The following is a 288,358-nucleotide window of genomic DNA, read 5'->3' on the forward strand; positions in this document are numbered from 1 at the left end:
TGATGAATCAGAAATAATTTTTTTGATAAAAGTATGTCCCAAATATTGCATGGGACAACTTACACTAAACTTATTTATTTTTTTAAATAGATATTCAAATCTAACTCAGCTTCTTATTATTTTTGTTCTGTCTAGCAACCCTAACTGTAGAGTGTCTTTCCATCTTCCATCCTTACTTTGACTGCTAGGAAGCTTAAAGGCAGATGCGTCAGCATTGCTTTCTAATAGGATTTTATGGTATGCACTTAGCTTTATCTTTCCTTTCTGTTTATATTCCCTTTTTTTTCTTTTTACCAGATCCCTGGTTTATTACAAAAGGATGTAACTCAGGAACGGCCAGGTGCATAGGGCAACGTATGGGGAAGGGGCACAGAGCTTCCATGCCCCCTGCAGCCACGCCATTCCCTCAGCACCACTGTGTGTTCACCAACCCTGAAGCTCCCTTCTCTTCTTTCTAAACAAACAAACAAACAAACAAACAAAAAAAAAGTGTTGATTTCAGGAAACCACATCAAAAATTTGGCTTTTTTTTTTTAAGATTTTATTTATTTATTTGACAGAGAGAGAGACAGCCAATGAGAGAGGGAACACAAGCAGGGGGAGTGGGAGAGGAAAAAGCAGGCTCCCAGAGGAGCAGGGAGCCTGATGCGGGGCTTGATCCCAGGATCCTGGGATCACACCCTGAGCTGAAGGCAGACGCTTAACGACCGAGCCACCCAGGCGCCCCTGGCTTTTTTAAAATATACATTAGGTAATTATAAAGGACCAGATCTTGTACTAGGTTCTACAGATGTTCATATGAATAATACCTCTTGTCCAATCCCAAAAAACCCTAGTCAAGTGGAAGTGATAGTCATTTATTTAAGTAATCACAGTGCAGAGAGTTGAGTGAGGAATGTGTCCCAAGGTCACATGGCTAGTTGGTGGCAGAACCAAGATGTGCATCCCATGCGGTCGGCTAGCTGACAACCTTTTTGTTACACACACCTACCTAAATGCCTATAGGATAGCACAGTGGGAATTGAGGGTTTGGCCTTCTCAGGACCCATCTTTTTTCTGGGAACAGCACCCCCTTTCTGGAGGAAACTGCTCTCCCTCTTCCTTAAATTTTATAATATTAATAAGGGTTACCAATCAGAATATTTGTTCTCCACGGTGATTGGTTCAGGTTGTGGACACATGACCTAAGCCAGGCAGAATCCTTCCCCAAGAATTTCCACACTGGAACAAGGAAAAAGTCAGTCCCTGTCTGGTGGCAAAGATGAAAATATAACTATCAGCTGTATTGCCTGCTGTGTGGAAGAAGCCGGGCTGAGCACATAAAGGTAATATGTGAAGAGCAGCAGAGACAAGAGATGAGAACACTCTGGCAACATCCGAGTTTCTAATTTCAGCTATTCTCAAAGCTCAGCTGCAAGTCTGCTTAATCCTTTTAGCCTAAAATGATTTGAGTTGTGTTTCTTCTCTTTTTTCTTTTTTTTTTTTTTAGATTTTATTTATTTATTTGAGAGAGAGAGAGACACCCAGTGAGAGAGGGAACACAGGCAGGGGGAGCAGGAGAGGAAGAAGCAGGCTCCCAGGGGATGAGCCTGACGTGGGGCTCGATCCCAGGACTCTGGGATCACACCCTGAGCCAAAGGCAGACGCTTAACAACTGAGCCACCCAGGTGCCCCTTGAGTTGTGTTTCTATCACCCGCAAACAAACAAACAAAAAAAGGGTTGAAGCTAATAGAGATGGTTTGAGCTGAATTACAATGAGCATTTTCTCGGCCCCTAGACCATAAAGGGATACCAGTGGAATTCGGCGGAATTCTGTGGCTCAGAGCACAGTTTACACAAAGCTGTTGGTTCTGCTTCCAAACAATGCAGAAAAGCTCCTGCCCCTCTACTGCCAAAACGAGTGTTTCGCAACCTGCTTCCAAGATACCCTCAAGATGTTTGCACTTAGGACAGAGTTGTATCTAGCAAAATCAAGCAGGACTGCTGAATAGCCAAGCTGACCTCAAGGTCTCCAAACTAACTTCACGCTGCTGTTGGAACTGCTTCCATTTTAAAAATGGGGAAATTAAAACCAAGAGAGGCAAAGTAGGTTATTCAAGTTCATACATATTTGGCTGAGTTTATTCTAGAACCTGTTTCTTGCCATTGAAAACACTGCTCTTTCCAACATGCTCCCTCTTAATGGCTGGTATCATTCATTGAAGATTCTTAATGTGGAGAGAAGTTATTGATTGTGATGAACATAAAAAGAAAAAAGACACTTTCGGGCTATATGGTTGTGTATTTAAACAGTCATTTTGGGGAGAAATCTTGAGAAAGTTGTCAGGACATAGTGTATGTTTGAGCATCCCCATTTTGGCCGCACATCACAATCATTTTTATTTTATTTATTTATTTTTTTATTATGTCAGTCACCATACAGTCACTTTTAAAGCCTTTAAAAAGGGCAAGGGGAAGGAGGGATGGGTTCTTCACTGCCACTAAGATCTACTGAGTCAGAATGTTTGGGAGGTAGGTACCTGGCTTTTACATATTTAAAGAATCCCAAAGATAATTTGGGATGAACTGATCTAAGGACCAGTATTTGGCATCACCAATGCAGATTTTTTTGGTCTACATCATCAGTTGTTTCATTAACAACGTTTTGGAAAAAATCTCTTTTGGTTGTATTTATGTAAAATCAACAGAACTATTTATACAACCATGTAGACTTGCTATTTAAGCAATGTTATATATCTCATTCATTCAACCAGTATTTACTAATTCCCTCCTAGTTGCTGGGTTCTATACCTGGCACTTGGATTCAAAGATGAGCCAGAGGGAAAGCCTGCACTCAAGCAGCCTTGATGGAGAGAATACACGTGAATGCATGATGTTCAAGTGAGATTGCAATGTCAGAATGCCAGGGAAGAAACTAGAGAGAATTAGGGATGGCTTTGTGGAAGCATATTTGAACTGGGTCCTGAAAGCCTGATAGGATTTGGATTTGCAGATGAGAGAAAGCTCAAGTCAGGCAGAGGAATCAGCGTGAGCTAAGACTGGAAGCACAGAAGAAATAGCAATAATAATGATAGTAATAATAATAATTATAGCAATTTTTGAGCACTTGGCAAATGTGTCAATAACTGTTATAAGTGCTTTACATGACCATCTTATTCAATCCTTACAACAAAGCAATGTAGTACTTCCATTATTCCTATTATACAGATGAGAAAACTGAGTCAGAGCTAGGTTTGGTAACTTGTCTAAGATCATGTACCAAATAAACTAGTTATTTCTATTTTGTTCAATACTTGTTTGTAGCGTGAATAGATATGTTAATTCAATACCTTCACTCACAGAGGAGAACACTGAGGGTCAGAGATGTCAAGAGACCTCCCCAAGATCACCAGGCTGGTTGGTGGCAGTGCCAGGATTAGCGTTTTGGTGTGTTCTCCACTATGCCATGTGTATGCATGCACCATGCATGCAGTGTGAGACTGAGAGGAGGGTGTTAGGATGCCATTTCCTTTTAGTTATAAAAATATAGAGGAAATGCAGTATCTGGAAAAGTAACTAAACCCAGAGCTGATGCTTAACCAAGCTATAGCTTTTAAGTGCAGGAGAAAAAAAATACAAGGGAAAGGAAGAAAAACATAGTGGAGTAGTACTCATTTTGGACAAATCTCTTCATGTTTGTGTGCTCATTTACAAAATAAGGAAGTTAGACAAGAAGATCTCTAAAGGTCCTTCCATCTTGGCTATTCTGTATGATCTGAGGAAGGGCTAGAAACGGAGATTACGCATATATAGACCTCTAGGTCTGATGGACTGAGATACAGGCAGCAATGAATAATCATGGGCTAAGAAGCCTGTATCTGGAGGTCAAAGGCAGCTGTTAGATAAATGGAGAGAGAAGACTCTTTGGTTGAATCCTGGAGCTTCACTTATTGCCCTCATGTGATGCTGAGAAAGTCATGTGATCCATTTACAGAAACCTCCAGAACCTAATCAACTTTCTCCTTCTGAAAATAAGAGACTTAACAAGAGAGAGCATCATTTTCTGTGACGTCAAAAGCTGAGGAAAAGACAGAGCAGATATTGGGGGTGAGGCCACCGGGACACTTCTGGCTTGTCTATTGTCCCACCACGGATGGTATACCCCACGTGGTCTCAGAGTTGAGAGCTTTACCCCCTTTTAGGAACAAGATAGATTCATGTGCATTCCCTGTGTTGTGCTGTAATTTTTTCAAGGTCAAATAAATAAAAGAAAAACATCTGGGAGTGGAGGTTGTTTGTAATTTATTCTGACCGGTACCCTTACACCTCCTGTAAGCATTAGCTGTGTCATCTGTTGAGAAGCCTGAGAAGAGCAGTGATGCTGGAAAACATTCTCAGTCTATTGTAGAACAAGATGGATGGAAAATCATTTCCCACACAGCATCAATGATTATACTTTGTATTTATATAGCACCTGTTTCTGGAGAGCCTCTGAGAGACTTGGAGAATACTTTTTCATTTCTCGTTTTAAGAAGACTGTGAAGCCAGTTACAGAAGGTCTACTGCCAGGTGAAGAGCTGTACTGGGAGGCACACGAGTAGCCTCCTGGTCTCCTGAGTTCTCCGGTCAGAGGTTTTACTGTGAAAGCCAAGGTTTTACATGACCCAGTCACCAAGGGACAGCACAGATTTAGTGAGTCCCTGTATCTTGAACACATTGGCAGCTCTCAGGTGAAATGCAAAGGCAAGGAAAGCCCTTGCTCTCAAGTCTTAAAAAATATCAGAGTCAACAGTGAACATAATAAGAAAAAGTTTTCATAAATATGGAAAAGGGAAGTATAGAAACATGAGATATTAGATTAGAATTGGAGTTATAAGTAAACTCATAGCTTAGTTTTAAAATATTTATCTATCTATATATAGAAATAGATGTGTCTATTAATGTAGATAAATGTGTGTTATTGTATGTACATACATGCACGTATTTCTTACCCCTGTCTGCTGAAAGGGCCTAGGAGCAACACCATTCCAGTAGCAATGAGCATACCAGCCTTCCATATCTTGCTTTCCAAGTAGAATTTTCCACTGAAAGGAACTGAGGCCCCTTGGAAAAAGGATTGACTCCAGGGCTGGGGCAGGAAAAGTGAAAGCTGAGCCCCCAAATTTTTGGCAACAGAAAGTAGGAAAGTACTCTAAGAATATGGGGACAAGTCAAAAGGAAATTGGAGTCAGGGGCTCCTGATGACCAAATCTAGGATACTTAAAGCATTACAATAAATGACTGTAACAGACTACCACCTGTTGCATAAAATAGGAATTTGAGGGTCTATAGTGAAGAGAGAGAAAGGAGGGGAGCTCTTCCTTGCAGTAAAGTGCCAACTAAATAAATATAGTGAGGATGATGAAGATAGAAAGTCAGGATCTGACAACCAGCATGGTGGTGGCTAGTTCAAGCAGGGATTATATTAATGCACGCTAAAGCGGTGAGTAGAGGTTTGCCGAAGTACAGGATATTGGTGAGTTTGCAGTATCTTGCTATAAAATATTTATCCATCACAAAGATAAAAGCTCTGACTCTAGAGTGGAGAAATCTGGCAGAAAGCAATCTAACCAGGTGATCGAGGCTTGGTATCAGTAGGGTTAGCAGAGTGACACGAGATGCCTCTACATGGAATGCACTAAGAGGAACAGAGCATAAAATTTATGATACTCTGCCAACAATACATGCCCTGGGTCTGGTCATGAGGCGATCATAAGGCAGTCATGAGGAGGTCACCAGGAGGATCCACTGGATGGATCCAGGTTGAGGGACATCCCACGGAATGAAAGGCTTATCATCCACAACTGTCAAGTTCAAGAAAGACTAGGAGGCACTTAAGAGACATAAAAACCAAGTGCAATGCATGATACTAAATTGGATCCTGGGCCACAAAGTAAACAAGAGACATTGCTGAGAGGGCAAGAATTGAATGGGGCCTGTATCCGGTAGTGCTGTATTGATGTTGACTACCTGAGTTGAAAAGGTACGCTGGGTTTCTGTTGGAAAGGGTTTGTGTCTGTTTGGGGATATACACATTGCTCTCAAGAGACTAAAAAAAGAACGAGGATAATGTGCTTGTATGCGTGTGGGGGGGACACAAATACAGTGAAAGGCTGACAACTAAGAAATCTGGGTGAGACAGATACAGGAGCTCTTTGCACTGCCCTTACAACATTTCTGAGAGTTTAATACTATTTAAAAAATCAGAGCTAATTTGGTGAAGTCAGATGAAAGTATGCTCCAATCTGAAGCATTTTCCATCCCCTCACATCCTAACCCTAAATACAATACTGTATGGTGACTAACATAATATAATAAAAAAACATTAAAAAAAAAGGATCATTCTGCCCACACCAGGAATTTTTAAAAAACTTAATCAATAAATAGTTTCATACATTCAGAACAAGGTCCAAAGCATGATAACCAGATGATAAGAAGGACAGGATTAAGGTGTGGAGCTCAAAACTGAGAGACTGTATTTCATTGAGAATTCGGAAGAGATTTTATACAGAAGCTGAGGTGTGGGTTGGGTCTTGAAAACAGGATAAAAGGTGGTCAGGGAGAAATGAGAAGAAGGCATCGAAGGTAAAGGGAAGGGACAGAGCAATGCCTACATAGATTACAAGTGGCAGAAACCCATTTAAACTCTCTCAAGAGCAAAGGGAGACCCTATCTGTCCCTGTACATGGAAGGTATATAAGTAGTCTCACTTCAGGTACGTTAGAACCAGGTGCCTGAAATATGCCATTAGGACTAGAGTCTCCATCTCTTGGTTCTGCTTCCCTCTGTATTGACTTCATTCCCAATTCATTTCTCCCTAGTGCTAGTTACAGTTGACAGGCTCAAGAGTCCTGGTGGGAAAAAGTTTCTCTTTCCCAAAAGTTCCATCAGAAGTCCAGAATTACAACTCATTGCCATAGCTTTGGTCACATGCCTATTTCAGAATCAATCGTGATAGAGGGAATGAAACGCTCCAATTTCCAGGTTTTGTCATTGATTCTTTGCTGGAAATGAGAGTGAGGTTAGTCCTCCACGAACCACAAAAAGTGAGAGTTGAAGAGGGGCAGTTTTCAAAGGGAACTCCAGTGCTGCAACCAGGAAAAGAAGAAATGGACATTGGGCAATCTAATTCTGCCAGTGAGTATTTGGGGAAAACCAAGTAGTCCAAAGTGATTCTAATATGGGTAATGTTAAGGAAGAGACTAGGAATTTAAGTGGGAAGCCAACTTGGGGAAATTGTTTAGAAGGTCTTAAATGCTAGCCTGTGATCATGGTTCTTACTTGATGGGTTAGAACAGGCATCAGCAAACTCTCTTTATACAAGACCATCTAGTAAATGTTCTACGCTCATATGATCTCTATCACAACTTCTCTGCTGTTGTAGTGGGAAAGCAGCCTTAAATAATACATCAACAAAAGAGCATGGCTGTGTTGTGATGAAACTTTATTTACAAAAATAGGCAATGGTTTGGATCTGGCCTGTGGCCTTCATCCCTTGAAGGCTTTATGCCTATAAATGATATCATCAGAATTATGCCTTGGGAAAATACAACTAGCTCTTGGATGGAGAATGGATTAGAGGGAATGACTGAAAGTAGGAATAAAAATTAGGACGCTGTTGCAATGGTCCAGATGTTTGTACCATGAAGAAACCAATATTGCTTTTATGAGCCAAAGGTACCTGGAGTTTGGCCTCACAGACTAGCTGGTGCATAGCTGGGTCTGTCTGTCCTTAGCTGACCTAGATTCCCAACACCTTGCCAGTTTAGCCACCTCTGAAATTCTAGCCACCTCTGAAATCCTGTGTCAGAGTTTGTAAATCATCTTGGGAGCCTGATTACTCCTTTTCTTTGCTCTACAGTGTTTTTGATTTTGAGGACTAAGTCTCTACTATTTGTATGAAAGGGAAAAATCAATAGAAAGAGAAAGTTTAATAAAAAAATACATTCTCCATTGACTTTAATTAACTTGGCCTTAGGTTTACAACTCGGGCAAGTATGGAAAATGAAAAAAAAAAAAAACCTCTCACATTTCACCCTGTACACCAAACTTTTTAAGAATAAAATCTCAAATTAAAATCCATATGTTATTAGCAATTTATTTCCCTGCAACAAGCTGAAGAAAAAGAGTAAGAGAGCAGAGAAAAGAAATTCCCTTGTAGGATCTGATAGAACAGGCTGGCACTTCTAATTCCTTTGGTAAATGACCATATACCAGAATGAAGTCAATAATTTATCGATGTCAGAGAACACCTGCATTTTCCTCAGATGGTCATGACTTTGGCGTCTTCTTCAGTCTCATGACTTAGGACCCACAATCTCCGAAACCTGCTCTGAAACCTGTCTGCATTCGCTTGTCTCTTCAGCACCAATGCTTTCTGCCTTAGGGCAGGGTCCTCTCATAAGAAGGAATGAGAGGAACGATGTGTCTTCTGCCAGGTGCCTGCGGAGAAAGCCCATGAATTTGTGGAGAGTTCCCATAATTACACACTTGTGAGATTTTCCTGTCATTGGAAGTGACACACGGCTACTTGTAGACACATGCATTAGTGTAATATATAATAAGTACACATGCACACATACATATGGGATACCACACATGTTCCATACAGTAACACGTGCGTTCAATTGCACAATAGATACATGCATGAACATCTGTTATACAGCACATACAGACGTAATCAAACTGTGCCACAGAAATGTATACATACTATTTATATTTCTCTAAATGTGTGTAATAGGTATTTAGACAATAAAAATCCATGTAAGACTAAAATTCATGTAAGGCCAAAAACATAAACACGTCCATGGGTATACTCTATGTACATGTACAGCACCTATGTATACTACCCATATGCATTGTATGATCTGGTTCCCATTATTTCTTGGGTAATTCCTTATAATATTCTGTCCCTCCATCATTATATTCAAGCTACTCCTTGCTGTCCCATAAATGTCAGGTATTCTCACCTCAGGGTCTTTGCACTGGTTGTCCCCTATAACTGGAAAACCCTTCCCAGCAAATATCACATAGACTCTTCCCTCACTTTCTGTAAGTCTTTGTTCAAAGGTCAGCTCTTCAATGAAATCTACATAACTACTCTCTCTCTCTGTTTAAAATTGCAACCCTGGGGCACCTGGGTGGTTCAGTTGTTAAGTGTCTGCCTTCCGCTCAGGTCTTGATCTCAGGGTTCTAGGATAGAGCCCCGCATTTGGCTCCCTGCTCAGTGGAGAGCCTGCTTCTCCCTCTCCCTCTGCTGCTTCCCCTGCTTGTGTTCTTTCTTTCGCTGTCTCTCTCTGTCAAATAAATAAATAAGATCTTTTTAAAAAAATTAAAAATAAAAATAAAATTGCAACCCACCCACTCTAGCCATATTTCTGATCTGTTTTAGTCCATTATAGTACTTATCACCTTCAAGATATCATATTATTTACTTATATTTACTTTTTATCAATGTCTCTTCACCTTCCACTGGAATATAATCTCTAGACAGGGTACGACTATGTGTCTGTTATGTTCACGGATATACTCCAAGCATCTAGAACACAGCCTGACTCATAGAAGACATTTGGTATACATTTGTTGAATGAATGAGTGAATTAATGAATGGATTCATATGTGAACATCCACATATCCTTAAAACCCTCTCTCTCTCTCTCTACACACACACACACACACACACACACACACACACACACACACACACACAGTTTGTTGGGCCATATCCATATATCAAGAGTAACAACATCCATCCCTATAAACATGCATCCTGGTGTAATGTGAATATATATATTTGTGCATATTCAAAGAAATTGAGACACACGAGTAAAAGTGTGTGTGTGCTGAAAGTATCTGCTCCTGTCGAGCGTGCTCAGCACCTCACATCAGGATATGGAAGGATTAGATCAGTTACTCTGTGCACCCCAGCTATAGGAACCTATCATGAGAGCCCATAGCAAGATAAGTTCAGAATGACCAGAAGTTTTGGAAAAGAAAAGAAACTGATTGAACACTGCGAGATAGATTTTGGACTCCAAGAACTATGTTGTTCCCAGAACCTAAAGGTCAGGAGTTAACTCTGTCTTCTATGAAACTTGATAACAAACTAACGCAGAATTTCAACTTCGAAAACTTTGCTGTAAGGTGAGGTACAGGGACGAGGCAGAATAGCTTTTAGTCCTTTAGCTCTGGGCTCAAACATGTCTGTCTCTTTCAAGATTTTTATCAGTTTCAACCTGGGGAATATGAACTAGATGGAAAGTTTCAAGTCAGAAGCCTTGACTTTTGGAAATTTAAGAAAATATAAAAAGCCTCATGCCTTTCTTCTCTGCTTTCCCCATCACTCTGTGTGTGTGTGTGTGTGTGTGTGTGTGTGTGTGTGCACGCACACATGTATGGTGTGGAAGGAAAGTGTTTGGGAGATATTTTTATTTTTCCACTACTTCAAAAAAGAAACCAGGTCCATGTCTGAGCCTTTCCCAAGCAGTTGCAGAGAGTCAGCCCTTTGAAGACTCAGGGCATCCTTGAGACTCCTTGAGACTCCTCTGGAACTATCAGAAATTGAATTGACCTATCTGGCTTTCTGACTGCTTTCTGACTTCTCTAGAGACATGGCAAATTTCCAAGCCCTAATCTCTTTCATTCCCTTGCTCTTTGACCTAAAAAATATCTTTGAATCAATAATGAGACATAACAATGGTGATCATAAAATGTATTTCCTAAACTAGAACACTTCTGAGAGTGAAGGGGTGATATTGCTAGTTATGTCTCTTCTTCCTGCTCTTCCTCTTCTTCATCTTGCTCTTCTTCCTTATTTATTTACATTATTGTTGGGTACCTACTGTGTGCCAGCTACTGGGTAGGTCCTTAGGTATACAATGGCCTGCAAAAATAACAATATATGTCCTCATGGAGCTTTCAGGTTTAGTGGAAGAGAAAGATGATGACTCATTCTTTGGTTCTTAAGTACCTACTGTGTGTTTGGCACTATTTTAGGTACTGGGCACAGCAGTGATCAAAACAAAGTCCCTGCCCTTATGAAACTTAGAAATGTACATAAATAAATGTGTAATTACACACTATGAATTGTTCTCTGAGGGAAAGGTGTGTGATGCTAAGAAAACCAAATAACACCCAGCTCTACTCTGGGTCAGGATCAACGCCTCCAAGTAAATGATATTTGGGCGCAGACAAGTGAAGAGCTAACTAGATGAAGGAGAGTGGAAGGGTAGAGAGAGAATGTTTAAGGCAGAAGGAATAGCATGTGCAAAGGCCTTGAGGCAGGAAGAAACATGGTATCTTCAAGAAACCAGGGGACTGGAGTGCAGGTGCAAGGTGGAGGTGGATAGTGGGTAACATGAGATGGGTCTGGAGGAAACAGGGAACAGACCTCACAGAAGATTCTAGACTGGGGTAAGGCTCCATTTCCCACTTAGTTGTTCAGGGAGATGGTATGTCCTCAGACAGGTCCTGGGGCACTCCAGTGTGGCGGATTCCAGGGAAGCTGCACAGAGTGCTTGGGAAGATGAGCCTGAGTAGAGCCTCGCACAAAGACTCTACTGCTCTGGTAAGACACGAAGAACAGTCAGATGACTTCCTGTGTGGTCACACATAGGAAAGGAAGTGGCAGTGAGAACTGGTGGGACAGAGGAGGTCTGTGGTCACGATAAATAGATGTGGTCTCAGATGAACTGGTGTAGACCCCAACTAGGGGTATTGTTTATATTCATGAATTTATTCAGTCATATCTATTGAGCCCCATAATGAGCCAGAAACCTTGTTAGGCAGTGAAGAATCAACCAGCACCATGAAAGATAATATTTCTGCCACCAAGGGAATAACATTCTACTGGACAGAATAGGTCTATGCACCATATTTTAAGAGGGACAACAAACACTAGAGTCTAGGCCTGACAAAAATGATAAAGAATCTAGATATGAGAGCCCATGAAGAGAGTTGAAGATGAAAGGTCAACATGGTGATTGTCTTTTTATTCTCCATAGGAGACAGTGCAGGGATATTCTGCTTTATGTCAGGAGGTGGGAGTGGAAGCAGAGGATGAGAGTTTTAAAGAGGTCTGTTCTGGCAAAAAAATAAAATAAAATAAAATAAAAACGAAGACTGTTTTAATGGCAGAAGAGGTTTGAGATACAGCAAGGTTCCCATTGACAGGGAACGCTTAAAGTTTGAACTGATGACCATTCCATGTAGATACTGTAGTAGGAACTGCTCACAGGGACAGAAGATGAGCTGGGAATTTGCACGCTACTAAGGGACACACACATACACACAATACAAAGTAAACTCAAGAGTGGGGAGGGGTGAAGAGAGATCATGAGTTGTGCAACATGGAAGGTTCAGGCTTCCAGGTTGTACCCTGAATCACTGGCAGCATGTACTAGTCAACACATCATCTCAGAGCTCTGGAAGGTAAAAGGGTATCCTTTTAGGTTTGAGAATAGAAAAATAGTCAGAAAGGACATTCTGCTGCTCTGTCAGCTCCTAGCCCGGTGGTCAATGGGATGTAAATCTCTTGGATCTGGAACGTTTCAACTATAACATTTTTTAGTTTTAAGCTTCTGCTTCTATTAGGTAATGTTTAAGTAGTGGATTCTGCTCCTTAATGAAAGTCTGGTGATAAAGTTCACTGGAGATTTTTGTTATCTCTGAGACTGCTCTTAATCCAAGGCCAAACTTTGAAAGAAATGTGTTCTGAAGTCACTTTGGGAAGGCAAATTCCTCCATCCTTAGTAATGGATGTCTGGCAACGCTTGCCACTGTTAAAAGGATTTACTGTTTATATGCTAATTTTAGATCTTGGGAAGAGTTGATGAAAGTAGCTATTATTACAGTTGTCTCTATTTTAGAGATGAGATACCTGATGCTCAAAGAAGCCACACTTTGCTCAATAATCTACAGAAAGGACTTGCATCAGTCAGGATAGGCTGGATTACACAGTAGTAACAAACAACCCCAAAATCTTGAGGACATCAAACAATAAAAGTTTAATTCCCTTTCATGCTACATGTGAAATTGAGGGCCCACCAGGAGACCTGCTCTGCATCATCATGGCCTTCACTCTGGGACCCCTGCTGTCAGGGCTGCTATAACTGGCCATTTCCATGGCAAAGGGATAAGAGAATTCAACTCTTAAGCCCACCCTTTAGAAGAGACTCACCTGACTTGCTCTTATTTCAATGACCAAAGGCAGTTCATAGCTAATTTTAAGTGGGTGGAAAATTCAATCCTACCATCTACCCTGTGCCCAGGACAGAGAAGTGGGCTATTTGTAGAGTCCTAGTGACTGCCAAAGTGCTAGCAGAAAGCTTCTAACACATCTGTCCTAGCAAATCCATGTCCTTTCCACCAAGCTCACTGCCTCTTCATGCTAAGTGTGGAATCAAGGCTGAGGTTGATATAAAGCAATCCAACTAGCTGGAAAAATCTGTATTACTTCCTTGCTTCTCAACTTTGTTTCTTGTATCTTTTCTTTTCCCTGACCACCGCCTTTTGGATGTTAACGTAAGTCAGTTTCCCCTTTCCATGTGACAGTATGGTCTAGGTGGGAGACAATTGGTCTAGGCTCCTCTGAGGAAGTTTATCTATGATGAACCTTGTTATGTTTTCCAAAGTGAATTGTCCAAAGATTTACCTGGACCACAAGTCCAAAGGAATGATAATTATTCTCTCCACAGAGGAAACACATTTCATCTACCATTGAAACTTGCCTCCAGCTCTACCACCAGCCTTCTCAATATATACATACACACACAAAAACATGCATTGGTATATAAGTTTATAAGTATATAAAATTACAGGGGAGGGGAAGAGAGATGATGGAGGAGGTAATCCCGAAACATTGTTCTTTATTGTTTCTAAATGCTATCTTTGATCCTGTGGACACCATGTCTTCAAGAGTCTATACCTAGGCTGCTTTGTGTGGAGTTGTTTCAAATAATTGGAACTACTAAAGACAAGAGATTCCTACAGTCCCTCATTTCTTCAATAATTTAATCCCAGTGTTTTTAGCAACAGCAGCAGTGAGGGAAACACTAGCAGCTAAAAGAGAGAAATGATAAATTTGTTGAGGATTCAGACAGCAAACACAGTAAATGAATAGGTAAGCACTAGTAAGAGTAAATGTCAGCAAAACCAAAAAATATAAATGGCAATGATTTTGACTGAAGCTTCTCTTCTCTGAATCCAGAGTACACAACTAAAGAGATTTTGACCAATAACCTTTTTCGTCTTTGTGCCCTAGGTGTTATATATGTCTAAGTGAGATGGGCACCTAGACAAAATTGTCAAGTCAGTAGATAATGTTTTCTTGTTATACTTTGGTCTATGGCCCCATTATGCCACAGAGGTTGGTGGGAAGAAAGAGCACACATAAACTGGTCAGGATCTGGATCTGTGCTTGGTGGTCTACAAACATTAACTTACTACTGTGATATCCCTGGAAATTGAGTATTACTATCCAATGAAGAAGGGAAATGAGGATCAAAGAGACATAGGAGTCTGGTTAGAGCTACACAATTAAGCAGAGCAAAAGTTCAAACTCAGCAGCCACTGTAGAGAACAGGATGGAGGTTCCTCCCGAAGAATAAAAAATAGAATTACCATATGATCCAGTAATTCCACTGCTGGGTATTTACCCAAAGAAAGTGAAAACACTAATTTGAAAAGATATATGCACTTCTACATTTATTGTAGCATTATTTACAATAGCAATTATGGAAGCAGCGCAAGTGTTCATTGACAGATGAATGGATAAAGAAGATGTGGTTTTTCTATACAATGGGATATTACTCAGCTATAAAAAAGAAAGAGATCTTGCCATTTGTGACAACATGGATAGACCTAGAGGGTATTATGTTAAATGAAATAAGTCAGACAGAGAAAGACAAATACTTATATGTGGAATCTAAAAAACAATAAAAAAAATGAACAAGCAAACAAAAAGCAGAAACAGACCTCTAAATACTGAAAACTAACAGTTGGCAAAGGGGAAAGGGGTGAGCAATGGGCGAAATGACTATAGGGGAATCAGAGATACAGGCTTACAGTTGTAGAGTGAATATGTCACAGGGATAAAAGGTACAGCATAGAGAATATAGTCAATGGTATTATAATAGAGGAGTATGGTGACTGCACTGGTAGCTACACTTACAGTGAGCATAATATAATGTATAGAGTTGTGAACTTACTATGTTGTACACCTGAAACTAAGGTAACATTGTGTGTCAACTATACTTTAATAAAAAATAAATTAAACTAAAAATAATTCAAACCCAGATTTGTTGACTCCCAAATGTAAGACCTTCCTTCCCTTTCCCTTCCTTCCTTTTCTCTTTCTCTCCCTCTTTCCCTCCATCCTTTCTTCCTTCTTTCTTTTTACATGCATTGCTGTCTCTTGCTGATTGTAGGGTTAATTCCTGAGAAGCTTAGCTAACTATCAAACCAAAATGCAATTCCTTAGAGAAATACCAGCAACAAGGGCTAAAACTGTGCACTCTCATCATGCAGGTGGCCCAATCCACCGGATATGGTTGGAACATAAATAGTTTATGATGGCATTCAGGATTCAGGTGATCATTTGCCACAGAGGAAGGTCTTGGAAAAGGAGCTCCATATAGGTTCTATTGTGAATTTATGCAATGCACAACCTGCACAACTGTAAGTGGCAGTTTTGCCTGGGTAAATGGTTGAGAAATGTGGACAGCACTTAGCTTTCCATGGATGACTATAGGCAAGAGTTAGCATGGTTCAGGGCCCAGTCAAGCCTGTTGGGTTGAGAGATGGATTCCATTACCAACAAGAAGTACATTGTTAGTTAGGAAAGAGAAACAATATTTCTTCATACACACGAAGTAAACACACAATATAAGGACCCAACATTTTAAAATAGATCAATCTTTGCCAAAGATAGGCAGAATGTTTAATTACTTAAATTGCAAATCTGTAGATGGGACAATGTCCAAAATAAATGACCTGCTAAACTACTTGGATATGGTGATGTCTAAACTTAATCTTAAAAAACATGTGTGAGTTAGCCATGAAAGTTTGGGACAAACACTTCAGCAAAACTGAGGGGTATGGCACATATTTCAGTGTAACTAAAGGAGGTTGTGCTGAGAAAGATGCTAGAAAAGGAGGCAAGAGCCAGATTATGAAGGACCTTTTATGTTAAAGAATTCAAACCTTATCCAAGGGCAAGACGTCAGTGCAATGCTTTAAATAGAGGAATAACATAATAAGATTTGAAATTTAGGTAGACTCCCTGGTCATAGAAGGCAGACTGCTGAGACTAGGGAAGGGGACACAGACAGATTGGAAGAGAAAGACCAGTTAAACTTGCAGAAATCCAGCACTAAAATGGAGCAAGGTAAGGGGTTATAAGTAAAAAGAAAAAGAGAAGGACAAAAGATTATTGAAGTAATAGTTCCACAGGACTTAATGATTTACAGGGTGTGGGGTGGGGAGAGACAAGAGGAGTCAAGGATGAATCCTGCATTTCTGTCTTGGGGAAGTATGAGAGAGGTGGTACATTCAAGCAAATGAGGAACAAAGGAGGAAGAGCAGGATGGGGATGGAGGAAGGAGCCATGATAAGTTTAGACTGGGGTGTGCTAAACTTCCTCGGGGACATCCAGTCCCTATAGGATATACCTGTGGAAGTACACAGATGTATGACAGGAAGTCATACACACGAGCGCTGCCCATGAGAGAGGTTTGGAATTTGGATCCCCAAGATAGAGTTGGGACTCATCCAAGCACAACCATGGATGAAGCCACAGGAATGGTGACATCATTCAGAAAGAGCATGCAAATTGAGGAGATGGCCACAGACATGACTCTGGGGAATACCAGTGTGTGCAGTATGGGCAGAGAAAGAGAATTCTGGCAAAAGAGATATAAAAGAGTGATTAGAGAAATAGGAGAAAGGCCAGGGGAGTGGAATGTCATGGAATGCCTAGGGAAGAGAGAGAGCCAAGGAAGGAGTATACAATATAATTAAATGTTGCAGAGAAGGCAAATAATGTAAGGTCTAAACAATTTTAAGTGAAGTTGATGGCAATAGAAGCCAGACTATAGGGACTTCAATATGAGATGCAGAGAGGGAATGTACACTGTTCTGGAATTTTCCAACCTATGTGTATAAGAACCTTCATTAAATTTAAAATAAGTATTCAAATCCCCAAAGGATAGTAAATATCCCCTTCTCAGCCATTGGTTGCCCCTTGCCACTTTGTCTTCTACCCTGTATGCTCTGCCAAAACTTCAGATATTCCCAGCTAGAGGCTGCAGCTCCTGGGACTGCTCTTTTGAGGAAGAGTCCATGTGAGGCAAAGTATAAGAAAGGTGGTCTGTAAAACACTGAGTATATTCTTTTCTTCCCAAGGTGGAAGAGAATGGAGCAGCTTATATAATAGTAGCAATGAATACTTTAGTTATTAAAACCTGAGGTGGATTTACCTGTCATTCCTACAATTCTCACAGGTGTGATGGAAAGCTGTCATCACCTGTGTTCTTGCTTCCCTGTCCACCAGATTCAAGGGGGAAGAGATGTTTCCAAAATTATACTTTAATTTTAACAATTATGTAAAATAAAGTTAAGCTCTACTTCTCTCAACAATCTCATTTAAGTTTGTTTAGAAGTAAAAAAAAACTGTAGAAAGTTCTGAAATTAGTTAAAAATTTAAAGTACTTTTAAAGATTATTTACTCATCAAGCTTCAACTATTGATTTTGGAAAAAGATTCTTATTTTTTTCTTTTTGATTGTGATTGTTCTAGACTAAGCCAAAGAAATAGATTAGGAACCAGAAACAATTGCCCTCCCCTGACCATCCCCATACATCCATTAGTGTAGTAGGGAATGGGGCTTAGAAAGCAGATTCTCTCCTTGGACAAAGGGTCAACATATCTGAACCTTGGTTTTTTTAATCTTTATTTTACTTTTTAAAAAGATTATTTATTTTAGAGAGAGAGAGAGAGAGCATGAGTGCAAGTGGGAGGAGGGGCAAAGGGAAAGAATCTCAAGCAGACTCCACGCTGGGTGTGGAGCCAGACAGGGGCTCGATCCCACAACCCATGAGATTAGGACCTGAGCCGAAATCATAAGTTGGATGCTTAACTGACTGAGCCATCCAGGTGCCCCCCTTCGTCTTTAAATGGAGAGATTTATCTTTCCCTTTATAGGATTGCTATGAGAATTAATTAGAAAATTAGCACAGTGCCCGGCACATAGACATTCCGCAGATGGTAGCTCAATTAAAGGCTCATGTTGAGATTAATAAATCATTGTAGAGGGAAAATCCTAGCTTTACAATGGAGTGATTGAATGTAGCCTTACTAATCACATAGCAGCCCGAGACATTACGTGCTTTCCGAAGGAACGGGGAATGCTCAGGATCACCATTACAGTATTCTTGCAAAAAAGCCATATTTAACTTGAATCTAATCAAGTTTTTAGCCTTAACTTCTAGATTAGAGGAAACACGAGTAGTTGAGGAAACAGTTCATGACAGCACAAGGAAATCATGAGACAAATCCAGAATGTGGGTATTCAGAAGGCAACTGACTTGGTCTCTCCAAAAAGTGTCATGAAAAACTGTGAGAAGGGGACTATTGTAGAGTGAAAGAGACAAAAGAGATATAGCAAACAAAATGTACGAGTCCTCATGGATCTCAGCTTAAGAAACAAGATCTATAAAAAAAATCTATAAAATATATACTAGGATCAATTGGGAAACTTTTGAATATGAAGCAGTCATGTGATGGTTGTTGTCTGGATGGACTAATGGCACTGAGGTTATACAGACTAATGGTTTTATTTTGGGGAGATACAGGTTGAAATATTTAGTATTTCATAATGTCTATAATTTACTTTGAGCAAAAAATATAAATATATTCTTTGTATATAAAAGGAGATATAAAGTAAATATGGCAAGATGTTAATAATTATTGGGTCTAGATGGTGGTTATATTAGCGCTCATTGCACAATTCCTTCAACTTTTCTGTATGCTTGAAAACTTAATAATAAATGTTTGAGAGAAAAATGGAAAATAAATCACTTAGTGAGATAATAACAGCCAAACTGATTTAATGACAAAGTCACAAATTTAGCAGCAGAATCTCAGCACAGTATCCATAGTGCAGAAGGAAAGTTTTCGTATACTTTTATAGAAATACGGAATGCTAAAAATAAAACATATATAAAATAAAAAGAATGTTATATAGCATAAGCAATTTCATAACTGATTTAAATGAAAAGATACTTAGCAAGCCAAGGATTTATCTGGAAATAACTTGAATTTCCTGAACTTGCTAATACTGGGTACTATCCAGGTGAGAATAACTCTATTGCTCCCTCTTTTGGAGAGGAATGTAGAATATGTCTCCCTTTTATTTTCTTTTTTCCTGACCATTGTAGCAAGAGTGGGCAGAAAATTTTTCATCCATCCATCCATTTATCCATCATTCATTCACTCCAGCCACTGCATGCCGGGGACATGGCGATGGAGGAACCCACGGCAGAGTGTGGAAAACAGGCATGGGAATGAAAAGCCACAACGGACTATAATAGGGGATATTAGGAAAGGCTATAAAAAATGCCTTGGGATATTGAAGAAGAAAAAAATCCAACTCTGGCTAGGGAAGTTTGAAAAGTTGAATTTAAAGTCAATTAATAGGAGAAAAGAAGGTAAAAATCACATGTTTTTGTTTTAGAACTCCATTTGAATTTATCTACTGACTTTTTATTTATATCCATTTTAAATATTTTTCTGTTGCAGTATTTTATAGGAAACATAAGACTCGATGAAAATTTCTGGAAGCCCTTCTATACACAGTTCCCTTCTTTCTAGTATACTGCCTTGCAAATTCTAGCTGCCATATCAGCTCTGATTTCTTATCTCTGTTTCCTTTGCCCATGCTTTCTGTTTGGGCTCCCCTTCTGTGGGCCGAACTGTAAAGAATACTCCCATGCAGAAACATAGGATGAATCTGCAGTTCACCTTATGTGCTTCTCTGCTCTCGAGATGAGTTCTGAGCTCTTTGTTCTCCAATGCCTGAAAACAGTTGCTTCAGATATTTTGTCCTAGAGTTGCTTACAGTGGGACAGTAAAAATGATGCCCGTGAATTTATCATGGTGGAACTCTGTGACTATTTAAAAAGTCATTGTAGAGTATTGTCAAGTCCTTTTATAGGGTAAAAAGAAGATAGATAAAATAAATTACATATATACATATCGTAGGCATATCACTATATCACTGCATATCACATAGAGTAATACCTAAAAATACGTATGTATGTGAATATACCATGTGCTATTTTACATTTCCTTCAATGTATTCTTTTAGAAAGATGTTTTAAAAGGGACCTATTTATTCTTCACCTGGTTTAAGCCGGTTTGTAGAAATAAAAGACCAAACCTCTCGGGTTGGAAGAATTTGTCAGCGATGCCTCTCTGACTATGGGATAATATCTAAACCCCAGTGGCACTGAATTTGAGCCCTCCTCACATTCTGGCCTCATTCCCCAGCCCTTGTAATCTTTAAGGCCCCTAGAAATCTACTTGTGATTTCCCAAATACGTCCTACTCTTCCACACCTCCATGCCTTGCATATACCATTCTCCCTGCTTGGAATGCCCTTTGCTATTTCCTCTTCCTTTGTCCCTCCCTCCTTGCCTGCCTTCCTTCCTTCCTTCCTTCCTTCCTTCCTTCCTTCCTTCCTTCCTCTCTCTTTCCTTCTCTCTCTCTTTCTTTTTAAAGAAAACTGTTTCACCTTTTCTGTAAAACCCATCTTCCTCACTAGAAAAACTAATCACCCTTCCTTATTTCTCCTAAAGCACTGTCTTCTTTCTTCTAAAATTTCACTTATCTCAGTGAAATTATATTTTTATGCTCAGTCTCCCTATATCCCATCCCCTTTAGACTATAGAATCATAGCAGGATCATGTCTTATTAATTGGTGTATTCCCATCACATTGACAGTAAGCGGCACATAGTAGGTCCCCAATGAGTGTTTGCTAATAGATGAATTAATAAATACATACATGGTGAAATGAAAATAGGTATCTCTGCTTTCTAATGATAATTACTCCTAACCCCAGGACAGTAGGATCTAAAGACCAGTCAAGTCACATGTTTCCCATGCTGGCCAACCTCCACTCTTTTGTCTCCTGGTTGCAGATCTGAATTGTATTATTTCTCAAAGGCCATTAAGAAGCCTTCAGAGAAAGCACAAGAGATTACCTCCAGTGCTGGTTTGCAATAATGTCCTTTTGTTCTCAGATAGTCTCCAGCTGACAGCTATCAAGGTTGTTCTAATTTGTGTCACACGGGCCATCTACAGGGAACATTTTGGAATGGGGAAGGTTCAAGAGATAGAAAAAAAGTAATGAATATAAAGTGTAAATGCCATAGTAAAGTAATAGAGACATATAATAACAGCAAGGGAAATTTGACCTTCTGGCCGGAAACTCGATCGTGAACCAATTGGAGAACTTTAGAAAATTGGATCAGCCTCAATAGTCACAGAGTAAACATGGGAAGTGCAATCCAGTCTTATTAAACATAATGCACACTTAATGCATAATTTTATTGCAACCAATTTCATGCTACTGCTTTAAATGAAGCCGGGTTTACTTCCATTGCACCAGTCCACTACCATTAGTGCCTCTTAAGAGAACAGCAAGGCCAGTAAACTGTTACTGGGCTGATCTCTTCCTCAGCCCATACTTTCTGCTTCATAAATTCACCCTGCTCCCATAGCTTGTACTGAGATCTTGTCTCCATTCAGTACATGGCTTTTGAAACACTACACTGTTTTGCCAAGTTGTTTGCATACGGGAATGCCATAGCATTTCCATTTTATGCCGGCATGTACAGACAGCAGTGAACCTTTGTCCTGGTAGAATGTTTGCCTGAATCCCAGACCTAAGAGCTGGGGGTTCCTATCATCTGTAATTTCAGTCTGGGCCAAAGGTAGCATCTGCATTGTGATCAGAAGGAGGATGTGATTATGAATCCACAGTGTATATCCTCTTCATATCTTGGGGCTAATTTTTTCCTACCAATATTAATTTTGGAAAATATGCCCTTAAATCATTACGTTTGTCTCCCTTTGGGGTCTGGTCTTCATACGTCTAAATATAATGGGCTAAAATCAGAGCCTGACTACTGAGTTTGGGGTCCCAGTTCTGCTGTAACAGGTTGGTTCTCAGGAGGTCACTACGCCTTCCTCAACCCCAATTTCTTCATCTCAGTTGAAGTTCACAGTCATCTGTAGGCAACAGATGAGGGCAGGCTGCACAAGTACTTTGTAAAGTCCAAAGTTGTTGCATATATTTTTGTAATTAAAAAATATCAAATGTGATAAGTTATGAGCAAACAAAATCCTGGGAGAGCCACACTTCATTCTGTAACCTAATAGACGCTGGATTTTTCTAAAAACATCTAAAAATGGACTGGATGCATTTTAATTCTTTTACAGAATTCTGAATTCCCCTCCCCAATTCCAACCCCTAAATAAAATTTTGAAACAAAATTTCTGAAAGTATTTTCCACCTGCCGTGGGATGAGAAAGCAAACGGTACCGAAGTCTATGAACATAGACAACAGTAGCTGAAGGTCTTCCCAGATTTCTGGGGCCTTAAGAATCCCATACAAAGCTTTGCTTCCCCCTTGAGCAGCTTACTGCCCACAGGACTCCTCCAAATGTGGCTGCCCTGCAGGGGCCATGGAGAGCTCTGGTGCTGCAGTTCGTAGTGGCCTCGGAGGAAGGCCTCTTGAGGATGCCACAGGAGAGCCAGAAAGAGAATTGCATATCTGTATTCTGCATTCTGGATTCATCTATTTTTCAAAGAACATTTACAGGTGCAGGAAACTGCTTCCAGTAAGCCCAGTCTGTGTTTTCTGCATTTTCCAAAACCTACCTAAGATTGTAAGGGGAACGGCGTTCCAGTTGCACATCACGCTACAGACGTTCAAAAACAGGCCCAGAAGCTGCTCCAGCATAGGAGAGGGTGGGGCTCTGCCACTGGGGAAAGCGAGGCTAATTCGGGGAAGGCCAAAGTTGGCATAGGATACAAATCCCCTTTTCCTCTGAGATTAGGAATATTCTTACGTTGTTTTTTTAAAAGATTTTATTTAATTGTTTATTTGACAGACAGTGTGTGTGTGTGCACACAGGTAGGAGAGTGGCAGGCAGAGGGAGAGGGAGAAGCAGGCTCCCCACTGAGCAGAGAGCCCAGACATGGGGCTCCATCCCAGGACCCCTGAGATCATGACTTGAGCCGAAGGCAGACATTTAACCGACTGAACCACCCAGGCACTCCTTTATATTATACTAAAAAAAAAAAAATTCCTCGAATGTGTACTCTGTCCAGTTTCAAATGGAATCGGGGGTTCATTGGTTTGTTCACCAACAAACATCAGCTGAGCCCAGGATACTGCTGGCAGGCCCTGTGCTAGGCCCTGGGATGCAGTGCCAATGCTCCCTGAAGGATGCATATACTCTATAGTGAGATACTCCAGACCTGAAAATGACTAACAGAAGATAGGGCACAATCAAGGCTCCAAAGAGAGGTGAAATTCAAGGTTAGAGAAGTTCAGAAGTGAGAGAGGTCATCCCAGCTGAACAGAGATTTGTTTTGTACTATATCAAAATTAGTCATTATTATTCTGTTATACCATCTTTAAAACTCTTTTCAGATTAAAATTATAATTTTTTAAAGACTTATTTATTTATTTTTGAGAGACAGTGTGAGCAGGGGCAGAGGGAGAGGGAGAGAGAGAATCTTCAAGCTGACTCCACACTGAGGGCAGAGCCCCACGCTGGGCTCTATACCAGAACCCCGAGACCATGACCTAAGCCGAAATCTAGAGTCAGACACTGAACTGACCGAGTCACCCAGGCGCCCCTAAAATTATAATTTTCTAAAAGTCTGGGCAGCACACATCGCTTGGTCTTGGGCATATCCAGTATCCATCCAAATGCATAGAATCTGCAGCACAATGTACCAAAGTCCAATGTTAACTCTGTTGGGGATGATGTTGCAGCTGCGGAATAGAGTTTAAGACTTTTATTTGTTTATTCAAGAGAGAGAGCACAAGCAGGGAGAGCTGTAGAGCGGCTTGATCCTTGGACTCTGGGATCATGACCTGAGCCGAAGGCAGACGCTTAACTGATGGACCCACCCAGGCACCCCTGTAACTGGTGAGTACAGTTTAAGATGGCCATCAGGTGATGGGTTGAAAAGATGCATGAAATCTGGGGTTTTAATGAATCTGATCTTTATTGTGAAGCTTACTGTCTGGTCACTTTTCTCCATTCTTGGAAATCATTATCTATATTTAACATTTATTATTCTACTTTTCCTTCTCTCTCTTCCTCCTCCTTTACATTTTAATTCGAGACATTCAAATATCTTAAAATTCACCATTTAAAGTATACAATTTGCATATAACACCCAGTGCACCATGCAATACATGCCCTCCTTAATACCCATCACTGGCCTATCCCATTCCCCCAAGTAATGAATCATGGAACTTTACATCAAAACTAGGGATGTACTGTATGGTGACTAACATAATATAATAAAAAAAATTATTAAAAAAACCAAATGACTAAATGACGAAACAAATTCTCTGAGCCATGAACATGTACAGATTTAATGTTGAAAATTCCTACTGAATTAAACTGTTTATTACTGCCAAAAAAAAAAAGTATACAATTTGGTGGTTTTTAGTATATTCATGAAGTTGTGCAACCATCACCACCTTCAAAAATCCATAACTATAAAAAGAAACCCCACACCTCTCAGCCACGATGCCCCTGTCACCTGCAAACTCCTCATTCTGTCTCCCTCCTCCCCCAATCCTAGGCAACCACTAGAAATTTGTCTCTGGATTTGCCTTGTTCAGATATTTGGTATAAATGGAATCATACAGTACATGGCCTTCTGTGTCTGCCTTCTTCCATTTACCATAACGTTTTATTTTAATTTTTTAAGAGATTATTTGTTTGCCAGAGAGAGAGCAAGCACAAGCAGGGCAGAGGGAGAGGGACAAGCAGACTCCCCAGTGAGTGGAGAGCCTGATGTGGGGCTTGATCCCAGGACCCTGGGATGATGACCCCAGCTGATGTCAGATGCTTAACCAACTGAACCACCTAGGTGCCCCTAGCATAATGTTTTACAGATTCATGCATGTTGTAGCATGTATCTTTTGTACGGTTGAATAATATTCCATTGTATGACTATACCACATTCTGGTTATTCATTCATTAGCTGAGGGATATTTGGCTCACTTTCAGTCTTGGAGTATTATGAGCAATGCTTCTATAAGCATTTGTGTACAGATCTTGTGTGGACATATGTTTTTATTTCTCTTCATTATATACATAAAAGTGGAATTATTAGGTCATATGGTAACTCTATGTTTAACATTTGGAGGAACTGTCGTACTGTTTTCCAAAGTAGCTACACCATTTTCCATTCCCAGTAGCAATATACGTGCATTCTAATTTCTCTTCATCCTGGTCAACATTTGTTCTTGTCTGTCATTTAGGTTACAGCCACCCTAGCTCGTATGAAGTGGTATCTCATTGTTGTTTGGAATTGCAATTCCCTAATGACTAATGATGTTGAGTAATCTTTAATGAGTTTATTGGTCATTTGCACATCTTCTTTGGAGAGACTTTATATTTCTTTGGAGAAATGTCCTTTGCCCATTTTTAATTGGGTTGTCACTTTGTTATTGAGCGGAAGGAGTTCTTTTTATATGACAGATATAAGTCCCTTATCGGATATATCATTTGCAAACATTTTTTTCCACTCTGTGTGTTTTTTCATTTTCTTAATGTCTTCTGATACACATATGTTTTTCCTTTCAATGAAGTCCTCTTTTCCAATTTTCTTTAGTCATTGTGCTTTTGGTGGCATTTCTAAAAAGGCTTTGCCTAACCCAAGGTCACCACAATTTATCCCTATGTTATCTCCCGAGAGTTTTATAGCTTTGGCTTCTGTATTTAGGTCTTCGGTTCATTTTGAGTTAATTTTTATGGATGGCATGAGGTAGAGGCCAACTTCATTTTTTTGTTTGTGGATATCCAATTGTTCTAACATCATTTGTTGAAAAGACCACTCCCCATTGAATGGTCTTTGCACCCCAGTCAAAAATTCACTTTACTCCTTGATCAGCACAAGAAACCTACCAGCAGAGACTTGAGAGAAAGCTCTTATATCATCCTAGACCTAGAGGAGGCTAGACATCCAGATGACCCTGGTAATTGTGCATTGCTATGAGACTGGAGGAAGAATAACTAAGCCAGAAATAATAAGGAAAAAAACATGACAACCTAGTGTGAGTGTGTGTGGGGGAATCCCATTGTTTTTTCCATCCTTCTCTAATACGAAGTGTGGCTACATGCTACAGGTTGGCAACCACAAAAACCTTAGAGAAATTTGATAGCAGTGTACAGACTGATGCTGCTGATGAGAAAGAATGCCTGGAGTTTTTTGGGCGTATGTATGTGCAAATCTGGAAGCAGTACACGTTTCAGAGACACTGACTGAGGACACAGGCTTCAGGACCCATAGTTGAACAAGATGGGCATTCCCAGACTCAGATGGCCTAACATCCATACAGTCCATACTACATCCATGTAGTTCACAAATTTAATGCTATGTAACATGTTTATTTATCATGCTAGCCTTCATTAATTATCTTTCTGTACTCTTGTCTGAAGATTAATCATCAGGGTGGCATGGCAAAACCCCACCTATTCCATATAACAGACATTTCCATGAGTGCTGGAAGCAGTCTTATGGAAGTGGGAAGGTTGTGTGTGTGTCTGATTTCAAAGGAAGACTAGCCATGATTCCACAACATGCCTCTTTGAGTCGGGAAAGTGTCAACAGAAGGGGACACAATTCTCAAACAGGTAGTTCCGACTGTAAATCTATGGAACAGCCCAAGTGGGAGAGAGTCCAGGAATAAAGAGGGCTGTAACAAAAAAGATAGAAAATAGAACGTGTAACAAAGGACAATAGGAGAAAGCACTGTAGAGAAAACTCAGGATGTATTGAAACTGTTGGAAAGTGTGAAGCAGACCACAGAAGGTTAAACAAATATGGTTAGAGAAAACCCAGCCTTGGTTTACATCATGTTTCATATCATGTATCTGCTTTTGTATCTTTACCTCTCACTTATGCGTCATCCACCACCACATGGTTCTGGCACATCCACCTTCTCTAAAATTGCTCTACCCAAGATCACCAGGGACCACTTACACTATGCCTTCTGGGCTTCCACCAGTGTGCATCATCTTCTCTGTAATATTGACTAGGTCAACCAGTCTTCCCTTTTGACATTCTCTCCTCTTTTGGCCCATTGCTCTCCTCCTCCTTCTCCGGTTTCTCCTTCTCCATCTTCGTCAAAGCAAATTCAAATCCTTTGAATTCAGGATTTCGGCAGGCAGTTCATTCACATCTGAGTTTTGTATAGTTAGTTCCATAATGAACTCACCATTTTTCATCCTCCTCCAGCGTAGTCTGATGCTATAAATGCCAAGTTGTCTCTTGGACTCAGCTTCTCCATTCCACATTTACTCTAGGTACATTCTCAGTGACATCTCTCTCCATCACAGCTATGACTGTCATTGTCTAATATCTTCAATGACTCCCCGTTGTTCACAAGATCAAGACTGACTCTAAGGCCTCGTTTCTGTTTCTGAGTCTTTAAACCTTGGTTTCCAGGGCCCAGGCACCATTGTGGCTTTGGGGTTGTCCTCATGAGCTCCATGCACTGGTCCTGGTTGCCTGCTCAGGACCCCACTTCTTGGATTATGAATAAAAGCATTGCCCCTTCACTCTGCCTTTGCATACGAAATATTATCCAATGCCTCTCACTGCTATAAGTATTCCATGAGTTGACCCACATGACCCTGTCAATACCCTATCTATCCTTAGACACACGCACACACACACACACACACACACACACACCCCATATCCCTTTCAATTGACCTGAAAACCCATTATTTATCCAAAGATGTGTCCTTGCTCATGTTAAACATGCACACATGTGCACATGCATTTACATATATAGCTACATAGATCATGATGACTTAATGCATCAGGTATCTAAAAGCCTTAGGAGTTTTGGTGAATAAGAAGCTGAATATGAATCAACACTGAGATGACTTGCCAAAAAAGAATAGCGACATCTTGGTTTGAATGGAGGGAGGTGAATCATGCATTCATTCTACGGTGTTATTGATTGTCTATGCTGGATGCTCCAGATTTGATACGGTTCCTGCCTATCTGAAGCGTAATGTCTATAGGGAAAATAGACATTAAACAACTGTAGCCATAGAAATAGGTACAAAATTATAAACTGTGGAAAATTCTATAAGGGAAAAGAATAGAGTTTGGGGGAAGACTACAATGCAGAGCTAATTCAGATTAGGAGGTGGGCATGGCCTCGCTGGGGGAGTGACTGAGAGAGGAAGGGCAGAACCAGGAGGTGTATGAGAGGAAAAGAATTCCTGGCAGAAGGAACTGCATGACAAAAGCCACATTAAGGAGCTTGGATATTATCTTCGGTTTAATGGGCCATCACTGAAGTTGGGCCTTAGTGGACAGACATCATCTATTTCATGGTGGTCATACCTCCATAGTGTGGAGTAGGCATTTCATTCTATTTTGGAAATACTTCTTTAAGGTTATTATAAGTAGATGGCAACTTTTAAAAACGAGTATCGTAGCATAAGAAGAGCATGTGAAAACCAGAAGGAAGCTAGCAGTCATTAATTTTGAGAAGACAAAATGCCAAAAAAAAAAGAAGAAAAGAAAATAATATTTATTGGGTATTCTGCTATATGGTAGTTACTGTGCTGTAAACTGTCACATATGCTATCTCATCTAATCCTTACCACAATCCTGAAAGGTAGGCATTAGTTACATTTTGCAGATAGAGAAATGAAGGTTGAGTGAGGTTTAGTAATTTGAACAATTAATTAATGGTAGAATCAGCTTTCAAACCTCATTCTATTTGATGTTGCTTCCCCTTTACTATCCCATTTTCACAAGATCATTATTTTCAGATCCCCAAAAGGCTGCCAAGTGTCAGAAAGACAAGGCTCTTAGGTTCCCATAGCAAGAAAACCAAAGGCGGCACGTGCACCTGAGGGTAGAAAGGGTTAAGTTGAAGTGACATCCATGGAAACAATGAAGTTGGGAGCCCAGGGAGGAGGTCAGATCAGGCAAACAGACCAGGAGGACCAGGGGTCAGCAAAGGAATGCAATTGAGTGTCTGGAAGATGCAAAGGAGAGTCAGTGAGCAGCGGGACCTATTCAATGAGCCAGAAACTGTGGCAGCCATATGTGCACTCCTCGGACGCTCTTAAAGATAAATATTACCTGGAAATCTAATGCACAGAATAATGATTATAATTAACAGTAATGTATCATATACTTGAAATGTGATAAGAGAGTAGATCTTACATATTAGCACACACACACACACACACACACACACAAATGGTAATTATTTGAGTGGTTGAAAGGGTTCATCAATCTTATTGTGGTCATCATCTTGTAATAATACACGTATCCAATCATCACACTGTAAACCTTAAACTTACATATGTTATAGGTCAGTAATATCTCAATAAATCTGGAGGGGAAAAAAGAAGAAAGAAAAGAACCTGACAGTCAGCTGGGAGTAGACAATGTTGGAGCTGAGGCTCCTCCCTTCCTGAGCACTTTTCCCTGGCTGGTTATCAAGCATGGTTAGCTATAGATGGCCTGACCACTTTCACATGGGTGGGGTCCTTGAACAGGCAATCTTTGCTCTGGATCTCCTCGGGGAATTCTCTAAGACTCTGCCAGATGGGCACTGCAGTTGAAACTCTCCCTACCCAATCTGCTTCGTGACTAACACAGAAGCAAACAGTAGAAGGAAACTAGGAGTCAGGTTGCTGGCTTGGACCATCATAATAACAACCAGGTTTCATATAGCACTTAAGATGTGCCAGACACTGTTCTAGATGCTTCAGGTATATTTAGCCATTTAATCTTCAAGACACTCTGAGTGAGCATTACTACTATTTCCAGTTCTAGATGAGGCTTCACAGAAAAATATATAACTCCTCTAAGATCTCACAGCTAGTCATTTGTAGAGCCAGAATTTGTACCCATGCAGTCTGGTATAGAATTAAAGTCTATAACCCTTGAGCTCTGGTTGGGCACCGCACTTCAAGGCAGTTATAGATAAACTCGAATGACAAAGGAACAAGGCCTTGTAAAGTATTGCATCGCATGTTGGGGGGGGGTTCCTGACCTCTTTCCCACCTCACCCTTCTACACTTTGCTCCCCCACAGTGGCCCGCCTTTCTTTCGCAGAACTCCCTTGGCTCCTTTTCTTCAGAACCTTCACAGGAGCTATTTCCTTGGTCTGGAAGCCCCCTCCTCACATTCATTTCACTTCTCAGTCTGTCACCATGGCTTTGGGGAGCTCTGTCCTGATTGCCAGCCTGTGTTCAGTCTCCTGTTTCACTCATGGCATCTGGTACTTTTCTTTTCAACCTCTTAATACAACTTCAGGGCGGTGACCCATTTGGTAAGGACTTGCTTGTGTTTGTGACAATGCTGACTAATGGCTCTGCCCTGCAGTCCTACTCAGAAAAAGAGTATATGCTTGAAAATTAAGTCGGCATGGCATCGATAGGCATTGCACACCCCACCACCAGGCGTAGGTAAGGAGGACAGTTGACAGTTGATGGGAATTTGGGAGAGGAGAGTTGACGTGGCAGGTCTGTTAACAGAGTGCATTGTAAACCTTCCATCTCCAAGAGTCCTTGAGTGACCTCTCTGAGGCTGTAGCATCCACAGGTGACCTTTCATCACCCAGAGGATGTGATATCTGATCCTCTTCAAGGAGGCAGCACTGTGGAGTGACACATCCAGAGGCAGAACATACAGCATATCCTCTAGCTTTGGTTTGCTCTTCATTCTCACACTGTGGAAGCAAGGCCCTCCTTGCCCACATCACCTGCCCCGTTTCCTTAGCTGAGAAATGAAGAGAGAGACTAGATAATCCCCGGGTACTTCTGAGATTTATAGGCCATATTTCTTAGTACGTCTGTTCCACTCTTTCAGATTCCCATCCTCTTTAATGTCACAGGCCTTTTCCTTCCTTATCAGTGATCAACACAACGGAAGACTGACCTTTGGGGTACAGTAGTGCAGGACTGAATACCCTTGCCTAATAGAACAACAGCTTGAAAGAACTGTCATGGAAAAAAATGTATTTTCTTTAAAACTTTGAATTTCTTAAAGCTCTTACATAAAAATTGTTTATTTTATTTCAAGAGTGACACGGATGGGATTATTTCCACTTTACTGATGATGAAACCAAGGTTCATGGGGGAATGTAATATGCCCAATGTCTCAGAGCTGGGGTTTGCACTGGCTCAGTAACTTAGCGATGATGTCATTATTGCATGTCGCCAAGTGGAGTCGAAGAACACATATTTAAGCAGTATTAGTACACAGTGAATGTGCGTATAAACTTGATCATTAGCTTTGTATATGCAAGTCATAATTGAGAATTGAACATGAATTCTTTCATTCTGCGAATATTTCACTGAAAAATCAATTAATTAAGAAAGTATTTATTTGTGGAAGTATTTGCAAGTGAAAAATCTGGTGGGTGAGCGGATGGGTGAAGTAGGCAAAGGGGATTAAGATTACACTTATTGTGACGAGCACTGAGTAATGTACAGAATTGCTGATGCACTATATTGTACACCTGAAACTAATATAACACCGTACGTTAATTATACTGGAATTAAGAAAACAAATAAATTTCTAAAAATCTGTATATTCTTGCTGTAAGTATACTTAATACAGAAAAAAAAACCCAAAGACACATGGTTTAGTCATTTAAGCTAAAAATTCCCAGTGTCTCAGCTTTTACAAGTAATAACAAAGTAATATACATAAGTGATGGGGAAGAAAAAGAAATTTTGGGAAAAATCATTTTGATGTCAATCTTTCAAAGAGTTATTGTTTAAAGACAGATTTTTAAAAAATCCTGAAAAATACTTTTGTTTTTTTCTTTCTTGATGGCTGAATGGGCATTCTGTCAGAGTGGGGCTTGGGTGAGGAATGCTTTTTCCAGAAGGACAACATGGTTTAGACACAGGCAGGGGCTGGAAAGCAGTAGAATAGGATTTCATCTCGTATCATTGGTCTCTGGGAGATACTGGTGAGTTACTATTACTTGTCTGGGCCTCGTTCTCCCTCTCTGTAAACTGGGAGCACCTCGTCAAATATTCAGATGTATGACCAACACAGACATAATTACATTAATCCTCATGTGTCAGATTGTAGACATTGTAAGAGCTTCCCATTCATTATCTTATTTATTTTCTCCCAAATCCCTGTAAGGTAGGTAAGAAAGAGATGTGCATGTCCCTTTGGTAGACAAAGAAACAGTGAGGTAAATGGATTTGCCCCATTGTGTATCACCAAGATGGGTGGAGCTAGGACTTGACCTCAGGTCTGATGGCTCTAAACGGGTACGTTTTCCACAGCACCACAAGGTGCTAACTTCCACAGGCAAGCTCCTGAAGAAAAGCTGCATGCCTCCTTTCTAACATACAACTCTTGGGGCAGGATGTGTAAGGTGACTGAGCTTGGTGAGAAAGGCATTTATGTGTAAGAGGTGTCTATGCATTAATGCGGTGAGTGAGAAGCCAAACTAACATCTAATTTTAGTATGCAGCTAGTGCAGTGTTTCTGTTAATCGTATTCAGTCAGGCTGACTGAGGAGAAAGGAATAAAATAAACATTTCACTTAACCTTTACAATTCGTATATTTTGATTGTCCCACCAGCTTAGAATACCATCCCCCCTGTAATCTCCAGCCATTTTCTATGCTATCCACACACTCAGTGGCTTCTTTGCTCTCACTTCTTTCTCTTCTGCGAGTCTACCCTAATTCTTCCCCTGTTTTCTACTTTCTGTCACTCCTCATGCCCACTGCCTTCAGGCCTGAGTGCCTGTCTGTCCTCTTCTCCCACTGTCCTTGTAGGCACAAAGCAGCTTGAGTGGAGCTGGAATGGAGCTCTGAGATGGCCTACTGAACATTTTGCACATGAAGATCTCGAGGAAGAGGTGGCGGTGTGAAACCTCGTAAAGCAAGGAAGCAGGAAGTTGACAGTATCTCCAATGGGCGGGAAACGAAGAGGAAAAGAAAATAAGCAAGCGAAAGACTAACGTAAAAAAATCTTTTTTATCTTCACATTCTCATCGTACCTTGGTAAAAACAACCAATGACAGCAACAACAATAACACATTATGAAAGGAAAGCTATGGAATGGAAATGCTTTTTGTGTTTCTGCGCTCCACATGGTAATTACACACGCAATGACTGAACAACGGCAGCACAAGGTGGGTGACGTGGACAAGGCTGTGGAGTTTAGCGCAGGGGAACTGTCATGGCGCAACTCCTTGGTGGGGGAGCAGGGAGTTATTTTCAAGTTGTTCTGAATGAGGAGTTATGCATCCCACCAAAATGGGAACAGGATGAAAGTCTCTCTGTTACCATGTCCACTTGATCAGAACACAAAGTCCCAAGAATAGATTTGTGCTGTGCTGCCCAATATGGTAGCCACTAGCCACATGTGGCTTTTGAGCACATGCAGTAGTTCTAGCCTAGATTCAGATGTACCGAAAGGGCAAAATACACACCAGAATTTGGAAACAGTATGACAGGAAAAAAAAGAATGTAATATATCTCTAACGAGTTTTAAAAATTGATTACATGCTGAAATAGTATGCTCGATGTTTTTATATGTGTGTGTGTATTAATTAAAATTAATTTCACTGGTTTCTTTTTATTTTGCTCTTTTTAATGTGGCTACTGGAAAACTTGACATTACATATGTGGTTCATATTTGTAGTTCTTGTCATACTGCTATAGGACAGCACTGGATTAGAATTACAGAGTTGCAATTAAAAGCAAATGGAAAGAAAAATCCTCTTCAGAATAATAATCACTATGCCCAGTCTAGGCAACACGGGGGAGTATCTGAGGAATAACACTATCTTACGATTGTTGTTGATAAAATCTCATACTCCAAGTGAACTTGGAACAACTGTAAATAGAACTACAGGAAATAAGACAATGTTAGCAGCCCATAGTAAGAGAAACAACTTGAAGAAGGTTGTGCGTGGAGCCCAGTGGCATTAGGGTGCTCAAGGAGAAGAATGCAGGCTGGATCAGCCAGAATCTTTTTATTTTTGCCGTATCTCCCTAAAGTTGTTCTTGATGTTAGTGAGGAAGAACTGGAAGTTCTTAGAAGGAACCTATTGTTACCTCTAGATTACTGCACAGGACACTGCACAGGACACTGCACAGGACACTGCACAGGACACTGCACAGGACACTGCATCTATTCACGTACCACAGGTTATACTGCCATTGGTCCTGCACAGAATGTGTATCGGGTAATGCTCAGTGAATCCTTCAGCAGGCTTTGTCAAGGTCCATTTTCAGGGACCCCTTCAGGTATCTCAGAGGCTCTCCATCTCAACTCGGAACTACCCCGGACAAGATTCCAGTGACCAGAGTGTCTGGAATATGACTTCAACCAGGGCCGTGTTAGCAGGAGATGCTTCGAATCCTGTTAACACTCCTGTTCCCTTAAATTCCAGCTTTTCAAAACCCAGTGTAAAAACAAAAGAGTCCCGACTTAAATAAGATCTTTGCAAACCCTGTGTTCCAAAGGAAATGCACACATCAAGCCATCACCATAACCATGTGAGTGTGGGTTATTCCCACAGAGGGGAGTTAATGAAGATTTCAAATGCTCCTTCTGTGTCCTGGAGCCACGACTGTTCAGTGGCTGTCTGTGGAGCAAGCTGGGTCCCTTTGGCTTTCCTGTTAAAAATATAACATTGGTTTTTAAACCAATCAAGAAATCTAATACCAGAAACTATTTTTTTTTTCTTTCTCTTTGGTCTTCTTTGGTTCCAAATTGCAACCTAAGAACAGGAGTTGTGGCTATTTCTAAACCCCAGAGATAATGGATGACCGAGAGTCTTTTCTATGTCTAGCATAAACACAGACGGAAAGGAGGCTGCTACAGAATGAAAATCAGAAGCTAGATTTTAATCCCAAAGTGGAAGATACACCCTAAGAGGCTGAAGTCTTGGATTCTCCTCAGAGACAGCCCCTGTCAAGAAAGAGGTCTCTCTCACTTCCAGGTTTCGGGAGAGGAATACTCAAGGTAGAGGCTAGTGCCACGTCCAAATGCTTGCCCCAAGCAGGTGTTTTAAAGCTGCCTGCCTCAGGCATTAAGGACATCTGCAACTTATTGTTTCTCTTCTTTGTTCTGTTTTCCAAGGGCACAGATATCATATATATGGTTTCTTAATTACTCTCATAAACAGAGATTGCCAAGCTTCCCAAACTTTTCCATTTGATAACTTTTCACAGCATTAATATCATGTTCTGACCTTAGCATTCGAAGTTTCTAATTGGATCATGGTCAATCAAGTCTCCATTCTGTTCCTTAGAAGACATAAGATCCTTGGCAGGTTATATAATCAGTCTGAGACTTAGTTTTCAGCATTTATAAAAGGGGGAATAGTGATACTGTCCTCACGTGGGGACTGAGGGAGACCTGAACTGTGACCGCTGTCCTCACACATTTCTCCGTGTCTGTAACAGCCCAGCACGCAGTAGGGGTGCAAATCATAGTTGCCGAATAGCTGCTTCTTAAACTTCGTTCTAAAAGACTATTTTAAGAGATAACTTTGAGCAACCTCAATTTTCTCCCATGCTGATGAGAGGAAATCAACAGTACTATCTCGATACGGCCAATCATACCACCAGCAAGGGATGTAACACTTGGAGCGGGGGAAAAATGCTGAAGAGGGCTTTGGGCTGTTCCATCCAAGTTAGCAATCCAAGGAATAATTGTTTAAAAGTTCCCAGTTCTCTGTGGGGTCTGTCTTGCCCCACAGCCTCATTTCACAGGATATCGGCTGCCATCACGACCCAGGTTACACACAGATCAAGTTATCATATCATGGTATTGCTCAATTCATTCCTCATGCATTCATTAAAAAAATGTGCTCCTCATGGATGACAAGTACTATTCTAGTTCCTGGGAATATAGATGTGAACAAGGCGGGCAGCATCCTGGTCCTCAGTCAGTGTCCACTCTGGAAAGAAACTAGCATTTTAAAAAAATTACCAAGGGGCGCCTGGGTGGCTCAGTCGTTAAGCGTCTGCCTTCGGCTCAGGGCGTGATCCCAGGGTTCTGGGATCGAGCCCCACATCGGGCTCCATGCTCTTCTGGGAGCCTGCTTCTTCCTCTCCCACTCCCCCTGCTTGTGTTCCCTCTCTTACTGGCTGTCTCTCTCTCTCTCTGTCAAATAAATAAATAAATAAAATCTTTAAAAAAGAAAAAAAATAAAAAAATCACCAAAACTAACTCATGTTTGGGATCTATAATAAGAACAACATAGGCAAAGCATATTCCTTTGGAACCTCATAACAACCCACCAAGGCAGTCTAGGTCATATCGTGTTATGTGGCAATGGGCCCCAGAGGCACAAGAGCCCACGAGGCCCCTGGGAGACAGGAGCAGAGGTGAGGCTGGGCTTTCCCGCTGAACCACCCGCGGCAGGGATCATGCTGGGGCCAAGGATGCAGAGTAAATAAATCTTCTGTTTCCTCTTTGTAAAAAGGGGAGAATTCCTCCCTCTTAGGGTCGTGAGGATTAAACAAGCTATAGAAGAAAAGCACTTTGAACGGTACCTTACACTCACAGTTCATTAAAAACACATGGTAGCTGCTGTCAAAAATGCAGTGAAAGCAAATAACCACACCATGGTGTGATAAAATTACTAGAAGAAGGTGCTTCCAGAAGAAAGAGCAACTAATACTCTTCAGCAGAGTAAGAGAAGGAGCCTCGATGGGTTTTGAACACGAGGCTGGAGTGTGCGGTGGGGCCAGGGCACCACGACAAGGAGGAAACAGCATGGACGCTGCCCGGAAGAACGTGGCCCATGGTGGGGGTGGACTGTAATTGCTTCTTGTGGTTGGAATATGAATGCCCTGGAGGAGGAGTGAGAGATGGGCTGGCGGAGCCCAGAAAGTAATCCCTTTTCCATGGCTGTCAGGACCTCTTGAAGGTGATGGGAGAATAGGGGCACCAGGGAAAACCTCCACCCAGGCCCATGCACGGTGGGCCATTTGGACCTCCATCGGCCGAGAGGTGAAACCCCAATCGTGTGCCAAATTGCCTCTTCAGGCTCCAGTCTTTCCCCACTGTGGACTGTTTGCCTGTCTGGAATGAGATAATTTGTCAGACACCAGCTGCTGATCATTCTTTCCTCATGGGCACATTTATTATTATGTTACAATGCGCATGAAGAATCTTTACCATCACTGGAGTGAAAATGATTAAAACGTTGTTGTTGTTGTTTTTCTCCCCCCAGAAATTCTGAAACCTTCCCTCTGCCCGAGACAGCATCGGTCATAGACTGTACTGGGGGAGTAGAGTGGGGGGGGGGTCATTGTCATAATTAACAAAACAGCAAGTAGAGAACCCCAGGGTGTGGGGCTAGGGAAGGAGGACCATTCAGAGCTTGCGAGCCGACCAGGAGTTTGGCAGCACAGAGGCTGGGCTGTGCGTCTCTGAAAGAGCACAGAGGATGGGCTGGCTGGCTGGCTGGCTTCTAGAGCCGCACCATGTCTAATTATGTACCAGGAGGCAAGAAAAGGTGTAGGTCTGTCTTTCCAGTTCAGGGGGAGAAAAAAATATGTGGTGTCTCGCGTCTAAGAAACGAACAGGCTGACCTTTTCAGAGCGTCTGAAAGAAAAAACCAGATGTATTCCTCAAGAGTCACTGTGACTGAAGGCTTGCATTGTGCAATCACATAAAGGGAGAGCTAACCAGAAAACAGCAGCTGATGATCTGAAGCCAGGCTGTGCTATTGTCCGGCACACAAATGTTCTACAAGGACCCAGACCACCATGCAGTTTGCTGTGCACAGACTATGGAGGTTTGGGGGGGGGGGAGTGGAGGGGGCCAGGGCTTTTTTCCCTCCTTTTCTTTCTTTCCTTCCTGAAACCTTTTCCTTCCAATCCCTCTACAGCCGCTCACATTCAATGGCTTGCAATTATTCCCATTGACCCTCCTCACTCTCCAAATGGGGTGTGGGTCTCTGAAGGTTTTCTCTTTGTACCTGACAACCCCATGTTGCAGGCAGGCTCCAGGGAGGAGGTGAGGGCTCAGCTCCCTGGGGACAGTGACTGGGAATGGAGTGGCTGTGATTTATTCTCCATCGAGCAAAGTCAAAGCGAGGTAAATGTGGGCTGGGAGGCAGACAGGAGAATCCCCCCAGCCTCATCAAGGGCTGCTTCTCTATTGTCCTCAGGGAAGCTCTGGTGAATGCTGGTGGTGTTGGAGGGGGAAGGGAGAAGGGGAAGCAAGATGAAAAAGAGGAGGCAGCCGAGTGAGATGAAGTGAGATCCTTTCTTCATTCCAACTCAGTTCTTTTAGATTTTCTCTAAAAGCCTTTACCATTCTCAGCTTTGGTGGCTATATTTCAACTCCCCTACAAACTGTAAAGTCCTTGAAGGGAGACACTTGTCTTACCCTCCTTCTTGTCTTCCCATTGCCCCAGTATTATATTTGCTCCAAGCAGTTTTCAATCAATGTCTACTAACTAGAATTCACTCTGTGCCCCTAGATCTTTGTATCTGGTTCCTCCTTGTCATTCATAGACTGTCCCCTCCCCTCCTAGCAGCAGCAGTCACTGACTACCTAATGTGAAGTAGCCCCTGCCCCAGAAACTCTATCACTTTGGTTTTTGGCCATATCTACAGACATTTACTAAACAATATTAATTGGCCAGTAGGAAAAAAAATTCAATCAAGAAGATGAAATAATAATTCTCTGTCTTTTTAAGTGGTCTGACCACACTTTTCATAAGCCACTTGAGGCCGACTCAACAATATTCTAGAAGCAAGATCTTATTACCTCTGTAACTGAGCTCAGAAATCCTACTACCCAGTGGCTGGACACTGGGCCACTCTGGGGTGAAGCCTCAGGTGCTGTTCCTGAGGTCACAGGCTACACCCTATCTCATATTTGCTATAGCACTTTGCATTGGAGCTAGTTCAGATCTTATACGTGTTCAGTTGTGTCTTGTCTCCTTCCCCTACTGGACTCCCAATTTCTGTACAACAATAGCAACAACAACGACAACCACTCTTGGTTGTTTAGTGTGTCAGGTACTATTTTAAAAGCTTCACATGTATTACCTTATTCAATTTTTCATTTTTGTGGAAGTATATTCCCAGTGTCAAGAAGAGTGGTTGGCACATTTGGGATTTAATAAAAACTTGCTGAAACCAAAAGAGGAATGAATGCCAGACCCTTCCAAGATTGCCACTAAATTAGAGCAAAGTTCTAGAAAAAGAAGATGTCATGAGAAAGAAGATGGAATGAGAAAGTCAAAGGAACGTCCTAATGCATTCTTGAAAATACAGGTGAACCTTGCTTTGTACAATAAATTTCATGGCCCCTGGGTTTTTCAAGGATCCAGTCTTACTTAAAAAGCATCAAGGAGTTAGCTATTTTAGGAAAATTCTGTTGTGGATTTTTTTGTGTGAGGCAAAGACTCATTTCGTAATGAAAATAAATCATCCCCCTCCTCTAAAATAGTAATCACTGGCAAGAGCATCACAAATTAGCATTCTTCAAAGTGCTTTTCTACATATAGCCATATGCTTACACATACGCTTTTCGTGTCACTGGAGAACTCAGTATATTGAGCACCTATTCAGCGACAGATCTAAATACCAAGAGCTAAATACTCTCAATTTCAGAGTAAGGAAACTGAGGTGCGTGGAGGAGGTAACATATTTTGACTAGAGAAAGCCCCTTCGACAACTTCTGCCTCTGACGGGTCTTCTCAGGCATGATGTCATTTTGAACCATGACCCGGGATAACTCAAATTTAGAATTAGCCTGGCTCTTTAGCCTGATTGGAGATGGCTGTTTCATGTCCAGATTTTTAATTTATTTTAAAAACATGTATTGAAGGCCTCCTATGTACCTCCGATTGCTCTGGGAACTGGCAGGGATGACAGGAAACAAAAGAGAAAATAATCCCGGTTCTCAAGGACTTTTCTGGAGCCTCACTGGTAGCCACTAGCCACATGTGGCTATTGGAATTCAAATTCATACAAGTTTAAAAAATCAAAAATGTAGTTCATCAATTTCAGTAGCAAATTCAAGTACTCAAATACTTGAATTTTAAGTCTTTCAGTTGCTACCTGTGACAGGTGGCTACCACGATGGAGGCTACAGGGTAGAATTCACCATTGTCACAGAAAGTTCTATTAGACAAGACTGCTTTAGATAGACAATAAACAAATATTTTGTGTGTCTGGAGGTGGTAAGGGCCATGAAGACCATGAAAGCCGGGTCAGGGGATGAGCAGATATGGGCAGAGAGGTGTGCATTTATACTGGGTAGAAAGGTAAGATCTCTGAACAAGGCCTGAATAGAGATGAAGCAAGCCACATGGATCTCTAGGGGAAGAGCAGTCCAAGGAGGGGAGAACTTAGTGTCTAGTACATTCCAAGTAGGGTAGCATGCGTGTGTTTGAGGAGTAGCAGGGAGGCCACTTTGGCTGGAATGGGGTACATGAAGAAGCAGTGATTGCGGATGAAATTAGGAAGGGAGACTGGGCCAGATCACCCAGGGACTTGCGCGTCCTGATAAGCCTTGGATTTCCATGAAAGCTGAGCACCAGCAATTTGGAGCTTTGTCTTTCCCTCGTCCCTCCTCTTTTCCCCTCAAACTTTCTCTCTCTTTCTCTCTCTCCACACCTCCATACCTCTCCACACCTTATGACAACTCATACCTCTGTGAGAGAGGTCTCCTATTTGTTAATGAGACCCTTGAGGAGAGCAGAGCAGAGCAGAGCACAGAATCCCATTTTGCACCCGACGGCCTCCGGTTCTCTTCCCAGCCCGGAACTCTGACTCCGGGACTGCCGGATTTGGCAGGTGTGCTCTTGTTAGGTGGGCATGACAACTGGGGGAGTTAGGCTGTGTTGACATTTTCACCTTCTGGCAGAGAGATACTGTGGGTAATGAATACTAATCAGTACTGTGGGCGATCAATACCAACCCTAGAGTTTACTATTTACAAAACAAAGGTGATATAACGTTGTTCTTATTGATGCATTTAACATACTTATTGAGCACATACTGTGTACCTAGTGGTTTTCCCAGGGATGAGGGCATTCCCAGGACACCAGACTCTCCATGCTAAAACCAGAAAAGTCACAGGCCAGTTGCAGTGAGCCTACTTGCGGGGGGACTTCGTGGCTACAAAGACAAGACACGGTGCCTGCCCTCAAGACGTCAGAGCCTGGGAGAGAAGACAGACAATACAGAGTTCTAAGTGCTTTGATAGAGGAGAACATAGTCGCTCTGGCAAGTTGCACACTTGCAAAGCCTCAATACAGTGAGGGCAATGAGGGAAGGCTTCCTGGCAGAGGAGGATATCTGCTTTAATTCTGGAGGATTAATAAAGATGCCTGCCTTGTGGCCCCAACACAAATGGGCTCTCTGCAGAGATTTCCTTAAGAGGTAGGACAACGTGCACCCACATGTCAGACTCTTTCCCACTGTGCCCTCCCCTCCCCCACTGTGCCCTCCTCACCCTCTGACCTCAGATTCTACTGGCCCCCAAATTCTTCTAATTGTATTGCTTTGTTTGATTCAGAAACACTAGAAGGGGGGTATCAATATTTGGGCAAAAGGAGGCTGTTGATCACATCTGTAATTCTTTCTGGCATAAAGAGAGCTAGGGGGCATCTACAAGAATGTATATTCATCTCAATTCGTGGGACAGAGGAGTCAGGCAGAAAGGCTTTTCAAAGGCGTGCTGCATCTTGCTCGGTGAGTGAGCATTTCTCAATTCTTTCTTAGAAGCAGACATTAAAACCTGCAGCACAGTCATTTAGAATTTCAAAGGTTTCTTCTTCAGGGGGTGGGACACAAAGATACCACCGTTATTCACATAATGCCGGGATGGTGGGGGACAGCAGCACACCATTAACGAAGTCTGTGCAGCAAACCTTTATGGAGAAAGGCAAGAGCTATTCTGCCAGGATAAAGAAGGTGCTCACTACAGTTGTTTAAAAAAAGATTATTATCATTATGGCCTTTTAAAATTCACTCCTGCATTCTACCTAGGTTGGGAGAACTTAAGAGGGGAAAGACAATTTTTAAAGAATCACAAAACACTCAACATTCAGTGCACATCCATCTCCCTCTCCCCCCCCCCCCCGAATCTGACTTGAAGGTGTCAATCTGAATTTAGAATAAATGCAACACCCACATCAAGAGATCCTTCCTTTCTTAAGGCAGATGTCTCTCAGTGCTGCTCTGCATGGTTTTAAATGGGCCCCAAATCCTAACCAGTGGTTTGAAGGACCAAATAAGATGGAGCTTCTCACACATAAAGCTGCTGGTCCTTCAGCATTATCTTGCATGGCTTTGCCTGTCTTCTCCCTCTCCTTTGTTTTGGAATTACATGAGGCGAATAGCACAGATCTAAGTTGGAAAACCAGGAGCCCAGGCTGCAGAACAGCCAGCAGACAACATTGTCTCTGAACTGCTATTGTTTCTATTTTAGGAGCACATTGAGTGATTAGCTTGGGTAACAGTAACATCGCATTACCTTGCACAGGCTGGAAATGTCTTTCAATAAGGAGGCAACACGGAGGCCATGTGATACAATCCCGTAGACAGAGCCAAGTGGAATACATCAAAGAGAGCCTTGATGCAGATGTTTCATGCAGAAGAAAATTAGGTCAGAGACCACTTCAATTTCAGCTTCTGCCAGCCTCGTTTGAGAGCTTCCAGTGAATTCGTAATGAATAGCTTCTAGGGCACTTTTCTCTCATTCAGTCACAGGCTGCCACAGCCAGATGAGCGTTCCATGTGGAATCTTCTCTCATTATTTAAAACTGCTACTTTGTGTTCTGAAATTCCAGAACCCTTCCAATGCACTACCACTGTGGCCTAAAACAAAAAGACTCCCCAAATACGGAGAGACATTGATCTGTATCATATTCTTGCTCGCTTGCTTTCTCTCTCTCTCCTATCCATCATACACGTTACCTGTGTTTTAACGCATCCCCCAGTCTCCTGTTCATCTGCCTATGTGGGTACATAAGCCGTTGCTGAGGAATATCAGAGATGTCGGGCTTTTTTAATCTTACTCAACTTTGAAGGAGCTGAGTGGCCTATCGATGACCAAAATGCTTTGTTGGCTTCTTGGAGGGAGCACGCAAGTGTGAGTGAGTGTGGCGTGCATGTATTAAAAAAAAAAAAAGCTTTTCTCTGAAAAGAGCAGAGAAGGGCAGTGTGACCTCAATGAAAGTGAATGATGCATCTTTTCCCTGCCCACCCCCAGCCCCTTCGCACACGTTATTTATTATATTGGAGGGTTAGAATCTGGAGCACCCTGGACTCTTCCTTTTCCATCTGCTCTTGCTGCCTACCTTTTGCAGGGTTCACACTGACAAATCCTTGCTGATTGGAGTGGGGGTGTGTAGAGGGATCACTTCGATTCATGCCAGGAGAAGAATCATTAGATTCTAAATGCATTTGGAAGACAGGGGCAGAGAGACAGACACATAGGATCACAGAAGCTCCTCAAAGCTGGTGATGCTTCCGTTTCCCATGGGAAACGAAATGAAGTGGCGGCCCCAGCTCCAGCTCACCGTGACACAATTGCTTTGTCTTTGCTACCTCCGAAGCGCCAGGGCATTCATTAACTGCTGTTCTCCAGTCTAGGGTTTGCAAAGCTGTGGCAGAGAGCCTCGGAAAAGCACTCAGAGGCCTGCGCCCGCCCCAATCCAGGATGGGAGACCATCATGAAGATGTTGCCTTTCTTTCCTGCCATTTAAAAGGCTTTATCTGGCTTAAAAAAAGGTACTAGTCTTCCTGCCTTTCTTCCTCAACTGGGTCTCCTCTCTGCCAGCACTCTCCTGCCCACTTTCTCTTTCTCTCTCTCTCTCTCTCTCTCTCTCTCACTCACACACTCTTACATGCTCACACATGCTCACACACACTCACACTCAATGTCCTGAGGAGGGCAGGAGTGCAGGGGAGGCAGTGACAGTGGAGTAGAAAGACGACCTGATAAAGAGACCTAGTTTAAACCCCACCTTTGTGGAAGCAGGACAAGCAGCTCTCTTCCGTGGGCTCTGTGCTCCTACCCGGGGCAATGTGGGTGCTGATCCCCGATTCCCTTACGGCTCTGACACTGGCTCAGTAAGTAAGCCTTTCTCATGTGTTTGAGGCAACTGCTGTCCTCTGGAAATGTCTGGCTGTGGGTTGTAGCCACAGATCTACCTCCTCAGATGCTATCTAAGACCTTGCACGGAGCATCAAGGCACATGGGTATGTCTGTGCAGCTGCAGGACACTGGGATTCCTTCCAGACACACTGCTATGGGGCAGCTCACCACACAGTCAGACAGAGTTGAGGCTGAATTTAGGCTCTGTCACTTCCTGGCTGTGTGGTCTTAGGTGAGTCACTTAGGCTCTCTGATCCTTAGTTTCTTCCACAGTAAAATTGGGATATTAACCATTATGAAATCTTGTTACAAGATTAAATGAAATCTATGAAATACATATGCCTGATACATGGTAAGTAGTCAGTAAATATTGGTGTGATTTTTACCATTGTTTTTTTTTTTTTTTTTAAAGATTTTATTTATTTATTCGACGGAGATAGAAACAGCCAGCGAGAGAGGGAACACAAGCAGGGGGAGTGGGAGAGGAAGAAGCAGGCTCATAGCAGAAGAGCCTGTTGTGGGGCTCGATCCCATAACGCCGGGATCACGCCCTGAGCCGAAGGCAGATGCTTAACCGCTGTGCCACCCAGGTGCCCCGATTTTTACCATTGTTATTAAAAATTAATAATGGAGATATATATTGACTGATATATATTGAAATATATAGATATCTATATTATATATTGATATATATTTATGTGTATATATGTAAATATATGATATCATATATTTACATATATTTATGTATATATATGTATATATACACACATGCAAAAATATGACTTAGGGTAGTCAAAAAAAATGAACACTATTTGAACTTACTTTTCTTGTGTGGCACACACACACACACACACGCACACATACACAAATTTAATTTCTAAATACAGTAACAACGAATAGTCATTTGAAATGCTTAGCAGAGATTTTGGCACGTAAGTGGCTAGTGTCAGTTACATTTATTTTTATTTACAACAATATCAGGGTAGTGAATTCCCAAGTTGTCATGCACTCCTTTCTCATTTTCGTCTCTGAAGAGGCTTCTTTTTGGGAGGCAAAATGGGGGCAGACAGAACCTATATTGGTAGAGTCAAAAGCCATCGATCTGATGCTGAGTTCTTAATCACAAAATCATAGCACTTCAGAACTCGGTAGGTGAGAAACTGAAACACAAAGCCATAACGTGACTTGACCAAGGTCATGGAGGAACCCCAGTCCTCACGGAGTCCTCCTCTATGTCCTCAGCTATCATAAGATTCAACTGAGGCCATGAGCACGCAATGCTTGGCAAAGATCAGGTGCTTTCCGCAAGTCGGTGCCCCCTCTGCCAGCACTTGCCAGCTCTCTTACAGCAGCCGTGGCTGAGGGCCATCATCACCGCAGTGACTCTGGGGCTGTCTGCCACCAATGGCACCACTGTCGAGCAAAGCACTGCTTGCCCTGAACTGGACTTGGTCCCTGTCTAGTTATGAGGCATGGAGGACCACACCGCCCCCAGGAAGGACCTCCACGGCCCATCATGCTGAGCAGGCTGGGCCGGCACCAAGACCGGGAATTAAACATCAGGCTGCCAGATTCTGGCTCCGAGTGCTGGTACGTGACCATACACATTTACCAAAGCTAGACAGACCAAACTAGGGAAGAGAAACATCCCTGTGTTCTTTTCTACATTTATTTATTCACTCACTTGCCTACTCATTTACTTATTCACTTATTTCATTATTCTTTATTGAACACTGTGTTTGGAGAAACAGGGCTTCTAAGATTTCATTTAGTAAAAGAGACTACATGGACAGAGATACAAACCAATTATGAAACAATATGGCAAGTACTATAATAGCAAAGTACTGTGGCAACACAAGAAAGGCAGGCATTCAATTTTCCTTCTTCACAACTATCAGATGGGAGTAGAGACTGTGTAATAATCAGCCTTTGAGCAGAGAAATAAAACTGGTAAATGTCTGTATATTCCTATGTGTGGATACACACACACACACACACACACACACACATGCATATATATGTAGGGATTTGACCTTATACAATTATGGAAATTGGTGTAATAGTCTGTGTATGACTATTGTCTTTCCCAGGGTTTGGCCAACTTTTTCCATAAACGGCCAGGCAGTAAATATTTCAGGTTTGGCAAGATATATGGTCTCTATGTAGCAACTAGTCAACTCTGCTGATTTAGCACAGAAGCAGCCCCTAACAGTTCACAAACAAATGAGCATGGCTATGTTCCAATAAACTTTATTTACAAAAACAGGAGATGGGCCAGATTTGTCCTGTAGGCTGTAGTTTACTGATCCCCGGTCTTTGGGACTGTTGTGGATCCCAGAGTCAGTGGAATGGACATTGGGTCAGGAAGATGGATGTGAAGTGGAGGAGAGCAGGAACAAAGTGGGGCCCATGAGATGACCTGGAACCTGTGTCCATCTCTCATTGACGTCAAGTCTTCAATTTCAACGATCCGAGAGGCCAGTAGGAGAAGGGGTGTCTTTCCTCATGTTGCTAAACCTCTATGGGACCCAGGAATTGGACAAACTGAAAGAAGACCCAGAGGGGACTGGGGCTGCTGGTCTGGCTGCTGCCCCAGGGCAACAAGTCTGCAGAGAAGTGACATTAGGCATGATCTACAATAGCTCCCGGTGCTCCTGTAATGACCTTCGGGATGTAACATGAATATGGATCCTGTGTCAATTTGACCACCCAAAACTCATGCAAAATGTCTCTTATGACCCACACTACTGCAGAACAGTGTAGGGAAGGAAATTCTGAAACTTGGCATTCCTGTTTTGCTAAGTGATTCAATCAGGTCCACACGGATGAGAAGGTTTCAGCTGCACTGGAACTGGACTTGAAGCATGAGTGAGGATTTTCCAGTTGGAGGGCCTCCTTACACTCCTCGGACAGCATGCTTTGTGAGTGATCTGTTTTCAAGTGACTCCAACACAGAGTTCAAAAGGAAAAAGGGACAACCTGTTCTTTTGCCTGCCAAACACTTGAAGTATTTATTTTCCTAATTTTTCACTAATTAACTATTCCCATCTGCATCTTGATGTGAGCAGGGCGGCGAGTGCTGTGACAGACACAGCTTGAGTCCCCCCATGCGGGCTGAGAGTCGGTCTGCATGTCTGGCACCAGCAGGCACACCCGCCTGTGGCACAAGGGGGCTGATGTGTCGGTGCAGCCCTGGGCGTCCCGTGAGCGTAGTGCCATTTAGCTGCATTTTAGCAGATAACTCCCATAAAATTTCAGTCTGAGTCATAGCACTGAATGTTTCCCCCTTTTTTAGTAACTTGTTCTTTCTTCCTGCATTTTGCCTTGATTAATGCTGTCAGATTTTACTAGATGTTCTAGCACCAAAAGTTATATTTAATGCCTTATTCTTTCCAGTTCCTTCATTGTATTGATACTACCATTCATCCATTCCCCACCCATATGTCCATCTGTCCATTAATTTTTGCATATATTTGTCCACCCATCCATCTTCCTCTCTCTCTATATCTCTATCTTTTTCTCTTTCTCTCTCGTGCTTTTTTTTGGGGGGGGGGCTGCTACCCCATTTCAGTCCTTTATCATCTCATGCTTAAATGATTACAAGATCCAGTAAGTTGATTTTCCTGAAAGGCCTACTGAATGAATAGGATGTAGGGTAATATAGGCTTAGATTTGAAATTTCTCTCAGTCCTTAACTATCTGTACAACCTTATGTTATGTTATGTAATTATGTTACGCACATAATTGAAACTCTCTAAGTCTGCTGAGGAACTAATAATCCATATCTCAGTATTGCTGTGAGCATTAATTGAAATAAGTTATATAAAACAGGTAGTTCCATGCCTGGCACATAAGTACTCGATAAATGTTATTTTACTCTCCTCTTCCTTATTTCTCCTACCTTATCTACTCTATAACTTTCTTGACTATCTTCTTCATAAATACATGCAATTGCTACCTCGTCCTGGCCTTTGCTGATGCCATTCTTCTTCCTAAAATTGTGTCCTCCCCAATTCTTAACTTACTATTAGGAATTCACTCTGACTCTGGGTCTTTGATCGTGGAAACGCTCCTCCTTGAGTTAGCCACATTCTAATTTCTCTTTGTAAGGAATTTATATGATTTCTTGGATCTATTCATTCTCCAGGTAAAATGTTATCTCTTCCCATAACCCTTCCTGAATTCCCCCAATTTAAACTTTTACTCCCCCTGCATTATTATAAGAATTTATTGTAGGAAAGGGAAAGGGAAACTGCATCTTTGAGCACAGTCTGTTGAGTTTTGATACCTGTGTCCTATACTCTTCACAAGAACCTCATGAAGTAATTATCACTCTCTTCATTTTTTAGCAGAACGTTCCCAAGGTGGCTCAGCTAGTAAGGACCAGGGCAAAAATTTGAACCTAGGTGCATCTGATTTCAAATGTCCTTTCCATTTCACACTACCCTGCCTTCTTCCATCCTTTATATAGAATAATTACATTTTGACATTTATGAAGGATTACAAAAATTAAAAACAATGATTGGCTCCATCAGTGAATTCTATTAAAAGATAAGGAAATTTTATTCATTGTTGTATCACTTTAAGTGTCCTGGTATAAAAATTCAAACCTACCAGTAGGCACATGGTAAATGTTCAATTAAATGGCATTCAGTGCACAAATAGAACTTTCACTAGAGTCCTTATTCTTGGGAGATTTTGCCCCAGTTTCAAAAGTAATAAGTGACCATAAATTCTTCAACCATAATATTCTCAGGGTATGGTCAATTTTGGCTTTCTTCCTTTTTAGTAAGGAAGTCTGCAACAAAGAGGAAATTACTATTATTATTAGTAGTAGTAGTAGTAGTATTTGGTTAAGATCTTATCACAATAAAAGACTCTTCATACACAGCCCTGGGCTATTTTGTGAAAATTCTTGGACCAGTCAGTCCACTGTCCATGGCATTCAGTAACCTTGTAAAAAGTTAAATTTGTTTTATTTATAGGTTGGAAGAGCCTTTACCCATGAGGAGTACTGAATAAATAGACTTTTCGCCATTTCTCTCCAAAGAGGTTGGGAAGGAACCACTCATGAGGAAAGCCTGGAGGGTACAAATTGTCAGAATGAAGTATGGTCCTTTGTTCAGAATCAGAAGAGTTAACCACTCAAATCATAAAATACCAGCTGAAGCTCTCTTCACCAAGCAGGGGGGAGCAAAATGCAAAGAAGAAAAACATGACAACACTGAAAATGTCTGAGATATAATCTCTCAAGATTAAATCAAGACAACTTCATTTGGGATCCTAGAGGTCATGCTTTTGCCTAAGAGACCCAGGAAGCATGCTTCGAGGTGGCACAGAAGACAGTCAGAGTTTTTTGTCTTCTTTTTTTAATTTAATAAAACAGAATGAGATTGACTGAGCAATGCAGAATAATCTGCCTATCTGGGAAGTGTTTATGTCTGGTTATTTGTACTTGAGTGAAAGAAGAGCAACTCTAAGTTATTAAATTAAGGGGGTGCAAAGATCAACCCAACATCATTAAATAATCATATTATGAATTAAAAAACATGAATTAAATAATATTCTATCTTAAGTCTGTTATTTCTTTGGAGAGACATGTAATGGTTATGCTCTTTGATAAACTCCCAAAGTCTGTGCTGTCCTCATAAAAGGAGTCTGCTGCTGAGTCACCATGAGCTTTGAGATCTTTTCCAAGAGAAAGAATGGGTTTTTGTTGCTCAGTCCACATGAACTTGCCTGGTGCCCCTTCTGATTAATGGCATTTATTCCCGAGAGAGCTGCCTGAGGCTGAAGGCAGAGATATGACATTGAGACAGAGCTAACCTAACTGGCTCTCATGGGGATTGGTCGCATGCCTGACCTTTCACTACACTGTTCTAAGCATTTGAGTTAACTGGGTGTGCCTCCCCTACAAATAAGTCTCAACCATAAACTATTCATGCAGGTTATCATGTTTCTAGAACTACCTACTTTCTAGTTTCTTTACCTTGTCTCATTACCACCTGTCTCATCTCCTTGATACCTGTGTCCTATACTCTTCACAAGAGCCTCATGAAGTAATTATCACTCTCTTCATTTTTTAGTAGAACGTTCCCAAGGTGGCTCAGCTAGTAAGGACCAGGGCAAAAATTTGAACCTACCTTCAGATCTACCTTCAATTTATTTTTATTATGTTCATGCTCTCATCCTGGACATGTCTAGTCTTGTTGATTTGATACCTGACCTTGACTTAACCTGATTCCACTTTCCCTACTAGTACTAGAGGTGGGTGTCAATGTCAGACCCATTTGTCAGTGCCTGTTCTTGATTCCATCCCCTGCCCCATTTTTGGCTTTGCTCTTTCTGTGAAAACATCGATAACCCCAAGAGATCTCACTCCAGAGGCAGGATCCACAAACAAAGTCTGAAGGGTTGCAGGCCTGAGAGAATGTGCTCCACTATCCTTGTCACTTAAGCCATGAGAGGAGTCCTGCATACATCCCAGAAAACTCTTAACTAAGAAGGAGCTACTACACCCATCAGACTGTACCTCAACTGTACCTTTGTCTTGAGAAAAGCCAACTGTGTCATTATGCGTCACCCAATGTGATACAATACAATATCAAGTGCTTTGAAGTCAGGCAGACCTAGGTTTGAATCCTGATTCTATCCTTGTTAGCTGTGTCATCTCAATCAAGCTTCTTAACCTGAGCCTCAGTTTCTTCATCTATAAAATGGGGATAATTATACCTATTTTATACTGTCATTGTGAGAATTAAAAGATACTGCATACATATTACTGAATATATGATATTAAATAAGTAGGGCTTATATTATTATTATTATTATTGCCATAATAAGGTCTTAATGCCTAAATTCTGGCAAGAATGGAGAAAATTTCAAATACTCAGGCAGCTCATTTCTTGAGAGATGGGTCACAGGTTTCATCACGCACTGGGCTGGTTGATCAGTGTTATAAGTCACCAATTGGCTTCCTGCCTGAACTTTTAATCTTGTCCCCATCTCGATTTAAAGAGGGTGAGAAAGCAGAGACATCAATCGTTTCCTTGTCAAGGACAACAGCCCCTTCCTTCTTCCTTAGTTCTCTCCTGGGGCCCCATCCACCCAGTGCCAAGGGATGGAGACTGCTGCTGAATACAAATCACCACGTGGTAGGGGAGCCTTTGTGCCTCCATGGGAGGCAGGAGTAATTTCACTGTCTCTATGTTAGGCTGTGATGAGTCCAATCCAGTCCCCCCACTCCTCCTGGGGTTAAGAGCCCCACGGTGCTCCACAGTAGCCCTGGATAGTGATGTAACCATGAAGATGGCAGTTACCCAAGGTCCTGGGACACAGACTTTATTGATTTGTTCTTCTAATGCATTAGGAGGAAACAGGAAACCTCAGGAAGGTCACAAACGACAATTGTGCATTGACTGGCACAGACATTTACTTCATTCAGGAAAGCACAACTCAAGTGGCCTTGCTATCAGAGAGGAAAGGAGACCATAGATGCATAACTCAAAAATAAAGACAATAAGCATTGGCTGGATCAGAAGGAATCAGAAAGGACTGAAGCACCTAATGCTCACGCTCAAACTGGAGGAAGTGTCTTTGTTCAGTTACTGGCAAGGCCAGACGCTCCATCAATGTTGCTAAACGAGTGGATGAAGGAATAAACCAGGCAAGGGTGATCTCCTTAGGTCTTTGCTCTGTTGATTCTCTAGCCAGCTCTATAGCATTTTCCCATTTGATTTCGTGGTTACATGTCCTTATTTCCATTTCTTAAAGCTGAGCATGTTAGAGAGCTTTCCATGCATTCTCACTGTTCTCAGCTTTCTCATCCCCCTTGCCATCATTGATCATTGGGAAAATCACGACATGTCTGGAGGTATCTTGGCCTTCCTGTACCCTCTTTCCTTCCAGACCTAGGTTCTGAATGTTTGGGGTCTGCCTCCCAATATGTCTTAGGCTGGCTTTGTCTTCCTTGATGATTTTAAGAGGTGAAATCATCCTTTGAGGGTTCTGGTTATTTCAACTTCAGCAACCAGTTCTTGTTTTCTGGTGAGCACTTATTCCAGAATGTCAGCTCCCATGTTAGCCCACTATCTTCTAAAAAATGAAACCTACAAAACCAAACTTTTCCAAATGTTTGGTCTTTAATCATTTCAGGAGATTCTGGATAGGATGCTAAGGTCTCTTCTAACTCCATAAATCTATAATGAAAACCATGTCATCAGCCCAGGACTCCATGGAATATTTCCATTTTTCTAGAAACATTTCTATATTGCTTAGTAGAAAGTGAAAAATTATAAAACACCAAGGGGAGATGGGCCTTAAAACTGTATTTTTGTTCAAGCTTTTGTAGGCTCTGTATGGACATTTAGTCTCTAATCCCGGTCTGAGCAGCCATATGAAACACCAACTTGGCAGTAGGAGAAGCAACATAGGAGTGATATCTCCAACAAAAGACATAATGCTAGACTTTACTCATAAGCAATGTGGAGATTGAGTAAGCACAGCCCAAGGTTTCTGTGGAGATCAGATTCTAGCACAGGACATTATTTATATCCCAACGCTTCCAGTCACTTTCCCTGTAATTTAGGCACAAGACATAAATTTTGTAGCCACAATGACCTCATATTTAAAAGGGATTACTAATAAACTAATTTGGGGGTACTATGAAGATCAAATGAGACAGCAGATTATAAATAGCCTAGCACATAGTAAGTGTTCAACAAATGTGTTTGCTTTTCCCTGAGGGTCCACAAGATGTCTAGCCATTGGAATGTAGTTTGAGTCTTAGGATAAAACAGCTAAGACTTACTAACCATTAACTGCATGCCAGGCAATGTGCTAAGCAATTTGAATGTAATGTTTTATTTGCCTAGATGCAATACTATATTTATATTTTTCTTGATATTTACATAGATACAATACAGATACTAATTTTTCAGGTAAGGAGAGAGGCTCAGAGGGATTAAATAACTTTTATTACATTATACAACTAATCACTGATAAAGCCAAGATTCTCATCTTGGACTCTCTTACTCCAGAGCCCATTCTCTCAACCACTTTGTTGTAAGGACGTTTTAGAATGAGAAATCAGTGGTAGGACTTTAATAAGCGAAAAAACCAGTGAACTGTAAAGTCCTTGGGGAAATAGGGGTTGGAGAATGAAGGTGGAAATGCACTAAAATAATAGATTCCAGTATTGATCTAGTGAGCAGGGCTGAGGAGAACGAGATTAGTAGGATTTGTAAAGTTGTTATTAGTATTTGCCAAAGATGTTTGCCATCTCTCATGTTCTTCTTGGGAATGTTGCCTTTTGAATATCTCTCTGAAAAACAAGATCATAAAAAGCATCCTTCTTCCTTCCTTTCCCTCAAAACATTTATTCAATCTTTTTGGCACAGGGCACCAAGCTAGTCACTAGAGTAGAGAGATGTGGAACATGAGGCAAGATATTATACTTGATACGTTTGATTTACAGATGGAACAAGTTGAGTCTGGGAAGAAAATCTGGGACAAGATTTGGATGAGCACTGAGTCTACTTTGAGGAGTCTTGACTTCAGTAACATCCTAACATATGGAGTTATTTAGGAAGAGAATTCTGTAAGGGTTGTGATTTCTAAAACCCACTCTGGACCAGTGATGATGCTAACATTTGTCCCATGGTGAACATCAAGAGGTTCATAGCTATGATGAAATGAATACCTTAAACTCGTAGATAGAAAGTTATGTCTTATGTGTATATGGGTTTGTTTTCTGAAGATTGTATCCAGCTTTATTCCCAAAGGGTGACACAAAATGATTAAGATCAAATGCCACTACAGGTCTCTCAGAAGGAAGAAAAAGTAGAGGAAAATAGGTAAGGTTGGTGAAAAATACAGTCAAGAGATGAGGATGAGCTGAAGTAGTGACCATGGAGATGGTGCTGGCAGGTAGAAAGGCTATTTGGGAGCTAGGATTGATAACTGGAATAGACAATCAACCATATGTAGAAGGTGAGAGAGGAAAGATGAAGCTTCAACACCTCTCGATTTTCTAGCCTAAGAGATGGGTTAATCTGCCAAGAGAGGAAATACAGGAGAGCCTACAGGTTTGGGGGGGAGGGGTTGTTAAATTTAGTATTGTTATAGGTATTGATTGCTCCCTGGAATGTGATTATGGTATTGCTATTTTCTCTATGGATCTTAAAATATATATCAGAAAGTTTAATTTAACTCATTGACGTACCAAGCAAATGAGGGAAAATGTGATGATTTGAAATTTGTACTTCAAACATCAGAAGGATCTTTCTCAATAAATCTTGGATATATACCTAAAATTGAGGGGCATGACTTTCATCTCCCATTTCCAGTCCTCCCACCCCTCCACAGTCTCAGAGACAAAGGCGGTAATTCGAAATGACTTAGGGTACGTTAACATAATGCCATGTGTTTAGACAAATTCTTAAGAAGTAGCATAATCCAGATCTCTTCTGAAGTGGTTATAGGAGCAACCTAGCTGTTGCCTGAATTTTTCCTTTTTGTAAAGCTATTTGACACTCTGTAGATATAGTTAAAGTCATATAAATGCCTTGGCTATTAAAAGGGTAACACCTTATAAAGATTTTGAGCAAACACTGTGTGCCAGTGTTCTAGCTCTTGGTGAATATTAACTAACAATATATTTTTATGGTATCAACCCTGTTATGGTAGATATTATTATCTTTGCTTCACTAATGAGGAAAAGAGGAGTGAGAAACAAACAAAAACATGCCCACATTTGTTCAAGTAGGAAGTTGTAGAACTCTTCTAGTCCCCACTCCCTATGTTATTTGACCACCTCTGGATCTCTTGTCAATTGATCCCCTTCGTTTTCAGTGCCCCATCCCCTTTACACCTTCCTTCCACTCTGCACGCAGTTTAGACTCCAAAACCCACAGCTATAATCAACCTCTTGCAAACTCTCACTTTCCTAGCCTCCCAATTCTTCCATCTTTTTCAACCAGTGAAGCTCAGTCCTTAAACCCAGCCTTGTCCACTTTATACCTATCCCACAGTCACTGATGGGCTAGAAAAAAATCATTCAACTATGCTTACTGGCCTCGCCTCCAGTTCATGACCACAAACCTCAAGTGGGTCCTCTACCCTACCTGGCAAGCTGGCCACATCTCTCTAGTCAATTGACTCTTTCATCATTCAATACACCCACGGTCAAGGCTTCTCATTTCTTAAATTTCCTACCCTGCTCCTTCTTCTTACTTTCCAAGGAAGACTTTGCTTCTTGTTTGACTGAAGAAATAGTCATGAGCTGATGGTAATACACCTATTCTCATGACCAAATGTACCAACATATCCGCATCTTAACTTACAGACTCAGCCTTCCTCCTATTTATATATTTATTCATAAGGATTGCTCACACATTTACTAAGATCGACACCTCCACTGATGTACTGGAGCGTATCCCCTTCTCTAGGACTTTGTTCCTGCAGTTGTCTTCTCTCTGTCCTCGTTTCCCCCTCTACCAATCACTGCCATCAGCAGACAAACAGGCTTTACTATCTTCCATCTTAAGAAAACAAAACTTGCCCTCAATCCACATTCCCTTCCAGGTCTCACCTCATGTTTTTCAGCTCTTTTAAAGCAAACTCCTAAAAGGAATTGTCAATCCATAATTGCTCTCTCCACTTTCCTACCCTGAATTCCCTTTTTAACCTGTGCTAATCAGGCTTAGGCTCCCAATCCTTCAAAAACAATTTTTAAAACCATTCTTGTCAATGTCACCCAAAACGACATGTTGTCAAATCCAATGATGAATTCTCCGTACCACTTTCAAACTCTTAGGAGCTCTGGCAAAGTTGTTTACTTTTCCCTTCCTCAAACGCTCTGTTCTCTTGGTTTCTGGGATAGTGCATTCTGGATTTTCTTCTCCTTCACTGGTCACCCATTATTACTGCTGCTGGCTTCTCAATCCCTGCTCTAACGCAAAGATTCAGTGTGGCTCTCTGTTGTTTCTTCGTCTCCACCACATTTACTCTTGATGATCTCATACAATCTGATCACTTCCAAATTTCTATCTCTTCTCACTTCCTCCATGAGTTATGAAATACCAAACTACCTACTGAATAGAGTGTCTATTATGTACATTATACTTAATATGGCCAAAAGAGAACTCCTGGTTCTCTCTTTCCCCCTCAAAATACTCTGATTCTTTTCAGTCTTTTTCAAAACCTGGAAATTATTCTTGATTTCTCTTTTCCCCTCATTTCCTATATCCAACTCATCAGCAAATTTTGCCAGCTTCACCTTAATCTCATCACTTCCCTCCATGGCTACCAACACTTCTAGTCTAGGTCACTATTCTCTCTTGCCTGGACTACAAAAGCCTACAAATTAATCTCATTCTACTCTTCCCTCTTCCCTCTACCCAGTCCTGTTCTCTACATAGTAGCCAGTGTTCTTCTTGAAAAGAATTATGTTCTGTCCTCTCCAAACGACTTCAATTACGTCTTATTTTACTGAGAATAAAATTCAGACTACTTAATGGCCTACCAGGTGTTACCTGATCTGGCCACAGTTTACCTTTCTGACCTTATTTTCTACCACATTTCCACTGATCAATTGTGCTATGTCTACACTGGCTTTCTGGCTTTCCTTTAACACAGCAAACTCACCCCTGCCCCAGAGGCTTTGCACTGCTTAATTCATTTACTCAGAATGCTCTCAGCCCAGATGTTTCTAGAACTCCTATCATCAAGAACATAGAGCACCTTAAAAGCATAGAACATCAGAATTACAAGAGTCTTAGGGATCTTCAGAACCTGTCCTACCATTTTATAGCTGAGAAAAATTGAAGCCCAGACAGGTTGAGACTTGCTTGAATTCACAGTTAGTGACCAAGCTGAGACCTCTACCTCTCTTGACCAATTCTCTCTCCTGCAAATTCTGTTAGATGAGCTAATTACTCTGTGTACGGCATTCTTATTGTTTTGTATTCAGATTAACTATGGTTGGTTTTAAACTACAACACAATCTGTCCAGCAGAATTAAATGCTTCTGAATCATTTTGACATCTTCTTTCCTGGGGCAGGGGTTGAAGAAGGGTAGAGAAAAGAGGATGGGAATGTAGGGGTGGTGGTATTTTAATTCCATAGAAGTATTTGGCCTTTCTATGTGAAATTAAAGTGCCCTGCCCAGGTGATAATTCAGTTCTCTTGCTATCCTTCGGAAGCAACTTATGGACACCAATGCACAGAGGAGAAAACTGAGTGTATATAGTACTCACATCAGAGTGACTTTTCTAAAATATAGAACTGGCTGCTTCGTTTGTCTGCTTAAAATCCTTCTGTGGCTTCCTTTGCCCTCAAGATAAATTCCAGTCTCTGTCACTAGGCTGCCAGCCCCTCACAGCCCATGGTTCATCATTAACCTCATCCCCTGCTACTTCCGTTCCTATGGCCACTGCTCCTGCCCTGGTTCTCAGTGCTTTAGCCACACAGGTGTCAAATGCATTGTTTTTCACCTCTCGGGCCATTGCCCAGGCCATTTCTGCTCTGCGCCCTTACATACCTGTCCTTTGTAACAAGAAGCAGGTGTTACCTCTTCTGTGCATCCTGTGAAGGCTTTCTTAGGCAATGTCATTTGCTTCCCCAGGATCTTAAACATCTTGTGTGTGTCCCCATTAGAGCGTTTGTCAGAGTAGCAAGGAGTTTTGTTTGTTTTTGCAGTTCTCACTGCCCTACTAGATTGCGAGCTCTTGAACTGTTATTCTTTAGGTCTCCATAGAGCCGAGTTCAGGACCAGGCACCTAATCACTGAGAATGTGCTGGATGAATGAGGGAGTGAATGAATGTGACCAGCAGGCTGGCAGGGAATGAGAATAGCCTCCCCCCAGAATATTTTAGTGGATTCTCATCCGCCACCACCTTGACCACGCCTCTTTCAATCCCACTTACATTTAGTAGACTTTACAATCTTTCCCCAGGGTTAAAGAGACCAATTACTCTTGCAAGGCTCCTTCTGGCAGGCACTGCCCCTGGCTCTAAAGGGCCTCTTGAGCCATCTTTGCAGTCCCAAACGTGAACCAAACATGAACATGCTGTGGGATTTTACATTCACTTATTTATTGCAGTGCACTCACTCCTAGTGGAATGCAAGACGGTATCTAGGTGGTCTGTGGATTTTTAAAATAGATATAAATTTATTTATATATGATTTAGGAAGAACCTCTTTTCCATTTATGATGGCAAATTACGCTGTTTAAAAAATCTTTAGGTTTAAAAAGTGAATCAATTTAAAGAGGAACATTAAATTTACATAACACAGATGTATGGCAAAAATAGTGATGTGGTGCCTGAATGACTAATGACTGAGAAATAGTGATTCCATTCATGTAAGCGTTCATTCATGTGTTCATTCATCCAGTGTTTATGGCACATCACAGGCCAGGCCCCATGCTGTGTAAGAAGTAGACAGATGACGAGTACTTTCTTTCTTTTTTTTTTTTTTTAAAGATTTTATTTATTTATTCGACAGAGATAGAGACAGCCAGAGAGAGAGGGAACACAAGCAGGGGGAGTGGGAGAGGAAGAAGCAGGCTCACAGTGGAGGAGCCCGATGTGGGGCTCGATCCCACAACGCCAGGATCACGCCCTGAGCCGAAGGCAGACGCTTAACCGCTGTGCCACCCAGGCGCCCCATGATGATGAGTACTTTCTGCCTTGGTCCCTGTTCTTTAAATTTTAGATACCCCCCCTGGGCACTCTGCATATTCCTCTCCTGGATCCTGAGAACAATTTGTTAACATTCCCAGTGATGTGGGGTGACCAGATTGGGTAGGAATGGAAACAGGAAAATATATGCACCTATGCCTGTAAATGGATGTGTGTGTGTACATATGTGTGAACGTGTGGGGGGGGGGCTGGGCTTACTGTTTCAAACAATAGAATATGTCAGAGGGTATATGCACACACACCTTCACTCACACACACAACCACCTAAATGCTAGAATTGGAAATTCACACTGCGTGGAACAGTAATTTGCCAGGAGTGGAGTTGTAAGGTAGACAGCGAGCAATGAGAAGAGACTAGACATTGACATCAGATCAGAATTCAAATCTCAACTTTGTCACCTACTGCAAAACTTTGGGCAAACTGTTCACCTCTCTGAGTTTCAGTTTTCCTCTGTAAAATGACTGGATCAGTGACAGAAAATACAGTTCATTGATAGAGTGTACTGTACTGTACTGGCTTGGGTGAGAAGGTCTGAGGGAAGATCTTGGTTTAGTGGGAAAATGTCCTTGAATGACTAGTTAAGTCTAGCATGCATGTGGGAAGGGGAATAGAATGATTGGTTGTGTCTCAAGTGAGTGTGAGAAAGGAGAATGACAGCATCTTTCTAGACTGCATTTAGAGTTTCTGATTACCTTGAAGAGAACTTCAAGGTCTGACATTCTTAGTTCTTCAATTCCATATTTTTCTTTACAGTAATTAGTGAAGGAGCATGGCAAAGATGGTGGTGGTGGTGATGGTGGTTATGGTGTAGAATAGCTTCAATTTTCTTCTGGAGAACTTGTAGGAGGCAGCTTCTAAGATGGCGCCCAGGGATCCCCAACTCCTGGTATATTTGCTGCTTTGTATAACTCTCTACCTTTGACTGCAGTTGGAGTTTTGCTTCTAACAAATAAATATAGTAGAAGTAATGTGATATCATTTCAGAGATTAAGTTATAAAAAGACTATCTATGGCTTTTCTCTTGGGTTCATTCTCTCTTTGTCTCAGATGCCATGTTGTAAATTACCTGAAGGAAAGGTCCATGTGACAAGGAACTGATGTCTCTAGCCAACGGCCAAGGAGGACCTGAGCATGCCATTAGCCCCATGAGTGAGCTTGGAAATGGACCCCCTTAACATGATCTTTAAGATGACTGCAGCTTCAGCAGCACCTTGATTGTAGCATATGGGGAGATCTTGAGGCAAAGCTGATAAGCTGAACCTGGATTCCTGCCCCACAGAAATAATGAGATAATAAGGGTTTTAAGCTGCTCATTTTTGGGGTAATATGTTATGTAGCAATAGATAACTAACAGGACTCTAAGTTTGGCAATGACTAAGGTGGGTCTTGACAAGTAACATGTAGGTCCAAGTTCCATACTCTATATAGTAAGAATTACCATGGGCTCGGATCTTGATATGGCCACCAAGACATCCTCTGCAAATACAGCCACTTGGGGACCATGGTCTCACCTTATCCTGAGCTCCAAACTTCTTTCCAGTTTCCTACTGGATATTGCCAAAAGGATGTTCCACTGGCGTCTCCCACATAACATCTCTGAAATCCTCCCTAGTCTTGTTCTTTTGCTATTCCTTATTTTACGTTCAAGTCCTGAACTCTGGAATCATTAGCGATTCTCCCCTTGCCTTCACTCACCTGTATCCTATCTCTAGAATCCCTCCAACTGCTGTCCAAGTTCACTACTGTCCATGTTCACTACCAGGATCTCACATCCTATTAGGGCAATACCTTCTCACTATCTCCTTGCTTGTCCCCAGACTGCCTCTGTGCTGCGACAGATAAAATGCCTTGCCTTTTTATCACTGAACATTTAATATATAATGTGGAGAAAAGCATGTGAAAATAAAACTACCCCTTATCCCATCACCATAAAATCTGGTTTATTTTTGTACACCCTGTGCAAAATGTATTTCCTTTGATGGTAATAGTGATCTCTACACAATCTTTATTTTACTTTCAGTACTTCATTAAATAATAAGTCTTTTCCCAATTTGCTACTTTATCTTAGAAATTATCACTTTTATTGGTGCATACTACTCCATGGAGGAGATATAACCTAAGATACTTAACTATTTCTCTATTGGATATTTAAGTTGTTTCTAATATTTGTTGTTATAAGTAACACTGGATTAATCTTCCTGGGTAAAACTATTTGCTTCTCTTTAATTAATTCACTGTAGTAAATTTATAGGAAGAAAATTCCTTGGTCAACTCTTCTGAAGACTTTTTGGTACGGGATAGAGGTCCTGAATTTTCTAGAAGGTTGATCCTCAGTGACAAGTGTGTAAAACGTCATTTTATTAATAATTTTTTTGATATAGAACACACTTTTTAAAAGTCCTTAGATTTTTTTCCCCCAAGAGCTTCCTCCTCCTTTTCTTCTTCATCCATGTGTTCCTTGTCCTCCTCTACCTCCTCCTTTTTCTTCTTCCTCTTCCTTTCAATAGCAAGCTTTGCACACTGAGGCGGCACCAGTAAAGAAGTCAAGAGTAAAGCCTGTGGCATCAGATTGCCTGGACTCATAGCTCAGCTCTTATCTACTCAAGGAGCAAGAACATCAACACAGTTCTCTCTCAGGTCCTTGCTCTCTTCATCTGCAAAATGGGGATAATATTACTACTTTCTCGCGGAGTTGTTATGGCGGTTATGTAAGTCCATATACATACAATGATTACAGCAGTGTTGGCACATAGTAAGTGTGCAATGACTACCAGCCACTGTGACCAAATTATTTCAGATTATTTTCTTACAATAGATTCCCAGAAGAAGAATTACTGAGACACAGGATAAGAGTACTTCTTATTCTCTCTCTAGGTAAAATTTCCCAAAAAATCATTGCGCTGATTGCCACTGGATGGAGGTGACATTTTCAAGGACTCTGCCTCACAGAGGGCTGAAGAGGAAGGCACTGAGGAGAAATGATTCTCTGTGGCCATGATGCTGCCTCAGCACTGGGCAACCAGGCTTGCATCTGAGGAAAAGGCAGCCAGATGCACCGACGTTATGAAATCAGCTATGCAGGGGTGTCAGGCAACAAGCTGATACTGGAGAGAAGTCAAGGAGAAATATGATTGCCTCAGGATAGGGACTGCTCTTGTCAGGAAAATTCCTAGGAACATGAAGAGAGACGTGCTTAAACGGTACTGTGAGTCATATCCAGGAATTTGTAGAACAAAAGGGCGATCACGCCATGGCCAAGCAGGGCTCCTGACAGAGAGCTTTTATGGAAGGACCAAGGAGGGCCAGAGAACACAGAGCGGACTGAGTCATTACCACCCTGGTGATTCCTGACCCACATTCACAGGAGCCGGTTCCCTTTCTTCTTCTTCTAGGAGGGACATTAATAGTTCAGTTCTTTTCAGTAGACAGGTTCTGGGTATCTGAGGGGCTTAAGAATGACTGACAGAGAGGTCTGCAAGGAACTCGATGCACGCTGATAAGACCTGACTTCCCAAAATAACTTACTCACCAGTTCCTTGTTGCCAGGAACTTAGCAGCAGTTGGGGTGTTTTCATGATTGCCTTGAAAGTCAGGGTGCTGGTTGATGCTAGTGCTACTGACAATGATGAAAAGGAGGTGAGCGTGTTGATAATGCTAATAATGAAAGGAAAGAGAAACTCATATTTTCTGAGTACACCAGTGCTGGGGGCTTTTATGTACTTGATTTTACTTTATTCTCACGCCCCACCCCCTGCCCCCTGGAGAGGTGGATATAATTACTCCCATTGTACAGATGTGCCTCACAGGGGTTAAGTGTCTTGCCGATGGTCACACAGCTGCTAAGTGCCCACCAGGAGCTTAAATTCCCATGCTCACTTCAAACCCTGGCCTTTCCCTCTACACTGCATGCAGTAGATGAAAATGCCACATGCGTACACCCACACACACCCCTTACCTAGGCAAAAGACCCCCACGCAGCCATTCCAAAGGGCACTGGACTTTTTTTTTGTAATTATACCACTAACTTTGCTGACTGTCCTCGACTCTGTCTCCTGTTGTAACAAAGCCAACTGAACGTTTTATTTCTGCCAGAGCTTTAGACTAGAAACCAGGTCCAGATTTGTGATAACAATCTGGAGATGTGGGGATGAGAACAGCCTGGTCACCCTGGTTTAGGCGACTAAAAGGGCCAGCAGCCTTCCCCAGTGATCCTAGTGACTTGAATCCCACGTGGGGCAGCCGTGAGACTTCTCAGGAGAGCAATTGTTCCCAGTTGATTTTCTTTTCTGAGCAGCCAGAGAGCCCTTTTGGTCTTGCCCACTGGGAGCAAACCTGAGGCTGCCCGGCTTGTCAGAGTGCCCAGCAAGTTTGTTGACCTGATTAACCTATGATAATTATCTTCTGAAGCTACACGGTGGGCAGAAGGGACCAGACAGACAGCCCTGTTGGCTCGGCTTTCACAGCTCATTTCCACAGGGCATTCCCCTTTGGGTCTCTGGACATGAGCTAAGTTCATTCCCACATATTTCTTTCCTTTTTCGGCTTGTCCTCTCCCCTGCCCTCTATCATGCACACACCAGGGTCACCAATTTCCTTGTATAAAGAGATGCAGAGTGGAGAAGGGAAAGAAAGGTGAATTGCTCGTCTCCAGGATAAGCTAAACAGTGTAATGCATATTTAATATGAATGCTTTGCAAAGCAGTAGTCATGTCTCCCAAGAGTTATGGTGTTTTTCCGGCAAACGAGAAAAGGGAATTTCCCCAAACACTCTTCATTAGAAAAAGGAGAATGTCAACTCTTCTCTAAATTGCCACAGTCTCGAGGAGTGGTGGTCACAAAATGGTTTTTATGGTGACAAACCTGGTTTGAGGCTTGGTCTTACACTGCCCGGGTCTTCTGACCTTGAGCTGATTTTTTTTTAAACTTCCCTAAGCCTCAGTTTCCTCATATGTCAAGTGGGAATAGTGATACCTAGCCAAGTGGTTGTTACAAGGACGGAAGGAGAAAATGCAGGTAAGCGCCTTAACATGGTGCCTGGCACAGAGATATCCGGTAACTGGATGACGTGTTGGCATTGCCTATTATTACGTGGGGTGTCACAGCTAAGGGAAAGTCGCAGAACCACACAGTCATTCAGGTCAGGCACCATGAAGCAAGGTGGAGGCAGGAGCCCAGGAGGCATGGCATGAGGGGATTCCTGAGGGGACCCTCTTATGAAGGCGCGGCGCTGCCTCTTCTGCTATAAAGGAGAATGACTGAGGGTTGCATTCAGGAGATGGTGTATGACGGGGGGTGATTTGCTTTGGCCCTAAGAGACTGGGAACAAGAACTTCTTTTCATAAACCACGATGCCCCTTGAGCATTATGACTTCATTTTTTTCTTGAAGTAAGGCTCAAAAAAGCAGCTATCGAATGATACCTATCCACTTGAAAACCCGAATCTACCTAGCAGTAGCCAGGGGAAGGTCACGTCATGTTCTAGGCCAATGTGATTGAGGTCTGCTTTTCTGTTCCTTCAGATTAAGTCCCTCTTTTGCTCATGCAAGGGGACCTGATACCAAACCATGGGAATCATCTGTTACTTACATTTTTAAAGGGGGAAAAATATAACTATGTTAAATAAAATTTGGGAAAAGAAAACTGGTCAACCAAAACCACTTTGAGTTTTCTTTTTTTATGTTCTTTATCTGAATCTGCTCAGATTTGAGGTAATCATAATCATTACAGACATTTAAAATGTTTGTTTCTTTCATCTAAAATTGTATCATTAGCCTTTTACACCTTCTCATAGCCTTCATGGCTATCATTGTAGATTTTCCTGTAGTATTCCTGTCCCCTAATGTTGGACATTGGGTTGTTTCACATTTTTTCCTCAGTCAGGCTGATACTGAGAAGACCATTATCTTCTACAGATGCATTTTATTTATTTTTTAATGATTTTGGAAGGGGGGGATAAATTCCTAGTTCAGAATGACTCATAATTCTTGATATGTATTACCAAATTGTTTCCACAAGACCTGTGCTAATATTATTGCCCCCTGAATATTACACTTACAGAATTGCTGGACTTGGGTGCTACTTTACTTATTTATAATTTGCTAATTCTTTGCCTGATGACTTGTGAACCTAGTCATGCTTCTGATACTTATTAACTGTATTTCCTCTCAGTTGCTCTGTTTGTACAAGAACGGAACCTAAGTTGGGTATTCCAAATGTGACTGTGACAGGTCAGCCCCAGCTGCCCCAAGGGGTCACATTTCTCATTCTATGCTGGCCCTGGAAATCTGGTTGTCTGACCCTGGTGCCCTGCTCTCAGCCCGCTTTGCAAACACTGTGCAGGGCACTTAGGGAAGAAAGGGTATGCAGGGTAGGGGTACAAAGTTTGTAAGGGGGGGACGAACAAGGAACACACAGTATGGGGCAGGGGAGTCCCCAGGACCAAGACAGGGAGCTCAGGGAATGCCTTTCAGAGGAAAAGCTTAGGCTGACATGAGAAGGATGAATTAGAGCTTATCAGGCCAAGACAAAGGGAAATGGCACCGTCTCTGCCATTATCACCATCTCACCCCCCCATAACCTCACAGTACTTGAGTCACCCTGAGACGCACACTTTCATGCCCAGAGTTTGCTCACACCGTTCCCTGTGTCCGAACCTCTTCTTCGTTCTTATATACACTTACTCAAGTCTTATGCAGTCTTCAAAGCCCATGTGAAATTCACTTCTTCTAACTTTCCTGTCCTAGTCTAGAGGTGGAGGTGACAACAAAGGGAGGATTCCTCTTCCTCTGCGTGACCTCCCACAGCACCTCGCATGTATGACAGCCGCAGCTTTCATCAGTTTTTGCCTCCTCCACTGAACCGTGAACTTGGACTCTGTGTGACTCCTCTCTCCGTGTTGCCTTTGCTGAGCTCAGGGCCTGACTCAGGGGGTGCCGGCTGACTGCTGAGCCACGATAAACTCACTGAAAGATCATCTCTTGAAATTCAATCCCTGAGCACCATTCCTGGAACTCAGTAGCTTCTCAATAAATAAATACATACTGAATACATTTAAATATTCAAGTTCAATTTCAACTAGGTTTCCCTTTAGGAAATCACTATTTTTTTCCCAGTGGCATTTGCACGGTAGTCCACCTCCTATTACATGTGGTTTTCTCTATGGCCTGAGAAACCAGAGCCTTCCTGAAGATCATCCGTGGACTCCACCAGCCCCACCCACTAACAGGCAGGCCAAAGCATGTCTCCTTAACACAGAGCCCTTTTTTCTCCTTGTGAGAAAACCAAACCTACTCTGCTATCTGAGATGAATAACCCCTGCTAAAATAGAACCCACGGAGTCTTCCAGCCAAGGAGGCGCTGGCAGAGATGGGGGAGGTGAGCACATTTTGAAGCATAAAATTTCCCAGGATTAGGGCATTTCATTAGGAGACTTCTAGATGTGTTCTTCTCTCTAAAGACTCAAATGAAAGTCCAGAGAATTTACCAACTACAGGGAAACATTCTTTACCATCAAGAGCTCGGTTGCCCATTAATTGTAAACAAGTATGTGCGTTGATCTAACAAATGCCTATTTATTTTTTGGGGCTTACCCTGTTTCATTTTTAATTAAAATCGTTGCATTGATTTGTTTTTAAAATAATAGTGAAGACTCTGATTTTTGTAGGTTGAGAAATAAATTATCATTTGAAGGATTAGAGTGGCTCTTCTTTTGATTTTAATAAAGATTAGAAGAAGGAAAAGAAGCACAAAGGAATGAATGCCGCCCCCCTAACATAATGAGGTAGACGGCTTCCCCCCCTTAATCAAACAAAAGAACGAATGTATTAAACAAAGAGTATAGATTTGACAAACCATCTCTGCTCTCGCAAAGGATTTTCGAGGGGATTTGGAAAGTTGTAGCCTGACCGTGTTCTGTTATTTCTGAGTATATTAAAGCCAGTACTCTGTTAGCTTAGGTATTGTTTTTGTGTGTGCTTTGCTTTCCAGCAATAGAGTCTTTCTTTAAGAAAAGCAATTGGGAGATACCCTGGTCCTGGTTAATCTGTTCCCCTTTTCACACACAGACCATTGTCTGAATGTGCTTCCCAAGAGGCACAGGCATTATGTCCCGGGCCCCCTCTCCCAAGTCAGCAGCCCGTACAAAGGGAACAGTACATCTTGGGAAGAGCCTCCTGGATTTCCATTTGACACTGAGCAGTTTTGCTTTGTGCAAACCTCCATGCAAAACGTGCCGATTCCCAAGGAAAAACACAAAACAAAGCGAGGAACAAATAGGTGGTGGTGGTTTGTCAGTGTTCCAGTTGCAGACCCCCCACCCGAAAGGGGAAGAATTTGGGAAACTCCTGGCGTCTTCATGGGTGACTGCAGGGCTCTGAAGGCTCAGTAAAAGATTCCTCTCTGTGGGGGTGCTGAGGGTCTGGCTGCATTTCTAGAATAGGAAGTTCTGGAACTGTCCTTTTGTTCCTGTATCCTTTGAGATTTCCCACCCAGATGCAGAGACAGGGCCAGCTCTCTCTACTACTATCTGTCAGCTCTGACAACACATCCCAGGAGTTTCAATCAGCCTTACATAAAGGTGGTCCTTTTCATACTGTATTTAATTACTACCTCTTCACTGGATTTTTCAGGTTCTAAATATGGCCACACACACACACGCACACACACACACACACACACACACACACACACACACACACACACACACCCCTGGATAACTCTGGATCTCCCTCTCTGCCTTCCTTCTCTTCTCCATAGAAGCTTCTTAAATGTGCTCTATTCTTGCCATATCTCCCAGCTTCAATCCTGCTTCCTTCTCAAGTCGCCGCAGTGTGAGGGCTGGCTTCACCCCGATCCAGCATCCCAACCTGGCTGAGGTCACCGGCAACTGCCATGTTATTAAAAGCCTTATTTGTTTATTTGCTGTCTCTTCTTCCAGGCCATGAGCACTTTCAGGATTGGGGTCAGATTTTGTTTATCTCTGTGTTCATAGCATCATGATACCCAGGACCTATTTGACTAAATGAACTTATTCCAGAACTATCACATTGTCACAGCTTCTCTTCTTGAGTTATGGAAACAAAATAACATGTCCTGAGCAAATTACATGTGGGAACAGCCATGTATATCTTCTTGGTCATCTTTACTCCCAAAGGCGTTTTGCAGATCAGGCAGCTGAGACTGGGAGAGACTAAGCAACTTGCTCTAGATCCCACAGACAGTAAACAGAGGATGGCAAATTTAGGGCTTGTTTTCAAGGCACTTTCTGTTCTTTGGGCTGGTTTGGATTGTGGTCCAAATGGTCCAGGCATTGAGAACACTTCAGACAAATGGAAGACTCACCCGAGGTACCCCCAGAGGCTCAGGAAGTGGGGGGCAACCTCCAAGCTGCCATCATGGCTAGAGGGATTGATTCTGTTCTTGGGAAGCTTACGACTTTCCTAATTGGTCAAGGGACCGTAGCAACAACAAATAATATGAGACTTATGCTCTGCCATTGCAATAACTTATGCTAAATTTATTAATTTTATTAACTCAATAAATTTTCAAAACAACCCTATGTGAAAGTTTCTATTACTAGTCCTATTTTATTGATGAGAACACCGAGGCATAGAGAGGTTAGACAACTACTCAAGGTCATACGTACTGGTAAGTGATGGAACTAGGACTCAAAGCCCGTCAAGCATCATTCCAGGTCTAGTATTGCAACCACTATAGTATCCTAAGAAGTAATTCCCTTCTTTCCGAAAGTCCTGGAGTTGCCACATTTGCCTTGGAGAGGGAATATCTTGAAGTCTCATCATAGATTCTCTAAGTCAAATAAGCAGAGTTTTTTTAATCATCTGACACTTTCTCATCATTGTGGCAGTTTACCGTCTTGTTTGCTCTTTGGGAATTATCCTTCACATCATCCATCTTCTTCTTAGAGCATGAACCCCAAAACGAAGTAGGTATTCCAGTCATCTGATGTAGCATAATTCACCAATGGCTCCACTTTTGTGGCCACGTCACATATATTAATGTATGTGATTTATGCTGTTCTTCCTGCTGACCATACCTCCTGAGCCTTTTATCAATGGGCCACTGGGACATTCTCCCACGCTTGTTTGATGGGTATTTTGGGCATAAGTTCAGGCAGGTTCTTAAATTTATCTTTGCTAAATTTCACCTGACACGATTTCTGTGAGTGCTACAGTGCACAGGATTTGGAATCGGAGAACCTCGCGTTTGGAGTCTACCTTGTCACTTAGCAGTTATTTGATCTTGAGTAATTTTCACTAACTATGCTTGCCTCAGTTTTCCCACCTGTAAATTAGGGCTAATAGTATCTACTCTAGAGAACTGGGGAATTCATCGAGAGAAGAACTTTAAAAATAGTATTCCTATTATAATTATAATTGCAAATATTTCAAGCCTTGCTAACCATCCAAGAGCCTCTCAAAAGTCATGAAACAATGACAATGTACATTTTCTTCACTTTTGCTTTTATTCATAGGCATTACACTTATGTTGCTCATGTAACCATTTTTGCAAGGTTGCCAGCAATTTGCATTTATTTCTTAGAAACGCTTAGTAATTATTTACTGAGAAACTAGCAATGGAATATGAAATGCCTATTCCTAGAAATGCTTCTAGTGAGCTTTAATATGTGTAAAACAACTTCAATAATACGGTCGCCTGCACAAAGTGTTAATAGGGGATTATCACCTTCCGGAGATATAGCCTGGGCTGGGGCACATCAAACAGCCTGATGATTTTATGGCTTCTGTCTCTGGCCGAGTCAGAGGCAAGGGTCAACTCTAGTTTTCAGGCTTCCTCCGGGGGCTGAGCTGCCAGCCCTCCATTGGAAATATGAGAGAATAAGAGAACAGAAAAAAGGTAACTTTCATTCCGGATCCAGATCAGAATTGCACCTTTACAATACTGATCTTTCTAACCATCTGAACTACGAAATTCTGGAACCTTTTGCTAGCCTGGACTTTGAAAGTCATCCCAGTCCTCTGGCATTGTGCTGACTTTTCAGATTCTTCCACGACAGGCTCTGATCACTTGTATCTGCCTGAGCCTTGCAGACTCAGAGGGCCTCTGGCCCTGCCCACCGCCTCGCTGACATCAGACGCCTTCTTCACCCTCAAGTTTTCCACAATCCCCTGGCCTACAGTGTGAGCTACAGATCAGACTTTGCTGTTACCAGTGCGGTATAAACTATAACTACATTCCTGAAAGGCTCTGTTAGATCTTCAAGATGAGGAAAGTTCATAATATAATAAAGTTTTCCTATGTCCAGGCAATGGACACCTGCACAGCTGATTAAAATTGGATTTGAAGCCAATGGGGCAGGCCATAAAACTTAAAACCTAGTGGTTAAGTTGGTTAGGATTTTGGACTGAGACAGACTTGCATTTGAATCCCAGATCTTTTCATTGTTGATATAATGCGGGGGCAAGATATTTCCTTCCTAAGTCTCGGTTTTATTACCTGTAAAATGGAAAGAATAATTCCTATCTCATAGGATTATGATAAGGATCCCATGAAATAACATGCAATGTGTCTACTACAGTGAGTGCCTTATGCATAACAAGTCCTTCATAAGGACTAGTGTCTATTATTTAATTTGATGTGGCACCCATTCTGCAAGATTCAGCCCAGCCTGTCTGATCACAAGGTCCATGCCCTTTCCACTATGTTGGATGGTCTCAATTTTTCCATTTATGACTTCAAATCTATCAGGGGGCTTAGGAGGTCTTTCTCCAGTTATAGACTATTGGATTTTTTATTTCAATGACTATAGTTTTCATTTCCAGAAATTCTAGTTCATTCTTTTTAAAGTAGCTATTCTTGTTTTCAGAGTATCTCATTTTGGGGGAGCTCTTTTTTATGCCTTTAAACTATTTAGTACACTTGTTTTATAGTATCTTTGAAATGGATTATCTGGGTTCTTTAGAATGTAATTCCATTTTTGTTTCTGCTGGCAATCACTCATGATAGATCAATTTTGAGATACGTTTTTAGTTTTGGATTGAGAGTTCATCCTGAGAGGGGGTCTTTACCTGTGGAAATCATGTCCATTTTTTATTGACGGTATTTGCCCATAAAAGTGGTGATGTTTGCTTCTTGTAGATGCTCTAGGAGTATTAGAAATCTAGAACCTATTTTGTGTAATAGTCCAGGCTGAGGGTTTCAGGATCATATGAGTTAGTATAAATGAGGGCCACAAAAACAGTGGTGCAAGTCAGTGTTTACAAATTTCAAGGAAATATTTTTTTCCTAACTGCAAGCTAGTTGAGGGAGACAAGCTTTCTTGTCATCTCCCTTTGGGGATAGGCAGATTATTTTTGGTTTATCCTTTTACTGAATGTGGTATTCTTCATGGATCCTGTTGTTTTGCAAATGACCAAGTTCTGATTTTCCCTACCCTGCTTCACCACACACCTCATCTCCTATCCCACTTTGGGCATTAAAATCCCAGCTCCCAGATTATTGAGAGTGACCGTGCCTGCCCTCAGTCATCTCAGAGCAGCTATGGCATCAGCACACATTCTTACAACCTTGCTTTTGAGTTTCTTCCTCATTTCTGACTTCTAAACTTCGAGGATTTCTTTCTTGTGATCTCGGCCATTCATTTAAAAGGATGTTTGTTGTATTTTATCTAGCATTTATAGACATTTGGGGAAGGAATATTTTTCAAAATATCTACTGCACATAATGTTGGAACCACAAGTCTTGCAATGGAAGACCTTCTTCCATTGATCAAGATATCCCATCTTTAGTGCTTCCTTTACCATGAACATCTCTGCTCCAAGAATGGTGTTTATGGTTGCTGACTGGCCCTAGGATTGTTCTCTGACAAGCTGAGGGGTCTCTTCCAAGCCTTAGCTGTTTAACTATTTCCTGCTCATTAGCCCTTAAAATGGGCTCTGTCATTTTGACCGAAGCTAAAAGGTGTTAAGCAATATCCTATAGGATTGCCATTTCTCTCAATTAGTATGTTCCTGCTCTTGGAACACTCCCCCAGGGAGTGTTCATATATGCATATGTTTCCTATGTACACGAACAACCTTCCAGAACTGAAGTCTGAAGAGAAGAAAGATACCTGCATTTGCTGGGCCACGTGCATTGTGGAAGGGAGACCCACTTTTATTGCTTTGGGTAATGACAACTAATTTCCCTTCAAGAAATGATTGTCCATTTCCATCACTCAAGCCCACTAGGTCTTACCTCACCCAAAACAACAACAAAAAACTTAGAAGCATTTGCGAGAGTGGAACTAAACATATATCAATTCAAATACATACTGCTACCTTCCTCCACCACGTTTTACACAAAAATGAGCTTCAGATCTTCTCAATAAAAGTCATCAAGTCTGTACAATCCAGACAGCCTCTCTTTGTCCTGGAAGATGTGTCTGTTTTGTTTCATATCACCTCATTCTGCAGTAAATTGTGACTTCTGGGGCACAGGGGCAGCACAATTACTGAGCTACTCTTTAAAGGGCTTAGGCTCGAAGAGTGAAGGAGCACAATGTTTGCTGATTGGCAAGAAGCCACAGGATTATTTTATTTTAACTAGGGATATATGAGGCATGGAGGAAAGAACATCAACTCTGGAATCAGCCAGAAATGAGTTCCAGTCCCAGTTCTGTAACTCACTAACAGTGTGATATTTGGCAAGCTACTAAACTTCACCAAGTCTCAGATGCATGAATTAGAACCAATCTGTAAGGTGTAGGAAGCTGGTATTTGTGAGAGGCCTAATTTAGGGGCAGCAAGGTACGATTTTAGAGCCGTCCACAAGTAGGTTCAACTTTTGACTCTACCATTTCTTTTTATCTCAACTGGGGACAATACCTGCTGTACAAAGAGTTGTCGTGAGGATTGCTGTCCATGAGAAAATCTCTGTTAAGCACTAGGTCCACAGTGTAAGATCCTTTTTGTTTTTTTTTTTGGCTTGTCGGTACAGTCCTTGGTGGGGCACATACCTGGTCCAGTCCCTTGTTCCTTGAGGGACTCAGGAACTTGACCCAGCTCTACCCTTCAGGTGCCCTCTGTGCAGGAGGAGGCAAACTGTGCAGTTTTCCACCTAAGTAAGATGACCCTTTCATTCTCCTTCCCTCAATTTTTCAGGCAGAGGGAGGGGTTATTGGAAGCAGAGAATGGCTCCAGGCCAGCAGGCTACTTCCTGCCTACCACCTGGCCCTCCCACGGAGCTTTCCATCTTACAACCTCTGAGACTGTGACAACAGGACCCAGGCAAGGAGCCACTGGCCAAAGCCTGGCCTTAAATTCCTGAGAGGCCTCTGGAATTTTCTGGAGACAGACAGGGCTCTGTCAGCAGCCCACAGCCTGGAAAAGAGTGAACAGGGCTTACGGCAGGCTGTTACTCTGAGCCTGCTCCCTCCCTGAGGCTTGTGGTTTTTGAGCTTTAATAGCTGAGATCACAGCCATCCTGTTTTATTACAGTGCCAAACAGGGCCACCCCAGCCTAGCCTGGGTGATGGCGGCTCCTTCCGGAGACCCTCAGCCTGGCCTTGAGAAGCGATGGCTGCCAGGCCCCAGTGCCTCCTGTGGGGTTTGTGTTTCCCTTCCTATTAAATCCTCTCTGTGCTCAGAAGGCCGTTCCACTTTCCCATCTCTCCAGCTCTGCCTCTGGCTTCTTTAAAGGCTTCAGTGTTTCCTCAAATTAAGGGACCCAGCTGCTCGAGGCCCTTTGTTCAGTGTCTCCAGGATGACCTTTCAGATAATTCGTCCCCACTTGCAGGGGCTGAGCTTTGCTGGTATTTAGACTCAGAGCTTCCTTGGCTAATCGGAATTTATTATCCTCTTTGTTAGGGGACTATGAGGTTCTTTTTCTCCATGGAGGGCTGTCTTCTGGGTGAGTGATACATGGGCTGGCCTTGGCTCTCTAATCCTGGCAAGTCCCGTTTCCAGGTTGTGTCTCCATGGGCCCCAGAGACTCTCTCCGTGTGTGTGTGTGTGTGTGTGTGTGTGTGTGTGTGTGTGTACGCATGCATGCTCACTTGACCATGGAAAATAAAGACTTTCAGGTCTCAGGATCGTGTGGGGATAAAGGAAGCTGATTAGAGATGAAGGAACATGGAGTCTTCCGTGGTTTCACGTTCACAGGTTTACCATAGGTGTTTAATTATTCTTGCAAATCTGATTAAATCTTATTGAGGGTTTTTTTTTTATTGTGGCAAAATATACACAACATAAACCATTTAAATCATTTTTAAGTGGACAGTTCAGTACCATTAAGCATTGTTGTACAACCAGCACCGACATCCATCTCCAGAACTTTTTCATCTTCCCAAATTAAAACTCTATAGCCATTAAACACAAACTCCCCATTCTTTACTCTGGCTAGTCCTAGGAAATCACCATTCCACCTCTGTCTTATGAATCTGACTCCTCGAGGTTCCTCATATAAGTGGAATCATGTGGTATTTGTGGGATAATATTCCACTGCATGGACATGCCACATATTGTTTATCCATTCACTTGTCGATGGGCATCCGGCTTGTTTTCACCTTTCAGCTATTGTAAATAATAGTGCCATGCACATTTGTGTGCAAATATCTATTCAGGTCAACTACTTTCAGTTCTTTGGGGTATATACCTACAAGTGGACTTGCTGGCTCATATGATAATTTTATTTTTAATTTTTTGAGAAACCATCATGCTGCTTTCTACAGCAGCTGTACCATGACTTTCTGTTTTGTTTTTTATAATAGCCATCCTAATGAGTGTGAGGTGTGTTTATTGAGTTTTGAGAGTGATAAAAATGAGAACTGCAATAGTGATCATTTATTAAATTCATACCATGTATTAAATATTTAGCACAAATGATCTCATTGAATCTTCAAGACAACCCTCTGTGGTTTGTTGTTATCTCTATTTTACAGAAGGGAAAACTAAAACTCAGAAGAGTATGTAACTTGCTCAAAATCAAACAGCTGGAAAGGAGCAGACCTGGAAATCATATGCAGGGTCATCAGAGTCCCACATCCAGGCTCTTTCTACTATACGACTTGTTTTCTAACCACGTAGTTTTACTTAGATGGGTGTTATGTATTTGCTATTATTCTTTTCCTGCATAATTTCTTTCAATGCTTCTTTCCAGTTCCTTTGTCATCTAAGCAGATTAAAGGAAAGAAACGTGTCTTTTATGTCTTTCACATTTTTTCATAAAAACTAGTATAAACACTTAGTCAACGTATTCAAACACTCATCAAACATTTGAGATTCCCACAATCCAAATTTCTGCAAATTCTCTTCCTGGCTACGTATGGTGGAACTCTCTGCATACATTTTGATACCCCACCCCTCTGTAGCATGGCTATACGTATTTTCTTTTCCTACCATCATTCCCCAATCCCTCCCACTCTTCTAGCTTTTTCAGTGGTGCTTTCAATCTTTCTTGAACCTCAAAGACTCTTTTGCAATAACATTAATCTTCTTTGCAAAAGGCTGCCACATTCTTTTAGTATGGATTTATCTTGCCAAATTTTGCCCCAAATAAATAAAATGGAATGCCACACTTCTACAGCGGAACACTAAAGTTTGTTTTTCTTCTGTGAAGCCGAACATTTATTGATGAACCCATATTGTACTGACAGCAACTTCTTCAATAATTTCATGGGTTGTGTAGCAGTTGGTAATAGTGCATGCATGTGGGCAGGGAGAACTATGCAAATATCAGTAATAATTATGCTTGGTGTATGCAAATTCCACCAGGTATTTTCAGAAATTAATCTTCCAAATTACTTTTGCACAATTCGGGAAAATTGAAATGTGCATTTAAATAATTGTAGAAAAATTTAAAAGCAATCTCCACTCATTTAAATCATCCAGTTAAGGTGCTATTATAAACAAAAGGATTGCAGACATTTCAGACATAGCATACTGTCAGCCATACTGTCAAAACAGAATTATAGAGATCATGAGAACTATGCTTTGTTTGTAGACAACTTAAACAGGGATGACATTGTTCAGATTATTTTGTTTGGTTTAAAAATTTATTATTAATATTCCTCAAAAATCATTACTGAAAAGAAGCGTTATTGTTTTATTTGTTCTTATACTTATTTATATATTCTTCGTGTGTTTATATCTCCATTTATCAACCCATCCACCCGTCAAGTATATATTTTTAAGCATGACTGTGTGCCAAGGACTGAACTGAGTTAAATTACAGGGGTAGGAAAACCTTTTGGCTTATGCCTCCTGCCCAATGTGGGCCACAGATTACATAGTTTAGCCAAGCTGGGTCTTTAAATTTCCTCCATGAGTTTAATATCAACTGGAACTTTGTATGAAAGCTAGATTTTCTTGTTTGACAATAATTAGTACATTATACAGGTAAAGCACTCTAAGGGTCTTCTGTTTTCATGTAGTTTAAATTAATCAAATTATGACCAGGGCTTTAAACATGGAAGATGACCCTACGTTTCCTGGACTTCCTTGAATACTTGATATGAAGTCCTCAGAGAAAATATCATTGAATTAGTAGATAAAGGATAGTAAGGTACACAAGCCCTGTCTACAAGAAGCTGCCGCCTCATGGACATGTGGAACAAGGAGTGATAAGCCAATTAATAAAGCTTATGATTAGAGTGTTGTAATCACAGTCCATGGACATTTTGAGGAGTGAAAGATCTTCTTCCACGGGTGATCAAGATGTTTTCAGGAGATCCTTGAGTTATGCCTTGGGAATGGGTTTTACAAAGCAGGTGGTGGAAACAGCTTTGGAAGAGGGAGGGCTTCAAGGCTTCTGACCTTGGCTCAATAGCTACAGGACTGTGAGGTCTTAACGAAGAACCTCACCTACAAGATGAGGATGGTGACACCAACCTCAAAGATATCGGGGAGGACTTAGCTTATATTTACCAAAATGCTCATTAAGTTACATTAAGCAAGGAATCCTAGGGCAAAGGCACAGAAGTCAGAAGAAGAAAGACATTTGAACACTGGTGACAAGGCCAGTTTGCCTGAAACTTAGGATTCTTCTATAGAAAACTAGAGACAATAACCACATATTTGACATTTGTCTGTTTAGTGACTTTGAATTTATCACTGAAATGTTTGGATATTTAATTGCCTGTCTCTAAAATGGGTCAAGAAAACAACCTGTCCCAAGTGGTAGGAGGTAAGATGCAGAAATGTCTGCAAGTAAGGCCTTCGTGTTTCTCTTTTGATTGAGTCATTTGATTATTTCTTATCAGTTTTTGCCCAGGGATGACTTCCTGGTAAAAATACACACTTCTTTGGCCACATGTCCTAAGTCAGCTAAGATGTTCCTCATAATGAGCATAGTTCTGATCTAGAACATAGGTTCAAAATATCCTCATTGTTTTTATTGTTACATTATAAACCAGTATAGTATTTTTTTTTTTAGAGCAACATTAAAAGTATCCCTTCAAGGAGGTGGGTGGGGGGTTAAATAGGTGATGGGGATTAAGGAGGGACTTGTGATGAGCACAGGGTGATGTATGCAAGTGCTGAATCACTATATTGTGTACCTGAAACTAATATTACACTGTATGTTAATGAACTGGAATTTAAATAAAATCTTTTACAAATAAATTAGCAATCTTATTCTCATTGACTCATTTGGTGGAAACGATTTATTCTCATCCTACTGATGAGATCTGGGTTCTTAGATCAGCAATCTATTGTCACACTTTCCTCCATTTGTGAGTGCGGAATTAGCTTTTCTCTTCTAGTTTTCCATGACTACATCTGTGATCCTAGAAATGGCATACTGACAGCAGAAATCAAAACAGGTAGAATGGCAGAGAAAGAAGGTAGGAAACACAGGGAGGACAGTGTCTTTCTCATCTTGCACTTATTCATTCAACAATTACGAAGTTCCTGCTCAGTAGCTAACACTGTGTAAGAGCCAAAAAGAAAGCTCAAAGAGATATCATCTGTACCTTCAACAGACTTGAGAGTTGAGGGGAGGGCGCTTAGTAATACCAATTGCCAATGTTTTTATGGAGGACATTCATATGCTCCAGAAGTGTTGGGGAGGGAATGAGACCTGCCTAGGAGAGCTGGGAAGGCCTTGCACAGGAGGTGATATTAAATGGGATCACGAACATGAGAAAGAAAAGAGATAAAGGGCATCCCAGGCAGGGGGAGTTATTACTTCAGTGATTAAAATACTAAGGCATAAAAAGGTTAGGCCACAGAAAGGTATAAAGCTCTAAGAAGTCTAGAGGAAAGAAACATCACATTTCATTAAAGGGGTAAAACAGACACTTCAAGGAGGAAGTGGTATTTAAAATGGGCCATGACATTCCAGAAGGCACAGCAGGGCTGGTGAGGACGCTTCAGATAGAGGGAAGAGCACAAACAATGGCATGGAACCCCCTACGGGGGTTTAGGGACCATGAAGGAGTCAGGTATGCTTAGAATAGAGGCTGGGTAGAGTTAAGACTGGAAAGGTCAGGTGGAGCTGGATGGTGAAGAGGTTGATGTGAGGCCTTAGTACCCACTTCCATGATTTGGTAGAGTCACTGAAATTTTGATTGGGGGAAATGAAAGTCCATTCAATTTAATTTCACCAGTATTTTCTGGGCCCTTGCTCTGACCCAGGTACTTTGGTAGGATCTAGAGACACATACTGAATCAGGCATGTTTCAGGACCTCTTGAACCTTCCATTAAATTACATTTCCGTCTGTGCTTATGCCTGCACTGTGCCTACACCTGTGTCTACATTCACACCTCCACCCAACCGGCTACCCTGTACTGGGATCCACAGCTCTGGGGAGATGAACCTGGCAGTGGTGTGTAGGATGCTTGAAGCAAGATGGGGGACGAGTAAGTATCAGTCATTCAAGTTGGAAAGCCCTGAACTAGTCCACATGGGAGGGCCTGAACAGGAGGAGGACTGTGAGAATAGCAAGGAGAGCACTGTCTGTGGAGCCCAGGGAACGTGAGCTTGAATCCAGGCTCTACTGCAAACTCTGATTCAAAACTTCTTCCAGTACTTTCCTCACCCTTATTCTCCTCATCTGTAAACCAAGGATAATAACATTTACCTTTGGGAGTGGATGAGAGGATAAAAGGTGATGTATTAAGCACTTGGTACCGGCTGGCATCAGTGGTTGGCAGTGATGGGATCCGTGATAAAGAAGCCACAGGGTTTTGGCTCGTCACTCCCTGCTCAGAAAGAGGTAGATACCTTATCCCAGGAACAGAGGCAGGTTTGATGGCTCCCAGCAGGGAACAGTGATTGTGGCAATGACGAAGGCTGCCCTTTGACCTGTACGTTGTCTTCCACAGGTTAGGCGTACAGATAGTCCTTGCTTGGCTGCCAGAGCCAGTCTCACCTTGGGAGGCCTTTCTGTGGCTGCTCTTCCCATACCACCAATGAACCCACTGACTCGGAGCCTCTGAGAGGCTCTGGCAGCAAGCGTGGCTGCAGCTGCAACCAGGCCAGGTTGCTCCATCTCCAGCAAACATTTACAGTGGCTCAGTGCCTGGTGCTCCTGCCCTGACACACAGGAAGCCGAGCGTCGGGCCAGGGAGTGGCAGCCAAGAGGATGCTGCCAGCGTGGCAGGCAGGAGTGACAGGGCCCTGAGCAGGAGTCCTGCTGGCTCTGGCTGTGGGGAGTCTCCTCTGCTGTCAGCCTCACAGCTGTGGATGCAGCTTCTCCCAGGAGCTCACCTGTAGGAACAGGACCCTCTCACGGGCCCTGGCTCTTCCTGGCTGATGGCAGGTGGTGTCCGGGGGCAAAAGTGCCATGGTGAACAAGGAGGAAGCCAGAATATACTGAGGAATGTGGCCGAACATTTCCAAAGGCAGATTCTGCTGGGGGTTCTTGTCTGTCCAGGGTTGAGACTTGCTTCTATGATTATGAGCGTTTTAGAGAGGTGTATGCTGGTAGGGGTTTAATGACTAGCTCTTGAAAGGAAGGATGGATAGATGGACGGAAAGAAGGAAGGGAGGGAGGGACGGAGGGAGAAAGGGAGGGAGAAAGGAAGGAAGGGAGACAGAGAGAGACAAACAGAGAGAGAGAGAGAGAGAGAGAGAGAGAGAAAGAAAGAAAGAAAGAAAGAAAGAAAGAAAGAAAGAAAGAAAGAAAGGGAAACCCCTTATTTGTTGTTTTTGCCAATTTCCGTGACATGAAAACTCACACTGCAGAAACTTTTGAGGTACCAAGATCTCACTGGAGATGACGCTGAAAAGAGCTGTGCCAGTAGGAGCACGTCATTACATAGTATTTCCACCACTGATATATGAGATACAAATAACCTTAAGAGCATAGATAATCGTAAAAAATAGTAATAAGTGAGAATTTTGAGCACTTATCTTTGTCCTCTCAGTTTAACAACTGGCTCACAAAATTTCTGATTTCTTTTTTCCCCCTCAGAGTTTCTGTTTTTCCTTCTCTGGAGAATAAACCTCTTCTCTTTTGAGAAGGAAAATGGCCTGGCCAGTCAGCGTATGGTAGGGGATCTGGGGATCTGATCATTTTAATTTATGGAGGTGAGCTTCACATAACATAAAATTAACCATTTTAAAGTGAACAACTCAGTGGAATTTAGTACATTCACAATGTCGCGTAACCACGTCCTCTCTCGAGTTCCAAAACATTTCTGTCAGTCCAAAACAAAACCCCTGTGTCTGTTTCTCAGGGTTGCCATCACAAAGCAGCAGTGTCAGGGTGGCTTAAAGAACAGAAATGTGCTTTCTCATGGTTCTGGAGGCTGCGAGTCTGAGATCAAGATGTCAGCAGCGTTGGTTTCTTCTAAGAGCCATGAGGGGAGGATCTGTTCTAGACCTCTCTCCCTAGCTTACGGATGGCTGTCTTCTTCCTGTGTCTTCACACTGTCTTTCCTCCGTATGCATGTGTCCCAATCTCTTCTTTGAAGGACATCAGCATATTGGATTAGGACCCACCCTACCAATTTCATCTAAACTTCATTACCTCTTTAAAGACCCTATCTCCAAATACAGTTATGTTCTGAAGTCCCAGGGGTTAGGACCTCAATATATGAGTTGGGGCTGGGGGAGTCACAATTCTACCTGGACCCACTCTACACCCACTGATCAATTTCTCTCTATCCCCACGGTTCCTGGCAACCAACAATCTGCATTCTGTCTCTAAGAATTTACTTATTCTGGATATTTCATACAAATGAAACCATCTAATATGTGACCTTTTGTGTCTGGCTTCTTTTACTTAGCATAACATTTTCACTTTTATGGGAGTGTGTATGTGGCTTGCAGGATATCATTACTCCTATGTGTTGTGGTCAGAAAAAGAGAGAGAGCTAGTGGTCAAAAAGAGCTGCCAAGAACAACTACTTCAAAGTTAAGGGATTCTCTTGCAGTCCATAAAACCGACCAGTATTGGATATTAATATTGGCTGATAATCTTGCCTCCTGTTTACAAAACTGAAGGAAGAAGACTGGTCCAGAGACCACTGAGACAGCTGAGATGAGATAGTTTGAAGGCGTGCACTGGCAAAAGGGCAATGGGGATGAAGAGATGAAGAGGAGAAGCTTTCATCAAAGCGATTAGAAAATGATATACTGTATGGTGACTAACATAATAAAAAAACATTAAAAAATGCAAATCACTCCCAAAAGCTCAAATATTACCTATTTGAAAAGTATATGAACGTATAATGTAAAGAGAATTAAGTATCACTTATGACACAACTCAGTTATAAATACCGTAAACATTTTGCCGCATCTGTTTATCAAAGAACTACACATACGAGAAGAGCACACCGTGATGTAATTCTAGAAAGTTGCACACGCATGTATCTACCGCCCAGATCGTGATCATATAACATTACCAGGACCCTAGAAGGCTCTCTCATGCCTCTTCTGCCAGAGGTCATAATTACGAGTTTCAGCCTATTTTTGAGCTTTATCTAAAGAGAATCACGTTACGCTTTTCATTTCTGGTGTATTTTCCTCATGTTCTTGGAAGCTGATCCATGTAGAGATATAAAATATTTGCTCTGTCATTAGCTTACTATCCCATTGTAGGACTACCTCAACAATAATGAACTGCTCTTATTATTGATGCGCATTTGGGATATTAGAGCCATGCAGCTATGAACGGTCTTGTTCCTGTATCTTGCATTCCTGTGTACACCATATACTGACACACAAGCATATCTGGTGGGGTAAATCCACCGAAGTTTTACTTGTTTTGCTGACTGTATATCTCAGCAGTGGAATTTCTGGGCAGGGAGCACCCATGCTCAGGATTAGACAATCCGTGCCACAGAGTTCTCCTCAGGGCTGGTACCACTCTGCACATTCACTGAGAGTAAGTGGGGGTTCACATCCTCACATACATATTCTCACGAATACTTGGTAGCGTCAGTTAATGTCACCATACTGGTGGGTATTGTTTGGTGGTATGTGATTGGGATTTTAGTTTCCATTTCCCTTGTGATTTACTATGATAAGCTTTTCACATTTATTTGCCATTTGAATGTTTTCCTTTGGGAAGTTCCTGATCATCTTTTGCCTAGTTTTTCTTCTTCTTTTTCTTACTGTTTAGTAAAAGTTCTTCATACATTCTGGATATGAATCTTTTATCATATGTCTATGATATATGATTTATATCATATATATTGTATGTATCTTTTATATCTTATAGAGATGTACTGCAAATATCTTTTCCCATTCTGAAACTTGTCTTTTCACAAGAAGTTATAAATAATTGGACTACAGTCCAATTTATTAATCTTTTCTTTTACCGTTAATGCTATTTGTATCCACTTCAAAAAATCTTTACCTATCCCATGAGAATATTCTACTGTATTGTCTAAAAGTTTATTGCTTTAACTTTCAAATTAAGCCTATAATCTATCTAGAATTTTTATGTGTGGTACAAGGTGAGGGTCCAGTTTTTATTATCCTTATAAATATCCAATTGACCAGCACTTTTGATTGAGAAAACCATCATTTTCTTGGACTATGGCATTTTTGTCATAAATCAGGAGACCGTATATGTGTGACATTGTTTCTATACATTTTATTCTATTCTATTCATCAAATTTCTACCCTTAGTACCAATAGCATATTGTCTTATTCTAGCTTTTTAAAGATGCCTTGATATTTAATAGAATAAATCCTTTAAAGTTTTTCTGCTTCATCCTTATTTTTGCTATTCTCAGTTATTTGCATTTCCAAAGAAATTTTAGATCGATTTTGTGAATTTCCTCAAGACTTGTGGGGATTTTGCTAAAAATCAGTTTGTTTTTGTCTTTAAACTCATGAGCAGGTTTTGAATTTTAGCAAATGCTTTTTCTGCATTATACTGAGATAATGATATGGTTATTCTTACATGGACTGGTGTTTGAAAGTTACTGGTGTTTGAATGGCAATTCTTGAAACAAACAAATTTGACATGATGAACTATTCTTTCTATATAAATTTGCTAATGTTTGGTTTAGTATTTTTGAATATATGCTCAGAAGAGAAATTGGCCTGTGATTTTGCTTTCTTAAAATGTTCTTGTTAGATTTTTTGTCCAAATTATGCTGCACTCATAATGACTTGGAAGTATTTTTTCTTCTTCTCCAAGTTTTTATTTAAATTCCAGTTAGTTAACATACAGTGTAATATTAGTTTCAGGTGTAGAATTTAGTGATTCATCACTTACATACAACACCCACAAGTGTCCTCCTTAATCTCTATCATCTATTTAACTCCCCACCCATCCCCCCCAGTAACCATCGGTTTGCTCTCTTTAGTTAAGAGTCTGTTTCTTGATTTTTGTTTCTTTTTACTCCCATGTTTGTTTTCTTTTTTAAGTTATTTATTTATTTATTTATTTATTTATTTATTTATTTATTTGAGAGAGAGAGAGAGAGGATCAGAGGGAAAGGCATAAGCAGACTCCAGGCTGAGTGTGGAGCTCGACGCGGGGCTCCATCTCACAATCCTGCGATTATGACCTGAGCCAAAATCAAGAGTTGGATGCTCAACTGACTGAGCCACCCAGGCACCCTTGTTTTGTTTCGTAACTTCCACATACGAGTGAGATCATATGGTATTTGTCTTTCTTTGACTTATTTTGCTTAGCATAATATACTCTAGCTCCACCTGCGTTGTTGCAAATGGCAAGATTTCATTCTTTTTGATGGCTGAGTAATATTCCGTTATATATATATACACCACATCTTCTTTATCCATTCGTCAGTCAATGGACATTTGGGCTCCTTCCATAATTCGGCTATTATTGATAGTGCTGCTCTAAACATTGGGGTGCCCTAGTTATTTATCCAAAGGATATAAAAGTACTAATAAAGGACATATGACTTGGAAGTATGTCCTCTTTTTCTAGTCTCTGAATTTTTTAAAAATAAGATTGTTATTCCTTGAATACTTATAAAAACACTCAGGTATGAACTCTGCACCTGTGAAGGCACTTGGGGCTGGAGAACACCTGATAGGAAGGACTTCATATTCAATTTCTGTAATTTGTACATAGGTTATTTAGTGCTTTTTTTTTTTTTAAGATTTTGTTTATTTATTTATTTGACAGAGAGAGACAGCCAGTGAGAGAGGGAACACAAGCAGGGGGAGTGGGAGAGGAAGAAGCAGGCTCATAGTGGAGGAGCCTGATGTGGGGCTCGATCCCATAATGCTGGGATCACGTCCTGAGCTGAAGGCAGACGCTTAACGGCTGCGCCACCCAGGCGCCCTGCTTTAGTGTTTTTTTTTTTTAATGTTATTTATTTATTTGAGAGAGAGAGAGCACAAGCAGGGGGAGCAGCAGGCAGAGGGAGAGGGAAAAATAGGCTCTCCACTGAGCAGGGAGCCCGATGAGGGACTCAGTCCCAGGACCCTGGGATCATGACCTGAGCCAAAGGCCGATGCTTAACTGACTGAGCCACCCAGGCGCCCTGGTTATTTAGTTCTTAACATTTTTTCTTGAGTCAGTTTTGGTAAGTTGTATTGTTCTAGATATTTGTCAATTTCATCTTATTTTCAAATTTGTTGACCAACTTTTTCAAAGTAATCTCTTAGTTTCTTTTTAAGGTTCATAGAATCTATAATTAGGCCCCCTTTAAAAAAGATTTTATTTATTTATTTGAGAGAGAGAGAGGAGTGGGGGGAGGGGCAGAGGGAGTGGGGGGAGGGGCAGAGGGAGAGGGAGAAGCAGGCTCCCTGTTGAGCAGGGAGCCCAACATGGGGCTTGATCCCAGGACCCACAGATCATGACCTGAGCCAAAGGCAGATGCTTAACTGACTGACCCACCCATGTGCCCCACAGGCCCTTTTTTAATTTCCAACTTTGGCAATATATTCTTTCTCTCCTTTTTACTTCATTAATCTTGTTAGAACTTTGTAAATATTAATTTTTCTTCAAATAATCAGCATTTCTTTTTGTTGATTTTCAATTGCTCGCTTCTGTTCTATTTTATTAATTTGTGTTCTTCAAAATAATTTACTTCATCTTACTTTCTTTTGATTTTACTTTTCTTTCTTTAACTTCTTGAGATGGTTATTTAAATTTTTCTATTATATGCATTTAAGGCAATGGGTTTCCTTCTGAGAAGAACTTTAGCTGCACCCTGTAAGTTCTGCTATAGAGAGTTTTTATTATCATGTACTTCAAAATATTTTCTAATTTTCATTGAGATTTCTTTATTCATTAGTGGGTTCTTTTTCTAGCTTCTTGAGTTAAATAATTAATTTATTTATTTCCAGTCTTTCCTGTACAATGATAAAAGCATGAAAAGTAATAACTTATCTTCTATATGACTTTGACTGGATCCTCTGAAATTTTAGATTTAATGCTTTTATTTGGGTATTTTAAAGAATACGTCAAAATAATGTTAAAAATTTTTTTCTCTTTGTTTAAACAATTATTTACAAGACAATTTTTTACTTTTCCAGGTGATTGGGTTTTAATGATTTTCCCTTACTACCGATTTCCAGTTTTATCGTGCTCTTAAGATAGAATTGACCTATAAAACCTCTACAGTTTATTAAGCTCTTCTTGGAGGATCATAATTAACATCTGTAAATGTTTCATAAACCTATGAGAAGAGTTGCATTTTCTGTTTGGAGACTTAGATTTCAAATGTGCCTGTAAGGGAAACTTTAATCCCATAAATTAGATATTCTATGTTCTATTAAAAATTCTATTAATTTATTCTTAAGTTTCTAACTATTATTGCTCTATATATTTTAGTGCTTTATTATTCAAAGACTCATGGCTTCTATATTTTAGCTTGGCTTATGTACTTTATCAACATAAAACATTTTTTCCATCTTTTTAATGATTTTGCCTTTGATTTCTTTTTTTTTCTTTTTCTTTTTTTTTTTAAGAGAGAGAGAGAGTGAGTGTACATGGGAGGGGGGCAGAGGGAAAGAGAGAATCTTAAGTAGGCTCCATACTCAGCACAGAGCCTGATGTGGGGCTTGATATCTCACATTCCTGAGACCATGACCTGAGCTGAAAGCAAGAGTTGCACACTGAATGACTGAGCCACCCAGGCACCCTACCTTTGATTTCTACTTTATTTTAACTTCCTATCCCTAGGAATTTTTTTCATTTGCATTTGCCTGATATTGGACTATCCTTTAAATATTAACCTATCAAAAACACTTTTCTTTCTGCATATCCAGTGGTTGTAGTTAGAACTAGTTTTCCTGTCCACATTGAAGAGTTTTGTCTCTTGATTAGAGAATCATCCTGTCTAGTTATAATCATAGTTGCTATTTTGTCTATTATCTTGATTTATATTTTATATTTTCAACAGTATTATGCATACTTGCATACATATTTGATTTTTCTCTAATAACTTACAAGTTTTAGATCCTATTCTTTATTCCACTAGTTCGTGTACCCCTGGGGAGGATATATAGCAATGCACTCAGGATATGTCATGACACAGGATAAATACATATTCTTGAAGTATCAATTGCATTAAATGGTAAAGAAATAAAAAGTTTTATTATTAAAATTGATACTGATATATAATGTGATAAAATACAAAATTCACATGACACTTCTGAAATTTCTGTCTGAGGCTGGGCCATTCTGGGTTATGTTCACAGATCCCTTCACTTTCTCTGATGTTAGTCATACTTATGTGGAAACACTTGAGAACATCTGTGTCCATTTTTAAAAATTACTTTTGATCCCTGAACCTATGTTTTCTAATTTTCAAAGTAAAAAATGAAATAGTAAAGTTCGATGATTCATTAGTTGCGTATAACACCCAGTGCACCATGCAATACGTGCCCTCCTTACTACCCATCACCAGTCGAACTTTACATCAGAAACCAGGGATGTACTGTATGGTGACTAACATAATATAATAAAAAAACCATTAAAATAAAAAAAAATGAAATAGTATTTTTTGAATTTCCACTCTATCAACTAAGGAAATTAGCACGCTTTAATTTCTTTCCACTTTTCCCCAACACATTTTTCAGTTTGGTTGGTATTACCTAGAATTTTGGACTCAAGATTATGTATTATTCCAATTTGACTATGAATTTTATTTTATTTTAAAAAGTTTTAAAAGATTTATTTATTTGAGAGAGACAAGAGAGCCCCATTTTCATTATCTATCCTTTCCTAAATCTTTTTGTTTTAAAGATTTTATTTACTCATTTGAGAGACAGAGAAAGAAACAGAAAGCACAAACAGGGGGAGTGGCAGAGGGAGAGGGAGAATCAGCCCCCCTGCTGAGCTGGCAGCCTGACATGGGGCTCGATCCCAGGACCTGGAGATTGTGACCTCAGCCGAAGGCAGACGCTCAACTATCTGAGCCACCCAGGTGCCCCTTGACTATGAATTTTAATAATCTTTCAAAGTTTTTATTTCCTATTTATTATACAAACACTTTATGGTTATGGTAAACATTAGAAAATACAGATGAATACCCTCAACCTTCTATTATTTAAAAATTCAAAGAAGGGGTAGTAATTTTGTCAGTGAAGATAGAAATCAAACTTAAATGTTTTGCCAATTCTTTAGTTTATATAACATCAATTAATCTGAGTCACCATCTTTATCATATATATTATTCTTATCTGTGCTTTCCTGTGCCTAAATATTATATTGCATTATATCACATTAAAGTAAGTTAAATAGTAAAAAAATGAGATCATAGTAAGTTACATAACAGTAAAAAAAATAACAGTACACTGAATAATACTACACTGCATGAAGCTGTGCTAAAGTCTGTTTCTGGATCTCCGATTTCATTTCCTTGATTTGTTCTCAATTACTGTTTCAATATCATTGTGATACATGCACATATATGTACATGACATGTGTGTGTGTGCATATACATACACAGGCACACAATTAGATTCTCATTATTCATGGCACTTACGTTCTATAAAGTCACTGCAAACACTGAATTAGCAAATACTGAATCACTGTTCCTAAAAGAAATACAGGATTAGGTTCCTGTAAGACTCTGGTCACAAGGCTTTTATCAACCGATTGGTAGAGAACCTTGTTTTATGTGTATTTCTGTTTAAATACACACACATTTCTAATATGTATATGATTCATTAACAGTAGACTCATGTTGTGCTTAGGAACATCAGACAGCACATCAGCACTACACTTAGGGCCATTTTAAACAGTGAAACCAACAACAAAAGGCACAAAAAATGTGAAAAGTGGCACTAAATGTACGGCAAAAAGCATACTTGTTAACAGCATGAGAAATGCGACAAAAAGCAGAGCAGTGCCTCATTTGAACTGAGTTGGGAACATGCAAATCAGGCAATTCAAAGATTTTGCAACTCATCTGTGAATGACTGTGAGCAGTGATTTGAGTTACAAATAAATTTTAGTGAGTACAAGAATTTGCAAATACAGGATCTGCAAATAATAAGGGTTGATTCTGTGTGTGAGAATATATAATATTATCTCTAAAATATTGATAGGCTGGGTTCCTCTCATTGCATTAAAGTAGTTCTAGGCTATGATTTTTAAAGATTTTATTTTTATTTATTTATTTGAGAAAGAGAGAGAGCGCATGTGAGTGGGGGGAGGGGCAGTAGGAGAGGGGAGAGAATCTCAAGCAGACTCTGGGGGGGCTTACAACCCCGAGATCATGACCTAAGCTGAAATCAAGAATCAGATGTTTAACTGACTGAGCCACCCAGGTGCCCCATTTCCTGGCTATTTTTGAGGTTTTAGTTTCAGAAATATTGTCCTTCTGTGACTTTTCTCAGCTTTTCACTCTGCAATGCTTTGTCTTCTCTTGCTTTATGTATACGTTCAGACTAATCAGCTCACTTTAGTTGACATCCCTTTCTTCCCCAGGGTATAAATTTACTTTTCTTGGCTATTAGGAGTCTTTGACATACATAGGCCTTATGGAGATCAGGATAATGACTTGCCTTTGTTTCCCTTTCTGCCTTCGTCTGGTAGGTATAATCCTTCCTCATATCAATAACTGGTGGGCAAGCTGATGGGCACAATTCCTAGTCTACTTCTCAGTTATTAGCAGTTTATCATCTATTGCAAGAGTTTCCAAACTACAGTCTTTAGACCAATGCATGTTTCAGATGACGTGTTCACTTGTCTATCGTAAACAGGGAAAAATGCAGGCAATGTATTCAGAATAATTTATTGAAGGGACAATTCTTTGAGATTAATTTTTCTATATTTTTGCTAAATAATCTCCTTTGCTCCTATTTTTTTAAATTTTTAAAAAAATTATTTATTTGAGAGAGAGAGAGAGAGAGAGAGAGACCATGAGTGGGAGGGGCAGATGGAGAGGGGGAGGGAGAATCTCAAGCAGACTCCCCACTGAGAGCAGAGCCTGACATCTATTTTATTTATTTTTTATTTTTTTAGAGTGGGGAGGGGCCGAGGGAGACAGAGAATCCCAAGCAGGCTCCATGCCCAGCACAGAGCCGAACGTGGGACTCGATCTCACGACCCTGAGATCATGACCTAAGCCAAACTGACTCAACTGACTGCAGCACCCAGGCACCCTCTTTGCTCTTATATTTTAAAAGTTTTTACTTGTAAAATAAATGGCAACCCAATGTTGATTTCCAAAATTTTATCTGAAATTTTATTGATGTATGAAATCCAGAAATCCAGACCCAATATACTCTATTCTAGGAGTGCTATCTTTTACTTTCCAACCACCTTTCTCCTTACAAAGATAGATAGATAGATAGATAGATAGATAGATAGATAGATAGATAGATAGATAGATAGATAGATACCATTATTATTAAAATTATATTCCAGGTCCTGCCTAAGCACATGACACATACAAACTCCTTTAATCCTCCCAATAACTCTGCTAAGTAGATAAGAACTATTATTATGCCCGTTTTATGGACTGAAAAACTCAGGCACCGTGGGACCGTCAAGATCACCCAATTGGTTAGTGGCAGATTCAGGGCAGTCTGGTTGCTGTGTTCACTCTTCTAAGCACCACACAGAGCTCCCTTTCCACATGCCTCACACCTGTGTTCCCTACTGCGTTGTTGGGCTCTTCCTGTTTCCACCTGCCTTTAGTGCTTTACTTATAAGTATTGCACTTCCAGCACACAGTGCTCCTACCTACCTCTCCATTCCTGCCCTGTTCTTGACCATGAAGGGACAGACATGGTCGATATGGGTGGATTAATCAACACAGAGGAAGGAATATAATGTATGATTCTTAACACACATAGAGCAGACAGACACCCTGGCTATTTCCTGTTTTCCTGTTTGCTTGAGATCTTGAGTGACTTATTCTAAATAACACTTTGGAAAAGACACAAAATATCTCCCTACTTTTTTTTAATTTTTTTTTTATTTTACAAGAAGCAATTCTGGTCTGTGTAATGCAGTGTCTGTGCCCTAAACTTGGATACATTTTCCTCAATCCATCTCTTTGTGCCTTACAGGTTCAATATCTTTCATATTTTGATACACTATTTCTCAGTTCCAGTTTTTAACGCTGTTTAGAGAATTCGGGTTTTTTTTTTTTTTTAATTGTCTTTACGAGTATGTTGGAAAAAGCTGTTAGTCAACATTTTAAATTCCAAAAAGATTCTCCCTCATTTTTTTCTGTATGTTTTCGTGAAGTTTTTTCAAAAATAAGTTCTTTTCGTGATTCCTGACTGATAGGTTTTCCTCCTTTTTTTTTTCTTAATTTTTTATTTTGCAGCATCTTTTCACTGCTTCCATCTTGGTTCTATGTTCGGTCAAGTAGAAAGGGGACACATCGTACACAAAACTGACATTTTCTTAAAAATAAGATGGGTGGATCCTTGTTGATTTCCCCTCATCTGTTTTCTCCTTTAGAAGCTTATCTCAAATCCTAGACCAGGGAGCTAGCGATCTTCTAGTTCTGTGTGGTTGCTCCCTAAGCAGGGAAGGCGGGGCCAGTAGCACGGGTCATTCCTGAGGGAACTTCCTCTGTGTGTGATGTTCCTGCCATACCCAGAGCTCAGCGTTTGCTCCAGCTTTCTCTTTCTTGGCCACTATAGGGGCACATGTGCCCATCTTGCCTCCTGCCTTGTACTGTTTCTGTGCACCCCGGAGAAGACTCACTCTGACTTCTTGGCAGCACCTCTGCAGACCCACTTGGGAAGGCTGTCGGGCTGCTGCTGTGAACAGGGGTTCCCAGTGCAGCACTTCCTCTCTGCACCATTGCTTTTCTATGTCTCCGGTCCTCCTGTGTCTCATCAAGACAACTTCTACCAGCGTTTCCCACGGTGCTTGACAACTCCCCTTACTCTTGTCCAACTCTACTCTTCCCATGAGAAAGCCTGCAAGGTTTGAGGAAGGTGGTCAACAACTTTCCCGAGTTCGCCATGCCAGTGCAGAATTATTGGTAATTTTATATTCCTTTGGTCATGCCAATATGGATAGGAGAGACCTGTACTCAAGTCACCATCTTCCACTGAAGTCTTTAACTTATATTTATTGTTTTTTTAGGCGTTGTGCCAGTCACTTTCACTTAGTGGTCTCATTTAACCCACCAAATATCCCTTTAAGATATTTTATCAGCATCCCCATTTTACAGGCAAGTAAGTGAAGGTTTGGAAGAATTGTATCAATTTAAGGTGGTACAATTAGATAGAAATGAATCCAGGAAGTAGAATCTGGTTTCTATAATAGAGTGTGTTGCTTTCTTCCCACCTTTCCTTGTCATAAGCTAATTAAACCTCTTGGAAAAGGTATACAGGTGCACAAGTCCAGCCTTTGATGGCCTGTGATTTTGTCACTTTCTTGCTGTGTGACCTTGGGCCACTTATTCAGTTTCTGCTTCAGTAAAATGGGAATAATAATATATTTATTTTTAGCATTGGATGAGAGAGTACATGTCAGGGTTTTCAAAGTCAGATGCCTCTCAGAACATGGCAGGTGGCATAAACATGTGGGCTGGCCTCATGTAAGACCCCAGGGACTGACAGGGACTGTGAGACCTGAAAGAGGGCTTCCGAAGACATCAGATCCTATGTTTTCAAAGTCACTGGCTTGACAGTATGCCCACCAGAAGGGATAAAATAGAGAGGAACAAAAGAAAGAAAAATGCCAAGTGTTGTCAAAGCTGTGCCACTCAATCTCTCATAGATGGGTGGTGGGAATGTAAATCGTACAACCGGTCTGGAAATCCCACACACACATACTCTGACCCAACATTTCCACCCTTGAGCGCACACTCAGACAAGAAGAGTGCAGACGTCCACCGAAAGAGATGCATGTTCCAGAATGTGCATAACAGCACTATTCATGCTGGGAACCTACTGCCTACTTCACCATGGAACAGCAGCGTGATGGAATAACACAGCACAACGAGAAAGAAGACTCTGTCACCCCACGCGACAACCCGGACACATCTCGTGGACATAAGCTCAAGCAACAGAAGGGAGATATGGAAGAAGGCAGCTGTTGATTCCCACTGTGAAAACGTCAGAAAAGCAGGGGTGCCTGGGTGGCACAGCGGTTAAGCGTCTGCCTTCCGCTCAGGGCGTGATCCTGGCGTTGTGGGATCGAGCCCCACATCGGGCTCCTCTGCTATGAGCCTGCTTCTTCCTCTCCCACTCCCCCTGCTTGTGTTCCCTCTCTCACTGGCTGTCTCTATCTCTGTCAAATAAATAAATAAAATCTTAAAAAAAAAAAAAAAGTCAAAAAAGCAAATCCATGCTGTAGGAGCCGAAGAGCAGTGAGTGCCTGGAGAGAGTCTGAGAGGTTCTGGAGCGGGGCCGCTGCCTGCTTGCTGATCTTCTGCCTGCCGTTCGCTCTGCAAATCACGGAGCTCCGCACGGATGATCGTGCACTGCTTTGTATGTGTCTTATGCTTGGATATACAAATTTTAAAAACAGTAATACTTGCCAACTCCTCCCCCAGACAAAAGCACTGAACACACGCACACACACGTCCGCTGGCCTTGTCTGTCACGCTCTCCCTCAGGCTCCCGCCACCATCTCCGTGCCTTGGAAGTCTGCCTCATCAACACTGGCTACAGAACAGGACGGGTCCCCCCTTTTTCTGCTTGGTGGGTTTTCCAAGCAAGCAATGAGGAGGCTCAGACATGGCAGAGGTGCAGGAGGAAGGCCCAAATATTAAGTGCAAGAATGACGTTTTGGGAACCTTTGTATGAGTCTCTGCCACTTGCGGGGTCCCCTGGGACCTAGATGTGCCGGGGCCTGCTTCTGTTGCACGAAGTGTGTGGATGGTGTGGAAATTGAGCAGGGAAAAGGCTAGTGAACTTTTTTCTCCCTTGGACTCCAACCTTTATTCCTGAACCATCCTTTAAAAAGTCCTCAATTCTCAGCCAGTGGCAGCACAGGGCTCTGGGGTGTGGGGAGTGCGAGTGGGCAGGGAGCTGTTCTAGCACCTCCCTGGGTACAAGTGGGTGGTTTCCATCTCCAGGGAGGAGGGGTCTCCCGATAACACTAAAAAGAGCGCCACGCTCAAGTCCAGAATCTCAATTAATCCCCACAACAGAAGCTAAGGCTTGGATCATATACCCATTTTGTAAAGCAAACTACAGCCCAGATTAGTGACATCATTTCCCCAACCTCACTCAGCTGAGTGGCAGGGTCTAGATTTGAACTCAGCTCTTCTGAATCCAACAGTGCGGCCTCCCATTTAAGTGAAACTGCCAGCCCCACCTCTGGGCTTTTCCTCATCTCTCCTCCTCCCTGCTCACAGTCCCTCCTTCCTACTCTAACCTGCAAGCTACGTAGGCCCTGCTTTCCTACCATGCCATCAATTTGACTGAGTTAGAAAAAAGCCCAGATCCCATGTACAGTGCTGTCAAGTGTTCCAAGGACTTCCCGTGGCTGTAGAAAGGGCAGCTGCCAACAGGGAATCGGCACCATCCTTTATAATTTCCTTTTCTCAGACTACCCGCTCGGGAAACCTCGGTGGACTGGGTCCCACTGCTTTCCCAGCACAGCCTGTACTCATTAGAGAAGGGCCACTGGGGTTCCATCAATGCCTTCTCACGGAGGGGCCACGTGCTTCTCTCCTTAGCAGCCATTTTGAGACCCAGACCTGGCCCAGCTTTGCTAAAGAGAAAGGAGGAAGCCTTGGGGGTGCCCGGGTGCTGAACTATAACGAGGTGGCAGGGTATGACTCAAGAACAGGTGCTCTGGAAGAAGCAGAACTGAGTTTGAATCCTGGCTTCATTATTCTTCACTGTGTGCTTTTGTCCTCTCTGAGCCTCCGGTTCCCCAATTGTGAAATCAGGCTTTTAAAAATAACTATGCAGATGTCTTTGAGGGGAGTCACAAAACTTGCTACGTAAAGGCCCTACTACATAGGATTGATATTTTAAAACTGGGGGCCCTATTTCCTCATACAGAGTCATGTAAATTAAAATGCACATCCCCAGGTCCATTCCTGACTTATGGAGTCAGAATCTTGGGGAGCAGGGCCCCCAAGTCTCTCTTAATAAGCCTCCCAGGGCGAGGCAACTTTAATAGAGAGATGTCGGTTCTGTGGTATGGCAAGCAAAGGGGCCAGGAAGCATAAGCAAGGATTGCTAAAACGTCAACGGACACTTCCCGTGATGCTTGAGCCAAATCCTGCGGACTGCATGGGATATGGCCTCTTTGGGAAAGAGACTGACTTGCCCAATTTTGTCACTGGAAGTGTGAATGTAAGATGCATACAGTCAATGGTTAGGAGTGGGAGGAAGGGAAAGAAATGGCTGACACATTGAGGGGTATCAGAGATGAACTGATTCAACGCAATGACCGGTACACCTGAGCAGGGTCATGAGTCTCTCTCTACAGCTCATCTGTGCTGGATAAGCCCAGAACTGCTGCAGGATAGGCCGATGATGTCTAATTACCCTGCAGACTTGTTGAATTGTTTTCCTGGGCTTCCCTATTCCCCAGTATAACTCTTCCAATAAATCTAAACACACCTGAATGTGGTGTGGGTATCTTGCAACCTGAAAAATTACTAACACACCATGATAAAAGGTATGGACTTTATCATGTAAAAAAATGGGTAGCTGGTGCAGATACTAATGCTCATCTGAAGACAGCCATTCTTCTTTGCTGCAACTTTGCAGCCACAGACTGTCTCCCATTGTGGAGGCTGAGCTTTCCAGACACCCACTGTCCCAGCCTCAGTAACTCAGAGTAAACCAGAAATACATCAGCAAGGGAAGGGTCATGTGACTCAGGTCTAGACACCGAGACCTAAGGGAAAGATTTTAGAGGACTCCTGGGAAAGGGTTTCCTCCATGATAAAAGGAGAGCTATGCCACCTCCTTGATTCGCTCATGCTTTGTCAGTGCATCAAAATGTGATTTCAGGAGCCATGGCAGCCTTATTGAGTCCAAGAATAGAAAACCAAAAGAATTTCAGAGAAACCAACCCAGGCTCTGACATTACTAAATGAACTTACCAACTTTCAAGCCGGTTAACTTTACTCCATTGTTTGTGAGAAAACAAATATATTTAATTTCAAGCCACTTTTACTCTGAAAGAAGTTTTACCAATATAAGATCCACTGAAGGGTTTCAACCAAGAGGTGAATATGACCAGTTGGGTGTTTTAAAGATTCCACATTAGGGTATGACATATATTTTGAATGGCGGAGTGAGAGACAGAAGGCAGAAAGACCAATAAGGAAATTTTCAGTAATCAAAGCAAAAGTAATAAACATATACATTGAAAGCCTACTATACACTAAACCGGTAATCTGAAAACATCATCTCATACCACTGACAACATTTTTACTCAAAATTTTTAAAAATGGCTTCCTTTTTAAATAAAAAATTGTCTATCATATTTTTTATGTGTTATTTTTTTCAAATACACATTAAACGAATAAGGGCTTGTCTCCACTTTAGATTATGATGAACTAGGTTTTATGGACTGATTCTGCTACTGAGAATAACCAGTCGCCCAGATAAAAATTATTCCAAAATCAGGACTTATGGGTCCAGGATCCTAAAGAAAAGAGGTGCACAGAGACATTCTGTGACAATCTGCCCCTTGAGGGACTTACCAGTTCACAGGTGGCAGGGGTCGATCAGAACATCCCAGCAGTCTCACAGGCCGACGAGACAGAAAGTCAGAGTTTGAGGCCTCGTGAACACCGTGGATTTTCCGCTGTGACTGCAGAAGGCCTGGAGGTGTAAGAGTACACCCGAAATAAATCAGCCATCCCAATGACTGAAACTACCATCAAATCAGCTTCACATCTGACTGTAATAAAGTGTATTCCCAGCCTAACTAATATTAGTTTGGACTGTGAAGATTCCTTTCCTTGGATCCTACAGCTTTGCTTTCTCCAGAGGCAGAGGTGGGGTGAGAAAAATAACAGCGCTCCCTACTATTCAGTAAGCATTTACTATGTATCAGTCCTTCCTACTGTTACTCCGTGAAAGACATAACATTACAGTCCCAATTATCTATCAAGAAAACGGAGTCTCAGAGTTCAATAACTTGCCCAAGGCCACAAAACAAGTACGTGACAGAAATCAGATTTCACTCGTGTGTGCCTGCAGAGCCTGGGCCGTCACAGGACCAGCACCTTCTGGCTTGCCAGTTTCCAGGGCCCTCACCAACATGGCAGGCAGGATGGCAGTGCAGCTCGGCCGACTGCGCCCACAGGACCCGAGGCTCGTGGACACTGCGTACCCAAACAACAGGCCTAGCATTGCCTCTTTTAGGCAGCAATGACCAAACATAAGTCCCTGCAACTGGGTCAGAATTCCAAGGCACCTCCCCACGCCCCCGCTCTGTCTACTCTCTTTCTGAGCTTTCGTGGTACCTGTGACTTGACCTCACCCCACCTCCTCTGTTGTTTTCTCCTACCATGGGGCCACTGTGCCAGCAATCCTTTACATCTGACCTGAACTTTTCCTTGCTTTTCAGCAGACCGCTCTCTTTTCTGAGTCCACCCTGTTAATTTTTCTGACATTTATTTCAATAAAATTCAGTCCATCTGGTTCCATCATTCTGACTGAACTCTAGGCCAGAGACAGCACACTGTCTTCCCCTCACATGTTCTCTCTAATCAATGGATAGTGCCTGCCTGGAGCGTGATGGCTGGAAGACTGGTGAGACACATTCACACTCAGAGGTAGAGACCGCCACGCCTGGTGAATGATGTCTGACAGGTTGTGAGGGAGAGGGGGTGGTCATGCAAACACCACACATTGGGCTCTATCGCTCTATGCTCTGGACATGGTTCACCTTCACCAGCTACTCTGATTTTGTTTCTAGAAGAAAGAGCTGTATTTTGGTTCTGAAATTCCCTTCTGGTAGAAGTTCTGCCAGGAGGGATGCCCTCCTGGTCAGGTGGGGGGTCTTTTAAACTCATTTCAGATGATGCTTACAGAGGTGCACCTGCTTGGGAGGAAATTTCAGAACAGGGACATAAACCTGGTCTCCAGAGAGCAAATTCTCCATTCTTTCTAAAGCTGCCCTCAGATGTCTCTCCACAAGCCTTTCCACAGCTGATTGTGGTTTATGAACCAAGAATTTATATACTCAATCTGACAAAAGGGTTTTTTTTCCTGAGCTGTGACTATTTTTATATAAGCCTAGCAAGGTTATAAAAATGGAATCACATTTAGTTACACATTTAATGAATCACCTTCTTTATTGAAAAGAATCAGGTTACATGAAATCAGGATGGTCCCTGAACACCAAGCACACATCTTTTACATTTAAAAAAATGTATGAAAGAGGAGAACTGACTTGTATCACTCGCTTGACGGTGGTTGTGGGCACACTGGAGCAGGTTTTCCTTCTTTTTTGCCTTCGAGGTTCTATATATGTCTCCCTCCCACCTGTAAGCCCCTCTCCAATGATTTCTCCCTATGTGTTCAGTTTTACTTTTTCTGCACCTTCAATTATTTTCTTCTCTCTCAGTGAGGAATTTCAGTCAAATTAACAACTTCTAGTCCCAGAACCTCCAGAAGACTTGTTTCATGTCTATGAACTGACTTCTACCTTTGAGCCAGGAAAATGTAGCTATTCACGTAATGATACTACATAGTATTATCCATGTTAATCCAGGGTGGGGGGAATGGAGAGATCTGTGAAGAGAGGGTGCTTACGAGCAAGCTGAAAATGATGAAATCTTGAAAAGCTGGCGCTGAAGGAAACATAGAGGTCATATAATCTACCCACTCACTTTAAATGAGAACACAGAGAGACAGAGAGAACTAAGCAGGATGGTAATGACCAGCCAGTGTTAGGGGCCGAATTGTGTCCTCTGAGAATTGATGTGTTGATGTCCTGTCCCCATATTCCAGGATGTGACTGTATTTGGAGATAAGGTCTTTATAGTGGTAATTAAGTTAAAATGAGGTCTTTAGGGGGGCCCTGATCCATAGGGATGGTGTCCCTATAGAAGGAGATTTGGACACAGACACATTTGCACACAGAGGAAAGACCACGTAAGGACGCAGCAAGAAGGTAGCCCCTTGCGAGCCAAGGAGAGAGGCCTCAGGAGAAACCAGACCTGCGGACGCCTCAATTTGGAGTGTAGCCTCTAGAACAGTGAGAAAATCAATTTTTGTTTAAGCCACTTAGTCTATAGTATTTTGTTATGCCCATATGAGCAAACAAATATAACCAGAAGCAGGAAAGGGATTCAAACCCAGGACCCTGACTCTAAGTGTAGCTTCTCTCTGTCTTATTCTATTTGTAATGGTCCCTAACCCTGTTCAGGACAGGATATACAACACAAATCTGCCTTTCCTTTTAGATGTGTGGATGGAATATTGCTATCTCAGTAACACTGCTGGCTCATATCTGAGTTATATTAAACAAGGAGAGAGAGAAAGGAAAAGGTTACCTGAAAATGATATTCTCATATTTCAAAAACATAAGGACTCCATAAATTTTTAGAACTAATAAAAATTTTAGCATATGTAACTGGATAAAAGATTAGTACGAAAAAAAAACCTCACTCTGATACACCAGAAATAATAAAATGCAAAATACAATATAAAACCATAAAATGGCAACAAAGTATTTAGGAATAATTTTATATTGTTGATTTCTATTTACTAATATTTTGCTAAGGATTTTTATATGTATACACATGAGGTATACTGGTCTGCAGTTTTCTTTTTTTTTTGGCAGGGGGTATCACTGTTAGCTGGTTTTGGTGTCAGAGTAATGCTAGCTCCATCAAATGGATCAGAAAGTATTCCTTCTTTTATTATCTGGAAGAGATTGTGTAGAAGAATTCATATTAATTCTTCTTTAAACATTCAGTAGAATTCCTCAGTAAAACCAACTAGAACTTAAAGATTTTGGGGGGAGAGTTTTTAAATTCCAAATTCAACTTTTTTTAGATACAAAGCCATTCAAATTATGTATTTTATACTGAGTGAGTTGTGGTAGTTTGTATATTTTAGGACAGAGTCCATTTCATCCAAGTTGTCAAATGTATGTATGTACAACTGTTCTTGGCATTCCCTTATCTTTCTTTGCATGTGGGAGGGGTTTATAGTGATAGACAGTTTCATTTCTTCTATTGGTAAGTTGTGTCTTCTCTGTCATTTCTGCTAGGGTTTTGTCAATGTTATTGCTCCTTTCAAAGAACAAGCTATTTATTTCACTTATGTTTTTCTGTTATCATTTTCATTCATTTCTACCCTTACTTTTATTATTTCCCTCCTTCTGCTGGCTCCAGGTTTATATTGCTCTTCTTTCCCTAGGTTCTTGAGGTGGGAGCCTAAATAACCGATTCAAGACGTTTCCTCTTTTTTAACGTAAGTGTTTAGTGCTATAAATTTTCCTCTCAGCACTGCTTTAGCTCTGTTTCATGAATTTTAATATGTCATAGTTTAATTTTCATGCAGCTTAATATATAGTTCTTTTATTTTCCATTGGACTTCCTCTTTGACCCATGAATTATTTAGAAGTGTGTTGTTTAAGGGCACGTGGCTGGCTCAGTCGGTTAAGCGCCTGTCTTCAGCTCAGGTCATGATCCCAGGGTCCCAGGATTGAGCCCCATGTTGGGCTCCCTGCTCAGTGAGGAGCCTGCTTCTCCCCCCTCACCGCCTGCTTTTCCCTCTCCCTCTGCATCCTCCCCCACTCATGCTCTCTCTCTCTTGCTCTGCACACTCTCTCTCAAATAAACAAATAAATAAAATCTTAAAAAAATATAAGTGTGTTGTTTAGTTTTCAAGTGCTTGGAGGTTTTCCTGTTAACTTTCTGTTGATTTCTTATTTGATTCCAATGTGTTCAGAAAATACCATCTGTATGAATTTAATTCTCTTAAATTTCTTGAGGTTTGTCTTATGCTCCAGGATGTGTTCTATCTTGGTGAATGTTCCATGTGTGCTTGAAGAAAATATGTATTCTGTTATTGTCAGTTGAATGTTCTACATATGTCAGTTAGATCCTATTGGTTGATTGTGTTGTTCAGTTCTATATTCTTGCTGATTTACTATTAGTTCTATCAATTGCTGACAGTGGGGAATTGAAGTCCCCAACTTTAATTGTGGATTTGTCCTTCTGGCCCAATTTAATTTTTGTTTCATGTATTTCAGGCTCAGTTCCTTGGAACATAAACATTTAGAATTATGAATTGTTTTCTTCCTAATGGATTGGTCCTTTTATCATTACATAATCTTCCTATTTGTTTCTAGCAATGGTTTTGTCTGAAGTATACTCTATTTGATATTAATATGGCAATGTATGTATCTTTTAAAATTAATATTTCCATGTTATAACTTTTTCTATCCTTTTATTTTAAGCTTATTTAAGTTATGTTTGAAGTGAGTTTCTTTTAGAAACCACAGTTTGATAATTTTTTAAATTTATTCCACCAATCTCTGCATTTTAGTTTGTATATTTAGACCATTTATATTTAAGATAATTATTGCTACATTAGGGCTTAAGTATGCCATTTTATAATTTGTTTTCTGTTTGTTTTCTCTCTTTCTGCTTCCCTTGTTTCTCTGTTATATTGTTCCTATGGGTTACATGAACAGTTTTTTAGGAATCCATTTTGATTTATCCATATGATTTTGAATGTATCATTTGGTAAAGTTTTCTGATCTGGGTATTAAAATTTACATACATAACTGATCAAAGGCTGCTGGTATCATTTTACCACTTTGAGTGAATTGCAAATACTCTTTATAAATTAAGGATATTAGTTGCTATATAGATGGGATTTATTTTTCCACATTATGAGTTTAAACTTGATGTTTTATATATGAAAAATTCTTATGTTTAAGTTTTTTGTTATGATCTCTTTTTCTTTATGGTTTCTCTAGTTGTTTAATGATCAAAACGCCCCTTGGTAACTTTCTGTCTGTTAAATATTTACCTAATTTTAGATTGTTTTGGTCAGCCTTTACACATAACATACATACACATCATCATCTTTAAGAATTTGAGAAGGGTAGTATTAATCTTATAATTTAACAAGGAAAAAATAAAATCTTAAGAGTATTTGGAAACATGTCTTCTCCTCCACTGGATAGATAGATGGATAGATAAATAAATGGATAGATAGACAGATAGATAGACAGACATTGATATAGATATTATATCTTGGTAATATTTTCCTTATAGACACCTTACAAATTTCTCACTAAGGTAACTTCTAAGCATTTTACATTTTATGCTGTTCTTATGCATATCATCTTTTTATCCATTATATCCTTTCACAGGCTGTCAGGAAAAGAGCTGTTGATTTTGAATATTTACCTTGGTTCTAAATTCTTTTTTTTTTTCTTTCTTTTTGTTTGTTTGTTTTTTTTTACATTTTAGGAGAGAAATTCTCGAAGTTTCTACCTTTATAAATTAGATACATTCTTAATAGCATGAAAGTAGTTTAAATACAACTAGTTTATGAATTTGAACCTTTCAAAGAGAATCAGCATAGTAGGTATAAAAGAAAAAAAAACATGGATTTTTAATTTGAGCAGACCTTGATCTAAATTACTTTTCTGTCATGGACTACCTGTACCACACTTAACTTCTCTGAACTTTCTGGCATCCTTAGCTGTTAAAAAATAGTCTATATCATAAAGTAGTTGTGATGATTAAATAAAATAATAAATGTAAAAGACCTAACAGTATTGATAAAGAGTGAATATGCAATAAACTTATATTGTTTCTCTATTATTCAACATTTAGTTTTATGCATTTTGCCTCTACTCTATTATAGAAAAATCTTGGAACTGGAAGTTAGGAAAATTATTTCTTTCACTGGACTGTAGGTTCTTGGAGGGCAGGATTATGTTGGGAATGGCAAATAATATCACTTGACACAGCAGCTCTGACAGATTGTGATTTCCTGCTTAGGTATCTAGGATGAGAGGGGTGAGTGCTAGATTGATTTGTGTTGCCCGCCACTAGTATGCATTAGGAAGATGACGGGACATGTGTCATATACATCCTGGCTCTATGTTTTGCCAGATTCTCCTCTACCAAATGATAGGCATAGAGACAGTCCTTCATCATAGGCGTAGAGACGTCCTTAATACTAAATGAAGAAAAGAATGAATGATTCTCCTATATTCTGTCATGAAACAAACAATGAAAATAAACTCATACATGGTAAGTGTTAAACAAAATGAGAGGATAACCTTCAAATTCAATAATGACTATTGACATGTATGGAAATTATGAGAAACATTATCTTAAAAAGAATGTGAATTCCAGAATCAAACAAACCTGGATTCAAATTTCACTTTCATTGCTTTCTGGTTGTGTGTCCTTGGTACAAAAGAATTCTGAACTTTAGTTTCTTCTTATTAAAAGAGATAATAATGTTCAAATTCTTTTAGTTTTTCTTCATCTGATAATGTCTTCATTTATCCTCCATTCCTGGAGGACATTTTCTTGGGTTATAGAGAATTCTCAATTGAAAGTTCCTTTCTCTCTGTACTTGGAAAATATGTCATTTTCCTTCTAGTCACTATGGTTTCTGAACATAAATCTGCTCTCATGCATATTTTTCTTCTTCCTTGAAAGTAAGGTGCTATTTTCTCTTGTTGCTTGAAAACTTTTCTCTCTGTCTTTAGTCTTTAGAAGTTTGATGTTGATAATGAATGTTGGGATGAAATTCTTTCATTTTATCCTGTTTGGAGTTTACTCATCTTCTTGGACTTATAGGTGTTTGAAAAGCTTAATGTTCTCCCTCTCTTTAATCCCTTTCCACCTTTTACTAATCTCTACTTTTTCAATTCTTGAGTGTCCAGTCTGTTACTACAAAGACAGGCCCAAAGAGTTTATTTCAGTCCCTTCCTATTCCTTCCACTTCCCTTTTGGTTGGTTCTTGAGATTGATGGGCTAACTGAGAAGCTGCAACAGCTATTTTTAGATTTTTGAAACTGTGTTCATGTTTGCCATCCAGAGACATACAGATATGCATAAATCTGTTCTAGTAGTGTAGAGACACTAGAAATCTCTTAGCTTATCCAGAAATTCTTGGTGATCTGACATGGATGGTGTGTACAATCCATCATAGCCTGTGGTTTCAATGCTTCTTCTGAGCCTGCACAGACCTGAAATATGGTATTTCTGGTGGCTATAGTCCAGTGCAGTTGTGCTGAATGCCAACTTCCAAGGTTGCATCAAGGACTGAGTGTCAAAGAAGGGAAGTATCTCTTACTAGGATTGCCATATACCCATTCTACTTTATTTCACAATCAATGCAGAAATCATCCTCACATTCTACACTTAGGGACTGTTAGAGGGACTTTTATATTGAACCCAAGCCATCTCATTTCACAAAGGAGGATAGTGAATCTCAAATGAGGGGAAATCACATATGTCAGGTCAATGGAAGAGGAACAGCAGCCTGGAGTTGGGCTCCCAACTCCAGCTCTGGAACTCTTCTCTTGCACCACACCATGTACCTATCATAGCCTCACCCTGGATGAGTTCTGATCATTGAAATGTGATGCATAGATGAAAGGCTAAGCTGTCTCAGGATGGGGATTGGCAAATCTGGTCAGTGCTAACCAAGACCAGGCAACACAGAAATGGTGCCTATTTCCCCTCTATGGACCATATCACAGCCACCCTGGCCTATAAATGGGAATCAGCACATCCCTTATGCATCACAGAGCAGAGAGGACCAGGCAAATGTCATCCACTCAGTCACTCTCTACTGAGTGTGGTGACAACTAATCTACATATAGCCTAATTTCACCCAGAATTGGAATCTGTCCAGGACTGAGGCTCAAGAGATCTGGATCCTCATCCCAACTCTACTGCTTACATGTTTTCCGGCCTCAGGCAATACACTCCCCCTCTCTGGTTCTGAGTCTCCATCTGAGGCAGGAGGAATAATGTAACCCCCCCACCCCACCAAGATGTCCAATCTGTGAATTACATTAGTTATTATAGAATTAGTTATTTTACACAGCAAAAGAGATTTTTGCAGATGTGATTAAGAGATGGGAAGATTACACAGCTGGACCCAACATAATCACATGGGCCCTTAAAGATAGAACCGCTCCTGGCTGTGGTCAGAGAAAGATGTGACTGTGGAAGAATGGGCAAACAGATGCAGTGTTGTTGGCTTTGAAGACAAAGAAAGACAAAGAAAGGGGGCCACAAGCCAAGGAATGTTAAGTAGTCTCTAGAAGCTGGAAAAGAAAAGAAAAGAATTCTCCTCTAGAGCCTCCAGAAAAGAATGCAGCCCAGCAGACATATTTTTCTTCGTTCATTGACACTCGTGTTAGACTTCTAAACAAATGTGTGTTGTTTTAAACCACTAAGTTTATGGTAACTTGTTACAGCAGCAATAGAAATTCCTGTACCATCTTCAAGTCTGAAAGTAATACTAAATAAGCTATTTTATTTTTAAATATAGGATTACATTTTATTTTTAAATACAGGGTTATATTTTATTCACTATATTGTAAAGTCTAAAGAGTAGCTTAAAGAAAATAAGTTCTTTGAAAAGTCAGCTACTTAAGGGACCTGCTCTCCCCCCTGGCACCATCATTTTAGGCTTCACTATCTCTCACCTGGACTGTTACAGCACTCTCCCCATCATCTCCCTGCCCCCAGCCTCATTCCCCTGTGCACTCTCCACACTGGTAGCAGAAAGCTCAGTTTTAAACATGTTTCTGGTCTCACAACAACCTTTTGAAAATCCTTCAATAATCTGGCATCTCCTAGACTGCTGGTTTGTAATGTTGTCTGTGTTTAGGGTGGATGAGGTGGTAGGGATGCACTGAAGGATACATAAATATGGAGATACTCCTCCCAGTAACATTTATAAACACACAGACACCCAAGAACTTATGCGTAATTTCCAGAGGTTTGTGGCTTTCTTGAAGATCATCCATGGATTCAAGTATAAGACACTTTGGTCATAAAGATAAAATATAAATCCTTCATCTGAAATGAGAAGAATGGGAAGAATCTGCCTATTTCTTCATCATATCCTTCTTAAATCCCATCATTCCCTCTGCCACACCAAACCCCTTTCAGTTGCCCAAATATGCGAAGACAATGTAAGCCTCCATGTTATTCATCTGCTGGTATAGTTCTCTCCTTCCACTCTCATTGTCCGACAGGCAAACAGCTATTCATTCTTGCAGACTCATTTTAAAAATCTGCTCTTTTCCTGACCAACTTCTTACTATCTTCCTACCTGACCCACAGGTATGACAGGCCATACCTTCCTTCATGCCCTTCAGGGCATTATGCCCACAGTCTGTCGGCCAGTCCAACCCTTCCATGTGTTCATCCATTCAACCACCTTGCATCTTCTCAACTAGATGGTGCACACTGGGCTGAGGAGGCTGGGGGACAGAGACCACACCTCACCCCCTTGGCAGCCCAGCACCAAACAGCAGGGTTTACAGTAAGAGCTTGAAGAATGAATGTTGAGTGGATGACTGATTCTGGAATTGACACCTACTTCAGGGCATTGTTTTAATTTACTCAATCTCTTCTCTTTGCAATACAGTGCTTTACAGGCCACTCAGCTTTGTTAAGTTTCTTAAGTATTCATCTGCTGTACAAAGTCATTTAATTTCAGTGTGGATCTGTCGTGCATGGGAATCCATCTGCCACTCTTCGAGTCTGAGTCATTCAGAGTAACTAATACCCACATTGACCAACATTGTGTAGTTTTGTTCCCAATTTACAGCTCCTTCTCACTAAGGAGTATCTCCCCATTGACCAGAATGTCTATTTTCTTCCAGGAACAGATTATCTGGAACACAACACAGGGCTCTGGATGATAAAATCACCCTATGTTAACTGTGTCACTTTTGTTTGAGAATCTCAAAATTTGGTATAAATAACACTGAACTGGTGGTCAAGAGATCTGGATTCTGGTTCAGATGGCCACCACATGCCCTTTAACACACCACACACATTTTCTTAGATTTGATATCCTCATCCATATAATGGAAGAATTTAAACTCAAACACTCTAAGGAATCTCTGGGCTAAAATTATATGATGTGAAAGTCATATATCTTCCTAGCCCTCACTAATATATTTTTTTTCTACTAGCAATTAGGAAAACTTGAGTTCTAAAGGTGATGTGATTTGTCCAAAATTATTCAGAACACCAAGGTATAATTATCGTTTTTTGCACTCAATACATTAATTCATGCAGTCAGCTAACATGTATTTTGTGAATGTGTTATGACTGACACCACACCAGGGGCAGAAATCCAAAAATGAATAGGAGGACACCTTTGCCTTTTAGTGGATGACAGGATACTGTGGGGATCAGATGTATAAACAGGTACCCTGCAGTGTGATAAACATTATGTTAGAGAGCAGTTCCAAATGCTTTATGAGTGGAAGAGGAGGTACTAACTGCCCAGGTAAGCAGCAAACGGAGTCTGCTGCTTACCAAACCCTTTCACATGCCTCATCTCTTGATTGTCACAGCCCTCCCATGAGGTAGAGAAGAGGTTTTGTTTGTTTCCTCTCTTACATCAGGAAACTAAACATGAAAAGTAAAGTGATTTTCTGAAGAACACGCAGCTGGTAAGAAACAGATCCAAGGAGTGCAAAAGGGCCATTTGGATGTTTGGTATGATGGTGTCTCCATCACACTGGATTGTTGCCTCTTTTTGGTAGTAGCCCTGACCCTCAGACAAGTAGTGACACAACAGAAATTCACCTAGGGTGCACCAGCTGCTTTGAGAGTTGGGACCAGGACTTATTTATCTTTGTACTGAGGAATTCTAGTGGGACCGAAGAGGTCTCTAACAGAAAAATTTGGACAGGTCAAGGCATTTGTAATGGGTTGGTGACAATTTGCACAAGCAAAATGAAGGAAGGACAGAGAAGAACATGTGTAAGTGTGAACAACAATTAGGAGAGCATAAGGCTTGTCCTAGAGATTGGTCCTCCAACACCTCCCCACGGCCAATTTCTAGAGCCCATCACAAGCAGGAGGTGAAGGAGCTATCTTCAATTACAACTTCATGAGACTTCTTTGGGTCCTAGGTTAAAAGATGTGGCAAAAGATGACTCTGGAGGGGGACCCTATCCTCACTTTTAAATGGAAAGCAATGGCTTTGGTATGCTGAAGGCTGCAGAGAACAATGGTCCCTCATAAAATTCAAGAGACATCACATACCACAAAAGAGATGAGTGGTCATGCCCAAGTCTTGTGGGGTCACTCAGTGGTGGACACTGAAAGAAAACATACTTCTCACAAGGTAGCAGGTGGAGGAGACTTTGTCAAAACATTTCACTGATCTGGCCTAGAATAAGATGCATTCATGAGCATATGAGCTGCCACCTGGGTTGTCCAGAAGGAATCATGGCAGAATCTTTGGCAACTAGAGGTCAGTGAAACAAGGGATATATTTGTATCTTCCACACCTACCAGTGACTCGCCACATAGCAGGGACTCAAAGAATGTCTGTTTATCTGAATGGAGCTACATTTTCACCATCACTTCGTGTCCCCACTCCATCAAAGGGCACCCTACACAAGTCTCCCAGGGGCCTAGCCCTTTCATAGGTGGCTCTGTGCTTCATTCTCATCTCCTCTCTCAGATATTAGGACCCCCACTTCTCTTTATATTTCAGTTTAGAACTTTTAATTCAAAAGGCATTTGAGGCTCAGTAGTTCATTTTGAAGATGGTAAATGCATGATGATGAATTATAATCTGATTTGTTACAGAGTTGAAATATCCTGAAATATTTCTTGCTTCCTAAATCAGCAAACACAGAAAATGGTATAGTTATCTGAAGCAGACCCCGTGTAAGCTTTTGAACAATCACCTAGGGAAGGCCACTGAACAAAACAGTATCCAAGGGACTTGATGACTTAGTATCATTCTTTCAGTGAGCATTTATTAAGTCTTAGTTGTTTACCAGGTATTCTGCTATAATATTTTATTGCATTTTTTGGTTTACCTGTGGTTTTCCCACCGCCCCCAACCCTAACCCCTGCTGCCACAAGTTCTTTAGGGACTTTGTATCTGCAGTGTCTTTCCATGGTGCCAGTAGGTGCTTAGGTTCCTGACTTTTCTTATTCACATGTGGCCAAGTTTCTGGAAAGTTCTTCAGACATTTAATGGGCCCTAAACTTTCCCTTTGGAATAAGACCTGTGAATACCATGAATCACCTTTTGTATTAGACTGTGACCTTCAGAAAGTATTTCAGTTCCTCTTTGCATTTGGTTATATATATATATTTTAACTCTTCTCCTACCCCAGTTGAGGTTCTAGGGATTAAAGAGGAAAAGGACAGCTGCTTAAAGAAAGCTGGCTTTTTTCATCTTGCTGTTCTTAGTTGTCTCTGATCTAGGAAGTCTAACAACTCACATGAATAATTATTGATTAAATCTGTCCTGAAAGATGACTACGAGAGAGACTATGAGACAAGATAGAAAAATCAAGATCTGGAGCCAGAAAACCTGGATTTGAATTCTGGTTCTGCTGCTTAACAGTGGGTGACTTGGAGCAACTGACATACATTTTTCCTGCCTCAATTTCCTCAACTGAAAACTGAGGGAACTAATAAACATATGTACCTCATAAGGAGGTTTTGAGGATTAAGTGAGTTCATATATGGAAAGTTTATTAGTACCATGCCTGAAGACTGGTAGCTCCCGTATCTGCTAGCTTTAGTAGAGGAATACCAGGAAATGAAGACATAGAAGTAATAGTTTAAAAAGACACATTTGTACACTGATAAAACATAAAAAAATGAAATGGCTCATAGCGGATATAAACTAAATTTTATTCTGCCAAGAGCATTCATTGTTGTGTGGCAATTTCTCCACAGATGACAATGTCAAAATTAGTCATCTCTCTTCACTATGTTTCTATGCCCTCCAAGCAATCTTCTGAGGACTAATTCAACTTTCCAGGTACCTTAGTACTGGGAAAACAGTGTGGCAGGTAGAGAACAGGATGACTCTGGCCACAGGAAAGTGGTAAACTGGCATTTTAAAATCAATCTTATGTGAAATTACTATCAGCATGTCACCGAGAATCTCTCCTTTCTAGGTGTACTGATAAGATAATTTTCTGGACTTGGAAGACTGTGGATCCAAGCCCCTACACCACGGTGAATTTGTGACAATTACACTCCTCTGGGGGTTCATTGTCTGTCTTACCTCAGGATCATTGCTTCTGCTTCATCATGTACTATGCCCCTTCACTGTATTCAGACTTCAATAGGCTACACGTTAATCCTAATGCAATCTCTCAAGTTTTCCAATCCACAATGAAAAAATACTTTTTTTAATGGTAGGAATGCTCCAGGAAACAGGACTAGAAGCTCCAGAAGATTAGAAGTACATGTGTTATACACCTAGCACAGTGCCAGGCATGTAGTGGGCACTCAATATTTGTCATATAATTTCACACATTTTCAGCAATCCTAACAAGCCCTTCCAGGAAGAACTGGCTTATCCTCTTATAATAATAAATATGAACAAAATGTGATTAAACAATCTACACATTCTAATATACTGCATACAACTCTTTACTCTGAAAACCATTTTTCAGAAAGGGGGGCACTCCTTCACACATATTCTATTTCTAATACTTTCAAATCATTTTAACCTACCATAGTGGTGGAGAAGGTCGTGAAATATCTTATCCGACAAAGGCAATTTAAAAGAAAGAAAAGCCAGATAGTACATTCAGAATGAGAGATATTCTGATGTCTATTTTAAGGAGAAGGTCAACTCAAGGTCAGAAGACAATCTACAGAATTGCCCAAAATGAGAGACTATACTACTTGTGCTGTAGGAATTATCGTAAAAGTCTGACCTGCTTGAGATATCCTTACAAGTCTGGCTTCTCTAGTTCAGATGATCAAGGGCAGTGTTCATTTAAAATATGCCATTTTCCCAATATCAAATCACAAAGCATGTACCCAGATTCATTTGAGTCCCAGATTCCATGTGGGGAAAACTGGCCAGAGCACCCACCAGTGGTACCAAACAGGTTTTCTATTTCCTTAATTTCTGCTTTTATTTTTAAAAATTCTTTCATTGCACATTTTTTTAAAGTCAGACAATAAAACCACCCAGATTGGTAAGGAATAAGTAAAACTGTCACTATTTGCAGATGACATACTATATGTAGAAAACCCTAAAGATTCCACCAAAATAACCATTAAGACTAATAAATGAATTCAAAAAAGTTACAGGATACAAAATCAATAAACAGCAATCTGTTGCACTTCTATATACTGATAATGAAGTAACAGAAAGAGAAATTAAGAAAACAATCCCATTTACAACTGCACCAAAAAAGAATAAAATACCTGGGAATAAATTTAACCAAAGAAGTAAAGGACTTATAATCTGAAAACCAGAAGACATGAAAGAAATTGAAGACGAGACAAACAAATGCAAAGCTATACCATGCTCATGGATTGGAAGAATTAATATTTGTAAAATTTCCATACTACCCAAAGCAATCCACAGTTTCAATGCAATCCCTATCAAAATATCAGTAACATTTTTCACAGAACTACAACAAATAATCTGAACATTTATATGGAAACACAAAAGACCTCAAATAGTCAAAGCAATCTTAAAAAAGAAGAACAAAGCAGGAGGTATCACAATCCCAGATTTCAAGACATACTAGAAAGCTAAAGTAATCAAAATGGTATGGTACTGGCACAAAAAAAGACACATAAGTCAGTGGAACAGAATAGAGAGCATAGGAATAAGCTCATGCCTATGCATCATATAATCTATGACAAAAGAAGCAAGAATATGCAATGGGGAAAAAGATGGTCTTTCAGTAAGTAGTGCTGGGAAAACTGGAGAGCTTCATGCAGAAGAATGAAACTGGACCACTTTCTTACACTATACATAAAAATAAACTCAAAATAGATCAAAGACTTCAATGTGAGACCTGAATCCATAAAATTCCTAAAATAAAACATAGGCATTAATCTCTTGGACACTAGCCTCAGTAACATATTTATGAATATGTCTCCTCAGGCAAGGGAAACAAAAGCAAAAATAAAATATTGGGACTATACCAAAACAAAAAGTTTTTACACAACAAAGGAAACCATCAAAAAGCAACCTAGTGAATGTGAGAAGATACTTGCAAATGATATATCCAGTAAGGGGCTAATATCCAAAACACATATAAAGATTTTATACAACTCTCCACCAAGAAAATAATCTGATTAAAAAATGGGCAGAAGGCATTTTTCCAAAGAAGACATACAAATGGCAAACAGACATATGAAAAGATGCTCAATATCACTAATCAACAGGGAAATGCAAGTCAAAACTATAATGAGATATGACTTCGCACTAGTCAGAATGGCTAGTATCAAAAAGATTAGAAATAACAAGTGTTGATGAGGATGTGGAAAAAAAGGAACCCTTGTGCACTGCTGGGGGGAATGTAAATTGGCGCAACCACTGTGGAAAACAATATGGTGTTTTCCCCTAAAAATTAAAAATAGGATTACCATATGATCCAGTAATTCCACTACTGGGTATTTACCTAAAGAAAATGAAAACACTAATTTGAAAAGATATATGGACCCCTATGTTTATCACCACATTATTTACAATAGCCAAGTTGTGAAAACAACCCAAATGTCCGAGGATAGATGAATGGATAAGGAAGATGTGTGTGTGTGTGTGTGTGTGTGTGTGTGTGTGTGTGTTACCGCATTTATTGATATTATTACAAAATCTGTGCCATTTATTTTATTAATATAGTACATTATATTAATCTGGGGATGTTAAGCTAGTTTTACATTGTTGGGATAAATCTTACTCATATATATATATATGAATATTAACAGCCATAAAAAGAATAAATGAAATCTCGCCCTTTGCAACAACATGGATGGACCTAGAGGGTATTATGCTAGGTGAAATAGGTCAAAGACAAATACCATTTGATTTCACTTATATGTAGAATCTAAAACAAAACAAATGAACAAACACTTAAATAGAAGTAACAAACTGGTAATTACTTGGGTGAAATAGGTGAAGGGGATTAAGAGGTACCAAGCTTCAGTTATAAAATAAATAAGTCATGGAAATGTAAAATACAACATGGAGAATATAATCAATAATATTGTAATAGCTTTGTATGGTGACAGATGGTGACTATACTTATCATGGTGAGTATTTAGTAATGCATAGACTTGTCAAATCAATATGTTAACCTATCAAAACTAGTTACCATTGTATGTCAACTATACTAATAAATGTAAAAAATGTTTTTTCTTTGAATTTGTTTTAATGTTCTTTTTGTACTTCAATAATTAAAAAGTTTCCATTTTGATTTCTCTAATCAAAAAAATGATACAAAAATAGGTGTGTGTGTATATATGGATGTCTGTTTCATTTTTGTTTCTTGTTTTTGGACATCTAACTCTTATTTAACTTCTATTTTTGTTGCATAATGGTTAGTGAATTTTGCTTATAAAGTTAACTTTTTGGAATTGTTTGGTATTTCACTGGTGGCCTTGTCTAAGACAAATTTTACTGTTGCACATGTGTTACAAAATGATGGAGAGTCTCTTTATTGGGTACAAAATTCTCTAAGTAGTGTTATCAAGCATATTGATACATTACTACAACGATTCTTCATATTTTGTTTTTTGTCTGTTTGATTTTGTTTTCTGGAGGGGTTTGTTAAGGTTTTCAGCAGTGATTTTTAATCTTTCAGCTCCCTCTTGTAATTCTGTCAGTTTTGCTTCAACTATTACATGGCTGTATTTTAGGTGCGTAACAGTTTCTTCTTGGCTGCATTCATCCCTACGATGTGTATGTACATCCTTCTTTCCACGGTTTTCAACTTGAATTTTATTTTACATGATTTTATTTTATACAATTATATATGCTCTTTGTTAGCTATTTCTAAACAAGTATTTTCCACTGCTTTGTTTTTAGAGGAAATTTTGTTTTGTCTGTTTCTTGAAAACGACAAGAGGCTATATTTTTCAAATACAACTGAAGTCTGTCTTACAGGTGAATTTAGTGCATTAATATTGATGGTGCCTACTAAGTTTAGATTTGTTCCTATTTCATGGTTTGTGTTTTCAATCCACCATGATTTCTAATCACTTTTTCTTCTCTCCAATTCTTGCCCTCTTGTCTTCAGCAAGTTTTCTTTACTCCACTTTTTAAAAAATATGTTCTAATTTGTTGATTGATTTGTCTTCTAGTTGTTATCATTACATTTTAATAGCCTTATTGATACATAATTTACATACCCTAAATGCTACCCATTTATTGTGTATAATTCAATGCTTTTTTTTTTTTTACTATATTTATAGGGTTGTGCAACCACTACCATAATCTAATTGCAGAATATTTTTACCACCACAGAAAGAAACCTTGCACCCAATGGCAATCTCTCTCTCTCCCTTACCCGCCCTAGGAACCACTAATCTACCTTCGTTCTCTCTAGATTTGTCTATTCAGACTACTTAATATAATAAATATCCAGTATAATGCTGAATGGAAATAGCAAGAGAGGCCAACCTTGTCTTATTTCTGATCTTCGGGGTAAAGGATTTAGTCTCTCACCATTAAGTATGAGGTCAGCTATTGGTTTTTCTCAGATACTCTACCAGATTGAGGAGGTTTCTCTTCTATTCTTAGTTTTCTGAGTGGGTTTTTTTTTTTTTTTTGATCACGAAACGGTGTTAGTTTTTTTCAAATTCTGTTAACGCATTTATTGATATTATTACAAAATCTGTGCCATTTATTTTATTAATATAGTACGTTATATTAATTGGGGATGTTAAGCTAGTTTTACATTGTTGGGATAAATCTTATTTGGTCAAGGTGCATAATCCTTTTTAAATGTTGCTGTATTCAGTGCATTAGTATCTTTTTTTGAGGATTTTTGTAGCTGTATTCATGAGGGATATTGGTCGGTTGTGTTTTTGTGGTGTTTCTCCATAGTTTTGGTGTTAGGCATTATATTTTAAAGATATTTTAAAACATAAATCAACATATTTTTCTAAAGTACTACTACATATATGAATATCTACATCCTGCCTCTTTGAAAACAAGAGTATTAGTGTGACCTGACTTCCTGCTCCCTCTCTTACTCCATGTTCCCATCTATAATCTACATTAAAACAACACAGTGGGGACGCTTGGGTGGCTCAGTCAGTTAAGCAGACTCCTGATTTCTCCAGATTTGGGCTCAGGTCATGATCTCAGGGTCCTGAGATCCATCGCCCCCCACCTCTTCCCCACTGTCTGGCGCTAAGTGCTCAGTGCTTGGGATTTTCTCTCTTGCGCTCTCCCTCTCACCCTCCCCCTACTTCTGCTCACTCTAAATAAGTAAGGAAGTAAATAAATCTTAAAAAAAAATCAACAGGTTTAATGTAAGTTTTACCAATTCATTTCCTGTACTCATCACTGCTTCATCTCACCTTTCCCTCTCGGATTATTTTTCTCCTTATAAGATCATCTAGTGATTATTTTATTTACTTATTTATTTATTAGAGAATGTGAACTATACATTTTTCCAAGGCCATGTATCCCTGAAAATGTCATTTGCCTTCACTCTTGGGTGAAATTTTGTCTGGCTACAAAATTTTAGACTTGAAGTAATTTTCACTAGAACTTCTAATTTTTCTTGTAGTTAAAGTGACATTGATGGCGTTCTGACTCGTTTTCCCCTTTGTAGATGGATTTCCTTTTCTTTTTCTGGATGCTTTTCTGATTCTCCTTCCCCCTTGAGCCCTTGATGTTCTGCAATTTGGGTGTGTTGTGCTGATTCTTCCTCAACACCTTAAATCAGCAGAGTTTTATCTTTCTCTAGTTCTGGGGTCTTTTATTATTTCTTTACATATTCCTTTCTTTTGGAACAACTTTTAAATGGATGTTAGAGATTTCTTATCAGTTTCCCATGATTTTTTAAAAACATAGTGATTTGATATCCGTATATATTGTGAAATGATCATCACAAGAAGTCTAATTAACATCCATCGCCTCACATAGTTACAATTTTTTTTCCTTGTGATGAGAACTTCTAAGATCTATTCTTTTAGCAACGTTCAAATGAATAGTGCAGGATTGTTGACTCTAAGTCCCCAGGATTTATTTATCTTACAACTGGAAGCTTATTGGACCACCTTCACCCATTCCCTTCTCCCCCGCCCCCTCCTCTGCCCCAGCAACCACCAGTCTGCTCTCTGATTCTAGGAGTTCATTTTTTTAGATCCCACATATAAGTGAGATCACACAGTATTTGTCTTTCTCTCTCTGACTTATCTCACCTCTTTAGTCCTTTTTGTTGCATTCTTGGAGAATTCCTGGGCTCAATCTTCCAGCTCACTAATTCCATTTTCAATTGTGTGCATTCTATCATTTGACTGATCTATTGTTTTTTTTTTCTTTTTGTTCACTAAGTTTCTAATTTTCATGATCTCCAGTTGGCATTTTACCAATAAAAGTCCTTTTACCTCTGTGTGATTTTAATTTTCCTTATTCTAAAGTTCTGTTCTGTTTACCCTTGTCCCTTCAAGTCACCAGGTATAGGTTCTGGATTTAAGTTGGCTGCTTCTCTTTCATGATGTTGGCTTTCCTCAAACTACTGGTGGGAGTGGATTGTGCGCCCCTCCCTGTAGCTGAGTTTCTGTGTTTGGCTCTGCTCTGTTTACATAGCCTGTCCTAGAACAGGAATGGGACCCACTTCCTGGACTGATCTGCCCTTTTCAGTGAGGTTTGGAAAGTGATGGGACTTGCCTCTGATAGCTTTGTGAGATAATTTTCCTCTGGGCATGGCTGCTCTCCTTCCTTCTCATTGTTCTCAGCCACCCGTGTCCTGCCTATTTCTCCATTTCAGATTCCCACAACATTGCTTTTTCCTGGTGACAATCACCCCAATAATAGCTGGTCACCATCAGGGGAGGGAATGGGAGTCACCTGATGGCACCTGCTCAGTCACCCTGGGTCTCTTCTCCTGTTTCTATCCCTTCCAGATAAGTAGGTATTTTTCAGTAGAACTTCTTCTATGCCTTTTGGTTTATAGTTTCCCATTTCATTCTAATCCCACTTACTCTCTGCTTTTAAAGAAATCTTCGTTGCTTCTGAACCCACTGAGGGCTTCATTTCTTAATCTGGGGCCTCATTTTGAATTTATATTTTATTTTATTTCCTATTATTTTTAGGGATTTGTTATGGGAGAGGAGCTGCGGCAAAGCTGAGATTGTCACCTTGTAACAAAAATTCGTGACCCTTTATTGGAATAGAGTTCTGCATCCACCACCATCTTCCTTGTTCAGTTGAATCCTCCAATTGAGAGAAAGAGACAGAGTGAGAAAGCATGCAAGAGATGAACTTAGAGAGCTGTTTGAGACTCATTTGAGGAAGGGGCATCTCTTAAGGAGCTCAGGGCTGTTTATCCTATTTCCATGTCCTGTAATGACAGGTGCCACCTGCAGCAAAGTAACAAAGAGGGTATTCTTCAGAAGTATGGGATAGAATCAGAAGCTCAGCTATAGACAAACCCCAGCTGGCCTCTTTTTACCCTGTCAATAAAAGGCCCTGTGCTTGCACTGTGGCTCCATTATCCCAACAGCATCAAAGCCAGGACAGGCTCCTCCTATCTCGGATGCTGACTGCAGCTCTTCAGCTGAGCTCTGCTTCCTGGTGCAAACGCAGCTGCACACACTCCACATGTTCTTTGAGTGTCTTCTTATTCTTTCTTCAGACTCACCAAGGGCAGCAAGACATTTCGTCCAAACAAGTTGTTTCAAAGCCAATATAGTGTCTAAATTCCCAGCTTGCCACATTATATTCTTTTTCTTTAATCTATTTATTTTTTCTTTTTAGAGGTGCCAAAGTAATTATCAATAAACCTTCCTTGAAGAGATGTTATCTACAAGTCCCCCTAGATAAAGAGAAGGTCAGGAAATCCCTGGTATTCCCAGAGAGTCACTGAGGTATCCCTGGAGGAGGGGAATCCACAAATGAAGCAGACAGCTACAGTTTTATCTGTCTAAAACCTTCTCCGGTCCTCTGGTTACAGCAACCCATCTTTTGGGGGGAACTGCTCCTCCCTTACTGTAAGCATGTGATTTTGGAGACAGCAGCAGTCCTAGAGCTCTGCCCTAGTCACATGACCCAGGCCTGCTCAAATACATCCTCCATGGCAGAGACCAGGGGGCTGCCTTGGAGTTGGGCACATGGCTCAGACTTGTCCATCTGGGACTTTCCTTGGGATTAGCATACACCGAAGTTGGAGAAAGAAGCTTTTTTCCCTCTGAGCTCCTTCAGCTGGGATAACGAAGTCTGAAGCTGCAGTACATGCCACCCTCCTCCCTACCACTTTACATGGAAGACGCTCTTTCAAATAAGAGAAAATGATACCAATGTCAGGAAAGAAGAGACGAGGGGGGAGGAGGAGGGGGAAGTCTGATGACACGATGTGAGGTCTTACATCTACTCAAGTCTCTTACCTTGCACCACCCATTCTATTCAATTATACCTTGTTTCCAAACATTTTACAACTGCCTTCTATGAGTCTTTGCACAACATGGTTTATAACATCGGAAAAGTCTTTTTACTTCTTTCCCTCCTTTTGTTCCTGGAAAATGCCTAATCATCCTCCAAGGACTAGCCCAAAATGTTCTTCCCAAATCCCACCACATATAGTTGGTCTCCAGTCCCTCTCCCTCTCAGATCACTTTGAGCAGACTCCCAGGATAGCATTGTCCTCCCTGCCATAATTATTTGTTTCTACTTCCTTTTCTTCCATCAGACTGTGTGCTCCTTGAAAAAAGGGACTGTCTGATGGTTTGCAAGTTCTCAGTCATGCCTCGGATAGGGTTGGGCATAGAGTGGAGTGTCTCAGTCACTGAGTTTCCCTATAATTGATTTTCCCATGCGAGGAATGGGGGTGCATGTGTGTGTACAGGAATAAAGAGGGCTCATTCCTGCCATCAAACCACCATCTTTCCCTCCTGCATCTTTTCCTTGCCAGAGGTTCTCTGACTGCCATGGTAAGAACAGAATCTTCTCTTGGGGTGAGGGGGGAATGGCAGGCTTTAGGCATCAGGAAAGGGTTTAGGGAGATCTCATATGTTATCTGAGTAACAGGGAGCCATTGAAGGATTTTAATCAAGGGTATCTAAATCACAGTTGGGTAATTTAGAAAGAACACAAGATGACAGTGTGGAGACTGGGCCGGGGACAGATTGAGGTTGAAGATAGCAAACTGTGGGGAATCAATGGAGAGAGCTGGGTCCAGGAGAGAGCTCATAAGGACTTGGATGGTACAGTGGGGATGGAAAGGAGGGGACAGTGGCCTTCCTTATCATTCCTTCTCTCTTGATCCCCTTAGCTGAGCAACTGAGACTTCCTCCCTAGTGGCCTTCCTCCCTGGCATCTCCCATTCTTCTCTGTCTTGTCTGCAAACCCCAGAATGCCTCTAAATCAGGAGAGAAGGATGCTTTCTCCTTGCCCCATAGAATCCTTGGGAGTTACATCTTTGTCAGCACTTCTGCTTCCAGCTCCCATCGGATCGGTTAATGTTTCTTTTATGAAGCGAGGACACCTGATTTCTGTCAGTGCAGGGCTTAAGAGTGCCTCGTCAGCACTGTCTTCCTGGCTGGCCATATCAAATAGACAGAGGAAGAAAGCAACCAAACCGGCGATCAGATTCCAAGGCACTGATGCCAGGACTGCATGCTGTTTGTGAGTGGAGCTAGAGAGAACTGAGGAGTCCCATAGTGCTAGGATGACGGGGTTATAACCCCTTTCCTTGTCTGGTCTGTTTCCCTTCTATAAGATGTCAGTGATCCCTGATGGTCCCTTCTAGGCTCTTCTAATCCAGACTAAGGGATCTAAGGAGTTTCTTCATTGTTACAGCCCCTTGTGCCGGTCCCAAGAGCTAAAGCAATCCTCACTCTACTTGGAACATTCATACACACACTCCTTCATTTAGCGAATAAATCATTCATTCATTCAGTAAATATCCACTGAGCCCCTACTCTGTGATAGACCCTGTGTCAGTGCTATGGATATAGAAATCCTAGGGAGTTTATACTCTAGATAGAGATCCAGAAACGTAAATGGATAATCATCATACAGTGGCAAAGTTAGGAGCAAAGTGAAAAGGAGTCAGACACCAGAGTCATTACTAAACGATTCTTTTTTTTTTTTTTCATCCTCCAAGTATCTGACATTCTTCCTAAAATACACAGGTTAGGTCTTCAGTAAATGAATGAATTGACATGGAAGCTGGGCCTAAAGGATGAGTAGAAGGTAAGGGAAAATCATTTCAAACAGAGGGAACTATATGGGTTGAGACCTACAAGCATGAAAGAGCTTAGTCATCCTTGGGAAGAGTATGCAATTCTGTGTGCCTGGTGCGCAGGGCACCATAAAGACTTATAGGAGATGAGGTTGGAGAATCTGATGGAGAGAGGATTGCAAGTAATCTTCAGTGCCATGTCAGAGAACCTGGGTTTGATGTATAGCAGTGAGGAAGCATTGAAAGTACATCATAGCAACTTTTGAAAGATTCTGCCAGGCTTGATGTGGGTGGATTGGGGCAGGAAATGCCTCAAGTAGGGAGGCCTGTTAGAGGGCCTTCTCCAGGCTGGTGCTACTCTTGGCTCGAGGTTAGCAGGAATGAATAGGGAACCTCCAAATCTGTGTTCTCCTCCAGCTCAACAGAGCAGGTTGGGTCACTGACTTATGGAGATCCTGATGAGGGACAAGGAGATTATATGGGGAACACTTTGACCTAAGCAGTATCCCTACAGATGGAATATAGCAGGAAAACAACTGACATCCTGTCAGAGGCCAAAGGAAATAAGAAAGCACTGATGGTTTGAAATTCCCTGGCTCACGCTTCCCACCTCTCCTAACCTAAACCTGTTTTCTTTGATTAACAGAAACCTTGCTATCTCCTTTATTGCTCTGTTAAATGTGAAAGTGCATATAGCATTTTGACTAAAAACAAATCAAAGCAATCCGGTACTACCAACCTCATAGAAAATGACTGATTTGTTTAATCCATTTGCTTGATGTGTGACGCTAAGGACAAGAGAGGGGGAAGGATCTGGCTAAGGTCCCTCAGCAAGTTAGTACCTATAACACGATGAAAACCTGGATCTCCTAACTTCCAGGCAACTGGTTTCCCCAGGGTGACAGAAGGCCTCTGGCTGTGTGTACAGAAGGAAGCGTGAAATCAATTGTGTCTTAGTAAGCACAGGTGGTCAAGCTCTCTGAGATGAAGCCAGAATTTCCCCTGAGGCTTGGCCTCCTAAGACTTGACTATTGTGCTGACTCATTTCCTCTAAGTAAGGTCACTTCCCTGTTTAAAAACCTTGCATGCCCACAGGGGAAGTTCAAAACTGCTGAGAGGGGCATCCAAGGCCTTCATGTTTATGTAGTTCCTTAGTCTCCATACTCATCTCTCCAGTCCAGAATCACCCTGGGCAGCCCACCAGTGGGTCTCAGTCCTGGCAACATACCAGAATCACTGGTGAGTTTTACAAAAAATCCTGAGACTGAGACTGCACCTCCAGACACCTGACGTGGGGGTGGGCCCGTGCATTTGTACATTTTACATCTCCCCATGCAACTCTAAGGAGCAACCCGAGTGGAGAACAGAAAGTAAATAATTACTTTCTGTTACCCAAATTTGCCTTGCCCTCTCCAGGGCTTTGGGCAGGGATTCCTTACTCTGCCTTGTTCCCACTTTTCCACCTGGTTCTTCCCCTACACTGCCAAGATGAATCTCTCCATTTGCTTTGGACCTCTGCACACACCTCCACCATAACACTTAGCCTCTTTGTTTTGGGCGCCCTTAAAAGACTGTGTTCTTCACAAGGAAGACAATTCTATTTATGTTTCTTTGTTGCCAAAATTACAGGACCTGACATAGTAGGTGTTTAGAAAATAAGTGTGGTCTGAATTAAGAATTTAGAATGACCTCTGCTCACAAAGTTGCCTACATTCCCACAGTGTTGAGTCATGGGGCAAAACTTCTGAGAGATCCTGAGGGGACTGTGTCCTAGTATAATTAGTCCTTTACAACATCTGTCTCTGAGGAAGGGAAATGATCAAAGAGCCTCTACTCACCTGCACCTGGAAATGGGAGGCTAATCTCACCTTTAGGTGTCTGGGCAACTCAATAACTAAAAAAAAGGGAGATGAGATTATTTAGACTCAGAGAGGCCTTGGATTAGAAACTTCCTCTCTTGTGTAATAAGTTACTGAAAGTGTCTCAACCTCTATGAAATAATATATCAGGAGTTCAGCACATTGCCTGCTGTACTAGTCAGGGTTCTGCAGAAAAACAGAAAAAAATTTATAGAGAGAGTAGAGGGCAGAGAGAGGGGGAGAAAGAGAAGGAAAGATTTATTATATTATAAGGAACTGGCTTATGTGATTATGAGGCTGAGAAGTCCCAGGATCTGCAGCTTGCAAGCTGGAGATCCAGGAAAACCAGTGGTGTTCAGATCCAGTCTGAGAGCAAGCAGGCTCCAGACCCAAGAAGTGCCGATATTTCACTTTGAGTTCGAAGACAAGAGAAGAATGAGTCAAGCAGTCAATGAGTCAGTCAAGCAGTCAGGCAGGAGGAGATCCTTTTTCCTCAGCTTTTTTGTCCTATTCTGGTCTTCAACTGATTGTGTGAGGCCCACCCACATGAGGGAGGGCAATCTGCTTTACTCAGTCCATTGATTCAAATGCCAATCTCATTCAGAAACCTTCTCACAGACACACTCAGAATAACATCTGACCAAATGTCTAATCACTGCATGGCCCAGCTCAGCTGACACATAGAATTAGTAATCATACCAGTCATATAGCAAATTTACATAGATGCAAATTCCCTTCCTTCCCGAAGATAGGGTTCAGAATCCCCCAATGTTCTATCCAACTGTCTGCTACCAGGTGAACTTAATCTCTGTGATCCTTCTCACCATCCCTTCACCTTCCCTCCTTCTTTTCCTCACTTCTTCCCCCTCCCATGACCCTTTTCCTTTTTTCTCTTTCTTCACTTCTTTACTTTGTCTTGCAACTGGTTCACTTAGGATTCATCCCAGGGAAAGGACTGAATTCTTCTGGCACTCTTTCTTCCCATCTGTGTGTTTTGGAGACATCATGAGCTCTCCCAGCAGGATTCAAGCAAGTTGGGAGAGAAGTCAGATACCAACTTTTGCTCTAATCTTGCACCAGAGCAGCAAGGGCCTGGTCACTCTGTGCTGGGGCAGGAGGCAGGGGAAGGAGAGGAGTGAGGCCCCTGACATAAATACTGTGCAGTGTGTTTTCATTGCTGCATAATCCATGCTTGTGCCACTTGTCTGCATACCACCAGTTAATGGAAACCTCATGTTCTCCTGATCTGGGCTGCCGTGTGGTTAACTCTTGCAGGGCCAGGTATGCACCCAGGCCAAAGGAAATCCTTTCCAGAAGGAGGCTGGGTTATCAGACAGGCAGGCGCGGCCTCACATGTTGAAGGTAGTCACCATGGGGTGTGGTTAGCGATAAAGGCAGGAATGTGGCAGGCGGGCACTCATCTAGACCTGTCTGTGGAGCTGTTCATGAAATGTCACATGGCATTTGGGTGTACTCATCTAGAGACTGAGCTACCTCTGGGATTCATGGAACTAGCATCTCCTGGCTTCCTGCTCAGCTCTCAGAGCTTTGATTCATCTAGGAGAACGGTCTACGGAGTCTGCACAGACCAGGCACAAAATGAATGCATGGGAGGAAGGCACTGTACTGCAGTGTGTATTGTGCATTTGTGCAAGGGGTATGGGAGCTCCAAGGAGAAAACTACTAACTCTGCCTGGAGGTTCCAGGAATGGCATCCGGAGGAAGGGATATTTGGCCCTGAAGGTCTTGATGAGCATAGAGATGCTTTTGAAATCAGGCAGATAAGAAGAAAAATCAATCCTGTGCAGAGGAAGCAGTGTGTACAAGGTCTAGCAGTATTTTCTTCTGCAGAAAAGGAGGCAGAAGTGGCAAAGTGGGGGAATCATACCTAACCCTGCCCTTCTCAGTAGTTTGTGGCCCCGTTTTATAACATCTGCTTTTGTTTCCTCATCTGTAAGCTGAGGATTATATTGGTGTCCACCTTCAAGATTGCTCTGAAGAGTAAATGATGAAATGCATATAGCACTTAGCTCAGTTCCTGGCATTTTCAAGTCCTGGATTAATGTTGGCTATCATTACCATCAGGGAACAAAGGGTAGTTTGGAATGGTCGAAACAACATGCTGTCTGGGGACAGTGGAAAGACCCAAGGCTAGTCAGGGACCAGATGGGGAAGGAACCAGAAGCTGCACCAAGGATTTGGACTTGATCCTGTGGGTCATGGGAAATCACTGAAGGTTAATTCATTTGAATTCTGTCCTCCAGTTGCTTTCCTTTCCAGGAAGATACTTCCCAGAAAACCTCTATTTTCTCATCAGGGATCCAAACTGTCCTGGGTAATGCCTGCCCCCCTCAAAAAAGAAACATCAGCCCGTGTAGTACAACCCGCACTCATTGCACTCGGCATCATCAGACCACCTCATTCTGACACCTCAGCTCTGGGGCACTGGATTCAAGAGCCTGCACCTGGGTTTCCCTTCTCATTGTCATCAGAATGTCCATGATTACAGAACAAGAAGAAGGAACGAAGTCAGGCCCTCACCAAAGCTCTGGGCCCCAAAGCAAAGTTTCTCGAGCAGGATCTCCTTGTCCTAGTTAGAACAAGTTGCCTGGCATGTGAAAAGCCCTGGAAATTTGCCACAAAGTGGTGATGCGTCTTGCAGGTAACGCTGATGGGATTTGAGCAGCGGTTCACCAATGGAGGCTGCCGGTCTGTTTGTGGGGTTATCAGGGTAATGGATCCTGGCATTCTGCTCGCACCATCTTTACAAATGTCACTTTCACTTTATTGTACATTAACCCCAATCTCTTCACAAGCTCCAAAATAAAACTTCTTTGCAAACAACCAAGGTTCATCTGCTGCTCTGTTAAAAATACCCCAGCATGAAAATACTGAGGCATTAGATAAATCCATGATCAGAGATATCATAGTGGACTCACCTGAAAATGCCTGCCTTTGACCAGGAAAAATCCATCTTTCTTTCTCTTAGGTGGGACATTGATTACTCTCCACCTCCATGGTAACAAAAGAACCGCCAAATTCCCGAGACTGATCAGATTTCAAATACCGCATCCTGTTGTCCTTATGAGCCCATATGTATCTGTTCCCACGTACCCTCAATGGAATTCAGCCTATCAGCTGCTGACAGGTTGATTCTATAGCTGGGAATGAATGAATGAAGCTGTGAAGATTAGCAGATAAAAGTTCTATATCCCCACTAAGTGCACATGAATTTTATCCACTTATTTTTCTCTTCCTTGATCAATCACTCTCCCTTGCAGAGAGAGAGAGAACACCTTCTGATGTTATTGCTAACAATCTGCAGGTTGGGTCTCACTTCCTCCCCTGAAAAAGCAACCCCCAACAGTGAGTATTTAAATTAACCCACCTCTGCCGCCACACAGCACAGCCCATCTATCACAGCAATTTGTGCAAATGCCACTCTAGTATCCAGCTCTATGTATCATGTATTTTGAGATTGCACAGTTCCTGAGGCCTTTGTAAAGCAAACCTTTCATGAATAAATCAGGAAATACCCTGATGCATGCTTTATGTAGAGGAAGATATTCTATTTAGGTCACGCAGGGAAGTTCTGCCAAGTTTGCTAAAATGAACAAATCCCCTGAGTGCAGTCTACCTCTACACATTCCAAAACACAAGCAAGTATCTCCTAGGCCCCCGCGGCTGTGCTCTGTAGACACTGAGGACTCCAGGTCTATAAAGTATTAGTCTGATCACCTGAGGCTCCAAAGACTTTCAAGTCAGGAGCCAGGCAAGGAGTTTTGCTAGTCCATGGGAGGAACTTTGCAAATGGATAATTTGTCCACTATGGTGCCTGGGGCAATGGGACTCCTGCAAGCAAAGGAGGAAGGAACAAGAAAAATTACAGTGAGCCTGTTGTCCCAGCTTGTTTTTTGAATCCACTTAAGAAAGTCCCTGACTTTGTTTGAGTCCAAAGCATTGCAACGGACTCTTTTGAGCCTCTCCCAGAACACAGGATGTGGCCTAGTGCGCCCTCCCCTTTAGCAATGGAAATTCTTCTGATAAGAATAAGGATTTCCAGATTTCTAGCCAACCTCGAATTAGAGAGGGTTATCTGGGGTAGAAGAATGCAGAACAAAAATGCTGAATGATTCCCTTCCTTTTAACAAGGGCAGGCGGACCCACCCCCTTTTGCCCAGAAAAAGCTGTATGAGATTAGAAGATCTGGTTTGAAGACATGGATGGAGTGTTGACTTGGATTCTGGGGGGCTAGAGCATGGAGTCATTTTTGTCCTCAAGAAGGTGGGCAGGAAGTTTTGCCAGGGTCTGCGTGAATAGGACCTTACTTGGACAGGATCTGAGGTTTGCTTTCTGGGTTCCGAATTTGTTTTGGGCAGTGCAGTTAATGCCAATCAGCCATTCAGGGACCAACTCCTAACAAAAGTCAAAAGAAACAAATTCAAAATAAGAATTTTCAAGCAGTTCAGGGTGTTGCTAGCAGCCCATCAGCCCATGCTCTGATTCTTTGGGAAGTCAAAAGATAATCCAAAGGTTCCCTGTGAGTAGAATTTGAAGAAAGGGACTTTTTTTTCTTATTAATCCCCCTAATCTGAGAGGGTGCCTCTTCCTCAGCTTTGCCCCTTCGATTATGTTAAATATATAAAGACCATATCCTCTTTCCTCCTCTTTCTACTACTCTTTTCCAAACATCTGTCTTTGGTTGAAGCTTTTTCCCTTACATCTGATAATGTCCAGCTTTAGAAAGCTGAACTATTCTGAGGGCACTCTAAGGATATCATTTGGTGCCCCCAAATCTTTTTAGCTTCCATTATCATTTACTGCCAACATGAGTATTTACAGATAGTTGCTCACTCACTCACAACTTGATTTCCCAATACTTACCTTCTAAAGGTGTCACTGTTTCCAAGTTTTTAGGAATATTGCTTCTACCCTGTTGTACCACTCACATGAGTCAGAAGTTTGAGTTCAACCTCATCCCTAACAGACTGAGTGACTTCAGGTAAGTTTCTTCATCACAAAACACTGATCAAAACATACACTTGCCCCAATCTAGAGATAAGGACCAACTGAATTTATACTGAAGCATAGGATGAACTATAAATTGCTCTACAGAAAGGAAGTGACTTTGCTGAAGATTTTTCACATAATGTCTCTGGGTTGTCCTTTTGTTTCTTAGCACTTTCTGCAGTGTCTGGCTTATAGTTGGAAATCAATACAAGTTTGTTGCTTGATGGTTGTCTTGTAAATGGGAGCCCGAGTGTGGGAACCAATTCTCTAAGGAAGAGGAAATAGGAGAGGGCTTAAAAGAGAATATACTTCCCCCCCCTCATTATAAAAGTAATTCAAGCTCAAAACATAAAATTTAGAAAATGTATGAAAGTAGTAAGAAGAAAATTAAAATACTTCATTTTTGCAACCTGTGAGCATTTTTCTGGGCCTTTCTTTATTCTTTCTTTCGACCTACACATACACTCACATAGCCTCAGAGTACAATACTGTCCCTTTAAGTGCTGACTACAGCTCAGACCTGGAAATATATTTTCTCAGCAGGCAAAGGGATAGGAGATTACTTCCCCGGCAAATCTATTAGTTCATTAATTATTAGAAATCTGAGAAATGTCAGTGAAGGCCTGTGAAGCCTCATTCTCTCTTGGTTTTACTCTTTAAGGTAATAAAAGTAATAATAGCTAATATTTATTCAGTGCTTACTATATGCCAGGCATTGATCTAAGCCCTTTATACATATTAACTTATTTTATCCTCATGACTACCCTAAATGGCAGGTACTACAGGTCCATAATCCCTTACCTACAATTCCACAGTCCAAAAAGCTCTGAAAATAGGAATGTTTTGGTAAAGTTTGGTACTAACTCCTTTGGTAGCAAAACCTCATTTGATCTGACAGGAGGCTATTCACAGTCTTTATTTATCCTACTTATAAACAGTCAAGTGTCACTGAAAAAAAATTAATGTGTTTGATGATAACGTGTTGTCCTAGAACTTTCTAAGGGTTTTACATATTAGACAGTAGACATGCTTTATTATGCGTATAAAATTTGAAAAATTCTACATTCCAAATCTTATTCAAACCTAAAGATTTCAAGTCCATGGTTGTGAGCATTCATTATTATCTTCACTTTACAGATGAAAAGATGGGAAAAAAAGAACCAAATCACAGAGGCATTAAAAGGAACTTGCCTAAGCTAGGTGAGGATTCTAATCCAGACTGGCTTTAGAGTCTGTATTAAAAGTGTCCACATTTGTATAGTTCTCAAAGGCTTATACAACCCTCTCCAGCCCACTAGCTTTACAAATTATACTTAAGAGGTTTTATTCTATAGTCAAGACAAGTGAGATTTAGGGAAGTTATATGACTTGCCCAAGGTCCCTTAACTAAGACAGCAGAATTAGGACTCAAGTGTGAATCTGCTGGTTCTAATCCTAGTGCCCTCATTGCTGCTCTGGGATTACCCGGATAGTCATGAAACTCATGTCACAATGTCATCAGCTAGACCCCAAGACGTGACCTTTACTGCCCACCTGCTTGGACTCACTGACCACTTTCCCACGTTTTTCCTTAAGCTCTTCTTTCCAGCTTCTCTCTTAACTCAGGCAGACAGAAACTGAAACCATGCCTCAAGCAATGGCAACTGCCCTGTCAAGACCTCCAGCCAGCCCAGACCACCCAGACCAGCTTGAGTGTCACTCCAGACTCATGACTGCACAGAAGGACCATGGAGTGACCTCTAGAGTGACTGACAACTACCTCTGCCTCATTATAATAGTAAAGTCTCCACCCAAGGAAGAACACGAGCCTCAATTACATAACATACAGTGTGTGTATAGGCATGTTTCCTTAAGGCACATGCACCCCCTTATGCTTGCCTCTACATAGGATGACAAATCTCCCCTATCTAAATATTCATCCTAACCCTAAATAAAAGGAACCCATTCATCCTTACCCGAGGGGAGTCATGGCTTTGGAAGCCATTTCCTGTGATCTCCTTATTTACTGCAAATAAAGTTTTCTTTGTGCAACAACTCAACTTAGTGTAGTTTCTGACTCACCACAGAGCTAACTCATGATGGTTTGGTTACAACAATATAGCATTACTTTTTCACTTAAACCAACATGGCCACCAAGGCAGACTGCACAAAAACCATTCTACCTTGTTTAAGCCACTGATGACCAGAAAATGTATGAGAAAGCTTGGAGCTGTCCACACATCACCCCGGGATTTGGTAAGACACCAGTGTCAATTTCCCAGACCCTTTGGGCTCCTTGGAGGCTAGAGGTCACTCCCCCTTCTGGTTCCTGGCAGTCCCTCCCAAGCACAGCATTTGGGCCAGAGTGCATTGCCCCACATCCGGCCAGGCTCTTGGGACAAGGCATCTGCTCTCCGACTCTGGTTGGGGCAGGGCTGAGGAGTCCACAGATATTGGATATCTTGTGACAGGTGGTGTGAACCAAACTCCTTACAGAGCAATCTGGGAGGAGGGACCTTCAGCAGGAGGGCACCCAGATTTTTCTCATCCTAGAACTCCCCTGTTGCCCCATAGATCTCCCAAGATCCTTCTAGATTGGACCTCCTCTAGAAAGTGTGGTCACAGCTAAAGCCAATAGGCCACCTCTCTAAAAAAAATTAACATAGTGATGAAAAGGACACTAGAACATAAGGCCAGAGATCTGAGACCTAGGTCCAGCTTTGGGACTTTGGGTCAGTCATGACCTCTCTGAGCCTCTGGGAGATATGTGCCTGTCCTACCAATGCCATGTGAATATCGTGTGGATTTAGAAGTAGTCGTAAAGGAGTCCAGAATCATAGTACCACTGAGACAAAACACAACATGAAAATTAGCTGGGGCTCAGGACTTAAATGGCCTTCGCACAGTCTAATCTTGTGAATGCAGCTGAAGAGTAATTGACAAAAGGGCACTGTATGGGTGCAAAGTCTAGAATGTGGAAGGAAGGGACCAGCCTGCCAATTTGTGATTGACTCAAACACACCTAGGGTGCTGTTAGCAATTTGAGTTTCATGTTTTAAGACTAATAGAGATAATCCTCATAAAGCTCAGATCTCTGAGGGTGAAATAGCTTGACACTCTATTGTCTACCTTGAAAGTGAATCCTAGACTTAGTTCATGCTGTTTCCTCTGCTTGGATTGCTCTACGCAGATATGACAGAGACAGTGATCACCAAAATGAGCTTAGTACACTGCAATCTGATTTCTGGCAGATGTTTTTCACTCCTACATTGTTCCTAGCACCTGGTTCCATTTCTCCTTGGTCCTAGCTCCTAACCTTGGTTCCATCAATACCCTAGGCCATACTTGCCCCTTGTAGCCAATGAAGGATGCAACATCTCTGGTTTTGACATCTGTGCTCTCTTTTTGTGCCATGGCTTCCCCTCACCCTCTACCTATTCATGTTTGCCTTTTCAGGATAAGGAGCAGTACATTCCAGCCCTGCGCTGCAGAACTCAACATAGGACCTACACACTTGGCTGAAGCCTCCAGGTCCAGGTGAGAGTGAAAGTCCCAAAGAGTATTCCCAGAGGCCTCACGCACCCCAGAAGTTTATTTCCTTCCCTCCCCCCTCCCTTCCCCTCCCCCGCCAGGTAGGTGAGGGCCTACAGCCCTGGGGGCTCCTCTATTCCTTCACAGTGGGACCCTAGAAAGGGACTCAGGCCTACAATCAGCTCTGCTACTTCTGTGGAATATCTGGGACATCTACGACTCTGGGGTTCTTTTTTTTTTTTTTTAATAATAATTTTTTATTATGTTATGTTAGTCACCATAAAGTACATCCTTAGTTTTTGATGTAGTGTTCATGATTCATTATTTACGTATAACACCCAGTGCTCTATGCAATATGTACCCTCCTTAATATCCATCACCGGCCTATCCCATTCCCCCACCCCTCTCCCCTCTGAAGCCCTCAGTTTGGTAGGAGAAGGAAGGGAAGAATGAAGGAGGGGTAAACAGAAGGGGGAATGAACCATGAGAGACTATGGACTCTGGGAAACACTCTGGGGTTCTAGTGGCTGACTGTAAACTCAATGTAGACAGGATTTAGGGGCTGGGGTAAGAGAGGAAGTTCAGGAGAAGAGGATGGAGAGGAAGTCCTTCACAGTTTCTTACAGTTTTCCACAACTACCATGTCCCTCTCCCAATACCAAGTGCACTGAACCCCAGTCCTTTGCTTTCATTTCTCTCTCTTTCATCAGACGTTGAGCACCTTGAAGGTCCAGCACTGCTCCTCTGACCTACCTGCTTCTAACTTCCCAGTGCTAAGCTTGGGCCCTTGCTCTTCATAGGAGCTCCGAGTGCTTGCTGATTGAAAGAATGACCAACTGAATGAATGAATAAGTGAATGAATGAACCATTCAAGAGTTATGACTGGAAACAAATGTTATATCACGCACTCCTATTTCAGAAATCTAGACCTGCTAGAGGGGGTTGACAGAATTCGCTTATCAGAGCAATTTCATGAAGTTGAGATATTCTGTCCCCAAATTGGATAGTGGATGGCTACCTACCCTGGGCAAGATAAAGCTGGAGCACATAAGCTATGTTAAGATATAAAACTTCACTCTCACTGCAGCATTATCTGAAGTCAGACGTTCTCTTTCCTGTTTGCACATGAAATCACCCGAACTTTTAAAAACAATCTGTGGGTTCCACTTCAGAGCAACTGAGTCTAATCTGAAGGTATGGTTCAGGCATTGGCATTTTTAAAAGCTCCACAGATGATACTCTTGCACAGTAATCACTGAGAACCACTCACACCTAAGCACTAAGTTTATGTTTGAAATCTTATTCTGTCACGATCAGCTGTGTAGCCTCAGTTTTCCCATCTGCAAAGGGGGAGTATTACATCTACCTCCAGTTTTTAATACAGATAAAATGACACATGCAAAGATAAAGCCTTTGTGTACTAGTGCTATTATTTTCCTTAACAGTGTTACTTTTATTATTCTGTATCAATGTCTTAGAATACTTAAGTAGAAAAAATATTCTACTTACTTTAATTAATCAAGGTTTATTTCATGCTTCAAACCTGTTAAGAGTTGTACAAAACACAACACAAAGAGAAATCAAACCCAGAGTCTGGGCAAGGAAAACCCACGTACTGAATTATATGCTAGGCTCTTCAAACACTTTATCTCATTAAATACTCTCACTCATTCCATGAAGGGGCTATTTCCATCCAAGCTTACAGATGAGGAAACTGAGGCTTGGACAGGTTATGCCGAAGTCTCACAGCTCCCGTGTGGGAGAGCCTGGTTCGAACTCAGGACCGACTGCACCCAGGTCTGTGCTCTTTCACTGCATCACCATTGAGCTCCTGGGATGTATGCGCGGGGCAGAGCCTCCCTTCTCTCAAGAGATCTGCAGGTAAGAGGAAGGGATCATCTGTGCCAAGTGGGGAAAAAGCAGAGAAGGCTTTTTGAAGGAAGTGAAATTCCAGTTGGGATTTGGAAGATGAAAAGGATTTCACCAGGTGGGAAGTGGAAGGGCGAGCACATTCCTGGTGCAGAAAACCAGCAGGAGTCAAAGCAAAAGGACACCGCCAGCCTCATATGACTTGAGGTGATGCGCACCGTACGCCTGGCTACGTCATCCCTTATTCCTCTTGGTGTCACTCTCTCAAGAGAGACCCCCTCTGAAGGAGGACCCCAGAGGGACTGGAAAGTAGTCTCAGTAACATTCTCTTCAACTGTCTTACCAACAGCAAAAAACCTCCTCTCCATTCTGAGCTACTGTCCTGTTGATGTCCACGCGAATTTTGTCAGTCGAATGCTAAATGTTCAAAAGGGAGCTCTAGCACGGACAAGGGTACTTGTGTCTCTCCTGTTCATGTCAGACACAGCACGTGGGCATGTCCATGCACGTGCACATACACACATACACACACAGTGAGGAAGAGACCCAAGAATTCTGCTGGGCCTAGATCTTTCTCTTCAAACACTACCGAAGAGGCTTAGTTCATTTTTTCTTTGCTAGCCAGACTCCAGGTCCCATCTGCTCCTTGCAAAGCAATAAGGTCAATGCCAATTTCCCTTTCATCATCCATGTCTGTGGCTGAGCTGTCTGCGGTGGCAGAAATGAATGTTCTCCATAGCTCCGAGCTCCAGGGTGGCCACTTCCAGCCTGCCTACAAAATGCGACGGTGCTACATTACAGCCAAGCAAAATACACACTGCTGTGTCAGTGTCCTTTGCATGGCAAGGCCACAGAAGGGGAGAGCCTTCTTTGGAGAAGCTATTCCACCACCCAAGGTCTGCTTGAGTCTGTTGAGAATCACAGCTCAAAAAAAAAAAAAAAAAAAAAGCAAAGGCTAATATATGTAATATGAACTCTGTGGTTTCCTCTGGCACTTGGCATTGCTAACGCTGTCACATTTCAGGTCTCCAGTACTACAGAAACAAAAAGACCATGTGTGTTAACCACGCTGTCCCAGAGATTAGATCAAAATTCTGATTGGAGAATAAGGTTAATCATGGGTTCATCACACAGTGACCTTTGCAGGCAGGGCTGCGACCCAATGAGGTTGCTATTGTGCAAAGACCAGATTCAGAAGGAGCTCTATATAGGTTTCTGCAGTTCAGGTTGCCTGGATTCCGAGGGGAGGGGGCTCCAAGCGCCAGGCTGATTCCTGCAAGGGTAGGGGGGTGGGGTGGGGAATGTTACAGGAAGTGAGATTTATAAACTCAGGCTCCATAGAACGTCCCCTGGTCAGGCAAATTAAGCAGTGGGAAGGAGAAAGGAGCTTTTTGCAAGTTGGTTTGCGGGCATGTTGTTGCAGGAAAGAAACTTGGTATCTCGTCTTTGGCTGAAAGGCTCCAGCTCCACTTGGAATTGAACAAAGAAACATGCCCTTGTAATGCAGGGTTAAGAGGCCCATGATCAGGGATCAAGGTAGAAAAATACTTCCGGAAGTTGGCATGTTGGAGGTGAAAAGGGACTCGGCTGCTTTGTTTACAAGTATGTGGGGGTCACATGACTTTCACCACATACCAAAGCAAGTTCTAAATGCTGGCCCTAGTTAAGCCAGTCTTCTCTGGAGAATCAGCTCCTGGGCCCTGCAGTCCCCGAACCAGGTGTGAATCCAGGCTCCTCAATTCACTAGTGATGTGATCTTGGGCTACTCATTTAACCTCACTCAACCTGTTTCCTCATCTGTAAAATGAGTTCATAATAAAAGGGACCATATTTGCTGAGGCAATGCATGGAAAAGCATGTTACAGAGTAAATATTCATCGTCTATAAGCTAGTAATATTTTTCTAGACGTCTCAAATCAAACTCCCCCTATTGCTCCTGCCTTATCAACTGCCTCTCTCTCCCTTATTTTATTCTTGAACCACAGAGAACTTCTTAGGGTCTCCTGCCACCTTCTCCATCATTCTCCTGTCAATATATACACAGATAAGACAGACAGACACACACACACATGCACACGACGAGAGGAGATGCTGGTCCAAGGCTACAGGGCTTTCTGTGCCTCTTTATACATACTATTTCCTTTGCCTGCAAAACCCTTTCCTATTTTCAAATGTCTTTGAAACACCACTCAAACTTCATCCCCTATTAACTTCCCTTGAGGCTTGATTTCCGTCACAAACAATACCCTCTCCCAACACAACAGAGTTCACCAGTCCTATTTCTGTGCTTTTTCTTCTGGACGAGAACAGTCTCATGTCTATTACTGCATAAACCACATTCTGTGTATTTACCTGTGCATGTGCCTGTCCCTCCCACTGGATGGTTCCTGTGCAGAAGCCTTGTGCACCGTCATACCACTAGTAAATTATAGAAGCAAGACCAGAATTAATGTCTGTTTCTAAGGCATTTTTTTCTCCACCGAGATTTATTGACCCAAAAAGCAATCAGGGCACACTTCTGTCTTTTCCACAGCACTTGGTCTGTTCCTATATCAGATCGTGCACCATGTTGTACATCTTCATACGTTTCTCCCTGCTTACGTCACTAATTCTTAACCTAGAGTATCCCATGATGTGCAGGAATGATGACGTTCATGTTGATAAGTAAGAATGAGATGGGACATACACAAGATTATGTGATTATGCACAGTTCTCTTGGCAACAGGGGAAATTCCACTTATTCCCCTCCATTTAAAAAATTATAAGCAGGGACGCCTGGGTGGCTCAGTCAGCTAAGCGTCTGCCTTCGGCTCAGGTCATAATTCCAGGGTCCTGGGATCGAGTCCCACATGGGGCTGCTTCTCCCTCTGCCAGCCACTCCCCCTGCTCATGTGTTGTCTCTCTCTGACAAATAAATGAATCTTTTAAAAAATTTTAAAAATAAAAATTAAGAAATTATAAGCAAATGCAACCCAAAATAATATTATTATAGGGATACATTTGGCTCCTCTTAATTTAAAAGCCATATGCAAATATTTATTTTAATTATATTAATAAAAATGATTTGTCATTTGCCTTACAATTATTCATATCACATCAATGTATCATTGAATTACAGTTGAGAATTGCTGAAGTTTCATACATATTTACAGAACCCAGAACTGTATAGATGGCTGGGGATAAATGTTGAAAAAAGATGGGCAGTTGTTTCTGTCCTTGTGAAGATTTCAAATCAAGGTAACATATTAATAAATAACTTCAGATGTGAAAATCATTGTAAATATATAATTACAAATGTACATATTTATACAAAAATATATGTATAAATATAATAATTTAAAGGAAGCACATGGGCCAGGGGTAGTGAGATCTGCTTTAGGTAGGTGGCCATGGAAGGAATTTAGAAGAGGTGAGATTTAACATATAAAGTAGTGGTCTCCAGGGTGCAGACCCAGAGACAAAATGCTGTGCCAGAGATCTACTGAGATATAGAAAAAATAGAAATATATATAGAACAGTATTAAAAAATTTTAAATCTAACAATAAAAATTTTTAAGTCTAAAAACTTCTGTTCCCTTCATATCTATTGATGATATCTCCGCCCCCCTCCTCCCCCACCAGCATCCATTTGTCGGATGACCACATGTGACACACAGTAGGTTAGAACTCTTGAGAGGGAAAATGGAATCCCACAATGTCTAGGAACAGACAATGGGGTCCTTTTTCTGTCCTTTCTCTGCCCAAGGATAGTAATGCATTACAGTTCATGAGTGCCTGAGGAAGTAAATTTTCACATGACATTAGTTTTAAATAAATGATCACTGACAAAATTAACAAGTGCCTTTAAAAGATTCCTCCAAAGAAACCATGGATGGGAAATTATGGTAATAAGGTAAAATACAAGCAACATGAAGAAAACAGCAACAGATACCTCTACTCCTTGCATAAAATCTGTGTTTGCTTCATTATGGAGTTAAATATAATTAGAATAAAAAATAGATATAACAAAAATGTTCTCCAAAACACAAGTTATTAAAATGACTTGAAATATGGATTTATAGCAACTATTATTAAAATGCACTATTCAGAGGTTGAGAGGTAAGGGAAATGGGGAGATACTGGTCAAAGGGCCTAGGCCTCCTGTTACAAGATTAACAAGTTCTGGGGATCTACTTTACAGCATGGTGAGTATAGCTAATAATACCGTATTATAAACTTGAATGTTGCTAAAAGAGTAAATATTCTCACTACACATGCACAAAATGGTAATTATGTGATGGGACAGAAATGTTAGCTAATGCTAGGGTGGTAATTATTTTGCAATATATACATGTATCAAATCAACACATGATCTACCTTAATTTTGCATAATGTTTTTGTCAATTATATCTCAATAAAGCTGAGGGAGAAAATAAAAAAATGCACTATTAATAAAGTGACATGATTATTTACTTCAAGTATTATTTTATCTTTAATATTTCCCTTATAAATCTATATTCACATATATCTCATAATGTACATATTAGCAAAGAAGTAGTTATATATAATTTGCAAATAAATAAATATACCTATATTGGAAATTCATGTTAAATGTTTTCCCCCACAACAGAGAATCAGAAACATTTGAAGACCAAATGGTTATAAGGGATGAGAGCAATTAGCCATGTGACAAGCATGGAAATAAACAATCCAGGCAGATGGAATAGTATCTGCAAAGGCCTGAGGGAGAACTAAAGAAAGGCTGGGGTAGTTGGAGTGTAAACAGTGGAGAGGAAAGAGTGATGTGAGTTGTTGTTAGAGAGGGAGGCAAGGGCAGGGTACTGAAGACCTTGGAGACTGTGGTAGAGTTTATATTTTATTCTAGTAAAATTACCACAGCCTCAAGTGTTTAAAGCAGTGCACTGATGAAATAGAGAAGAAGTTTTAAGAAAATTCCTTTAGCTGTGTTTGGATGAGGGAATCATTCTGGAAAGGCATGGAAATGAAGCAACCAGTTAGGAGGCTGTCCTAGTAATACAGGCAAGAGATGATGGCAGCATAAACTAATGTGGTAACTATGTAGATGGAGAGAGGTAAACTTTAAAACCACGTTGGATATAAATACAATAGACTTATCAGATGGATGGGATAAGACTGAGAGGTTGGTGAGGTGCACAGAGGAATCAGGAATTATTTCCAGGTTTCTGGGGCATCTGGGTGGCTCAGTCAGTTAAGTGTCTGACTCTGGATTTTGGCTCAGGTCATACCTCAGGGTTGTGAGATCAAGCCCCATGTCAGGCTCCGTGCTGGGCATGGAGCCTGCTTAAGATTCTCTCTCCCCTTCTCCCTCTTCCCCTTACTCCCCCCCCTTTTAAAAAAAAATAATAATAATTTACAGGTTTCTTGATTGAGCAACATAGTGAAAATTGGTGGCATTGGTTAAGTTAGGTAGTGGGTTTGAGTAAAGAATCAAGATACTTGTTTTAGGCTTATTAAGTTTGACATTTCTGTGAGAAATCCAGGAGAAGATGTTATCAGGCGGTTGGATAGACATGCTATCTAGGATTCAAGGGAGAAATATCATTGGCTGTCTTTAGCTGTTAGTATCTTCAAGGCAGGATGCAACATCTCTAAAGCCTTATAACTTAGCTCATTACAGTGCTGGGGCAGAGTATATGTCTTTTGAATCTAGAAGTTTAGGAGAAATGGAATAAAGGGAAGTGTCCTTGACTAGAATCTAGGTCTAGTAGGTCAGGCACACAGCCATTGTCCCAGCATACACTACACCTTCCATGGCTGATGGTCCAGTCATTCTCAACCAGGAAAGAGCAATAAGGCAGGTCAAAGTCAACGTGGGAAAAAAAAAAAAAAAAAAAAAGGACCTTAGCCAGTTCTAGGGCCAGCTTTGAGGAATACCAAGGCAAAAGAGTATCTCCTCCTTGAATAAGAAATGTTCTGAAAATTCCAGCAGGTGAACTATGAAATGAAACAGAACAATGAAGGAGGAAAATTATTTTTCATTTCTGCTATAATCTGAGCATTAACTGAAAAAAATTAAGATGCACTAGAAAGTTTAATGAAATTACTGAATATAAGATAGTTTTTTTGTAGCTTCCCTACATACTAAAAAAGTATTAATTAGAAACATAAATACAAAAAGTACTCAATTTGTCATTAGCCAGAAAAATCCTAACAATAATCTGAATGGGAAATATTTAGAATAAAAATAAAGAAAACCTACAAAACTATACTGAGAAATACTAAAATTAGGAGTTGAATAGGTTGGGAAGCAGATTGTGTTCCTTTACTAGAAAGCCAAGTATTTTAAGACTATAAATTCTTCCAAATTAGTGCATAGAACTAAGAAAATGTCAATCACAATTACAATGGAATTTACTTTTGGAACTTGATGAAATAATTCAAAAGTTTATTTTGAAGAATGTATGTATGAGAACTAGCAAATAGATAAGGAAGGGTGAGAGTGTAGGAGCCGTCTACAAGGTAAAGGTAAACTGAGACGTTATCAAGATCAGATAAGCTCTCTTTTTACACAAGGATACCCACCCTCTCTGTAGGTGTTTAATATCGTCCACCCATCCTGATAAGTATCCATGACCAGTTCCAGAATTCCATTTAATTGTACCACCATTCTCTCTGTTATAGTGGAATCTTTCATTCCAGCACCAATCCAATTGTTTTTACAATTAATTTTTTAAATGGCTGATTCCCTCACTAGATTAATTGTTCTCACATTTATATTTCTACTGTCTAACAGTAGTTAATACATTGAAATTGTTTGTGAATAAATGACAATTCTAGAAATCCTAGTGCCTTTCTGCTGTATTACCAGATGAGGATTTCATTCAGCCAATATTTATTATGCACTGACTAATGCTGAGGGAGATAGCAGAGAAGCCAAAAACCATTCCATTGATGAGAATTAGAAAGTCTATTAGGAGGACTATTTCTAGTACCTCTGAGTACAGATTATTCATCCCTCCAAACACTTGAATACCTGTTTCTTAACCTTCTGACATTTCACAAAGGCAGAACAGCTACATATGGTATCCAACCTGATACATCTGGAGATCAAAAATACTTAATATTTAGTGTCCCAAACACGGCATGATGCAAAAGAGACTCTCAAGTTTGATATCCCTTGCGTTTTCCAGATTTAAAAGAAAGAGCTTCCTTGTTTTAGTTCACAAAAAGTACTTTTATAAATATGAGTTGGAAAATCCGAAAACATAAAAATGATCTAACATTTCTTCACAGCTAGAAATCTGGATCAGGGTTTTACTACCAACCTTAATCTTCTTGCTTTGATACAAGGATGAGAAGCTGTTGCTCTGTATTGCAGTTGGTTCACCAGGCAGTCAATTTCAAAGCCATAATGGATAGATATTGATTGATATTCATTTTCAAAGTCATTTGAAAATCCTGACACTGCACTATCTACCTGTGAACTCCAAATGCTGTTGAATGAACTTCAATTAACTGGAAAAGTGGTTTGTCTCTGCTTTGTGCTATACTCACTGGTGAGCTCCTAATTCAAAAGCAGACATTTTGAGAATATTGTACATTACCTAGCCAAAATACTCCTTATTGAAAAAATACATATATAACAACCACAGTTAACTATTCACAGTTATGCCCCAGAGAGTGTGTTGAGTGTACGGGGTTTAAGATAAAGAAGATGACAATAGCCCTTGTTTCCATGTTGGTCCTTCAGAACTATTCTTCACGCAGCAGCCAAAGTACAATCATATGCCTTCCTTGATCAAACTTTCCAATAGTTTCCCATCAATCATGTCCAATATGGCCCTACTTGAATTAGCCCTTGCCTACCTCTGTGCCCTCACTCCTGGTATTCTCATTCATTCCATTTCCATACCATGGACTTTCTACCTGCTTCATGAACCCACTGAGCTTGTCTACTTCAGACATTTGCACTTACTATTCCCTCTACCTGGAAATCTCTTCCCCACACTTCCTAATAGTTTGCTTTCTCATTTCATATATCTCAGCTAAAAGTTATCTTCTCAGAGAGAATTTCCTGCAAACATTTCAAATTAGCATCATTACCACCATCACTTTCTATCCTTTATCCTTCTATATTTTTCTTCATAGCACTAGTAACTACCTAAAATTATGTTACTTATTTATTTATTGTCTGTCTCAACCCCTCTAGAATATAAACCTCATATGAGTATGGATTTATTTTACTTATTCATAGCTGTATCCCCAATGACTTGTGTCATAAATCCTCAATAAATATTTTCTGAATGAGTGAATAAATGAATGTTTGAACTTTGTTCTTGGAGGAGTTTCTGGTGTATATAGAAACATAAATAGAAAATTATTTATTTATTTATTTTTAGAGAGAGTAAATGAGAGAGAGCGTGAGTGGGGATGCGGGTAGCGGAAGAAGGAAAGAGAATCTTAAACAGACTCTGCGCTGATCACAGAGCCCTATGCACGGCTTGATCTCAGGATCCTGAGGTCATGACCTGAGCTGAAATCAAGAGTCGGATGCTTAACCAACTGAGATACCTCGATAATCATTTCTTTTAAAAATTACAACTCTGTCAGACGGATATTGTCATCTTCAAGAAGTAAGGACAGAGACTCAGCAAGGTTAAGTAATTTTCTCAGGGCTGTTCAGCTAGTAAATTGATAGAATTCAAATTTAAACCCGTAACTATTTCACCCACAGTGAAAAACAGATTAATCTTTCAAAGAAGATCATGTAGAATTTGCTTATCTCACATAACCTTCCTATTTATTCACTTGGCACATAAGTTTTAATTTTTTTAAAAGACTTTTTATTTATTTGAGAGAGAGTGAAAGCAAAAGAGATCACAGAGGGAGAGGGAGAAGCAGACTCGGCACTAAGCAGAGAGCCTTATGCGGGGCTCAATCTCAGGACTCTGAGATCATGACCTGAGCCAAAGGCAAACACTTAACCAACTGAGCCACCCAGGCACCCTAGCCTGGCAAACAATTTTTAGCAGTTACTCATCTATATATATTATATCATGCACAAGATACAATATTGTATACAGAAAACATAAATATATCTAGGGAAACATATCAATAAGGTCTCCCTGTAATAACCTGAAATAGTGAAAAATTAAAAGCAGCCTGAAGGCTCTCAGTACCAGGGAATCAGTGTAGTCAACTGTAATACGTTCATTACAATGGCATATAATATAGCCCTGGAATGTTACATTTAAAATTTTTTCAATAACAGAAAAATATTCTCTATATTACCATTTGGTGCAAAGCATATATTATAAAATTAAATGCAAAACTTGTACTTCTGGCTATGAAGGAGTAGCTTATATCAGACTAACACTCCCATAATGAACAACTATAAAAGGTATATAATATAAAAAACAGCTGTTTGAGGAAAAGCAACCAAAGCATCCAGGACTTGAGAGACCAAGATCCCAGAGAAAAGGAAAAGAATGGAGGCAAACTATATATACATTTGTCACTAATTTCTCCTCTTGGACCATTTGCCGTTTGCAATGAGGACATAGCATTAAAAAATACATTGGAAGAATAAATATTATGGCAGTATTAATGGCCTGGAGAAACAAAACTGAAGTTCAAGCATGCTACCGATGTAGCCAGCAGTTAATACAACAAGATTCTAGTGGAGAGAAAACTGAACCCAACATTCTGAGCACAATGTCTTCCAGAAATATTTGCCAATGTCAAAGTTGTATGTATAAGTTTAAAACAGCTTAAAGGAGCTAGAAAGCTAAGCAGAGATCTCATTAGTTTCACAGGGCTGGCAAAATTAAAATTAGCTTCAGGGAGAAGGGGTCCTGATAGACCATCCACAACCTCAAATCATCTTATTCCCTGATTGGACTAAAATAAATCTGTCAGTGGTCGAGGAAGCAAGATTATTTCTGGAGGAAAATAAGACCATCCAATGCCTCACAATATTTCAAACAAAATGTCCAACATTTAATCCACAATTCTGAGGTGTGCCAAACTGGGACCAAATGACCCAAAGAAAAAAAATAAATAATAGTAAGAAACCTACAGGTAATCTAGCTATTGGAGTTATCAAACATGGACTTAAAAAAATAAGTATGTCTACCATGCTTTACAAAATAGATTAAAAGGTGAAGAATTCTAATAAGAGCCTGTAATTTAAAAAGATAAACAGATGAAAATTCAAGGCATGAAAATAAGATTGCTTTAATAGAACATAAGACACAGCAAAAGAGAGATTATCAAACCTGTGCATAGGTCTGTATAAAATATACAAGTACACAGATCAAAGCACAGGCAGATAAACAGAAAATACAGGAATGGCATAAGGGATATATGGGGTATGCTGACAAGATTTAATATGCATGCAAGTAGAGGCCTAAAAGGAGAGAAAAGAGAAAATGAGCAGAGGTAATATTTGCAGTGATGTTAGCTGAGAATTTTCCAAAACGGATAAATGATAGCAAGTCACAGATTCAAAAGCTCTATATACCTGAAGCATGATAAACACAAAGAAAACATACCTATATACATCATTGAAAAACTGCTAGAAACCAAAGATATAAATAGAAGATGAACAGTAACCGGGGACAGGACTACTGCTTTCAAAAGAACAATAATAAGATTTACAGTTAACTTTTCAGCAGATATGATGGAAGGCTGAAGGCAATGGAACATAATTTTTAATAGGCTAAAAAAAATAATAAGTACCAGTGTAACATTCTATGCCCAACAAAAACATTCCTCAAAAATTAAGGTGAAATAAATATATTTTCAGATGAAAAAATATTAGAAGAATTCATCACAAACCAAACTATATTCAAAGAAATACTAAAGAGAGCTCCTCAAGCAGAAGAAATGTTATTCCAGATGGAAGCAGATAATTCAGGAACAATGAAAAGAGACGAGTAAAATACCTGATGATAGCACAAAGATCAGAAAGGGATAGATGGAACTTAAGTTTTGTACAATCTTCATATTGTTTAGAAAATGATAAAAGTTAATGTAAGGGAAACATTAATAAGTCAATGATGTACATTGAAATCTGCACAATAACCAGTAAAAATTAAAGAAAGTGCATATATATGCAAAGAAAGGCAAATACAGTAATTTTTAAAATAATGAGTACAATAGAAAAGAAAAAAGAAAAAGAACACAAATTAAAAGGGATAAAAAGGTAGTATACTTTGACTCAGATATATTAGGGGTTATGTTAAATATAAGTTTACTAAATATTATAAACACCTAAGTTATAAAATCAACTATATGTACATTATGAGACAAGACTTAAATATAAAGACACAGAAAGTTAAGATACCAAACTAAGAGCAAATAAAGCAATTTTGAAAGCAAGAAGCATTACTAGAGAATAAAGTAAGATTGAGTTAAAGGGAAAATATAATAATCCTAATCCTAAATCTATATGCATCTAATAATACAAGGTCAAAAGATACAAAGTGATAACCAACATATCTCTTAGTAACTGATGGGAAAAAAATAGAAAACAGGGAAGGAAAAAACTCTAGGCGACATGGCTTTACACATAAACGTGTAAATGAATTTTTATAATCTATTAAGGAAAAAATATCATGAAATTACAACAACTTCCAGAGAACAGAAAAAGAAAAACTAATTTTATTAAGTCAGTATATTCTTGATACCAAAATGTGACAAGAACATTACAATAAAATAAAATTATTGTCCAATTTCTCTCATGAGCAAAATTGCAAAAATCTTAAATAAGTGTAAATCAAATTCAGGGATATATGGAAAGGGTAATACATCACAACTAAATAGAGTTCAAGAATTCAATATTGGTTTAACATTAGAAACTCAAGTAATTCACCACATTAGTTGCATAAATAAGGTAAAATTAATCAACTCAAGAGATTCAGAAAAAGCATTTGATAAAATTCAATACAATTTCATGATAACAATGGACTCATATCCAGAAATATAAAGAAATCCCACAAATCAATAAGAAAGAGAAAATCCAGTTTTTAAAGTGACTCAATCTTTGGAATGGGTACTACACAGAAGGAGATATCCAAATGGTCAATAATTATAGCAAAAATTATCCCACATAATTAGTGTTATGAATTGTATCCTTTAAAAAAATATGTTAAAGTTCTAAACCCCAGAACCTGTGAATGTGACCTTATTTGAAAATAGGTCTTAGTGAAACAGAAGCTTTATTCCTCAAAGTCTACTCTGTTGAGATAGGCTGGATATTGAACAGGGCTCCGTCATGAGGCTGGAGCCTCTCAGAAATATCCAAATCTTCTACCTGAGGGTCATTGTCCATGTTGCCCTGACTTTTTAAAGGGTCAGCCTCACTCACAGGACACACTGATAGGACTTCACCAACACCCATGGGAGAAGATGTCAGTACCCTGACCACTGTACAGTGATATTAAAAAAAAAAAAAAAAAGGCACAGGGTTTGGAGTGAATCACATCTGAGTTTAACTATGAGATCAACCACTCAGCAGCTGTGCAACCCTGGGCTTTCTCCAAGCCCCTCTTGACCTTGAGTCACTCAGTTCAACTAAATTTAATCTATCAAACATTAATTGAGGTTCTGAGTGCATTTAAAAATTGTGCTTACTCCTGGAGATAAAAAGGAAAGTATGAAAAAAACAGTCTCAATCCTTAAGGAGCTACAGAATGGAGAGAAATACCATACCTTCCTACAGTTGTTTGTTTGTTTTGAGAATTTATGTGCTACTATTTAAAAGGGCATAGTGTAATTTGTTCATATGGTAAGTGTCAGTGTTACTTCTCTTTTCCTATTTCTTCTATATGATCAAACTGTCCTTGGCTGTGTCCTGTGAACCAATTATTTTATCTTCCTGCACTTCTGTTTCCCCACGTGCAAAATGAAGAAAACAGTAAAACTCTCACTGCATCCATTAGGGTATAGAACTCCGCTGCAACAATAACTCCAAAATTTTAATGGTTATTCCCGTCATCTATTGCTTTGTGATGAACCACCCCAAAACTTAGTGGCTTAAAACAACTACATTCATTTTGCTCACGTATCTGTACTTTGGGCAGGGTTTGGTGGAGGCAACTTTTCTCTGCTCCAGTCAGCATTAGCTGGGTAATATGAAGGCTCACGCACTCATGTGTGTGGTGGTTCGTGTTGGCTGTTGATTGGGACCTCAGCTGGGAATGGGTTGGAATAATGACACATGGCCTTTCCATGTGTCTGGCTGGTTTAACTCACAGCATGGAGCCTGGATTCCATAGGCAAGTATCTCCAGGGGAACAGACAAAAGCTGTGTTACAATTTATAACTTAGACTCAGAAGTCAGTGTCATCTCTGCCATGGTTGCAGGCTGGCCCAGATTCAAGGGGAATATAGAACCCTTCCCTCAATGGGATAGTGTCACTGTCATAATGTAATAAGAACATGGGTAACGGAATATATTGCCATCTTTAGGACAATCCACTACAGATTTTAAATGACAGGAGTTTAATTTTTGTCCTTACTACGTGGTCACTGGAAGTCAGCACGGGAGCCCTAATCATAGTCACTTGGGAATGCAGTCTGATGGAGGTTCCATCTTGACATATGTTACTATATAATTGGTGAGACAGGAAAAAAGAATGTAATTTATCTCATAAAGCTCCTACCCAAAAGTGACATTTGTCAATTGATCTCACATTATATTGGCAAAAAGTCACAAGGCTGAACTGAAACTTCAAAGAGGTTAAGGAAGGGCAATCATACCACATGCCTGGAAAGAAAGAACTGGATTATTTATGAACAGTCCTAATGACTAACATACCCACCATGTAGGGACTCTGTGAGGATTCAGTAAGATAAAGAACATGAGGCACTTGGTGCAGTCTTAAATCATTGAATATGTTTGATAAATCACAACTATAATACTTATAACTGTGTAGTTTGTATAATGGCCTGGCATTTTTCTAGCCATACTTTCCAACTTTGTGGATGAGTCCTTGAGGATCCTACAATTCTTCCCTGTGGAGCGTGGAGTCAAAGGCTTAGGATACAGGATTGTTAGCTTTCTCAAGCTTGGTTACCACTTAAAAAGCTTTGTCGTCTCACTGAGACTCAGAAAATGCCCTGTGGGAATTGATTCTTGGTATAGGGATGTGGAGAAGGCAGGCCTTGCAGAGCTTTTATAGGGACTCAGAATTTAAAGCTTTATCTTCCATTACTGGCACTGACTTAGTGTTAGCGCGGGGACATAGTCGGGTACCAGGCATTAGCCTTTTAAATAAAACAACTTGACAGCCTTAACAGGAAGCCAACTGAGACTTGGAAGAGAGAGTGTGAAATTAAAGTTGCCCACTTGCAAAAAATGATGTTCCCGTGAATATGTCTCTCCAGCGATGTCCTATTGTTTTTCCCCTCACAAAAGCAGTATTTCTGCATTCATGACCTTTCTTCTCAGTCTATGTTTTGCCCAACTTTGATGTCTTGATGACCCTTTGAAAGGGTTTGCGGGTAGGCAGGCCTGTTTTCAAAACTCTGGTCCACTATACACCACCTTTGTGATTTTTGAGCAAGTTACATAACGTCTCTGAGTCTAATTTCTCATCTGCCAAATGGAGAGGAAAGAATCTACTTCAGAGTGGTTTTGGAGGACTCTGAAGACAATCTGTATAAATCTTGTGGCTTGATTCCTGTGAGAGTACACTGAAAAGTTATTTCCTTCTTTCTATATCCAGCTTCCCAGGTTCTCCTAGAACTTAAATGATGATGCCCTCCACTTTGGGTTCCTCTCCTCTTCCTGTTCATTACGTTCATTGCTAATGTGCATCATGGCTTATGACTTCTAAGGAGAGCACGGTTGGGGTCAAGGTTTTGTTCATGTCACCTTTTCATGTAAAACAGTTAACTCTTAAGTTAGCTATTATATTAATGAGTATTCCAAAATTTAAACCAACCCTACTTGGAGAAGGCAAATTATTTTCTTTCTTCTACATTTATTTTTTGTTATAGAATAATTTACATCAATGAAAATTATCATCTTTGAAAGACATAGAGAACTCATCAAACTTCTTTTAGGTGTAGGGACAATTTAGCACTTTGTAAAATTTTCACTCTCTATCATGGTTATTATATATTCACCTTTTTTTCTTCTTTAACCAGTTTGGTATGTCCCTCAAATTCCATTTCACTGATAATCTCAAATTTTATTAAAGTAGAATGTATTCATATGTTCTCTTTTTAAAATCAAAATCTGTACCATAGGAATTCTTATAAGGCTTTTCTTATTTCTATTGTTAGTTTTTCTCTATTCACTGGTTAGGTTTTTCAAGGATTTCTCCATTTTAACGTTTTTTCCAAAAAAAACAGGGCTTTGATTTATATGTCATTTTAAACATTTTACCAGATCAGTGTTTTCTGCTTTCATTGTTATTTATTTTTTCAGTTCTCTTTAGTATTAATTCTTTCATAGTTATGGAAAACAGCATTTAGTACCTTATATTTCTTTTTGAGTTAACAACTTTGGCTGTACTTCTTAAGTTTTTTGTTTGGATGTTCTCACTTTAAACACTTGGAAAATAGTTTATATTTATAGTTAGTCAAATTTATCTTTGTCCTAACAGTAATTTAGAGCAATAATAAATTTTTGATCTTAAGGAATATATTTTTTAATTTTTTTATCTTAAGGAATATTTAAAACTCATACTTATAAAAATATTTCTAGTTTATGGATAGAAACTGGGGCCTCTGGTGGTGCCTGGGTGGGCAGTCGGTTAAGTGTTTGACTCCTGGTTTCAGCTTAAATGGTGATCTCACGGTAGACATGAGATTGAGCCCTTTGTCAGGCTCTGCACTCAGCACAGAGTCTGCTTGCGATTCTCTCTCTCTCTCCCTCTTCCCCTCCCACTCGTGCTCTCTCTCTCTCTCTAAAATAAATAAAGAAATCTTTAAAAAAAAGAAATTGGGGCCTCTGCAATATTGGCTATTGAATATTCATTTTTATGTATGTGTTCACAGCCTAGTTAATAATCATATTTTCTAATTGTTGCATTAGGTATTCAAAGCAAGTGTATTTTTTTCCCTTGGTAGGTACAACCTTAGTGTATTTATGAAGTGTATAACTAACTGTATATATGTACATATATACAAATAATCTTAATCCTTACATTATTTAAATTATCACTATCATTTTCCCTCTATGATAGATCTATGACTGGGAGAGATAGGTTAAAGTATCCTAAAACAAACAAATGTTTCCATTTACCTTTCTTTCCATTACTTTTTCTTACGCAAGATTCTCTACAAAAACTTGAACTCTATATTGTCTGAAGTTATCACTGGCTCTGCTTTTGTTTTCTTTACATTTTATTGCTGCATCTTCACTACCAATTATTTTACTTTTATTTTCATACATTTTAAGTTGTCCCTTGAAAACAGCAGCACATTGTTCAATGCTGTAGGTTCAGTGTACAGGCTTACTTAGAGGAGTCTTTAACTTTAAATGAGGCAGCTTAACCTATATCTATCTGCCAAACGTCATGACTGAATATAAACCTGTAATTCAGTCATCTGCATTGTGCTTTCTGTTTTTTACCCTTCTTTGAGGCTTATTTTTATGTCTTCTATTGTTTGGACTGTGTTTTGTTTTATATTTTCTGTTAATTAACTCAACAAACAAACTGCCTCTTATGTGGCAGGCACTTGGCCAGGCTTTAGGCGCGCACACATGCACACACACACACACACACACACACAGAAGAGAGAGAGAGAGAGAGAGAGACAGCTTCAGTCCCTGCTGGGGTGAGGCAGCAGATTAGTGGGGGAAATAGATATAAATAAAATAATTGCATTATTAATAGTTGCAAATAAGTGCATTACAAATCATGATAATATACTAATAAATCTCCCACAGAAAAAGGAATGAAGTTCTATGAGAGCATATGACAAAGACAGCTGACTTAGGAAGGTCTTGGAAAATTTCTCAAGATTTACACATGACGTGAAACATGAAGAATAAACAGGAGTTAACTCGTGAAAGGCAGGATGGTAATCAAGGTGAAAGCGTTCCATCCAGAAGGAACAGTAGGGAGAAAGGACCTGTAGTACAAGGAAGGCTTTGACAATCTTCTAAAAACAACGTGCAACGTTTCTTTAAAAGCACACCAGCTGGAACCTAGAGAGCTGGCAGGATCTCGGTCTGAGATGAGGCTGATAGGAGTTTGATCTGCGTTCATCAACTGCTGTCTCTTTAAATCTCAAAGTTAGAAATGAAACTAGACGTTCTGATTCTTCCACAACCAAGCAGTTTAGATGAGGCATCAAGTGAGAGTTTTCTTCCCACTTAACACTTCTCAGGCTTAAAATAAAATTTTGGATGTGGCACACCAGACTGTGTTTAATAAATTATTCTTTTGTGTGGCATGTATCTTTCCATGTCAGGAATTTTAATTGACATTTGCAATCAGCTTTGAAACCAAATTTTCAGCGGTCATTTTAGGTGAGGCTCCATGACTGTGTGTTTACTTGCCTTCCTACTCCTCCTTAGCCCCCTTTTAGCACAAATCCCCCATGCTCATGCTTTCAACTTTGATTCATTTGATCATATAGAATAGGCATGTGTCCTCCACTAATTCTTTCAAGAAGGGTGTGTGGAGGCATGTATTCTGAACCTGCTCCTGTCGTGGAAAAGTCTTAGTGCTGGTGACTTCACACATGAGCGACAACCTGGGTGGTTACAAAATTCTTGGCCTACATCCAGCTTTCCTCAAAACTCTGGAAGATTATTTCCTTGTTTTTTGGCATTTAGCGTTACAGAAGAGAAGTCTCCGGTTCCTCTGGTTATTGTTCCTCTGTAAGTAATTTCTTTTGTCTTGTTTGTTTTGTTTTCAGCTTGGATGCTTGTGAAACTGTTTTTGTTTTTTTGTTTTTTTTGTCTATTTAAATATTTGTCTATTTAAATATTTGCAGGGAAACTTGATGGGTGTGGCTATCTTTTCACCGATGTTGTCTTAAAGTAATCAAGTGAAGCTTAGAAATTGGCATATGCAAATTTCAAGGGGGGGGAGGGTGCTTTTTCTAGATACTGGGTAGCTTTAGAATGAATAGCATTGACTGTAGTCTGGCTGGCAGGGTTCAAGTCCCAGCTTTGTCGTTCACGAGGCTTATGATCTTGAACAGAGTTTTTAAAAAGAAAGCCCATGATTGAAAACTTCCCTCTGTTTCAGCGTCCCCACGGTAAAATGAGGCTAATATAGTACCCACCTTCATAGGGTGGCTATGAGGGTAGAGTGGGCCCTAAGTCCAAAATGGTGTCCCTCTAAGAAAGCAGAAGAGGTACAGACATACAGACAGATAGGGAAGAAGGTCAGGTGAAGACAGAGGCAGAGACTGGGGTGATGCCCCTACAGGCAAAGGGAACCGCAAGATTGCCAACAAACACCAGAAGCTAGCAAGAAGCAGGGAAGGATCCCCCCTAGAGCCTTCAGAGAGAGAATAGCACCTTGATCTCAAACTTCTAGGCTCCACAGCTGTGAGATAATAGATTTCTGTTGTTTCAGAAAAAAAAATTAATAAAGGTAAAGTATCTAGAAGGACATTTAGCCTGAGTGTCCAGCAAGTACCTCTTAGGCCACTATCCTTTTTTCTTCTCATGCTGGTTTTTTTTTTTAGCTTTAAAAAGTTTCCTTATTATTTTCTTGAAAGAGTCTATTGACTTTTTATTAGATATTTTAAATTTCTGAGCTGAGAATTATAACTATATAAATATTTGACTAATTATGCTGCCATAAGTAATAATACCAAAGGTTTAGCCTAACATGACTATATAAATTCACAAGGTATCTCTGAGAATTAAATATGAATTAAATTAGACAAAATATAATATGCAAAACATTTTAAATTTCCAGTATTTCAGCACAGGTTGGTATTTTCTCCCCTATCATTTTTGACATATGTTTTGTACCTGTGTATTAGGTTTTTTTTTTTTTAAGTATTATTGAGTGTATAATTGACAAAAAAACCTGTAATGTATTTAAAGTATACAATGTGATGATTTTATATATGTATATATTGTGAAAGGACTCCCACTATAGAGTTAATACAACCATCACCTCACATATTTATCTTTTTTTAAAGCAAGAACGTTCAAGTCCAACTCTCTTAGCAAACCTCGATTATACAATGCAGTGTTATCAACTACAGTCACCATGTGATACATTAGGTCCTCGGGCCTTATTCATCTAATAACTGAAAGTTTGTACTTTTACCATTCACTCTGTTTCTTCCACACCTAGCCCCTTGGCAGCCACCATGCTGCTATCTGTTTCTAAGAGTTAGACCTTTTTTTCTTTTCTTTTCTCTTCCCCAGATTCCACATAAAAGTGATGCCATGCAGTATTTGTCTTTCTCTGTCTGGCTTGCTTTTCACTTAGCATAATGTCCTCCAGCTTCATCCATGTTGCCACAAATGGCAGGATTTTCTTTCTTTAAAGGCTGAATAATATTCCATTTTATATTAGATCACATTTTCTTCATCCATTCATCCATTGACAGACACTTAGATTGTTCCCACACCTTGGCTATTGTGAATACTGCTGCAATGAAGGTGGGAGTACAGACAGATCTTCACAATAAAGGTTTTGTTTCCGTTGGATAGATACCCAGAAGTGGGGATTGTTGAATCACAGGTTAGCTCTATTTTTAATTTCTTGAGGAATCTCCACCCTGTTTTCCACAGTAGCGGCACCAGTTTATTCTCCCATCACCGGTGCACAGGGTTCCCTTTTCTCCACATCCTCGCCACCATTTATTTCTTGTATTTTGGATAATAGCAATCCTAACAGGTGTGAGTTGATATCTCATTACGGTTTTGATTTACATTTCTTTGATGGTTAGTGATGTTGAACATCTTATCATGCACCTGTTCTTCATAGATCTTCTTTGGAAAAAATATATTCAGGTCCCTTGCCCATTTTTAAATTGAGGTTTTTGTATCTCCTGTTGAGTTGGTTTAGTTCCTTATATGTTTTGGATATTAAACCTTTATCAGATATGTGGTTTGCAAGGTTTTTTTCCCCCATTTCATAGACTGCCTTTCATTTTGTTGAATGTTTCCTTTGCTGTGCAGAAGCTTTTTAGTTTGATACAGTCCCACTTGTTTATTTTTGCTTTTGTTGTCTTTGCTTTTGGTGTGAAATCCAAAAAATCATTGCCAAGACCAATGTCAAGGAGCTTTTCCCCTATGTTTTACTCTAGGAGTTTTATGGTTTCAGGTCCTACATTCAAGTCTTTAATCCATTTTGAGTTGATGTTTGTGTATGGTGTAAGATATGGCATCCAGTTTCATTCTTTTGCATGCAGATATCCAATTTTCCCAACACCATTTGTTGAAGAGACTGTCCTTTTCCCATTGTATACTCTGGGCTTCTTTGCCAAAAAATAATTGACCATACATTCATGGGTCTATTTCTAGGGTATCTATTCTGTTCCATTGATGTATGTGTCTGTTTTTATGCCAATAATATATTGTTTTGATTCTATAGCTTTGTAATATAATTTGAAATCAGGAAATGCAATGCTTCCAGGTTTTTTCTTCTTTCTAAAGGTTGCTTTGGCTGTGTAGGATATTTTGTCATTCCAACAAATTTTGGAATTGTTTTTTCCTATTTCCGTGAAAAATGCTATCGGAATTTTGATAAGGACTGCACTGAATTTTTAGATTCTTTGGGTAGTTTGTACATTTTAACAATATTAATTCTTCTAATCCATGAACATGGAGTATCTTTCCATTTATTTGTGTCTTCTCTAATTTCTTTCATCAATTTTTCATAGTTTTCAGTGTACTGATCTTTCACTTCCTTGGTTGGATTTATTCATAAGTATTGTATGCTTTTTGATGCAATTATAACTGGGATTGTTTTTCTGATAGTTCATTGTTAGTGTATAGAAACACAGCTGATTTTTATGTTGATTTTATATCCTGCAACTTCACTTAATTCATTTATTGATTCTAACAGTCTTTTTGGTGAAGTCTTTAGGATTTTCAACATATGTCAACTGCAAACAGAGATTATTTTATTTCTCCCCTTCCAGTCTGTGTATGCCTCTTGTATTTTTTTGCTTAATTGCTCTGGCTAGGGCTTCTTGTACTATGTTGAATAAAAGTGGTGAGAGTGGATACTGTTGCCTTGTTCCTGATCTTAGAGGAAAAGTTTTCAAACTTACCCACGAATCATTTCAACCAATTCCACCTACGCCTAATTTGTCAAGGGTTTTTATCATGAAAGGATGTTGAATTTTGTCAAATATATTTTCTGCATCATGATAACATGATTTTATCCATCACTTTATTAACGTGCCATATCAAAATAATTGATTTGCATATATATATTGAACCACCCTTGCATCCCAGAAATAAATCCCATTTGATCACAGTGTATGATTCTTTTTATGTACTATTGAAAGGTTTGCTAATATTCAGTTGAGGAAATTTGCATCTACTTTCTCAAGGAGGATAGACTATAACTGTCTTTACTTGTCATGTCCTTGTCTGGGTTTGGTATCAGGGTAATGCTGGCCTCATAAAATGAGCTTGGGTGTGTTTCCTCCTCTCTATTTTTTGGAAGAGTTTGGGAGGATTGGTATTAATTCTTCTTTAACTATTTGGTAGAATTTACCTATGAAGACATCTAGTCCTGGAATTTACTTTGTTGAGAGATTTTTACTTACTGATTTAATCTCGTTACTAGTAATTGGTCTGTTTAGGTTTTCTATTTCTTCATGATTCAATCTTGATAGGTTATATGTTTCTAGGAATTTATCCATTTCTTCTAGGTTATCTAATTTGTTGGCGTACAAGTGTTCAAAGTAGTTTCTTGTGATCCTTAGTATTTCTGTTTTCAGTTATAATGTCTCCTCTTTCATTTCTGATTATATTTATTTGAGTCTTCTTTTTTTTAGTTGGTCTACCTAAAAGTTTTTCAATTTTGTATAAGTCTGAAAAAAAAAAACCTAGTTATTCTAATTGATCTTATGTATTCTTTCCAGTATCTATCTCTTTTATTTCCACTCTGATCTTTGTTATTTCCTTCCTTCTACTAACTTTAAGCTTAGTTTGTTATTCTTTTTCTAGGTCCTTGAGGTATAAAGTTAGGTTGTTTACTTGAGGTCTTTCTTTTTTCTTAATGTAGACATTTCTCACTATAAACTTTCCTTTTAGAACTGCTTTTGTTGCATTTCATGTCTTGGTATGTTGTGTTTCCACTTTCATCTGTCCCAAGGTATTTTATTTGTCTTGTGATTTCTTCTTTTACTCGTTGGTTGTGCAGGGGCACGTTTAGTCTTGGTATGTTTGTGAATTTTCCCGTTTGCTCTTGTAATTGATATCTAGTTTCATACCCCTGTGTTCAGAAAAGACGCTAGATATGATTTCAATCTTCTTAAATTTATTAAGATTTGTTTTGTGACCTAACATATTATCTATCCTAAAGAATGTTCCATATGTGCTTGAGGAGACTGTGTATTCTACTGCTGTTGCATAGAATTTTCTGAATACATCTGTTATGTCTATCTGGCCTAATGTGTAACTTAAGTTCAATGTTTCCTTATTGATTTTCTGTCAGGATAATCTGTCCATTGATGAAAGTGGAGGACTGAAGTCCCCTACTATTTCACTGCTGTCTATTTCTCCCTTCAGATCTGTTAATATTTGCTTTACATATTTAGGTGTTCCAGGTTGAGTGCATAAATATTTACAGCTGTTATATCCTCTTGACAAATTGGACTCCATCATTATATGGTGACCTTCTTTATCTCTTATTGCAGTTTTGACCTTCTTTATCTCTTATTTTGTCTGATATAAATACCTACATTTACTTCTTTTTATTTTTCCATTTGCATGGAATATCTTTCTCCATCCCCTCACTTTCAATCTGTGTATGTCCTTAAAGCTGAAGTCTCTTATGAACAGTATATATTTGGGGGCTGTTGTTGTTGTTGTTTAAATCCATGTATTTTAATTGGAGAATTTACTCCATTTACATTTACAGTAATTGTTGATATGGACTTACTATTGCCATTTCGTAGATTATTTTCTAGATATTTTGCAGTTCTTTTGTTCCTTGCTTCCTTTCTTACTCTTTTCCTCTAGGATTTCATGATTTTCTGTACTGGTATGCTTTGATTTCTTTCTCTTTATCTTTTGTGTATCTGATATAGGTTTATGCTTTATGATTACCATTGAAGTTTACATAAAATACTTTATAAGTCTATTTTAAGCTGATAAGTTTGAATGCATACAAAAGCTCTAGATTTTATACTCCTTGACTTCCAAAATTATATTTTTCATATCACAATCTATGTGGTTGTATATTGTGTATCCATAAAGGTGTCTTGAAGTGGGTCTCTTCAATTTGTCTTCTTTACTATTTTTTGAGCTTCCTGGGTATGGATGTCGATTTCTTTTCCCAGGTTAGTAAAGTATTTATCCATTATTTCTTTGAAAGCCTTCTGCCTTTTTTTCTCTCTTTTCCTTCTGGGACCCTTATAATGCATATATTGGTCCATTTGATGGTGTCCCATAAGTCCTTGAGCTACCTTTATTCTTTTTATTCTTTTTTCGTTTTCCAATTGAATGAATGCCACTGCCCTGCCTTCAAGTTTGCTGATCCTTTCTTCCGCTTGATCTAGTCTGCTGTTGTAATTTTCTACCGAATTTTTTTCAGTTTAGTTATTATATTCTTATATTTTCTCTCTATTGAAATTCTCTCTTTGTTAATACATTGCTGTCTTGATCTCAGTGAGCATCTTTATAACTGTTATTTTGAAATCTCTACTGGATAAACACTTATCTCTATTTCATTAAGATCAATTTCTGGAGATTTATTTTCTTCTTTTGGTTAAAATATATTCCCATCCCCTCATTTTCCTTGACTCTCCCTGGGAAAGCCACCCCTCCTGGTCTTGACAACATGGTCTCATGTGGGAGCTCAAATTTGTTAATTAGTCTGGCCCAAGTTCCCAATAGTCTTTCAAACCTTTGTGATTGTTCAACCTGCTATCTTTGCTCTTAGTGACTTCCAGTAGTTGAGGGTGTGTCAAGACCCGTCAGTGCCCCAAACTGGAAGATTGCAGTCAGCACCAACCTGTAGGATGATCAGAAACTAAACCCTCAAGCAGCTTCTAAGAAAGTATGCTGTCAAAATTCTTCCAGGAAGAAACTGGGAGATGGGTGTTTTTGCTTGCTCTCTCTGTGCTAAGCCCACATGTATACCATGGGATGGGAAGTGTTCCTGTATCCATTAAAAAACTTGGTTTGCTTTAGTTCTGTGGTACTCCTAAATGCAGGCCTCATTGGCTATCAGAGCTAGGTGATTTGGGACCCATCCCTCAGGCAGTAGCCATAAAATTTGCTGTGCTAGAAGTGTGGACAGCTTCTTCAAAGGAGATAATGGTAACTTGGTTTTGTTGTTAGAATGGGCCAGAGGGAGAAAGCAGGGGAAGTGTCCACTGGCTCTTTTGGGCTCCAAGGAAGATCACAGTCAGCACCTAGATGTATGCTAATTAGAAGTCAGACCCTCAAGAAGCAGCTTGTACAGTATGAAATCAAAACCCTTCCAGGGAAAGATCAGGAGATGAGCAATTTTTCCTGATTCCTCTGTTCTCTTTCTGGGCAGACTGCCTCAACAAGTGCTTATGTGCCCATTAACAACTAATTCCTTATTTTCAATAGTCTTGTTGGACTTATGAATGTAAGCCCTGTTGACTTTTAGAGCTAGTTGATTTGGGGGCCTGTGTCTCATATGGGAGCCTTCAAAGTTGGGGCATTAGATGTTGTTCAAGACATTTCCTTCTCAGAGAGAAACTGGGCATTGGGCATCCCCTCCTAATAGGAAGGCACTGTGCTGGGGATGGGGTTTATGGTGAGAATGTGTCCCAGACTTTCCTAACTGTCTTGACTAGGGTATTTTCTCAACTGCCTGATGTGTAGGAGTCATTCATCTGGTTCCTGGATTTCTTCTTGGCTCATCCATGGGAGGAGGGAAATTCAGGAGACTCCTATGTCACCATCTTGGTCTGGAGTTAAGAAAGTTTTCTTTAAATGAGTGTTTGCTCTTGCTTGTACTGTAACTGTTTTAATTTAATATCATTTGAGATCTGATCCCCAGTCCTTGTGTCTCACTCTATCTTTTTCTAGTTTTACCTCTTGCTCTTTTCCTCTGAGGATAAAGATGCTTCTCCAGTCTCAACCCCATTTCATGATTTGTTTTACTGCAACACCATTTCTGTTCCAGACTGCCTCCAAAATTTATTAAATTGTCCTTCACATTTTACTTTCTTTGGAATTCTGCCTTGACTACCTTTTCTACTAAGATTATCTATTGCATATCCCCTAATTAACTATATTTCTAAACTTCTCTCCTTTAAAATTTTCAGTTCCTTCCCCAGAATGCAAGCTTTCTTGTGGATTCTAGGTAATTTCTGAACTTTACTGCTTTCTGTAGTTAATATTTTCAGAGTCCTGTTGCATGAATCTTCAGAATTACTTTCCTCCCTTCTCTCCTAAATTCTTGATAGGCCCTCTATGGTTGCTATTGCTCTATTTCCTATTTATTAATTCTAAGAGGAGGGAAGATCCAGATTCAATCAGAATTTACCATGTATCAGGGTATAAGCATTTCCTGTGGCTTCACTCACTCTCTTTCTTTGAAAATCAAACTTCCTCCTAACAACTGAAGCCAGAAGGTAAATTAGGGTTGCTAGTTTTAGCAAATAAAAATATAGGATGCTCAGTTAAATTTGAATTTTAGAGAAATAATCCAGTCTTTCTTACTATATGTTCCAAATATTGTATGGGATATACTTATGATAATTTTATTTAAAAATCATTTTATATTCAAATTTCATTTAGCTCCTTATGTTTTATCTGACAACCTTGATTAGGCTGACACACTTCAAACCCAGCCCAATTCCCTCAGTGTAGCAGGTTTTTATCTGGGGCAGAACTATTGAGGGGAGTTCTTTTTCTTTTCTGTCCATTGCTTCTCTGCAAAGGCTGTACTGTACTGGGAGCCCTGCTCTTCCTCTTTTCCCCACCCTGTCTACAATGTTGGAGGGAACTCCATATCCTGGGATATTAAGTATGCGTGCCTTTCCTCCTTCAACTTTCTTTTTACCACCTTGGGAAACACCCTATTCTCTGAGAGATGAAGTTTTCAAGAGGATGGGTAAAAATCATAAGTATTTATTGAAAGTTTACTATGTTCTAGGCTCTGTGCTTAACTGTTTTACATAAATTACCTCTTTTAATTTAATCTTTATGGCTACTCTTTAAGGAAAGTACTATAGGAACCCCATTTTGCAGATGATAAAAAGAAGGCTTAGGAAAGTTAATGACTTGGCTGCATAATAGACTGATGGCATGGGGTTCAATGTTATATCCATTTGTCCTTGATATAACCTTTTAATTCTACATGATCTTCATATCTCTGGCCCAGAAAGCAGCTATGCAATAGATACAGTGTGTCTTCCCACCTTTGCTCTGTTTTCTGTGAGGTCACACATCGACAGCTCACTATTTTCTCTCTCCTAATCTGGGTCCAAAAGCTGTGGTATGAATGAAATTTCCACTAGATTCTAGAAATATATTTTCTTGTCATTCTTATTTATTTATATTTTGGTCAGTTTTCATCTACTATATTTTTATGGGGATTCTAGTAGAAATTTGGGACAGGCTGGGACAAGACTTGTAGCCAATTTCCATTTTAATCTCTAGGACAGAATTTCATATTTGACTCTTTCATTCCTCAGATGACAAGTTCTACTTTTCAAAACGTTTTCAAAAAGCCATTTTGTAGCCTCATGGATATATGACTACATCAAGTATCCCTACATCGTCACTTTTCTCAATTATCAAATCTACTTTGATATTGTTTCCCTTCTAGCTCCCAATTAAGTGTGATGTAACTATTTTCTTTGTTAATCTCTTGATCTTTTGGGAGGTGATGTTCTCAAAAAAAAGTTGCAAATAAGTATAATGTTTGGCTTTTTTAAAAATAGAGATTCTCAGAAGACATGAGAAATGGTGGAGTTCCACAGGCTCCCAAAGTTCTGGGCCAGCTTTATACCCTTTGCAGGAGAGCACCGTCAGCTTCTTCCCTCTCACCAGGTGGTCGATGCTATAGTAATGAGGCAATATCACATTAGTTCCTCTCTCCTTTTCTCTTTCATTTCATCCTAGTTCAGGTCCTAAATTACTTTAGTACTCAATACTGTCCAGACATGCTCTACTTCTTCATTTCCTCTCCTTTTTCTATATTTCTATTTCTTTAAAATATATGTAACTTTCAACTGTCATTTTTCATCCTTGATCCCCACTCTGTCAAGTTGCCCTGATACCTGTGAAATTTTATTTGACAATTTTGTGCTTTCTTCTTTCTCTTGATCGATCTTTGTCCTGAATGTGTTGGCATCTATGGAAGGTGGCTATAGGACTTATTTCTGAACATATTTTTATCTGAGAGTTCCTGTGATACTTCACACTACGTTACTTCTTCTTATACCTATTGTCCTCGGTGACATCTGCTTTTGCAGTTTTATCTGGGATTTCCTTCCCTCTCCCTAAAAATCAGCTACTCAGGCCAGGGACTCTCTTGCCAAACACATTCTTTCCAATCTTTGTGAAGTTCCTCCAGGCCTGTAGGAATCCTCCTTCAACCGACTAGAGTGGTGGGGTTTTTGCTGAAACTTGAAAAACAAACTGCTGTATGATTTCCTTGGTTCTCCCAGGTTGAGGTCATATGTAAAGATCTCATATTACTTGTGACCTTGATCTCACCCTGAGCACATCAACTTTATGCCTTTTAGTTAGGGGGCCATTTATATACCATTTTGCTTTGAGATGAAAAGGGAAATAACTGCTTTCCAGAGTTAAAAATAAAGAGAGAACAAAAAAAGATAAACTTAAGAAAAATTACATTAACAACACTGCATCATACACCGAAAATCTGTTAAGAGGGAAGCTCTCATATTAAATGTTCTTACCACAATTAAAAAAAAAATTATCAGCTTTAAAAAAGAGTAATTCCAGTAACACATCGTGATGGTTAAGAGCTCCAGCACTTATGTTAGAGAGAACTGAATTTGAGCACATGCTTTGCCTTTTACTACCTAGGTGACCTTAGACAAGTTACTTTATCTTTCTGAGCTTCAATTCCCTCTTCTTTTAAATAGATACGTGATAATAAGAATATAATAGAGTTGTCATGGGAAATATTCTAAATAGTACATGTAAAGTGCTTTGCATATGGCAGAGATAATATCTGAAGTATAGTAACTGTTCAATGTTACCTGCAATTAAAAAATTATATTATAAATGCAGTGTTTACCTCTATATTCATCAACAAAGGCAACCTTTCTATTTTTTTCTATTGTTTAACCCTTTCCATTCTGCCCATTTATTGACATATTTATATAATTATAATTAAATCTAGATAAAATTGTATTGTTTTCTCATTATTTCCACAAAGATTTTGTGATATTTTAAAATACATGCATCATCTAAAAGATATTCATTTGAAACCTAAAGACACATGCAGACGGAAAGTAAAGGGATGGAAAAGCATTTATCATGCAAATGGAATTGAAAAGAAAGCTGGTGTAGCAATACTCATAACGGACAAAATAGACTTTAAAACAAAGACTGTAACAAGAGACATAGAAGGACACTATATAATCATAAAGGGAACAATCCAACAAGAAGATATAACAATTCTAAATATTTATGCACTCAACATGGGAGCACCAAATACATAAAGCAGCTACTAACAAACATAAAGGAAGTAATCAATAGTAATACAGTAATACTAGGGGACTTTAACACCCCACTTATATCAATGGATAGGTCATCCAAACAGAAAATCAGCAAAGAAATAATGACTTTGAATGACTCACTGGGCCAGATGGACCTAACAGATCTGTTTGGAACATTCCACCCTAAAACAGCAGAATACACATTCTTTTCAAGTGCACATGGAACATTCTCCAGAACAGATCACATATTAGGCCCCAAAACAAGTCTCAACAAATTCAAAAAGATTGAAGTCATACCATGTATCTTTTCCAACCACAACATGATGAAACTAGAAATCAGTCACAAGAAAAAATCTGGGAAGAACACAAATGCATGGAGGTTAAATAACATGTTACTACACAATGAATAGGTCAACCAAGAAATCAAAGAAGAAATTAAAAATATATATATACGGAGACAAATGAAAATGAAAACACAATGGTCCAAAATCTTTGGTATGCAGCAAAAGTGGTCCTAAGGGGAAAGTATACAGCAATACAGGCCTATCCCAAGAAGCAGGAAAAATCCCAAATAAACAACCTACCCTTACACTTAAAGGAATTAGAAAAGAACAAGCAAAACCCCAAACCAGTAGAAGGAAGGTAATAAAGATTAGAGAATAACTGAAATGGAAACTAAAACAAACTAGAACAGATCAATGGAACCAGTAGCTATTTTTTTTTAAATCAACAAAATTGATAAACCTATAGCCAAACTCATGAAGAAAAAAGAGAGAGAGAGAACTCAAATAAACAAAATCAGAAATGCAAGAGGAGAAATAACTGACACCACAGATATACAAAGGATTATAAAAGAATATTATGAAAAATTATATGCTAACAAATTGGACAACCTAGAAGAAATGGATAAATTCCTAGAAACATAACTTCTTAAATCTGAATCAGGAAGAAATAAAAAATTTGAACACACTAATTACCAGCAATGAAATTGATTTAATAATAAAAAAAATTCCCAAAAAATAAAAGTCTACGATGGCTTCACAGGTGAATTATACAAACACTTAAAAAAGAGTTAATATCTGTTATTCTTAAACTATTTCAAAAAATAGAACAGGAAGGAAAGCTTCCAAATTCATTCTATAAGGCCAGCATTACCCTGATACCAAGACTAGATAAGACACTACAAAAAAAGAGAACTATGGGCCAATATTTCTGATGAAATATAGATGCAAAAATCTTCAACAAAATACTAGTAAACAGAATCCAACAATACTCTAAAAAAATCATTTACAATCAAGTAGGATTTATTTCTGGGATGCAAGCATGGTTCAATATTTGCTCATCAATTAACATGATACATCACATTAATAAGAAAAAGGATAAAAACCATCATTTCAATAGATGAAGAAAAAGCATATGACAAGATACAATACCCATTCATAATAAAAACTCAACAAGGTAGGTTTAGAGAGAACATATTTCAACATAAAAAAAGGCTATTTATGAAAAACCCTCAGCTAACATCATACTCAATGGTGAAACACTGAGAGCTTTTCCCCTAAGATCAGGAACAAGACAAGGATGTTCACTTTTACCATTTTAAAACTAGTCCTACTGGAAGTCCTAGCCACAGCAATCAGACAAGAAAAAGAAATAACAGACATCCAAATTGGTAAGGAAAAAGTAACATTTTCACTATTTGCAGTTGACATGATACTATATAGAAAACCCTGAAGACTCCACCAAAAAACTAATAGAACTGATAAATGAATTCAGTAAGGTCACAGGATACAAAATCAATATACAGAGATCCATTGCATTTCTATACACTAATAATGAAGGAACAGAAAGAGAAGTTAAGAAAAAAATACCATATTAACAATTGCACCAAAAAGAATAAAATTTATGGAATAAATTTAGGATCTAGGAAGATATTAGATGATCTAGATTATTATCCCAGAATAAATCTAAGAGTAAATTAAACCAAGAAGTCAAAAACCTATTCTCTGAAAACTATAAGACATTGATTAAAGAAAGTGAAGATCACACAAACAAATGGAAAGCTATACCATGCTCATAGACTGGAAAAATTAATACTGTTAAAATGTCCATACTACCCAAAGCAATCTATAGATTTAATGCAATTCCTAACAAAATATCAACAGCATTTTTCACAAAACTAAAACAAATAATCTTAAAATTTGTATGGAACCACAAAAGACCCCAGATAGCCAAAGCAATCTTAAAAAAGGAGAACAAACCTGGAGGTATCACAATTCCAGATTTCAAGATATACTATAAAGCTGTAATAACCAAAACAGTATAGTACTGGCACAAAAACAGATACACAGATCAATGGAACAGAATAGAAAACCTAGAAATAAACCCATGATTATATGGTCAATTAATCTTCGACAAAGGAGGAAAGAACATGCAATGGGAAAAAGACCGTATCTTCAACAAAGGGCTTTGGGAACACTGGACAGCTACAGGCAAAAGAATGAAACTGGACCACTTTCTTACACCATAGACAAAAATAAACTCAAAATGGATTAAGGATCTAAATGTGATACCAGAAACCATAAAAATCCTAGAAGAAAGCACAGTCAGTAATGTCTCTGACATTGGCCATAGTGACATTTTTCTAGATATGTCTCCTGAGGTAAGAGAAACAAAAGCAAAAATAAACTATTGGGATTACACAAAAATAAAAAGCTTCTGCATAGCAAAGGAAAAAAATCAACAAAACTAAGTGATAACCTACTGAATGGAGAGGATATTTGCAAATTACATATCTGATAAAGGGTTAGTATCCAAAAAACATAAAGAACTTATAAAATTCAACACCCCCAAAAAACCAAATAATCCAATTAAAATGGGCAGAAGGTAAGAACAGACATTTCTCTGAAGACATATGCATGGCTGACAGACACATGAAAAGGTGCTCAACATCACTAATCACCAGGGAAATGCAAATCAAAATCACAATGAGATATTACCTCACACTTGTCAGAATAGCTAAAATCAAAAACACGAGAAACAACAAGTATTGGTGAGGACATGAAGAAAAAGGAACTCCTGTGCACTGTTGGTGTGAATGCCAACTGGTACAGCCACCATGGAACACAGTATGGAGGTACCTCAAAAAATTAAAAATAGAATTACCATATGATCTAGTAATTCACTGGCTATTTACCCAAAGAATACAAAACACTAACTCAAAAAAAAAAATACATGCAGTCCTATGATTTTTGCAGCTTTATTTACAATAGCCAAATTATGGAAATAGTCCAAGTGTCCATCAACACATAAATGGATAAAGAAGATGTGGTATTTATATATACCATGGAACACTATTCAGCCATGAAAAAGAATGAAAGCTTGCCATTTGCAATAACATGGATGGATCTAGATGGCACAATGCTAAGCGAAATAAGCCAGAGAAAGACAAATGTCATATGATTTCACTCATATGCAGAATTAAAAAAAAAATGAACAAAGGAAAAAAGAGACAAACTGAAAAACAGACTCTTAGTTATAGAGAACTGATGGTTACCAGAGGGGAGGTGGGTGAGGGATGGGTGAAACAGCTGGAGGGAATTAAGAGGACACTTATCATGATGAACACTGAATAATGTATAGCATTGTTGAATCACTATATTGTATACCTGTATAATAGAACACTGTGTGTTAACATACTGGAATAAAAATTTAAAAATTAATTGCATGCATCACAAGTTCATTGAGAAGATATGCCATGATTTACTTAAACGTCCCCTTATATATTAAATATTTACAAAAGTAGTAACATTTTTTGCACTAACTCCCCTTGACGAAAATAACTGTCTTTTGTGGGGTTTTTGTTGTTGTTGTTGTTGTTTGATTGTTTCCTTGGGAAGCATTTCAGATGTCAAATTACATGAGCATTGATGTTTGTTAAAAAGTATTCCCAAATTACCTTTTGGAAAGCGTTACATAATTTTATCTTGCCATCAACAATGTAAGAGGCACCATCTCAATACCAGTACCAGTTTGTCATTATATTAATGTTTTGGTAATTTGATAAAGTAGTATGATATACATTTAAATGTAGCTGTTTAATCTGGTTTCTCTTTTGCCAAAGAATTAGTAAAAACTCTCTGACAACAACCTAGTTGCCAGGACAGAATTTAAAAATACCCCTACTCCAGTCTAAAACTGTATATTAACTATACTGGAATAAAAAAAAAAAAAATACCCCTCCATGTGGGAAGGTGGGTAGTCACAAAGAACCAGTGAGAATAAAATTGGTTCAATCATCCTGCTGCTACGGACTGAATGTATGTGCCCCCCCCAAAAAATTCATATATCAAAACCTAATTCCCAGTGTGATAGTATTTGGGGGTGGGGAAGCTGGAGGTGAGTCGGTCATGAGGGTGGAGCCCCCATGAATAGGATTAGCACCCTTATAAAGGAAGCCCCAGAGAGTTCCCCAGCCCCCTTCTGCCACGTGAGGAAGGACAGCTTTCTGTGAACCAGATACCAAATCGGCTGGCACCTTGATCTCGGATATCCGGCCTCCAGGGCTGTGAGAAATAAAGCTCTGTTGTTCATAAGCCGCCCCCTCTGTGGTAATTTGGTACAGCAGCCCAAGTGCACAAAGACCAGGGCACGTGGACAAGGCACATCACAAACTGTAAAAAAAAGTTCTGCCCTTTGACTGGGAATTACTTTCCTAGGAATCTAGTCTAATTTTCACAGTATTAAAAATTTGAAGAACCCAAGTGTCCAACAGAAAGAGAATGAAGAGAATTATTAAATGAGTTGTGGTACAGACATACAACAGACCATGAGAAAGTCATACATCATGCTTGGAAACAATCTTTTAATGGCACGGTAAGTGGGGAGGGGAAAGAATAACATAACATTCTAGGTGCAATACGATCTCAATTATGAAGAAAAAAATGCAAAGAAAAAGTCTGGAAAGCAATATTTCAAAATAGTAATAATAGGTTGCTGCCGAGTGGTGAGCTTATGATTTATATTTGTCCTGCCTTTCAACATTTTCTAAATTATTCAAAATGCCGGCCTATTACGTCAACAATCAGGAGAAGTCAAAAAAAAGAAAAAGAAAAGACCCTCTGGTATCAAAATACCAAAGTGCTCATATAGAATTTCAAGCAAGTAACTTCCAGACTCAGTGTAAACTCAGCACTTCCTTCTCCTTCCTCAACCTTTATTTCACGGTACTAAGCACATGTATATCCAGCTTCCCGCCCTGACATAGGTCTTCTTAGGAACATGGTTGCTATCTTCCTCATTTGCAGATGCCATCTCCTACCCTATCCAGTAGCTAATAGATATAGTCCCCCTACAAAACTAGTGATTACTCTTCATTGATTTATCCATTCATTCAATCATTTAAGAAACACTAATTTAGTGCATGGTGTCCCAGGCACTAAGCTATACTCTAGGGAAACAAATAAAAACAATGTAGGATTTTTCTCTTCAAGTTGCTTAAGTAAAACCTGAAGGAGTTGCTAAAAAGTTATGGTTCCAGGAAGGAAATAGTCACAAAGAGGAATTTCCTGGCTTAGCCACACCAGTCAAGCTACTAGAATGTCAGTTTCCATCCCCTAACCCCCGCTGCTCTCTGGTTTTAGAAGGTCTCCCAAACTCACCCTTTCTGTGCTAAGGCCTGGGCACTGCTGCTTGGTCCACCAGCATCCTCTGATGCTTCTGTCTTCCCTTCCCATTGGCACAGCCTTGGCCCCACTTCAAGGCTTAGCCTCCCTGGCAAGCCAAGACTGCTGTGGCCCCATCAGATGCTGTTTCTCATTCTTGGGTCTCTCCCGGTTCTTTTCTTTTTCTCCCATAAGCTCAGGAAAACCTGTAACTCTATAAATAGGCAAAAGTGTTCATCCCTGCCCCTGGGGCTTGAGCCATCATCCTTCATTCTGTTACTTGCACAGAAGTGGAGAATTTATTTACAACATTCTGCCCCACCAGCTAGCATGAGATTCCCCTTTATTTCTTCCATCTCTCCTCCGCTGAAGAAATTTCCCTCTGCCTGTCTCTTCTACTTTCAAAACTGGCCCATTAAAGGGGGTACCCATTTCTAGTTCTCTGTGTTCACATTTTACAAAAATCTATCGCTCACAGGAAAGTCAGGCGGTGGTAGAAATGATGAGGTTCAAGGGTACAAGAGGACAAGGGCAGAAGTGATACCTTGGAGTATTTCTTTTAACTGGCTGATTTCCATCTGCCTGTTCTCTTTGACTTAGTAGATAAATTCCAAGAAATGTTGTTCTTCCATAAATTTAGACTTTCAGTTATACCAATAGAAAAATTGAAATGTATCACCCAATCTGTTCAGATTTCAGTTCTTTCCCCCTCCTCCTCACCTGTCTATTTCATAGAATTTCTGTATGGAAAAGAGGTTCAAGGTCATCCAATAAAATGCCTCATTAGATGACTGAAATTCCTCTATCACATTTCACCAAATAGTCTTTCAGCCTCTGCTTGCATACTCTCCAGGAATGGGGACCTCATCACCCTGCTGAGCGCCCATTCCATCTTTACATAGCTCTGTAAGTTAAAATATTTTAATACCCAGTGAGTAAGAACTATTTCCCCAATGCTTTCTTTCCTTGGCCCTTATTCAAGCTCTTGACATGAGACCAAAGAAATCCAATCTCTCATCCACCTGGAAAGAGTTCCAATGCTTCTACCCTTTTCATTTATGCTAGACTCCTTTTTATTTTGGACTCTCTCATTAGAACACCATAGGAAAAATAAAAATGCACATAATCTAATTTTTCTAATAATGTCTAAGAGATAAGAGAAATAGATCATAATAATTTATTCATTCCATTCATACAATAAACATTTACCAACTTCTCATTGTTCCAAACCTGGTGCAAAAATCTGGGAACTTATAGATGAATGAGGTTCACTCCTTGTCCTCAAGAAGCTCATAGTCTAGTAGAGTGGGTTAAGAGTAAGTACAGTTGGTTTCTCAGAGTCCACAGTCTCTCATGCTTCAAACTGAGGGCTTCAGAGGGGAGGGGGATGGGGGAATAGATAGGCTGGTGATGGGTAGTAAGGAGGGCACGTATTGCATGGTGCACTGGGTGTTATACACAACTAATGAATCATGGAACTTTACATCAAAAACCAGGGATGTACTGTATGGTGACTAACATAATAAAAAAATATTATTATGAATTACAAAAAAAGTACAGTTGACCCTTGAACAACACAGGTTTGAACTGCATGGGTCCACTTTAACATGGATTCTTTTCCATAAACACAGTACAAGCACTATAAATGTATTTTCTCTTCCTTATGATTTTCTTAAGAACGTTTCTTTTCTCCAGCTTACTTTATTGTAAGAATACAGTATATAATGCAAAATATGTGTCAATCAACTGTTTGTGTTAATCAGTAAGGCTTCTGGTCAATAGAAGGCTATCAGTAGTTAAGTTTTTGGAGAGTTAAAAGTTGTATGTGGATTTTTGACTGCGTGGGAGGCTGGCACCCCTAACCACTGCATTGTTCAAGAGCCAACTATATTCCAGTGTCAGATAATTTGGTTTGAATATCTGATCTATTTCTTGACACTTGTGTGACCTTGGACAAATCACTGGGTCTTAATTTTGTCATATGTGGAATACAATATTATAGTATGTATTTCATAGGGTTGCTGTGAGAATTACATGAAACAACACACGTACAGCTCATTAAAGAGTCAATAAATGTCATCGTTAGGAGTTGTGCTGGAAAGAGATGGAATCAGTTTCAATACAATGTGTAGATTAGGCAAAACCAGGGTGTGCAGCAGTTGCACAGACAGGCATGTAACTAAGACTGTGTGAAGGCTTAGAAGAGCAAGTGATTTTTAGTTGAGTCTAGAGAGATGGAAGAATTAGGTGGGTGAAGTAGGAGAGAGATATTATAGGCAGAGAGATCATGCCATGCAAGGTGTGAATCTGTGAGATCCCAAGAGGTGTTCAAAGAACTACAAACAATCCACAATGGCTGGACCACATGTATATTGTGACAATGCATGGGACCAGGGAATTTTCAGGGGTGATGAAACCAAAAACCTTATAAGAAGTCAGGCTAGGAGAATGAATTTTGTCCTGTAGGTCATGAGGACCCAATCAAGGATTTCACATGAAAAGATCACATCCGTGTTTTAAGATCACTCAGAAAAGAGTGAACTGGAGAGAAACTAGCCTGAAGGGATAATGAATTCCTGAGTAGGTGGGTTAAACTCATGCTTAGGGCTCCAACAATGCAGGGGTGAATGAGCCTGTGTCAGCTGCATGATTTATCCAGAATTTTGCAAGCAGTGAAATATAGAGAAAAGTTCCTTTTAATATCAGTATATGCATAAACTTTGGGTTTTATAGTTTGGTGTTATTTTGATTTACAGATTGCAGCAAAGGGACTGCAATGCCTACAGCACTTAAAAATTGCATTGGAAAAGATGAAGAGTAATAAGGGCTGGAATTAAGGCAACAGCACTGGAAACAAAGAAAAGGGAAGGTTCAAGGAAACAACAGTCACAGTGGAATTCTTTTCCAAAAAATAGCAGGACAGGGATTATGGTTTTTTCAGCCAAAGTCTCTCCTTGACAGTGACAGAGCATGACAATATAGTTGCTTCCAACAAATTAACTTCCAATGTCATGAATATATTCTAAATGCAACTTAATCATTTTTCTGAAAATGGTTGTCCAAGATATTCCCCAAATTCTTATTTACTTATTTTTATTCATTTACTTGTCAAATGTTATTAAACTTTACAATGAACTGAGAAGTGTGTTAGGTCTTGAATATACAGAAGAAAACAAGAAAGATGTATAACCTGATCTTAAGAAGTTTACAACCCAGCAACATGGATAGATATTGAATAAAAACCCAAATTCATCATTTAAGCATATTTGTGATAGAAACTACTTTCTTTCACAGCCAACTCCTCAAAAAGAAAACTGTAACACATGGTGTCCGAACATACCCACCTCCCATTCACTCTTCAACCCATTCTATCTGGCTCAGTTCTTTAGAATTGCTTTTGAGAAAGTGTTCAATAACCACTTTGTTACAAACACAATAAATAATCTTGAGCCAGCACCTTATTTGAAATCTCAGCAGCATTCGACACTCTTTCCTCAGCCTCTAAACCATTACAATCTCCTCTTTTACCCCTTTGCTTCTGCTTCTTAGTCTCCTTTGCTGACTGTTCTTCATGTTGGGTTTCTTCAGTTTCTTCACATCTTGACCTCTTCTTAGGGAAACTCACCCACTCCCATGGCTCCATATATTTTCCACATATTTCAAGATTCCTAGACTTAAATTTCCAGCCCCAAGGTCTTGTGAACTAGGGATTCATATAATCCAGTGGATTACCTAATACCTCCATGCTGATGCTTCATAAGCATCTTGACCATGACACGTCCAAAACGTAATTCTTGGACTCCTGACTCTTCTTATCCCAAATAAGTTCTTCTTAAGGTGTTATCACTCTCACTAAGTGTCATAATCAACTACCTAAATGCTCAAGACAGAAAGTTAGGGGTCAACCATGACATCTCTTTCTCTACTAACTCTAAAACATCTCTTCACCTGACTTCATTTCTCCTTGCCCCACGCTAGTCTAGGATACCATTATCACTCACCTAAATAACAGGGATATCTTCCTAACTTATCTTTCCAGAGTAACTGCTGTTCCCTTCCTAATAATTGTCTACATTATGACCAGATATTTAAGACACACACACACACACACACACACACACACACACACACACACCTCTCTAATCATACTACTTCCTGTTTAAAAATCTTTAGTGATTTCTCTTGCACCGAGGATGTAATTCAAATTCAACATGACCTTCAAGGCCCAGCATAATTAACCAGCTCTGGTCTCTTTTTGTGACATTCTTATCTCCATGTTCGAATCACATGAATCTTCTAGTTCCTCAAACATTCTATGACCTCACACTCCTCAGGGATCTTGTCTACGTTCTTCCTACTTCTTGAGGTACTCTTTTCTGTTTGCCAGCTAATGTCTATTGTATCAGTCTCCAAGATAGCATCTATTTCCTTGTATTTATTATCTCTTCCCTCCTACTAAAATGTAAGCTCCATGCAGTGGAGATTTAGATGGTTTACTTACTGTTATGTACTCAGCACTTAAGAGTTTCTAGCACATAGTATTCATTCAATGAATATTTATTTAATGATTAATTAGCTAATCATCAGACTGCTGATTTGGTTAGTTTTCTTTATTGTATCATGGGCCTTTGTTATACCGCCTACTTCTCTGTAGCATCGATCACTGTCGTCATTCTACAGTTACTCATGATGACAACAGTGATTATGACTGAATAGGATTTTGAAGGATGAATGAGGCATCGAGTCACTTGACCATTTCTAGCTTTTAATTATTTACTAAAAAGAGAAAATAGGGGGATGCGGTAGGATGAATTTTCCTTTAGGTTCTTTTGAGCTGTAGAATTCTAAGTCTAAAAATTCAGGATTCAAAAAGCACTGGGTACTTAGTCGCTGAGAGGTGCTAAAGGACAGAGGAATGAGCACTATATTAGGAATAAGGGACTCTGATTGCAGTTTTAAAGGTTTAGTTGTGTGACATTTGCCTTTCTATGGCACAGTAGCTACTCCCGTAAAATTAAAGAAAATAACACCTTGCCAAGTGTATTAGTCAAGGTTCTCCAGACACACAGAACCAATAGGATATATGTATCTCCTATTCATTTATTTAGAATTTATTATAAGGTATTGGCTTCTTGTGATTACGGGGGCAGAGAATCTCACAATCTGCTGTCTGCAAGCTGGAGACTCAGGAAAGCCTGTGATGTACCTTGAAGGCCTCAGAACAGGAGAACCCAAATAAACAAATCATAAAATGGGCAGAAGATATGAACAGACACTTTTCCAATGAAGACATACAAATGGCTAACAGACACATGAAAAAATGTTCAAAATCATTACCCGTCAGGGAAATTCAAATCAAAACCACACTGAGATACCACCTTACGCCAGTTAGAATGGCAAAAATTGACAAGGCAAGAAACAACAATTGTTGGAGAGGATGTGGAGAAAGGGGATACCTCCTACATTGTTGGTGAGAATGCAAGTTGGTATAGCCACTCTGGAAAACAGTGTGGAGGTCCCTTAAAAAGTTAAAAATTGAGCTACCCTATGATCCAGCCATTGCACTACTGGGTATTTACCCCAAAGATACAGATGTAGTGAAGAGAAGGGCCACATGCACCCCAATGTTCATAGCAGCACTGTCCACAATAGCTAAATCGTGGAAGGAGCCGAGATGCCCTTCAACAGATGACTGGATTAAGAAGATGTGGTCCATATATACAATGGAATATTACTCAGCTATCAGAAAGAACGAGTTCTCAACATTTGCTGCAACATGGATGGCACTGGAGGAGATAATGCTAAGTGAAATAAGTCAAGCAGAGAAAGACAATTATCATATGGTTTCACTCATTTATGGAACATAAGAAGTAGGAAGATCGGTAGGAGAAGAAAGGGATAAAGAAAGGGGGGTAATCAGAAGGGGAAATGAAGCATGAGAGACTATGGACTCTGGGAAACAAACTGAGGGCTTCAGAGGGGAGGGGGGTGGGGGAATGGGATAGGCTGGTGATGGGTAGTAAGGAGGGCACGTATTGCATGGTGCACTGGGTGTTATACGCAACTAATGAATCATGGAACTTTACATCAAAAACTAGGGATGTACTGTATGGTGACTAACATAATATAATAAAAAATATTATTATTAAAAAAAAGAAGAACAGGAGAACCCATAGTGTAGATGCCATCCTGAGTCTGAAGGCCAGAAAAGCAGGAGTACTGAGGGCAAGAGATTTTGATCCAGCTCAAGCAGTCAGGCAGGGACAGAATTTAACCTCCCTCCACCTGTTTGTTCTATTCAGTCCCTTAGTCAACAGAATGATGCCCACCCACTTGATCTGCCTTACTCAGGTCACTAATTCAAATGCTAATCTCTAACAGAAACACTCACAGACACACCCAGAAATAATGTTTAACCAGCGATCTGGGCATCCCCAGGCCCCATCAAGTTTATAGACAAAATCAATCATCACATCAAGATTGGAAACAGAATCCTGGAATTTATCTACTTTTTAAGTACATTTCCATCTACTACCCATCCATCCCTTTCATCCAGTACTTATGAAGGGAACACTCACTATGTGCAGTATTGTGCTACACCCTGACCTGGGCATGAGAGATTCGAAGACACATAAAATCAAGTACCTGACCCTGCGGAGGTCATGGTTTAGAGAAGGAATCATATCAGTAGGTAGTTTAGAATTCAGTATGTTAAAGATGAGAAATATGGATACGGCTCTGAGATATGTGCCATTAGGGAGGGTTTCTGAAGGAAATAGGAAATGAGCCGAGCCTTAATTTAAAAAAAATGAGGGAATGTTAGCTGGGAAGGAAGATCCAGAAGGACATTCTAAACGTATGTATGTGTGTGTGTGTGTGTGTGTGTGTGTGTGTGTGTGTGTGTGTGATTAAGAGAGTGAAAGAGAGAGGGAGAGGAGGGGGCAGGTGGAGGGAAGCAATATAAGCTGGAAGGTGTGTACACACAACCCATTGCTGCCGGATCATAAAGGGCAACGTGGGGAATGTTGGCAGCGAAGCTGGAGAAGTAAGCTGAGGTCAGGTCATGGTCAGTCTTGGGTGGCTTGGGCTTTATCCTCTAGATAAGTGGGAGACATTGGAGGCTTTTAAGCAAGAAAAGGAGGGTGATGTGGTCAGATTTATATTTTAGGAATGCCGCTCTGGTAGCTGCATGGTATGTGGAATGGACAGAATCAAGATGAGAGGTAAAATGGGGACCTACCTATCAACTTCACGTATCCTTAGGCGTCATTTCATTGTGTCCACATATACAGAGTCCTATAATCTGAGATTTGAGGAGGAGCCTTAGAGATCATGTGTTCAAATTCAAATCAAGACTTCAAATCTCGAATCCCCCTGCCAAGTCCTAGCCACGTGGTTCCTACACACACTCGACCATTGTTGTACTGCACGCAGCTTTCTGAGCATGCAGGCACTGGCAACTGCCCGTGGTTTTATTTCCCCAGATACCTAGTGTAACGCAGCCACTGCCTGACAGATCTAATCACAGGCAGGGTCTCTTTCGCAGTCACCCCAGAGTAAAAGCTCAGCGTGTTCCCAAGGAAATGACTGAAACATACAAATCAATTGCCCTTTTCTTCTCTTCTTTTTTGACCCCATTTTGAATGCAAGTATGAGGTTTGATAACAGTACCAGGAGAGGAGGTAGATTTCATACGTCTAGGGACTCATCAAAAGGAAAAAGACTGCACAAAGATAGAAGTACCCAGCCTTGCGCCAACCTCGAAGATTGCCACAGCCGCTCCTGAGAATAGCCAGGAACCCAATCAAACCCTCAAATGTCAGTGTCAGAATGGGGAAAAACTCCAGCACCCTCTCCGTGCTGCCTTTGGATGGGGCTTCTCATCACCACACTGCCTCTTGCTGTTCCCTGCCCATGCTCCTAATTACCAGCTTTAGGGCCTCTGTTTATCATCACCCCCACTCCTGGCCCTGACCTAAGAGACTCCTTACACCAATACCACACATTTAACTTCTGTGTGTCCTTCCCAGCCCAGCCCAAGTGCCTCATCTATCAAGTTTCCCTTGGATGATCTCTTCTAAAACTTCACTGTCACTCCAAATGTGTCTTTCATATGATAATCATCTAAGCTTATCTGATATGATGACTATTTATATGCATGTCTCATTTCTTCTATGCTGACAGCTTCTTGAGGGCAGGGTCAGCCTTTACCTATTCTGTCGCCTGGCCTTGAGCTTGGCCTATGGAAGGCACTGGATTAAAGTTTGTTAATTAAGTAGGTAAAGTGGAACTGGAACTCATAGATATAAGTGACCTAATTTGGGGCCTTTAGGGATAAAATTTAATCATGAAAAGAACTTGAGGAAGACCTACTTGTTCCAGAAAGAGGCTAGTTAGACTATATTGGGGGCTTCCTGTTTTCTTGCCAGGAAGCAAAATGTTATTCTAAGAGGGGTGGTCCCAAAAGCCAGTCACGCCTGCCCGCTAGATCAAAGAGCATCATGCAGAGGCCAGGAGAAACGTGTGCTCTGAAGGTGGATAGATCTATTTGGAATCTTGAATCCTATGTCAACGGTTATGACCATGGGAAATTTACCTCACTCCAACTATAAAGCAGGAGGAGTTGTTCCTACCTCAGGGGGAGTATCCCACGCAGCAGATGCTCCAAGCGCCTTCCACAGCGACTACCATGTTGCCGCCTTTTAACAGATGTTAATCTCCTTCTATTTTACTTTCCTTCTTCCTCGCCTATCATGCTTTGATTCTAATTCCTATTTCCTATGCAGATTTTATTAAAGAAAACATGCTAGACTTCTATTTTCTGACTACTCAATTATGGGGAAATGGGCCTAGGTGGTTATGTTTGTATCTGGTGAACTCATAGTCTGGCCTCAGCTGAATGGAGTGGAAATTCTTTGCCATTTCAGTTCCTCTCAAATAGAAATTTGGAACTAGAGCCTTGAAACACTGAACTAATTCCTTATGAGTAGCTTACACATCAAGTTATATAAAGCCAGGTTAGCGTCTCCATTGACCAAAGCCACTTATGACCTGAAGTGGTAAAGCTTCTTCATATTCTCTATTCATATCCAGGGTCTGGGCTCCATTTTCATTATTTCTCACCTAGGCAACTGACTACATTGGTAGAATCTATGGCTCAGTTTTTAGCCCATTTTGCTCTATTAGCTTCTCTGCAGCAACAGTGAGTGGTCTTTTTAGAATCAAATCTTGTGAGGCCTCTGGTCTATACTCCTTCCGTAAATTCCTGTTTGCCTACAGCATTCTTTTCAAACTCTTCCAGAGAAAGACTAAGAAGTATAGAAGCAAGTAAATACAGCATGTAGCATGGGATCAGAGATGGAAGGGATGGAAGGGGCCCATCTCAACCTCAAGTCTCTTGTGGCACACGTTGTACTCATGTCAGTAGTCTACTTGTCAACCTCTTTCACTATCTTAGGGTGTATTAAGATTCTCCAGAGAAACAGAACCCATAGGATATATATTGGGAGGGGTGGGGAGGAGTCACCAGAAGGAACTGGCTAATGCGAATGTGGAGACTAAGAAGTCCCACAATCTGCCCTTTGCAAGCTGGAGGTCCAGGAAAGCCTAGCAATATAGTTCTAGTTCAGGCCCATAGGCCTGAGAACTAGGGGAGCTAACGGTATATTTCCCAGTCCAAATGCAAGGGAAGACTGATGTCCCAGCTTAAACAGTCAGGCAGAGGGTCAGTTGTTCCTTCCTCCACTTTTTTATTCTATGCAGACCCTCTACAACTTGGATGAGGCCCACCCACATTGGGGAGAGCAATGTGCTTTATTCAATCTATTGATTCAAATGCTAATCTCAGCCAGAAACACCCTCAAAGACACACCCATAAATAATGTTTGGTCCAATATCTGGGTACACTGTGTCCCAGTCAAGTTGACAAATAAAATTAACCATTACACAGGGAAATAGTGCTGCATATATTGTCCTTTGCTTTTCCATCTCACTCATGTGTGTGCGGGGGCAGGGGGTGTCCGGGGATATAGAGTAAAATATACAGTTACAACATTTATTAAAGTCCTTTGACAGTCCTGCTTTATAACATTGTCCTCGCATACTAATAAATAGGGCCAACTTTCATTCTCAATTAATAGGACCCACTTTCATTATGGATTTGGATGATAAAGTATATGGTCACTCTGGAGAAACATGACTGATGGTGTTCTTCATTTTCCTATTACTGCTGTAACTTTCATGACATGTAAATGGACTAAGGGTCTCAAAAACAAATTCCCATAATTAATCCTCATCGTTCAATTGCCAAGCATCATTCTGTTACAACAAAAAATTCAATTTTGTTTTTCATCTGTTCATACAATGTTCGTAATACCTCCAGAGAACCAGAATTTGTGGACATCTTTTAATCACTGAGGACGACAATGAGATCCTTCACTTTATACAAGTTCCTATTCTTTGTTATGTGTCTTTCTCTTCTATGACAAAAAGAGCTGTTTAGCCCTTCATTAGAAAATCATGACTCGGTGATCTTCGGTTAAACAAATATACATTTTGCAGAGTAGGATGAGTTTTCTAAGCCACATCTCATTTCATTTTACCTTTATCTTAAAAGATGAATCTTCTCTCCACTGTATTTATTAAATAAGTTTATCAGTTTTCTGCCCCGTTCGAACATACTGAGAAATACGAGAAATGTATTTTTTAAGGTGATGCATTCTCAGAGAATAAAACAAAGGTGACTAATTCCCGAGTGCCCAGTGGTTTTGATCTTTTCTCATCTGAGCACCGCAATCATAGGTGTATATGTGCACGTGTATATTATTTTACACATATACAAACATTTTTAAATTTATGTATCATTTTCAAAATGTTTGTACCCTGTCATTATTTTGCAAATAAACATTTTAACACCAATATTTAATTTTTTTTAAATACCAATATTTTCAATCTGAAAATAATATAGGAAAGACAAATAAAACAACTACAGAACTGGCATCAGAGTTTTAAGAGCTAGACATTAAAGAATGAAATTAACTCTAGTTCTTAACTAATTGTTTAAGAATGTGTGTGAGCACATAAAAAGCAGTGGGCAATAATATCATTCAATAATGGCACCTTATTTCAGCATGGCTGCCTCTTACTGACCTTAACTAAATGTGACTATACCTCCCCCTCCACCCTTCTTACTTACATTCTGCCTTTCAAGATAATTTTTGATATTGAACTCAAAAGAAGTGTGGGGCGCCTGGGTGGCTCAGGCGTTAAGCATCTGCTTCGGCTCAGGTCATGATCCCAGGGTCCTGGGGTGGAGCCCCGAATCAGGCTCCCTGCTCAGCAGGAAGCCTGCTTCTCCCTCTCCCTCTGCTGCTCCCCCTGCTGGTGTTCCCTCTCTCGCTGTGTCTCTTTCTGTCCAATAAATAAATCAAATCAAAAAAAAAAAAGAACTGTTAAGCATATTTTGTTTGCTTGACTTTTCATCATATTGGTCCTATCTAAATTGTTCTCTTGAGTTCAAAAAGTTCAGATAATTGTCCTCCAAAATTTGCAAGAATAAAAAAATTAATGCCAAATGCATATGTATTTATGTATTTATGCATTTATATTTAAAGGTCTTCTTACATAAGAGACACCAAAGTTTAAGCCCCTTGAAGCAAAAGATTACACAACAAGGTACATACTACTTTAAGAAGCATGTAAGCACAAACTTCTGTTTATTATTATTTTGTTTTTTTTAAAGAGAAAGAGCGTAAGGGGCAGATGGAGAGGGAGAGAGAGAATCTTAAGCAGGCTCCACGCCCATCATGGAGCCCGACACTGGGGCTTGATCTTACAAACGTGAAATTATGACCTGAGCCAAAATCAAAAGTAGGGACGCTTAACCAACTAAGCCACCCAGGCGCCCCAAGCACAAACTTCTAAAGCTAGCTTCTGAAATAAACTATTTGTTCACTAATTGTGGTTGGCTAGTGCTACTATTCTTCTCCTGTGAAGTAAATAGTGAGGCAATGTCATGGCTTTCGTGGTGGTCAGTGATTTCAGGTTATGTCTAGATTTTGCTGTTTTGCAGAGTTTTTATCATTTTCAAGTTAAGGCTTAAAACCTCCTGTTCTTAACCACTGATAAATACTCTCAAACCCAAGATCATTATTCTTTAAATAAATGCAAATAGTAAGCCCCAAATCTCTCTCTCACACACACACACAAATACACACACACACAAACGAGAATTTTCTATACTTTTCTAGTTATCAGGGACTTCACTGGTAGGAAACAGAATTAAACATATCCTGTTTTGTGCACCCTGTATAATAAGCAAAACACTGATAAGCAGGATCAGGCAGCTGCCCGTTGTTGTTTTCGCGTGGTGTATCATCAAAATATTTTTGGAGTACAAACTGGAGACATTTTTTCCATGAATTTATGCTTCCAAAATGATGGATGAGGGCTCATCACGTTCCCTGACCTCTCATCATATATCTCTGGCAGGATCTGTACCCTAGTTTGGGAATAAGGACTTGAAACGGTATACAAAACTCCTGCTCTCACGCTCACACCTCATTGTTGATTCTGGGCTTCCCACCTGACCTTCTGGCTCCAGCTGTCTGAGATTTTGTCACTGTGGTAGAGGACACGGAGGTGAAGGCCTGAAAGCGTGGTCTCATGGTCTGCCAAGCCGGACTGTCTGGGTGAGAATCTGAGGCATGCTGCTCTCACGGCCATGGGAAAACGACTTAACATCTCTGAGCCTGGTTTCTTCGGCTATAAAGTGAGGCTAATAATTATATACCTCATGGGGTTACTGTGAGAATTAAATGAACGAGTACATGTTTGGAGCTTAGAGCAGTGCCTATTTAAAAAGACAATCTAAGGGTCAGTTATTAATTTCCCAATGATCTAAATGACATTTCTCTTCCAAACCACTGTGTTGGCTGTGACCTCTTCTCAAGTAGAGGTCTGGGGCTCTTGTGTGGCGTTTGACCCCAGAGAAAGCCTTTTCACACCTCTGACTACCAGGCCAACTGGACCAGTGACCCCTGTGTTTTCCCCATCACTCTGAGTTGTAACTGTCAGTTGACTTGTTTCCCCCAACAGATTAAGTAAGGGCAATGCAATATCAAACTGGGTCTTGCTCACTCTTGCCTTTCCAGTGTAGAGCCCAGAGACACACATGTTTCACAGACTGAGTAAAAGATAGCTGAGTTAATGTATCTTAGAAACAGCAAAGGAAGCCACACAGGAAAATGGGATTCCTTTTGGATTACACTGGAAAAAGATGGATTTTCAAGGTTACCTTTCCGGGGTGGGAGTACATAAAGGGGCAAACCGATAGGTCCTTTGGGAGATTTATTCTCTCTTCCTTGAGTTACAGGCATGGGCACACTGAATTAACCCACATCTATGCAGTGTCTCTTGGAGGATGGCTCACAACTGCCTCTTTCTATGATTTTGTTGTCCTTCCTGGGTTTGGGCTACAGACTCCACTTCACCCTGCCCTCCTCATGGCAGTGCCAGTTTCCCCGAGGTCTGATGTCTCCTACTAATGGAAGCGCTGTTGACTTCTGAGTCCTTTGGGCTAAGGAGATACTGTTGGCATTTTGGACCTCCAAGTAGGAAGGAAGGGGCCCCTGAGAGCCAACTGAATTCGATGATAGACCGCCTGGGATTACAAACTATGTGCAGCTGTGTGAGGCACCTCCCAAGAAGCTTGGGTCAGGAAGGCATAGGATTTGAAGTTGGGCAAGACTGGCCTCTGCTCTAACTAAAATGGAGCACAGTAGCAGACAATCCCCACAGCCAGAGCGCTGCCCCTCTTGAGCCCTAGGGCTTGCATAAGCAGGTGTTTCTGAGCAGCTCAGCTGTGGCTAGAGGGCCCAGGATGAGGAGCTTGGAGCTTCCCCCGAGAGGAGACAGGGCCACACGTTCGGTCTATCCAGGACCTGAAGGTTTGCTCTGGGATTGTGACACACAAAGGAGGCTTTCAGGGCAATTCCTTGCCTAATCGTTCCTCTTCCTATTTCTTAGAGATTGAGGGGTCTCAGCTATTATACCCAAGACCAATTTACTTCTTGAAAAGGCAGCTGATGCTCTGTCTGGGAACTAGATCAAAACCTAAGCTTTGGTGGCCCTGTTTTGGGTTTCTTTATTCAGGGACTTCATACCTAAATGATCCTCTTTTTATCTTGGGGAACTTGGGAGATGGCCGAAATGCTAGTCGGTGTGATGAGTAGTTTAGTGTGCTTTTGTTCATTAAGCTCACCTTCCCGTCTTAACCACCACGTGCCACTCCTTTTCTTTTATGTAACCTGCCCTCCATGTCTTCATCTGCAAGGGAGGAGGGGCAGGGGGACTGCCATAAGAGGCAGAGCACGCGGAGAGTGGGGACAGGCCGACAGGCATTCTATCAGCCAAGACAGGCATTCTATCAGCCAAACCGATTCTTAGACTACGCAGCAAAGTGGTCACCTGTTCTTCCTCCCAGGAAGTTCTCTGCTTTCTAGAGCCTGGGGAATATTTGGGAGCATTTCCTCAGGCCACCTTTTGCAAAGGGTGCCCCAAACTCTATTTCCTCCTCCTCTCCAAATAGATGGGAGACAGAATGACTGTCCCAGGAATGATCAAGCAGCTTTTGCAAGTTTTATGAGAGCACGTGAAAAGCTCTTGCTCTTAGCACAGAAGGCTTGAGCTACCATGCAACTTTGCGTTCAGCATCCTCTATATCAGGTGTCCTGGGAACCAGATGTCAGAGCTGAAGAGATGGGAAGTTTCCACAAAACAGCTGACTACCGTCCCTGGGTAACACAACCTCTATCACTGTAAAGAAGACCTCTTGAAAGTTATACTTGATGTTTTAACAGGTCAGCCTTGATTGTCTACTTGCTCGAATACAGATGTTTCAGACTCAGCAAGTCTATTCACAAAGAATCAGGGCCTAGCTCAGAGCCAGCGCATAATCAGAAATCGCAGAATGTTGGTGAACTGAACCGACTTTGGACTTTCTGCACTGTTGGAACTCTGGGAATTTGAATATAAAAGGCAAACGAGAATGACTTAAGAGGCTTTGCAATGTTTCAAGGGGTATCTGCACACAACCTATCGCAGGCCTAAGTTGGAGAATGCACTCACTGAACTTTTATACTTTTAATTTGCCTTGGCACTGGATTAAGAGTCAGGAGACCTCAATATTTGTCCCAATCCTGCTGTGTAACTTTAAATAATTCACTTACTCTTTCTGAAACTCACTGAGTTATTGTGAAGCTCAAATGAGATAACGTATGTGAAATCCCTTTATAAATGGTAAACTACTGTAAAAGCAAAACACAGGAACTATTATTATTATTAAGGTAATTAATGTGTGATGGATATATGAAGGAAGGTAATTTCCATTAGAAACCAGAGGTAGAAAAACATCAAATACCCATATATTCTGGTCAACTTGAATCAAATTGCAATTTACATCTTCACTGGTAAGTGACTAAGAGGATAATGCTGAAATATTTTCTATAATTTTAAAAATAAACATAAATGTGATATGGTACCATGTGATAGTAGAATGAGTACAGGACTTAGAGTTTCAAGTCAACATGATTGCAGGAAATCCAGCCAGGGGACAAGAGAACTGGAAAGCCATCTACAGCTTCTATTCTCTGTTGCTCTCCCTGGGACCACATGGTCTCTCATTTCCTCTTCTCCCTGCTTATCAGTTCCATCTCCCTTTAGTGGACAGGATTTCACTACCAGATTTTTTGGATTTTTTACCTATAACCTTTACTTTACATGTCCCACGGCATTAAATCTGGAGTTATCTCTACATTACCATTTCTCAGGCCAGCCTGAATGAAATCTCCTTGGGAGAAACATTTTGATCCACTGAACCTAGATCGGATGAATACTAATCCAAAAGACTGTGACAGTGGGGGAGAGGTCATTTGATAACTGGAGCTGTATCTTCCAGGCTGTGGCAGGGTAATATCTTTAAGAAAAGGATGAGTGGGGCCGGAAGGAAATAGAGGACTCTTCTAGAACTCCAATGGTGATGCCACTGGCCTTTCCATTCCTGTTGCCTAAATCACATTAAGTGCTTCATCATTTATTTTCCCCTTACCCAACAAATCTGTAAGTTCCTTAGGACAGGAGCCATGGCTTGTTCTATTCTGTAATCACCAGAACCATGCAGGACACACTGTAGGTACTCAATAAAGACTTGTGGATGACATTAAGTAATTGTTATCCTTTACATACAAAGAGCACTCCCAGTATACATACCACATTTTTACATATCAATCCATCTGGTCTCACTATAATCCTGCATTATTATTACCCTCACTTTTACAAATGAGAAACAAGCAAGTTACAAGAATAGGAAGTGGCAGAGCCTGAATCTAATTTTAGACAAGGGTGTTCTAGGTGCCTCTAGAATATCTAAATGGAGAAGTTCAAGAGGTAGTTAGACCTACACTATAGAGAGAGGAGAGGATATTTCATATTTGGATATTATATGTATATAGATTACATCTGCATAGAAATTATTGCAGTGGATGACATGTCCAGGGATCTGTGTGTGTAAAGTGAGAATAGAAGACAGCTCAGAACAGATGCCTGAGACACATTAACATTTAATCTTGAGCAGGGAAAGAAAGTCCGTAGGAGACCCAAGAAGTAGGAGAAAAACCAGGGTAGATGGGGTTTTACAGAGGCCATGGGAAGAAGCTTCTTGAAGAGGGAATGATCAACAGGGTCAAATGCTTTTGAGAGGTCAAGTGAGATAAGAGCAGCAAGATGTCCTTGACAATTGCACCAGGAAGGTCATCAGTGACTTTGACCAGCAATGTCAGGGTCATGGCAGTAATGCAAACCAAACTTCAGTGGATGGAAAGGTTGTAGAGTTCTAGACAGAAGAACAGTGCATTCAGCCAACTCCTTTAAGAAGCTGGCTGTGAAGGGGGAGGGGAAAGAGATACAGCTCTAGATAGGGATTGAGTATTTGTTTTTTAAAGATGGGAGAAATTTGAACCCACTTAAAGTCTGAAGGAGCCAGAAGAAAAGGAGGAATATGAAGATGCATAGGAGAGGGCACAGTGGCAGAACAAGGCCCCGAGGAGCAGAAGGGGATAAGAGCAGTTTCCAGTGGAACACCTCACTCAATTTAATAGAAGGGAAGAAAGAAAGGATAGACATGCAGGCTAGTAAGTTTGCTGGGCTGGTGTAGGCAACTATGGAATTTCTGTTTTTTCTTTTTTCTGTTTAAATGAGAAGAGGGACATCTCTTAAGAGTAAGGGAGTTGGTGGGGGACCTGGGTCGTGCAGTCGGTTGAGCATCCAACACTTGGTTTTGGTTCAGGTCGTGATCTCAAGGTCATGAGATCGAGCCCCACTTTGGGCTCCCCACTCAGCATGGAGTCTGCTTGAGATTCTCTCTCCTTCTCCCTCTGCCCCTCCTGCTCATGCTCTAAAATAAATACATAAATCTTAAAAAAAAGAAAGAAAAAAGAGTAAGGGAGGTGGTGGCTCAGGAGAGTAGAGATGATTTAGCTTTGTTTATTGAAAGTGCCCCCTGATACCACTGCCATCCTGTTGCTCTATTCCCACTTGTCCTTTACTTAGCTCTCTAACTCATTTATTCTTTCACTCATCCATTTACTTAACAATTACTGAATGAATAGTTAAGCTATATGGCAGACCACGAGAAATGCACTGCAAGTATAGAGGTGAAAAACATGTAGGGCATTGGGTAGGCACAGGATGACTGACTACAGCTGCAGAGGAAAGTAAACTTTACTTGACCCATAATGGGACAGGCCCAGTTACCTTGGCTTTTGGAATTTGCACATTAACAAAGTAGGCCACGTACCTACATCCTGATTAATCTGATTATGAGACATAAACACATTTCATGATCCATGGGATAACAATCTTCCTTTCTCTACCCCCACAGAACCTAAATCTCTCTCTTTAAGCATATGGTTCTATTTGAGTTTCTGGCACAACTCCCTGTGACTTTCCTCTGGAAGGGACTGCCAATTATTCCCCAATATCCATCTCGCTTTCCTCCATGGTAAGGGAATTTAGCTAGGTCAATGGCTATGCCAGCTAAAGAATACTTTGCCCAGTCCCCTTCATGATTAGGCAGGGCCAGACAGTTCTTGACCAGTGGAATATGAAGAACAGTGACGTACATCCTGTGAGGGCTGGTCCCTAAAGGGAAAGAACATGCCCTGCTTTGCCCATTTTCCCTTTTGCTCACTGGGATGAGGATGAAGTGGCGGTCTGACATTTTGGATGCTGCAGAGAAGGGATAATGGAACAATACCACAGATAGACCTGGGCTAACTTGTTGAGTTCTTCATTGACTACTCAGGACTTTAGAAACAGCTGAACTTCCATGTGGGATCAGCAGTGGCCTTAGCTGAGGGGAACCGGAGAGTGGCTGGGAGACCGTGATGCAGTTCCATTTGGGACAACAGTGGTCATGAGTCTATTAACCTACAAGTTAGGAGGCTTGAGTGGAAAAGGAAGGAATTGCACCAGGGGCCTTCACACTCGGGATCTCATTTAGTCCTCACACCAACCTTCTGGAATGTGTATTAATTCCTGCATTTTACAGATTGTGAACTTACAGAAGGTAAACTAAGGTGACCAAACGTCAGCTGTTGAGACATGCTGGGGGAATGCATTTGCACAGAGCATGTGGCTCTGTTCTTTCCCTCTCACAGTAAGGCCTTTCTGTGCTCCTGTGAGGGCCCCAAGCTGCAAGGAGCTCACTTTCATCAGCCCTGTGGCTTAGCAGGAGTGAGAACTCAGCCTTCTCTTCCAGACCACAACATCCTGTGGCCATGTGTCCATCACGCACTGACGCCTTTGAGCCCCTGCATGTACAGTGTTGATAGGGCCAAGGGGAGGGGGAGAGAACAGAAACGCCCCCGGGCCAAGAACCCTTTACAATGGAGCCAGGTGCTATAAATTTCTCCAAATGCATGGCCCTTCTCCACACATGCACATCTGGAATGCCGTATAACCCCTTCCCTCTCCAACCCCCTCTGCAATGATGACTTCCTGGAGCATTTTAATGACTCGCCATTATAAATAATATACTCTACCCTTTCTTATTAAAGAAAAAAAAAAGCCGGGGGTTTCTGCAAAACCAGCAAATTACTCCAAATCATAATTTCATCGAAAACACTCAAAAAAAGAAAAGAAAAAAACAACACCCAACCCTCAAACCCTGAGGTAGGAAAGGTTCAGGAGATTTATATCTTTCCTTGAACACACAGATTTATAACAGTGGATAATGTACCTTCATTTCATCCATATTTATACCTGAATTGATGCGGAGTCTGGTATCCATTACTTTAATCTATGTAACTTGATCATCAGAAATCTGAACCATAATTTTAACACGTATTACAAAGAGTTTCTTTTGGGCTTAAAGGAAAATGACGACAGAGAAGAAAAGCCATTAAGAGCCAGCTGCAGTCACTTACTCGTGCTGCACTTCCTTCTGCGATATGTGTGGGGCCCCCTCCCCATTTCCCATCTCTTAGCTTCCTGGACATGCATTCGCTCCCATGTTGAGGCCCCAGCACTCACGGTGCCCTGAGCAAAGGGAAGAGAGAGAGAGGCGATGGGCAGGGCAATTCGGAGGAAATTCATGTAAATAAATCTCTGCTCTCACGGCCAACCTAGAGCTCACACGGAGGCAGTGGTAATGGGCCGGCAGTAGCCTCTAGTCACTTAGGAGAAGTGAAAAAATGCAGGGTCTGATCAAAGCTTCCCTCTGACAGACAGTGGAAATTAAACCCAGATACTAGTTCTCAAACAGCATTGCTGGCACTCAGCACATGGTTCCTGTCCAACTTCTGAGCACCACACACTGGCCTGGCTTAAAATTCCAAATGCCTGCCCTGGACTAAAGCCAAGTAGTAGATTTTTGAGAGACCTGGGCCCCAGGATTATATCTGGCATAAGATGAGGAAACAGGACCCTGGAACCTTATGATGGCAGCTGAGTGTCAGAGAACTTGCTTGGGGACCGTTTTTGGGATTTCCTAAGTCAGGTCAGCCCCACGAGGGCAGATCTTGTTGTCTGCTTTGTTGACTGGTGCAGTTGGGGCTGGCACTAAGTAGGTGCTTTATAAACCTTTGTTGAATGAAAGGGCTTCATTACAAACCATTCCAGAGGTACAAACTGCAGGGTGAGTAGATCTTGGACAATGGCAAAGGATGAAAGCGATGAGATTTTATGAAATTAGGGCATGGTTAAAAGGGAGCAATAAGCAATTAGACCTATTACTTTCCATTCTTCTACCTTCCAAACTCTTTCCTTCTTTATTATATACATGTCATAACAATGGCTCATATTTTAGAAGCACTTCAAGATTCTAAAGCACGATGTCATTCAAAGTTCGCGGCACTCCTGGGAAAGAATTATAACTACCATTCCCATTTCACAGATGAGGAAGTTGAGACGCAGTTTGCATAACCTGCCTCGTGCTGCTGGCTAGTAGCCGGAAGCACTAGCCTTTGAGCATTGCCTTCTTTTGATTCCTGGTCCCAAGCTCATTTTTACACACCACACTAGAGTGGCGTGTTCCTGGCAAGGGTAAAGGGCAGAGTGAGTAAGGAGGGTGTTTGAAGAGTGGCTAGAGACGGCTGATCTGGCCCCCGTCAGAACCCAGGAAGAGACTGCCAACCCACAAATCACTAGGGCTGCTAAGTGCATTTCTCTAGAGCCTCCCGAGGGTGGTTTTAGATTTGACTGTGCCTCAAGGGAACAAATTCCAGCTGTCTGATCTTTGAAGGCAGATAGGACATAATCTGGCCTCATATTTCGCTGGTGTAAACTGATTTTTTTTTTTTTAAAAGAAAACCTACCTCTGAAAAGGGGATTAGTAGAACTTTTGCTTTATTGGTATTGTTTTCTTTCTTTTTTTTTTACCGTAAGAATGTCTCTATGTATGCACATATGCACATAAATACAAAAACAAATATATACAGATGTATACATTACATCTATAATTATAAATGAGTCTTTAAAAATTATAACCAAAACAAACAATTACTGTCTTGTAGTAGGAGAAGGCTTCTAACTATAATCTGTCCCCTAGACAACCTGGCTTCTAGAGCGAGCCCCAGGCAATGGGGGAGGGACACTCGGTTTTCACATATGTTGCAGGCGCTGTTAGAGGCGTGCAATGGAGGTTCGTAGCAGTCAGTCCTGCCGTATCTAGACTATCACTCCTGTTTGTAAAAAAGGACACTAAGGGTCAGAGAATTTGTGTCTTGGCTGAAGTCCCACATACAGGGAGCAAACGCAAATGGCTGGGATTTAAGCCCAGGCAAGAGTGTGCACCCCATTCAATCTATCTTCACCATTAACACATTTCTACCAGTTGCATCTGGAAAAGAGGAAAGTCTGAATCCTAAACAACTTAAGAAAAAAGAAAATTATTTTAGCTACTACCCTTAGATAGCTTCTTTAAAAAGTTTTCTCTTTTCTCCGCAGCCAGATGTGAGCCTTTCCTCCTTTGAGCCTCAAGTTATTACATGATTTCAAATTTATGGATTTACGGAAATTTATGGAAAACTTTCACGCACGTTTGATTGTGGCACTAATCCTGTGGATTAGCACTGTGGATACTGTTATCACTTCATCGCCACGACACGGATGAACTGACCTCAAGAAAGACCAGTGATTTAGCCACGATCAAACCGTGAGACTGAGCTGACCCACGAACTAGTCAGTTCTGCGGCCCCCAAGGCAGAGCAAGGCTTGTGGTTCAAGAACCACCATACTTTCTACTTACTGAAATTGGAAGGAGGACAGAATGTGTTACATTTCTCTTAATCATTTTTATGTGACTCCAATGGAGCTACTGAAACAGCAAGCTTTTGCTTTCTTTTTTTTTAAACAGCAAGCTTTTATTGTGCATTTGCTGTGTGCCCAGAACTGAGCTGCGGAATTAGATGACAGCACAGTGAGCCACAACCCCTGCCCTCCAGGGATTAACAACATATCTGGGAGGTGTAACTAAGATCACCTAGGTTAACTGGGCCCAGGCTGGCCTGTCGTACTTTTAAATGTCCCTGAAGCCAACCAGGTTCCCTATGTCTCCACATCTCCAGAGGCTTGGCTCAGTGTCTGCTGTTCAGCAGGCCAGAGCTCCTGCACACGGCTGTGCCCATCTCCACCACACCTGCTGGGCACCTGTAAAATGATGGCTATCTGGCCAAAGCCCTCAAGCTCCTCACCCATTCCACACCCAGCCACTCACTCTCTTCTACTCTCACAGCCACTGAATTTCCATTTTATTCTTCCACTTAATTCGTTGCATTTGGACTTGACCGATAGTGCTATAAAGTTTTCATTTATGAAGTCACAATTACAGGCCAGGCATAGTGCTAGATACTTTACACTTGCTCTCTCCAACCCCCACAGCACCTATGGGAATGCGGAGAATTGTAGTCCCTATACTTCTAACATGGATTGAAGGCTCAAAGCAAGGTTAAGAAAATTGCCTGAGGTCATGGCAGGCAATCTGAACCTGACAGCTAATCGGGAAGTGCAGACAAACCCCAAATAAGGGGGAGGACTGGTTATGTGTTTTGTTGTGTTTTGTTTTAGAGAGAGAGCACGCATGCAACCTGGGGGTAGAGGGGTAGAGAAAGAAGGAGAGAGAATCCCAAGCAGGCTCCGCCACACGGGGCTGGGTCTCATGACCCTGAGGTCATGACCTCACCTGAAATCACAAGTCAGACACTTAACCAACTGAGCTATCCATGTGCCCCTGGTTACATGTATTAATATAAAAAAAAACCCCAACCAAACAAAAAAGAGCTTTCATAAAATAGTCTTTTCCCAAGATGTCAGTAATCTGACATCAATTTAAGGATGGTTCTCACATTAGAACACTTTGAGACTCATGGGCCCAGAAAAACAAAATAGGAATATAAACACATTTTGACGTTACCAAAGAATGATTTTTTTAATCTCTTCAACAGCTCTCAATTACTTATGCCACAAAAACTTTCATTACATGCATTTACTATGTGTTAGATTCTTCACATATAAAACGTCACTTATAAAAAAAATTAAAAAAAAAATAAAACCTCACAATTAGCTTCCCATTTTACAGAAGGGCTAGTTTGTGTATACATACACACATATATTTGTATTTATAGATACAAATATACATGTGTACCTGTTCATTTAGTGTGTACATGAAATAAATGATCTGAGCTCAATCTTAAAATGAAAAAATGGGATTTGAACACAGCTTTCTTGGCTCCAAACACTGTCGGGCTCTATCCACTAGATCATTGCCTCTCTGTTGTGCTTACACAGTGAAATTACCTGGGAGTTTATAAAATTCTGACTTTTGGGGTCCCACTCCCAGAGACCTTGAAATGATTGGTCTGGGGTGGGGCCCAAGCATGAGGACTTGTAAAAGCTCCCCAGATGATTCTAATGTACTCGTAAGTTGAGAACCACAACTCAAACATAGCCGTTTCTTACTGCTGCTGGGGCAAGTTATCACAAATGTGGTGGTTCGAAACAGGATACGTTCATTATATTGGTTTCTGTAGTTCAGAAGTCCCACCTAAGTCATACTGAGCTAAAATCAAGGTGTCGGCAGGGCTGGGTTCCCTTCTGGAGGCTCTGGGCAAGAATCCATTTCTTGGCCCTTCCAGCTTTTGGACGCTGCCCGCATTCCTCAGCTAGTGACCCTCTTCCTCCATCTTCAAAGCCAGCAACGCAGGTCAAGTCCTCCTCCCATAGCATGCCTCAGACCTCTTCTGCCGCCCTTTCCCCCTATAAGCACCGTTGTGATTACACTGGGCCCACCCAGGTTATCCACGATAATCCTCCCTATTTTAAAATCAGATGATTAGCAACCTTCGGTATATCCGATACCTGATTCCTCTTTGCCATGTAACGTAACATAATCACAGTTTCTGGGATTATGAAATGGACAGCTTTAGGGGCCAAAATTCTGTCTACTACAACTGACTAGCAATTTTAAATAAAAAAGTCAGGGTTTCCCTTCTCCCGCAGCTGCTCACGGTGGGGAAAGCCAGCGAGTAGTGTGATCTTGTACAGAAGTCAAGTCATAGCTGCTGGGTATATGAAAACATCTCCCTTCTGTTCCCCTCGCTCTTCTTTCCCACTGGTAAGAAGAGCAGTGAGAGCTTGTCATTCTCTGGGCTTCCCACAGCTGCTGTCACACCACTTGAAAACAGAGCCCAGGTGACCAGCATTCCCAATCCGTCCCGGGACGAGGCAATATGTAAGCTGCCATATGCTCCAGTGGGTCCCGCCTGACGCTGAGCAGGTGTGTGGCATCCGGGCCAAGCATGTGGAGGGGGGCCGATTCACAGGGGGGAGGTACCGTTTTCAATTCACCCAAGGAAGACCTGGGAAATAACAGGACTGGGTGTGTTTGCCTCTCTCACGCTTCCCAATCATTTCTTAAGATAGAGAGGACGGTTCTGGTTTTCATTCTGAAAAATCCAAGCAAACTCTTTGAACATGATGCTTGTGCTGATTTAAAAATTATTCTCCGAGTTCTCCAACATTCAGAATCCATCAATTATCAAGATGCAGAAGCCTCCAAATATTTATAATGACAGCACTATCATTTTGTGAAGTTATTATGACAAGAAGGGGAGGAGAGCAGTTTAACCTCAGTCAAGGTGTGTGTGTGTCTGGGTGTGTGTGTTTTCCGCGCATCAATCTTGGATTCCTGTAACAAGTCTGCAATCAATAGCAATTTCTCACAGAGACCACTGCACTTATGCACCTGAGCATCTTTATTTCTAAATACATTTTGTCTGCCAATGACTTTTCAAATTAAATGTATCATCTCTGATGGTGGGTGAGGGGAGGAGAAGAAAAGCAAAAATTAAATGAATGGTACTTCATGAACAACCAAAGTTGAGTTAACTGACATTGGCTCCCAAGAATCATCTTAATCAATGTTATTGCCTCGGCTCCCATAAAAATGAGTGATTGGGACATATAAAATATGCTATTAACTTTTACCAAAAAATAACCAGTTTAGATCATTTATTTCCATAAAAAGCCACTATGCATCATATGTCAAGCTGGCGCATTTTCTGTGTGACTGACTTTGGAGACCGAGTTGACAATCTAAGTTCTAATTATTTGCACCCTCCTCGGTCTGTTATTGCAGGACACGGGACTTTCCCAGAGGAGTGTCAGAAAGAACGTTATGTGGGCTGACGGGACGCAGCTGAAAAAAGATCCACTGGGCTTTTTAATGCAGATGATGCACAATGCTGAGAGGAGCCAAAGGGGATCGAAGACCCCTGATTGGAAGGTTCGAGTGTGTTCCATCTGTTACTCCTCTAGCTTTCCATTAATGCTGCGTAAAGGCAAGCAGAGTCACAGCTGGTGAAAAGGTATCTGCTTGACAGGCCCAAGGCCTGACTCTCCTCTCCCCTGGCAGGGTCAGATGTTCACAGGGGCTGTGCAAATGTCCACCTTCAATTTCAGGTCAAAACGCAGTTAAGCACTCTTGTGTGGTCAGGGAATAAATATGACCTTGCTCAGTCAGATGGCCTTGGGTTTACATCCCAGCACTCCCACTTCCTCGCTGGGGGGCCATGAGAACATTAGTTAAGCTAAAGGTTAGTGTCCTGATCTGAAATAAAATGGAAATTTAAAAATATAAATTCCGGTGCTACAGTGAGATGGATCTGCGGGACTTTGGTAGGTATTATATTTCTTCCTCCACATTATCTACACTGTGTGTGGATGAAGAAAAGAAAATTAAAAAGAGGCAGCTGGTTTTATACTTTTGGTGATTAAAAAAAAAAAAAAAGGAATATCCATGCAAAAAAGACCTCACCAAGAACTTTCAAATGCATTGGGTCTTATTTCCAGCCTATTTTTCTTAACGATTTAAGGAGCACAGATCTAGAGCCAGACGGCCTAGATTGGAATTCTGTTGCTACCACTTACCACCTGTGCCATCTAGGACAAGAAATTTAACCTCTCTGTGCTTCAGTTTCATGATCCACAGCATGGAGAGGACAGTCATGACTTCACAGGGTTGGTAGGAGAATCAGATGAATTAATACACGTAAAGCACTTATGGTTCTTCTTACCACTTAGTGTCATTTATTGTTGTTATTTTCAAAAAAAATTTTAATGTTATTATCTCTACCATCCCTTCCCCTTGCCTAGCTCCACACTTAGGCCATTCACTCATTCCCACTGGGAGGGGGCTGTTTTGGAAAGGAAATAAAAGTCTCTTGTTGGTCTTTGATTTTCAAATGCCTCATTGTCAGGGAAAGAGAAATGACTCAGAGCAGAGTCAAAAATATGAAGGAGGCTTCCTGCTGCAAGGCTGGAACAGTGTTCTTGAGGTGGAACAGAGACGAGAATGTAGGGAGAGGTAGGTGTAGTAGATGGTAGCGGGACTTTGGTAGGCCACCTGACTTCACTGACCCTGTGTGGGCTGAGGACCAGCGATGGAAGGAATGATAGGAAACCCAAACATCAGTGGCATTCAAGAGCAGAGGAGACTTGTGCTTCCATTCAGGGTGGAATCCTTGGAAGAAGGAAGACCCTGGAAAAAGAGCAGCTGTCCTGTGTATCCAAGCAGACAGGACTGGGAGAACTTCACAAGAATTCTCCATACCACAGCCTGGAAGAGACAATGTTTCCTTTGCATCTGACAGGGAGACCAAAAAATCAACTAGAAAATGCCAGACCTGAGGAGAGTTGAGGAGAAAAAGATGGAGAGAGAGAATGACTCCTGGTGATCTCTGAGGACTGAAGTTCAAGGATCAGATGGCACAACGGATGTTTCAACAGATGTCAGCATGGACAGATGACACTGAGAACCACACGCCCCCTAATCCCAGACCACAGTGATATGGTAACTCCCCTGAACTTCCCTGCACCTCAGGGAAAAAGAGTGGGGTAATCCTCTGAAATTAAATGTCCACTCTTTGGATACTTAAATAGAACCTAAATTGGGTTTCAGAAAATTTCTGAAAAAGTTCTTTCTCTTACACACTGGTAAATGGACCAAGATTCATACCCATTACATGTAAACGGATTTAAATACAGTACAGTTTTAAACTGATGACTGGATGAGCTACGTGTTTTTAATTTAAAGTGATCTTCTTAGGTTATAGACATCTTTGAACCATCGACATGTGGAATTTAGTAATCCCACCTATTGAAACACATTTTTAAAAACTTATTGTGTCATAGTTCAAATATACATGTAAAGAGAAATATAATGAATCCCCACATGCCCATTTCCCATCTTCAACAAATGTCAAATCAGGGTCACTATTGCTCTTTCAACCCCCCCCCACATAACTCTACCCCACGAGCCTATTATTTTGAGCCAAATCCCAGACATATTATTTCTTTAGTTCAGTATCCCTAAAAACAAGGATTCCTTTAAAGAAAGTAACTATGATACCATTAATCTACATAAATATTTGTAATCATTCCTTAATTTTGTTAAAAATCCAGCGTCTAGTATTTCTAACTTTCTCATTAATGTATTTTTACATTTGTTTTTTGAATCAAGATCCAAACAATTTCCATACATTGCATTTTATGGGTTTCTTCGGTCTTTCCTAAACTTTAGCTTCACCTTTCTCTTTTGTTTTCCTTACAATTTATTTGTGAAGAAATCAAGGCATCCGTGCTGTTCTGCAGCATTTCTCACATGCTGGATTTTGCTGATTGCCAACTGTATGGCAATATTTAACATGTCCCTCTACCACTGTATTTCCTGTAAACTGCTAGCTATAGCCAGAAGTTTGACCTGACTTAGGGTTGATGCCCTGACAAAAATACTTCATTGAACGTATTTCATAATTCCAACAGGAGGCACACAGTGTCTGCTTTTTGTGATGTTAGTAGCCTTTGATTATAATTACCTAGATGCACTATTTTATTAGAGGTTTACAAAATGGTGATTTTCTAATTCTTTCCTCCTTCATTTGCTAGCTGGTATCCTTTGTAAAAAAAATAAACCTCAAGATATTTGGTTATCCTGAGGTTGTACGGGAAAAGCAGGTAGAGGGGCACCTGGGTGGCTCAGTCAGTTGGGCGTCTGCCTTTGGCTCGGGTCATGATCCCAGGGTCCTGGGATTGAATCCTACATCATCAGCTCCCTGCTCAGATGGGAGTCTGCTTCTCCCTCTGCCTGTTGCTCCCCCTGCTTGTGCTCTCTCTCTCTCTCTCTGACAAATAAATAAAATCTTAACAACAACAAAAAAAAGATTCTCTCTCTCCCTCTGTCCCTACTCCCCCAAACTCCTTCGCCCTCTCTCTGGCACCATCTCTCTCTCGCTCTCTCTCTCTCTCTCAAAAAAAGGAAGTAGTAGATTTGATTCTTTCTCTATTTACCAGTTTTCAGAAAAATGAGAATTGGTTCCTTAGCATACTGCAAAGTTGCCGGTAACTTTTTTTTCATTTTAAAATATCATATGTTACATTGTTTCTGTCACATTTTTGATGTGTTTTAATCCATGAATTAATTATTCTTATGGATGCTTCATCTTGGTCTAGTGAGAGTCTCTTCACATTGGCTCCCGAGTCCTTTTGGCATGATCCCACTAGTTTCTGGAAGCTTCCTTATTTTCTGACATAAGGTGTTCAAGTTCATCTTGTATATTTTCTGTCACAGACCTGGAATCAGCTATTTCTCCAAATAGCCCTGCTTCCTCTAGTAGAAAAGATATATACATAACATAATTTGGATGCTGGTGGTGCTTCTTGCTACTGGATTCGTTATTACTTCTAGGTCTTTTCAGTGTAAAATGCTCTGTGTCATAAATACATACTGATATTTCCAATTACAAATTATAGGGGTTTAACTGAAATTCTTTGATTTCTTTTAGTTTTATTTTTTTAATTTAAATTCGATTAACATATAGTGTATTATTAGTTTCAGAGGTAGAGCTCAGTGATTCATCAGTCTTATATAATATCCAGTGCTCATTACATCATGTGCCCTCCTTAATGTCCATCATCCAGTTACTCCATCCCTCCATCTCCCTCCCTTCCAGCAACCCTCGGTTTGTTTCCTATGATTAAGAGTCTCTTATGGTTTGTCTCCCTCTTTGATTTCATCTTGTTTTATTTTTCCCTCCCTTACCCTATGATCCTCTGTTTTGTTTCTTGAATTCCACATGCATGAGATCATATAATTTTCTTTGTCCAATTGACTTATTTAGCTTAGCATAATACCCTCTAGTTCCATCCACGTCATTGCAAATGGCAAGATTTCATTTTTTTGATGGCTGAGTAGAATTCTGTTGGATATATATACACCACATCTTCTTTATCCATTCATCTGTCGATGGACATCGCAGCTCTTTCCATAGTTTGACAACTGTGGACATTGTTGCTATAAACATTGGGGTGCAGGTGCCCCCTTGGATCACTACATTTATAGCTTTGGGGTAAATACCTAGTAGTACAATTACTGGGTCATAGGGTAGCTCTATTTTCAACTTTTTGAGGAACCTCCACACTGTTTTCCAGAGTGGCTACACCAGCTTGCACTCCCACCAAAAGTGTAAGAGGGTTCGTCTTTCTCTGCATCCTTGCCAATATCTGTTATTTCCTGACTTGTTAATTTCAGCCATTCTCAGTGGTGTGAGGTGGTATCTCATTGTGGTTTTGATTTGTATGAAATTATTTGATTTTATTTACTTTCCTCCTATACTAAAAATCTTATGTCCTAATGACAATGATTATGTTAAAGTGATATTGCTTTATTATATATATATATATATATATATATATATATATATATATATATATATATTACATTATGTGCATAATAGCTTCAGAATAACAGTATCAATATTATGACTCAAAAGATTACTATACCAAACAGTTTTGGATTTTCTTTTTACAGTTTTGGTGCATTCATTCATTTATTGTACATGCCATTAAGGATGTATAGACAAACTGCTTTGTTTTAAATCACTTGAAAATGTTCCTCTCTATAGGATTATGCCAACAAATTTATACCAAGTTATGTTTTCCAAAAATTTTTTTTCTGTTTCTGGGGATTTTTTTTCTTTTTTCATTTTTTAAAATTTATTTTGCTTTATAATTGTGGAAACAAGTTTATTCAGAGAAATCTAGCTTTTTACCTCACCCTTTTTACTGTTTACTCTCTTTCTATGCTTCACTTTCCAATTTCATCTTTATATGATCAATATGATGATGAAGAACTGATTTAATGCACAGAAAGCGAATAGTCTATATTTTAAATATACAGTAAATAGCAGCTATCATTATGGGGAAGCCTTATGACTAGTTATTGTCTCTGAATATTTCAAATTCGAATACTCTCTAGTATAATCTCTTGAGTGGTAACTTTTGGTCTTGATTGAACACTGTTTTTTTTTAATCTAAGTAATCTAAAACTGCTTCTTCAGAAACATTAAGGTTCTACTTCAGTGCAGATGTATTATGGCTTTTCACTGATGACTTAAACTGGGCAGGAAAACTATAAAAGTAAAAAAGTCCAAGCTTTGGGGTTAGAAAATCCTGGGGGCATCTGGGTGGCTCAGTCAGTTAAATGTCTGACTCTTAGTTTTGGCTGAGGTCATGATGTCAGGGTCATGAGATCAAGCCCTGTGTCAGGCTCCATACTCAGCTCAGAGTCTGCTTGAGATTCTCTCCCTCTACCCCCCACCCACTCAAATAAATAAATACATACATACATACATACATAAAATCTTTAAAAAGAAAGGAAGAAAGGGAGGGAGGAAGGGAGGGAGGGAAAAGAAAGAAAGAAAGAAAGAAAGAAAATAAATCCTGGACTCAAATCTCAGATTTGCTATTCACTAGCTATTTTGCGGGATAAATCTCTTATCCTTTCTGAGCCTTAATTTCCCACATATATGTGGTGATAATATTCAATGTCACTATTGCAAGAATTTAACACACTGATAGATGGAAAGCAAACTACATGGAGTATACTAGTGTTCAAGGAAAGTTCATCCCATTTTCTCTTTTTAACTTAATCTATACTATAACCATCCCAGCTATAATTGAAAGCAAATAGATTTTTCTTTGATCAGCATTTACCAAATTTCTGTTCTGTTTGCTTCTTCCAGAGAAGTCATGCCTGTACCAACTTTCATCCATTTTCATGCTAGTGCACACCTCCAGATTTGCTCTTCACCCTTCTCCACTCTGCTCTTTGCCTGTGGACACTGACCTAAATGGGATGTATCAAAGGGCTCTGGTATCCTCTACCTTTCTGTTGAATTTGGTCAATGGGAGTTGCAGCAGGATATTTGATAGTTTATCAAGAAATGTATTCCTCTAGCTCCCCTCCTGTAGGGGTGCTACTCCTTGACTGGTTCCTCTCTAGAAGCCCTGCACTGTTTTGTTGATTTCCCTAAACTCTGCCCAGTCCTTTATAAATAGTCCCTTTATTAAAATCATGTCAATCACCCAGTTTGAGTGGTGCCATCTGTTTCCTGCCAGGACCCTGATTGATACAATTTCCAATCAAGAAAATACTAATGAGATTGTTAGTCTCAGGCGCATATTTTGCCTCAATTCCTTCAGTTATCCTGAAGTCTTAAACTCACATAAATTTAAATTATTGAAAGGCAAAATACCTAGACTTCAGTAAATTATTCCAAATAGCAAGTCACTCAATGAGTTTTGCTTTAACCTCTATGCCCTCAGCTTTTAACCAAGGGTCAATACAGGAAACGGTCATATGCTATCTCCATTCCTGCATCCTCAATAAGTGTACCGTTGAAAACAGCGTCCATTATTGTGGCCAATATCTCTGACATGGTGATGGAAAGAGCATAAGATTTGGAGGTAAAAGATACAGGCTGTAACTCTTGGTCCATAACTTACGAATCACAAACCATATTTTTCTGAGCTTCAATCTACTTTTCTGTAAAGTGAAACACAAATACTTATAGACTTGAATTAATAAAAAAAGGAGAAAGCTTTTTAAATTAAAGAGCTCCATAAATATTCATGCATAGTATGAGTATATTAAATTTTGTCAAAAATTTAGCACAAAGGTTTTCTTTACTAAAGAAGTACTGTGCTATCTTTATTCTGTCAAAAAGAAGTATATGACTCACTGTGATTTAATTTTTTTTGCTTTAACTTACAAGGAATGAACAATTAACTGTAATGTTTCATTATAATGAGAATGTTTTACTAGTATTTGTATACATATTTTTACTTCCCTGTACATGATTTTTATTTATTTGTACTTTGATGATATTATATGTATGTTATATTTTAAGGTACATCAAATTATTTTTTGGAAGAAGATAAGACCTAAACAAACAAGCCAATATAATTTTTAAAAGAGAACAATTTGTCTACAAACATACTGCCTCTTGGGTGAAAGACTCTCATTCATCTTTTTGCAACATTCCTCTTTAATTCTTCACCCAAACAGTGTTTAGTGATGGTTCAAACCTCTTATGTTCATGATTTATTATCTAAAAATCAGCAAGATTCACATCTGTCTACCTATAAAAAGATACTAATAGATATGCTATATTATGTATAGCAATCCATATACTACGGTTTCTTAACAAAAGGATAGAAGAAAGGAGGAAGAAAAGGAGGAAGAAGAGAGGAAGGAAGAGGAGTAGAAGGTATATCTGGAGGAGGACATCATCTTTCTAGGAGTTTTTGTATCTATTTCAACATTTTCTCAATGTTCCTTCCCTCATAAGGGTCAAGAATCATTCCCATCAATACAGTACCTCTGCCCATCAATGTTCTTTTATTGGTTCCTGTCCACCATATGACTTTGTTCATGAATATTCTGTTCTTATTCCAAGAAAAGGGAGATCAAATCAGATTCCTCCCAGCGAATCACCATTACTTTCAGGAGACCACAACCTTTCTCCAAGCCAAATCCAGGTCTTATGAGACACCATACCTTCATTTGTGAATCAAAGGGACAGAAGCTAGAAATCAGACTTTATCTGTTAGAATAAAATGAAACACTTGAACTATAAAACTATTACCTTATTTCAGGCAAGAGAAAGACTTTAGGTAAAAAACAAGCATAAATGTGTCTATTGTGAAAAAGAAAAATAGACTTGAGACAGTTGTAAGTCCAAGTGGAAACGGCAGATTTTTAAACATATTCTCCAGGCCAAACAAAGATCTTATTTGTATATGATCAAGTATGATTTACCAAGGAAGGGGGCTCACCGTCCTCTCTGAAACATCCTTTTCAAAGACACCTGCAGTACTATTATGCTACGTAAAGCACCAGGTCATTAAGGGCTCTGTCAATCAAGTGACTGATTCCTCCAGATACGGCTAGTGAATAAAGAAGGCACTTCTCAGTTTCAGACCGAAAGTCACACTCCACCTGCTCCAAGCCCTCAGGTTTTGAGCAAAGGAGAAGTTAACCTAATCTACTTCCATGCTAAAAGAAACATTTGGTTCTTAAAGCCAGACTCTAGGAATTCTTTTGTCCAAGCAGAAGCCGATTCTTCAAGAATATCTGAAAACACTTCTGGATTCCTTGATCTCTTCATCATAGGATGATTTGGGACAGATAAATATGGTAACCTGTGCCATATTTAACAATAAATAAATAAAATTCTCATGTTTCTGAAACTGCAGCTAAATAACCAAATTCTAGAAGATTTCTGATTACTTGCTCATCCAGTTTCCCACCTCTCAAAGTGTATTGTAAAAATTTTCAATCAGACAGCAGAATTGAAAGAATCCTACCATGAACACCTATATACCAACCACCTAGACTATATCATTAATCTTTACTAGACTTGCATTTATTAATACTTATCTATTCACACTCCTATGTATACACCATCCTATCTGTTTTTAAGACATTTCAAAGCAAATTGGAGACATCTGACTATTTCCCTCTAAATACTTCACTATGCATAGCACTAACTAGAGTTCAATAGTTGTTTGATAGTTATTTTCTTTGGATGTAAAATTTCCATACAATTAAATGCACAAATTGTGGAGTTTTGGTAATGCACCTATCTGTTGTAACCTAGAGGTCTATTAAGATACAGAACATTACCATAACCCCAGAAAGTTCTCTTTCCCTTTTCCAATCAATCCCCCTACTACTCTAGAGATAACAATTATTCTGATTTTTTTGCAGTATAAATTAGATTTCCTGTTCTAGAATATAATATAAATAGAATCATGCAGTATGTATCCTTCATATAAGACTCCTTTCACTCAACATAGTGTTTTGGAAATTTATCCAAATGGATGCATACACATATCAATTAAGTCCTTTCACTTCATGGCTGAGTAGTATGCCATTGGATGAAGATACTAATTTACTATCTATTCTCTTATTGATTGATATCTGGGATCACTATGTTGTGCTATTATGAATAAAACTACTATAAACATTCTTGTACAAGTTTATTTTAATGTATTTTGGGTAAATAAGTAAGATTGGGATCACTGAGTCTTAGCTATAAATCACTGCACTTTTTTGGTGATTGCCCTATGGATGACAACATTTATTCTTAATTTTTCAATCTACTGTAGGAAATTTTCAACTGTAAAAGTCCATTTAGTCCCCCTGATCCTTTAGGCTATAGTTATCATAAACATTACATCTACACATGTTATACAGCCTGTGAAAAAATGTTACAAGTTTTGCTTTAATTATTCGTATATATTTTTGGCACAGGATACAAAATAAACATACAGAAATTTGTTGTATTTCCTAATCATTAATAATGAGCTATCAGAAAGAGAAATTAAGAAAATAATTTACAATTGCATCAAAAAGAATAAAATGCCTAGGAATAAATTTAACCAAGCTGGTGAAAAAACTGCACTCTGAAAACTATAAGGCACTGATGAAAGAAACTGAAGAGGACATAAATAAATGGAAAGATACTTTGTGCTTATGCGCTGGAAGAATTAATATTATTAAAATGTCCATACTACGCAAGCAATCTAGAGATTCAATGCAATCTTCATCAAAATACCAACGGCATTTTTCACAGAACTGAAACAAAGAATTCAAAAAATCTTTAAAAATCCATTTGTATGGAATCACAAGAGATTCCAAATAGTCAAAGCAACCTTGAGCAAGAAAAGGCCGGAGGTACCACGCTTCCTGATTTCATACTATACTACACAAAGCTATAGTAATCAAAGCAGTGTGGTGCTGGCACAAAAAGAGATATAAAGATCAACTGAATAGAATAGAGACCCCTGATATAAATTCATGTATGTGCGGTCAATTAATCTATGACAAAAGAGGCAAGAACACACAGTGGGAAAAACAGTCCTTTCAATAAATGGTGCTGGGAAAACTGGAGAGCTACATGCAAAAGAACAAAACTTGACCACTATCTTACCTCATATATAAAAATAAATTCAAATTAAAGACTTGAATATAAGACCTGAAACCATAAAACTCCAAGAAGAAAACATAGGCAATAAGCTCTTTGACATCGATCTTAGCAAATATTTTTTTGGACTAGTCTCTTCAGGCAAGAGCAACAAAAGCTAAAACAAACAAATTGGATTACATCAAACTAAAGCTTTTGCACAGCAAAGGAAATCATTAATAAAACAAGAAGTCAACCTACTGAATGGGAGAAAATATATGCAAATGATCTACTAGATAAGGGGTTAATATCCAAAATATATAAAGAACTCATACAATTTATGAAAACAAACTCAATTAAAAAATGGGCAGAGGACTTGACTAGACATTTTTCTAAAGAAGACATAAAAATGGCTAACAGGAATGTGAAAAGATACTCAACATCACTAATAATCAGGCATGACAAATCAAAACCATAATGAGATATCACCTCACATCTCTCAGATTGGTATTATCAAAAAGAAAAAAATAGTAAGTGTTGGCAAGGATGTAAAGAAAAGGGGACCCTCTGCACTGTTGGTGGGAATGCAAACTGGTACAGCCATTATGAAAAGGTGTGAAGATTCCTCAAAAAATTATAAATAAATGTACCATGGCATCCAGCAATTCCGTTTCTTGGTATTTATCAAAAGAAAACAAAAACATGAATATGAATATGAATATGAAGAGATATGCACCCCTATGTTCATTGCAGCATTATTTATAATAGCCAAAATATGGAAGCAACCTAAGTCTCCATCATTAGATGAATGAATAAAGAAAATGTGGTGTATAAATACAATGGAATATTACTCAACCACAAAAAAAGAATGAAAGCTTGCCATTTGTGACAACATGGATAGACCTAGAGGGTATTACGCTAAGTGGAAAACAAAATGAACAACAACAACAAAAAAACAAAGCAGAAACAGACTCATGGATATAGGAAACAAACTATTGGTTACCAAAGTAGAGAGGGCTTAGGAGGGTGGGCAATATAGATGAAAGGGATTAAGAGGTACAAACTCCCAGTTATAAAATAAATAAGGCATGATGTAATAAAGAGCAAAAGCAATATAGTCAATAATATTGCAATAACTTTATATGGTGACAGATGGTAACTAGACATATCACGGAGATCATTTTTGTAATGTGTAAAAATATTGAATCACAATAATATATGCCCCAAACTAATAGGATACTGGATATCAATTATACACCAATTGAAAATAAACCAATATTCATTCATATATATATATATATATATATATATATATATATATATATATATATATATATATATTCATTCATATATATATATAAAGAGATTAAGAGAAAAAGTGAACTTTTATATTTACCCCATATTTATCATTCCCAGTAATTTTCACTCTTCTTTGATAATATTTTAATAGAAAAAAGTGTGTACACATCCCTAAAATAATTTCTAGACATTTAGTATCTACTGTATGTGACCAATAAAGAAAAAATATTTACATGAGGAACTCCATATGACCCCACAGTAAGATCCTTGTGCTACAGCTGCTTCCAAATATTTGGAAATTTGGTTCCAATGGGATAATAATAATTTTATCTCCCTGGATGGTTTGTTTCATGTGTTATTTGGCTAGACTCTAATAGTTACTCAATTAGACACTAACCTAGGCATTGCTGTAAAAACATTTTATAGATGTGGGGCGCCTGGGTGGGCAATCGGTTAAGCATTTGACTCTTGATTTCAGCTCAGGTCATGATCTCAGGGTACTGAGGTCCAGCTCTGCATCAGGCTCTGCCCTCAGTGCAGGGTCTGCTTCAGATTCTCGCACCCTCTCCCTCTGCCCCTCCCACTCATGCTCTCTCTAAAATAAATAAATAAATCTTTAAAAAATATTTTATAGATGTTAACATCTACAATAAATTGACTTTAACTAAAGGAGATTATCTTTGATAACCTGAATGGGCTTCATTCAACCAGAAAAAAGCATTAAGAGCAAAACTGAGGTTTCATTGAAGAAAAAGAAATTCTACCTGTAAACTGCAGATTCAGCTCCTGCCCAAGATTTTCTAGCCAACCTATCCTAAAAATTTAACAATTACAAATATATAAAAATAAAAATAAAATATATATATATATATAAAACATATAGGAGGAAGCCATTATCTTTGCCTATAGATATAAAGGAAAGTTTCCAATAAAGGTTATATTGGGACTTGATGGGATTTGAAGGCTGCAGAGGTGTTCTCCAAGCAAAAGATGGTAGAATGACAATTTACAACTTGGTACTGAGTGTGTGAGGTCACTACAATGTGGTGAAACATAATGGCAGGATGAAAAGTGGCAAGAAATGAGACTGAATGATAGTTTAAAACTTGGTCATAAACTGCCTCAAAGGTCCTGCTAAGGATTTTGAATTTTGTTCCCAGGGTTATTAGGAAACCCTAGAAGACCTTGGAGTAGGGTGATGGTATGACCAGATGTGTGTAAATGGGTAACGGTTTCACAGGGACAGAACAAAGGGTAGGGATATCAGCCATGCTCCTTATTACTGTGTATGGGTTTGTAGTTTTATCTGGGCTTGTTCTTACTTTCCCTCTAGATTCAGTTTCAGGCCCTTTTGACCAGCTGGGTCTCCCAGTAAAGCCCATCTTCTCCATTTTTTAGAAATGCAGGGCAATAGGTTGAGCCCAGAGCAACCAACAAAACTGGATGAATATTGTTCAGGTTTGGTTTAAATAGCAAGCAGAGGCAGTCTGAGCCAGGTAGGTCCCAAAGGTAGGTCTGGGGATGGAATTTCCAGCATTTGGACAGGTCAGGGCATCAGAGATAATGATGTTTGTAGCAAGTCACACAAAAGTAACCTCTGATCCTAGAGCAAAGGCTATTCACTTCCTGACCTCTGTTATGTTCCCAGATCTGCATGGTGAGAACATGGTTCTGGGGAATGTGTCTGCAGTCAGAATTTCTAAATTGCACTTTGCCTTTTATTAAGAAAGGTATAGAGTTACTGGGCCTTCCAGGTGGTTCTTACATTATTCATGCTTACACAGAGCATCCTAGATGACTCCAAGGCTATGGAAATTATGCCTGAGAAGAAAGATAGAGGGAAGAACACCTACCCTTTTGTAAGTTATCGACAATTATTACATAGCCCAAATAAGAGTTAGTGTAAAGTGGTAAAACACGAACAGTTTGGAAGTGGGACAGCACAGGAAGAAATTAAATGGATTTACACAGGAAGCATCCAAGTTTCAATATTATTGCCAATGAGAGCAATGAAGAAGGTATCAAATTTTATCTTGAGTTCCACTGAGGAGTTATTCTTCCTACTGAAAGCATCATAACCCCTCAAAGACAGACAAGGTACACCTGCTTAATGAGTGAAGAACAGACATTAGAATACATACATTGTAGGTAACATGCAAGCGTAGAAATCAATTGATAAGGTCTGTACTCAAAGTGAGCATTGAATGAAGGCTTAAGCAAAGTTCGATAAAGAGATGGACATTTCACAGTTGAATGGCAAAGGAGAAGAACAGCAAAGGGCAGATGGAAGAAAAAGAGAAGAAAGTTGACCATGTTCGCAGAAGACAGCACACACAGATGAAGCCTCCTGTCTCTGTGCTAGTGGGAGGCCTCATCTGGCCCACGGCCCAGTCTCTGACCTTGAAGGGTTGGTTATTCCTGCACCAGTCATTAGAACAGGCTGCCAAAATGCCAGCACTGCCAGACCTCATAGGCTACTACTTGAAGCCAATGTTCTCTGTGACTCTGTAGCCAGCACATTCTACCAGCTTCCCTTCAGTGGTTGTTGTCCAAAACATAAAGCCCCATAGTCATCTCTGTTTGTTCATATTTGCGTCTCCTTATTGCTCCAATTTTCTTAGTCCTGGTCCCAATCTCATTGTTCCTTTGTCTTTCAAACTTTCCCAGTAAGACCTCTGGAACCCCTCATTATAAACAAATTCTCTCATATTAACCTTATCATATATTAATCCTTCTACCTCTCCAACCTAAAAATATGGTTTTCCTGTCAGCCCTCCCAAATGAAAGCTGCTCATTCTTTCACATTTTACCTTGTTTTACGTCAGGAGGTAGGTTTGATGCTTGCATTGTTTCTCATTGCTAAATACAGATTTTTGTTCATCTACCTTCTTGTAAAAACTCCTGTCCCTACATTCTCAGTCCTCACCCATCACTGTCTCCCATGGGCTTCATGGTCCCTTCCCTTCATTCATTGTAGATTCTAGAACCATATCAACCTCTATCTCACAAGAGTGGCTGTAATTTCCATACTGATGAGCCACCCAGCGTCTAACACCATCAGCCCTTGTGGCCTTCATCTCCACTCCATTCCACTCCAACCCAGTCATTCACTCTTAAGGCCGTTCCTTAGATCTTATCATCACTTGGAATGTTTCCTCCTTTGAAATATTAAGCTTCAGTATCCCATACAAAGCACTTTCCAGATCCTTCAATATCATGTTCCCATCTTAAATGTCCTTCAACCTACTTGGTACTTAGGCTTTTTCATTTCTTCTCATTCTTTCAGCTGCGTTCTACACTCAGATCTTTTTCTTCCAACCACGGTCCCATAATAAACCACCAAACTACTTGCTCATTACTACTCATAGTTCTCCTCAATATTTCCACTTTATCTTACACATCCTAATTTTAATTTAGCATAATTTTTCATTTTTTCCCACTTCTATACCTCAATTGTTTAGTAGTTCTAGAAGAAGCAAGCAACCATGCAGACTGATAACTCTACAAACTCATGCTCTCTAAACTGAACCAAGTATGGCTCATGGGTCTCTGTATCAGCCCTTAGTCATCTCATCTTTTTGTCTCTCACTGATGCTCTTTCAAACCTTCACTGGTCTCAAGTGCCCTACCCAATGCCCACCATCTTCATTCTCAGCAATGATCTTGTGCCTTTCAAGAGTTCTAGAAAACTGAGTCTTTTCAATTCCTCTACCTACCTTATCTACATTCACACCAACTGCTCTCCTGCAGTGTAAGAGACAGTTGTCCTCCCTCTTGACCACAACCAATCACTCATCTGAGTCCTCAGTACATCCCCCCTCCACTTCTGCTTGCATTTGAATTTTTCAATCATCCCACTTCCCCCCTGAATTCCTGAATTCTTCATCCTGAGCCAATAAATATTTTCAAGTTTTTCCCATCTTAAAAAAATGAGGATATCTCTTCAATCTTACATATCCTTCTAGTGACTGTCCAATTTGTCTCCTCCTCTTCTAACTCCAAAACTCTGAAACCCTTCTAAAGAGCAGTAGACGCTCACTACTACACTCACTAATATCTTTGAATTGTCAAATGCCTTGTATGTTTTTCAGTATATCCAGAATATGTGTGTGTGTGTGTGTGTGTGTGTGTGTGTGTGTGTGTGATAAAGAGAGAGAGAGAGAGAGAGAGAATCTCCTACCCACACCTCTTCTCAAAGCTGCAAATTAATATCCACCCTTCTATTGGAAAACTCCTTCAGCATGTCCCACAAGCACCTTAATGTTAAGAGGTGCAAAACAGAGCTTATTAATTCTCTGTTTGAGGCAGATCTTTCTTCAGTTTTGCCCATCACAGATGCTGGCATTGCCATTCATCCAGTCACCAGAAACTAAAACCTAGGAGGCATTTTGATTAATCTATAATCAAGACATGCCAAGTTTATATCCTCAATATTTCTAAGACATGTTCTTTCTTTTCCATCTCAAATACCTAGTCAAGTTTGTATCCTCATTATCTTTCACCTGTAACACTTAGACAATCCATCTATTGTTTCCTTGTGTCCAATCTTGCCTACCATAGTCCATACTGCAGAGTGACCTTCCTGAAAATGCAGATGAGACAATGCCACGTCTCTGATTAAACTCTTCAGTAGTTCCTCATTTCGTACAGATAACATCTACCACATCCTTCATGATCTAACCCTCTAACAGAATCCGCCCCCCCCACATTTTCAGCTTAGTACTTTATCATTCAACAGCACCAAATACTCACAGCTCCCCTTACACAATGATATTTCTCTAACTTTGATTCTTTAATTATACTGAACTCTCTGCTGAAATGCTTCTCCCTAACACTTGTCTTTGACTAACCACTTTGAAACTTCTAATTCTGAATTCTATATTATTCCCTTTGGATGCATTTCCAGTAACTTATTCTTTGTATTTTCATATATCTTATACACATTTCCACTAAAATGGCCATGGTCAAGATTACCAATGAACTCTATCTTGTTAAATTCAGCAATCAATTATTTATCATCATTTTCCTTAAATTCTGAAGACTTTCCAAAAGATAAACACGTCTCCTCTTTTGAAATACTTTCTCTTGGCTTCTGAAACATCAGTCTTTTGTTTTTCTTCTTGTAACTGGTTGATGCCTCTTGGTTTCTTTTGTAGGTCATTCTTTCACTGCCTGTAGTATAAATGTTGGAATGCCTCAGCGTTCAATCTTTAGATCTCTTTTCTTCTATATCTATTTTTGAGCAGTATCATTCACAATATTTAAATATTAAGTATAAATGATAAATCTCATACCTATATACCTCCTGTGTTGACCTCTCCCCTGAGCTTCAGACCTGGATGTTTTATTACCATTTCAAATTTAACAGGTTCCTCAAGTACTCTATTCATAATCTCCTTCCTTCCCCATTCTTGTCTATCTAAGTTAATGGCAACACTATCCACCATTAGGTTGGCCCCAAACCTGGGGATCATATTTGGAAGTTTCATTTCTTGTATTCTTCTCTCCAGATACATCTTAAATCTGACCACTGCACATTATCTCCACTGCCATACACCAACCTTAGACACCATCTTCTTTCACTAGCAATGGCCTCCTAACTGTCTCCGTATTTCCACCCTGGCCCCTCCTGTCCATCCTCTGCCTTGCATAAACTTAAATTACATCATACATTAAGTTGTATTAGATTCTTGCACAAAACCCTCCAATAGCTTCTAATTACATTTAGAATGAAAATCAAACTCATTAACCATGCCCTACAAAGCCCAGTGATCTGGCCCCTGCCTTTCTCTTCAACCTCATTTCATTCCACCAGTTCCCTCACTTGTTAACCTTGAACTTTATTAGATTTCCCTCTATTTTTTTCCTCTCTCTTTCCGTATCTGCCCACCTCAACTGGTTTTTGTGTTCCTTCTTTCTGGCATGTTTTTTCCTGCTTATCATTGTACTCCTGTCCTAACCACTCTTCCTAATAAAATACTCAAACTTCTATTCACTCTCTATCCACTTATCATTGCCTCTCCCCCGCCCCCCTTTTTTTGGTCTGTATAACGCCACTGTCTGAAATAATCATATCTTATCACATGTATGCTTATTTATTTAATTCCTATAAGACCTATGTGAGCAGGGCCTTTATCTGTCTGGGCCCCAGGGCCTAATACAGTGCCTGCAATATCAGAGGGATATATGTTTTCCCCTCTGCCCTATCCCACAATAGATTATGAACTTCTTGAAGTCACCCTAGTGATTTCTAGCACAATGTCTGCCACATAAGTAGCTGCTAAAAACATTTACTAAATGAATAAGAAAATGAATGAGTGGATAAAGAACTAGTGAATGAATGAACACACCAACATAGTTAAACAGACTAACTACACTGGTTTAATATTTTCACTTGTTCCTTGAAGAAAAAAATTGAGACTTTATACTAGCACTATGTTATATATGCCATATTTTATGTAAGTATGCCCAAATCTCTGTGAATTAGCTTTACAGAGTTCTCCCTCCACAGTGGGGTTATAATCATGTTCTACTAATCCCTTTGTTAATCCGCTGGAACACAGTGAGTTAGAAAACCTTTGCTGGCACAGAAACAGAGAGATGTCTGGTCTGGGAGGTTTGAGTCTTGCCTTGGTTACTCTGGGGCCCAGAGGTGAGCAACCAGGTAAATATCCTCCTTATAGAAAGCTGGGCTATGCCCATGCCTGCCAAGGGTGTCATACCTTACAATTTCACTTAACTTATCCTTTTATCAGTCCAATGAGACAATCATATTTTTGCTATTTATTTTTCTCTGGCTGGTGCTCTTTAGTCTAAAGACCAACTATACAGAACCACTGTGGTGGCTCCACACCCATCAGAGAGGTTATCCAAGGAGATATAATTTGGAGAAAAAGAATTTGGCATCTAGGCCCATTTCTTGGATAGGGAAAAGCAGTGGAAACATATTGGAATCATTGCCAGGAAAACCCCATTTTCCATAATCAACAAGTTGACCAAGAGTTTGGCTTGGGTTTACTAGAGCACTCTAATTTCACAAGAATTTGCTTCCTAATTAGTCTGAAGGGGAAGAAAGAGAGTTGTTTTCAGAGCCCCTGGCAAGTCTTTTGTCCACACCATGCCTGCTTATGAACTGGAGTGATTTCATCATTTTGTGGATTTTGCCCAAGTGGAAAAAGGCAGGGCTGAAAAGGGGAGAGCCTAAATGTGTGGATGTGAACAAGCTGCTAATTAGCAGATCCTTCAGTAGTCTTCTATCCCCACAAGAGGCAATCCCCTTCTTCCAGTTCCAGGTCTAAAAGTCTTGGAGTTATCCTTTGCTCCTCTCTTTCTCTCATACTCCTCATCCCATCCATCTGCAAATGCTGTCGGGTCTACCTTTGAAATACATCATAAATCCAACCACTTCTCACTTAGCCACCACTCAAGTCTAAGTCACCGTCCTATCTTACCAAGATCATTGCAAAAGCTTTCTACACATTTTCTATGCTTTTAGCAGCCAGAGTGACCTTTTTCAAACATAAGTCAGATCACGTCACTCTTCTTAAAACCCTCTAGTGGCTTGCATCGCACTCAGAATAAAAGCCAACATCTTTGCAATGGTCTACGAGGCTCCACCTGATCAGGCCCCTATACTCTCTTGGATCTCATCTCCTACTGGTCTCTTGCTCATTCACTTCACTGCCACCACTCTGCCCCCTTGTTGTTTTTCAAACACATCAGCCATACTCCTACCTCAGGGCTTTTGCACTTGCTATTCGTTTCTGACTGAAACACTCCTCCCCGGGTGTCAGTCAGGATCACTCCCTTATCTCCTTTATGTCTTTACTCAATGTCTTTGCCTCAGTGAGACCCTTCTTATTAGAGACAAACCCCAACTACCCTATCAACACCTCACGTCCTCTTTCTATGTTTTATTTCTCTCCATAGCACTCCTCTCCATCTGGAATATATATTTATTGTTTATATCTCCCAAGAGAATGTTAAATTTCCACAAAGGCATGGATTTTGTCTGTTTTGTTTGATCCTGTACGCTCACCACCTAGAAAACCTGAAATAGAAGGGGCACCCAATATCGATTTATTTAATAAATAAATCCTCTGAGGATTGAATGGAATAATGTATGTAGTATATGTGGCAAATGGTAGGTGTTTGACAAATATTAATTTCTATCTTCACTCTCTCTTACATACAGTCTAAAGATTTTTATTTATTTGACTGGGGAGGATGGGGGATGGGGAGAGGAGCAGAGGGAGAGGGACAAGCAGACTCCCTGCTGAGCAGGGAGCCAGATGTGGGGCTTAATCCCAGGACCCTCAGCTGAAGTCAGATGCTTAACCAATTGAGAAACCCAGGCACCCCATTCATCCCCTCTTATATTGATTCAATACAATGTCTGCCATAGTTAATTGTTTGGAATGGCATATCACTATGGAAACATAAGCAATTCCCAAAGGAATTTGTCTTAATTCATAGATGGATGATTCATCTGGTATTATTTATAGAATCAAAGGCTATCCAAAACATTTCTGGATATGTCCTTTAGTCAAAATAGGAAAATGTGATGATTTTATATATAATCCAATCTGCATGAGTGTAGCAGTGGCAAATAATAATCTAAAAGTTCAGGTATCTAGACTTTACTTTGAATAAGAGGAGAAAACTTATGGGTAACACTCTTACACATAAGATGGAAAATACTTGGGTTCAAATCCCAGCCTCTTCCTAATTAGCTATATTCCCTGGACAGGAAATTTTAGACTCTCAGAGCCTCAGCTTTTTTACCTAGGAAATGGGAATATAATATTCCCCCCCCTTTGGCTGTTTTAGAATTATAGGAATAGCACATATGAAAAAGTGTATCTCAGAGTTTAGCTGTTAGAACAGAACAAAAGTTAATTTCCACTAATCAGAAGTCTGGTCCTGATCCTGTTTGTTTTCCTTCAGCTGTAGACAACAACTAAAGGGAAGTATGGTCTTGTGGAAGAGAGCTTGCCCTTGGGTGTGCGTGTTGTACCCTCCCTCTAGTAAAAACAGCTGCCATATGTTGAAAGCATACTCTTAGCCAGATGCTGATTCTCTTGATATCTTTAACAACCATGGGAAGTGTATATAGTTACCATTGTCTAGCTGCAGAAACAAAGGGCCATAATGATTAAGTCCCTTGACTAATAACACACAGCTAGTAATTGGCTGAATCTGTCTCCTGACTGTGCCCTGAGTGTGTCCTCTATACTACGAAGTGTTCAGTGGGACACCTAGAACCATCCAGAAGCCTCACATGGGCTTCTCTGTCCATCATTTGGCTTATTTCCCTCACTAGAGTATAAGCACCCCCAAATAGGATCTCTGAATGATTCCTCCCTCTATTCAGAGCACCTACCATTGCACACAGCATGTGGTGTTTGGAAGTTGTTTGTTGATTGACTGAATGAGCATGGCCTGAATTATTCATCAGAAGACAGAGGTTACTGAGCCCTAACAATGGGCTCAGGACAAGCCTCTTCAGTAGTACCATAGCAGTCAGGGCATCTGGAGCTCTGGCTAACCTGAAAGGCCTTCTTGACAGGGTCTGGGGTCCATCTGATATGAACTTCTGTCGCCTCCCCTCAACCAGCTCAGCATTTAACAGCCCAAAGCCAGGCCCTTAACCTAAGAACATTGCATAGATGATCATATCCCTGGTAAACCCAATAGAGCATTTAAATGTAAAAGAACCTATTTTAGCTCAGGGTCTGGACACATGGTTTATATATGACACCAGTTATTATGAACAACAATAACCATAAAAGCTAGCATCCATGCAGCAAATTACAGTTTTCAAAGTGCTTTCACATCCATCTCTTCTAATTCTTACAATAACTGCTCAAGGTAGTTCTGATTCACCTCCCTTCACATTTGACTGTACCAGGGCTCAGAAAGAGTAAGAGTCTTGCCAAAGAACACACAGATAAAAACAGTAGCTTTGCTTACTCGGAGCCTGCTCTGGACCATACGCTCTGCTGAGCATATCACTTGCATTATCTCTTTTAATCTTCACAAAGGCCTTATGCTGTTGGTAATATTGTGTTTCATATATTTCATATGAGAAAAGTGAAGCTTAAATTTCCCAGAGTTGCACAATTGCTAAGATACGATGGCAAGATTAACACTCAGACCAGGGCCTGCTCTCTTGCCTGTTCGGCTATGCTCCCCGGTGTGATGCAGTAAGTGGCCAAAGAAAGGAGAGATCCCACATCTCATAGTATGACTTTCCAAGCAACAAAAGCTGGGAAATCCACAGATTAATCTATGGATAATAGATAATAAATCTATGATCTATTATTAATTTAATCTATTAATCCACAGAGTATTACACTCTTTGATTTTTTTCCCTCTTAGTTGAATCTTCCATCTGGAAATTTCCTGAATACCACCTGGCCTTTAGTAATTCTGGATGAAATTTCTATAAGTAATTTTTCTTAAAATAAATAGCTCATTTCACCCTCCTCTAACTCATTGTATATCTCACGACAAACTCACCTTCCTAAATGCAGTTGTCATTTATGCCACTTTCTAGCTCAAGACAATGAATGGTCCCTCATCCCCTGCTATAATGAAATCTAGCTTCCTAACCTGGCCTTTACTTGACCACCTCCTTAACCACAGAACCACTTAACCACAGAAACACTACCTACTTGTTTCTGACACATTCTTTCTTTATCAATAAGCTCCTCTTTTCCACAAGAAGTCTCCTTCTGCCACCCCTGACACAGGCACTTCTCTTTGCTTCAAACCAGTGGTTTTGGGCATTAAAAAGCCAAAGTTTTGGCAACCCACAATTTTTTTTTTTTTTGCCAAACATGGAACTTGAAGAAACAGTGGCTTGATAGTCTCATGAGCATTTCACAAAAAAAGAAAAAGACTGAAGAAAAAAAAAACTAAAGGAAAAATAGTAGGATCAAAATTAAAAAGTCACAAGGAAAGACAGTTGGATACAAAGGTATGATATACGTATATAATGGAAATGAAATACAGTATAATGATCAGATCATACATTTTCTATAACATATACATACACCTGTACATTGATGTCAAAATAGTGTCCTTATTTTCTCTCCATTTTCAGATGGTTTAATGAATATTTCATCAGGGATCAGCATGTGCCAGAACATAAGGATTTGGGTTCCTGCTTCACTTACACTCAGGATCAAGAGCATACCGAATATGTCTTGTATTATTTCTTAAGTTTTCCGTCCTCTCTTCTTAGCTAAATAAGCTCCTTGAGAGCAGAGACATCTTGTGCTTCCTCTGCATTCCCCACAGGACTTAACTAGGCCAGGGCCACTCGGAGGAGAGAATACAATATATGTGAGTTCATATATAATCAAGACAATCTGAAATATTGCAGGCAATGCATTTTGGGGGACAATTACCTCTTGGGTGAAATAAGAACAACCCAATTCACCCAATATTAGCTCTCTGGAATGCAGCCCTCTAGCCTGACCTCCTAGTGACCTCTAGTTTCGTAGATCACCTGAAGCCTCCTTCACTTATCTTCCTGGTAAATCATTTCACTCACTGTTCCCACCACCCTCTCAGGGAAAGCAGGAGAGATTGTCCTAAAAGAGACACATCAAAGCAAAGAAAATGCTTTAACCTCTGTAATCAGTTTGCGTTCTCTATCAAAGTCAGCAGGTAGATTTTCCAGCAAGCCTAGAGTCTGTGTCTCTGCATAGTGACAAAGACATTTAGAGAAAGAATAAGACACTGTATAAGGTTCCTGGCAATGTGTGGAAACCCACAAAATATCCTCACCCAATTAAACATTTAATGAGGCCATCTTGGAAAAGCTGTTGTCTTCGCTTGTAGTTAGTGTTTTCCCTCCTCAAAGCCTTTATTTAGGGGTCATAATGCCTGGAAACATCTTGACCGCTCACCCCTTCCTTGTCTTCTTTGCACTCTGATATTACATGTCTGGTTAATGGACCATGTCTCTCAGAGCTCTCCTCCTCAATTTTTGCCCCTCCTTCCTTCTTGCTGACCATCCAGTATCTCCAAAGCAGTTAGCAAACATCTGATTTAACCTTTGCAACAACTCAGTGAGCTAGGTTTTATCATCCTCAAGTTGCAGATAAGTAAAGTGAGCCTCAGAGAAGTAAAGTAACTTGCCCAATGCCACACAGCAATGCTGTAAAGCTGGGATTCAAATCCTGGTCTGACTCCAAACGGTATGCTCTTTTTTATCAGTTGACCATATCATACCAGGTGGCTAGTTATTTTCCAGATACATAGAAGATTCTCATCTGAAAATGAAACATGCAACTAACCCATCATCCCTTAGCTGACAGCCAATGTAAAGCCAAGAGAGATTAGTGGGCCTGCCAGTTAAAAATGCTCCATGAGAATCAGTTGTCTTTAAAACTGGTTCACACAGGAACTGGCTCAGACTGGTTAGGAAGTTAAATTACACACAGCAATAAAGCAATTCAGTCATGGTTTCAGTTAAGCCAGATCTAGGTTGGTCTGTATTCTACCAACCCTAGAGGAGAGTGGTTATGCAAATTAAAAGAAAGACTACGGATAAAAAAAGTACACAGCTCAGGACGCGACCCATGTCTAGAGCTTATTACAAATTTAATCTCAAAGACATTCATTCACAGTCCCTCACACAGAACTGCATATATTTGGCCCATTCTATCTTTTAGATGCCATATTGACACTATATTGATCCCTGTAAAATAACAGCTATCTGATGGTCTGCAAAGGTAGAAGTTCTAAGAAACCAGGACAAGCTTGCATCCATGGTAGAATCATGAGAGGGTCCAGAAAGTTACATGAGTCCAGTGGAAATGGTCTCTTACAGTTGTCCTCCATAAAATGTTTTTTCCCAGTATAGATTGAGTCAGGAGGCAGCCTCTGAACCTAGAAGAAACAGGTCTACCTGGGATTTATGGTCTGGTGTTCTCGCATCTTTTAGTCAGAGAGAAAACTGACTCATGTTTTCCTCCCACATAAATTGCCTTTGTTCTCTTTCTATTAGGAAGCCTGAATCTGTCAGATAATGAGATTTGAAATGTCTCATTGTTCCCCATGAAACTCACGAAGGACAGCAGCATTCCCAAAGACCAGTTTCTTGGACAAGGAAATAAGCTGGGAATTTAGAAACTTAGTGGAAATGGTCTCAATGGTAGAGTTGAAATAGATAGCCACTGTGTCTTTTTTTTTAACACTGTTTCTTCCTGCTATTTCTGTGAGAGAGCACCATCCATGACCAGCCGTCATGACATTTACTGATTCTCCAAAATCACTGATAGAATTGCCTCCTTCAAAGTGAGAAGCAACGTGGTCCAGGAAGAATTATTACAGTAGTATTGATGAGAGGAAAGTTGCTACTGCTAAGAGATGAGGGAGAATGATTCGGAATGGCAAAAAGCAAAGGGGGGGAGGTTGGGGCTTAAGAGCAAGTCACAACTCAATTCTCTGATGGTTACATGACCTTGGGCAAATGACTTGACCTCTCCGGAGCTCGGTTTTGGAATCCCATTCCATAAGAATGAATAAGATAATACATATGGAAAAACATTTATGTGAGCTATTATCCATATATTTTAGAATATAATAAAAATTCAGCAACTCAAACATATCAACCTATTTGACCTAAGTACACTGATATTTCAAAACACAAAGCTTATGCCAAGGATCTGCTACATTAGCAGAAAACAGTTGCTTTACCTCAGAAGTTTCTGGTTAAGATATAGTTGGAAGGGAGCAGGTGGCATAACCTAACATGATATTGGTAGACCAGTTCAGAAGATGACGCTCAGCTACAGTTGACAATACTGCATTGTATATTTGCAAGTTGCTAGGCAAGTAGATTTTTAAAGTCCTCATCACGAAAAAAAAAAAATTGTAACTATGCGAGGTAATTGATGTTAACTAAACTCATAGTGGTGATCATTTCACAATATACACATATATCAAATCATTAGGTTGTACACCTTAAACTAATACAATGTTATATGTCAATTATATCTCAATAAAACTGAAAAAAGGTTTTTTGGGTTTTTTTTTAATTTTTAATTTTTTTTATGTAAAGTTCGATGATTCATTAGTTGCGTATAACACCCAGTGCACCATGCAATACAGCAATACATGCCCTCCTTACTACCCATCACCAGCCTATCCCATTCCCCCACCCCCTCCCCTCTGAAGCCCTCAGTTTGTTTCCCAGAGTCCATAGTCTCTCACGCTTCATTCCCCCTTCTGATTACCCCCCTTTCTTTATCCCTTTCTTCTCCTACCGATCTTCCTAGTTCTTACGTGAAAAAAGGTTTTAACACTCAAAGTTTCCCTTTTCGATTGGTTTGCTTCTATTCTGATAAGGGGAGGAAATATTATGTGTGATGTATTTTTATATTATAAGATAGCAAACAAGAGGGTGGTGTTTCACAATTATAGGGGGGGTTTCCTGTGGGGTTTCACAATTATAGGGGGGGTTTCCTGTGGGTTTTTTTTTTTTGTTTTTGTTTGTCTGTTTACTTGTTTTGTCAACCCTCTGGAACAACACGATATTATACTGGCATGTTAAAGGGGACCTCATATTGTGGGGGTGCTTACATCCTGTACTCTATAAAAGTGCTAATTACCATGAGCGTAAAATTCTAATCAAATAATTTTAATACATTTCTAGGGGGCATAGAGAAATGGAAGTAACAGGAAGTAACAGGAAACAGGAGATGAGAGCAATTAGTACATCAATGTAGAAGTTCTGCTTATATGTTAGTATTACCATAGTGCTATAGCAAAGTATAAAGTGGATCGATCCCTGAACTCTACTTATCTCCAGCAAAGAAACAGATTTTACATGAGACAGGGCATGGGACGTCTTTCCCATGGATGCTGGGCTTGCTTACCTAGGAGCTTACCCCTGCCACCTCCTAGGGGACTTTGTAAATTTCAAAAGGTTTTCTCATATCACCTTATTTGATCTTCACCACAATTTGGAAAGAAAAGCCATTCGATTTAAAGCAATGGAAATGGAGTCACAGGGAAGTTGCCATTTGGTCACCTTTACGCAGCCAACAAGTGACACTCCCGACTAGCTTTCTGGTTCCATTCCTCCCCATCCCCCACACAGGGAAGTCCAGAGGAAACAAAACATCCATCCATTGCTTATATGACTCAGGGACTGCTCTGTTGGGTAATTATGTAGCAAACACTAATGAAGAGCTTCCTGGATGCCATATTTAGGAAAGAGGAGATATGCTATGGAAAATGTGTAGAAACTCTAAAAAAACTATATGGAGTTACAAATCTATACCCCAATCCAGTTTTCCAATCCCACTGGCAAGAATCTTACAATAAAGTTGCTACCTTCCTGGTTTTAACTTTTTCCCAATTCTTCAAATCACAGAGTTCTAGCTAGGAAAAAAAAAAAAAAACTTTTCAAGTTTTAGAAGAAGGGATAGCATTAAATACAGACTCATGCATTTGAACAAAATTAATTTAAATAATGTTTACAGTGTTGTTTGAGTGGGTAGAATTTTAATGTTTTGCTTGGTGCTATCATTTTAAGTTAGAAGGCAAAGAAAAGAAAGCAAAAAGAGTACAGAGAGACATAGTTTAATAAATCCTGAAACTAATAATGAAACTCAAGCCCAGCATGTTTTACCATTAAATAAGCTAGGTAATAAATTTGATATAATGGCTGAAAAATATTACAAATTGAGTCTACTGGAGATAAAATTATGAGACTCTTGACACATGCCTCTGTTCTTCCAAGGTGGCTAGAAGACCCACTCTGGGCCAAGTGACTGGGCGGGACAATGAAGAGCACATCACTGCCCAGTGTAGGAGCCAAGACACAATACACATTTATAGACATGGAAATGAGACACTGAATTCTACAACCAGAATGGTTCTTAAAGACCAGGAAACTCAGTTCCCACCTTTTTAAGGAGAAAAATACAAGACCTACAGTGGATAAGTGTCATGCCCAATGCTCCCCGGGTCCTAAGAAGCAGAAATTAGAACCTGAACATCCAGACTCCCAGTGAATACCTTGTGCACTAGACCATGTATCATATTTTCTCTTTACAATTATCTCCATTCTTAAAGTCTTATAGAATGAGTATGAGTATGTATTGCTTTCATAATCAGAAAAAAATTTTTAATGAAGGAAACTTATACTATAGGAAGCACAGAGAAGGTGGGCACATCAGGTTGTGGAATGTTCGGAAAGGAGATGAGTTTGGACAAAGGGAGTAAAGAAGGGAGAGATGGTGATGGAGATGGCATTAGAGGTGATGGAGATGGCATTTGAGATGAAGGAAAGGCAGAGTGGAGTGAGTGGTGGGAACAAAATGGACCAAAGACAATAAGACCAGAGTATATAGAATGTGTTGTGGACCTTTTCAGAAGAGTGTGGACTGGTGGTCTTGGAGGAATGACTCATTCCCCTTTGTCTGGTATTTACTACTTTGTCTGGTAGATGTTTAATATTCTGGAAGGAAGGGAGGGAGGATGGGATAAAGGGAAGGAGGGAGAGAGGAAGAGAGGGAGAAAGCAAATGGAAAAAATTTGAGGGTAAGGGAAGTTGAAAGCACATTGTGGAGATTTTGCACTGTCAATTCTTGGAATTTGAACTTAATTTATGAAATTACATGAAGTCACTGAAGACTTTTGATCAGGGAAACCACTCGATTTCAGTTATATTTTAGAGCATTATGGCAGCAATAAAAAAAGATGAATTAGAAGATGGAAAGACTGGAAATACGGAGGTTTGAGATTTCCTGAACTCCACATACTGTTGTTTCTTATCTCTTTAATTTTGATAGGCTAATGTTTCTAGTGCTGAATTAGTAAACTTTTAAACATAGGTGCTCAAAAAATATCTTCAATTTTTTTAAATGTTTTATAAGCCTTGAGTTTGCAAAATGTATTAGAATTAGCTTAATTGATCTTATTTAAATCTGAATCAAAATTGTGGGTTTAAAAGCTACAGTTTATTTTAATTAAAAAAGTGAAAATAAAAATACCAAATTCTAAACAATAAAAATCTCAGTCTTTTATGATAAAAACAACCCTGAAATATTTAAAAAGCCTTCGTATATTATTCTTAAAATATAGAGTTCATGTAACACACACACACACACACACACACACACACACACAAAGGCTTCCTGCAAAGAATTCTAAAAACAATATTTTCCAACCAAACTAATGAATGTGAAGAACTAATAGCAGACAGGTTCTCACTCCAGCCAGTGACCTGCATTTCTGCTCTCCCATCTTTCAGAATACCATAGTTCTCATGGAATGAGGTCTTCAGAGACAAAATCCTCATAAAGCCAACCCTACAAATGACCAATGGAGTGTGGAATTACATAATTCCTAGTCTCTGCTTCAGTTAACAAGAGAGGAATGGTGTGCGATATGTAGAGATGAAACCCCAGGCTCTTGGAGGCTAGGCTGTAAAGCTCTAAAATTGAGGAAAAGAATAAGGGATGGCCTGAATTGGGGATGGTAAATAAGGTAGAGCAAAATCTCATGAAATAATTAAGTAACAGAAAAGGAATGAGCAGACAAAAGCAAACCAGTGAGAGACAGATCTATAGAAATTACCAAATCAACCATGTGGCCTTTAGAATGGAGGGATCATTCATGTGTTGCAAAAGATTAAGAGAATCTGCAAGAGCCTTAAAACCTTACTTCACTGGAAAGAAAATTCAAAGCTGCACGCTAATTCAACCAGCACACCAACAAATATCCGGTGACACTACCAGGAGTTCAAAGATGCTCTTTGCCTAGAGTCCAGTACATTTGGATTCTTTAGGAATAAGGTACATAATAGCAGCCCTATAAAAATAAAAAGGCAAGTGGAGGATGAAAGACAGGGGGAAAGACACACCTGAACTACTAACACAAGTCAGGGGAGCATAAATCGTCCTGTGTAATTAATGATGGTTTCATACCATCCTATTGAACTCTTCAATTAGTCAACTCTTCAAGACTATAAGAGAATGTGGCATTCTGTACCCTAGAGGAATAATCTGTTACAGGTTATTTCTCATCCCTCCACCTTTTTTTAAATTCAGTTTTCTCCTATTTGGCATTAGAATTTTACTGAGAAAGTCTGCCCCACGCATCATTACACCACAGAAGCCAGGACACCGTTCACTTCAGAACCACACACCTTCTTTTCATGTGCGTGACCTGGACTCCTAGAACTTCCAGAGGGAGGCTAATCATGCCCCAGGTTTTGCCTCAACTACTGAGAGATACGACCAAATTGGAATAAAGAAAATGAAATACACACATACATATATGGACAGAGAAGTAGCGTAAAAAACCATTTGTGAAACTAAAGGACTTTGAGACTTCTTGTTTTAAGGATTCCGGAAGTATCTCTTGAGAAAAAAATCACATTAAAATTCATCTGCCAAATCAAGTGACTCATTATTTTGGAACACAATGAATATAATCAGTGAGGCTGGAGTTCAGACTTAAGAAAGAGAAAGGACAGGTACATTCCTAATGTCAGGAGTGGGAAGCAATAACACAACAAAACAAAACAAAAAAGAAAAAGAAAAAGAAAAACAACAAGAAACCATTGTGGCTACAACTCGAAAAGGCCACCCATGATGACACATCTGGAGGGGAGAAAGCAGAGGATGTGAATAAAAAGTAAAGTCAAGATGATGCTAAATGAGCAATGAGATTGGGTTGAAAAAGGATTTAATATTAGGATATTATGAAAACCCAGGAATCTCCACAACAATTTTTGCTTGTGGTCAAGGGCATTGCTATGTGTGGTGAAGATTAGACTTCCCCTCAAGTCTCTCTCCAGAGCTGTCCCCCCACTAGAAATCATGGGGTACAAACTCATCATTACGATGACCTTTCTCTGGGAGCAGATGGGGCATGGTGAAAGGTGCAGAGGGCGAGGACTCCATCTTCTGTTTCTCCCCAACCCTCTCAGTTCAGTCATCAACAAGCAGAGACAAGTCACATTCGGGAAATGCACCGAGGTTAAATAGCCTGCTACCATCTGTCCTCCATTAGGAACAATTGTTGGGGTGGAGCAACACTGAAAGCTTTTCCCTAGGCTGGGCAGTGAATCCACCCCTCTGATGTGGCTCGTAGCTACTCTCCCGTCTGGGTCAATGTCCTCACTCAAGGTTCTTTCCTACTGACACTCTTTTTTTTTTTTTTTAAAGATTTTATTTATTTATTCCACAGAGATAGAGACAGCCAGCGAGAGAGGGAACACAAGCAGGGGGAGTGGGAGAGGAAGAAGCAGGCTCATAGCAGAGGAGCCCGATGTGGGGCTCAATCCCACAACGCCGGGATCATGCCCTGAGCCAAAGGCAGACGCTTAACCGCTGTGCCACCCAGGCGCCCCTCCTACTGACATTCTTAAAGGAAGGACTCCACCATCCCAGAGGTGACAATAAACCAGGAGAGAAACCAGGAGTCCTGCTAAAGGGGGATAAAGGTATTTCTTCCAAAGACATATTTAGACTATGAACAAAAAGGCCACCCACTCTTACACACTGCCAGGCATTCAGTGCGAGGCTGATGACTCATGTGACAATTCAGACAAGAGGCAGTTTGGGGCCTCAGCAACAGAGCCCATGAACAACCAGCTGATTGCTCCTCTCTCCTTCTGAAATGCCCTTCTTGCATATTCACCCCTTAGAGCCCAATATTACCAATCCTTCAGAGCCTAGCTCAAGTGCTACTTCCTGCAGGAAGCCATCCTAGCTTTATGCAGCTGGGTGATATTTCTCTCTCCTCTTCAGTCCTGATCTATCCTCCAGCAACCTGTGCAGCATCTTTATTAAATCCAGGAACATTTAAAGCTTGGATCTGGAGGCAAACTGAGTGGATTTATAACTTTACCTACATATTGCAGCTTTATTATTTGTAAAATGGGATAATACAGAATCTACCTTGCCAGGCTGCTGGGGGGATAAAGTGAAGTAACCTTTGTAAAGTGCCTAGAACATGGTAAGAGCTACATAGGTGCTTATACTTACACTTACTATTACTAGTGGTATAAACCTATACTTACGAGCCACCTCTAATAGACAGTTGCTCCTTAAGGTCAGTATTTGTCTTTCTGTTCCATGCAAAGTATAGCACAGTGTTTAGAACATGATGACATGAGTAAATAATGAATAAGGCGATCATCCTTTTATTTATTTATTTATTTATTTATTTATTTATTTATTTATTTATTTATTTTTTAGGTGTTTGTGTTTTAAGCGTTGAAGTCTTGGGCAGCAGGTAAGACCTGGCAAGGGGGGATGAGAGAACTGACTATTCTCTAGACTGGTCTCTAGCAAATCAGCCAGGGGTTCAAGGAATAGATTTCAATGAATTGGCCAAATTCAGATAACTGTCACCTTCAAGGGAGTTTAATCCATTAAAAAGACAGTAGCAGTGAGAAGCCCCTAGCAAGAGAGACTCAATGGAACACAGAGCTAAGCCATTTTGGACCTATCTACTTAAGAACAATACAATAGTATGAGCACGGTTTGTAGGGCCCAAGGAGCCCTACAAAGTGACAAAGTAGACTGAGGTTCTGTAGTCAGAAAGATAGACCGGTGATGGGTAGTACGGAGGGCACGTATTGCATGGTGCATTGGGTGTTATATGCAACTAATGAATCATCGAACTTTACATCAGAAACCGGGGATGTACTGTATGGTGACTAACATAATATAATAAAAAAACATCAAAAAAAAAAAAAGAAAGATATGGATTAAAATCCTATCTCCACATGTGGCTAGTTATGTGACCTTGAGCCAGTATGCAAGCTTATCTGTAAAATGGGAATAATCACACCTAACATACAGGATTGGTGGAAGGATTAGCAATAATTAGCCAGTTGAGCACTGGACCCACAGCAAAAGCTCAACTTGCCATTTACTTTTGTTATTGCTATGAGTGGTAGGCTAGAAGATGGCCTGTGAGCATAAGACCCGATTCCAAGGCCAGTGGGCCTGGAACAAGCTGGGATGATGTCTGACTGGCCAAGGATGGACTCAGTGACTACTGCTGGAAAGGGTAGAGAAGGCAGAGGCAGGGGCTTCACTGGGCCCTTCCATCTTAACATTTTTGCATACAAATCGACCATACAAATATTCTTTGATCCATTCCCCAAGAATAGCTCCACCTTCATTACTGGAATCACCCAACCAGAAAGCATAATCCTGTGGTGCTTCCTTTGAAGGTAAATTAAGCTGGAGGCTGGGGCAAGGATAGGATGGAAAAAGGAAAGCCCGTAAAAGAGTAGAGAGATATTTGGGAGAATGAGAGAACACTTGAGTTGAAGTGATACAATTCCACAACAGCTTGCTGAAAAATGAGAAAATCATTCAATACACTTTGCCAAACAGCTGCTTTGATTGATTTTTTTTAAAAGCCTGAACCAACTAAGTAGTCCAGTTGTCAGAACTCTGTAGCTGAAGCCACAGACTGTGTTTCTCTAAGAAATAATGGATGGCTTGAAGCAAGCACTTCTAATAGGCCAAAGAATGGCATTAAGAATTCTAAAAGGAAAGATGGAGTAAATGAAAATAAGCAGATTTTCCAAAGCTATTTCTACATGTATTACTGAAGGAACCCCAAGTTCTTTAAGATTCACAGTCACAAGTAAGAAGGGACCCCAAAGAACACATCAGGATAACAAGTTTTGTCTAGCAGATTACACAGAGTTGGGGCTATTTAGAGATTCTCAGAGCCAGTAATTTAAAGATATTATTCTTTTGTTTCAGGCTTTAGTAGTTGAAGGGCTTCTAGGCTTTTTCCTCTACGTTTTCTTCTAAGACATGGGGCCATGACAGAAATTAGCTGAAGACAAAAGGGACAGTTCATTGCCACCCTCTGTTTTTTTTCTTTCTTCTAAGTTACTTGTGAGTCTTCACCTGTATGAGAAAATACATCCTCATTTTGAACTAGTCGCCAAGCACTGAAACAGAAAAGGGAGGCCTAGGAGGGGAGGACAAACCTTTAGGTGCCAGAAGGTCAACAGAGAGCCATCGACCAAATTAGAGCTGTCTCCTCATTCATCTGCCAGACCCTGAGGCCTTCACATGTTCTACCTTCATATGACTGCATATCCCAAGGACAATTTAAAAATATATAAATTTTACTTTTATTAAAGCAATTCATGTTCACATTTTTAAAAAAATCAAATATCACTACAAGGTCTATAATGAAAAACTGTATTCCCCTGGCCCACCCCACAGTCTGGCCCCAGGCAACAATCTGAAACGCTTTAGTTGTTTCTACTGGTATCTATCTCTACAGCTTTCATAATATACTTATAGTGCTCTTTTTCTTGAATTATCCTTTGAAAATATTATTTAGTAATTTCCTGGCATTTTAGTTGATGAGTTAGCTCTCTTATATCACCCCACTTCTTCTACGCTCACAATGGAGATATTGCTTCAGCTTTACATTTGGGGATAACAAATCGCCCCAAAATTGGTGGCTTAAGGAAATAATGATTTATTACTCATTGTGCTTCTCTGCATTTGCTGGATGGTTCTTCTGCTGGTCTTATGTGGCTTCACTTGTGTGTCTGCATTCAGCAGGTGGCCTGACTGGGAGCTGGAGTCAGTCAGGGCTTCTATCAGAGCTCTTAGTTCTCCTCCACATGGCCCACTTGGACTTTCTGACAGCATGGCAGCCACAAGGCAGCATTCCAGAAGGAAGCACTCCAAACTATTGCAAATGGAAGCTATAAGACCTATTAGAGTCCAGCCCCCAAAGGCTCCAGCATCCCTTTTACCACGTTGTATTAGTTAACACAAGTGACAGGGAGAGCCTACAGTCTAGGGAAGGGGAAATCATCTCCACCTCTTGATGCAAAGTCTCACTGCAAGAGGCATGCACGCCTGATGGGCTCGGTCAGTGGAGCATGTGACTTTTGATCTTGGGGTTGTGAGTTTGAGCCTCATGTTGTGTGTAGAGATTACTTAAAAATAAGATTTTTTTTAAAGCATGCAGAATGGGTGATATTTGGACATAATTTACCATTTCTATATCTAAATTCATTTAATTAATATCGGCATTTAAGTTATTGTTTAAAGATGTTACGTGGTAGAGCCAAGGTCAACAGGTACAGTTCCATTTTTTCACAACATATTTATTCTTCCTGGAGTGAATGATTACCTTTCAGCATGAGTAGCCTTTAATGTACCTATCCTCAGTTCTTCCATCAGATAGATTATCTGTGCACTTTTCAAATATACAAGACTGCCAGGAGAACTTCTTTCCCAGAGATCTCCGTCCTCCATCCTCCTGCTGCAAACTGAACTGGCTTCTCTCTAGATGCACATGTATCTGTCATCTCGTGACTCTGCTTCACCATTTTTCTGTGTCGGGTTTCTCTTTCCTGAATGCTGCTTTCTTTATTTTCCTTTTTCTTCAAACTCCTAGCTCATCTCCAATAGCTTGCTAATAAAGGTAGGGGAGGAATAAACATTTTGAGTCCTTCTTTTCAAAGCATCTTTAATCTCCAAAAAGAGAAATCTCCAGGGACATCAGGCACACAAAATTGAAATTACGACTTTACAACAGCCAGTTTTCATAATGCTGAAAAAAAAGTGGGGACAATTTCGTGAGGTCAGCAGAACTGCACAGAAGCTCTAATGAGTGTAGTTTTAAAGGATATGTATGAAACAGATAAACAATGAAGGTGACCAACTGGTCATAAAATAATAATTAGATTTATATGATTCTTGGAATAAGTGTGAAGGACAACCAAAGGGGCTTAGTTTTGCAAGATGCAAGAAGGAAGTATTGCAACTAATGGCAAAAAACTTTACATGGAAATATACAGTGGTATAGTTTTTAATGCAAACTGAACTTGAGAACCCACATTTTGTTACTATGTTAAAAAGGAGAATATTTTCCACTCTGACAAGGGCAGAAAAAACATGGATTTGTGAAGACACTACCACAATTCACTGATAGCTTGTTCTCTCTTCTGGATACATTGGAAGGTTGTAATTCCCCAATCTTCACAGTTTGGCTTGACCATGTGATTTGCTTTGGCCATGACAGGTTGGCAGAAGTAACAGGTATCATTTTGAGTTTGCAAGAGTTAATTACTTGTCTGTGTATGGTTTTGCATCATGATCTTCCAGTCACTGCAATCGTGCAAACCCATTTTGATATCTAAGTGCAAAACTGAAATTACTAGTGTTGTTTGTTACTGCAGCGTAACCTACCCTAATTCAACTAAAACAAGAAAATTGAAGTCAAAAACAGGTGAAGTGATCACAGAACACATTCGATGTTTCCTCGTCTAGAAAAGTTACATTTTAGATAATGAATATATTCATTAAAAACATAATCTTTAGACTCAGAGGTCTGCCTCTGAAATCTGACTATACTACTTAACCAAATGGGTTAAGTGGGTTAGTCTTGGCTTCCTGATTTATAAATTTCAGTTATTCATGCCTACTTCATAGATTTGGGGGGAATTAAATAATACAACATAGGTCGGACGTCTATGCTGTACTTATATAGTGCAACTTTTCAAAAAATACTTGTTGTGGCTATGAGCACTTCCCAAATGTATCACTAAAATTCTGCCAGAAATTTTGTAAGATTTTAGAAAATACAGAAAAGGAGTGTGTTACAAAAATATATAATATACTTAATGTCTATCCCAAGTAGTTATCTAAGACAAATGATAAGATCTAATATTTGTGAACTCTAAGAGAGGGAAGAAAGATGAAGGAAATAATATGTTCATAAAACATAAGACACACTTCAAGCTTTAATTTTTAAAATGAGATTATTGGAATTTGGGGAAAAATGATCAGATTTGGGGGAAAAACTATAAAGTGCATCTACCCACATCAAAACATTTCACAATGTCTCCTTTTAAAAACTGTAGATAAAAGTGTAGAAACAAGGATATCTTAATAATATAGTCTAGTGGATTTGAAAATGAAAGGACGAATACTACTATATGTCAATGGAGGCATGACACAGGGCTCTGTCTTGGCCCTATTTGTTCATCCATTCATTCAAAAGTTATTTATTGAACACCTACTATGTAAGAGGTATTGTGCTAGGTACTGGCCGTACGGCAAAGAACAAACCAACTTTTCTTAATTTTTTAAAATTGAGGACTTAGATAAAGGCATAGAATGTTGAGCCAAATCCTCTTTGACACAAAAAGCGGCCAGAGAGTAAATGCATTGAAAAGAATGAACCAAATTCAAAATAACAGACTACAGTAGTGGATTGACTCTAACACTTAGTTGTACTTCTCTTGAGAATTTATTTCATCTCTTTGAGACTCAACTTCCTTGTAGATAAAATGGAAACAATGATATCTGCTGTTTGACTAGTTTTGAGCTTTAAAGGCAATGTAAGTAAAGAATATATAGCACAGTGCTTGGAATATACTAGACGCTCAAAATACAATAGCTTTTATTACTATGGGAATTACCTTACCTCGAAGACTCGTTTCGCATGCATGTATCAGAAGGCCAAGAGAGGTAAAGTGAATGGTTCAAGGTCAAATAATGAGAAACTGACAGGATCAGAACTTATCACATTGTTCCCTATTTCGATTAAAATTTTAACATTCTATCTGCTAGTGATAATATTTGACATTGAAACTCTTGTCATATAGAATGCAGTTATTTAAACAACTTCAAGATACAATAACATGACAGTACAGGGAGGTCTTTTAGAGCTCAAGAAATCCTTTGTATCCACATAGGAATTTCTGCTTCTGTCATTTTAGGCTAATTATAATCATTGTGAATCAATTTTGTTTTTTAAATTTGGTGATACTCCTTTCATCAAATAATTGCCCTACCCTATCAAGAGAGTCCTTCTCTGTAAGTGAATATACGTTAGATGAAGGGAAGTTGGTACGGCATAAGCAGCCTTTCTTTTGGCAATCAAAAGGGTGAACAGGCTGGATGAAGTGAAATAAAAGAAGACTGAGCATTTGCTCTGTGGTAAGTAATAGAAATAGTATCTCACATGATCCTCACAGCAGCCCAATGATGAAAGTATTTAGTGTCCTCATTTCTACAGTGAGGAAATAGGCTCAGAGGGGTTAAGTGACTTTTCAAGTCACACAACTGGTAAATACCAGAAAGGAGACTCAAATCCAGGTCTTTGTGATTCCATTTCCCATGCTCTTTCTCCTCCACCACATTGCCTCTGGCATGTTTTTCTGTCTATGATGAGCCACAGAGTCCTTAGCATTACCTCAAAACCAACTGCTTACTTAGGTATGTCATACTTGGCTAATTCCCACTCCCCCGAGAACAGCCATTTTCTTTGTTATGTCAGTATAACAACAGTGCAAAGTTTAGGAAATAGATTTTTAAGCTACTAAAATATTATTTTAATTGTGTTTACATGCATTCATACTTTTATTTTATTTTAGTTTAGTTTCTATGATGGTAAGTATAAGCCACTAGGTATAGTCACCAGCGTGCACAGAAGCTCTCAGTTTTGGGGTCACAGAGACCCACGAGCTGACTCCATGCAACCCATGACAGGAAAACGATACTTCTAAAACAGCCGACTCTAGAGAAAGAACGACACATATATTTTAAAGTAACTGTAATCATACTTTACATATAATTTCGTATCATTTATTTATTCACTCATTAAATGCATATTTGCTGAGTGTCTGCTATAGTCCAAGCACCATCCTGGCCCCCAAAAGTACAGCAAACAACAACAACGTCCCTGATCTCATTGAGATTACATTTGCTGGAGGAGACAGATAAAAAACAACATAAATAAGTAAAATATTGTATGTTAGAGGGTAATTAGAGGGGGGAAAGCAAGCAAAGGGAGTAGAAATTTGGGTAAGGATTACAGGTACAGTTTTAATTTTAGATAGATTCCAGGAAACATTTGGCTGAAAAGTCAGCAACTAAGCGAAGACCCGAAGGAAGGGCGAGTGGGAGCTGTGGCTATATGTGATGTGGCAGGCAGAATTCTAAGATGACCCCATGACCCCGTTTGTCCCTTGGTTGATTTCCATGATTATGTTAAGTTACAGGGCAAAAGGGATTTGCAGACATTAGTTAACCTTAAGATAGGGAGATTATGCATGGGGACCTAACCTAATCACACAAACACATGAAAGCAGAGAGTTTTCTCCACTTGGTAGCAAAAGAGAAAGTCAGATTTAAACTGTGAGAAGAACATAACACAAGGGAGGTTCTCCAACACTGAGATGGAAAGAGCCACATGAAAGGATCCGAGGAAAGCTTCTAGGAGATGAGAGTGGAGCCCAGCCCATAGCCAGCAAGAATATGGCAACCCCCGCCGTACAACTGCCAAGAACTAAATTCTGCCAACAACTTGAATAGGCCTGGAAGCACATTCTTCCCAGAGTCCCCAGATAAGAGTCCAGCTGGCCTTCACTCTGATTTCAGTGTGTATGGAGCCAACTGAGCCACGTATAGACAAGTGAGGACACAGAAGTAAGGGCATTGTTTCACGCTTGTATTCCTAACGATAATGATATTTTTATTAGCAACACAATATTCTCATGTGCACCACAATTTACTTAGACCTTCCCCTCTGATTAATTCTGTTGCTCAAGTCTTTTATTAGATACTGCTGCAATAAATACTTTCATACATATAGCATTTTCCCTTAGTTTGCTAATTTGTCATTCCTAAGATCATTATTTTATAATAGCATATGAGCCCCAATTTTCCTGGACTCTTGCAATCATGGATTATTATCATTCTTTTTATTTTTCCTATTTTAATAAGTAAAAAAGTAGCAACAACTAAAGATCTTTTCTATGAATACTTACAAGAACGATGATTTCTCCTAATTTGTTTCTTCATAGCACTTTTCTGTTCACTGATTTTTGAAAGAAGTTGTGTTGTTTATTCAGATACTGACAGGGGAAGCAATCAATTGAAAGAAGTTTCAGACTTCATTTGGACCAGAACTTGTTCTTCTTTAATCTCCTGGTGTTTGGGGTTCTGCACCTAGGAGATGAAGATGGAGTCTGGCATCATATCAAAATAATATTTATAAAGCATTTGTAGAAGTGCCTCTTTGCAGTTCTTCCTATCAATCTACATCTACATATTTTCTTTTAAAACAAAAAAAGTGTTGTATAATGTAAAGAACGCTATTGGACTAAGTAGTCCTCAAACATCTTATTAGCATGCTATCCAACCTTTACTAAGTCACTTCAACTCTTTGTGGCTTAGTTTCTGCATCGATACAATGAGAAACTTGAAATAATGCTTTGGTTAATTCCTGCATACTGTTAAGTGTCTATGATCTTACATAATAGGTCCTACAAAGTCAGACATGCGATCTGGTAAATGCCATCCTATGCACAGATACAACAGATCTACATTTGACCTCCAAATTATTTGTTTCTGACCAACTCTGTCAGAAAACCCCTTTCATAGTTCCTATTACATCTTGTTTTTTTCTGTCATCCCTCAAATAGTTACACTTTCACTTCTACTTTTAAGATAGAAAATCAGGGGCTCCTGGGTGGCACAGCGGTTAAGCGTCTGCCTTCGGCTCAGGGCGTGATCCCGGCGTTATGGGATCGAGCCCCACATCAGGCTCTTCCGCTATGAGCCTGCTTCTTCCTCTCCCACTCCCCCTGCTTGTGTTCCCTCTCTCGCTGGCTGTCTCTCTCTGTCAAATAAATAAATAAAATCTTTAAAAAAAAAAAGATAGAAAATCAAATCCCAGTGTCTTCCTCTTCTTTACCAAAAATACCATCTATCAAGAATTATAGACATTGAAAATGTGTATTTTACCACTGAAAAGCATATCCCCAATAAATAGCCCTTTGAAAAATTTAACTAAGGTCCAAAGGATTAAAACACAAATAAATGAATGAGAAGAGTGATAAAATCATAGATTCAGAAGTCACTTAAAAACTCATAATTGAATAATAAATGTTAATAAAAATGTTAATAAAAAATGAATAATAAATGTTACTTTATTCAATTACACTTGATAAAATAGACGGATGACTTTTAAGGAAAAAGTTCCCAAACTGGTTCTTAAAAAAACAAAAAATGAGTAGACCAAAACCCATATATGAAAGACTGAACAGGTGTCAAAAGAACATCACTAAAGAAATCTAGCTAATTTTAACTGTGAATTCTTTCAAACTTTTCAAAGTCAAGAAAAATTACTGTGCTTTTAAAAACATTTCTTAACATAAAGAGCTATGGAAAATTCCCATTTACTTTGAGATTAGTGTAACCCTAATATTAAACATCAGAAAATAACACAAAAGAAAACTATAGATCATTTTTTCCTATAAATGTAAGAATCCTAAATAAAACATGATTCAATTATGTCAAGTAGGATAAAAATAGAACATTCTTTAATTACCAAGTAGGGTTTATTCCAGTAATTCAAGGATGGTTTAACAAGTTAATTACATTAGCAATTAAGTGAACTTTGATGAAATTTAACATTATTTGTGTTACAAACCTTTTATAAATACAATACAGAAGGAAAATTCCTAAACATCATTGAGTTTTTTAAAAAACAGAATTTAGTAGCAAACATTATATCTACTGGTTAAATTTATTCAAATGTTATAAAATTTATTCAAATATTTATTCAAATGTTATAAAGAAGATAAAGATGAAACTTATCTTTATCGTTTTTCAATATTGGATTAGAGATCTTAGTCAATCAATAGACCAATAAAAATAATTAATAAGAACACCTACTGCAAAGGAAAAAGTGTTATCATTATTTGCAAATGATATAATTATTTACCCAAGGACAGGCACCATGTCTCTTCTTATTTAACATTATGTCCTCAGTGCCTAATACTTTGGAACATAGTGGGAGTTGAAATATTTATTGAATAAGAAATTAAAATATGGAAGAATTAACTAAAATTGTTTAAAAATAACAGAATGATAGAAAAAGGCAAGCAAATTTGAGATGAACACATGAAAATCTATGGTATTCACATATAGCAACAAGTGTTGGAATGAAATTAAGAAATGCACAGTTTTCTATAAAGAAAACTATGAATTTCTTCTGAGATATTTGTGTTTCTCAAATAAGACTCAAATAATTAAGAATGTGATTTGTCTCCCAATTTAATCTAAAATTTTATACAGACTATAAAAATTTCAATGAAATTTTTTCAAAGTTGAAAATTTACTCAAATTTCATTTCAAAAATTACAGTTGGGAGCCACAAAGAGTATAAGACAGAGAAGCCCAAGAAGTGAGGACATTTGGCATTAAAAATATCAAAATATGCAATAAAACTAATATAATCTTTTAAAGTGTAGTACAGGTCCAGCAATGGGCATGTCTATTAGTGAGATAAAATAGAGATAAAATAGAGAAATGGATCCACAGACATACAAGAATGTAAAATATGATACAGATGTAATATGAGCTTGGTTAGGAAAAAACTGCCAGGTGTTGCTTTAATAGTTTTCATTTTATGAAAAAATAAATTGATATCTATATCTCAATATAAACAAAATTATACTCAAACTTAAAATTCAAACATTAGGAAAAATGATAAAAGGAATAGAAAAACCAGTTGCAGAACATTTTAGAATGAGGAAGTTTTTTATTTTATTTATTTTTTAAAAAGATTTTATTTATTTATTTGATAGAAAGACAGCACAAGCCCGGGGAGCAGCAGGCAGAGGGAGAGGGAGAAGCAGGCTCTCCAGTGAGCAGACAGCCCAATGTGGGGCTCCATCCCAGGATCCTGAGATCATGACATGACCTGAGCTGAAGGGAGATGCTTAACTGATTGAGCCACCCAGGCACCCCTGTTTTTTCTAAACATGATATATACTTGAGAAATTTGACTACAGAAGGATTAAAAATTTTTGTAAAGAAAATTAAATAATTAAAAGCAAATAAAAATAGGAGAATAACATCAAACATATTTAAACAAATATTGTTACCATATATAGAATTATTAAAATGACAAATATCTCTGGGGCGCCTGGGTGGCTCAGTCGTTAAGCATCTGCCTTTGGTTCAGGGCGTGATCCCAGAGTCCTGGGATCAAGCCCCACATCGGGCTCCTCCCCTGGGAGCCTGCTTCTTCCTCTCCCACTCTCCTTATTGTGTTCCCTCTCTCGCTGGCTGTCTCTCTGTCAAATAAATAAATAAAATCTTTAAAAAAAAATGACAAACATGTCAATGGGAAAAAAATGTGTACAGATTGCCAGTTAGGCATCACAGCTTGAATGTATACACGTATCTTGGTTCCATTCAGGAATTCCAGTATAATGACAGTAAAGGAGTGACAAGGTATAGACCTGAAGACAAAAAGAATAATAGAAGAGACAAGAAAAATGGGAAATGTCCATAACATTTTTAAAAATCTTAGTGTAGAGAACAGAAAATTGAGTGAGTCTGATGCCTTACTAATGGCCCACTGTTCCATAAGCATACCAATCCCCTATGCCTACACATGGCTTTCAATTAGATTCTGGTGCTTGATTCCGAAATATAGACAAGGATCACAAGATATTTGTGGAAAGCCACCAACATGAAAGACAGAAAGCAAAATTAACACAGAAGGAAACCTATAACCCAGGAGAAAAAGAAAGCTTAAAAATACATCTTCTTAATAAAAAGAGAAGACACGACATCCATGAAGAAAAAAGAAAGGGATATTATAAAAAGAGAGCATGAAGGGAACAGAAAAGAGCCACTAGAACATAATAATACGATAGTTAAAATAAAACATCCAGTAAAAATTGGAAGGTCTCAGAGTCTAGAAAGTTTAAAAATATCTCCTAGAGGGGTGCCTGGGTGGCACAGCGGTTAAAGCGTCTGCCTTCGGCTCAGGGCGTGATCCCGGCGTTCCGGGATCGAGCCCCACATCAGGCTCCTCCGCTATGAGCCTGCTTCTTCCTCTCCCACTCCCCCTGCTTGTGTTCCCTCTCTCGCTGGCTGTCTCTATCTCTGTCAAATAAATAAATAAAATCTTAAAAAATAAAATAAAATAAAATAAAAAAATAAATAAAAATATCTCCTAGAAAAAAGAACAATAAGCTAATGAAAGATGATGGGAGCTAACACTATGAGAAATTAGGGGACTAATTTAAGAGATCTAACCAAGAAGAACCCCAGAAAGAGAGAGTGAGTGTGTGTGTCAGAAAGAGACAGATAACAGAGAGAAACTACCAAAGAAATAATACAAAAAATTTCCTAAAATCAATGGACACACATTTACTTAAAGGCTATTCCTATCAATCAGTCCAAGTAATAGAAAACGGCTTGAAAATACATCATGAGATTTTAGTGTCTTAAGAATAAAGATAAGATTCTGAAAACTTCCAGGAAGAAAGACAAAAATAGAACAGATCAAGAATCAGAACAGCACTGGACTCTCCAGCACCACCATGAATGCTACAAACAATGGAGAAAAATACCCTTAAAATTCTGAGGGAAAAAATGGTTTGCAATCTAGAATTATATATACCAGTAAATCTCAATCAAACGCAAGAGTTAAAAAAAAAAACACTTTTAGAAATACAAGTTCTCAAAAATAAAATGGTTTCACATACTCTTTTGTCAGTATTATACTGGAGTTATGTCCTATAGCAAAATTAGGGAAAAGGATGAAATGAGGTCTAGGAAAATGGACTGAAATACAAGGGGCCTGCAAAAGGAATTTCAGAATAACAAGAAGTCATAGAATGTTTCTGCAGCAGATTAAACAACAACTACTTGAGATTGGAGGAAGATGATGGAGACATATTTTTAAAAAGGAAATTACAGATCACCTAAAGTGTATAAACCATTAAGAGTTTTATCACTCCAGCAGAGAATTTGGTCATAGGCACTTCTATACATAGAAAATTAAGCAAACCCCAAAATGAGGTAATTATGAACTCCAGGGAAAACAAAGAGTTGAACCAGAAAGAAAATCTAAACTATGTACAATAGTTACTGAGTTGCAGATAAATATTTATGTAATAATGATGTAAAAGTGAATATAAATTTATTTATTTATTTACTTTTGTCTTTGTCTAACCTAAAAAAAAATTTTTTTATTATGTTAGTCACCATACAGTACGTCATTAGTTTTTGATGTAGTATTCCATGATTCATTGTTTGTGTAAAGTGAATATAAATTTAGCCCAGATTTATGACGTATCTATACTGAAAGGGTGATCAAAGAGAACTGAATGGGTCTGTAGAGACAGGGGGTAATGGCAGGAATATGGAAGAAGAGCTAAATCTTCCCCTTACCTAGAAGAAAATTGAGTATAATTCCTGAAATTAAAAAATGAAGAACTACTAAAGAAGCATATAATTTAGAAACATCAAATTAAAAAAATTAAATATTAGAAGAAACCATTTGAAAAGCTGAGCACAGTTACCTTTGCATACCAGGTTTGGGAAGGGAAGAAAGATAGAACAGAGAAATGCTATTTTTTGCTAATAATCCTTGCTGTCATAGTGGAACTTTTAAACTGTGCATATGTATCATTTTGCTAAAAAGTAAAATAGTCAAAAGATATGAACTAGAAAAGCAAAAGAAATTCAAAAGATTAATAAGCATATGAAAAGATGCAAAACATCAATAAATAATCAAGTATTCAAATCTAAACAAGAAAATATTTTTCACCCATTATATTGATAACAATTTACAAAATTTATAATATCAAGAGTTACTAAAATGCAGAAAAATGAGCACTCTTACAAAAGGCTGGTAGAAGTATATAAATTAGCCTACTTCTTTTGAAGGAAAAATGGCAATTCATATCAAAATTTAAAACATGACTCTGATCCAGCAAATCTGTTTCTAAGGAAATCATGAGAAAACTTTTCAAAAATATGAACAGAAAGGCATTTATTAAAGCATTGCTTATAATAGTGAATCTGGAAAACAAGCTAAATATTCATTCAAAAGAGCATTTTTAAAACTAAGTAGAACATTTATAAAATAGAAACTATGCACAATTAAAATGATATGTAGATTCACATTTCTTGTCATGGAAAAATGTTGGACTATACTAAATTTTATGCAAAATGCAGGTAATAATCAGGTAATACCTCAATATTTAAATTTATTATAATTATTTTAGTTTCTAGAAGGCCCCTTCCTCTGCCATTATATTTTCTTTTAAAAGTTTTCTTTCTATTTTGTTTATTCTATTAGAATAACTTTAGAATTATTTTTTGTCACGGTCCTAACCTGTAATGTATGATTCCATTCATCCCCAAACTAACTGTTTCATCCATCCATCCATCTTTCTACCTACCAACCTACCTACTTACTAATATAGAGTGAAGAATTACGTCTGCGTAGCGAGACAAAGAAGAGATATTTGCTTCCTGTTTTCTAACTTCTTCAATCGCCTTAATTTTTCTTTTCACAGTGATAAAAAATTATTTTTGGAATCCTTTCTGAAAATAAAATTATTTTCACTTAAATAAAACAAAGCACAATGGGTATTTGAAGACGGAGGCCTTGTGCTCCGAGATTTCAAACTATATAACAAACTATATAACAAAGCTCCCAGATTTCAAACCATGTAACAAAGCTATAATCAAAACAGTATGGTACTGGCATAAAGATAGACACAAAGATCAACGGAATGACAAGCCCAGATACAAACCCATGCAAATATGGTCAATTAACTTAAAACAAAGGAGGCAAGAATATACCATGGGAAAAGACCGTCTCTTTAATAAGTAGTATGGACAGCCATACACAAAAGAATGAAACTTGATCACCATCTTACACCATATACAAAAATGAACTCAGAATGGATTAAAGACTTGAATGTAAGACCTGAAACCATGAAACTCCTGGAAGAAAACATAGTGGGTAAGCTCCTTGAAATCAGTCTTGGCAATGAAGTTTTGAATCTGACTCCAAAAGCAAAGACAACAAAAGCAAAAATAAACAAGTGGGACTACATCAAACTAAAAGGCTTTTACACAGCAAAGAAAATCATCAACAAAATGAAAAGGCAACCTAGTGAATGGGGGAAGATATTTGCAAATGGTACATCTGTTAAGGATGACTGTTATCAAAAGATAGGAAATAACAAGTGCTGGCAAGGATGTGGAGAAAAAGGAACCCTTGCACACTGTTGGTGGGAATGTAAATTGGTGCATCCACTATTGAAAACAGTATGGAGGTTTTTTAAAAATTAAAAATAGAACTACTACATGATCCAGTGATTTCACTTTCAAAAATTTATCTGAAGAAAACAAAAACATGAATTCAAAAAGGTATATGTATCCCAAGGTCCACTGCAGCATTATTTACAAAAGCCAAGATACGGAAACACACTAAGTGTCCACTGATGGATGAAAAAAGAAGATGAGGTATGTACATACGATGGAATACTACTCAGCCATAAAAAAAGAATGAAATCTTGCGATTTGTAACAACATGATGGATCTTGAGGGTATTTTGTTAAGTGAAAGAACTCAAAGACAGGAAGACAAATAATACCGTATGATTTCATTTATATGTGAAATCTAAAAACAACAAAACAAAACTCATAGATACAGAAAACAGATTGGTGGTTGCCAGAGGAAAGAAGAGTTAGGGGATGGGTGAAAGGGGTGAAAGGGATCAAGAGGTACAAAATTCCAGTTATAAAATAAGCCACAGTGGTGTAATAAGCCATAGCATGGTGACATAGTCAAAGACATTGCAGTGCATATTTCAAAGTTGCTAAGAGAGAAAATCTTCAAAGTTCTCATCACAAGGAAAACAAAATTTGTTGCTTTGTGTGGTGATGAATGGTGGGTAACCAGATTTATTTCAGATAAGTGATCATTTTGCAGTATACAAATATTTCTGCAGCATACAAATATTGAATCATTATATTGTACACCTGAAACTCATATAATGTCATTAAGTCAATCAGATCTCATTTTGCAAAAAGACATTTGGGGGGACAATAGAGAAAATTTTTTTAAATGTTTCTAAAAATATTATCTCTTTAATATAAAAGACATTCATGGGGCACCTGGGTGGCTTAATATGTTAAGCATCTGACTCTTGATCTCAGCTCAGGTCTTGATCTCAGGGTTGTGAGTTTGAACCCTGTGTCGGGCTCCCTGCTGGGTATGGAGGCTACTTAAAAATTAATTAATTAATTTTAAAAACCTTTCATAAAAAAAAGACATTCATGCTCTGTGTAATTTGGGAAATATATATTATATCCTGAGCACTTCCCTTATGTCTTCCGTATTTGTTTAAAACATAATTTAATGTCTATAAATTACTCCATTATATTTAGTTGTTTTAACCATCCCTTTATTCTCAGATATTTAGATTATTTTTTAAATTAATTATAAATATTTTTAAGACTATCATATAAAACTCTGCACAGCTGATAATTCTTTGGAATACATTTTTACAAGTGGAATTATTGGGACCAGGGGTATAAACTATTTTAGGCATTGTAATATATCTAGCCAAATTGTTTTCAAGAAATTTATACCTATTTATACTCCAAACAGTGTCAGATGACACCTTTGCTAGCATAGATTAATTTAAAAACCTTTGCTAATTTGGTAAGTTAAAATTAATTAATTTTTTTGGCTTTTTTGATTACCAGTAGGGATGAATTTGTTTTCATATTTTTATTGTCATCTGTATTTCCTCTACTCTTTTTTATATACTAATTTTGGATTACATCATGGATAGGTTGAATGTCATACTGTACAGACTCTAGATTCTCTTGTGTTCTTCCAGAGTGTTAACTTCTTTAAGCAGGCAATTAACTTGGCCTCAAATTGCAACTCTGTCCTTGGGCTGTAACTTAAATCACAGTTCAGTTATTCAGCCTTAACTAGTTGGTTTATAATCTGCTTTGTGTATGCATGGTTCAAAAGTCAACCAGATATCTGGGTAAAGTTATGCACAGAACTTAGGGTTTCCTTTCCTGGTTCGCTCCTTTCTAATATTCCCCCATCCCTCACTTTCTAGCACCCATGGTTGCCTGAACTCTGTTTACTGGTTATTCAAGGAAGAGCAATTCCAGCTGTTATACCTGAATTTTAGCTGACCTGAATGACATAGACTAGGACCTGTCTTTTGGTTAAAAACCATATACACAAACAAAGATACACACGAAAGGAAGAAAAATCACCAAGTGCTATCCTCTTTTTCCAGATATGAACTTTCCTTTAAAATGTGCCTGTGTTTATTTACTCTTAAGCCTTTAGATTGTTACTTTTAATATTTTTGTTTTGGAATTTATAGTTGTTATTTGCAGAAAAGTAGTCTGATATTAGCTTACTTGGACATTACTGGAAGGAAAACCCCAGGACTACAGATCATTAATTTTCACTTCCACAAAGGTTTTTTTTCCTCTTTAAAAAAAATTTATTTTTTAAGATGTGATAATTCCCAAGCACACCTCAAGAAAGCTAAGTTTCTCAGAATTCCAGTTCTTCTCTTTGAACATATTTGGGGAATGTTTCCTACACAAGTTGCTTCTGGTAACTAGAGCGGTCTAGTTAGCTTCAAGCATACATAGAAAACTGCACCTGAGCTCATATCGAACAAGATAACAATGGCACTGGGGGACTACAGTGCCCAGAAACCAATTAAGTCTGAGGTAGGAAAGGGATTTTCTTCAACTGGCTAATGGAAATCATAAGCAGAGGCTCTGACCACAGAGAATTCGATGCTGGCTTCACACTTTCTTCTTGAATTTGAACAAGGATCAATGACTGGGAGGACTAATCTAATCGGACCTCTAGATGGCTTTTCCATTTGCACTACCTCATGCTTAACAATAATCACTCATCTATGATTCCCCCGCACAAATATGATACTTTGCAGCTAAAAGGTATTTGTGAAGATTTCCATATTCCTTTTCACTTTGAAAGGATGTTAGAACTTATGTTTTTTAACTCACCACTTTATTTATTAGAAACCCATAGTCCAAAATGGGGAAGAACCACCTAGGGTAACATAGGAAAGGGCAAAGCTGTAACTAGAATGCAGTTGACTCTCGTTCTTGCAAGCAGAGTCAGCTACACATTCAGTGTTTCTGGGATACTGTCTTATATGGCATGTCCTCAACCTTTCTCAAGGTTAGACTCTGAAGTGTTCCAAGGGGAAGAAAATAGTTTGTTCAGTGATGTGATCACAATCTCCTGAATTCAGCAGGACAGTGTGATCATTGCATTTAATGGGTGGCTGTTCTCCAAAATCAGATTGGCAAGTAAGGGCATGTGGTCTCTCTTAAAACTCTGCTCTCCTGTCCTCCCCATCTCCTTCTTTCCCATTACCATCTCCGTGGCTCTGTGCTCTTGATGTGCGTGTATTTCATAGGATTCAGATGCAAAGGGACTAGTCAAGGTGTAAATCAAATCCCAAAAGGATCTGGCCAGGCCAAAGTCAGGTCGGGTCTGAATGATGAACTTCCTTCCCTGTGAAGCATTTTGGTTTTTCATATGCAATAATTTCAATCATTCACTTGTCATCTAAAAATATAAGAACATGTTTTTGCTCATCAGCCTTCCTCAATCATTACAGGAAATGGAACTGAGCCATTCAGTGAAGTAAAAACTGAGCCATTCCTTAAGATCTAGCTACCAGCTAGATGGGACATCAAAGTCTCAGAGTGGGAAAGTCAGAGTAGATGTAGCTTCACATTTTAAGGGCTGAAAAAAAATATTAATAAATAAGTAAAAACCCCTGCCTGTCTTCAATAGCCTGTAAGATCTCTCTTGTCTCCAGGCAGGGGAGATTCTTCAGGTGTTACCCACTCTATCATAGCATTCCTCATCTCTTCTTTTATCTTGTGCCCTTCTCCTCTTTCCAAGATCATAAATCAACAGAGACAGGTCCTCGCTCTTCTTTAAAAGAAAAGGGGGAAAGTCTAGACTTCTTGTATTCTGTGGCAAAGTGGACGACTTGATAAATTGAACTACCTGCTTCTTAGGTAAAAACTGGAAAGATTTCAAAGCCCAAGTGGGCAATCTGAAGCCAGGAACCTCTGCAGCACCCGGACAAAGTCTTTTTCACGTTCCTCTCCGGGAAGAAAGCCCATATGGTAAAATGGCAGACTGGTTCAAGAGACTTCAGATTCCAGAGAAAGGTCAGAGTCAAATCCAAGACTGCGTGACAGCTGAAATTGTCCATGATTTACTAATTGCTGAAGGCAGTGACCAGGCCATAAGGAGCAAAGGCCAAAGGGAAGGCTTGGTGCCCAATGCTGGCATTAGGTTTCTGTCTAGAGGAGAAGACAGAAAACTGAAGAACATTTGGAACTAATTAGCAGCAATAAGAAAACTTAAGGCTAAGAGGTGGGGGTGGGGTCAGGACTGTACTGTTCCTTAAAATAAAAAAATAGCTGGTCAACTTCACCAAAGGCTCTGCTTCTCCTTATCTTCTTGTCCTCAACGTAACTTATACATAGCTGATTAAAGTACAGCCTCATCTTTCAGCTTCCTGCAATATTAAGGATCTTATCTGCAGAATAAAACAGCTTAAAAAAATGAAAGGAATCGGCAGATATTACTGTTTTCCTCAAGGATGGTCTGAACCTACGAATGTGGGAGATGTCAAGGAAAGGACTGAATTTTAGAGTCAGACATGCATGAACTCAAATCTTCAATACCTACAAGCTATGTGACCCTGAGAAAGTTAGGTATTTCTTCTGAACTTCTGTCTTCTCATCTGCAAGTCAGTCAATACCACTTCCTTCACATGGTTGACAGGAGGATAAAATGAGATAAAATATGAAAAGGCCTCCCACTGTGCTTAGCATACAGCTGTGCTCATTAACTTTTCTTTCTGCCTTATAAAAACATGACAAATACAATAAGAGTCATTTTCAGCATTTCTGTCATTCCAGAAATCAAGGCATACAACAAAGCTGCAGCACTTAAAACAGCGCGGTACTGTTTTGAGAAAAGGCAGGTAGATCAATGGTATAGAACGGGAATGAATCCAAAAGATTGTCTTATGCACGGGCAAAAATAAGATCGAGTTGAATTAAAGACTCATATTTAGGAAAACAATTCTAATTTTATGCCAAGATAATGAAGGACAGTAACAAGATGCTGGAGTTGAGAAGAGTTTCTTAAAATCAGTTATGCAGCAAAGATAGAAAAAGAAAGAAATTTGAAAATGAACAAAGGTAAAAGACAACTGACCATCTGGGAGGAAATAGTCACAGCTGTAAAATATTCAGATACAAAACAGACCAAGGGTAAACATCTGAAGCTTTCAAATGATTCTTACATATCTATTAAAAAAGTCTAAAAGCCAATGATAGCATTTATGGGACACAAACTGGTAACTACAGAAGATGAAATCAGACTTGCCCTACAAAAAATGGCTCTGCCTCATTAATAATCAGAAATATAAATTGAAATAGCAATGAATTATCATTTTGCTACAAGTTTGACAAAGATTAAAAAGTTTGATAATATCAAGTGTACACAAGCAAGGGCAAGGCTGGGGGGTGGGGAGAGTAAAACTAAACATAGCTGCTCATGACCTTGAAATTAGTACAATCAATCTGAAGGGCAAGATGGTGGCATCTATTAAATTACCTCACAATTCTTTCTACATTATCTGTTCTGGATAAAGACTTGCACATACACACAAAAGATATCATGTAATATTGCTTGTAATATGAAAAATTTTTTTAAATATTTATCCACAGAGAAACAAATGAAAACCATCCATGAACACAAAGAATTACTATAAAATGTTCAAAGGAATCAAGTAGATCGCCACGTAGTAACATGAATCACTCACAAAAAGGCAAGAAACCAATATTTTCTATTTCTCCCAATAGGTAGATATGTATGAAAAATATAAAGAATTTTGGAAACTCTTTCATTAGACAAATTCAGCAGAGTATGCTCTTAGTACTATTTGGTGGGGGGACATCAATATGGAGACAGGAGTTCTCAGGAGACTATAGTTTCCTCTATAATGGTCTAAAAGTTTTAAGTTACAACTGATTTATTGTTTGCATAAATTTCAAAATCAATACATAAAAATACTTGAAAAAAGATGCTAATATCCCAAAAATGTTAACAGATTCATTTTGAGGAGGCAAGAAGAAAGTATGGATAATTACTGTTTCTTCTTTGAACATCCCTTATACCTTAAAAAAAATTTCCAAAAGAGGAAAATGATCCCCAGCATTTATGAGTATCATTATTCAATGATGCTCATAAAATCCTTGATAATGGCACTAGATACCAAGCTTAACTGGTTTAGCAAAAAAATGTTCTTGCCCAGTTTTGCAAGTACGATCTCATTTAACTCTTGTGTTAACCCTGTGAAGTAGGTATATACCTACTATTGACAGATAAGGGAACTGAGGTTCCAAGAAGCTAGGCAATTTGCCCAAGCTCATATAACTACAAAGTCACAGAGCCAATAGGCCATCATATGTCTTTGAATACCAAAGATAATACTTCTCTCGCCATATCAAAGCTATCTTAACACAAGTGTTACATGCTTTTTTTTTTTTTTTTTTACAAATTATAATGTTGCTTCACTATGAAATAAATTTGAAATCTAGGGAAGAGATGAATAAAAACAAGTTTTAAAAAATATTTAAACATTTTAAAGACATTTGTTCACTTAAATACAGGAGTTAGACTAATCTATTTAGGAGAAGAATATTACTGATCCCCAATAAGGCTAGTGTGTAGAAAAGCCACTTGCACAAAAAGGAAATATCCTTTGTTCAAACATAATATTCTTACGCACTGTGATAAAGCAGCATGGGATTCCACAGAACCAACTGTTACCTAGAACTGTATTAGTAGGATTTCAACTTAAACTAGCCCAAGACAATGAGAATTTATTGCCTTACGTAACTAGTTTCAGGCACATCTGCATCCAGGGGTTTCAAAGATGTTATTAAATCTCAATCTCTCTTTCTCTCTCCTTTTCTCTGTGTTGCTTTATTTTTAAGTATGCGTTAGGCAAGTGGTAAATATATATAACTTCCAAGTTCTCAGGTTTCCGTGAATACACTTCTTGCAATTCAAGAAAAAAAGAGACCCTCTTTCCCTCAATGTGAATCTTTGAGAAATAAGTTGGTCATCCTACCACAATCTCTATATCTAGTCCTGAATCTTTATTACCTCCCTTTAGCCCCAGGAAAGATGGATTCAGTCCTACTCAAACCAAACGGATTGAATTGGATTATTGTAGAATGGGTAAAGCGAGATTAACCAAACCAAAGAATCCTGGGCAAACAAAAAAACATATGACCATGATATAGTCACAGCTTTGACAGTCTTAGAGGTGCACGGCCACTGAAAAGCCAGCAAGCTAAACTTCGAAGAGGCAAGACATTCACAACAGCTACCTCATAGGGTTCCCCTGAGGATAAACAATAGTTGGAGAGAAAATGCACCTGACACAGTATCTGGCAGATGAAAGTGTCTTACAAATTTGTTTCATAATTGATTAATCAAAGGTAGGTTCTTCTGAGTTCCTTCAATCGCCTCATTTCAGAGACTATCAGTTAGCAAGACCAATGGAATAATACAACCATTCTATTGAATGTGAAATAGAATTGGGAGCCCGTTTCCACTTGTCCTTTGTAAGTTTACTGAAAGCAGGGGGCTATGTGACCTGCGAGTCTTAACAACCACAATAACAAAAACCGTAGTAACTAACGTTTATTGCATGCCAACCATGTGCCAAGTGATCTGCTAAGTGTATAACATGCATTTTCTCATGTAATCTTCACTATAACTAATGAAGTAGGTATTATTATCATATCCATTTTACAGATGAAGAAACAGATGTAGCGAGGCCAAGCGATTTGCCCAAGGTCAAGAGAGTGACAAGGCTTGGACTCCCACCTGGTTGTGTTTGACTCGAGAGCCTGAGCTCTTAACCACGCATTGTTCTGTCTCACACTGCCCTGCGCAGCCTCGTAATACCCTGAGGAGAAGACTCAACATGAAATACCATTTGGCTGCATTCCAATCAGTCAACACATTCATCACTAGATGCACAAAGAGAGCAGGTAGGTTGGATTCCCTGTGAACAAAACAATTCAGGCATATACATGCACTGACCTCTAACTCAATTTGGAGATTTAGAATCTCCATCTTGAAGACTTCCCTAACATCTCAGCTGCTGTATTTAATGGGACCTTTTGTTGATGTGGTCAAGAGGGATCAAAGAGAATTTATCTTTTTAGTTTCTTTTTCTTTCATTTAAAAAATTATTTAACCATAATGGTTCTGGAGCTATTTCTTGTTGGCAAAATTATGGAGCTGCATACTGATTCAGAGACGTGTTGGGACGCTGGGCACAGATGGCTTTAATTATTTGGGCAGCCATTGACAGATGTGATGGTCTAGGTTTCTGCTGCCTTGGACAGGTGTAAGCTATAGGATTTACCCAGAGGGAGTTGTGGAGAGCCAGAATTGGATGGAGCCCTGTGATGGCCCTTTATTTTGTCTTAATCCACCCCTAGGTACATAGTTATCATATTTCTTTGCCTCAAGGCATGGTCAAGTCAGTCAAAACCATCAAACCAAGTTTGTGTGCAGAAAAGAAACTCTCAAAGAGAGAAATACACTGTTAGCAATTGGTCCCAAACTCTGCTTGATATTTTTACTCAGAAACCTTTCTTTTCATTAATCATGGCTTCATAATCAAAAGGATATATGTATATATCCTTCCTTCTGGATCAAAACAAGCATGTTTACTTCTCTGATTATAGTCCACACAAATAATTTCAAAGACCTGAATCTCAGCCTGTGAAAACCTTCATGATTTTGTTCAATGAATTTATTGGCAAGTTATGAAGAGGAGGAAGATAAAACAGACATATTTCCTGCTCTTAAGAAGCTATTGAGTATTTAGCAGGGAGTCTCTGACCTTTGAGCTAATAAGAATTAGAGACTCAGCACCTACTATGTCCCAGCACTGTTCTAGGCTCTGGAGATGCAGTAGTAATCAAAAGAGCCCCTTTCCCCAAGAAGCTTCCATTCTAACTGGGTATATATGGACTATTAAAAACCCATTTCTTTCTCTCTCCATATATGTATATACATATATACACATATTGCGTGTGTACACATGTATTATATGGGTGTATTGTGGTATGCTAATTTTTACAACAGATTATATCTAAGGAATTGTGTCTAGCTGTGTATGTGAGTTCAATAGGAACTCTGCAGAGGAAAAACTATTTAAGCAGGGCTGAATATAAGAGAGAGATCACCAAGTGGAAAAGTAGAAGAAAGTATTCTACGTCCTCCTAACTCTTCGTTTGAAAGCAGAGTTCTGACTTAGTAGTACCCATAATGGGCTGAATTGTGTCTCCCCAAATTCATACGTGGAAAGCCCAACCCCCAATACCTCAGAATGTAAGCATATTTGGAAATAAGATCTTTAAAGAAGTAATTGAATTAAAATGAGACAATGGGGGAGGGACCTAATTCAATATGACTGGTGTCCTTAGAAGAGGAAGAGACGCCCTGGATACTTGGCACAGAGAAAGGGCCATGTGGGGACACAGTGACAATGAGGTCATCTGCAAGTCAGAGACAGAGCCCTCAGGAGAAACCAACAACCCTGCCGGCGCCCTGCGTCTTGGATTGCCAGCCTCCAGAACTGTGACAAACTAAGTCAATACATCTGTTGCTTAAAGCACCCAGTCTGTGTGTAACAAATCCTTTGTTACAGCAGCGCCACCAAACTAATACAGCCCCCGATGTTCAGATTGGAAGAACAGTGTATACCCAGTACATGGAAAGCTTTCAAAGAATATCTACCTAATTAAAATGTCTGTGAGTCGGGTCGCCTGGGTAGCGCAGTCGTTAAGCGTCTGCCTTCAGCTCAGGGCGTGATCCCGGCGTTCTGGGATCAAGTCCCACATCGGGCTCCTCGGCTGGGAGCCTGCTTCTTCCTCTCCCACTCCCCCCGCTTGTGTTCCCTCTCTCGCTGGCTGTCTCTCTGTCACATAACTAAATAAAATCTTTAAAAAAAAAAATGTCTGTGAGTTGCACAGCTGACCCATATGGAACATTTAACATGTGTGACAATCTAATTTAATCCAGCAACACTATGATATAGCTGTTATGATTCCTATTTTACCTATGAGGAAACTGGGACGTGGCACGGTTCACTAAGGTGCCCAGCGTCACATGGCTGGTAAGTAAGCATGTGTTTGAACCCAGACAGAGTGATCTGATGGCACTTAGCTCCGGCACTCTGAGGGGCTGAAGGACATGGTGAAGGAGGAGGAGAAAGGCCAACTCATGGAGGGCCTTGGTTATAGCTACAGAAGCTGAATGTTCAGGGAAACAAAAGCGCACATCAGTACCCAGAAAACCTGTTATGAAATTACCTGTATTTACTCAGACCAACTCTAAAGATAATCACAATCCATGCATATAACTCATCACCCTGTACCTCACGTGGGCACGGCCCTCCCAACCACTAATCTCCCCCCTTGTATAACACACATACACACACACACACACTCACACACTCCCACTCGCCCCAAACTCCTCAGACAATACAACTTTTTAAAAAGTCCTTTGAAGAATGCCTTAAAGGATTTGAATCAATAATCTCCTCAGATCCAAACTGGAGCTCCCCAGTTTGCTTTTTAATGATATCTCCCAGCTCGGCAATCACAACCACTTCTTACTGTTCGCTCCTAGCTAGTCTACTCCATTCTTCCCTGAGCCCACAGAGTGTGTGTGTGTGTGTGTGTGTGTGTGTGTGTGTGTGTGTGTTTAAATAAAGAAACAGACATGGAATTAAGTCTTAGTGTCCCATGTGCTTCATTATCCTGGCTTGTTGGGAATGTGTTAAACATACAGTGTGAGTTTTCATAAGTAGCAGAAAAGGATCAAAGGAACCTACTTTACCAAAGGTTTTTCTTTTCTCTCTCTCTTTTTTTTTTTTTAAGTAAGGTTTAGGTGATTCAAATCGCACTAGGTAGTTGAGCTGATAAGATATGGGAGGAGAGGTCTCCAGCAGTAGTTTTTATTTCAAGAAAAGAAAACTTTTTAAGTCATAAATGTTCTTAGGTGCCTTTGATTTTTTTTCAGTTGAATTGCAAACCTGGAATTAGAAGATGTTTTGAAAAAATATGCTTGATGTTAACCCTAGGTAGTTATATAAATAGAGTGAATTGAATGAAGTTATATAGCCCAAGGATTATACTTTGCTATGCTGCTGAGATTTTTACATACCAAAAACTTTAAAACTTTAAATGGACCACTTAAAACTATACACACACACACACACACACACACACACACACACGTGCACATATCTCCCTTAATAACATTTTTATTTTGTTCTTCTGTAAAACTGTGCAGTGTTTGTTCCTATGTGCAGTAAGCAAGAGTCCTTGGATTGGGAGGATTTGAATAACTCACCCTGAGATGAGATATAATGTGAAATGTGACATCCATGGGGAAACAAACTTGCTTATTTGATCCTATCTTTGCAATACAGTGGGATCTTGTTTCTCAACTTTTGGATGTTTGGGTTTCCAAAGACAAGAATGAAATCCGTAAGATCTCAAACTGACTCAAGAGCACACATTTGCAATCATGATTCATAAGAATCTGGTTTATACAGGACTCTGAGACATTTTTCTCAGTAATACTTTTTAAAATTTCAAAATCCAGTTTTGCTGAATAAAAATCTTTCTTCTGTTCTTTAATTTTGCAGCTACTGTTGTGGTGTCACTACTATATGTCTGTTCTTATGTTAACATCACGTTGTCTTGATTGCTGTAGTTTTATAAGAAGTCTTGAAATCAACTAGTGTAAGCCCTCCAACTTTTTTCAAATTGCTTTGGCTATTCTGTTTTTTGCATTTCCATGTAAATTGTAAATCAGTCATAGTACCAATTTATTTTTTTAAAAGTCAGCCAGGATTTTGACTGGGATTTCATTGACTCCATTGACCAACTTTGAGAAAGGTACGTAATAATAATAATATTTAATCTTCTGATACCAAGATGGTATATCTCTCCTTAATTTTGTTATTTAATTGATCTCAGCAATGTTTTGTAGGTCTCAGTATACAGATATTTCTTTTTTTAAAGATTTATTTTAGAGAGAGAGAGCAAGCATGAGCAGGGGGAGGGCCGGAGGGAGAGAATCTTTAAGCAGACTTTCCACTGAGCACAGACCCTGATGAGGTGGGGTTTGATCCCACGACCCATGAGATCATGACCTGAGCCAAAATCAAAGAGTCTCCCACATAACTGACTGAGCCACCCTCGTGCCCCTTAGCATACAGATCTTGAACATATTTGTTAATTTTATCCTTAAGTATTTCACATATAAATCAATTTTAATTGCTATATAATATTCCACTGAGCTAAAGGGCTGTTATTACTCAACCATTCTACCTAATGTTTACTACACAGGTGGTTTACAGTTTTTATTCTAATATAAATAACATGGTGATAAGCATTTGTGCATAAATCACTTTTTGTATTTAAAATTCGTTTCTTTATATAAATTTCCAGAAGAGAAGTTACTGGTCAAAGGCTGTGAAAATTTTTCAGGTTCTTGATACATATTGAGTAACTGTTTTTCCTTAAAGATGAATTACGAACATCTTTTTCAGATATTCCACTTTTTTCTCTTCTGTGTCCTAGGCAAACAGTCATTATTATATACTCTCCAAGAAAGATAAAGGGAAAAAGATTTTTAAATCCTTTGTAAAGAGAAATAGAACACATCAATTTTTCTATCACCTTGCTCTACAGTTGAATATAAGATCAAGCCAACCTGCTGAAGATAACGCCTTGATTTTGGAGGGTTATTTCTAGTAAGTAACTCTTCCTGGGCCTCATCTATAGAGTAAGATTGTTAGATGTATCAGTGCTTTTCAAACACTGCTCTGAAAAACCTCAGAGTTTTGGAGGGGAAAAATTTTGTAATGAGCATCTGAGCTGACCAGCTCTGGGCTTCCTTGCATCTCTCCATGTAGAGAAACTCCTTTTGTCAGTTTTGCATAATGTGATTTTTTTTCAGATTTGTTTTAGAAATAGGAATCTACTAATAAAAACAATTGGGAAAACCACTGAACTAGATGGACTGTAAGGTATTTTTTAGTGAAGCATTTTATTTGAAGCTCCACCATCTTCTAGCAGACTTGTCTACATATGAAGACCTAGGGAAGCTAGGATTCTATGACGCCAAACATGTCACAAAATGCCCCTGAGTGTACCTTCAGTTCACAGGACACAACTAGTTCTGGACCAATCTCAGAAGAGATTGGAATCAAAATTCAGATTCAAATGGAGATTTCTGTGTGCCTACTAACATAGGGCAGGTGCCCTCACTGCATTCTAACATACATCCTCTTATCAAATCCTCAAAAGAGATCCATGTGATTACCACCATTTTGAAAATGAGAAAAGGAGGCTCAGCTTAGTAAGTGATAGAGTTGAGACTTGAACTCAGGTCACCTGAGCCTTTAGTCACACCCCACAGTATCCAAGAGCATGGTTTGAGATTGGGCACCAGACATACAGTATTAAATAGGTCAAGGAATTAGAACAGGTGAGAAGCTCAGAGATTCACAGAAAGAACCCAGGACTAGAACATGCTTTCATGTCTACTTACTCCAAGAAAAACAAAACCAAAGCAGACCATTTGAAATCCAATCCTGCTCTTTATTGGCTTGTGATCTTGATCTTGGAATAATGCCTTCACTTCTCTGTTTCCTTGTACATAAAATGAGAGCAGTGTACTTCATAGGGTATCTGAGAGGATTAAATAGATGATGAATATGAAAATGCCTACCTCAAAGCCCGCACGTAGAGGGTGCTCATACCCAAAGCGCCACATAGACAGACCACAGACACACCTTCAGCTATGGCAGTTTCGAACCAAGCCCTCAACAGGCAGAGGAGAAGAGAAAAGAGGGAGGACCAGGAAAATCAGATTATTATTGTTTCTAGGCAACCACAGAAAAGGAATAATACAAGAGGCTTTCTCATAAGAGTACTACAGTGGCTACCTCACAAAAAGACTCCCTTGTCCGGTTTTAAAAGTAGGACACAATTATCAACGACCATAGAGAACCTTTTAATAATACAAAATTATTCAAAATTCTTCCCCAAACCCCTTCCTCTTTCTCTTCTTTCCTCCCTCCCTCCCCCAATTCTCAAAGTACCCAGGGAGGAAGATAAGAGATATTGTCACCCACTTTAAAATCAAAACCCTTTGGGCTGTAACCTCCTTGAGGCCAGCGTCAATACCTTGTTTTCTTATATATCTTTCCAAAAGGTTCCCCAAAATAAGTGTTGAGTGAAGTGCATTAGTCTGAGGTCTGCTCATTCAGGAGGCTCAGTCATTTTGTTCAGAAGCAGAATCTCAGATTAAATTTCAAGGTCACAGATGCTGTGGAAAGCTTCAGTTGACACATTTCCGTTTAGGAAAAACTTATTTTAAATGTCTTGGTACATTGTCATGTTCTACTGCTAATCCATTCTTTTCTTTCTAATTTTTGAATAATGCATGCACTTTTTTTTTTTTTTTTTTGAGAAATAACATAGGGGGGAAAAAAACTAACAGGATAAATTTTCATTTTGGGAAAAAAAAAAAAAAGCCCTTGATGTTAGCTCATCCTCCTGATTGGCTTTAAGTTGCAAGTACAATTAACTGACCTTGCACACGACATGTTTTAAAGCCACAATGAGTGAAATTTTACTGGGGGCATATTTATCTGAAGTTGAAATGCAACTTGCTGTCTCAGAATATTCTCTCAGTCTGGTATTATCTCTGATTGAAGGCAGGAAGTGTTGTCCTGCCTATTAAAAATATACTTCACTTGGACCCAAAATAAAAATATGTCAAATGCAAAGAGACCCACACTTGAACCTTGACTCCCCAGATTTACAATGTTCCATTATGAATATCACGAAAACTGCTCTGGGTCTCCGAATAAAATAACTACCTTTCCTCCTTCCCCAGCTTGTCAAAATTAAGATAATGCTGCAGTGTTGATTTCCTTAAAAGAAAGGCTCTGCTAGGTAAATGTTAAGACTCCTCTGGATTCTTAGTACCACCGGTTGTCACTATTAAAGTCATAAAAATAGGACAGAGAAGACATGTTTTGTTTCCGACAATTTGAGGATTGGATTTTCCAACCACCTTTGAACCTTTTGATGTTCAAATTCCTCACTGGCAGGCATTCCAAAGCCTTGCAGGGCTCCTGAAATCTGAGAAGTCTCCTCACCAGAGACATGTTGAGCTGAGCTGAAGGCTCACAGATGTGGCTGCAGCCTGGCTCCCAGAACCAAAAGGGGAGATCCACAGTCAACTATTTGAATGGTGCTTCCTGCTCTGCCCATCTCGAGATCCCCTTCTATTCAAGGCCCCCTTCTTTTTGTTTTTTGGGGAAGGGGTTTGGCAGCCAAGAGGGCTCTCGCACCCCTAGCACTTTCTGATGGAGGATATGTCTTCCCATCCCTTGCCCCACCTTGGGGGAGGCACTGACAGCCTTTCTTTGACTGTGTCACTCACAGCTGGAGGAGGGTCCAGCCTGAAGATAAATCTCTCACAGCTTGTTCATTCTTCTCCAGGAGGCTGTGAGGAGAATGATCAATGCTGTGCTTCAAGGCTAGCTTGCTCAGTGAACCACAGAGAAAGAGAGATTACAAAGAGCCCATTTAAATACCTAAGGCCCCTCAGCTCCCTTCCTCCTCAGGCATAGACTTGCTCTTAAAATTTCAATGACTATTTCTACAAATGGTGGCCTCAAGGAGATGGCTGGCAAAGCCAAAAATATAACCTAAGGAGATGACTTGGGCAGCTTCCTGAAAATAAAGCCCCGTCTGTATTTCCAAGAGGGTTTGTCTCCATCCTAATTGCTGAGCTGCCAGTTGTTGCATCCGATGGAAAGCAAGCCCCGGGACAAATGAGACTGAGAGATTAGCGGGACATTACTGGGACACTGACAGGTGCAAGACAACAATTCATTTGCCGAGATGCTGAGCTGCCGCTGCAGGCCCCGGGCTGGCCACAGTCCTCTCTCTCCAAGAACCCGAAAGTATTTCTGGGGTGGTGGGTCATTTTACACAAGCCAGAAGTCTTGTTGGGGTTTGTGTTGTGCCCTGCGTTCACTGTGCACTCCAGGAGTTAGCCTGTCTCTACAGCAACTGGACACTAATCTGGACTGCCTTTCCTCTCTCTTTAATAGCCCGTCTGGGAGTAAGGGTGCAAATTCTCTCCTCTCCCTGCCCGCAGCCTGGTGCCTCCATCGTGCCACAGACAACTTTCAGCAGATACTATTACTACACATCCTGTCCATAACACTTGGCACAGGCCTCATAATTGGTTCCCCTGCTGCCAGATTCATCCTCTTCTATGCATGTTCTTTCCACCCCTGCATCAGAGTGATCATTTCAAGCTCAGACTTAACTATGTTATTGTCCTGCTTTAAAACACTCAATGGTTCCCAATCAACTACAGGATGAACCTAATTCTTTGGCAGGTGCCATACAGGGGCTGCTCCATCATCCCAGGTCCCATGGAGTAGACATGGAGTCCCAGCCAACCCATGATGGACATGTGAAACCGTCATGTATCACCTTAGTCAAACTTAGCCAAAATGAGTGAAACTTGTGAAGTTTCTCTGAAGTCATCTTGTTTGAGACGTAACACGACATTTCGAGAACAATTAAGGGCCACTTGTGTCTTCAAGGAAAAATATTTTTAAACAATCCTCTCTTAGGTTCAAGCCTATTGTAAGCCTTCCCAGAACTAGTAACTAGAGCAATTAAGCATGAAACTCTAACCCCTTCATCATGATTCAAAACACTTTAGTTTAAAAACAAAACAAAACACTTTAGCTTGAGAATTCCCCTATATCTGAGAGAAAGAAATAATCTGAAAACCTGAAAAAATATCCATGATCCCAATGGATGATGTGGTTTCAGGACAAGGAAAGATAGCTACATTTTAAAAGTTTCTGCTGTGCACCAAACACTAGAAGAGCTTTATAAACATATAACATGGGTCTCAGCATGAGCCTAAATGTGCATTCAGACATGTCCAGAATGTCTGACAAATACAGGGCAGGCCAGCCACATGCCTTTTTGCACAATGGCATGAGGAGTTTCCTGCAGAGGCCTCAGGGAAGAAGGAGCAGCCCAATGGAGGGCAGTATCATTCTGGGTCTGGTGTGGTGGCCCTCGGATTTATCTCCAAGCACAGCCCCACAGGATTCATTATATCTGAGGCCTATGGAACACGGAGGCTAAAGGAAACACCTAATGAACTCCTTCATAAAGGTCTGTGAGACATTGAGTCTCACGCAGTCCTTCAAGGGGACCCCTGTGATAGAATGTGACACCAAGCAGGGAGAGGGGCCTTCTTCTCTATCTGCCCTAGAATGTCTCATAGGCTCCAGGCCCTGTTTGGTTCTAGGAGTTGTTCTCCTGCTGCTAGTGGCCCTGAGCAAACGCCCTGCTAGAGACGGGGCAGCAAATACAGCACTAGGAAGGGAGAACTCTCGGAAATTGCTATAAACACTTGTAAAGTAACTACGTGGAGGTGAGGTCATGTGCACACAAGAGGCCCAACACCACAGAACCAGCATTTCTACTGCTGATGTAGCCCCATTGATATTTATCCGATCAATCGACAATTATGTGTCCAGCACCTACTCTACTATGCCAACAGCTCCGTTACCTGCTGAGCAGTGTTGTGAACAATAATCCTTGATCTTCAGGGGCTAGTCTAGAGCCCTCCACAGGCTGACAGCACTGGAAGAACTCCATCTAATCAAACGTTATCTCACTTTATCATCACAGGAACTCCGCGAGGAAGAGTTTATCTTCCCTTGAAAAAGAAGGGAAACTGAAGTCCAGAGAGGTTAAGTAACTTGCCCAAAGTCACAGAGCTTGTAAGCAGTAAAGACAAGCAAAGCAAGTGAGATAAGATGACGGGAGCAACGAACGATCAATGCCTCGGCAGCATTGTTGCTTATTACACGTAAGACAAAAAGATGAAGAACAAACAAAAGAAGTTCTACAGACCTTTTTTCTGTGATTCTTTGGTGGAGCTATGTCACCAGCTCTTACGCCCCAGGGAGAAAATAGCAGCTGTCAGAAGCTGCCCACTTTGCTTTGCCTCCAGCTCGCTCTCCGGCTCCTGCAATTTCTCCCCATGCCGACCTGAGCCTCAGGAGTAATCAAATCAGTAACTGATATTCAGAAAGTAGGTATAGGCTTAGCTGAAGTGGCTTTTGTATGTTAATTAAGTGTTTTATGGAACCTCTGAGATCTCAGATGACACTCGGTAAATATTCCTTACTGAGTCCATGGAATCTGTGAGCGGGTTCTGTATAATAAAGCAATTTCAATGTCCTGACAGATGGGCCATAGAAATTGACTGTGTGGCTATGATTCCAACAGATTATATACAATGAAAAATCTGGACAATAAGTGCTTTCTCTGCTTGTTGCCTATGTACTGGTCACTTTCTAGAAGGGAAGAACTCCACTGTTTTCAGTTAGTATTACAGATAAAAGAGGGGTTCTGAGATGTTTGCGGTTCTTTTGTCCTGGCATTAAGTTAAAAAAAAAATGTGTCTGTCTATCTATCTATCTATCTATCTATCTATCTATCTCTCTCTCTCTCTCTCTCTCTCTCTCTCTCTCTTCATCTATCTATCTTCCAGTTCTGCTTCCTGATTCTTAAATGAACTATTCAACCCACAAAAAGCCATTCGTAAAACATTTATCAAAAGGATGGAAGTGATAAATCCCCTTCTCTTCCTGAATTCAGAGCCCTCTTTTTCTCTAGGATTTCTCTGTTGAAAGCCTGATCTAGCTTCTGTTGCACCTTTAGTTCTTTCAGACCAGGAATGCAAATTCTTGAAATGAGTTCATGTCCATAAACCCTCAACATGTGCAACTGCACGCATGCACTCACTTCTGCTCTCATTCTCTCTCTCTCGCTCTCTCTCTCTCTCTCTCTCTCTCCAGGAATTCTCTAAGCTTGTAATGTGAGACAAGATGTTAGGCAGCTAAATACCCATTATGCAAAATATTTTTAAAACATCTACATAGAGATCTTTTTAATTTGCACAGAGCAAATTCCAGGCTTTTAATCTGTAAAAATTGCCTACCTTTGGATTACTGTATTAGAGAATAAAATTTCAAAATTTCCTGAGCCAGTCACAAAGAGACAAATACTACGTGATTCCACTTACATGAGATGCTTAGAGTCATCAAAATCATAGGGACAGAAAGTAGAACGGTGGCTGCCAGGCCCTGGGGGGATGTGGGGAATGGGAAGCTGCTCTTTCATGGCAGAGAGTTTCAGTTCTGCAAGATGAAAGAATTACGGACATGGACGGTGGTGATGGTTGCACAACATCATGAATGTATTTAATATCATTGAACTGTACACTTAAAAATAGTGAAGATGATAAATTTTATGTTATATGTATTTTACCACAAGTTTAAAAATTAGGAAAAAAAACACATGAGGAAATTAAAAACTAAACAAAAAATTTTTAATTTCCTTCTTAGCAACTGTACCATCATCAAGAGTCATCTTCTGCCTACACTGGTTGGTAGATGCTCAAATGATGAAAGGAATCGTACACAGCCCCACAATTAGATAAAGGCAAAATTGCCTATGGAAATGACCAAACCCTTAATTAGCTAATTGCAGGTGCAATTGGCCACTTGCACCATCAGATGAAGGGCAAGTGGTTAATTGAGCCCACAAGTGACCTACTCAATCAGAACTAACAAATGGCTCATCAGATGAAGTCCTAGCCAAAATGTGTCTGCAAACAATAGCATGTATAAAACTGCACAAATCAGAAGCGGCAGTCAGGCTGCTATCTAAAAATGAAACCCACGAAACACAAGATAATTAGGAAAATGATCAAAACAAGAAAAATTCAGTAATGCGCCATGATCATGGGGGAAGTGAGGAAGATGTGGCGATTTTGGAAATCAAAGGCCAAAAGAGCATCTGTTTCCAGTCATCCTTACTTCAAACTTTCAGGAAAACTTGTCATTTTCTCCCCTTGTATGTGCTTTTTCACAGAGGGTATCGCGAGAGCTCAGCATAAAATCCCGTGTGGAATGGGGTCTGGGAAAGGGAAATGAATGAGCGAATGGAGGACACTCTACCTGTATACAGAGGGCTAAGAACAAAAGAACAGCCATCACAGTAAATTGATAGTACTGAGAAGTGTCTCTTACATTTCCCCAATACAGAACATTTTTGTTTGGCTGTGTTGCTGCCAATGCAAGTTAACTAATAGGAAGCAGTGCTGAGGGTTATGAGGATGTTGATGGAAACAAAAATCATAGTTTGTTTTCATCAGCTTAAGCCAGGTCTATGCTGAGGTAGAAACCCTACAACCTCAATGGCCCCAAACCAACACAAGTTTATTTCTTACTCACACAAAATTCATTGTTGGTTATTTCTCCTTCCTACCAATAAAGATTCTTTCATCCTGTGATTCAGCTGTTTCAACAAAGGCCTCCTCCTTTATCACTCAAGAGGACAAGAAGAACTGTGCAACGAAATAGGGCTTTTCATGGCCCCAGCCTGGGAGTGTCACATGTCACTCCTCTGCACATTTCATTGGCGGTAATTAGTCATGTGGTCCTGCCTAACCGCGAGGATTGTGGAGTGAACGCTCCTATCTGCTCAGAATAGAGGAGAGCTGAAACATGGTTGAGTGAATCTGTGGCATTTTTTCTGCCACACACTCCAAAAACAAAGAATATAAATAACGGACTCATTTGGAAATCTAGAAGGTCTCTTCATATAATGCTATTAAAGAAGTAATCAAAATTAAACATACATTGGTGACAGATGGTAGCTATACTTGCGGTGAGCATAGCATAACGTATAGAGAAGTTGAATCACTACATTATACACTTGAAACTAATGTAATGTTGCATGTCAGTTATACTCAAAAAACAGTTTTAATATACAAGTGATTCAGAAATGGAAAAAGAAAACCTTTCATGATAGAACATACAAGCCAAAAAAAAAAAAAGTATTTTTTATGTTTCCTTCAAAAAACACAAACATATAAGCCACAGTGGTATTCATAAGGAAATCCAAAGACATAAAACTCTTTATAAGAGGAAGACTAAAAACAAATAACCCAGACTTTCACTTGATAATCTTAAAGATAAGAAATAACAAGTGTAGGCAAGGATGTAGAGAAAAGGGAACACTTGTGCATTACTGGTGGGAATGTAAATTGGTATAGCCACTATGAAAAACAGTATGGAGGTTCCTTAAAAAATTAAAAATAGAACCACCATATGATTCAGCAATTCTACTTCTGGGTATTTATCTGAAGAAAATAAAAATACTAATTCAAGAAAACATATGCACCTCCCCCATGTTCACTGCGGCATTATTTATAATAGCCAAGATATGGAAACAACTTAAGTGTCTATTGATGGATGAATGAATAAAGATGTGTATATATACATATACACATCGTATATGTGTGTGTGTGTGTATGTATACACACATGATGGAATACTATTCAGCCATAAAAAGAAGGACATCTTGTCATTTGTGACATGTAGACCTTGAGGGTAATAAGTCAATTGAAATAAGTCAGGCAGAGAAAGACGAATAAGATGACATCATTTATATGTGGAATCTAAAACAAACAAACAAAAGCTTATAGATACAAAGAACACAATGGTGATCAGCAGAGGCAGTGTGTGGGGGGGGGGGCGGGGTAGGAGAAACGAATGAAGTGGATCAAAAGGTACAAACTTCCAGTTATAAAATAAATAAGTCATGAGGATGTGATGGACAGCATGGTGACTACAGTTAATAATACTATATGGCATATTTGAAAGTTGCTAAGAGAGTAGATCTTTAAAGTCCTCATCACAAGAAAAACAATTGTAACTATGTTTGGAGACAGATGTAAACTGTACTTACTGTGGTGATCATTTTGCCATTTGTACAAATACTGAATCATTAGGTTTTACACTTGAAACGAATATATTATATGTCAATTATACCCCAATAAAAAAAGAAAAAAAAACTTAAGCAGAAAAATAACACAACAGAGATGTGATCTAGGAATTACTGAAGATTTAAAGAAATAAAATATATTTTAAAAGTAGATTATATTAATAATTTTCAATGTGTTCTTTGTAAAGATTGATAAAATAGATCTGGGGCCAGTAGGATTATAGGGAATAGAGACTAGATTCCTATGAACACTATTATGACCAACATAGGAGGCATAAACATAGACATTGAGGGACCAGCAAATGTCTGAGCCAGGTCACTTTGGCCAAATCATTCAACCTCTTAACATTGTATGGTGACAGATGGTAGCTACACTTGCAGTGGGCATTGACAGCATCACGTATAGACTTGTAGTATCACTATATTGTACACCTGAAACTAATGTAACATCATGTATAAACTGTACCTCAATAAAAACATTTATTCTGTGATTCCAGTTCTCAATCTATAGCGACTGACAAGATTATTGTGAGGACAGGGCCTGCAGTAAGCTATTTAATAAACACCTATTTTTTGTAAAGTTTTTAAAATTTTAATTCCAGTATATTAACATACAATATTATATTAGTTTCAGGTGTACAATATAGTGATTCAACACTTCCCTACGTTACTCAGTGCTCATCATGAAAAATGTACTCTTAATCCTCTTCACCTGTTTCATTTCACTCATTTCCCCCACTACATTCCCTCTGGTAACTATCAGCTTGTTCTCTATAGTTAAGAGTTTAGTTGTTTGTCTCTTTTGTTTGTTTTGTTTCTTAAATTTCACATGAGTGAAATCATATGCTATTTGTCTTTTTCGGACTTATTTCACTTAGCATTATACCCTCTAGATCCACCCATTTTCTTGCAAATGGCAAGATTGCATTCTTTTTAATGGCTGACTAATATTCCAAATGCTGTTATTATTCTTTAAATGGGACTGCAAGTATTTGATTTTTGAGTGGGTTGAGAAAAAAAAATGTAAAAATAAATAATCTATATTTGCATCCATTATTCCAGAGCATAGAAAATACTTTATAGCACCGTGGTAATTTAAGGATATGATATGGGCTCAGGAATAGACATACAGATCAATGGATCAAAAATTCAGGTGACATTGTAAAGAGCCACATGGCAATATACATAAGAAAAGTACGCTTGGTGTAATAAAGACCAGGTTTACATTCTTTTTTGGGGTCCATCTTTGATATTCTCAGTTTCAATAGAGATATGGGACAAGGAAGTGGTTCCAAAGTGTATGGTCCAGAGGGCACCATTCATAAAAGCCACAGGTGAATGGTACCCACTGGAGTTGTGTAGTCCGTTGTCCACACGGTCCCACATGCAAGCAGTTTCTGTGTTTTTAAATAATACAAATGGTGTTGTGATGAACGTTCTTGTCCATCTCTGTTCTAATATTTCTATAAGTCAGGTACCCAGAATTTGAATTGCAGAGATAAAGGTACAGGATGGTTTAAATGGTGACAGATACTGCCAGAGGGACTCTTAAAAGAACCTATCATTATTCTCCCACCACAAGTGTATGAGAGAACTCATTTTCTTCCACCCTCACTAAAACATATTGCCAACCTTTATGTTTCCTGTCAGTCCGAAAGGTGAAACACTGTACCTGATTTGGGGGTGCTGTCGAGATTCAGCATCTCTTCTTCTGTTGTTTTATATTATGAATGTAGGGAAGCATACGTAGTCCACATCTGCATTGTCCAACACATAGATATTAGGAACAGGCGACCATTTGAATGTAAATTAATTAAAATTAAAGTACTAAGTTCCTCAGTCACACTAGTCACATTTCAAATGTGTATGTTCTCTGATAGAAAGCAGGCAGTGGAGAAGAGACTAATGATAAGGGAGAACAGAGAGGTAATTAGAAACTAGAAAGAAGATAGAGAAAGTCATATGATTAGAGAAAAACCACCACAGAGAAAGCTAGGGCTGAAAGGACACTTGGAAATGACTGGAACCCACAGTTTCCAAATTCTATTTTGTGAAGCCCTGGCATTCTGTACAGATGCTCAAATCTAGGTATTTTAAGGTATAATAAATCTGTTTTAAATGTATTTTAAGTGTTACAAGTAAAAATGCACAAACTCAAATTTCACCCCATTTTGTGGGTCATTGGAACTTTAAGCCTGTTTCACCATTTTAACTTCTTTTGAGGCAGAGCCCAGCATTTTTCCAATAGGTACGAGTGTGTGTGGGGGGGGGGAGAACTTATGGTAAATGTGTCACTGGACAGGAAAGTTATAGTTCGGCACTGAACTTTTTTTAAAAATTCAAGACTGAATCTGTCAACTCTGATAAATTTGAACAAAAGCAAGCCTGCTACCCCAGCTCACGTACACAATACCACGCAGGGCAGGACTCTGCTACATCTGCTTGGCACATGCTCCCATCTTCAATAGTAGATAGTGCAGGAAGCAGGGAGCATGAAATGCAGAGAGTCAAACGATTATGTGATAGTTCTAGTGCTCATTTCAAATCTTGGGGACTTCTGGCTTGACTTTCTACTGATAAAGTAAAAAATACAGCGTTATTTTGTCTTATTTTTATATTGATAAAGGTTTTCTTTTTTTTCAGGAGGTATAAAAAATACCCTTCAAACTAGAAAGAGACATATGAGAAAAGGGGGGGGGGAGGAGCGAAAGGAAAGGGGAAGGGAAGGGAAGAAAAAGGAAGGAAAGGAAGGAAGAATTACAAGTAAATTAGATATGGCATGTTAGCCTTTATCGATGTATCAACTAAAGCCAGCCCGTTGAGAATAACATAAGGAATGAAGGCAAGTGCTGACAACTCTCACACAAACTCTCTCAAAATCAAGAAACTCAATGATGGATGAAAAAACTGGAGGAATCCATGTTTAGGATCATAAATTCATCCCATGTCTGCAGTATGTTCTAGGCAACCAACTACGCCAACATTACTACGCCAACATAGCGTTATGGTCTCTGACAGGTTAGTCATACCTAAGTAAAAAACAACAAGCAATTAATAGGTCTTTCTTCTTGCTTTCTTCGGTATTAATTAAACAGTTTCGATGTTTTCAAATCTGACATTAAGTGCTATGACTGACACGAACATGCACGGCCTCCCATGACAGAATCAGGTTCTATGGAAGGAAAGTATTAAAACCCAGTACGTTAAAAAAAATCTAACTCAAAGGTAAGAGGGGAAACTGTTGCAAAAATAAAAATATGTCTACACCCTTTCCAATTTCTGATGATATGTCTAGAGGGAAGTGAAATTTTTTTAACACCCAAGATACATGGTGGGTTAGTGAAGAGTGGTCAGTTTGTGAACTCTTTAATGAACTTCATTACTAATAATGTGCCTCTCCGGATAGTTCTTATTTTCTATGCTAGGTTCATGCTGATGAAATTTAAAAAATATATATTATCTCAAACTGGCCAAATTGTAGTAACGTCTATACAAATGATGTGAAAGTAATATCTGGGAAAAGCATAGAAGTAATAGCTCTATGTGTTCAGCCATCTAATGAACCTCTAATAATACTGAATAGTCAAATATTAGGTGTTAACTTCTTAGAAACATGCAAATGTCTTTCTAAATAGTGTTGTATCAGGCCATAGAAATAATCAATTATATTAAGGTGCAGCCTTAAAACGGCAAACTTTCAGAGTTGTTGGTAATTATATTGGCAGTATGTTCCAGAATTGCCTTTTTTACAGGAATCTTACGTGATGAACTGAAGGCAAGGTGCTAGTACAAATATTTCAAAGATTTTAAGAGAGGAGAAAAAATTGTGTTTGTCAGTGAAGGGATTCCATTTATTAAGTAGCTAACAAAAATACAACAGCTTTTCAGAATTCTGGTATTTTCATGCTTATAATTGCAAATAAGGTGTCAGCAAGGAAACTGAAACTTCAAATTTCTACTGAATAAAAAACAAAGTAGATTTTTACACCCTTGAAAAATGACACACGGAGGTGTGCTAAGACATCTGAGATTTTTTTTTAAATGAAATCACCAAGACATCTTATATTGTTATCAGATATATTTGAAAAGTACTTCCTGCCAAAGACATTTCAACCAGCTAGATAGGAGCCAGTTTATTAACAGTCCCCAAATGAGACACTTACCAAGTCACGAAAGTACACAGCTATTGGATCATGTTAGTGATTCAATCTTGAAATAAAAATATCGTACTGCTTCTCTCCATCTTCTCTAATTGTTAATGGGAAAATAAGCTTATCCATCAAAAAGCTATCATCTTTTGAAAAAACTTCTCTATGTGAGAAGTATTTTAGTGCCTTTATAATAAATAATAAGCATGTACTAAATAAATATATGTGTATATACAAATATCTACAAATAATATATTGGAACTAAAAAAATATCACTAAAAACTGTTTTTTCTTTGTATATATTTGGGTTCCTTATATTGTTTTGTTTGAAAAAAAAATACCACTAGACAGGACACAGAGCTGATGGATCCAACTCCATTTTACAGAAGAGGGACCGCAACCAGGGAGACAATGAGCGCCACACTTCAGAGCGTGGTCTCTGGGTTCTAACAGATTTGGGACTAAATCATGATTCCATCACTTATCTTCCGTGTGCCACTGACTGACTTTCGTATTTGCTCACCAAGTTTCAGTTTTATCATTTATTTGGTGAAGATAATAATAGTATCTATCTCAAAAATTGTTATTAGAGTTGAATTAGATCAAGCGAATTCTCTTGAAAAAGAAAAAACCAAAAACAAAAAATGCCCTGCATGGGAAAGTGATCCAGCACCCCACCAGAAGTCAGCAGCACAGCTTGAACACCACGTCAGTTCTAGTTCTAATGTTCTCTCCATTCCACTAACAAGCAATGAACACAGTGGGCAAGTTCACCTTGCGATAAAGACACATATGGCTTCTTCCCCTGCAAGGAGGGGAACGAGACAGGAGTCCAGCGTGGGTGAAGAAAAAGAAATTATGAGATGGAATGTGGATAGTGGCAAGAAAAAAAAATTTTTTTAAGTACGGGTTACTTTATTTATTGAAAATGTGGTGTTTTGAGTTGCATGGGAAAAGGTGGGAAAAGCCTTTGTAGGCAAAGAGAGTCAATCAAGTATGACAATAAAAGTCAATGAGATCAAGTTTGGGCTAAGTTTAGAGACTTTGGAAGAGTATGAAGTTTTCAATTCCAACAGGATTGCTACAAATTCAAGCTTTGCTACCTAGTAACCATGTGCTTTTTGGCAAATCTTTACGATCCCCATACCTTTCTGGTGAGGTTACTGTGGCCATTACCCTGCATATTCCAGGCTGGTTGCTGAGGCTCCCAGCGCAGACAGCAGACATGCGGCCCAGATTCTCTTAGACCATGAGCTCCCTGAGACCAAGAACAGGGTCAAACTCATGTTTGCTGAGTATTGAATAAGCCCTGAACTCCTGTTTCTTACACTCTTTGATCTGAATATTTGACCTCTGTTCTGCTGGTGATGGCCCAATTTATTAAGACCTCCTGCTTCACCTCTTGGGCTAATGTTACTACTCTCAGCCTCTGCCTCCTGGGAATCAAATGAGAATGAGAACTACTTTGTACTGGTACGAGGAGACTTAGCAGTAATGCATGTAAAGCCTTCAGCACAGTCCTAGCACATCGATGCTCATTCAACTTTTACTGTCTATTATTTCCTAAATGTCCTCCCTATGAACTGGGATAATAATGCAATTTTTCTGACGTTTAAATGAAAATTTCTAAATGCAAAGACTTTTCAAATTATAAAGTGCTAAATAAATGCTGATTCACGTCTTCATTAGAAAACAATGCATTTACATACCTTCAATAAAAGACACAATAGAAACATAAAGGCTGGAACTTGAAGTTTTCTCAGTTCTCAAAATGAAGGATATTTTTTCATTTTAATTTTTTTTGTGGTTAAATGTGGTTCCTCCACCTGCACTCTGGAAATCATTCCGTCTACCCTTTGCAGGAAATTTGTTCTATAAATCAATAAATTGCCACCTCTAGAAGATGAAACTACAGCAAGGAGCAGGCACGTTTAACAAGTACTCAAAAAAAATTGGCTAGATGGCTCCATTTTCTAAGGATTCCATAAAGAAAATGCCTATGCTGGGTGGACGATAGGACTAAAGTGATAGGAATGTTGAATTGGAAAAGATTTATATGCCAGTTCCTCACCACACCAAGTGGATATTTATCTACTTTCTGCTCAAGTACTTCCAGTCATTCCATTTTCCAGGCACCTTCATTTTTAGAAAGATCCTCTTTATATTGTGCTAAAACCTACCTCTGCTTGCCCCACATTCTCTCCTCTGGAGCCATCAGAACCAGCCTCTTCCATCCTAAATGTAAGGCTTTCAAATATTCAGGGACAGAGGTCAAGCTTCTCATCATTGGAGCATGCAATTTCTCATCACACAAGGGAGCACAGGGGAAAGGTGGTCAGGGGTTTGAGGGGCATCTCAGACAGACTTTGTCAAACCCTCTGGAGCCATAGGCTATATCTTGATTGGCCACATAAAGTCCAAAGAAGCCACAGGATGACACAAAACCACCCAAGTCTGCCCCTTCTCTTGAAATTCTCTTGATCTTACTCATACTTATGAATCCCACTCATTTTCTATGGAGTATTAAGTAACACATTGGTAAAAGGCTTGCTTTCTGTGGGAAAAAAACCTCCTACATATTGAATAGCTAGCTATAGGGATTATGACTCCATCCCATTTTTTCCCCTCTCAGGCTCAAGTGTCTGCCAACCTTTTGGCATTCATCTCCAATCCCGTCTCATTCCTCATTTTCTCACTGTATAATTTCTTCCTTCCTTTCTAATAAATCATTTGAGAGGTTCCCAAACTATTTTATCTTTTCCTCAAATCAGGTGAGAAAACGGCATGGCACACACACACACAATCAAGATGGCCTCAGGAAGAAAACTGTAACTGGACAGTAGAACCCCTCTTCTTCCGTGCTTCTTGATAATGGGAAGGCTGTTGGATTCTGCAGTGAACCACAACCCTGTTGTCTGATCCCAGGTACTTCTAACTAACTGCTATTAATAAGTGGACTATGGCTTCCTGTTCCTTTTAAGCCAGTCCATCTATTCTCTCATTTTGGTATCTCATTCTTAGTTGCTCAGGTATGAAATATTAGTCATTTGCATCAGTCTTTGCATACTATTTTCAGATGCTCACATTTGCCTAGTCTTCAGGAATTTCTCATTAGCACTTGTAGACTGGTAGCAATAACACGCTTTGTGTGAATGAGTTTTTATTAAATGTTTTATATACTTCATGAAGATCCTTTAAAACTTCTGTGATGTATGGAGAGCAGATACTATTAATAATTATCATTCTACAATGTAGGAACCATAGCTCTGAAAGGTGATGTTTTCCTGCACAGACTGTATGCAGTAGGGTGAAGACTCCATGCGAGTCCCCAGATGCAAACTCTCACTCCATTTACCTCACACGATAGTACTTGTACTACTCACTCATTCCCAAAAAGAAAAAGACAAAATTATTGAGTATGGAAATTACTACTCTCTAAAGTACAAAGTTTTCTCCTAAATTCTTCACCCTTGGCTTAGAGAATGTAACATCATAAAATATTCCTGAATACATCTGTCCAAAGTTTCTCTCTCTTCTAAATCCAAGTAAAATGTGTCGTATATTTCCACTTTGATTTTAACTCATGCTCATTCATTCAACACTTTTTTAAAAGATTTTATTTATTTATTTATTTATTTATTTTATTTACTTATTTATTTGACAGAGAGAGAGACACCCAGCAAGAGAGGGAACACAAGCAGGGGGAGTGGGAGAGGAAGAAGCAGGCTTCCCAGCAGAGGAGCCCGATAAAGGGCTCGATCCCAGGTCCCTGGGATCATGACCCGAGCCAAAGGCAGACGCTTAATGACTGAGCCATTCAGGCGCCCCTTCATTCAACATTTTTAAAATATCTTTCTGGTACCAAAGTACGAAGCATTGGGAATTCAGAGTTGAGTAAGATATGGTTCTTGCTTTTGAAGAATCTACTGTGCAGTACAGGCCACAGAGAAATCTTTTAAATGGTATAAAAATAGGGGCGCTGGGGTGGCTCAGTCATTAAGTGTCTGCCTTTGGCTCAGGGTGTGATCCCGGCATTGTGGGATCGAGCCCCACATCAGGCTCCTCTGCTGGGAGCCTGCTTCTTCCTCTCCCACTCCCCCTGCTTGTGTTTCTTCTCTCGCTGGTTGTCTCTTTCTGTGTCAAATAAATAAATAAAAATTTTTTAAAATAAATAAATAAATAAATAAATGGTATAAAAATAGTATTGTTTATAACACTAATGTGTCACATTTACTAAGCACATATTATGTGCCAGGCACCATTATAAGCACTTCACATGTATGGTAAAAGAATGCACAGAGTGCATTATGAATATTTTCTTACGAATGCATATTACCTGCCCAACTGCTTTGCAAACTCTTTGAGAACAGGAAGCTTCTCCTTAGTGTTTTGTTTTCCTTATGTATATCCCCAATTAAACCCAAATGAACCAGTTTATGGTAGCAAGCCGGGAATTGTAAGTAAACTAAACTGGGATACGATAAAAAATTACCTACTCATTTTAATGACAACTATTACCAAGGGACACATATATTATTAGAAATCATTTTGACTAGGTTGAGTGGGGACCATGAAAGGACAAATTTTAATTGCATTTGAACTGAATAGCTTTAAATACATTAAAAAGGTTAAAAAAATTGTGAGAATATAAAATACAATGTTCTACAGATCAAAAGTATATATGGAGAGTTACAAGGGAAGGAGAAAAGATGAAAACAAGAGTGTGGGGTATGTGCCAGTCTTAGCTACATTATACTGCACTAATAAACAAAAGTTTCAGTGGCTTAAAATAGTGGTTCTCAGCCAGGAGCAACTTTCTCCATAGGGAACATTTGACAATGTCTGGACAGTTTGGGTTGTCACAACTGGGGGAGGGGTGCTGCTGACATCTAGTGAGTAGAGGTCAGGATTACTGCTCAATATTAGAATCAAGAATTACTCAGTGTTCCCAGCACCAAGGTTGAGAAACTCTAGATTCAAGTAACAAAGGCTTATTACTAACTCTTCCAACATGTTCACCACGTATAAGCTTATTTTTTTTTTAAGATTTTATTTATTTATGTGACAGAGAGACAGCCAGCGAGAGAGGGAACACAGCAGGGGAGTGAGAGAGGAAGAAGCAGGCTCCCAGCGGAGGAGCCCTATGTGGGACTCTATCCCAGGACCCCGGGATCACGCCCTGAGCCGAAGGCAGACGCTTTAAGGACTGCGCTACCCAGGCGCCCCCACCACGTATAAGCTTATACCTTTGCTCTGGGGTCATCAGCATCCTCAGTCCAGAATTCAGGCTAACAGAGGAACATGACTAAGAGCAGAGAGAGCTTGGAGTGTCTCACATTGGCAGTTAAATGATCCAGCTTTGAAGTGATGTGTTTCAATTACGCTCAAGCTCATTGACCAAAATGAGCTGCTCACACGGCCCCACCCAAGCAAAAAGGAGCTAGGAAGTGCAATGCTAACATATGCCCCAAACGGGGAAGAACCGATACATACGATGAATACCACAAATGAATAGTTTGAGTGAAGGGCAGGATATAAGAATAATATTGGGCAGAATTATTGCTATTCTAATGACATTCCAAAGTTCTGAAGTCAATGCAGTTTCTGCTTTCAGAAGATCCTTACGCTCGGGGAAATATATTCACAAAAAGTGTGATTCAGGGATTTTTCTGCTAGAAATGGTTAGAAATAATGCTTACTGCACAATGTCATTAATATGTGAAAGTAACTGGCACAGTGTTTAATTTCTAAGAAATACTTTTTAAATGATTATTTTCCCTTTTTCCTCTGCAGAGTGGATATAAGAACAATGGCATAGCTGAAGAATAAGCCTATCAAAAATGGGATACTTTTTTTTTCCATTAGGTAAGAGAAGAAAACACTACATTATTTAGGATACCTGAGACCTTTGCTCATTCTTGCCAGGACTACATCAATTACCTTATGAATTTCATAACCCCACTATCTCTCCTTGCCTCTTCTTCCTTAAAACTATTGTTAGACTGGGCTTTCAAAACTGCAAATAGATTCATAGTTTCCTAAATGAAAACCCTTCAATGGCTTCTTATGACCCTTCACTGTAAAAGTGTAACTCCTTAGCATGGCATCCTCACATTTACAATTTTGTCTGCTCACCTGTCTCTCTTCATCTTTCTCCCTGTTGCCCAACCACCTATATTTTCCCGAAACGACAATGCTCTTCTATGCTTCACGCCTTCTTGTGAACTTACTTCCTCTACCCATTGGCCTAACAAACCATACTTTGTCCTTAAAATGCTCTCAGCCATCACTTTCTTCAGGAATGTGTCCATTTACTTGACTGCCTCTTCTGTTTCATATAAACTGCTCTATCAGGGGCTACATTTCATGTCTGTATCCACAGAGCCGAGAACAGAATGAGATCTCAACAAATATTTTTTTTGAATGAATTATTAAAATATAAATTTCATTTTGCTATATCTAATGATCATTTTAATAATTACATGTTATTCATACAAGAGGATACCCAACTTTTAAAAATTAAAATAATTTATCATTTTCCTTTAATAAACTAGAAAAAATATTCATATAAAGAAAAATGTCAAATACACAGATGTTTCCTACAACATTACATAAAAGCAAAATTGTTATCTTCCTTTCTCAGAAGTAGCTCTTAAGAAGAGACTAAGGTATAAATGACTAAATAAAGTTAGATAAATAGGCAAGGAAGGAGTTTCATCTTTTTTGTTCCTAAGAGTTTCCAACTCTTTCACTACAGAATTCTACTTTTATTACTATCTGTCTTTGTATGTCCCATCCTAGACTTGAATCCCATATTTGCCCTGATCAGCACCTCTTGAAGACTCTTCTTGTAAGAAACAAGGGATTCCAGCATAGTACCCATTGGTTTAGTCCAAATCTGTCATTTTACAAAATCCTTTAAGATGGGTTCTACTATAATCCTATTTTGCAGATGAAGAAATGGAACCATAGAAAAACTAAATAAAACCAGCTCATACATCATCAGATTTGAACCCAGGAAGTCTGATTCAGAGACATCCAACTCTTATACTGCAATATCTCCTATAATAAAACATATGTATCTTTTTTCTTTTTTTCCCCCAAAACGTATGTATTCCCAAATGTATGGCTTGAAAAGCTTTATTCCTGAAAGAATCGCTCTCATAAAATGAGTCTGAAAATAATTGGGAAAGTAGAAGAACTTCAGTGAACATGTGTCTATTATTTTATCCCCTTCCCATCTGAGCCCTCATCTTTGTTTAGAGAATTCCTCTCGTACAAAACTTGGTGGATGGCAAAGACTGCCTTTACTATAGTGAAAATACTTCCCTTTTCTTTCTAGGGCAATGGAGGGCACAGAATGAAACAAGGTTCACCTTAGAATAATGATCTGTATAATGTTCCAGGGATTTAAGCTTTCTGACTTTTATATACAGAGAGAAAAAGCCATAAGTCAGCTGAGGTCATTCCTTTACAAACATGACTCATATGCCATCCAAACCATAAGTTATAAAATTGAAATCTAAGAGGAAGTGGCCCGTTTGTCAGCTCTACCTAAAGAAAAATTTCTTTTCAGTAAGCACCATCCCTGTGTGCTTATTGGCTGAACTGAATCTACTCTAAAGATCTAGCCTCTTTTTAGTAAAACAGATTGAGGAAGGTCTGTTATTTAAACACAGTAATGAATCAACAGGGGCATAGGAGGAATCTCCTGAAACACCCTTTCTTTCTCAGTCATATTGGCTGTAGGTGTTTGCTACTAACTAGCTGATCCTGGGGGAAAAGCATCACAGCTCTTACAAAGCCGAGAACAAAGGCAAGTGAAGCATTATTTGAAGGATGAGAAGAGCTAAGGATGTGAAAGGCAGGGAGTGAAAGTGACAGAGAGGTGGGTGCAGAGGGAATGGCATGAGCCAAGGCCTTGAAGTAGGTAGGGGTTAGGACATATTCAAGAAATGGAAAGAAGGTCAACGATCCTGATGCACACAGGGTAAAGGAGAGGTGGTGGACCAGGCTGGGGAGATCACTGGGGCCAGACAGTGCACGTTCTCGTGAGCATGTTTGTCATACAAGACAATGAAAGTGAGTGGTTGCTTCAGGCTGCTTTGCAGTTAATTTTCTGGTCCTTCCAGAGGAACACACATCTTCTCCTCTGATACTGGGGATGCACAGATAGAAAATGTGAAGCATTGGTTTATTATAGATCTTGCGCTGCCCCTAATTTGCAGATTAGGAAACTGAGGCTCAGAGAGGTGAAGTGAATAAGGTGGCCTATGTGGTAATGAATAGGTAAGACATCAATGTTGGTCTAATGGACTCTGTCTCTGTGGGAAGACTTCTTCCAAATTTGTCTCCTCCACACTTTTGCCTGTGACCAGTCAGGGCTATGTATATTGATTCTGTGTGCAATAGTTTCCCATCTGTGTTGCTTTTTAAAATGGTCAGCATGATTTCCTTTAGGCCCAGCTTCTCTGCGGATCTCCAATCCAGGATCAAAGCAAATTTTCATGGTTGGTTTAAAATGGTCTTCTGGTCATCCCCATCCATCACAGGTATGTTCGGCACTCAAGTGCAGACACCCTTCTTTCTTTTGGCTCAACTGAGATGTGAATTGCTGGTCCACACCAGCCACATTTTGCCTAGTGAGTTCCCTGCTCTCTCCTCTGCAGGTAATTCTCATCCTAGCTCACTTCTCTGGAATTTACTGAGAACTTGGTATTTGTCAGAGTTGAAATGGACTTGCTGCAACTTCTCACTGAAAGAGATTTTGTTTAAAAAAAATCCTTGATGCATCTAAGGTCTTAGTGAATCAGCACATCCACAAATATCCTGAATTTAATTTCTCCCAGGGGGAAAAAATAATGAAAAACTGAAACATTTAAGTTGCACTTTGATAATTTACTTAATGAGTGGTATTTGCACCGCGTAGTGTGCTGCCTGAAGTGGAATCACAGATATCTTTCGCTTAATGCTGTGCAGAGCGTATGGTGGACTCGTTGATGTCACGGTGCCGGAGTACTGCCAAGTGTGACATTCCACTCCTTAATGAATCCAAGGGTTCAGCTTTCTGGCAAGGGACTATCACTTTCTGAGGCTTCTTATTTTCTATTCACTTTCAGCACCAGCTCATACAGTTGATGCTCTTCTCTTGTCTAGTTTTTTCACAAAGACATACAATTTACCACATTATGAGAATTGCTAAGTCCTCATCAAGGAGCGCGAAGCCACCAAACTGATTAAAACACAAAAGCTGGCTGGTTGGCGAGGTTCATAGACTAAATGGCTTGGTCAAAACACAAGGTTTACAAACCCATGTGATTTAAAGTGTGCTTGCAGCAAAATGATAAATCACCCCCTATCCTGGCCCTGCAAGGTCCCTTGTGAATAGCTGAATTCATGGATACTAAATTCACAAATGCTAATGATCTACTCTGTTCCCCTAAGTTTTCACCTAACTTGCATTCTGCTTTTTATGTAATAATATCCAAAGCTCTAAGTCCTTTGTGTATACTATGTTCCCAACTCAGCCTGCCCTGGGTCTCTCTTTGAGCTTCTGCCTTTGACTGTGAACTTGCCACATGACTTAAATCAATTTATCATTGACACTGACCTTAAATAGCACCAAAAAAAAAAAAAAAAATCCCTGTAGCCATTTCTGATTATTCCGTTCATCTGTTTCTACCACACAAATTTTTATCTGACCAAGAACATAAAACCCAGGATCTAGTTTATATAACTCTGGGTGAAACAAATGCCCACGAAAATATATGGTTTTAATTTTTTCAGGTGGTTCATAAATGCAATGAACTATTATATATTCATGAAAATTATGAATAAAATGTGATATAGGGAAATGGTTATGGTGTACTAGTAAGTAACAATGCAAGATATAATATGGCAAGTATAGTGAGATTTCAATGGTGTACTAAAAATACTAAATTTCAATATATCAACAAATTAATAGCAATCATTTCTAGGTATATAAGTAATTTTCATTTTCCTTTTCTAGGACCCTAGGTCCCCAATTTTCTTACAAACCAAACAAACAAAAAAAAAAAGATTATTCAAAAGCTCAATAGTACCTATGAAGTACCTTAGTCTTAAAAGAATTGTAGACCAGCCCCTTAAAACACTGCTCAAATTCCTCCACAGTTTCAGAGGCTAAAAATCAGGGCCAGCAACTTGAGGAATTTAATAAAGAACAAGAAACAAATCCCAACTTCAATTCCCCTGCAAATATGACAGGATTTTAAAATGTGCCTGGAAAACTGCATCTGGGGTTTTGCCAATCCCATAACGTTTGGGACGTTTGCTGAACCCAAAACACAGCCGGGCCCACCCATCCATAATTAAAGCCCTCCCCCCAAATGAATTCATTGCTTTGTGGCACCATCTGTCTCATTCCCTTATTTACATAATAGGGAACCCTGCTCAGACTGCAGCAAACGAGGAACGACAAAAGGATGGCGAGTGGAGATGAAATGTATACATGTATACATCAGATTATGTATAATATGGTCAAATCCCTCCAATCTAAAATTTTAAAAAATATTCAAAATCCATCCCAGCCTTCACCAGGGCCTCTTTCCAGCTCTCGGGACCTCCTTCCTCCTTCTGCTGCATCGGCAATTCTCACTAATATGGCTTGTTTCACTCAAAGAGTTCGTTTGTCACATTTTATTTTATTAAATATTTTATTTTCCTCTTGTGGACCCATTAGAACGCCAGTTAGAGAAAGTGGCATAAATCAATTGCGTTTGGTAGTCACTAAGGATGTAGAGGAGAAATAAGCAGGTTCCTATTAACTTGAAATTTAAAAAGAAAAAAAAATTGTCCTCAATGCAGAGCTTCCTTGAATCCTTCTCATTTTCCTCCTGTCCGTCTCCTGGGAAGTTTCTGTCCTAATAATGGGAGCATGAGCAGTGGATCTGTTCAAAGACAGACAAAGGGCTGATTTTTTAATATGCAGCAGTCACTCTAATCCCATGTTTTCTGTCCCTTCCTACAGGAGCTGGGGCAGGGACAGTCTTCCAATGTCCATGGCAGCCACAGGCTGTGGTGGGGCAGGCACTGGTCTAAGAGTTAAGTGACTCAGATTCCTTTCAGGTTCTGCCACTAATTCCCAGTGACCTTGGGCAAGTCTACTTTTGAGAAATTCAGGCCCCCAGTCAGTGCTCTGCTGGCCCATGAATGCCTGCTTGGAAACTGAGATGCTGCCCTTCCCTGTGGACCTCGAGGCCCCATTTCCGTGTCCACAGACACAGAAGCAAGTGGTGGAGAGTTCCTTCAGCCCTAGCGCTCATCTTTCACCAGAACTGAGTCTTGCCCTCAGGCCAGAGAGGAAAAGCTACCAAGGTTCTGAGGCATATGTTGCCTTCTGTACCAAATGGAACTCTTTACAGCCAGAGATCAGGAGGGAGCCTCATCAGCCCAGCACCGGCGGCCATGAGAGCAGCCAGGCCTCAGGCTGGAATTGTTAGAGGCCGATGCTGAGAACAGTGGCTTCATCAGTGCACCGCACAGAGCCGGGGAATTGGCACCGGCCAGGCTCCTCGGCCCTCTCCAGGTCTCTCAGTCAGAATTTCTAGGGATGGGATTGAGGAATCAGTATATGTGTTACACTCCCGGAAAATTCTGATTCAGTTGGTTTGGGCTCTACTGGTTTCTGTAACTATTGCTGTCATAAAAAGAAATTCAGTAAATCTTTCGGAGAAACAATTCCTTAGTTCTAAAATCCAGAAGGAATTTGCCACATATGCATCTTTCTTCAGGGGCATTTGATTAGCACAGTAGATAAAACAGGCAGCAGTCTTGTTCCTTAGATGCAGAAATGTTTACGTGGACACATCTATCCACCTGCAAACAGCCTGAGGTCAGAACCCTAAGCCTGTATCTGGTGAAAGCATATCTTCCAGGACTACACTTAGGGGGTTCAGGCTGAGCTTCTAATCTATGCCTGGCAATGCACTAAGGGTGATAGCAGCCCCACTAAAAAGAGGCCAAAGCCCCTCTCCACAGTCTCATGCAGTAGCTGAAACACCCTTCCAAAAAAATAAAAGAAAGAAAGAAAAAGAGTACGATGATAGTATTTTTCAATACAGACAACTCTGATTTTCTCAATTTTTTTTAAAGATTTTGTTTATTTACTTGAGAAAGCGAGAGTGAGAGAGAGAAAGCACGAGAGGGGTAAGGTCAGAGGCAGAAGCAGACTTCCCGCGGAGCAGAGAGCTAATGTGGGGATCCTGGGACTCTGGGATCATGACCTGAGTCGAAGGCAGACACTTAACCGACTGAGCCACCCAGGCGCCCAGGATTTTCTCAGTCTTATACAATGTATGAACTAAAACTGGCTTCAGAAACCATTACAATTTTTAATGACATAAAACACAATCCAAATACAATCTCTGTTGTATTTGCAAATGCAGCTTGAAGGCAAGTCAGCTTGACCTTTTTCCACCAGATACCCCCTGTTGAGCCCCTCCCATCTACAGGAGAGAAGCCGCTGCTGCTGTGACGAAAGGTAAAGAAGTGTACGAGCAGGCAGTGTGAATCATTAGGTAAACCTGATTGTCATCTGTAAAATGGGAGAACAGTGACCCATCTGACAGGGCTGGAGGATCAGTGAGACAAAGGATATGGAAGGTCTAAGTAAGCAGTACAAACAGGGGGTGTATTGTAAGACGTGGTGCTATGTTCCCCTGAGCTGGCAGTTAGTAGAAGAGATGAAAGATCAGGAAATCAAGTAAAGTTCAAATTACTATGGAATCCCAAAGGTAGAAGGGATATGTCCTGCCTGAAGACATCATACAGCACTTTCCTTCGCAAAGAAGGTTTGAACTGAGTCTTTAGGCGTGGGTACAAGTTTTCTAGAAGGACAAAGGAAACATGTGGGAATTGGGAGAAAAAAAAAAAAAAAGATCCCGATTTCAGGAATCAGGCATGCCAATTGACATGAATGGTTTGAATTGTGCATTTTGAGGAACAGGAAGTTTAATCAAAGAAGTGGGAGATGAGGAGACTGCTAATGAAAGATTTTGTTACTCTGTACTGAGAAGAAAGGCCTTTCCGGGGCGCCTGGGTGGTGCAGTCGTTAAGCGTCTGCCTTCGGCTCAGGGCGTGATCCCAGCGTTCTGGGATCGAGCCCCACATCAGGCTCCTCTGCTAGGAGCCTGCTTCTTCCTCTCCCACTCCCCCTGCTTGTGTTCCCTCTCTCGCTGGCTGTCTCTCTCTCTGTCAAATAAATAAATAAAATATTAAAAAAAAAAAAAAAGAGAAGGCCTTTCCATCAAACATTCTGAAGGACCAACAGAGGCTTTATGATGGAGAGTGACATGGTCAGATTTGGGCGTAGAAAGGTCACTCTGGAAATATAAGATGGGCTGGAGAAGAATGGGACTGGAGGCAAGAAGACCAGCTGGACGGGGTGTTGTAGGAGCCTTGGTAAGAAAAGGCAGAGGCAGTAGGAATGGAGTGAATGCTACTTATTTGAAAGACACCAAGAGGGTAAAAAAGGCAGGACTCAATGACTGACTGGATGGGGCAGGTAAAGGCCAAGGAGAAATAAAGGCTCTCTCCCAGATTGCAAGTGCAGGTGGATGAGTGAATGATTTGCACACTGACCAGGAGGAAAGAAAAGATGAGCAAATTTAAGAGTAAGTGGATATGGGAAATAGTGAATTTGGTTTAAAACCTGTTGAGTTTAAAAGTTCCTGTGAGAATCCAGATTATCCAGTAACTATGGACATGTATGTCTCCAATTTATTGGGGAAAAACTCAGGGGAAAAGAATCTCATTATTGGGAAGCTAAGAGTAGTGACCTGAGTCAGAATGTTCTTGGAAGTTTGTTAATAGCAAATACAGTGGTTATTTTCAGAAATTGAACTTCTTTGAAGACCATGTTTCCTTCCTCATTAACTACGCTCTATGTTCAGATCCACACACGCAGTGATGCTCAACCATATTCTTGAGGCTCCAAATGAAACTCAAAGGCATTTCAGCTATGCCATGTCCACGGTGAGATGGTAAAGGATAGAGACATAGTCAAATGAGACGGTATACAAGAAATTGCTTTGAAAGCCCTCAAGAAACAGTTTTTTTTCTCCTTCCTATAGAAGAACAGCCCACAGCAATATGACTAGAAGTTGAGTGGCCCACAGACAATCATACCCAGCACAGTGTCTGACAGACAGTAGTTATGCAATAATGTTTGGTAAATAAATTGCTGAATAAAGGCACACATAAATTGAACAGAATAAACATCCCAACAGAGCTAGAGGAGGCTTAAAGAACTTTTATACCCTAGGTTGAAGTGATTTTCAAAGATGGGACACTTAGATTTTAGTTAATGGTGGTCACATTTCAACCTGGCCACATCCCAAGGTAACCGCTAGGGGTGTTGAGAGTAGGAAATTGAAATTTTCTTTCTTTTCAAGAAGAAAGCTAAACTTTCAAAGAAGGGGTGAGTGGGTGCGGCTTCTTTTAAACGGTGGTGAAATGCTATATCAGGTCATAAACCTGTGGGATAGTTTAGTGACTGTGTTTAAATGGATGTTTCTCATTGCCTTATGAGATCTAGAAAAGCCATAAAAATTCATGGCCTACTTGTGGCTGAGCTCTAATAAAGGAATAATCGGTACTTTAAGCGAGGGGTAATGGGAGGTACAGTAGGAAATTTACTGGAGCAATAAGGGCTGCAGAGAGAGAGAGAGAGTAAGTTTTTCATGCCAATTACACTGACAGACAACAGAGCAAGACTCTCCTGACACACACTTGTAATCTTGTTCTGTTAAGTGACAAGATAGGGTCCTTAGTTCTTCCCTCTCTTACACTTCCAGGAATCAAAGCCTTGGATTTTCCTCAGGGCTCCCATTACCAAAGTTAGTAAACCTAGGCAACATTCCAGTAGTAGACCGCTTGGTAAGGTGGAAAGAACCTGGATTTCAGATTAGGAAGAACTTCAGTTTTAATCCCAACTCTGTCACTTCCTAGGTGATTTCATTATTGCCCCTAATTATTCCTTCCCAATTATTCCCTGCTTATAGCCATGGGACTTCAGATGTCTCTTTATGGGAAAAGTGCTCACTCTGATCCCCTTGACTTCAAGCTTGGCCATATGACTTGCTTTGGCCAATGAAATGTGAGTTGAAGTATGTATGTCACAATCCAGAAGAGCTTTAAGAGTCTTTGGAAGGTTGGCCGTTGCTCTTTTCTCTTTCATGAGAATAACATACCCCAAATACAGACTGTTTTTCAGCCTGGGTTCTGGAAGAAAGAAGACACCTGGAGCAGAGCCAGAGCTGACGCCAGGCACTGTACCGGACATGTAATACGATTAAGAATTAAAGTCTTATTGTTCCAAGACACTGAGATATTGGAGGTGTTTGTTACCTCAGTATAATATAATGAAAGCTGACTAATACCCAGAGTGATTTTGGAAAAAACCCTTAACCCGACTGAGCTTTGTGTTCCCCAAAATGGTGACAATATACCCACTTGTGTGACTGTGTAGAGATTAAATGAGATGCTAGCACTACACGTGGCACAGAGAAGTTGTTCAATTAATGGCAGTTCTTATTATTCAAATTTGCTACTCAGGGTGATAAAAGAGGTTAAGTTATTTTCTCAACATGAGCACTTCTGGTTAGCTATGTTTCAATGGGGAGTCCCTGGGCCAATGTGGCAATCAGTGGTAAATTGGACATTTATGACACTCTTCTTCCAGGACCAGGGAGAAAGAGTCTCTCAGATCTTTTCATTACAGCCTTCACAAGCTGTGAAAGATATAGCGGCAGGTTCACTTTCACCCCATTACACATCCAGTCGATGGAACACTGCCTTTTCCTTACCTGGGGTGACAGTCAGGCAGCTGAAAGCTGCCTCCTAAGGCCCTCTGCACATGGCCACCCTGCTATGAAAGCCAGGGGACTGTGTTCATTGCAATCACAGTAATAGTTCCTCGAGCCCAGCCATTCATAGTTCATAAAGCCTCCATAGTTTTCATTTTGATTTTCACAATAGCTCTATGAGGTTTTTGCTCACTCACTCATTTATTCAACTAACAGAGTGCCAGCTATATGGTCTCTGCCTCCATGGAAGTAGGTATTACTGTATTATTGCCAATTTATGAACTAGTGATTATGTTTATTCAGTAAATAATATTTTGCATCTACTGTGCGCTGGGCACTGAACAAGTTGATGAAGATATCCAAATGAACAAAGCCTAATCCCTACCCACGATTTGCTCACAGTTACAAAGAGGATGCAAACATGTGAACCGCCACATCTGAAAGGTTATACCATAAGTGTGACTGGAGAGACTGAACCAACTGTGTGGGGGACACAAGGGGGAGAGAGAGAGTCTGCCTGAAGAGTCTGGGAGCCTGATGCTGAGAGATGACTGGGAACATACTAGGTAGTTCAAAGTGGAGAAGGAGCAGCAGCGGAAACAATATAGGGGCTGGGAAGAGTGTTTTTTTGTGCCCAGCTGAAACACAGGGTTGGTTAGAGCAATGAAGAGGAGTGAGATATGGAACATAAGAAGTAGGAAGATCGGTAGGAGAAGAAAGGGAAGAAAGGGGGGGATAAACAGAAGGGGGAATGAACCACGAGAGACTATGGACTTTGGGAAACAAACTAAGGGTTTCAGAGGGGAGGGGGTTGGGGGAATGGGATAGTCCGGTGATGGGTAGTAAGGAGGGCACGTATTGCATGGTGCACTGGGTGTTATACGCAACTAATGAATCATCGAACTTTACATCAAAAACTAGGGATGTACTGTATGGTGACTAACATAATATAAGAAAAAAAAAAAGAAAGTAAGTAGGAAGTGGATTATAAAGAACCTTAAGGTACAAAGGAGTTTACCTTTATTCCGCAGGTAATGGTGAGGTTTTACATATTGTTACAGAGGACTATCGTGGTCACATTTTTTTAAAGACATCACTCCAGCAACAATATAAAGAGTCTATTGTAAGTAAATAAGACTAGAGTAAAGGAAACCAGTTCAGAGGTTAATTTGAGTCCAGAGTTCTGAATTAATGTGCACTTACTCCAACACTGTATATGTGCTATTACTGCTGAGGACTCATACTCCAAGGGAGGCATCACTTCCATGTCCTATGTCAACTCCGCCTTTCCTTTGGGAAAAGCAAACACTTCATAAATGAACCATTCATCTAGTTAATTATATTCTTTTATCAGTGGAACAATCACTTCCCAGATCTCTCAGATATTCTCTCTGTATGGTGATCCTTAGGTCAGGATCACCAGGATCATCAGGCAAGGCTTGATTATCAATAGCAAACTAACATGTGCTCTGAGCACCAAAAAGGCAGGGATTTAAAAAAAAAAAAAAGGTATGTGTAGACATATTTTTTAAATCATCACAGAAAAATCAGAACTTCGGTGGGTTGGCCACACTTGTTTAGTAACTTTCTTTTGTTTTCAATTGTATATAATGTGGAGAACAGCTGACAGGGGTGGAGGTGGGACACTGTAATCTTTTTAGCTCTTAAAGTCTTCCAAAGATCTCAGTCTGGCCCTGATGATACCCTCTTTTCTCTGGTTGCATTGCTGGTTGCCATAGGCATTTCCTTCCTTGGAACTCCTTTATAGAGAGTTTTTAGACACTGCAATGAATGGGATTCATCATTCACAGCAACCCCGAGGACATCACCTCTCCCCTTAGTGAGGCTGCACAAGGGAATATGGCTAGCAACTCTTACTGCCTAATTCAGGTTTGAACCCGTGTAAGTTTACTTGAGCAACAGAATTGGAACCACAGTATAGCAGACTCTGATTCCCCAACAGCAGTATTAAATTGTGGTCCTCTACACTTTCAGTGTTGGAAGGTCTTGGTGATTATTGTAGGGCAGGCTTCTTAAGCTGAAGGCAAACTACTCCAAACTAGAGCGATCCCAACACTCTTCCATCAGGTTGTGACTGGAGGCTCTTTTCTCTCAGGGGAAGGTCAACTCCACATAAAGAGGCTCAGAGGAGTGAGCAGCTCCAGGAATAGCGTAAGTTCCTGCTGTTCCCAAAATGGTTGCCAAACACTGGGACAACCCTGTAGTCTACACTGTACTATTGAACAGAAATCTGAAAGGGCTATTCAGGGTCTCTAGGCCAGAGTAGCTCAAAATCATGCTTCAACATTTCTCTGCTAATTCGACTTTCTTCTCTGGTCACAAGCAATGGGGTTTCCAACAAAATTGCCTGAGAAACTAAAGATATGCACTGAGCATTTACTATGTGCCAGGCATATGCTAAGTATTCCATATACATTATTTTATTTACATTTCACTTACTTTAAATTATCATATCTATAGGGCATATGTTGTTGCTGTTGTTGTTGTTGTTATTATTATTATTATTATTTCTATTCAACAAATAAGAAAACTAAGACACAATGATCTTGGGTAACTAGCTCAAAGTCATAGAGCAAGTAGGTTTTGGAGCCCAGGCAACTTAGGAAGGTGAACTCCCAAGCACCTTCTTGACCATTTTTGTTAACTGCATCTTCCTATGTAAGAGCTTAAGTCTTTTGTAAACTGTAATCCCATCCTCAAATTGTAGGTGAGGAAACAGGTGAGAGAGGTTCAGTGACTTGCCTCAGTTCCTATAACGAGTTGTGGCAGAGCTGGAATTGGGACCCAAATCACCACTTCCTTGATTTCTTAACTTGAAATCCTCACTCTAACCTTAACTAGTCCTAAGATTATTTTATTCTCTCAAGGGAAAGAAAAGAGGGAGACAAGGGGGGAGGGGGGGAAATTTTTTGAGCTCTTTTTAAGCATCAAGTAGTCGGCGAGGCACTTTACGTCCAACATCCATTTATTCAAGCAACTATCTGCTGAGGTTGGTGTTACTCGTTCCATTTCCCAAATGAGAAGACAGAGGCTTACAGAAGTTAGGGAACCCAGCCTGAGCTTACCCAGATAGTAAGCGGAGGCTCTAGACCTCATCGGTGTGAATGTGATGCCGTGCTCCTCTGCCAAGAACTTAATAGTGGGCTTGCCCCTTGCAGGTGTGAATTTTATTCTGTACCTGCTTTTACCAGGTCCTCAATAGGATTAAGGAGTGAAATGAGTCTTGAATCAGCACAAGCAATCTTCCATCATCCCCTCACTAGATCCTGGCCACTGTGATTTAAATTGAATTTTTAAGCAGTTTCCCCAAGGCCCTGGGTCAAATGGCTTCTGATGTTCTGGGATGATTTCTCCCCCTGCTTCTATTCCCTGACTTCTCACCTGGGCACAGCAGTGAGAAGCCTCACAATTTATTTAAAGGTCACCCACCAGAGAAAACATCTTCTAGACCTTGGTTTGAAATTGCTGGGTGAGCCAGGTCACACTTTCAGTACAGTGAATGTGTTAAATTATTTCCCAAGTATTTGGGGTTTAATACAGCAACAGAAGCCTTTCACCAGAAACCTTCCCCCTAACTTTGAAATTTGTGTGCACAGCAGAGAAATTTTTCTGGTTTTGATGCCCTTACACAAATTGTCAACATACTGTATCTTTTTTCACAGCTCTTTGATGTACTTGAAGGGGTTTTCTTCCTTGAACAAGAAGCCACAACTCCAAATGTGTTTAAAACAGAAGCCCCTAAACATTTGAAGTTCAGTTCAGAATTCCTAAGCAGAAACTTGGCAAGAAGTCCTAACTTAAATTAGGAAAAAAAACAAAACAAAACAAAACCTTCTTCCATCCATGAAGTATCAAATGTATACTTCCCAATACAAAGCAGATTTCACATCCATGTCATGCTGGTCTTCCATTTACTCAATGCTTTTTCCCCACAGAACTTGGACTCTTGACTCATTTCAAAAGCATAGTAAAGACCATTTGGATGTATCACTGTCATCTCAAACCTGACAAGCCCACGTCTTGACCTTTAATCTGTTTCTCCACCCAATGCCCTCTGCTTTCTTCTTCATTTCTGCCAATAGCCCTAGACATTGATTCCCTCATGTGCAGGAAGTATGCCTTAATTATCTTTATAGGCTTAGTACTTAGAGAGAGGGTGCTCAATAAATACTTGTTCAATGAATATATTTACGAATTTTCTTATCTTCTGTCTCCTTCACCCTTGTACCATATCTCTTCAAAGTGCTTGCCATTTGAGTTTATAATATGAATGCCCGAGGGCCAAATATGACCCATCTGATCAGGGTGCATCCTATTTAAGATTTTTACAGGGGGAAAAAAAAAACACATATAATCAGCCAGAAATAGAAATGAAGAGGCCAGTGGTTCCCAATAATTATGTGTCTGTGTGCAGACAAGGGTCATATTACAAGAAGCAAATGAGGAGTAATTGTCATTGACTCTAGGTATAATTTTAATCTGTGCATATTAAATTCATGTGCAAGATCAAGATAAAGTTTGATGAATCATTCCAAAGGATTTCTTACCCAAGAATAAGTATGCACCATGTCATTAACAAACTTTTTTCTTTTTTGAGAGAGAAGGGGCAGGCAGGATGGAGGACAGAGGGAGAGAGAGAATCTTAAGCAGACTCCATGCTCAGCGCAGAGCCTGATGCAGGGCTTGATCTCATGACCCTGAGATCATGACCTGAGCTGCAATCCAGAGTCAGACACTCAACCAACTGAGCCACCCAGGCGCCCCTAACATAATTCTTAACAGTAGAATCCACAAAGCCCCTTTTAAGTTCCTACCATGTTTTGTACATGGAAGCTACTTACCAAAGTATCTCACTTGAGTCACATGGCCACGCTAAACCTAAGTCATTAGCCCTCTTTTAAACTAAAATTTATTATCCATAACAAATTAATAAGCTTCATGCAACTCTATTTCTGATTATGAGGTCCTCTATAAAACACACATACCCTTCCTTTTGCTACCATTGTGGCTCAGATCTTTCTGTTCCACTAGACCAGAGGTTCTTAACCCAAGGTCTACAGTATAAAGAGAGACTGTGGGCTTTCTACAAGTAGAGCTAAGGTCCCAGAAGAAAGCAAGCAGCATTGATTTCAAGCTGGCATGAGTCTAGAGAAACCTTAAACACACTGATGAGAGTAAGCAGATGCTGGAAGAAAGACAAAGTTTACTATGCACCAAGCTTAGGTCCTGGGGAGAAAGCAATGAACAAACGCCCTGCCCTCCTTGGGCTTCCATTCTGACGGGTGCAACAAACGGCTAGTAAACAAATATATGCATGTTATGTCAGCTGGTCCTAAGTACTATGGAGAAAAATGAAAGAGATAAGGAGAGAGATTTCTACAAAATTGCCATTTTCTATTAGAGTGTATTAGAGAAGGCCTCACTGAGCAGAGATTTGGTAGAAGTGAGAGAATGGGACATGCCATAATCTGGGGAAGAAGAGCCTTTGGGGCAGGGGAAACAATCTGTGTTATAAATTCAGTCAAAAATTTTCAAATTATATATGCCCTTAGAGATAATCTATTACAAACCTGTTTCCTTGCCCCTCAACACCACACTGAATGAATCCTAAGGGTTTAATAGACAATAAAGGTCATGCTTAGATGAATTAAGACTTGGACTAATGTCCCTTTACCTTCCTACTACATTTTTCTACCCACCTCTCCCAGTCCTTTCCAACACTCTGCCAACGTAAGGTGGGAGTGACACATATTTAGTGCTTCAAGCCAGAGCCTTGACTGTATTATTGTAATATAAAGGTGATATTAATGACTCACCCGATATTCCTCACCCATCTGAGCCCCATCTACCTCCCCAGAATTCCTCTCACACTGTCAATGGTGACTTAGCTATGTGGCTATATGTGAGGCCTTCCAAATATCCAGTTTTGGCATCTTCTACTCCCATTTAAACTCCTCTGCAGGACAAAAAAGAAAAGAAAAAAAGGAAAGAAAAGAAAGAAAGAGTTCCCTCCACCAAGAGAGATTTACTACCAACACACCACTAAAAAGTTTTGTTTCCTTTTATTTGCTCAGTACTTCATATGAGAAGATCTTGACTTATCCTTTTTCAATAATTGAGCTTAGCAACCAGCTCAAGACACTTTGGGATTTATTTTCAAATTTTCAAATTTATTTCTAATGAAGAGCAGAGTTGATGGAGAGCAAGAGGGGATGATCCAACTTAGCCACAAAAGTAAATTTTAGCTCTTTGCTTCTACTGTAAAGAAAGACTAGAAAGTTTAGAAAAATCTTCCTATAGCTTGACGTTCCATTTAAATTCTGAAAATGATTAACTAGCTTCAAGACTCAACCTAGTTACTACTTCTTTCAGGAAATCCTCTGTGAACAAACCCACTCCCCAAATCTGTGCTCCTGTGGGATTCTGTACATACCCTGAAGATAGCACCAACCATACAGTATTCTGATAATTGCTTTACATGTCTCTCTTTTCCCACCAGGTACTCAGCATCCATCACAGTGGGGAGGCAGGAAATATTTGATGCACATAGTTTCCAAACTAACTCAAGACACATAGTCTAGCAAAACATCTCTTTGCTAATTGGTTAAGAGTAACCTAAAGACAAATAGCTTAGGTGTCAAAACTAGGTATCCATGCACACTGCTGGGTTATGAGGAAACCAGAAAAGAATGTTCTAAATTGAGACTGAAAATGTATGATTCTCACTTAACTACACACACATTATACCTCAAGCCTGGACAAATAAAAATAAAAATTTCTTGATCTACAACTATTTTCATAAAAGCTGACATAGGCACTCCTTGTTCTAGAAACACTAGTTTTACATATTTGATACAGCACATAATTTTATTTACGCCTTTTCGTGAAATAATACAGTAATATAATGTGTGGCAAGTACCATAACAGGTAGGCACCATACTACCTGGGGCCCTAATTGCCCATGAATGGCAGTGTTCTGGTGTCTATCGTCTACCCCTCTAGTTTCTCATTGCCTGTCAAGTGAGACGAATTCGTGCTGTTTGCATTTTTCTGCATTGCAGTTTCCTTTCTCTATATTAACTGCTTGTGATTCCACAGCTACAAATAGCATATGGTACATACTTCAGGGTTAACGATTTTAATTTATCTATGCATAGAAAGGAAATCCTAAGATGAGATGTGACCCATAGCCATCACCCCTGTGGCAGTGAAGGAAATCAAGGAAGCTGATTTATCATCTCAAACTCTTTCTCTGCTCACTCCACCTCTCACCCTAGATACTTATTACATGAGCCCAGCTTTAAGTAACTATAGAGTAGAGATAGTGATATCCCCCTAGAGTAGCTGAAATAGCCGAAACCTCTTCCATGTCATTACTCTATTGGAAACCTGCTGTTGGCATGTTTGGTTTTGGCTGGCACCTTTTTTAAAGAATTCAGCCACCGGTCCTGTCAAGGAATGTCTGTACACTTTGGCTTTTGATCTCTGATACATAGGACACTAGAAGTATATTTACAGGTTTGAGGAACATTACTTGGTGGTGAACCTCACCTTGCCAAAGAGCTTTAAGAATACTTGGTATGAAAAATTAATATCAGAAGTTTGACTTCGGATATTAATTGTCACTAATATTTCCTCAGGACATTGACAGATTTCTGCAAACGAAGATCCAAAGAAGGAATGTCCCCTGGGCAGAAGAGCAGATGTTGAAGGTAGCACAGAATACACAAAGGAGCAACAGAATTTAAATAATTCAGGACCTCAATCCATGAATATTTTTTGAGCACCCACTGTATGCTCGAACTTGTGCATATATAAAAT

The sequence above is a fragment of the Ursus americanus genome, chromosome 18 (genome assembly GCF_024610735.1).
Source record: "Ursus americanus isolate L20-20 chromosome 18, mUrsAme1.1.p, whole genome shotgun sequence".
Lineage (NCBI taxonomy): Eukaryota > Metazoa > Chordata > Mammalia > Carnivora > Ursidae > Ursus > Ursus americanus.